Source organism: Neofelis nebulosa, chromosome 3 (genome assembly GCF_028018385.1).
Source record: "Neofelis nebulosa isolate mNeoNeb1 chromosome 3, mNeoNeb1.pri, whole genome shotgun sequence".
Lineage (NCBI taxonomy): Eukaryota > Metazoa > Chordata > Mammalia > Carnivora > Felidae > Neofelis > Neofelis nebulosa.
Window position 1 is genome coordinate 122,910,392 of NC_080784.1, and position 288,358 is coordinate 123,198,749.

At 38.3% G+C, this 288,358-nt stretch overlaps 1 protein-coding gene, 2 long non-coding RNA genes and 2 pseudogenes across 5 annotated transcripts; 2 read left to right on the plus strand and 3 right to left on the minus strand.

The window, feature by feature from the left end:
• The first annotated feature begins 37,172 nt into the window (after positions 1-37,172).
• EMCN (endomucin) lies at positions 37,173-140,494 on the plus strand. 3 transcript variants are annotated; one of them, XM_058721809.1, is made up of 12 exons: positions 37,173-37,285; positions 75,118-75,237; positions 81,327-81,404; positions 92,571-92,681; positions 104,706-104,744; positions 116,850-116,942; positions 117,415-117,468; positions 119,166-119,261; positions 123,691-123,715; positions 125,557-125,618; positions 132,389-132,462; positions 139,941-140,494. In XM_058721809.1, exons 1-11 carry the CDS (start codon positions 37,219-37,221, stop codon positions 132,421-132,423), a joined length of 780 nt encoding a protein of 259 aa, XP_058577792.1. In that variant the 5' UTR covers positions 37,173-37,218; the 3' UTR covers positions 132,424-132,462; positions 139,941-140,494. The 3 variants fall into 3 exon arrangements, with proteins under 3 accessions (XP_058577792.1, XP_058577791.1, XP_058577793.1); XM_058721808.1 differs by having other exon boundaries at positions 139,963-140,494; XM_058721810.1 differs by lacking the exon at positions 104,706-104,744 and having other exon boundaries at positions 139,963-140,494.
• Positions 140,495-145,891: 5,397 nt separating this feature from the next.
• On the minus strand, positions 145,892-148,321 carry LOC131507274 (tubulin alpha-1 chain-like; annotated as a pseudogene).
• A 4,960-nt stretch (positions 148,322-153,281) lies between these two features.
• Positions 153,282-197,572, minus strand: LOC131507275 (uncharacterized). Its single transcript, XR_009259427.1, has 3 exons — positions 193,801-197,572; positions 177,631-177,781; positions 153,282-153,929 (listed from the first exon to the last, which is right to left on the minus strand). It is a non-coding gene; the product is annotated as an uncharacterized LOC131507275 (long non-coding RNA).
• A 6,627-nt stretch (positions 197,573-204,199) lies between these two features.
• Positions 204,200-205,492, plus strand: LOC131508040 (TAR DNA-binding protein 43-like; annotated as a pseudogene).
• Positions 205,493-272,524: 67,032 nt separating this feature from the next.
• LOC131507276 (uncharacterized) lies at positions 272,525-275,853 on the minus strand. The gene is made up of 2 exons (XR_009259428.1): positions 275,480-275,853; positions 272,525-273,200 (listed from the first exon to the last, which is right to left on the minus strand). It is a non-coding gene; the product is annotated as an uncharacterized LOC131507276 (long non-coding RNA).
• Between the last annotated feature and the right edge of the window lie 12,505 nt (positions 275,854-288,358).

Genomic DNA, 288,358 nt, shown 5'->3' on the forward strand with positions numbered 1-288,358 from the left:
ATCCCAAGAGGGCTCCACACTGACAGCAGTGAGCCAGATGCGGGGCTGGAACTCACGGGCCATGAGATCATGACCTGAGCCAAAGTCAGATGTTCAACCAACTGAGCCACCCAGGTACCCTTGCATTTAATTTTTTTCTAAATTTTTTTATTTATTTTGTCTTTATTTATTATGTAGATTTTATAGAATGCCAGTGGATATTCTAAGACTATATCTGCACTTAGCTTTGCACCCTAGGTAGTAACTCTTATGAACTATTACTCTCTGCAAAGAAAGAGTCACATGACACAAAGAAGAAAATGCTAGTTTGTATTAGATTACCATTCTAGCATCTACACTAAGTATGCTTTATGACCTTGGGTGATTTAAAGACCTTCTTTTAGCCTTTAATTTCTTTTGTGTAAAAGTCATGATACCTTTTAAATTCCTAGGAATACATGAGATGTGTGTATACAATTTCACTGGTGACCAAAGCTTCTTGAGCTCAGGTACTTATTTAGTTTATTCATTGCTACACACTCAGAACCCATATGAATATGTACAGTGAAAGTAATTGCGGAATAAATGCATGGCATGTAGTAAATATCAATAAATGTAGATTTAACTTCTCTTTCCTTGCCTACCTTGAGCCTAGTTTTTTCCCGGCAAAGTTTTACCCTGGACACTTTGAAGATCATTGTCTTTCATACGGAAAGTAGAAATAAAAGAAATGTTGACTTGTTTTCCTTTCTCCCTTTTAACATCACAACATCAGAGCCAAGACTAATCTTTCCTTATAGTCTTTTTTTTCATTCAAAGCAGAAAAATAGATATTTTTTTCATTGTCCTCAGTATATTTTACAAACCCTAGCTTATTCTGAGTTTTAACATTTTTGTAATGAATTTTCTGGTTAGAATACTTCTTTATATTCTTCCTTTGAAATGTGCTTCTTCCCTCATTTGCGCATTCGTAGATAACTTCCTGTAGAGCTACGCTGATTTCTTTAGAAGTCACTTTCTTTTTCTTTTTTGAGCGGATTATTTATGAGAGAATTATCAGAATTTATTTTCTTTGAGATTCCTGTCCTTTTTGAATTACCCTCTTCTTTTAAGTTGCTGCACAGAGACTCAGGTTTTTTTGAGAATATTTTGAAGCTGCTTTCCTAAAGGCCAGTGCACACATCAGACCATACCTTGTATATAATCTTCCTTTGATTTTTTGCCAGTGTTTATATACCAAAATCACCTGTTCATTTTTTTTCTTGCAATGATTTTTAAAGTAGCAATCTCTATAGTTGCTTCCATCACCTTCTAGAAAATTAATCTATTGGTGCAAAAAGCCAATAACATATCAGTTATTCCACTTTAAGTGGAATGAGGCTTCCAAAAGATATCTTTCAAAATAAGGGCTTTGATACACTTCCCCGTATCTTTTGTATATTAGCTACATACCTCTATCCCTGTATTTTGATGGCATTATCCAAGTAGGCCAAATGGTCTAATATGTTAACTCCTTCAACAGCAGTTGTTAGTGCTTTTCTCTTTTGTCCTTTGTTTTCACTCAAATTGTTTCCAGATGCATACTACCACAATAATATCATGATTCCCTCTACAGTGGAATGCTATCATAACTTTGAAGAGACCTAGTTGTCAACTCTGAGATTCTTATCCAAAAAAGTCAGCAAGAAGACACTGGGTCAGGCTGAAGTGACACTGACATAACATGATCCACCCGAAGCTTAGGGCTGGCCCTCTTGGGGGGGGGGGGTGGGGGATGAGATAAGCAGAGGTTCCTTTAATAATTTTCCTTGTAGTAAACCAACTTTGAGCCCATCTGGTAGAGAGAAATATGGCAGCATATTCTCTGCCATTCAAACTGTAGGATGAAACTGGAAATCAGATGGACAGACAGAAACTTCAAGTGTAAGCCAAGGTGGAAGAAGCAGGAGCCAGTGTACCTTCCTACACACACAAGGCACCACCTCTTCTAATCAGTTCAGTTCCATAGATAAAAATTTCTTCTCTGTTTTCATAGTGTAGCCAGGGGCTCCATCCACCAGGTCCTATTGATACTTGTGAGACAATATATACCTCCTTCTGTAACTTGACGTTTACCATGTTAAATATCTGTATCCTGATGAACAGACAACTCAAGAAACAAATGTTCCTCATGGTTCTTCTCTGTTACTTTATCCTAAAAATTAGTGGGCACTCTTTCTTATACTGTTCTTCCATACATTTTCATAACATATCTCACTGGATTGTTCTATTAATGTATTACCTTTCTCTAACTCAAATTCAGCTTAAAACAATAATCAGCTTAGCTAGTTGGTAAGCATAAAGTCTACCCCACCTATTGGATGACATGCAGGGTAGACTGCCTGGAATAACAACCTCAAACATCTCAGGGACTAAATACAATAAAGTTTGTTTTCTTTTTTGTAGCCTAAATGTCAGTAGATAGAGACCTCTGTTCCCCTTGATCATTTAAGGACCTAGCATACTTAGATTAATGGGTCTTACCAGTCCTTAGGATCCTCAGCTGGATCCTTAGCATCAGGTTGATAGATGAGTAAATAGAAAGAATGTCCCACTTTTAATCACATTAATCTAGACATGTACTACTTGATTCATATTCTATTAGAAACAATTCATCACATGGTCTCCAATGAAAGAAGTTTATAATGTAATCAATGGTGTGCCAAGAAAATGAAAACCTGGGTATTAATTAAAAAAGTAGGCAGTATCTCCCACAGCAGAATTCCATCTTTCTATTACCATAAAGTACTATTTAGTGGTCAAATAGTTCTTTTCCTTTTTTTTTTTTTTTTGCTACCATCCGCACAATCCATTATTTGTTTTTCCTCCTTTCTCTTTTAACTAGAAGGCATTAAAATAAAAAAAAAAAATCTTTGTTCAGATATGTTTATTTCCCTACCCCAAACTTTGAAATTATTAAATATCTCTCTGTTTTCTTGAAAGCCCTCATTTATATGCAACTTTGTGCATCAAGTAAAGCAAGATGTGATTAATAGGTTTGAATTATTTCAGGTTTCTCTCCAGTTTCCCTTTAATATAGTAAAATAAAAAACCATGTTAGGTGGTTATGAAAGTCATATTAGGTGGCTGCCTCTAAATGTTTGAGTAAAGGAATCACCACTTACCACTATAAATCTTTTCCATATCAAGATTAGTGGGGACAGCTCAGAGCCTGGAACCTGCTTCAGATTCTGTGTCTTCCTCTCTCTTTCTGCCCCTCCCCCACTCGTGCTCGCTCTCTCTCTCTCTCTCTCTCTCAAAAATAAATAAACATTAAAAAAATTAAAAAAAAGAAAAATGCCTTGGACATAAATTCTAATTTATAATGTGCACTTATTTAAACATAATTATAATTGAAACATTAAGACATATTTTGTTTTCATCTACATTTTTACATCTAAAGAGAAAAGGCTGCAAACCTGTGGTCATCATCTCATAGCCAAATTTTAAAGTGCTTTTAAAAGGCCTGACTTTATTGCCAGTTAACTATTCTTTAGCATTTATATCATGTCAAATTTTGAAATGTTGGTTATATTATCAAATATGTGTGCAATGAATCATTTTAGTTATCCAAATACTCATTTTAAATAAGACAACTTTTTAACATTTAAACACTATTACTTTAATATATGGTACTACTTATTTTATACTTATATCCATTTCTACAGTTCTTTGGAATAAGTCTTCTGTGTGTGCTAATTAGATTTTTTTCATAGTATACTTTCTATAGTCCAAAATGGTAGACTTTAAATAATTTACACGTGGAGACACAGGCACTAAATTTTTATAATCTTACTTAACATTTCATTATTTCTACTCTCTATTAATAAAGAAAGAAAACAAGCTGGTGAAATTTACACAATGATCTCTACTAGGAATTAAAGTTGACAGTTAGAAGAGAGAATAAATGTGCAGCAAATGCTGAAATACTCTTGGGATCACACCTTCCCACACTGTCCATTACAGTTGACCCAGGCCCAGGAGAAAGAACTCTTTCTGATCAAAGAAAAAGAAGATGAGATTTGCATCTGGGTAGATAGGGATTGAATTTTTCAGTCTTCTGGAAAATTAAAGCCTGACCCAAACATACACTTCTGTGTTGTTTCCTTTGAGACGGCCAAGACTATGAGATAATAATTCCAAGCATCTCAAATACCAAGAGATGCCAAGACTGATGCATTGTTTCCTATTTCATGAGCTCGGGACAGGATGCTCAGCTCATAAACACATTTAGGGAGCTTTATAAGACACAAAATCACTTATACAGCACTACGACTCTTCATTTTTAATTCCCTTTCAAATTAATTTTATGATTTCTCAGGGAGTCTGTTCAATTCCCTACACAGATCATGAAATTTTGATTAAACATTTAATGAGTTTCTTTGCATAGATCTGTCTTATTTCCCAAGCTCCTTTATTCCACTATGTCTATTCAACTCAGTGGCCCATTTCTAAAATAAACTATTAAAGAAACTCATTATCCTTTTATAGCTTTACATCATACAGTCTTTTCAGTCTTGGCTTCCACACTCACAGGCTGTTTAAAAATTTGTATCCATTGTTGAAAGCCCTACTATGTGTCATCAATGTGCCAAAGGATAAATAATACAGAGATGAACAAAAATGGTGGTGTATTCTATCAAATAATTCACAGTATATTTAGAAACTTCAAAAAAGGTATTTACAATATAAAGGTGAAATGAACACATATCACCACGAAACACCTGGTAAACTAGTACTTTCTGGCACATAAGTTTTTTCAGCATGGTCTGGATATAAATTCACTCAAAAAAAATATTTTAGATTTATTGAGTCAGTGCAAAAAATGAAATTACTCAGTACATGGTCTAACCCTTTTGCGCCTTCTACCAATAAATAAATACACAGGAAAAAAAATTTTAAAAATAAAAAAAATAAATATACAGAATAGCTTATGAATACATATATAAAAAGTAACATTTGTTTTATATTATTATTATGGTGATTATTAATGTGTCTGATATTCAATATTTTAAGCATATACCAAAGATCGTTATGTTAAAATAAGGTAAAATAATGTCAGAAGAAGAAATTAAAGCATCTATGATGTAAAAAGAATAGTGGGGAGGGAGCAACAAACTCTGCATGTTGCTGAGGGGTTAAGCAAGGCTTTACAAGGGAGTCACGTTTGTATGGAGATTCAAAGAATAGATATATAGATAGATACATAGTTGACTAACCAGCTAAGTAATTATATAGATAGATGATTAGGTGACCAATCGATGATGGATGGATAGATAGGTAGATACATAGATAGATGATAGGTCATTCCCAGGAAGAAATCTGAGAAAGAATACCTTAATCAGTAAGAGTAAATGAGGGAATGTGTGATAGATGCCATGATAAATTTTGGGAATGGTGAAAATAATTGGTTTCTGCCAAACTTAGCCATTATCATGCAAACAGGAAGAGTTGAGAGTGTGAACTTTTTTTGTGAAAGCTGCAAAAGACTTACAGATTGGGTTGAACTGGTTATCACTGAGATTTTTTAAGTAGAATGTGGTTAAAGTAGGAGATCAGTTACAACACCTTTGCACAGTAATTTACCAACAAGAAGATGAGATTTAATGTTTTGAAAAAGCAGGAATGGGTTCAAGAACTATTTTAAGTAGAAGGAAAAAAAATGGAAACTAATTAGATAGAAGGAATAAATAAGAAACAAAGAAGACTTTGGTGGGTGGAGGGTGTTGATTTATTTAATCAAAATAAGAAAAGAAGAACATAGACTTTGAGAGAGAAAATAGAATTATTTATTTGTGATGTCTACAACACATTTAAACAGCATCATCCAAAAAGACACTATAAATATAAACTGGAGCTCAAAAGATAGGTTGAGGTTAGGTGTAATGGTTATTTTGCTGTGAGAACAGAGTTACAGTTGAAATCAAAGAAAGAGGTTAATAATAAATCATAAAGTATTTTTCACTAACCTCTGCTATGTATATTGTTTTAGGACAAAGTCACTTTTCATAATTCAAATTGTTTTAGTCATCTCATTCAAATTGCACAGTATTAGAAGTTAGAGTACCATTGTTTGAATAAGTCAGACCTTTAAATTTTCTCCATTTCTGTTTTCCCATTGATAAAATATTTATAGAAGTATTTGTTTTACCAAGCTATTGAAATTTTCAAGAAAATATAAAATGGGGAAAATGTACCTAACTAAAATATGTCTCCAAGAGGTTCATTTTAAATTTAAAACCCAGACATACTGAAAAAAAAGATAATAAGGATACATCGTACAAATAGTAAACAAAAGCTGAAATAGCTATATTAATATTGGACACAATTAATTCAAGAGAAAAAGCATCAGAAGTAAAGATATCACATAATGATAAAATGATCCGTTCTTCATTAGCACATTATAATCTTATGTACATATGAGCTAACATAAGAGAAAAATATAGATTAACCCACAATCATAAATAGAGATTTTAATATACAACACTTATCAATTGATAAGAAAGAAAAAAACTGAAATGATATAGATTTTATAACATTATCAACTATTTTGAACTTACTAACATTTGTAGAAAACTTCACCCAGACACTTCAGAACACACATTGTTTTCATGTGGACATAGAATGTTCACTAAATTAAATCACATGCTGGGGCATAAAACAAATGTCAGTACATTTCAAAATAATTAAATCATTCAGAATATGCTTTCTGAACAGAGCAAAATTAAACTAATATCCAGTAAAAATATTACTAACATTCAATAATAGGAGATATCTAACCTCAGCCCAAGTATTTTGAAATTAGACAACACACTTTTAAGTAACCCAGGGATCAAAGAAGAATCACGAAGTTTCTGCAAATATTGTTAATCAGATGATAAAATACACTATATCAAAATATCTAAATATCAAAATACCTTAGAAAATAAGAAAAGTTTAAAATCAATATTATAAGTGTCCATCTTAAGAAGTGACAAAATGAAGAATAAATCAAACCAAAACAAAGGAAAAAGAAGGAATAAAAACAAAAAAAAATTAATAAAATGTAAAAACGACAAACAATAGAGAAGATTAACAAAGATGATAATCGGTTCTTTGAGAAAATCAATAAAATTGAAAAACACACTAGCATGATTGGCTGAGAAGACTGAAAAAAAAAGAAAACACAAATGACTAACAGCAATAATGAAAGAGAGGTAAACTCTTCAGATATTAAATAGATAATAAAGGAATATTATGAACATCTTAGGACAATAAATTTGACAACCTAGAAAAATGAACAATTTTTCAAAAAACACAAGTTTTCAAGACAGATTTTAAAAAAATAGAAAATGTAAATAGCTTATGTATCATTAAAGAGATTAAGCTTGTTTTCAAGTATATTCCCATAAATAAAATTCAGATTCAGATGGTTTTACTGATGTTTCCTGCCAAATATTTAATAAAGAAATAGTACCAATCTTATAACAACTCTTTAAAAATATATAGGAGGAAGGAACATATCCAAACTTGTTTTATAAGACATACTTAGCTCTGTTGCCAAAACTTGACAAAGACACCAGAAAATCTAGAATCCATTATCCCTCATGAACATAGTGACCAAAAGCTTTTAATAGTAGCAAAAATAATTCAGTAATATATAAAAGGAATAATTCATAATGAGTTAGTAGCATTTATCCCAGGGATGCAATCTTGGTTTAACAGTAAAAAATTAAAAAAAAAAAAAAAAAAAAGGAAAAAGAAAAAAAGTCAGTCAATACAATTCACCATATTAAAGAGAATAATGAAGAAAAATATATCTCCATAAATGCAGCACAAACATTGGACTAAATTTAAAACATATTTATCAAACCTGGAATCAAAGGGAATTTCCACAATATAATATAGAATATCTACAAAAAATACCTCAACACATCATATTTAGTGGTAAAATAATGAATATTTCCCCCCTAAGATCTAGAAAAAAAGGATGCTCTCCTTATCTATTCAATATTGTATTGGCAGTTCTATCCAATGCAATAAGGTAAGATAAAGAAACAATACCCATAAACTTTAAAAGGAAGAGTTAAAACTCTTTATCAGCAGATGCCATAATTATTTACATAGAAACTCTTGAGAAATCTAAAAATACAGGCTCATAGAACTCAGACATAACTTTAACAGGGTTGTAGGATGCAAAGTCAATGTAGAAAAATCAACTATTTTTGTATACTGGAGGCAATAAAGTGGAAACGGAAACTTAAAAACCCTTTTAAAGTAGCGTAAAAATAGGAAATACTTGGAGTTACACTTAACAAAAGATGTTAAACCACTGCACATTGAAAACTATAAAGCATTCATGAGAAAAACTGAAGATCTGAAAAAATGGAGAGATGAACCATGGTCATAGATGGGAAAACTATTGTTAAGATAACAATTCTCTCCATTGTTTTTAAGATGCAATTCAATGTCAATCAACATTCCAATAAGCCCTTTAAAAGCACCTGCTGATCAAACTAATCATTAAGAAAAGGACAAAAGACAAAACAAAGAAAATATTTTTTCATACATATATCTGACAATGCCTTCTATCCTGAATGTAAAGTTTGTTTGCAAACAGATTTGTAAAAAAAAAATAAAAATAAAAATAAGACTAAAATAAAATAAAAAGCAATCCAATGTAAAAAATGAACAAAGAAACATTCTAGTTGTCTATCACTGAACAATAAGCCATACCAAACTTAATAACTTAAAACAAAGTCTATCATTTATTTGCTCACAAATTTTCCATTTGAGCAAGGCTCAGAGGGAATAGCATATACCTGCTTTATGTAGTAATAGCTCAGATGACATGAAGACTGAGGGTAACTCCTTGCCTTGAGGTTGGAGTCATCTAAAGCTTTGCTCATTTAAATGTATGGAATTTGTCCATCTAGAAAGATGGAGATTAGGTACCTAATCAGGGGCTTTGTTCATAACACATTGCACATGTCCTGTTCATGTGTCTGCTTGGCTTCCTCAGACCAGAGTGGTTGGGTTCCAAGAATACATATCCCAAGAGAAAGTGGAAGCTGTAGGTTATTAAGGTCTAGGCTCAGAAATTGGCACTGTTGAGCAAACGGCATCTGTTGTCTATTATCAGGAGTAGAAGTCCGAACACTTCTGCCCACTGCATCTTGGTATCAGAGATGCCAAGAAAAACACAACACAATCAAGCACTCACATAGAGAAGAGACAGAGCTTGCTTCAGTAGTGGGTGTCTGTATCCCAGAGCCAGGGGTCCCTCCTGCAGCCAATGCAGGGCAATAGCCTGCCCACACCCCTTTTATGCTGCATCAGAAGGACCCTGTCTCCTCCCCATAGGGGACAGATATAGCAGTGTAATCAGCCAGGTGCTGTATGATACAATTAAGCAAAACAAAGGAGTACATGCTGAATATGAAACAGGGAAAGATCTTCCCACACAGAGTGACAAGTTCAGCACAGGCTGTCTGGACTCTTGATCTCTTGGTAAAGTCCCGTTTTATAAAGCTGCCATATTTGATTGATCTAACGGTCGCTGAGCCTAGATTCTATAGAAGGAGCTATAGAAACTGTCACTTAATGAAAGAAGTATCAAAGAATTTGGGGACGACCTTTTAAAACTACCACAGCCCACCCTCTACCCACAAATTACAATAAAACCTTAGATTGAGAGTAATGTGTTCTGCAAGGGTTCCTCAAGACAAGCAAACATTTCCAATAAATTTTAACTTGATAAACTCGATGTCTTGCAATACGAGTAGTACGTGATGCCCAATGTGACATGATCACAACTGAGCCAATGGTTCTTCTCTCTCTCACTGCAGAAGTGTGGGTGATTGTCTCCTATGCTTAGATGCTCAGTCTTAGGCAGCGGTGTTTGGCAAAAATAAGTGATTTTTCAGAACATTGAAAGGTGCCCACAACTGGCACTAGTGTATTTTTTTTTTTTTTTGTCACTTCAAAGCACCTGTGGACAGTTCTTTGCTTTTCCATACAGAGTAAACTTAGGAATGCTTTGCCTCATTCCAGGTCAGGCTGTCTGTCAATATAGGCCTTTTCCTCTGCTGCCTTATTGCCAGTTACATTAAACACAGTATATGACAAGAGTTTATTAATACTATACTATAGGCGCGCCTGGGTGGCTCAGTCGGTTGAGCCACCAACTTCAGCTCAGGTGATGATCTCACAGTGTGTGAGTTTGAGCTCCGTGTCCGGCTCTGTGCTGACAGCTCAGAGCCTGGAGCCTGCTTCTGATTCTGTGTCTCCCTCTCTCTCCTCCCTTCCCCCACTCATGTTCTGTCTCTCTCTGTCCCAGAAATAAATAAACATTAAAAAAAATTCTGTACTGTAATCAACATCTATTAGTGGTAGTGAAAGTCCTCCTATACAACACCCTCTTCTCTTGTCTCCTTCACACCAGCCACGAAGGTTTTCAAAGGTAAGTGCAGGTTAATTTATTTTCCTCTATATTTTATATTTTCTTTACTATTTTATGTTAGATTATAGTATTGTAATCATTTTTATACGAATATTTTTGGGTTATGGAACAAATCATCTGAGTTTCCGTTATTTCTTATGGGGAAATTCACTTTGATATACAAGTACTTTGGATTACAAGCATGTTTCCAGAACGAATTATGCTCTCAAACCAAGGTTTTACTTTCATATCTAAAATACATTCACCACCTTCATAAAAACCTTCAAATAGATCATCCATTGCCTCATCAAGCTCAATTGCAAGTCCAGGATCTTGTCATCTAAATGAGATACTGGCAAATTTAATATAAGGCAAATTTGTTTTAACTTCATACATTTTGATTTCTTTCTACAGGAAGATCTCTGAACAAGAGATACAAGTTATCTGCCTCCCTCTTATCCCACATACATTGGTGAAAGAGGCAAAGAGTAATGGGATAAGTGTCACAGACACATTCAACAGGAAGAAAACTGAGACACACAGTAGTCACTGGTCAATAGCAATTTAGAAATCTAGCCGATTATATGTTGCCACTTTCTTGATTAGGGCCGACTACTCCTTCCTGAAAATGGTTCTCTACAGCTCACGGCTTCATAAGTTTTTGGTTTTGGTTTTGATTTTCCTATTTAAAAGATTCTATGAAGCATCACTTTAAATCTTCCTGAGATTTTTAACAATGGCTCTTAAAGCACTGCCCCGTGTTGGAACTCTGAAATTTTTTCTTACTGTGATGATCTTTTGCTCTCTGGAGAGGCTGGGAATGAGGAGCAGTTTTATTTGGAAATTCAGAAATTCTGAGTCCTTTATATTTACTAGTTCATTCTTTAATTTATTCCTCTCTTCTTGCATTTTATCATAGACAACAAGAATACATAAGATGAATCTTTTAATATTCTGCCTGGACATCTCTTCAACTGTGTGAGGGGTCAGTAGACTGGGCCCTATGAGATGAAATCTATTCTGGTAAATAAAATTGTATTTTAACCTAGCCATGTGCATTTATTTGTGTATTTTCCATAGCTCTCTTCACATAACAATGGCATAGTTCAGTAGTTGTGAGAGACCATATAGCCTGAGAGCCTAAAATATTTACTATCTGAATCTTTAAGAAAAAGTTTACTGACCCCTGATAAACTCATCACTTGGTAAATTTGGCAAATTGCCTCTTTTCCATGTCACTTCAGATGCCAGGATTATCTCACATTACGAGGGTGCCCTTTCTATTGGGTTCCAATAACATTTTCTTCACATTACTTTACATCATCGACAGCATTCTATAGTCTCTTAAGCTTCTGCTTGAGGTCCTTATGATTTTACTAATACCCTTTGCTTTTCTTTCACCCTTCAGTCACAAAGCCAATGTCAGATGTTTTAGTTTTTGTTGTGTAACAATTAAAATCTGTCTTAATGCCGTATACCAAGCTATCCCACAGGTTAAGTGGCTCAGGACAACAACAACCATTTATCTCACTCATGAATCTAATAACCTGAGTAAAGCAGACAGTTTGCCCGTCTTCCGCTTGGTACTGGCTAAGGCAGTTCAAATGGGTCTAGAGCATCCACTTCCAAGATGGTGCACACACATGATGCAAGCTGGTGCTGGCTATCAGTTCCTATCCACATGGGTTTATCCACAAAGTGACTTGGATTTTCAAACGGCATGATGGCTGGCCTTCAAGAAAGCATATCCTTGGAGGTATAAAGCATATAGTCTTTCACAACCTAGCCTCCAAAGTCATATAGCAGCACTGCCACCATACTCCAGCAGCCAAGGCAGTCACTAAATTCCACCCGTTTTTAAGATGAAGTGACAGGGGGGCCTGGGTGGCTCAGTCGGTTAAGCGTCCGACTTCAGCTCAGGTCACGATCTCACGGTCCGTAAGTTCGAGCCCCGCGTCGGGCTCTGGGCTGATGGCTCAGAGCCTGGAGCCTGCTTCCGATTCTGTGTCTCCCTCTCTCTCTGTCCCTCCCCCATTCATGCTCTGTCTCTCTCTGTCTGAAAAATAAATAAAACGTTAAAAAAGAAAGATGAAGTGACATACACCCCACTACCTGATGGCAGGATGTCATGAGTGCATTATATGATAAACATATGTTACGGGAGATATTGTTGTGGCTATTTTTGTTATTATTATTTTGGGGGGAAAAACGTCTGCCACAGACTTCAATGGATCCTTGGCAAAAGAGGATAGATGAGGGATAAGTATACACACAAGGAAGGGTTCAGAATCATTTGTCAACAGGGAAGTGCCTATTAAAGCCACAGTGAGAGACCATTTCACAAATGGTGAATTTGTGGCTAACATTTAAAAGACCGATAACACCACTAAATGCTGGCAAGGATGTGAAATGATCAGAATTTCATATATTGCTGGTGAGGGCATAATATGGTATAACAACTTTGGACAAGTGGAAGTCTCTTAGAAAATTAATAGCAATCTCACACCTAGATATTTACTCAAGAGAAATGAAACATTGCCCACAAATGCCTTGTATAAGAATTTTTATAGATGCTTCATTCACAATACCAAAAAACTAGAAAAAATGCCCATCAGTAGGAGACTGGATAAACAAATGTGATATGTTCATACAAAAATATTATTTACTAGTAAAAAGTAACAAACTATATGTGCAAAAATGTAAAGTAACTCTTGCAAGCATTCTTTTAAGGGAAAGGATCCAGACACACACAAAGTACATAAGGTTTGTGTGTGTGTGTTAGTAGTTGCCTATACGGATGAAAATGATTTGGCGGTAAAGAGTATGTGGTATATCCTGACCAGAGGGATAATTGCCTGGGTTATACACTTGGAAAAGTTATCATGGATTTTATTGCATATAAATCTTCTCATTAAAATATCTTTAAAAGTCATTGAGTTTACACGTGGTTTGTGCATTTTTAAATATTTATGTTATGTTACAGTAAAAACACTGTAAAAATTTTGAGATAAAGCTATGAGATTTTTTTAACACAAATATGGGCAAAATATCTGTCCCGCTTATGATCCTGGATCTTTGATCACCTATGCCTTCTCTTTAAGAGCTATAGGGATACCCCTGAGTTATTCTTGGCGGTTTTATATAATTTGAACTTGCTTTTGAATTGTGAGTGTCTGTGTTATACTGAATTATGAACTCTCATTTTTCATCATCAACTACATCCCTTGACACTGAAATCTCACTAACATTTTTCAAATGTTAAGGTGCCCAAGAATTCTGTCAACTGAGGGTTCTGACTCAGGAGGTCTGGAGTGGGATCTGAGTGTCTGTACTTCTAACAAGCTCCCGGGTGACATTGAGGCTGCTAGTCCAGGAACTGCCCTTGGAGTTACAAAGTTCTAGCGCACACTGGTGTGGCTTTCTTCTCTGACTCTCACTGCCCTGTGCTGTCTCAGGCACAAATCTTCCCCAGTTTCTGGCACCTTGAATATAAACTATGACGCCACCCATCAGTCCACTTCCTATGCCAGGCCAGCCCCGGGCCCAACATAGGGGCATTATTTCACCATTATCTGCATGGAAAGTATCTCATTCATCTGGGAAATAAGCTTTTTCCACTTCTGTTAATTTTCCAAATAACTGAGATTTACTCTAATCTATATTTAATATTATTTTTGTGCACCTAACTCTTTGTAAGGCTCGTTACACTTCCCTGAAGTCTTAAACAGAGAATACTAAAAATGATGGAATCTTTCATTATTAACTCAGGGATATTATTAGTCTGTAATGCAATGATACCCTCTGGAACCATTGAGATCTGCTTATCCCTACCTAAGGAGGTCCTAAACTGCAATTCTTTCTGCGCTCTTATGTGCTTTTGGAAATAGTTCTTGTTTTCCTAATTCCCTGACAGACTCTCAGCCGTTAGTTCTTATTATCAGACTTCAGCTTGCCTGGCTCGAGCAGGCATCGTTCCTTCTTCCAATTGCTGTTTTTATTCAATTATAAAAATTTAAAATGAATAACAGGCAATGGTATTATACATTTGTTTAAAATAAAAGTAAGAAGACTCTGAATGTGAACATAAACTTCCTCCTGTAGGAAAATGCAGCTTTAGTGTCTGACTTTCAGCAATTTGATAACTTAGAAGCTAATTGTGGGGCGGGGGGTTATTATAGGCTATGTTCTATAACAATGTTTGTTCGTGTTTGGTTTATACACAGCATACAATAGAATAGTAAGCTGGGGTGCTTATTAAACATTAAGATTCCAGGTCACAGCCTTAGAGGCGCTAACACGTTAGATCTTGAGTTGGATTCACGAGTGTGCATTTAGCAAATGCCTCAGGGGCTTCCTGTGCCCAGCAAATTTGAAATACCAGCTGTTTCTGAGGAAGTGCCACTAATCACATGAAGGTCATGGTAGTTTCTTTTAATTCTCATTACAATATCTGTTTATCTCCTGTCTTCTCCATTCCAGTTAGGTCTCACTCTGCACACTGCACTAGAAGACTGGCTTGTCACCATTAGGAAGCTTCTGATCACTTAATGACTCAATCTTTCCCATTTCTTAGGAGTGGAAAATTAGATGGGAATGTGCTAGCTTACATATCAGAACTCCAAGCCTGGTATGTGACCCTTCAAACTGAAACACTTACAGGATAGATCATCTGAGCTGCAAATTCACAAATCTGCCAACAAATACAAGTTTTTCTTAGATGAAGAAAAACAGATGGACAACCTAAGGTTTGAACTTCAGCACCTTGCAGACATGATTTTTTTTCTTTATTCAACAATTTTATCACGTATCTATTAGTAACTTCCATCTGAATTTTAACAAGCCCCTTAAAAGTGGTTCATCTTTAATTCCCATTAAAGATTTAATGGGATTTAATGGGATTTAAGATTTTGTCTAAGATGGAAAAAAAGAGAGAAAAGACGTCTCTGAGACAAATTCTGGTGGAGGAAAAGCTCCCTCCCTACTAGTCCCTATTCCTATACCTAGCAACTTACTGGTATAGAAGAAAATCACATACCTGTGTTCACCACCCTCACCTCAGTGTCTTGTATTGTGTAGATATCTTAGTACATTTCACTAAGTGCCTGACTCTCCCACTCTCTACAACAATTCATTAAACAAATACTTATTAAGCATCTATGAGCTGAGGAAAATGCCAGCTGTTAGGGAGACAGTAGTGAAAAGGCAGACAAAAAGCTCTACTCTTGAGGACTTTTACATTTTAGTGAGAAAGACAGACAATATACAAGACAAAAACAATATTGAAGTGTATAATGTGATAAGTAATTGTAAGTATTAAGAAGAAAAATAGCAAAGAAAGGATGGGGATATGAAGTGTTAGCAGGACAGTTGAGATCTTAGCATAATCAGGAAGGATTCTATGAGAGGCAAGTTTTGAACACACCCTAAAAGATACTAGCCACGTGGATGTCTGGACAAAGAGAATCCCAAGTAGAAGGAGTAGGTACAAAGGTCATGATCACTGGGATCATGATACATTTTCATGGAAGGCTGGAACTGAGCGAACAAGGGAGGGAGAAGAGGAAGATCTCAGAGAGGAGACACATGGGGATAGAGTTGAATGATGTTGTGCCTTACATGTATTAATAAGAATTATTTGACTCTTTCCCTGAACCAGATGCAAAGTCATAGGTAGGTCTGAGCCGAGTGGTATGATCTTACTTGAGTTTAAATGTTTATTTATTTATTTTGAGAGGACAGGAGGGGCAGAGAGAGAGGGGAGAGAGAATCCCAAGAAGGCTCCATGCTCAGTGTGGGGCTCAACCTCATGAACCATGAGATCATGACCTGAACCGAAATCAAGAGTCAGCTGCTTAATCGACCAAGCCACCCTTAACTTGAGTTTAACAGGATCACTCTGTGGCTGTGTTGAAACTAGACTGGGGAGAAATGAGGGTATGAGTGAGTTGGAGGTTATTGCAATTACCTAGGCTACAGATGAAATTATGTCTAATTTTTCATACTCTTGTGAAATCCCCAGCATACCCTTTTCCACTCACTCTTAGCTGTGGCACAGTCCACTGGGAAATTTGGAGCAATCTAAAGGGAACTCCCTCACCTTTCCACCACAAATATCTTCATATCTGCACTGCATGAAAGCTCTTCCTTTCTTCTAATCACAATGGAGGAAATAATCTTCTTCCAGTGAAAGGTAAGTAGTAAAATGCACTGAGTGAGAATAGTAGCTCTGGAAATAGATGCTTGATATACAATTCTGTCTCCTCCACTTACATTCTGTGTGACTTGGGAAAATTCTTTCTTCCTCTGAACTATGAGGACAATGGTGAGAATTACTTCAACAGATGTGGTAAGGAATAATAATAATAATAATAATAATAATAATAAATAATATATCTCATCATTGAGAAGGTAGCCTGACAAAGGTACAAAGGTACAACAAAACTTAGTTTCACCCTCCATGCATGCTATGGGGCTCATTCTGCCTCCTTACTTGAAGACTACACCCCGGTGATGATTCTCCCTTTCTCCTACACCTTCAATATTTTCTTCCTGACAACATCCTTCTCTCCAGTAATAAATGTGCTCAGGTCTTCCCCATCTAAAACACAAATAACACAAAACGAAACAAAGAAAAAAACCCTAGATCCTTTACCTTTATTAGCTCAGGTTCACTATAAACCAGAGAGACTGATACAAAAATTAAAGTGCTGATGCCATATTTTAGAGGAAAAGAAAAATGAGACAAGTTATCACATAAAGCAACATAAAATGAGATGCAAATAGCTATGCCTTCAGTATAAGCTCTAAAGTGTGTAGCAGGTTGTTCAACAGGTATGACTATGACTGCTTGACATTCGCAGTATCTCTAGACAGGAGACAAGAAGAAAATGTGCTCCTGGTAGTCCTGAGGAGAAAGAAAGGTCAGGGAATTGATTTGCCTAATTCCCTTCTAGGTCTTATTTTCAACTGAGCAATATTGGCCCTCAAGGAGTTAACTTCTCTGCTTTTTTGAGTCTTGTGGTCTGGCACTCTTGGATACCAGAGTTCACACTGGAATCAGTGCGGTTACAATTCATCCAAGTTCGGAAGAGATGAGAGAAGCCAGAAAATCCAGTGGTGCTAGGTCAGCCCAGACTCCTAGGACAAGTGACTGGTCAAACCCAGATGAGGAACCTGTGTTGGTGAAACAGAGTTGGTTGGCCTCCACCGACTCCAAGGATCTGAAAGGCAGGAGGTGCCAAAGGAATATGACTCATATAGTACTTATGACTGATACAGCCTTATAACTTTGCAAATTTATTCCTACCTCTTCAACTCTTTATGAACTTTTGAAACGGTTGTCTATACACTGTCTCTTCTTTGTATCCTGTTTACTATGAAATGTAGTTCACACTAACCCTAACCTTAACATTCAACTGGCTCCCGGTCTAGCCATCAGTGACCTCCGTAGTACTAAATCCAAATAACGTTTATCAATTCTCAACTTACTTGACTTTTCAGAGTCATTTGGTGACTCTATATTTGTGCTCTTTTCAGATTTTTTTCTTGTGGTTGATTTCTAGTTTCATAGCTTTGGGGTCAGAAAAGATGTATGGTATGATTTCAATCTTTATGAATCTGTTAAGACTTGTTTTGTGGCCTAATATACATGGTGTGTTAAAGTTCCCTACTATTATTGTATTACTATCAATTACTTCCTTTATGTTTGTTGTTATTAGCCGGTTTTGTTTTTATTTTTGTTTTTGTTTTGAATTTGAGTGCTCCCATGTTGGTTGCATAATATTTGCAATTGTTCTGTTCTCTTGTTGGATTGCCCCCTTTATTATGTCCCCCTTATTATTATGCGTGGTCCTTCTCTGTATCTTGTTGCTGTCTTTGTTTTAAAGTCTATTTCGTTCCACACAAGCTAGTTCCTTAGCTTTCTTTTCACTTTTATTTGCATCATAAATGCTTTTCTATCCTGTCCCTATCAATCTACATGTATCTTTAGGTTTGAAATGAATCTCATAAGCAGCATATAAATGGGTATTGCTTCTTAATCTATTCTATCACCTTATCTTTTGATTGGAGCATTTAGCCCATTAACATTCAAAGTAATTATTAATAGGCATGTACTTACTACCATTTTGTTACTTGCTTTGTGATTGTTTTTGTAGTTCTTCTCTGTTCCTTTCTTTTGCTCTCTTCTCTCATGATTTGCTGGCTTTCTTTAGTGATATGCTTGGATTCTTTTCTTCTTATTTTTTGCATATCTATTACCAGTTTCTGATTTTGTGGTTATCATTAGGTTTATATATAACGTCTTACACACATAGCAGTCTATATTAAGTTGATGGTCACTTAAGTTTTAACCCATTCTAAAAGTACTACATTTTAGGTATGTAGTGTCATACTTTACATCCCATTAGTTTGTGAATTCCTTGACTTATTTTCATAGATATGCTTAGTTTTATTGCTTTTGTGCTACTTACTTTTCTTACTCCTGCTTATGGTATTTTCTTTCCACTCAGAGTCCCCTTTAACACTTCTTGTGTGTCTGGTCCAGTGGTCATAAATTCCTTTAACTTTTGTTTGTCTGGGAAATTCTTTATTTCTCCTTCTTCTGAATGATAACCTTGTTGGGTAGTTTTCTTGATTGTAGGTTTGTTTGTTTGTTTTCTCTGTCATCCCTTTGAATATATCATGCCACTCCCTTTTGGCCTGCAAAGTTTCTGCTGAAAAATCAGATGATAGACCATGGGATTTCCCTTGTATATCACTGTTTCTTTCTTTCTTTCTTTCTTTCTTTCTTTCTTTCTTTCTTTCTTTCTTTCTTTCTTCTTTCTTTCTTTCTCTTGATGTGTTTAAAATTCTTTCTTTATCACTACTTTTTCCAGTTTAGTTGTAATCTGTCTTGGCATGGACCTCCTTGAGTTAAGTTTGTTGGGGGAATCTCTGTGCCTCCTGGATCTGTATATCTATTTTCTTCCCCAGATTAGGGGAGTTTTCAGATATCATTTCTTCAAATAAATTCATGCCCCCTTTCCTCTCTCTTCTCTGTCTGGGGACCCTATAATGCAAATGTTACTATGTTTGATGGTGTTGCTGAGTTCCCTTAATCTATTTTCTTTTTTTTTTTTTCTTATTCTTTTTCTCTCGCCTGTTCAGCTTGATTGTTTGCCATTACTCTGTCCTTCCTGGTAATTGATCTGTTCTGCTTCCTCTAGTCTACCATTCATTCCCTCTAGATTATTTTTCATTTCAGTTCTTGAGTTCTTCATCCCTGATTGGTTCTTTTTTATGTTTTCTGTCTCTTTATTGAATGTCTCACTGGTATCCTCCACTCTTTTCTCCAGTCCAGTGAGTATCTTTATTACCAATGGTTTAAATTCTCTATCAGGCACATTATTAATCTCCATTTCAGCATGTTCTCTTGCTGTGATTTTGCCCTGTTCATTTCATTTGGGACATATTCCTCTGTCGTTTCACTTTGGCTAACTCTCCGTGTCTGTTTCTATGTGTGGGAAATCACCTACATCTCCTGCTCTTGAAAGCAGTGGCCTTATGAAGAAGATGTCCTATAGTGCCCTGCAGTGCAAAGTCCTCTGTTTACCAGAACGTGGTGCTTCAGGGGTGTCTCCTATGTATATTGTGTGTACCCCAATGTTGCATTCATCTTCAGTCCCGTCATCTGCAATGGTTCTCTTTGCCTGTTGTGGGCAGAGTTTGGTCCCTGTGTTGTTAGTGGGCCAGTCTCGAACTTCCTTGGGATTAAGTTGAATCAGACCAGCATTTGCTAGAGCTGCAGTAGCACCAAACTGCAGGGTACTTTCCCTGTGATATCTTCTGAGAAGCTTACCTTGATAGGCAGGGCCTGTAGTCAGACCAGATATCTGCCCCCAGCCCACTGCCGTGGCTGCAGTTGAACTGGTGTGTGTAGTTATCTTTTCCTCTCCCCAGGGCAGGAGTCACTTTGGAGTGGTGCTGGCAACCTGTGGGGGCCACTTTGCACACCGCCACATTTGTGGTGTCACTTTAGATGGACCCCTGCTGAGGATGTGTTCAAGGGACAGGTCTGCAAATCACAGGGGTGAAGCGTTCATCCCACCACTGTGGGAGGGTACCTGCTGCGACCTGGGAAAACTCCTGCCAAGGCCAGGCTGGAGAAGACTTGTCCACAGAAGAGCATGAGGGCAGTGGCACTGTTAGCAAGCTAGGTGGAGAGTAGTTGTGCTGCACTTGTTCTCACTGCACTGGTTCCTACAGGTGTCCCTGGATCTGAGCTGAGGAACAGGGGAAGGAAATAGCACTCACTAGCTCCTTTGCTCCTAGAGAAGTCTCCTAAAGATTCCTGCCCCTCCAGCACACATTCTGAGATTAATAAATAAATCTCCTTCCCATAGACCCCAGGCATTTTTCAAACTGTTGTTTCCATGCTGTATCTCAGCGGGGCTGTTTGTTGTGCTATCTCTTTAAGGGCACGGACTCCATTTCTTCTCACTCTCCAGCTCTCCCAGATCCATGCCTGCTGATTTTTAAAGTTCCCAGCCCCACTGATTGTAAGAACTTGCAAGATTGGTCCTTCTGGTGTTCAAAGCCTAATGTTCTGGGGATTCATCTTCCCAGTGTGGTCCTTCATGCCGGGGGTGCCTGGTGTGGGATCTGTTCCTCTCCCATTTCTGTACCTGAAGTGTCTCTCCCTCCCATGGACAGCCCTGAGGGTCTGTTTAGCTTCCAACTGTATCTCTATCCTTCCTACCCTCTTGATGAAGCCTCTTCTCTACATTTAGCTATGGAAAGTTTGTTCTGCCAGTTTTCTAGTGATTTTCTGGGTTATTTATACTGATGTGCGTGTCACCTGGGTGTATCATATAATGAGGTGAGTCTAGCAGCCTCCTACTCTCTGTCATTTTCCCTGGAAGTCTAGAATTAAGTTCTTTTATTGTATATCTTCATTACATAATTTACATTTATCTTATACATTTCTCATCACAACTGTACTTAAATTATTATTTTAATAATTAAATATTTATAAATGTTCCTATATTTTTAATTAAATAAGTATTTAATTAAATAAGCATAAAATTCATATGTTGAAGCCCTAAGCTCCAAGTGGCGGTATTTAGAAATGGGGCTTTCAGAAGATAATGGGGTTTAGATGAGGTGATGAAGTAGGGCTCTCATGGTGAAATTAGTGCCCTTAGAAGAAGAGACATCAGAGAAATCACTCTTTCTGTCCCACCATGTGAAGACACAATGAGAAGGAAGCCCCCTGAATGCCAAGAAGAGCATACTTCCTGGGAACCAAATCAACCAACACTTTGATCTCAGACTTCTAGCCTCTAGAACTATGAGAAATAAATATCTGTTATTTTTGCCACCAGTCCGTGGTATTTCGTTATGATAGGTTGAGAAACTAATACAATAAGTAGTCAAATATTAGTAATTAAATACTTTTAAAATGATGAGGATTTGCCTTCACACCATGGATACCGTTAGGGTAAGTACGACCATATCTTCATTATTTTATACCTAGTCCCTACACCACTGGTGGGCTCGTAATAGATACTTAAGAGATATTTGCTGAACAAATGATAACTTAATCTTCATAAGCTGTTGCATTTTTTTTACCCCAGTTTTTCTGAGAATTTCAAAATTGTCCACAAGTCTGACCCTCATCTAGATTTTAAGCCCCTGGTTAATTTTGTGGTGCTGAACCTTAATATATTGCTGTTATAGTCCTGCCATCTCTTGTTGGAACTCTGGACAATGTACAAGCGTGTGACCAGAAAAGCACTGGACCAAGAGCAAGGAGGCTGGTTCAAATCCTGACACTGAGCTACTTAGCTTCCGAGACTTGGTATGAGTATTAGACTAAATAAAGACTTCTCAAGTTTCCTTTAGCATAAACTCACATGACTGAATGATTTTCTTTTATTTCAAAGATTGTGTACAAAAAAATCCAGTTGTTAGTTTTGTAGATTTAGTTATATGATCTATTCATCTGATCAAGGGGTATCTCCTTTGCAGGTTTCCCAGAGAGAATAAAACCTTTTTTCTGCATGGTTTTGAGGTGTATTCCTAGTTGGCATCCAGGGCATAATCAAGGACAGAAATATAAGAGGAGTTTAAAGATTGCTCTCAGAAACACAGGGCAGATAAACATCACTTAAAGACATAAAGGATTGAGAAGTGTGAACTTTCCAAGTACATTTGGAGTCAATAGAAGGGAAGTGTCATTTGGCCTTTTGTGGAAACAGGAAAACAAAGTTATTGTATATTCTCTCACTGAGGCTTAGGGATCTATGCAAATTATAATGTTGAATGTAGAGAATGTCTCTGTTCTGTTGTCTGAAATATGAACAGTCTAGACAATCTGTGTGTGTGTGTGTGTGTGTGTGTGTGTGTGTGTGTGTGTGTTAGGGGATGTGGGGAGAGATAGGAGAGAGAGAAAGAGACAAAATGAGAAAATGAGAGAATGAGAGACTGAAAGACAGAGACTTGGTACAGTTCCATGTTTCCCTGTACAGTTTTAGAGACTTTTTTTTTTTTGAGAACCACATTATTTTAGCTGAATTTTAGGCATTTTCATATCTTCCATTTAGCTTTCCCTGGAAGGACAAGGAAAAGATTTTATGGGGCCTGAAGCTTATAAAATGTGATGGTTATTTTTGAGGAAAAGATATAAGGTCTGATGGTAATTATTCATTTGGAATAAGAGAAAAAAAAAGCACAGTAAATTACATATTTTAAAAGCAAACAAATCTTACGAACATCACAAAACAACCTAATTCTGTAATACTTATTTTCTACATGTTTGGTTTTGTAATATCTGATCACTTTTTCATATGACAAAACTTTGTAAGACCATTTTTTACAGGGAGAAGAGAAAGATAATCAGTCTTTCTCTAGCTGGGTTGAACAAAATTTGTTTCAGATCACTTATAGTTGAGGTACCTAAACATGTGACTGTACATATATGTATACTTGTTTTTTGTAATACTAATCTGATATTTACAAGACAACTTGATAAATTCTCTTTCTCATGATTCCTATCAAAAAAATTACTTTGCAAAAAAAAAAATTACTTTGCATTATATTTGAATGTATGGAATCTATTAAATATTTTCCTTATAGAAGAAAACAAATGGAACCACATGCTGAACATATGACTTGATAAATCTGATGATTAGGAGAATTATCCACAAAATGGCATCCAATTCTATACATTTCAAACATTGTTTTGCTTCCACATCCACAGTTTTAGTACCAAGAGCCATAAACACATTCAAATTATAATCATGCAACAGGTCTTAGCCACTTACGCACAACACAAGCCCAATCCATGCAGTGACCAGTAAAGACATTCCTAAAAGACAGTACAGTGCACTGAAACAGTCATAACTTCATGGTGCAGAGAAATGCCTGTCAATCATAACAATTATATACCACCAAATCTTTAAATTCCCACTCAAACTCTTCTTACTTATATCCCCATGATATCCATTGCAATGCTACCCAGCAGGGGGGGAAGGAAGACAATGGAAAGAGAGACAATAGTCTAAACTGATTTCAGTTAAAATATCTTTCTTTCACAAATTTTACAGCAAACACATAGAACTATGTGAAAGCATTCCTAAGTCCTACCCAGATGACCTTGAAATTAGCATATGCAAGTGAAACACTCTGAAATGTAAACTTCATTAGCTTTGTGGTAAATCTACTCCTGCCTCCAGATCTTTGTCTGATGGAAGTCTCATCCATCAATCTATGCTTTTGTTTTTTTTGTTTTTTGCTTTTTTTTTTTTTTTTTTTTTTTGCAGAATGAAGACTGGGGGTGAGGGGTGGGGGAGAGAAAGTCTGGCCTCCTGCAGGGTAGAGGCTCTGCCTGGCTTTTTAAGGAGCATTAGCCCTGAGTCTCCTATTTTGTCTTCTAAATCTTTTATCTCCTGGAACATCGAGGGGAAAATGAATTGATGTTTGCTGTGGCAAATGCCTCTATTTTTCATTATTTTCATCAGGAAGAAAATCAACAAAAGGGAGAAGCTCTACTATTTCTTTTTGGAGGTTAAATTTGTTTTCTGTGCACAAAGACGATAGCTACCATAAGAAGCGCATGTCTAAAATTAGAAAACACAAAGTTTCAGTAGGTTATGAGTTCTTCTCAAATCTCCAATGATATCTTCCTAATGTTAGTGATTCTGCTCCATGTATGGCTCTTGCCTCCCAAAAGTCTCATATCATTGTAATAATCAAGTAAATAACTTCATTCTCTAAAACAACTACTCATATCAGCCTCAGCTCTACCTATAAATAAACTTCCCAAAACACCTGTTTTACTATACTGCAAATCTGAGCTAAGCAAAATGTCTGAGTCTGTAGTTTATGGGGCTTTGTTTTCTATCTCATAAAATCACTAAATAAATGGAAGCATTCCCTTTTGTTTCACTCCTCAACAACATTCCTACATTTACTAACAAGCTAAAGGCCTAGGTATTGGTGGATTCCCTTATTTGGGAGCTGATTAAGATGTCTGATATGGAAACACTTAGTAAACCCTGGGGAAAACAAATAAACAAAAATGAACACACACACAAAAATACAGACGTGCTTCTAAAACTTTAGCATGCATAAGAATTACCTACGTGATACTCTCAGTAATATAATTTTTAGGATCTTAACTTTAAAGATTTTGACCCTCTGGTCCAGACAAAATCTATGCTTTTTATTTTTTAGTAAGCACTCCTGGTGATTTTTATGCTTATAGTCCACTGCCACACTTAGAGAAGCCTTGTGCTACAGAATTTCCAAGCTCAGGTTGACAAACCAAGACTCTTGATGGCTAGTACTTGGGTCAACATCAAATTGGGTTAAAGCCAATAGCCAATTCTAATATATAAGCATTTAGTATTTTCTCTTTCTTGTCTTTCCACATCTAAAACTTCTTTCTCATTTTTGTTTGTTTCTGTTATACTTTTGGTCTTACAATCCATTTAAACATTTTAAAATTCTGAATTAAGGTATTTTTCAGAAATTAACATTCAGAATTGGGATAAGCAATTGGTGTGGATAAATCTTTCTATTTTCAATGATGGTGAGATATCCTTCTATATCTTTTCTTGACTTCTCAATAAACTATAAATGTCTTCCAAAAATTACACTCAAGAGACAACAAGCCATCTGGACATCTATGAAACAAAGTAGCCACTACGATCAATTGTGCCTAGCCTACTGTGGAATTTGGCATAGTTTTAAAAATTAGATTAGTTTTGGAATTCAGAGATTCTCCATTCAAGACCAGTATCAGTTATGGAATTTCTAGGATTTTTTCATTCTTAAAGTTCAGAAGAAAGCTATAACGAAAAATTTCTGAATGAAACACTTGATTGTGATGCAAGAAATGGTTACCCATTACATAAGGCCATGGGTATTGTGAGAATGCTATGTTTATTATTTATACTTCTCCACATCATTCAATGAGCTTCCACCGAAAGTATTTTAGATGTTAATAAGAGTATACAATAAAAACCATATTTCTTTAGAAATGAATTATTTTAAAAATCAGAGTTTTAATGGAATGGTACTTAAAGAAATAAGATAACTACCATCAGAGTTTATAAAAATAAGAAACCAGTTTTAAAGAAAAATGTGAATTTTTCATTTAATTTCATTAAATTAAATTTCAATTAAGTTCAAGGCTTAGGGAGCCATCCTTGAAGCTTAAAATAGTTATTTAAGGAAAATGGAAAAAAAAAAGCAATACGTTCTATACAATACAATGGATAATGAAACTCAGGAATTCTTGGGGTGCCCTGGGTGGCTCAGTCAGTTGAGCATTGACTTCAGCTAAGGTCATGATCTTGCTGTTTGTGGGTTCGAGCCCTGTGTTGGGCTCACTGCTGTCAGCGTGGAGTCCACTTTGGATCCGTTGGTCCCCTCTGTTTCTACCCTTCCCTGGTTCATGCTTATTCTCTCAAAAATAAATTTTAAAAGAAGAAAGATAAATAAATTTAGAAATTATTTTTTGTGACAGAAGAAGAAATAACCATAAAAATAGAGATATCACCCAGGAACACTCAGGCAGGGTTTTCATAGAAGCATGACTTGGTTGGACCACAGTGGATCAGCATCTGGTTTTTAGTTTCATAGACCCAGAAACTGAGCATTTTCAGATCTGGAGCATTGAATTAAACTAGTCATATCCAACAGACTCTGGTTGTATAGAAACATAAAGGCTAATTAATTAATGTAAATAGAACATAATTATTGCTAAGTATCTGTGAAACTTGCTTTATTGGTCAGCATGTTTTGTTTTTTTCTAAAGGAGAATTATACTTGGCCTGCAAACTTATAATCAGAAGATTGTTAGGACAGCATGAAATAAAAGGTGGTATAATTAAACACATTAGACAGAATGACATTCTAATGGAATTACACCTTGGTCACCATGTCTCAAATTTGAGTGTTCACAAAAACACCTCAGTCAAATAGAAAAAAAAAATCTAAAGCCACTTAGAATATAACCAATCCTTCAAAATTTGGAGATATTATATTCTTGCACTGTATAAATCGGGATGCAAATGTAATGAGATTCAAAAGGGAATTCATGAATGATTATTCAAGGCAGTTTGGAATGTTAGGGATTTTAGGGTGCAAAATCACAAAAATTAATTATGTCTTCCCATAGGCTGGACTCATTGCCACCTGAAAAGATCAAGCCAGGTTTAATTAGCTGTGAGTTTGACAATATAAATGGAATTTATATTTTAATTTAAAGTAGTAAACATTCTGTAAAAGTGAGCTTCTGAAATATTGTCACTGCTTTTTAAGACTTCATTACACTGATGTGGAGAAAGCTTGATAGGAGTCAATTAGAACCACTTATACAATCTTAAAGTGAGACTTTGGAATGAATGCTGAGACTGAGGACCAAGAAATTCAGCTGCTTCCTTTTAAATAGTAGCAAACACACATTAAAAAAAATTTTTTTTAATAATGATCTAAATAAGTAATTATTAACAGGGTAACCATCAGAATCACCAGTATATATATTTTTTCTCATATGCATGCCTGGCCCCTACCCTGGGTTTCCGAAATAAAAATTTTATGTTTAAGTCTTAAACATATATATTTCTGAAAAGCTCCATGAATTATATTTGATATTAAAATTCATGGGTAAACATGGGCAAAACTGCCAGTGGTATAGGGTCAAGCCACTCCAGGGTATCAGAATCTAAAACCTCTTAAGACAGGAAATTTGAATTCTATGGTTGGAAATGTGCTCAAATTCAGCACTCAGCTGCTTGTGAAAGCCATTACTATGTCATTTCCTCTGACCAAAGTCTGGATTTGGAAGGATGGGTTGAATTGGGTCCCAGCTTTGTTGTTAATCCAAGATATTTTTATGTTTAGTTGTACAGGATGAGAAAATATTAAGTCAATGCTAGTTTAATGAAGTTGAAAACATTTTTAAACAATTCTATTTGGTGATGAAATGGAAATGATTTATTTTGAGGAGCTTGGTGCAAAGACCATTTGCATTTTGCTAAAATTGTTTGCATTCTGGCAAGACAAGGCATTTAATAATGGCCATATTCTTAATTATTAACACCCTGTTCCTAAAACTACTTGTATTACTTTACATCTTCTTACTTTTCAGAAAATTGAAAATAAAGTATCTTACTTTTATGTAGAAACTAATGAGTATTAGAATAGCTTTATTCAAATCATCTTTAATTTTTGAAACAAAACTATCAGCTTGATAGTTTCAGAAATAGGAAGTGTCATTGTCATTTTATAGAAAGTATCTTACTTTTATGTAGAAACTAATGAGTATTAGAATAGCTTTATTCAAATCATCTTTAATTTTTGAAACAAAACTATCAGCTTGATAGTTTCAGAAATAGGAAGTGTCATTGTCATTTTATAGATGAGTAAACTAAGATTCAAAGAAAAGTTATTTCTATTCTAGTGCCACATAAAAGAACTGGAATGGAAAGGTCATCGACTATTTCAGATAATTTACATATATGAAATGATTTATTACTTCAACAGCCCCAAGGGAAATTTTTTTTTCTCTCCATTTAGGATTAGAGTGACTTACTAAGTTGCTCTTAGTCACATAGAGAAAATGGCTAAGCTGAGGCTATTTGCACCCAAAGCCAATGTCCTCATGATACACCAACTTCTCTCAGTAAAATGAGGAAAGCTACATAATCTCTAAGAAACTATCTAGATCTCCTTTCTCCCCACCCACCTCCTGGACTACTCAATGAGCCTTCAGCTGAATCAGTAAAACTTTCATTGCATTTTATTGCTTAAGGAAAAATGGAGCAGGCAAATGTGGGGGAAGAAACTAGGATTCAATAGACAATCCTTCTAAAAGGTTAAGATCAGAGCTAATGGATCAACATAGTTGACATAAAACTTTAATTATTTTATGTCAGGCACTCTACTAACTATGGGGATAGATGACCAAGACAAATGCTCTGCCATTGAGAAATTTACTATCTAGTGTGGGAGGCATATAATGTCTGAAAAGTAAGAAAAATCAAGATTTTCAAAAGAATGTAATAAATAGGATCCTCTACTGGTCAGGACAGGCTTTGGTAATGAAATAAACTTGAAGTAATCTCAGTAGCTTAATACAATAAATGTTTATGTGTTGCTGATACAAATTCAGAGCAGATCTATGGTTTAGAGGTGGAGACCTCTACTCCATACAGTCACTCTGGCACCCAGACTGTACTCTCAGGAATAGATGGTCTCAAAGGTTCCCATGGAACGGGAATAGAAAGCATATGCCTTGTCCTGAGAGTGACATGTGTTATTCTGCTTATAGCCTCTAGCCAGAACCAACCACATAAACCTACCTAATGCAGGAAGTTGGGCATTCAGTAAGCAGTAAAAGTCTTGGCTACAGATCTCAGCCAGTTTTGACAACAGTCAGGATTGAGAATGTAGAACATTACCATCTGGGAAATGTCTCCACAGGTTAGCAGAATATTGATCTCAGATACAGCATCCAGGGGAAAAAACAAACTAAAACAAACTCTACATCTAGGTAGTCTCTTCTGAAGAGCATATACTAGGTCAAAAACCAGAATCCTGAAAGGAAATGACCAAAGAAGATTGGGAATTAAATATAAAGAATGAGCCACAGGTTCTTAAATCCCTGACGTATAGTCCAGAAGCCATTAGTAAGGTAACCCTTTAACTGAGAAGTGGTTTATTAAGAGGAATGAACCAGCACAGACACTCCATTTCTAACTTTAAGTTTGTAGGTTTCTATGAATACCCAAAAGCTGTGCCTACAGTTGGCTTTCTTTATTTGGAAAAAGAGGCGGGGGGAACTCACAGTTTTTAGAGAATTAACTAACTTCCATTTGTCTGGAAGTTTGGAAAGAAGAAGTAAATAAATCACTTCATCATGCCTTTAAATTGGTTCAGATCTGCTCCTGTGAAAGATCCCTTTGACTATTACTAAATAGCCACAGACATGAACAATGCAAAAAAGGATTTGGAAAATTAAGAACAAGAATTAGAATGGGTGAGAAAAAAAGGAGTAAAATTTAAATAGGTAAATTAGTAAAGCTAGATGGCTCAGATGTAAAGTGAAAAGTGAAGACACTTAGATGCCATTCACTCACATGTCACATTTTTCATGAACATACCTGTGAAAAATACCTGGCATATACTACGCACTCAATAATTTTTAATAGGTGTCTTTTGACATAACAAAAGAATATTTCTCTCAGATACTATTTCTAGCACACCAAAAATGAGACATCTGAGCAGAAATCTTGGATATGGGCTGTATGGCAACAGCTGAGCTAAATGGAAAGTTAAGTAAACTATTAAAGAACTTTCTACCTGCCTAGTTTTTATTCATCTACATGTTCCAGAACTTTACAGAAGTCATCATACCTATGCTGTGTTAGATATTATCAAATGTATTATATTACATTTTATTCCCAAAAAGCTCTTGGAAAAATCTTATCTCCTTATTAATGTGATTTACATAATTAATGGAAAAAATACTCTTCAATTCAGTTTTGTACACGGAAAAGTCAATTTATGATAATGATTTCCAGAGCTTCTTAAGGCAGATAAAGATGAAGAAATGGTAATTAAAGCTTTTAACAGGACGAGTGGTCCAGTAGGAGAATGGGCTGCCTCACAGAGTAATGAGTTCTGATCATTTCAACTTTTGACATGCAGGCTCATTCATCATTTGTCGAGGGGATTTCTGACAATGATATGTTAGATAAGAATTTGCACTGAAGTAGCTTTTTGTATATCTCATCTCTGAGCTACCATGCTTTTATGATTCCATCATATTTGTGTCCTTATGTATCAAGAGCTTTAAGAGATTGATCCCTATCAAGTTAGGGAGTTGGTTTGAGAGGAGAGGACTGTCTTTATATGTTGAGGAATACAATTGTGACAAATCATTAGGAATGTGAAAGATAAACTGGAAACTTCAAGAATTAGCTTGCCATGTTTTCTATCACTTGAGCAATATGAAATAGCACTGGTTTTGGTCCACTAGAAGTTGATTAAAAGAAATTTAGTAATTAAGGAAGATAGTTCACTGGCATAAGTTTGACCAAATGGTGAGGCCCACCCACGCTTCATGTTCATTGTCCATTTTGGCTCTGTAGGAGGGATACTTTATATCTCCAGTATCATGGACCCTAAATATCTGTTTGTCCTCAGTTCTGATCCCAACACCTTCAGAAGATTCCCTGATCCCCACTTCAGATAGACAAGTAATAAAAATAAGCTTTTAGCTTGTATCTCCCTTGAAGGAAGTACTTGACATTTAAAATACCTTAAAGTGGAGCATGGACTAAATTCCTGAAAATACCAGTTAGAAATGTATTTAATCTATTCTCAACAATATTTTGGGATTTGCATCATCAGAATATTTCTTAGGAAATTGGTTAATCACTCTAGAATGAGAAGGTTTATGTAAAATCCTAAAACTTGAAAATATATCACTGAATGAAGGCAATTTCTTTTAGCCTAAAGATTCTAGAAGTTTAAGGTTAGTTTAATTGTTTGGTTGTTTGTTTTAGAAAACTTTCTGAACTTTCACCTAATTCTCTAAGCAACATTCATAGTTGCCATAGTGATTATCCCCATTTTTTCATGGTAGAACTAAAGCATATAAAGGCCAAGGGACTCAGTCAAGTCACATGTAACTAAGAAAAGGAGTCAGAATTTGAACCCAGAACTCATATTCTTTGCCAGTTCATGAGATCACTTTTTGACATTCCTTCCATTTTTAGGTAACTTTATTCACTGACAAGCTGGCAGAGGAAGAAAGCAAGTATAAAAAGGAAGTTTAATTTAGATGCTTAATAACGGTGCCAGTTGAATAAATTTTCTCAGCACCATATGAGTTAACATAAACTCATCAGTGCTGAAGTCTTCATTATACAATTTCTTCAGTGTCAAAGATGTCAATGACAAGCCTTGATATGTCCTTGTAAAGAATTCTGGGATGGTTCTTGCATAACCTCACAAGAGCTTATCTTTCAGATTAGACAAGAAATACAGAAAACGAATTGCATAAAAATACAAACAAAAACAACTTTTCACCTCTCAAGGTAGGGTGGTTTATTTCCTTTCAAGTATTATGTTTCATTAAAGGGCTCTCAAATCACATACTTCCTAAAAATTCAAACATTAGAATGCAAAACGTTTATATAAATATTCCCTCTAAATTAAATTTAATTAAAAATTTAAATTAAAAATTAAATTAAATTAAATTAAACAAAGTACCAGGTAGAAAAAGGCTTTGTTTGTTTATTTGTTTAAAGATAGAAATAATATATGTTTACTCTGGAAAATCTTTTAGAAACATGAGCAAATATAAGATAAAAACCCTATGTAATTCACTATTAAGAGATAAGCACTGCTAACACTTTCTGTTTCTCTCTCTCTCTCTGTCTCTCTCTCTCTCTCTGTCTCTCTCTCTCTATATATACATATACATGTACGTACATGCAACAAAATATTGTGAAAATGCATCCATCTCTAAAAAAAATTTCTCTAATACTATTTTGTGGAAGAATATGGTATCTTATTCCCCAATAATGAATGTTATTGACAAATATTTGTATAACATGAACCTTAATGAGCATCTTCATTTTTAGAATAAATTCTTAAACATGTAATTTCAAAGAGTATGTTTTTATAAGAGTTTTGATGTATATTGCTGAGTCACACTCCAGAAAGGTTATACCCCTAAAAAAGATAGTAACTTCCTTTGAGCATTCATCAAAACTGGGTATTGCCGGAAAATATACCCAATTTTATTTGAAAGGCAAAAATTGTTATCTCAACTGTTTAATATCCATTTCTTTGATTTCTAGTGACCTGAATATGTTTTTCCATTTCATTGGCCTTCTATTTCTTCTTTTGTGATGGTCTTTTGTCTATTTTTCAGTTGTAGAGTCATTGGTTTATTGTTGGCTAGGAAGAGGTCTTTACATATTAAGGATATCAGATCTTTTTTCTGTATTATTTTTTTACAAGGTTTTATTTGTTTTTTCATTTTAGGGTGTGTTGAGCCAAAAATATTTTATTTTTATTAAAAAATCTGTGTTAAGAAAACAGATCAAGTCTTCCTTTCACGTGCTCTGCTTTTTGTGTTGTGCATAAAATGTTCTCTCCAACCCAGCTACATGCAAATAATTGCCTATGAAATTTCTGATTTTGTTTTTCACATTTAATTGTTTAGCATATAAAAATTTATTTTAGTATTCAAAGTAAAATAGGAACCTAACTTTAATTTCTTAAATGATTAACAACTTGCCACAAACCACTTATTAAATAATATATCCTACTAATCATATGTACTATATGTTAAATTTGCTTATATCTAGTCTCTTTTAGACATACACATATCTGCAAATATATCTAAGTATATAAATGTACCTATTTGTATATAAACTTCCTATTTTATGCGATTGTTCTTCCTGTCTCTTCTGGCAATCACCCCCATTTGAATGAATTATTTTACTTTAAAAATACCTTCTGATATGTTAAGACAAAACTGACCCATTATATTACTGTTTATTTTTCCTTTTGCCTAAGCCATTTAAAAATGCATTTTCCTTTTTTTTTTTTTTTTTTTTTTTTAGTTTTTATTCAAATTCCAGTTAGTTAACATACAGTGTAATATTATTTTCAGGTGTACAATTTAGTGATTCGACACTTACTTAAAACACTTCGTGCTCATCACAAGTATACTCTTCAATCCCCATCACTTTAACCCATCCTCCACCCCTCATCTCCTCTCTGGTAGCCATTAGTTTGCTTCTTGGTTTGCTTCTCTCTTTTATCCCCCTATGATTATTTGTTTTGCTTATTAGATTCCATATATGAGTGAAATCATATGGTATCTGTCTTTGTCTGACTTATCACACTGAACATAATATTCTCTAGCTCTATCCATATCATTGCAAAATGGCAAGATTTCATTCTTTTGATGACTGAATAATATTCCATTGTATATATACTACATTTTCTTTTTTTAATACTTATTTATTTATTTTTAGATTGAGAGAGATAATGAAAGAGAGTATGTGTAGGGAATAAGCTTCGGAAACCCCTGGCTTGCACTGATGGGTTAACAAGGCATAAAGAATGAGAAACCCATAGGATGTTCACACCCAAGTTTGGGTAAACAAGATTAGGTAAATAGGTATATAGAGAGGGTGAGGCAAAGGCCCTGGTATAGAACAAAGGTATATGAGATAAACAAGATTAGGAAATGCCCCCCAATTTAGTACTATCACAGAAAGCTGCTTTCAAGGGAAGGAAGGATCCAAATAGGTAAACAGGTAAATAGGGCTATAGACCGCCTTGGGGCGAAGTTGCCCAGAGAGGAGCTAATTAGCAAAAGAAAGGTGCCTTGTTGACCCTGAGATAGCATGCTCTGTCTGTCTTGTCCCCTAGACCAGTTTAGGTAGAGGTGGTGCCTCAGGTCTTCTGTAAACAACTTTCTGCCCAGCCCCAGGATTTTGTTTTGTATTAACCCAAATCCCTAGCCCTGCATATCTTCAAAACCCCCTTTACCTCATGCCCATGAGTTAATGTTCACAGTTTCATTGTCATTTTGTGAACGTCCATCACAATGTTTGTAAGCCTTCTGATCCTAATAAAAACAGAGCAAGGACCCTTAATGGGGGCTCTTGTCTTCTCCCGGACATTAGCCATCTCTTGCATTTTTAATCCCGTGTCCCACTTTCTTGCTGGACAAGAAAGAACTCCAGATCCAGAGTCTATGACAAGAGTGCAAATGGGGGAGGGACAGAGAGAGAGGAAGAGAGCAAATCCCAAGCAGTCTCCATGCTGTCAGCACAGAGTCCTGAGCAGGGCTTGATCTCACAAACCATGAGATCGTGACCTGAACTGAAATCAAGAGTCAGATGCTTAACTGACTGAGCCACCTAGGAACCCCATAAACCACATCTTCTTTATCCATTCATCAGTTGATGAACATTGGGCTCTTTCTATAATTCAGCTAGGTAGATAATGCTGCTATAAAAATCAGGGTGTGTGTATTTCCTCAAATCAGTAGTTTTGTATCCTTTGGGTAAATACCTAATAGTGCAATTGCTGGATGGTAGTTCTAGTTTTAACTTTTTGAGGAAGCTCCGTACTGTTAAAAATGCATTTTCTTAGTTTATGTTTTAGTTTTAGTTTTTTTTTTTCATCTACAAGGCTTTCCTTCTAAATTGACATAATATTCTTTTATCAAATATTCTTAAAATAGGTATCTAGTCTTTTTCATGAAAATGCCTAGCAATTAGGGCTGAGAAATCAAAAAGCTCTTGAACCCCTGTAGCAATGACTATGGTCAACTGTGTGCTGAAAACTCCACAGTCAGAGCAGAGCAAGGAGCAGGAAGTGAGGCAATGTAAGTGCTCGCCTGTGAATTCATGGCCACACCTCAATTTATTTCTGGTAAGTGCATGTGACAACTATTCACATACATTACTATCTTTATACTGTCCAGGATATGCCAAATAAAGTAACAAGTCCAAAGGCGGTCTGTTTTAGAAAATTAATTAGAAGAGAGGGTAAAACTTGGTCTTGCTTATGCACAAAATATAAACTTGGAGGCTCTTCTGAGACTTGGTATAATTTAGGAAGAAACAAGCTAGAGTTTGGGATATTTTGATCAGTTGACTTGTTCTAACCACTTTTGTAATGAGTCCTCCTCAGCAAGGTGCAGCAGTGAATTGTGCGTCTTTCTTATAACCATGTAAAAGTATAATTTTGCAGTAGTTTTCATTGTGAAACAGATGGCTCTATACTGATTACTGACACTCTTTTTTTCCATGAGGCTTCATACCTAAAGGTTTTTACAAGGATCATTGGATGAGATTAGCTGTGCAGACAGTGGTTAAGGAAAAGTGTAGAATTACTGGGCACACATTGTAGCCAGGGCTGTGGCTATGCTATCACAACGTCTTAATCAAATGCTACTAACATCAGAGAGAGCCCTAATATACAGAGAGTCTTTCCTAGTTGGCATTCTGGTCTGAAGAGTCCGTCTCTCCCGACCTCACTGACTTGTTGGGAGACCATTCTACCCCAGTGCCATTTCGATCATATTTCTTGGAGAAGAGTGCCCAGGGGGGGTGTACAAGGTTTCCCTGGCTATCTGAAAATAAAGCATTCCTATGAAAACTTTCCTAAGTGGAAATGGTGTGAAGAAGCAATTATCATTAATTTATATGGAGAATTTTTGAGCACTCTCAACCCCCCCCCAAAAAAAAAACAAAAACAAAAATAATCTTTCTTAGGCTTTTCTCATAGCTTAAGTCACATCTTGCTAATGGACGCACAGGTTAAATGGAGATAAAGCACAGATGCTCACAGGGTAGAGTTTAACACTGTGGTGGCTTGACGCTGAGATACTGAGTGTCATTCCAGGGAAGGAGCTTGGCGGGGCCACTCTTCTTGCTGAAGGTTGTGTGCTGACTGTAGAATAGCTCACTGCAACACGAACACCGAACCCTACTTGCCAAAAGCAGGGGTTGCCTCTATAACTAATTTTTCCTTATTCTGCATCAAATTCCACCAATAAAAAACAGGAATGAGCAGTGAAGAGTCACATATCATTGTTTAATTCTATTAGAAATGTCCTAAGAAACCTCCCCAGACATCCCTAAGAAGTCTTTTTGCTTACTCAAGAGCAGAGCATGACCTATTTATTAAAGTTTTACACTTATTTCCAGAAGATGGTCTTTGCTAATCTGGCTTTCAAGTTGGAAGGAAAGAAGAAAAGTTGATTCCTTATGGATTTTGCTCTAAACTTTAACCCTCAGGCGGTTAAAGCCTCTTTATCCAAAGTGAATCTCTGTTTAATAAGGCCCCTTTTATAACTGCTCCAAAACACGCTTTCAAAACAAAAGTTAGAATGCTGTATGGTCCATTCTCAAGAAAGATCTGTTTCTGTTCAGCACCCGCCCTGACCTTTTTGTTGAAGAAGAACAAAATAATGTAGTAACAAAAACACAAGTGGCTGCCAAAGGAAGAGAAAAAAAAGTTCCTGTAAGGGACTGAAACAATAAATCTCCTCTCTGCTGAACTCCCAAAGGGACTGTGTGTATTTCCTCCCGTTCTTTATCAGAGCCCCCGAAATAAGTAGGAATGGGCAGTGGTTGTTCACATTCAGCACACCTTTTCCATTTGCTAATAAGGCCCTGCCAGGCTGGGAGGGAGTTGTCTCCGCCTGACTCTGAAGAGAAGAGCCACGGAGCCGATCCGCGGGCACCATGAAATCCCTTCAAGTGACCATCCTTTGTCTTCTGCTCAGTCTTTATAGCAGTAAAGAGGACACAGGTACCATTTTCTCTTATTCCTCTGACGGTGTGGATCAGAAATCACTAGCAGGGGACTCAGTCTCAGTTTACCCTCAGGGACCTTGCCCTGAAACGTGGCTGCAGCAATTCATTTGCTGTGTCCAGTGTGTGGATGTTGACTGGGAATGCATTGAGAAGGCTCCACGGAGAGAATGTTTGTTTTCACTGAAAGGAAATGTTTGCTGGTGCGGTGGCCTTGCAGCGTATTTGATGGGATCGTAAAGGTACAGGGAATACACAATAGCATTTTTTGAGAATAAAAACCTGGGAATAAAATACTGGTTAAAAATGTACTATTTCTCACCACTGTGCTCCTTTCAGGTGTTAAGTCTAGAAATAACGATTGTGAAGTATGGGTGAAAGGCTGTAGTCAGAAACATTGCGTTGCAGATGCTGGCCTATATGCGTGGCCACTATCTTTTGGCTCTGATAAATTGAGAGGTTGGATAAAGCTGCCTAGGAAAATGAATAGCAGTATCTTGAGGTGGTCGGGGAAATAAAGAGGAGAGTCATTTTGATAAAAGTGAGTAACATTTATTTGCTCCAGAAACCAGCACAAATCCACACATATACACACAACATTTGGCTCATCATCTCAAAAATCTTACCCATTGACGGCAGTTTCAGAGACTCAACCAAAGGCTATATGTGAATCAATATAAGTCTTGACTATATTAATGGCCAGTTGCAAGAGATTATTAACATTTATCTTCTAACCCTTTCTGAGGGATTCACTGTACGTAATTAAATGTAATCAATATTTATTAGGATCTTACCATGTAGTCATCAGTGCAAGAAATACATGAATGATTAAGCCATTGTCCTTACCAACAGTGGTAAATGTAGTGTGGGGAAAAATAAATATGTAATTCTAATACACGACAGATTTAATAAGCATGAAAACCAAAGTACAAGCTATCATAAAAGAGCACAGTTGGGAAATATTGATTCTGAGGGGCCGTGGGAAAATATCAGTTCTAATTTTATTTTTTCATGTGCTCTTTTCAAAAGTTTGTTGCCTACAAAAATTCTAATATAGAGTAGTAATGGAGGAAAAATTACATACACTGCTTCAATAATATTTATCATTAATTTCTCAAAATACATACATACATTTAGGACTCATTCCCAAACACTTCAAAATCACCTATGATGGCTTACCATGCATCTTGGCGTTTCCAGAGTCAAGTTGCAGCAGGTATCAAGGCCAGAAAACCTAACTTAGAAGAGTTACCAAGCATCTGAGTTTTTAAAATAAAGAGTATTTGTGAGAGGCCCCAGAAATCAGTATATGAGCTTTTAAGTAACTCTTCAGTATGCATGGGAAAAATTGGTAGGAATCCCAATGCCATGAAAAACACTGCTTACAAACACGGGTCAGGTCAATATAAATTTGAAAGTCTGGGTGAAGCTGTCCCCTGCCCCGGGTCTGTAAGTACACTAATTTCCCGGCATTGTTAAACTCTGAATGGATTACATGTCTTTCTGAAAGCAAAATGGAATGGTATCAGTTCAAGAATTCAGTAGTGTCAAATCAAGAATCAGCCTGCAAAACCTGGCCGTAAGAAAGATGGAAAGGTACAGGATAACCCAGAGATGACCTGGCAGATTTTCTGTTTATGATCATTTGGGGAAAATACCAACTTCTTTTAACTCACCAGTAGTGAGCACAACCTGTTAATGGTGTCTTCTTTCTAATGAACTATTAACCCAAGTAGGGTACTTTCTTATTTAAGCAGATATAATGATTACATAATGACTATCTCCTTCAACTTCTGCAAACAAGCCTATTTGTTAAGGAAAGTGTCTGTAAAATCTACTCCATTTTTCTTAAAAAAAGGAAACTTTAGCTCATGAGCATAAATTGCCCATCCAAGTGATGCCCAGAAGGAACTGGAAGAGGTTTTCCACCAGGTTGTATGATTCTGTTGCACCTGGCTCTGCCTGTTCTGTTTCTGTCCCCAGATATGCCGCAGGAAATGAAGCATTTCCTAAGCTGATTTATTAAGTTCTTTCCCTAACCCCCTGTACCGGAAACACATTGATTTCAAAGCTTTGTACATTCCCCAAACTTAGAATGCTTAACATATTTCATCAGCAGAATTGATTATTAGGGGTGAGGCGGGAGGCATTTCATCTGCCTTAAATTCACAAGTTGTCAAGAAGATCCATGCTTTTTCGCATAGTAATTTATTCCTAAATAATGATCTTTTAGAGAAATTGACTACTTTTCTTTTTCCTTCTGACATTTTTGTCAGTCCCAGATTTAAATAAATACAATATAGTCTTTTGTGCTCATTGTGAAAATCAAGTGAATCTTTCTACACAGCAGTGAGTGACTTTCTATTACTTGGTTGGTGGTATAACATTTTACATTCTCCAATTTGGAAAGCTGTTCTGTTGAAATATGTACGTGAAGTTCCTGAAAAGGAACTGTCATTCTTTCCCAAGGTTTTCTAAATTGTATTTAAAACGGAACAGACCCCTCCTGTGGCTTTTAAACCCCTTTGGCTTTTAAGCCTAGATCTGTGAGCCTTTTCCTGTCAAGACTGAAAGAAATGAAATGAAGAGGGCCTGGAAACAAGTTACTCTTCAAGCGCCATTTGCTTTTTGGAGTTTACATTAATTTAGGAAAGATGAAAATGTTTCAAGCATTTGCAAATGGGAACAAACCATTTTATTGGTATCTGAAGAAGAATTTAATTGCTTGGAGAGATTCATTTGATACTGATCGAATATTCAGTTTCATGGAAAAAATGGATTGAACACATTGTAAGACAGGCTTTATACTAAATGCTATAGATTTATAGAGAATACTTAAGACTCAGCCATGGCCCTTGAAATGGGGAAGAGAAGAGGAGGTAAGGAATAAGAAGTTTGACTATATTGTAAGTCTTAAGTGGTGAATAAAGAATGATAGGGAGCTTAGTTTGGGGTGTAAGGGCATCAGAAAAAACTTCATATAAAAGTGGAAATTATGATGAACTTTGAAATTTGAAAAACAGGAGGTTCCAGACCGATGGAATTTCTTGAGTAGGAACATGAAAACATCAGTATATTCTAGTGTAGAAATGTAAGGATTGGATGTACACATTGGATGTAGGTTAAGTTTTAGAAACTAAGATTGGAAATAGAGTCTCAAGATATGTGGCTACCAGGATGAAAAATATTGGCTAGTTTTCAGTCAATAGTTAATACTGAATAGTTAATTCATTTAGAGCCTCTAAATGTGTTTCAGTGTGGAAATTATATGATTGGGGCTATACGTTGGGAAGATGAATCTGTCGGCAGGATATAAATTAGACTGCTGCAGTCAGGAAAGACGAAAGCTAAAGAAAATAGTGCAAATGTTATTGCCAGTCTAAAAATCTGTCAAGAAAGTAAAAAAAAAAAAAAAAAATATTTGGGGAAGAGCCTAAAGGGAGTAGAAAGTTTGTGATTTGACATATTCTTGACTGGCAATGAGGGAGAAAGTGAATGAGATGTACAGAGAGGATTATCTGAAGACCAGAAGTAGGAAAATGGTTTGGGAGCAGAGGGAGGGAAAGATAGGTGGAGACCATTTAAGGAGAAAAATGAAGTATTTGATTTTGGACATGGTGAGTTTGAAATCCTAATAAGATATTTAAACAGAGACGTTGAGGGTAAATTAAAATCCGCAGGGAATTGTAATGCCCCTGAAGTTGAAGGTGGCGGTGAGTGTTCTTTACTCTTGAATCCCAGGAGTTCTTAGTCCTGCCCACTTTAAGATTCATAACAGAGAAAAGCAATTTATTTCTCACCTGGATGCTCATATTTCTAGCTCTCTCATGGCACTTGTGTTTTAATTCTATCATAATTGTTTGTAGGCATATCTGATCTCCTCTTCCAGATGATAAACACCTTGAAAGTAGGGGCCATATTTAATTACCATATTTATTTTGTTTGTCCAGTAACAGTTCTAAACATATAGTAAGGACATAGTTAGCCGGATGACATGTAAATGAATGATACAGTTGCCTTCTTTTTTTGTTTTGTTTTGTTTTCATTTTTTATTTCTTCCAATGACAAGCACTCACCAGTTTACTGCCTTGTTTGTATGAAAGATTATGGACATGTATGACTTATAGTGTATAACATGGATACAAATGGATTGCTTTGATCCTGGCAATGAAAGTGGGCACCAAATATAAGGAAAAGGGAAAGGGGCTTCTTATCAAAGGGAAGCCAGTTCCCAAAGTCTGGCCAAGAGAGAAGATGACACCTATAGATGGACCGTCTAGCACTGGGTGACAGTAATTTACAACAAATATGGAAAAAGAAACAGCCTTGACTATAATCTTTGGGAGGAAGAGCATCTAAAAAGAATTAGCTCTACTTTTCCTTTTTGGGAATAAAATACTTTATGTAATATCTTCTTATAGATAGAAATATTCAAGAAGAAACCTTATTCTCAAGCAACTTCTTAAAAATACAAAATGGATTTTTTTAAAAAAACAAAGTTCATATAAAGTGAAGTTTAAGAAAGTTAATTCATGTGTTATTTTAGATAGCATAAGAGTTGCTTTAGAGCAGATCATTTTACTGATTACTTCTGTTTAGCTTAATCACTGTCAGCAAATCTTGCCTAAAATGGGTGTTCTATTGTAAGGAGAATGAACCAATAGGCAAACAGATCCATCGGGGAAGTATTCAGTCCCCACACCATTTGTTTAACATTCTTTTTTTTTCCACTACTCATTTTGTTTGAAGTTTCTACCTAAAAGTAGAAGTGATCAGTCTAGAATTTCTGTTTTCAAGAGATTCATAACAGTAGTCACCAGTAAATTCTCTGGCAATTTTATCTTGCTAATTGTAATTATTCAGATAATTGAGGGAAAAAATGATGCCCCTTTGGGATTTTCAGAAAGCTTGTATTTTACTGGATCATTGCCCATCCTTTCCTTTTCATTGATAAAGTTCCATTTCATGCTTCAGGTAAACATTTTAACTTATGAATAATTCTAATTCAAGTAATTTCTATGTTTTTTGGGTTTTTTTTTTTTTTTTAGTCATCACTTTCCAACTTCCTCTTCATTTTTGAGAACAATTTGAGATGCACATTTCTAAACAGTGAATGTCAAAGCAGGAATGTACTCTAAGGGACATTCAATTCCTGTTAGTAAGTGCCTCTTTTCCCGTTACTGAATTCCTGTGGGTCATTATAGGATAAGATAATAATTCCTGTTGGGTGTTAGAAGAAACTCTTTTAGTTAGCAGACAAGATCCCTTTTGTACTGTTGCAGACACAACATCAGCATCGACATGAAAACCATTAGTGATGGCAGTTACATCTAGAAAGGCCACTGCATGGTTCCCAAATTTGGAACAACCATAGGAAAAATTGTTTTAAACAAGGAAAAGAAAAGAAAAAAACAGTTTTCTAAACTTGAATACAAGCTTTATGTCTTGTAGGAATATCAGCAGAGATAATCATAACTAGTGTCTAAATAGAAGCAGCTACTGTACAAGCATTAGACCCCTGTTGTGTCTTTCCCTCTATCTTCTCCGGCTGTGTTTACTCCAGCCATCGCTATGGCAACCTGCCAGGCACATGTGTAGCCTGACAGCGCCTTGCTTCATGTGAATGTATATCTTTTGCTTTCTTGTCTGTGTCACTCTGATACTGAGACAGTGTCCCTGCCAGAACCACATACGGCACTGTTGGGCATCTGAGCTGTAAGAGCAGGAGCAGTAGCCCCTCTATGAGACAACTCCTGCCGAAAGAGGAAATGGAGCCAGTGAATAAATGCTTTCCTCTTCTGTTCCTGCTCTGTTTCACTGCTGTAGTCCTCTCTTCCTTTCCCTGACTTCACTTTCCTTTACAAACTGTCTGCACACAGAGAGTTTGCACACTCTGCTTCATCTTGGGCTCTGTTTTCCAGTGAAATCCAGGATTAATTATTTCTCTTGATGGGCTCATTTTAGTGTGAATGATAAGAATATATCGAGATGTAGACTTGTTACAGTTTCTCTGATACTCCAATCATTATTCACCACCTTTCTTCCTCTTCACTTAAAAAAAAAAAGCAAGAAAAAGCTTTATCGATCTTTTGTTGAATGTGTTAAACAATATTCTAAGCAGGTCCTTTTCTAAGGCAATCATTTGCCTGTTTGTATAGATTCAGGAATGAATTATATTGTAAGGTTGGTAGCCAAAAATGTTGAAGTCATTGATTTTATTCTTGGTGCACTGCTCATCTAAAATATGAACTGCTTTTTAAATCTGTCTGTTCAGTCATATTCTGTCTGAAACACAAATTAGTTGTGTCAAAACCCTGACATAGTTGGATCTGGTCCAATTTAACCCATATGAGTGTCATCACAGCATCTACTGACATCTACCATTTATTAAGCCAGACATTTTACACAGATTACTTCCATCACAACATTTTAAGGCCAACTTTATTATTCCCATTTTACTGATTAGGAAATGAGGCTTGAGGGACTATAAAGTTATACTAGAGCAATGTGGTTTAAATCAAACGAGAGGAAGTTCTTCAAAATCTTCCTTGTAGCTTGTTGCCTTCCAGTGTGGTGAAATTGCAATACGTTGAATTTTTCTAACGGAAAAGAGAAAGCATAGAGACTTTAACACTTGGGTAATTCAGAAGCCACTGCTGCCTCTTCATAGCATCTTCCACACCTTAAAAACCACAAACTAAGTGCCATGAATGAGTTTCCACTTAGTGATAATGATCCTCTTGCTGTGCTGGATTCAATTAATTACTAAGGGGATGCATTGAAAAGAGGTGTAGGCATTTGCCTACCTACCGATTGTTAAGTTAGTTGGGAAAAAACAATGTGGTTGTCTGCAATATAAATGTCAGTGCAGCTAATACGAGACTTGGAGAAGGAAAGAAGCTAAGGAAATAACTAACAGTGAATTAATCACTTAGTGTCACATTTATAACTCTTTTGGAGCCAGACTGTCTGGGTTCAAATTCCAGCTCTGCCACTTACTATCTGTGTGAACTTGGGCAAGTTGTGCAACCTTCAGCTTTCCCAGCTGTGCAATGGGACCAGCGCAGTCCCTACCTCATGGGAATATTAGGGGGATCACGTGAAGGCATGCACACAAAGAAAACACCCGCAATAGTGCCTGGCATGTGAGAACTCTGTAAGGTTTGCCGAGTTTAGGGACTCAGAGTTCTCTAGTTTATTATATCCCATTCCTTAGACAAACTGCCTTATTTCCAAATCGATTCTAATGCAAACTCAGCAAATATTTAAATAATTATGATGTTGATTCTCACAAAGTGAAAAACCAGTGCGTGAAAATTTTTACTGAAGAATTGATGTGAGATGCTAGAAAGATGATTGCCATGTTTTTAATCACCATACATGTAGGCACAATTTGATATGTGCAGATCGTATTCTCTAGAATGTCTTTCAGATTTGTAAGTTATTTAACTCACTGTATAAACTAACCACTCAAACTAATAAGTAAAAATATGTTTGTGTTTTTTTGTTTGTTTTAATTTTTTTGATGTTTATTTCTGAGAGAGACAGACAGAGCATGAGTGGGGGATGGGGAGAGAGAGAGAGAGAGAGGGAGACACAGAATCTGAAGCAGGCTTCGGGCTCTGAGCTGTCAGCACAGAGCCCTACACGGGAGTGGAACCCTCAAACCGTGAGATCACGACCTGAGCCGAAGACGGATGCTTCACCGACTGAGCTACCCAGGTGCCCCAAAATGTGTTTGTTTTTAATGAAGATGCTAACTTTGTAGCCTGAGAATTGTCAGCCTCCTTACATATTCTCACCTTCCTTAAGGTATTGAGCACTGCTTAATCTGAGAGGTGGATATGTGAGGGGAAGACACCTTGATTTTAATGTGAGAACCAAGTTTGAGTCTAGCTTCTTAGTATGCTGAAATTAACCAAGACATTAAATACTTCTTAGCCTCAGTTTCTTCATCTGAATATGAGAAAAATGATATTTGCTGACACAGTATTAGTGTTACATGAAAATCAGAAAACCTATTTGAAGTGCTCTGGAACTCATAGTTTACTATTTAAATATTGGTTATTAATATGCAAACTAACATTTAACTCACAGTATCAAGGAATAGATAGGAAGGCATTTCATACATTTGGGAATTTGTCTTTACTAACTGGCACTCCACGATTGCTCTTTGAGCTACAATACTTTATATGTTGGGGCGCTGGGTGCCTCAGTCGGTTAAGTTTTGAACTCTTGATGTCAGCTCAGGTTATGATCTCACTGTTCGTGGGTTGGAGCCCAGCCATCAGGCTCTGCGCTGACAGCACAGAGCCTGCTTGGGATTCTCTGTCTCCCATTCTCTTTGCCCCTCCCCTGCTCATACACATGTGCATACTTTCCCTCAAAATAAAGAAAGAAAGAAATACCTTTATATATTTTTCTATGGCTGCTACACATTCAAGTAGCCATGTGTTGAACTACTGTTTGAGTTATAAAAACCACACACATGAAACACAGAACCATTTGTATCAGGCATTGAATTTATTTTTAGCTCAAATGGGGAAAGAAATTATTTTTTGTGGTATGAACTGTGAAATCGTCCTCCGAGAGCATTTGGCAAGTGTGAGGACATAAACGGCGAGCTTTGGGACGCTGTCTCTAGGGAAGAGAGGTCACTCCTGCATTCGTCAGCTCGTGGCCATGGTGACAACTCTCTCCAACAATGAAACATCTCTCAAGTGTCTCTCCCTGTGGACCCAGTTTTTGAAAACGAGATCCTCCATTTTAAATACACAAAATTAACAGCAATTGTATTATTGGGATTAAGATAAAATGAAATGATGTGAATCCATAAGCTTTTCTTTTTCTTTTTTTTCTTTTCTTTTTTTTTTTTTTTTTTATGAATCCATAAGCTTTTTGTTATTTTTTTTTTATCTTTTTCTGACAGCCTCATTTGTTGGGAACCAGTTTTATATTAACCAAAGTTGACAACTCCATAGATTTGCAAAGTAGAAGAAAGAAAAATGACAATCCTGCCAGCCATTTAAAATCCTTTTATTAGGGTCCATTGTAACCTAACTGAATGTAAATCTCTTGAGAACAAAGACAATATCGAATTGATCTTTTTTTCCCCCAGGACCTATCTTTGGACACATAGGTGATGATCACTAACTAGCTCTTGCTTCAATTTGGAAAACTGTATTTCTTCAAAAGTCAGCAGAGTTGAAAAAAGTCAGAGTTGAAAATATACAAAACATTCCTGGATTTGTTTTCAGTGACTTGAGGACAATATTTATTTTTATCCTTGGCCTGTGTAGTGGAGAAGTTGTGAGTGTCATTTTGGTCAGCTGAACTGATTTAGTTTGCTTTATGAAATTGACCTGCAGTCCTGTTGCTGTATAAATAACAGAAAATGCCCACCTCTGGTTTATATTAACTGTTCAGATCGCATAGGAGTGGTATGATTATCAGAACACAAGTGTTGAATCATTCCTGTGTCTCGCTCAGAAGAAAAAAAAAAAGGTATCCTACAATTCATTGGGTAATTCTGAAACAGATCTCACTAGTCCTCATTCCTGCTAAAATGTAAAATTGTGGAAGTTCAACTGTAGAGATGCATTGATTACAGACTTTACCTCTCCAACTCTGAGGCCTTCATTCCGTGTGTTGAGTTAATAACTTTATTCTAATCTTGTCCAGAAGCAAATGCATCAAATAATTCAGTTATTCCCAGGTTTTAACATTTTCGTTGATCAGTAAATAATAAAATTCCCCTCGGGCAGTTGACAGGCAATTAACCGGTTTTTACTTTGTCAAATAAAGACACAAACTACCTACAATGTACATACCATTTACCAGTATGTTACATAAAATAAAGTCTGCTTTAGCTGTATGTATATATCCGGCAATAGAACAACTTTTTTTTCACTGAGTTCCGACTAATGTCACAAGCTGGCACTGTGCAAAGGTGAAGTGTACTGGTTGGTCTTGAAGCCAAGAGGCCTTCGGTGTTAGAGGGGCCACAAGCCTGCTGCGTGGCTGGGCCAAGCAAATGTTTTAGCCTCTCGAGTCTTTAATTTCCCAATCAACAATATGAGTACAGTCTTACGAAATCATATTCAAGTTTTCTTCCAGATCTATCATTGTGTGATCTGTAACAAGCAATTTCTGTGTATTTTGCCTCAAGTTATCTTGCTTCACTTTCTTTTTTTTTTTTTTTTCAACGTTTTTTATTTATTTTTGGGACAGAGAGAGACAGAGCATGAACGGGGGAGGGGCAGAGAGAGAGGGAGACACAGAATCGGAAACAGGCTCCAGGCTCCGAGCCATCAGCCCAGAGCCTGACGCGGGGCTCGAACTCACGGACCGGACCGCGAGATCGTGACCTGGCTGAAGTCGGACGCTTAACCGACTGCGCCACCCAGGCGCCCCTCTTGCTTCACTTTCATCCTGTTATTTCTAGATGTGTTCATTTTGGATCAAGATGTTCAATTCTGTTTCCTCATGTTGTTTCATTTGGGAATTTTCAGACAGGGCTGTAGGAAAGTATCTGCTTCACAGGTAAAGGGTCATTTCTCTGCCATGAGAGACATTTCTCAGAGGACACACCCACGAAAGACAGTTTTCCCATTTGCCCTGTGGTATTATTTGTATATAATTTGGACACATGTGATGGTGGGAGGGATAGAAGAACAGAGAGAGAAAGAGAGAGAAAGATAAATTCACTGACATCCAGAAAAAGATTGAGAGTAAAGATGAGGTTAAAAAGAGTCGGAGAAGGTGCTGGAGGCTGGGAGAAAGAGAGAAAGCCTCTCTGAGAGGGTTGGGATGGGGGAAATCTGAAGAATAAGAAGGGGAGGAAGAAAGATATGTAACAAAAGCTCTGATAATTTGGGAGGAGCACTCCCCAATGGCCTTCCAGCCACTCTTCTGGACCTGATATGCAATAGGGTTCTTTCTTCTTATCATTATATCTACTGCTAGTCCTTCATTCTTCCATCCATTTCATTTGCAACATGCTACACATTTTACAAAGCACTTTATTGATCAATTATCTCATTTAATTCTTGCCGTTGCCTGGGTGATTGTGCAGGCTGGCGTTACTGGGTTCACTGTCAGAGGAGAAAAGCCTAAGGACACACACACTGTAATTCAGATCAGTAGGTTTTAACATTTATTACTCATAAGAATCACTTAAGTTACCTGTGAAAAATAGATTTTCCTAGGGCTCATCCCCAGTGCTTCCAGTAAAATCCAAACAACTCTGCTTCAGCAATTACTATGGATAATTTGTATACACTGGCACATGGACTTACGTTCTGAGAAATCCTGGACTAGATTTCAATTTCCTGAGCAATCATCTGAACTCTTTTTATTGCCCCTCAGACCCACAAGATTCCCAGAGGTGTTAACCTTTAAAAAAAAAGGTGCTAGTGTCTGGTGCTTTCAGAGGGAGACTTAGTATGAATTCAGAGCGATTTTTAGTTTTTTTGTTTTTTGGGATTTGTTTTTCATTTTGTGTGTGTGTTTTGTGTTTTTGTGGTTTTTTTTTCTTGTACTAGTTTAGTATAATAGAAATTAGATTTGGCCAAGGCAAACTAGATTTGAACCACTGAAATCTCCATAGGTGCACAGGTTTAAATTCCAAGTTTTTTTATCCATTCATTGTAAGGAGATTCCCTACTCATTATGAGTTCCTATTGATTGCTTTCCATTCTACTATTAATCTCCTTCCTGTTTTCATCAACACTGCAAGACCCTGGGTCTCTGTCCTGTCGCTGCTCAAGAGGAACCCCCTTGAATAATAGTTTGGTTAGAGACACAGCTACGGCCTTCTCGTCAAAGTTTCAGGTGGTGTCCGAATGTGTTCAATAATCCAAACACAAATATTTCTGGTTCCTGGAGAGGTGCTGGAGCCAGAGGAGTCTGAGAAGGTATGGCGAGTTCAAGGGCCAATGTTAACAGATACCTTGTAAGCTTAAAAAGAGATTGAGAAGCTGTGATGTTATGAATCTACAATAGCCATGCAAGGAAACTGGTAGTATTAGAAAATTACAAGGTGAAATTTGTCAGCTGGCTTATTACCTGCCATGACTTAACACACTGGGATATGTGACAGGAGGAATTTAATACAGTCTCTTCCTGGGCTCACAAACTGGCATCCACTGACATAACCTGCACATGTGTATCGTTTGGCCCCAAAGTGTTCTATGACTACAGGAAAATATTTAAAAATAAGAAAACTTCACAAAACAGCAACAAAGAAGGACATTGATGATCTTATTTTCAGGTTTTCTGGCAACTCTGGGCCTCATATTCCTCATGGCAGCATTCATTTAAATCTAAGTAATGGGGCGCCTGGGTGGCTCAGCTGGATAAGTGCCTGACATCAGCTCAGGTTATGATCTCGCAGTTTGTGGATTCGCGCCCTGCATTGGGCTGTTTGCTGTCAGCACAGAACCTGCTTTGGATCTTCTGTCCCTCTCTCTCTCTCTCTGCCCCTCCCCTTTCTGCATGATCTCTCTCTCAAAAATAAATAGCCATTTAAAAGAAAACCCTCAGTAATACATGCCCCTTTGAATCATGGAATGTTCTCTCTCTTACAAACATATGGGTACTTGTACCCTTCCTGGGTCTCTCATTCACTTCTCTGTCCAACCTCTGTGGGTATTGGGGTTAATTCCTTCACCTATTTCATAGAATTTGTAGGATTGCAAATAAGCATTAAGTGGATAATTTGCAAACTTATTCCATGTTTGTGGTGGTTCAGTGGATTTGGAAAGAACAGGGTTCTGGGGCAATTTCCTGTAATTGACTAGGCTTGCTAACTCCATCTCAGAATTTTAAAGACATATTCCAGTCACCATTTTTTTCATTTTTCATAAATAAGAATGTTTTTATTGAAGTATAGTTATACATAATTAACTTAGTGCTGATGAATACTCTTTTTTTCATAGACTTAAGAAAGCATGAAACTTAGAAAATGATTTAAAGAATTTAGAGGCTACAAATCATAAAATGTGATTAAAATTCTACACTATTTTTGTTTCCCACCGTCTCTTAACAACTTATTTGGTGAACATAAACTTCCACCCGTGAAGAAAATATTGAAAGCCCATGGCCTTTTTGCTCACTCTTAAAAAGTGAACAATTTTATGGACAACTAAATTTGCAGAGTGCATCAATTCAAAATTAGAATATACAATCCAAAACAATGATTGAAAATTCTCTCCTATAGAACATGTTCATGTGGGAAGGAATTCTACAAACTGGTCTCTTTATAGTTTCTCTGTTTTTCTGGTTCCCTGTCCTCCCTCCAGCCCCTTTCTGACCACTCCATGTTGGGAACAGAGTGAGCAAGGAGTAAGAAAGGTGAATGAAAGGTATTACTTGATCTAGCACCATAAGTTGTGCCCGGAGCTTCATAGATAGTTAAAGACAACTGCTGAATGGTGCATTTTCAAAGGTGTGCTTTTGGGCCTCTTGCCCCTTGCAGCTCTTTGGTTCATAAGAATGGATCCTTATTCTGGGAGTTCGCTTCTTAGTCCTTCTGAACAAAAAACTGGTAATCCTGTGTTAACCCAGAGCTTCACGATGTTAACGTGCCCAACTCTTTACATATACCTGAGGAACAGGACTCAAAGTAGCTCTAAATTCACTCTCTCACTCTCTCCCTGCGTTTGGTCCACAAGAAACAGTCATATATCTCTTTCTCTAATAAGCTCTGCTGGGGCAGTCATTCTCAATGTAGTAATAACTCTCCTGTTCCTACACTACAGCAGCTAGGCAGCAGTCTTTCATTGTACTGATTTTCCAAGTATGAGTCACTGGCCGCTATGACTTTCAACTATAAGAACCACATATTAGGGCAGGTTTGCATTGCAGACCAGACAAGCCTTGCTCCTTGGAGGTAAAGTAAATGAGAATGGGATTCGAAAGAAGTATTTTGCAAAGACAACCTCCTGTCAAATAACATCTACGTGCCTCTCTCCACACTTTTATTCCTTTTATGCTACAGAGTGGATAAAGGGATTCCAGTGTCAACAGGCTTTAGTTATTTTATTTGAAAATCTGATTATGATTGTCTCACAACTTTGTGATTTCACATGCATTAGTACCTGAATAAAACTTTGATGTTCACACATTGGGCCAGATACCGTGTGCCAATCTTTCCTTTGAAGCAATTAAAGCCTTGAATGTGTATTTTCTCAAAGTTTGATGTAATTATGCTATAAATCAGTATTATAATTAGAACAATAAAATTATCTGTATGTTTAGAAGTTAAGGCATTCCCTTATAAGTGACCTACGGATCATAGAAAAAACGATGATAGAAATTAGAGAAAATGTGTTGAATATGAAGAGGAAATAAAATATTTTATAACAAAATGTGTAAGATGGAGCTAAACCACTGATTAGAGGAAACTCTGTAGTCTTAATTGTACACATAAGAAAGGAAAAAATAAAAGAGCAAAATAAACCCAAATAAAGTAGATGGGAGAAATAAGAAAAGTAAGAGCCAAAATTAATGAAATAGAAAAGAAATACATAATGCAAAGAATTTCTGTATATAATAAGATTGCTAAATTTCTGCCAAAATTAATCAAGAAAAAGGAGAGAAGAAACAAACAAAAATGAAAAAGCAAACATCACTCTAGATGCCACTAAAAATGTAAGTCTATATTATAAAAAGCTTTATAATTCAATAATTTTGGAAATTTATATAAAATGAATACATTTCTAAAAAATATGGCCCCTCAAAACTAACTCAAGAAGAAATACAAAATTGTGGTAGATCTTTACTCATTAAAGAATTGAATCAGCAATTAATAACCTTCCCACAAAGAAAAATCTCACTATTAGTGTCACCAAAATGTTATATTAAACATTCAAATAACAAATAAATTTCGTTTTGCATAAACTCTTCCAGGGACTAAAGATAGAAGTTTTACTCCCCAACTTATTTTATGAGGCTAGCAGATGGCTAAAATCAAAACTTGACGAGAATATTATGAGAGGAATACTGTTGGTCAATCTCATTATGAAAAATAGATTTGAAAATCCAGCAAAACATAAAAAGTTACTTAAATTTGCCCAAGTTGGGGTTATATTAGCGATGTGAAGTTGGTTTAAAACTAGGAAACCAATCAGTATACCTGACTGACTCTGACAGTAGAGCACACAGCTCTTGATCTGGGGACTGTGAGTTCCAGCCCCACGTTGGGCTTAGAAATTGCCCTAAAAAATAAATAAATAAATAAATAAATAATAAAAAAAACTAACTAAGAAATCAACTTAATTCACTAGATTGACAGAATAAGGACTACACCATATGATCGTTAGAACAGATGCCAAAAAAAAACCCCTCTTTTAACAATTCAATATTATTGAATTAATAACAAAACTTGGAAACAAGATATTTTAATCTGATAGAATAACTTCAAAAACTGTGACAATCATTGTGTAGAGTGGGAAAATATTAGCTTTCCCTCTGAGAATGAGAACAAAACAATCTTGTCCAGTAATGTTATTTTTATAAAACATTGTACCAAATATGCTACCTAGTACTATAAGACAAGAAAAATAAATATTACCATAAATGGAAAGGAAAAAGTAAAAATTTATTATTTGGACAGGATACGATATGATTGTATAAGTAGAAAATCTATAAGAATTTATTGATAAATTATTAGAATTGAAGAATTAACTGAGGTTTCTGGGTATAGAATTTATATAAATTAATTGCATTTCTATCTATGCAACAGCCATTTGAACATTTAACAAAATACAGTTTACAAAAACATCAAAGAAAAAAAGAAACAACACCAAGTACCTATAAATAATTCTAATAAAAGAGATGTACGATTCTTAAGAGAATACTAAAACTTATTGAATGAAATTAAAGAAAACCTTAAAAATTAGAAAAATATACCATGTTCATTGATTGGGCAACCCCGTATTTAAATTATGTTAATTTTCTCCAAATAGATCTGTAGACTCAAGATAACTCCAATTAAAACCCTAATGAATTTTATTGTGGAATATAGGAATCTGATTTTAAACTTATTTGGAAGTACATTAAAGTCAAGAAAATCTTAGTAATTCTTAAGAAAAACAAAAAAGGAGAACTTGTTTTACCAGTTATCAAGTGCCATAATAAAGATATAATAATTAAAACTGTCAAATTGGAGCACAGGTGGTGTATCAAGCCGTAGTGGCATTAATGCTATAAAGATCAGTGGATGGAATAAGGAGCCCTTAACCAGACCTACAGATATATGAATCTTAGACAGAAAACAAAGATGGTAAAACAGAGCAGTGGGAAAGGATTGGCTTTTTTCATAAATGCTGCTGGGAAAATCCGGTAGCCACTGGGGAAAAATTAAAATAGATTCCCACGTAACACTATATACAAAAACCAATTCCAGATGAATTATATACTGATGCAAATGTGGAATTTAAAACTTTAAGAAGAAAATTCAGGAGAATGTCTCTGAAACTTTATTTTAGGAAAATACACAAAAAACACTAACCATAAATTAAAAGGCATATATTCTGTTGCATTAGAATTATTCAGTTTCTCAAAAGAAATAACAGCGAAAACGAAAAGACAGCCACAAAATAGAACAAGGTATTTGACATGGATATAACTAACCACAACAACAACAACAACAACAACAACAACAACAACAACAACAAACTCATCTAGAATATATAGAAATAATTACAAATCAGTAAGGAAAATTAAAATAACCCAATCCCAAAACAAAACAAAACAAAATAATTGGCAGTCTTAAATAGGTACTTCACTTTTTCAAAAAAAAAGAAAAGCAAAAGAAATACAAGCATGCTCATAGTTGCACATTTTTTTTGTAATAGACAAAAATTAGTGACAGCTCAAATGTCTATGAATTACCAAATTAATAAGTAAATTATTGTTTATTCATTCAATGAACTGTATGAACCAACAATAATAAACATACTATAGCTATAATCAATAAAAAAAAATCTTAAAATACGAAATTGAACAAAACACAAAACATACCTACAATGTATTGCAATTTACATGAAGATAAGAATGGTCAAATTCAAATTCTATCATATTCAGATGTATACATAGACAGTAAACCCAAAAAGAAAGGCTAGAAATTAAGTCAGATTTGCTACAAGATTTGCTCTACAGCAGTGGGAGAGGGATATAATTCATAGAATATTCCCAAGAAGCTTCTGCACTGCTGGGAATATTCTCTCTCTTAATCTGGGTCATAATTACACTAGGTTCTGGTTAATGTCTATTCACGATGTGTATATTTGTATTTTTGCACTTTTCTGTCTATATTACCCTTTTATAATGATTACAAAAGATACAGAGCCTGAACTTAAGAAACTTAAAATTAAAGATAGGATCTACCTACAAGGGAAATAAGCTGTCTTATGGGGTAGATGAAAAGACTCCTCAAGTCATAAGAGTGATTACTATGTAACAGAGGCTGAATCAATTTAATCAGAAAATATCAAGAAATAACAAGAAATTTGGTATATAAATCTCTATTGTCATTATTCATGCACTATTTGTGGATTCTCCATTTCTCCCTCCACCCCTGCATCCCTAGGACAAATCTCCTAGGAATAGGGAAGACCATATAGCTTTAAGCTTTAATTTAGATGTTACCAATTTTCTCTCAATCTCATTCTGTTTTTCTCTTGGATTTTAGGTTGTCATTCAGTCTTATTTATTTAGAGTCAGAAGCTTTCCGTGTAAGACTTGCTTCTGGTTTGTTCCCTTGTATTGAGCTAGCTTTCTGTAGGATGTCACTACCTGGAATTACTTTAGCAGTCAGAGGCATTCATCCTCTTTAATTTGATATGCACTAGTCGATTCGTGCACTCTTGTTCCACGGGACTAAATGCTCGCGTGAGGACTCATGGCCAGCAATGCACCTCTGGATCTTTGGTCTTCACCAGATCCTCTTTGAGGCTGGAACCTGTCTTGTGAAGTCCAAATCGAAGCTGGGTCGCTATGTTTCGTGGTGTTCAAGACAGGCTGTCATGAGTTGGAACAAGGTTTAATCTTCCTGAGGACTTTAATTTCATTTAGATTTGACTTTCTCCAATTTTCATCTAAGTCATGGAAAGAGAAGTACTATTTAAAAACACTTGTAGCCATTCTAAGAATTGATACAACATTTATTAAAAGTAGTTATGAGCAAAGCCACATGCTTTGTTTACCACTGAATCATTTCAATATGGAAGCACATCTGACTTTATGATTTAATAACAATAATGCCATATTTATGCATTAATTAGGAGTTTGCAAAGTACTTTTATATACATTATCTCTACAAAATCCTCAAAGGCAGGCAAACTGGTATATGTTAACTACTTTCAATTTATGAATAAAATTTTAAATATTTAAGGGAAATTAACCAAATATATAAATGGGATTAAATGTTAAAGGATCTCTAAAGGAATTGTTAAATTTGCCTATTAATAAATAGAATAATAGCATTTGTAAATTGAGTTTAAAAGCTTAAGAGAGAAAAAGATTTTTAATTCTGTGAATTAAAAAGAAAGTTAAATATATACTTCCAAAACTGAATTAACTTCTATAAGACATTTTCTGCACACAAAAGACATACTTGGGGGCATCAAAAAAAAGCTTACATTTAGAAACTTGAAAATATACTTACAGAACTAATATATTAAATATTAGTATCATGAGTGCATAAGTAAATTCTTCGTATTGGTAAGGGAAATAAATCATTAACTGTATGCCATCACTTATTTTTGCCCTGGTACATAGTAGGCATTCAGTTATTGTCCGTTAAATTAATGAAAAGTACTCATTAAGTGTTTAATTGTGTGGTTTAAGAACAGTATATATAGGGGCCCCTGGGTGGCTCGATCGTTTGAGTGTCCAACATTTGATTTCCACTCAGGTCATGATCCCAGGGTCATGGGACACAGCCTCAAAGTGGGCTCTGTGTTGAGGTTGGAGCCTCCTCATGACTCTCTCTCTCTCTCTCTCTCTCTCTCTCTCTCTCTCTCTCTCCCTTTGCCTGTCTACCCTGCTGTGCTTTCTCTCTCTAAATTATTTTTAAAATTATATATACAAATTCTAAGGAGAGGAAAGTTATTGTAGACAGAACTAATAAACAAGGCTTTAGGCAGATGGTACAACTTTAGCTGAACTTTAAAGAAAAAAAATTATCCATGTTCTCTGATATTTTTATTTAATTTTTTAAAAAGGAGAAAAAACATGAGCAAAACTACGACGTTGGAAATAAAAAATGTCAAGTTTAAGAGATAGCAAAGAAACCAGCTTATCTGTTGGGAAGCAATGGGAAAGTTGAGTGAACAGGTTCAGGCTATAAATAAAACTTTGAATTTTTTTTTCCTAAAAGACAGCAATTTATTTTTTTAATCTAATATTCTCTGTGTTTGAAAGTAATCCAACAAATTCTATTGTGGTAGCCAATATCCAAGATGGCCTCCAATAATCCCTGCTTCTTGGTATTCAAGCATGTAGGTAGAACATTCTTACACTTAATTAAGGCTGACTTGTGTGACTCATAGAATACAGTGAAAGAGATATTGTGTGATTTCTAAGGCCTAGGCAGTAAAAGACATTATGGCTTCTACCTCAGTCTTTCGGATTGCTTTCTCTGGGGGGGGAGCCAGCCACCGCGTTGTAAGAACAATCCGGCAACCTTGTGGACAGACCCAGTGGAGTAAAACTGACAGCCAGCACCAACTTACCAGCAATGTGAGTGAATCACCTCATTAATGGATCTTCCAGACCCATCACACACTTGGAGATTGGTGCCCCACCTGCAATCTCTATAGACTGCCATCTTGTAAGAGACCCAAAGCCAGAATTGGTCAAAGCTGCTCTGAAGTTATTTCCCCACAAAAATTGTGGGAGATAGTAAACAATTGCTTTAAGACATGAGTGTAGAGACAATTTGTTGCACAGCAGTGTATGGCTGATATAAGTGCTATTATCCAGACGTGTAATACTTTCAAATTTTTGATACAAATTTTTTAAATGTTTATTTATTATTGAGAGACAGAGAGACACAGAGAATGAGCAGGGGAGGGGTAGAGAGAGGGGGAGACATAGAATCTGAAGTAGGCTCCAGGCTCTGAGCTGTCAGCACAGAGCCCAATGCGGGGCTCAAATTCACAAACTGCAAGATCATGACCTGAGCCGAAGTCGGTCACTTAACCAACTGAGCCACCCAGGCGCCCCAAGTTTTTGATACAATTTTTGATTGATATTCAGATCAGAAAGAACACCTTGCATCAAGGGAATTGTCCTGGGTTTCAAGGTAAATTATTTTCTCTCTAGCGATATCCACAGTAAGTGTTTAATTAATACTGGATGAATTTATTTAATTGATCTCTTATTTACTTGTTCCATAAGCCAAAAACATCTTTAGGATTATATGTCTTGCCTATTAAATTCTTAAAGTTCGGAGCTTTAATTTGACATTGAAGAATTGGTGCAGATAGAACTAAAATAATGCTTCATCACCTTTTTTTGTAATACTGTCATAATAATAATAGCAATAAATTTTATAAGCAGCACAGATTAACATAATTTTTAAATTATACACTGTAATTAATGGAAGTTATAATGTTGTTTTCATTGCAAATATATTTTACTAATAAATTTGGGTTAGTTATCATTTGCATTTCTTGATGTGCTTACATGAGAATTACTGTTAACGAACCATATTTGCCCATTTATATCTCTGAATATTGGTAAAATAATCAGTAATTTTTTTCATCTAGTAAAACATCAGAAATGTTAAGGTGAAATTCTTTTCGCTTCCATTCGTATATTGGGAAATTAAGATATAGACACAAATGATATTACAGTTTCAGACATTGTTTTCTCAGATTAAACAGTAAATCATTCCAACTCCTTTTTCTTCTACTGGAATCCAATTTCCATCTCTATTCACATCAATTTCTCTTCTTTGACAAGTTTTTCTCCTACTTGTCTAAAATGCAAAGATCAAAATTGAATTCATGTCGCAATAAGAATCTAACCATTACTGAACAAAAGAGCAATGGTTACTTCATAGTTATATAACATGATCTCATTACTACAGTTCCATTTGCAAGTATGAATTTAAGATAAAGTATTATATTAATTATTCATTTTCTTTGGTTTTACATCTTTTCCTGTTGTACTTATTTTTATACTATTCTACTAAATTTGTATACTCTTTGCTTTTACTCTTTGGTTGTTCACTTTATTCCAACTGAACTTTATCTTGTAAATAAACAATAATTTATCTAAATATTTTTATCTTGTTAACATCCTTATTCTTACCCAAAGTGTTAAAAAAAAAAAAAAAAGCAGTTCAATTTATTATCCTTTAAAAACTTGACTTGGATGTTTTTTTAAGTGTAAAGGTCAGATTCATTTGAAGTACTGTGCTAAATGTTTTCATAAATTGGTTCTACTGTTGACTGCTTTATAGTTTGTCTACTTCGTTGATGATGATGTCAGATGAGACAAAAATTAAAAGCTTTACTCAGGCCAGACTTGATTGTTACAGGCCTATATGTGGACCAATGGTATTTAAGACATTAAAGATTATTCATCACCCACTCAGCCTTTACTTTGTACCTATATTATCAGTCCCTAAAACAATGCTGAGCTTTAAGCCCATTTGACTTTGGTTCTTAAAAGAGGATGATAACATGGGTGCCTGAGTGGCTCAGTCAGATAAGCATCTGACTTCAGCTCAGGTCATGATCTTGTGATTCGAGAGTTTGAGCCCCGTGTGGTGCTCTGTGTGACAGCTCAGAGCCTGGAGCCTGCTTCAGATTTTGTGCCTCCTCTCTCTGCCCCTCCCCTGCTCATGCTCTCTCTCTCTCTCAAAAATAAACATTAAAAAAAAAAGAAGATGATGATAAAAATGTACGCGAGTATGAGAAGAAAATGGAAGGAAAGAAAACAGTCAGATCTGACTTTCTGCTATATGGAAAAGCTATAATTTGGTGCATTACAAGGTACTTTATGACTAATTGGGTGGCCTTAAGAAGCTAGAGCAATATTCCTAGGGCATGTAATGAGTACAACTGGTGGTACTTGAGATAATTTGGGGGATGAATGTCATGGAATTCAATAACCTTGACTCAAATCTCTATTATGCTTTTGGTTATCTCAGCATATTTTTGGTGTCCTTATGTCTTTGTTATGGCCTAACACTCACTAATTTCACTTTTCAACATGGAGCACACAGGATCAAGCATGGAACGACCATAGTTAATAGTATCTATATGGAACATTACTTTTTTCATGTTTTTATTTTCATGGTTACTTTAATGACCAGAGAGATCTTACTCTTCATTTGTGGTACTAATATAATATTTCTTTTTAAAAACTAGATTAAATTTTTAAAAGTGGGGGTGCCTGAGTAGCTCAGTCGGTTAACCATCCAACCCGATTTCAGCTCAAGTCATGATCTCAAGGTTCCTTGGACTCAAGCCCCACATTGGGCTCTGCTCCAACAGCATGGAGTCTGCTTGGGATTCTCTCTCCCTCTCTCTCTCTGCCCCTCCCTGCTCATGACTTGACTTTTAGGAAAAAAGAGTAAGGACCTAAGAGCAGGCAGAGTAAAGGATATAGAGACTCAACAAAAGTGGTACAGGAGTGGATACAATTTTGGACACACTTTCCTGGAGATTAAACCTCAGGAGGCTGCTCTAGTCAACTTTGGCATTAACTTTGCCGGCTCATTTTTCCTTGCTAGTAGGCTGTTAAAATGAACAAGAGTTCTGAGGACACTTCGATAGTTGGCAAGTAACTCTTCTGAACTTAGCAAATACATTCTACCTCAACCTTTGTCCAGGGAGAATATGAAGAATCATGCTTCTAAATGTTACAGAAGTCTCACTAGAGATAAGAAAGATGCCAAGAACACAGAAAGTGCCCTACAAATTATTCCCAGATTTTAAAGCGACCCTCTATCAGAAAAAGTATCATAAGTCCAAATTGATCCAGTCTTCAATGCTACTGAGGTCACAAAAGAGCAGAGATATGCTTACAAATAGTAATGAAGTGTAAGGAATAAGGATTTACCATTACACAGGGAAAGTTTATTTCAATATGAGGCTTCAACAGTGAGTCATATGTTCAATATAAATTCAACCTGTTTTTACTTTCTGTTTTTAGCCAGTGGCAATTCTATTTAAAATGATAGGAGAACTGCAATATTTTGAAAAGTCTGGCTATTCAGGAAAATTTACTGATGTTTATCTTTTAATTAACATTTAATAAGGGCCTGTTGTCAAGTACTATACTAGTAGTTGAAGATACACAGATAAATGCTAAAGCTACTTACTAGAATTGCTTGAAAATTCATTATTCTGGTACATTTTGCCTAAGGATTTTAAACTAATAGCAATGTTTATACAGAGCATCATACTCCTTCAATATCTATTTCAATAGAAGACACTAATTATATAATGTTAACAATGTGATATTACATCTATTTTGTTTTCTCTTGTTAACATCTCTGTTACTTTGTCAGGAAAGTAGATTTAATTGTTCTGGCATGAATTTGTCACCCAGACCAGAAAAAAAAAAATCAGTTTGCAGATTAATGTCAACTGTGATGTAATGGTGGCCTTCACACTTAGGAAATACTTTATTGCTCAACAATGGTGATATCTCTGATTTAAGTAATTACTGATGCTGCATTGAAATTCTTGTTCTGTAGAGTCTATTTGTTCTGATAATCTCTCCCTCCATATTTGCAAAGCAAACAGTTTATAACCCACTCTGTCTGGAATAATTTTCTACAGAACAAATTTATGGTTTATCCTCTGCTCAGTAAACGCATTGTCATCATGGTGACTTAGCAAATCTGATTCTTAGACTAGTAAGCAGCATTCAATAAAATAAAAAAATCATTATATATACCTCAGATGTCACACGGGTGTCTCCAGCCTTTAATATAAAACCATGTTCAGATTCAACTTACTCTCTGTTCTGGGTAAAAGCCCAATTGCCCCAGGGGTGCCTGGGTGGCTGAGTGGGTTGAGCGTTGGTCATGATCTCACAGTTTATGGGATCTCACAGTTTATTGGGCTCTGTGCTAACAGCTGAGAGCCTGGAGCCTGCTTTGGATTCTGTGTCTCCCTCTCTTTCTGCCCTTCCCCCCCCGCCTCAAATAAATAAACATTAAAAAATATATAAAAAATTTGGGGGCACCAGGGTGGCTCAGTTGGTTAAGCGTCCGACTTTGGCTCAGGTCATGATCTCACCGTTCGTGGGTTCGAGCCCCACATGTGGCTCTGTGCTGACAGCTCAGAGCCTGGAGCCTCCTTCTTATCCTGTGTCTCCCTCTCTCTCTCTTCCCCTCCCCCACTCACACTCTGTCTCTTTCTCTCTCTTAAAAAAATAAACATTAAAAATTTATAAATATTATATATAGATATTTTATATATATAAAATATATATATATATATATATATATATATATATATATATATATATATAAGTTTTTTAAAGCCCAATGCTGGATGTTTCTGCAAATCCTTAGTCGTAGAGGGAGGATTAAGTCCTCATTCTCACCTTTCTTTCCTACTTCCTGTATCCATCAGATCATGTACTTCTTTTGGTTTCTTGTGACATTTTCTTTAACTTCACTTTGGCCACAACCAAAGCACAGCTCCCCTTTCCTTCATGCATTCCCTTGAAAGATCCACTTAACTAAAATCTTGGTGGGTATTTGTACACTTTGTGTGTAGCAGCCGATGTTACTGAAAAGGGAGGTTTTACATAAGAGCGATGCAGCGAGTGCTTTATTATTTATTTATTTGTTTGTTTATTTATTTATTTATTTATCTATTTATTTATTTATTTATTTATTTTGAGACAGAGAGAGCATGAGTGGGGTAGAGGGGCAGAAGGAGAGACACAGAGAGGGAGAGAATCTTAAGCAAGCTCCACATTCAGCTTAGCATGAAGCCTGATGCTGGGCTGGATTTCATGACCATGAGATTATAACCTGAGCCAAAGTCATGAATCCAACACTTAATTGACTGAGCCACCCAGGTACCTAAAGAGTGAGTTTTAGATGTCCTTGGTCTGAAAAGTCCTTTGGATGCTTTATCTTCTTTCTCGGCCTTTTCTCTCTCCTCTTTCCCCACATCTTTCTCTCATTCTTATGGGTAAAACATTGAGTCCATTTTTTTTTTTTTTTTGGACAAAGCAATTCAGCTCTCTCTAGACCTTTCTCTTACATCTCATATAGTTCTGAACATCCTTTTTATTTTCCAAAATTACTTCTCATGAGGCTATAACTGACAATGTGTTTTTAGATAAGAACAAATTTGCCATCCTACTTTTTGTCTTGACATTTGGGAAGGGTTCTTGGAGTGGTTCATTCTTCTGGTTAAAATTGGACAATATCACGCAGTGGGGCACTACTTTTAAATAATGAAGCAAATTTGAGTTGATTGAGAGGTGAAAGTATATAATTTACTTCTTGTTCTCCTTTACTTTATATATGGATTTTTTTTTCTCCTGCTGCGAGCAGAGCAGACACTTCCCAACCAGGCTTTGAGAGCATATTCTGGAAACGTGTCTGTTGCCTACTATTAAATACAAAAATCTGTTGCAATGTTCAGTGTAGGCTCCTTCTTTTTCCAAAGGCTGCATCTGGCCCACAACATGCAGAGTTATTTTTAAATGTGTTAGATTTAATTAACGCACCACAAATGACTCCTTTGATGATGTCCTAATGGAATGTTCGAAATCTTTTTAATTTGGAAAATATACCCTATAAAAGCTAGAGTCTGAAATCGGAAAGTAGACACTATGCCTACTTTCCTGTTCTTGTGTAAACACATAATGGGTCACTACTGGATGTGTGGTTCAGGCAGTTTGTCCATCCAAAAGTGGAGGACCTCTGGGGAAAGAGAATCAGAGGAAGAAAAGACGTGCTATTGTTCTAACACCCAGAACTGGCATATACTAGAAACAAAGGGGCTCTAAATCGGCGCCTCTGTCAGTCTTTGCTTGTTTGTTTCTAATTAAAAAGTATGAGTCACAGGTGTTTGAAGAGTGGCCCTAATTTTGCGTTGCAATGGATCAGACAAGATTTCAAATTCTGGTGGTTTTGTGATGCTATACGATGACTTCAGCCAAATTAACTAAATTATACTGTTATTGATGTACTTAGATCCACAAGTCAGTGGTCCTCAAACTTTTTTGAAGAGAAATACCTCATTTACGTGGAAAGATTGCGAACTCCCCTTCCAGTGGGATAATATTTGCACCCGCTAATTGAGGAAACAGAATGCTACTAAATATTAAGCAATTCTTTAAAAGTGGTATTAATCACAATAGAACACATATCTCTTTTAAAATATTAGCATATATGCGTGGATCATTTTTTTCACAATAGAACCTACATCTATTTTAAAATATTAGCGTATATGCGTGGATCATTTTTTTCAATACACACACACTATATTTAGTGTGAATACAGATTTTTTAAATTTGTATTTTATTTTAATTCCAGTGTAGTTAACGTACAATGTTATGTTAGTTTCAGGTGTACAATATAGTGATTCGATACCTCCGTATGTCACCTGGTGCTCACGTGTGAATACAGACCGTGACCCTCGTAGAAACTCCCCAGGCTCCATTGGTGCAGTGTCTACAGCACACTGGCAACCATGGGCCTAAGGACTACAACCGGAAAAACTTCTTTCTTCTACTATATGCACCCAACTCCCAAGTTTTCTTTTCTCTGTCCTTTTCTATCCTTTTTTTCAATCTTTCTGTTCTGCTACCCTAATCTGTTCCTTGAAATAAATGATATAAGAAAATTAGAAAAAGAGAATAATGAAAAAATAATTTAAGAAATCCGGCAAAGTGGTTGTCAACGTTAGGGCATAACTGGGAGAATTAGGTTACGATCTCAGGAGGAGTTTAAGTTCTTTCAGAAAGACTTTCCTAGCTCGAACCTACTGACTGTATTAGACATGGCCCCATAAGTAGTTACTCCAGTATTTAGAGGCGGTATAAGTCAGAAACGTAAATTGATCTGACCTAATGATAGAACTCTAAAATGTACCTCATTTCACTGACTTTTTAGTCGGGATAAATTCATGTGTAATCTAGCTGTTGACTGCATCTCTTACCTTTTTATATATATCATTGTTTGATCTGTACAGAAGCCGTATAGGGTAGGTTTCCAAAATATTGACAACTGAAGCTAAAGAGGTTAAGCAATTTGCAGAAAGTTGCACAGCGGGTCGATGGTGGGGCGTGGATTGGGTAACATGGCCCCAGACCCCTATTCCTAGCACTACCCTGCCCCTTGCTTTATAAACTTGTTAAGAGATGATTTTCCTTTATTTAGTGCCTTTCTTGCATTTACAGGGGATACTGAATATATACGTTAGAAAAGAATTTGATGCAAATAAAATTAAGGGGACAAAATAGTTTTTTGATGTGACAAAGGTAATGAGTGATTTTGCTATCAAAGTGAGACCAAACAATAAGGTATTTACCTTAACACCGTTGCTTTACCCCAAAATAAGAAAAGAAACAGTCCTTTTTACAACATTGTCCTAAATCTAAGATAAGTAACAAATAAAGGGAAGAAGACACTTAAAAAGTCGTACCTTCAAACACCCTTCATAAATTTTCTGAGTCATTTGATATTACAATAGAAGTTGACTTTCTTACTTTTTTAATTTTTTGGTAAAATTGTTTCACATGAATGTTCTACTCATGGACAAGAGAAGATAAAACTTTGAGCTAAGAGATTTTGTTTTAATTTGATTTATTTAATAATCTCTGATAGATGAGTGATTGGTCAGCCACAAACTGATGAAGTACTACCGATGATCACTGTTTTTTTTTTTTACTTTTAATATTTTACATACCTTAATTAGCTACATTTATTTTTATAACAATTAGCAATAATATAAGAGGAAAATACCGTACATTAAAGTCATTAAACTACTCAAGTATTGGCATAGCAATACTGCAATCACAAAGATGATCTTGTAGTTCTAAAACTCTAGCCAATGTGGAGGGAAAAAACACAAAAGAGGGATTAGAACATTTGGGTTTAAACAAGCTCTAAGACCTTCTAACTCTGCATCCTGACAAGTCACAGTCAGTCACCAGGACCTCCATTTCTTCATCTGTATAATGTAGATAACATTTGTGTCTGTTCAGCTGTTTCACAAAATTGTTGTTAAAATCAATAAATGTAATAGAAAGTAATTATTGTTAGATGAGTTTGTGTCCTCAGAATATCTATCCCTTAAAGTCTTTTTGTCCCTTCAAATAACTCTTTTCAAGGCAAGAAAAGATTATCTTTGACTTTTCAGAAAGTAGAAATAACTCTTTCATTCTTTTATTTGATGCCTTTGCAACTAAAAGTATAGTCTCTCAGCTGATAATAAATTAAAAAACATTTAAAAATAGCTAAAGAGTGTTTCTTTACATTTAGAAAAGACAAAAATAAAAGTAGATGAAATGATAAACAAGATATCTCAAATTTAGCCAAATAGTATTTTCTAGCTCCAAATGCAATACTGTAGACTATTTTTGGAAATGTATTTGTCACTAATTAAATATAGACATGAGCACACACCCCCACACACATTGCTGAGAAGGAATTGACTACTTTATTTGATCTGGGCTCTGTTCCTTCATGTAGTAATTAATTCACCTATAAAAAATATTTCATCTCCTTACACTCGCTCTTCTCCGTTGAAAAGAAAATGCTGAAACCAAGTATTCCCAACATCTGTTTCAAAGTTTGTCTTTCACATTTTTCTTGAGTTCTGAGTAGACCAACACCCTAAAGGGAAATACATTTAGTCCAGGTAACATTATCAAACTGCAAATGAATGCAGTCATTTTTGCCCCTTGAAATACAGAATTCCCTTCTGGGCTCAAATTTCTCCAAGACAGCACTAATAACCCCATAAATCCATTGTATATAACTGCTGAAGTACAAGCCTTCATTTGGTATGTGGAAGTGCAACTTGTACTTTATTATTTGCCATCATGGATGTTTCCATTGCAATTTAATCCTAGCGGTAATAACAATTTTATTGTTGACGAGAAGTTGTTCAATGGACGCTTCTTATAGAGAGAAAACTGAGGCCCGGAGAGGAAGAGTGGCTCATACCACGTTGCACAGTTACCCAGTGGCACAATTGCCAAGTCTGGGTCTTGCTTCCATCTCTCATCATGTCATTTCATGTGTATAAGTCGTGACTCTAAACAAATGTAACCTGCTGGTAGAAAGTGTCCAGTGAGCCTGTCCCGGTTTCTGAAGAAACACTCAAGAGAGCCTATAGTTAAGACCCAAGATCTCAAGTGGCTACATCCTAAGTTCAGAGGAAAGCTGGAGGTGCCATTAGAGAGAGAATAAGACTCCACTGTCTTCTAGTATCACTGCCCCTACGTGAAGCCCCGAGAAGGGACAGAGCAGTGCTGTTCCTCGCAGGACTGAGAGGGCACCCAAGTTGGTCTCCTTCCTGAAGTCATGAGATGGGTCCAAGAGTCTTGCTTTTGAAACTTGCTGGTGCCTATAAGAATGTGTGAAGCCTAAGCCTCTTGTTTCCTTGGAAGATGTTTTTTCTGGGCTGCCAAAACCACAGTTCCTCTCCGGCCTCAGAGTACGGCCTGGGGGGGAGGGACCGTGGGATGATTGTCTAAGAGCCGAAGAGTATGGCCAGATTGTTCCTTTTTCCTCTGACTCCCACCCCTATAAAAATTAAATCCAATCTTTGCCTTTTCATGCCTCAGGAAATCGAAACTCTTAACATCTCGAACAGAATACAAAAAGTCCCCCGATACTAGGGTTCACAATCTCAAATATCTCATTATTATGGAATCTGATTTTGTTGTTAAATCACGGTTATTTTTGTGGAAGCAAATGACTGTGCCGCCCCATCGTTTCCAACCTGACATCTGGGTGAGTGGAGGAAATTTGCCTGTACGCTTCCATCCACTTGGCCAAAACACCTTGAATTCTCAGGTCCATTTTGCCGACATCGCCGTTTTCTGTTGAAGAAACTCACCAAGGCAATGCTGCCTTCCTGTTCTCCCCAGAGGGGCCAGGTGGCTGAGACACCTGTCCACGCTAGGAGCCGGCCAGGCTTGGCGCTCCCTCCCCACCTCACAGATGGCTGGTAACCTGAGGAGATTTCCTCTTTCGGGCACAGCTTTCTGCCACTTATCTGATTTTTTTTTTTTTTTGTCTCCTCTCTGTGAGAGATGAGGTTTCTTTTTTTCTTCTTACTTACCTTCCCAATTCATTCTGCCTAGGAAATTGAAGCATTTTCAAAACTTATGTGCTTGCTACGGTATTTTGTTAGTCTTAATTGAAAATGCAGTGGAAATTTAAAATCCTTTTTTCAAGAGTTGCCACTAGCTCTGATGTTTTCATTGAAAGTGGGATTTTCCTACTTTCTTCTCCCAAGAGATTCTGCTTATAAGTGTCTAATATTATCCCCTCCCAGACCTTCTGTTATATGGCCTCTCTTTTACTTGGCTCCCTTCACTTTCTTCTTCTGGTTGTGTATACTTGCTTTCTTTTCTCCCATGAAATAATTTTTTTCTTTCTTTAATGTCTCAGCTAATTCTTTTTTTTTCTAATTTTTTTTAACATTTATTTATTTTTGAGACAGAGACAGAGCATGAACGGGGGAGGGTCAGAGAGAGAGAGGGAGACACAGAATCTGAAACAGGCTCCAGGCTCTGAGCTGTCAGCACAGAGCCCGACGCGGGGCTTGAACTCATGAACCGCGAGATCATGGCCTCAGCCGAAATCGGACGCTTAACCGACTGAGCCACCCTGGCGCCCCAAGCTAATTCTTTTTGAAATCTCTCCCTCCAAGAAAATGATTCTGATTGTCCCCGACACAAAGAGAAACATCACCTTACTTTGATTTCACTTAACATTGTACAGAAACAGCTATGCGTAGTATTAATTACATAGCACCATTTTATACAGCATCTTAGCATAATCTGATAGTTGGTTCACATATGTATAGCTTGAGTATTCAAATAAACTCTAAGGTCCCCTTGGAAAAACATGTTTTTCTATTTTTGCTTAGCTCTTCATGAAATAGATGCTTAACAAATGTTTATTGCGGTAAACAATTCATTGGCTAGTGAGCTACTCATACATTTAAAATAGGACATTATAGGGGCGCCTGGGTGGCTCAGTCGGTTAAGCGGCCGACTTCGGCTCAGGTCATGATCTCGCGGTCTGTGAGTTCGAGCCCCGCGTCAGGCTCTGTGCTGACAGCTCAGAGCCTGGAGCCTGTTTCAGATTCTGTGTCTCCCTCTCTCTGATCCTCCCCCGTTCATGCTCTGTCTCTCTCTGTCTCAAAAATAAATAAACATTAAAAAAAAAAATAAAATAGGACATTATAAAATTTGGGGTCAGTGCAAACAGAAGAAATCATCAAAGACACATCATCACTGAATAATTGTTATTTTATTTTAATTGATAAAGATTTAACTGTATTTAATTCAGTTGGCAATGAACCAAAATGAATTTTGCTATGTCAAAAGAGAAGGACTACCGTTAGTGTAAGAATGTGTTGATAAGACACTGATAATGGAAAGGAGTTGGTGTCTTGCCTTTCATGAAGGTGCTGAGTTATTTGTGTTTTAGTTTTTTTTTTATGCTTATTTATTTTGAGAGAGAGTGTGTGAGCAGGAGAGGGCACAGAGAGAGGGAGAGAGAGAAAGAATCCCAACCAGGCTCTGCCCTCCTAGCACAGGGGCTGATGCGGGGCTCGAACTCACAAACTGTGAGATCATGACATGATCCAAAATCCAGAGTCAGAAGCTTAACTGACTGAGCAACCCAGGTGCCCCATTTCATGAATTTTGATATTCTATTTTGATAGGAATAGAGAAAGTGGTATTGTATTTTATTTATGCCTTTATTTATTTCATTATATTCATGTGTAAATATATTTTACTTTCATATATCAAATTATAGTGTATTATGTTATATATTTATAGTTTTTCATATACTTCAATATCTATATTTTTTGATGTGTGAGGGAAAATTAAAATTTTCAACTTAAGCTTCAAAAATGATTATTTACTAACAAAGAAGATAATAGGGTATCAGTCGAACAAGGTTGGAATATTAGCAGTTACTGGCAAGTTATTATGAAAAATGCCCTCCCGCTATTTACCACACCCCAATTCATGCACTGCCATCCCATGTAAATTTAAGAAGTGAATCCATATTCATTATAAGGTGTGATGCATAGGAGATGATAACTGAACGCAAGTGAAAACTGAACAAATGACAGTTACTTTATTGCAATATAAAATGTGTGTAAAGTTTTTAAAAGCTTGAGGAAGTAGGGATGTACAGGAGGAGGTATTGTATGAAAACAACATGAATTAGTGGGAATAACAAATTATATGCTATTGAATATAAAACTATCTACTTTACTTTGAATTCCATAGATGAGTTGATCTAGGTTATGAAATTATTACATAACAATTGTACTTTGAGGATTATTAGACCATTAAGTAATTAGTATTTTGTATACACTGTAACTATATATATATTTTTAAATAATCACTCTTTTGTTTCCTTAAAGAGCTTAAAACTTTATTCTGAAATTTTGTTTATGGATAAAACTCGCAAAGTAAATCTTTTCTCCTGTAGTTCAAAGGGAAACTTTGGCATTGTCTCCATCAGAAATGTATTCGATTTAGTAGAATGGGGGGAAAAAAGGTTTTTCTCTGTTACATAATACAGAGTGCTGAACTGGGAATTAAGGGAACTTTTTTAGTAATTATTGTTATGATCTTTTGAAACTATCTTAAACTCATACATTTTCTAAGCTATAAAATGTAGCGTTTCTGTTACAATAGGATATTTTTAGAAGTTCTTTTGAGGACTCAAGTCTTAGAATTCTAAGGTACTGTCATTCAGTGTTTGTGTTCATCTAGAGGAAGTAAGATCTACCTTTTCTAGTAGTGGTTTTCCAGTGGACTTTGCTTATAGACTTGGTAGGGGAAAAGATAACTAGAGAGATACCTGCTCATTATGAGGATGGATGACACTCTAACTTTTATGTTCTTTTTTTTTTTTAAGTTTTTATTTATTTCGAAAGTGAGAGAGAGCAAGCAGGGGAGGGGCAGAGAGAGAGAATCCCAAGCAGGCTCCGTGCTGTCAATGCAGGGCTTGACGTGGGGCTCAATCCCATGAATCATGAGATCATGACCTGAGCCGAAATCAAGAGTCAGTAGCTTAACTGACTGAACCACCCAGGTACCCCTAAAATTCTAACTTTTAGAGACTACTTGTGAATACTTAGAAACGTAATAACAAAGCACATCTAAGAAGACTGGAGTAGATGAGCAGATCATTTGAAAATAGGAAAAACCTGGTTTTCATCTGTAAGCTGAATTTTCCAAGTTCTCATGATTTTTGTAATTAAAATAGTTACTTTTTTTAAAAATCCCAATCCTGCTTCATCCTTTAATAGTATGGGAAACTAGTGTCATTGTATCTATTGTACTCTCTCAGTCTAGGGTGGGATCAGGATAAAATGCCATCTGTTTTCCTTATAGCATCCTAAGAACAGCACTATTTGGTTAGACATAAGCGAAGATGTGAAGCACAGGTCTTCTTGTGAAATTTTTCTTTAATTACTTTGGAGATAAAGAAAAATGAAATGCTACCTCATCATGTCTTGTGAAGAGAAAATATTTCAGAATGAGCCATTATCCTCAATAGTTTATTAGGAGACCGGATCGACCTAAGAGAAATTTATAGAAAATGCTGTAAAAGCATAACTGGTGGTTACTTGCATCGTGGTCAATAAAACCTTCAACAGTGGTACTTAGAATAATTCTTTCCCACCATATAACAGAAGAACGTTTCTATTTGCAGAATTTTCCAACTGAGTAAACCTCTATTTTTATTTTTCAAACATAAATAGCTTCAGTAGATTGGAAATTTCCTTCAGAGCTCTAAGTCTACTTTATGGATGTTCATGGAGGGACACATTTTGTATGTGCATGTATGTAATATACATGACAAAATGATATTTTTTTAAGAAAAAAAACAGTGAGGTATTTCGTCTGCTTCCTCATCTTAGATACATAAGGGCAAAACATCTGTGCATCTAAGTCACTTCTACCCCTGTAATATCACACCCTGTGAAAGGCAGAGCAGAAGTATGTGGCTTTGCATGGAACCACCTTCCCATGGCAAGATCTGTGGTGGGTAAGAGTAAAGATTCAAGGGGTTCTGGGTTAAAATCGCAACTGTGTTACTTCCCACTGTATAATGTGGGCAAGTTGCTCATCTTTTTTGAACCTCACTGTCTTCATCTGTAAAGTGCTGATCATACAAGTATGGGCACCACAGTATCTTTTTTAGGATTAAAGGAAACAATGCTCACATGGCACCTGGCACACAGAGACACTCAATACTTTCACAGTCTGTCAGTCTTTGCCAAAGGAGGGCATTCTCTTTGATGGACAGTCTGAAGAACTAATAACAAAGACATGGATGGGTGCTACTGGATTAAGAATTTACTCAGGGAACTCATTAGCCAAATGGGTTGAAGTATGATAAGGAGGAAAAGCCTCCCAGTACCTCCCAATCTTACCACACAGTGGTTAAGATTTTGCCTGCTTTTAGTTTGCTTCAAGTCATTTTATGGATATGAACTCACTAATCTCACATGATGACTTCAAAAGGTCATGGACATTGGTAAACATAAAAATGGGACTTGCAGATCAGTTCGGTTAGTGCTGTCTCATTCTCTGCCCCACCCACTTCCCCATTGTTTTTCCTACAGTAGAATTTCTATTTGGTCACTTTCCATGGCTCCTTACTTAATAAAGATTCAAGTCCCTGGCTTGGTGTTCAAGGTCCTTGATGATCTAGCTGCCAGTATTGTACCAGACAAGGCCAACTATGCTCTTTCAGAGCATACAGCAATCCAACCAGATACAACTGTTTGCAAGGTGCTCAATCACCTCTGACTTCCCCTCCAGACGTTTGTCCATACCCCTTCTTCTAGCTATGTGGACGTGTTACTCACTCTTCAAGCCCTAGCTCCTATGTCAACTCATTCATAACGGAGTCCTTGCTCATGTCAACATGGTGGTCATCCTTTATCTTATAAACTCTTGCCCAATTTCTTGTCCGGTAGCTTTCAAATTTTTAGCTGGAATCACAGCAGGAAACATATTGTGCACTGACAAATGTTTTATTCAAATACACACACACACACACACACACACGTGCACAAACTTCATAAAACCATACTTACCCTCATTATCTGCAATATCACTCTAATGTTTTTTCCTCTTTCATTTGGCAAAAGCTCTGACTGTAATCTACTAACTAGATTTTAATTACTCTTTAATTATTTCATAACCTGCAGTTTGAAAAACACTGGTCTACACAACCCATGCAGAATATCCTTGATTATTTATTGTGTGTAGGCATTATGTTCCTTAACAGACTGAGAGCTACTCATGGGTGATACCATGTGGTACAACATAGAGTCTTTTATTAGATCTTTTCATGCTTTCCATATTAGTTATGCAGTAACTGTTTATAGAAGCAAAAAATAAAGGGAAGAAGGAAAGGGGGAACGGAGGGAGGGAGGAAAGAAATAGGAAAAAAGTCTCCAGGGATGTTGATTATACTCAGAAATTGAGATTGCTACTATTTAGCAAGTTGACAGGGATCATTTAAGTTATTTACAGGTGAATTTTCCAGTCAAAGTGGAATGTGCTTCTTTGAATAACTTTCTTCAACTTCAGTTTCAACTTAGAAATGAGTGTTACATCGAAGATTCTGGGATGAAAAGAAAGATAGAACAAAATGACTGACAGAGAAAAGATAACCTCACGCATGCTACGTTCCTTCTCCCTACTGGGGGAAGGGGTTGAGACCGAGGGTGTGAAGTGCACCCAGAGGTGAAAAAAGCTTTTGACTTGACTTCTGTAAAGCCTGTGAAAAGGCAGTTCTGTCTTTCCTGAATGTGCTGAACAAATCTGTATGTGATGAATACATCAAGCAATTTCTGTGTACTGCCTATAAACAAAGTCAGTGCCAAGTGCTAACACTTCCAAGCACCTCAAGTCTATAAAATGAAACAGGAAGTGTATTCTATCTCATGACACCTGAAATATTGCTCACAACTGTGCAAGATTATTGGTTTTTCCCAGATTCAAAGAGGAAAATCTTGGATGAAATTTAAATTTGAGAAGTCAATGTATTTACTGCAATGACATGCCCAATTTGACTGGCGTTGAAACTTGTCTTTGTCACTCGAAGTCCATACTCTTCACTAACATGCTATACTATATATACTCTACACAGACGAAGTAACAGCACAGAAACAATGCCTTCCATGGACGTGAATACTTTGTCCAAGACCTTTATACATTTTTGTTTGCTATTTTCTGATCTTTAACACGACAGTGACTGTATAGAGACAAGACCAACAAATGCAAGATTAAAAGGATTCTATAAATGCTAACAAATTCAATAATATTGTGTAAAACAAATATTTCCATAAGTCGCTGAGAATTAAGTTCTATATACTTCACTTCGAATAATTAATATTTCAATGAAAATTTACAACTTACTATTAAATATTGACTTCTATTGCCAAAAAGGAATTATTAAAACTAAATATGTAATACCTAATAATTATTATCTTCATCTTTGTGCCTTTGATTGTTGCAATTTAGAGAACTAAATCATTTAATAAATAAAAATAAATAATAAAATGTATGGTCTTTCTTTAAAAATTTTTTAAAAATTAAAAATGAAATATATTTTATTCCTTTGGAATGTATATAGAAAAAGAGAGTGGAGGGAATGCTTTATATCAAGAAGAGATGTATGAATACCGACATTTTACTACTTAATAATTCCAGTGTTCTATGAAAATATTTAGTAAAACATCCACTGCCCAGAGAAAATCCATTTAATTAGTTCATCTCACAACGTTAGTGAAGTGGGCTTAAAAATATTGTCAGATTTATGGGGCGCCTGGGTGGCGCAGTCGGTTAAGCGTCCGACTTCAGCCAGGTCATGATCTCGCGGTCCGTGAGTTCGAGCCCCGCGTCGGGCTCTGTGCTGACAACTCAGAGCCTGGAGCCTGCTTCAGATTCTGTGTCTCCCTCTCTCTCTGACCCTCCCCCATTCATGCTCTGTCTCTCTCTGTCCCAAAATTAAATAAAAAAACGTTGAAAAAAAATTAAAAAAAAAATATTGTCAGATTTAGTGGTATCCGGGTGGCTCAGTCGGTTAAGCAGCCGACTTTGGCTTAGGTCACGATCTCACAGTTCATGGGTTCAAGCCCCACATCGGGCTCTGTGCTGACAGCTCAGATCCTGGAGCCTGCTTCGGATTCTGTGTCTCCCTTTCTCTCTACCCCTCCCCTGCTCATGCTCTGTCTCTCTCTCTCAAAAATAAATAAACGTTAAAAAAATGTTTTAAATAAAAAAATTGTCAAATTTCAATTTATACATTTATTCCTCCTAAGTGTTTCAGGAATCATTTTGTTTCAGAGCTATAGACTGCTCCTGCCGGCTCTCTTGAAAATTCACGTCGTTGGTGGGAGGCAGGCGGAGTTAGTGAATGAATATTGAACTGAAGGCTGAATTCATTACAATTAGAAAATTAATTTCAAATCCATGCCCTGCTTACTGGGTTAGCAGCCGTATACATACAGTTTACTTTGCTTAAATATACTAGTGTTATTTGGCAAAATAAATTGTAAACTTCAATGCAGCTGCTTTAACATAAGCTGTTTGTTTCAGGTGTTAACAACACAATCACTGGTGTATTACTATCAACTAGTGCAACAGAAATATCTGTATCAACAGCAAGCATAATACCAAATCCTGTTTTGGAATCAACATCGGGAGCATCTCCTAAAGGTAGGATTAGCAATTAGTGAAATTTATTCTAACTGTAACAAATAAAATTAGTAGCATCTACATAATCTGATCACAGAAAAATAATTCGATGTGCTGTATCTATTATTATGAAGGTCTGTGCTTCTTCACTGTTTTGAAACTTACGTGTTATTTTGGGCATACGAAGCCCTGAGATGGCAGTGGGCTTCTTTGATGATATTCCTTTGGATCATTTCCTGTTTGAGAATAATCCTATTGTGAATGTTGCATACACAAAGTTTATTTTTAGAAAATAAAAAAAATTACCATTTCCTTAGTCATAAAAATATGTTTCTAAACATTCCAGTTGTCCACTTAAGCAGCACAGTTAACAAGGTAAAACTGTATTAATAACAGATTGATCTGTTAGTTGCATAGGGCTGATGATAGATTTAATTTGTAAGGTTCAATAGCAATGCTATCACTATTTTTTTTAAGTTTATTTATTTATTTTGGGAGTGAGGCGCAGGGAGAGAGAGAGAATTCCAGGCTCCACACTTGCAGCATGGAGCCTGACCTGGTGCTCAAGCCCACGAACTGTGAGATCATGACCTGAGTTGAAATCAAGAGTCTGCTGCTTAATCAACTGAGCCACCCATGCGACCCATGTCATCATTATTGTTAATGGACTGAATGACACCTGGGAAGCAGGTGTCATTTATCATTTATCATTTATCATTTATGGGCAGAAACTCCAGTTAGAATGCTAAGGTCAGAGGAAGATCTGAATCACACACCCTAATGAGGAGATGAATGAATTTCTTTCTCACCTCTTTTTCTCACCTCTCTACTTACTCTTCATTTTTCATTCCAAGACAAAATTCAAGTACATGTAGAGGACACGAGGGCTAGTTCATTGGACTTAAAAGGGATGGTGATCCTCAAAGAAAAAGAGTATGATGAATATAGTCCACTATTTCTGAAATGTGCAATTCTAAGATGAAACCAAACCAATTCTTCTAGAACGTCTCTACCAAACCAGGCGAAAGCATTGCACAAAGAGGAAAGCACAGTGGATTTTATCCCCAGAATGTGGTACAACCTTTATTGCCAACCAAGGGAAACTCCAAATGACACAGTCAAAAAAACTAGGGTTCATGAAGCCTGCAGCCAACTCCTGCACAATAGATTTTTTATTTTATTTTAAAAAATTGTTTCAGTCCTATGTTCTCGAGGCTTAAGCAGAGGCATTCTAGAACTTTGACAAAGTGTAAGTATTTGCTGCTTCTCTCTGTCTTTTTCTGTCACTCTTTCTGTGAGTTGTCAGCTGAGTTCTTGACATAAAATTGCGCTAATGCGGTAAAAGCGTGTTATTTTTGTAATCAATAACATCCCCCAAAAAGTACCAATAAAGAGAAGGTAGGTGCTGACATTGCATGCGGACTCAAAAGGTTGAAGTTTTACAATTTTTACGTGAACTCCTTGGAACTCACGCCTTCCCAGTGAGAGGATTCCTAGCCCATTCCTCAGTGACCTGTGGTGGTTAACAATGTCCAAATAACACAACGACTATGTTAAAAGGCCATGAAAGGTCAGAGGTGAAGGGTTCAGTGAAGGAATTCAGGCAGAATTGTCATTTGTGACCCCAGAAATGCATCTTTCCTTTCAGGCTGGGAAGGGAAACTCTATACCTACTCCTATACTTAGGAGACTATCCTAATAACTTCGTCACTGGAGGATCCTATAGGGGACCCTGAAGCCCCTTGTCTGAAACAATTCACTTGGTAAAGCACTTGAAATCAGATACACACACACATACACACACGTACATATCTTTCTCTTTATTTCTCTTTTTTTGGACACTTTGATTGCTGTATATTACTCAGTTAACAAAAACTAAACTCTAATCTGTGTTCTTCAAAAGTTCTCCCACATGACCTTTAAATTATTCACATTCAATTGTACAAATTGTAATAGGCCAGTGAAGCTTTTCTTTTTATTACTTTTTATTATAAAAATGTTTAGATGTACCACAAATGAAGAATACTATAATTAATACCCACTTGCCCATCTACCAGAATCAATAATTATCAAGATTTTATCATATTTGCTTCATTTTTTTCTTTCTCCTCCCTCCCTCCCTTGTTCCCTTCTATCTTCCTTTCTTTCCTTCCTTTTCCTTTTTTTCTTTCTCCCTGTTTATTTGTTTTTTGCTATTATCTAGTGTTTTTAAAGAAATTCAGACTTTTTGCCATTTTTTTCACACACTAAATGTCCATCTCAAAAAATATGGATGTTTTATTGTAAAACTACAATATCACTATCAAATCCACCAAATTAATAATGCTAATGCCTCAGTTGAATCTAATGTCTATTTAGAGGGGTTATAAAGGTTAAAATCTAGTAACCATGGATATGGCAGTGGGAGAGAAATTAAGGGAAGGAATGAAGTCCATCGTGGAGTCTCTCAAGAAATCAGCTGAGAAGGTGCTGGCGCAGAAGAGAAAAAGAAAGAAAGGCAGGTTATGATGTCTATAATCTACTCTCTAATTTAGTATAAGAAGCAGAAAGTCCAGCATGGTAGTAGGGACCAGTGGAGACATCGGTCAGAGGATGGTCCATTGTGCTTATAGGAAAATGAGGGAACATGGACAAGGAAGACAGATAAAGGAGCTCCTGTTTGTCTGGCTTATTTGATCACCACTTTTGTATTAAAAACATGGGTTGGTTGGGCTGTGTGCCAATATATATATTTGGATGGATATATATATATATATATATATATATATATATATATATATATCTCCATATATATATATGTATATATATATGGATATATATATACATATATATATATGGATATATATATGCACACACACACACACACACACACACACTGGATATTGCCCATGCTGTTAAAGGTAATGTAATTAATACAAAGATAATGTAAAACTTGTTTCAAATTCTCATATTCTAAGTAGTGTATCAGTATACCTGGCTTCCTGACTTCAGGCTTGGGAGGAGTTTAAATCTGGGGGAGTTTTATACATTGTTTCAACCTCCACAACAACCGTAATAATATTGGAAAAGTGTATCTATGATAAAATGATTCTAGTCTACTTTCCTCATGGGCACCATGGGTATTTTAGACACGATAAAAGTATTTACCAAAAAAAAAAAAAAAAAGCAACATAGAGAAGCTTCTTTTTTTTTTTTTTTCCTTTTAAGGCCTCCCAAGTCAGATTTTCTTGCTTAAAGGTCAAAAGATACCTGATTTAATAGTGCTTATATCTATCTAACGCACGTAAATTTTCTTTCCCTTGACCATGGCAAAAATTTTACCATTAGAGAAGTGGAATATGTGCTAGTGAGATAGGCACTCTTGCAATGACATGGCCACAGTGGCAGAGGTGACTAATAGAGCTTTGCTTGGAGGAGGGCTTGCTTTCAGAGGCTTCCCTAGTTAGAAGGAGGGGACCTGATCTCTTCCTAGATATGTACCAAGTGCACTACCCATTTTGCTTGAAGGCCAAGTGGCCAGAGTTAGAATCAACATTTGGCAGACATTGAATGCCATCATCATAAAATCAACTTCTAAGATACAAAAATAAACCTGAAATTTTATTCTTAAAACATAACTGTTATTCAGCTTGATTTTTAAAGCACTTAGAGTCAAACATTCTTTAATTAGCTGAATTAATTTGTCAGCACTAATGTTTCACATTTCTGATACTCAATAGATGTTCAGTTCCAACTGAGGTCAGTAGAGGGGCCAGGTAATTTTGGCCATCTCTTCCCTATAGCATGCCAGTTATGGTTATGTACATCCTCTCTAGAACCTGAGTACCATAAAACTGGAAAGAACAGACTGCATGAAAGACAGTCTTCTAAGCTTTCTTATAATATTGGGGGCAAAAAAAGGTTTGGGTACCATGTTTTTCTCCATATCTTCCTTCTGTTCTCCATTGTCTTTACATTCCTTATTGAGTTTGAAGTGGAAATGACTTACCTGGGATATCTTTGTACAAATTTTTTTTTGTTGTTTCCTTGTCATGGAATTTTGTGGTGGTCAAACTGACATTTGCTTTTAGTTTATACTCACAAGATATAAAATGCTTATAAATTAGATATTTTCTTTAAACCCTGATGATTTTTACAATAATAAGGATGCATTTATACTTCAGAATTTCAACGTATTTAACACATAAGAAGAATTTTATTATAAGTTATATGTAGATTGCTTATCCATATTTGAAAGTGAATATTCATACATTAACAATAAAGCTAAAATAAATTGTGCTCTGTTTTGCTGTAGATAGAGTTACATTGATTAGTTACAATGGTCATGGGCATGATCACAAGATCACTGTTCACACACAAGCTCAGGAACACCAGAAATGGATAACCATTTACCTCTTGCTTTTCCAAAGACCAAGGCTGAAACTGAAGCCAAACAGATTTGGGCTGAATGTATGGGCCAAAGCTCAAATTTGTTACACATCTTCCCTCTATCAAACATGAAGTCAGGATAGCTATTAAAAAGGGGAGGGGGCAAGGTCCTCAGAAACCCAAGAATTATGCACACTTGATACTTTTTCTGTTTATATTCATGATTATTGTTATATGTGTCCTAATTATTTCCTGTAATCTTCCCCATTCTTGAATTTTCAAGCGATATATGAGACATATACCAGTGAAACACAGGAAACAAGGTGACTGTAAAAATTCAAGTCAGCCTCTTATTGGTACCAAGATTCCAAGACTGGTAGGTGATGAAGTGAAAACCAAGGGGCCACACCTGGCTGGAAGGGACACTTCATTTATATCATTACATCTTTACTTTAAGATGGCATTGTGTGAGTGGGCAATGCAAAATCCCAAACCTAGCTTTTAGGAATAATGTTTCCTTTGTTGGTTTCTTCTTTTAAAATATAACCACATATTGGGTGTAGAAGACTTTGAGAAACTCTTAAGTGCTTCACCAATCTCCATGTTATAATTCACAGAATCCACCTGTTACAGCCACTTTCCATTTCCATAATAACCGATGTCCTCTAATAAGTGGTGAGGACAGAAGGGCAGAAGACAAATCCTTCACCCCCTGCTTGGAGGCGTGTGTCCACAGTGTTCCTCCAAAGGTCTTAACTTCCTTGTCATTCCTTAGTATTTTCTGATATACAGCTCCAGCCAGCTTAACCTTGACAACTCTCTTCTGGATGGGTTTTAAAGTGTTAAACTGTCCAGAGCCAAATTTTTCCTCCCCTCCCCCACCAAAACTGTGCACATTCTGGGATTTTATATATACCACATAGTAAAAATGGAACATTATGTCCTAGTCACAAAAGGGTATCCTAACGTGTTTTAAGAAGGGAGTGTTGACAGTTATAGGTGTCAAACTGTTAAGTCGTATTCACTACTTAAAGAGGATCTTCATCTTTTTGTTGGTCCCCATGTCCTGTATGAGTAGCACCTTATCTGAAACATTTACTACTTGCCTACCATATGCCAGGAATTAACCTTGATACTGCTCAGATTAAAGAGATGACTAAGAGTTAACTACTGCCTTCAAGAATCTAGAAATGGATCTTGCACCCATTTGGCTGGGAACTCAATGAATATTTCATAAACGGACAAATTAATTACAATAGTTTGCAAACTCCTTTATGATTTATGTAATTTGGGAAGTTCCAATGTCATAACTAAATCAACAAAATGAAATGTAATTCTGGGTGGGATGTGGAAGTTCTATTGACTAGGTTATTTTTCTCTTTAGGAAAAACAAAATAATTTTAAAATATTTGTTTTTAATATATATATTTAAAGATACCCAAGTAACTATCTGCAGTGAAAATTTGCTTTAGGGGCCTATCACAGAAAAAATGTGTGTGTGTGTGTGTGTGTGTGTGTGTGTGTGTGTGCTTTCACTGGGTCATCCAAGTGTTCAGTACTTATATTCCTTATTTCAGACAAAAGGAGATAGAAAGTAGAAAATTAAAGATAGGCAAAGGCTGACCCAGTACCTCTGCAGAGGGATTGTAGTTCACCTCCAGATTTGACTGACTTTTATTTGTTCCTTGGCAGGTGAGATGAAATTGTGATTAATAATAATGTCATCTATCTTATCAAACTAGGAACAACAAAAAAGGAATCCTTAAATTCACCTTTGCTGCCCACACTTTCTTCATTAACTACAACAATTAAAGATGAAGGTAAGTAGTCATCATTTTCAATCACTTTTCTTCCATTAGTATAATTCATATACCATAATAGTCACTCTTTTGAAGTGTACAATTCAATGGTTTTTAGGATACTCACGAGATTCTGCAACCATCACCAGTATCGAATTCTGGAACATTTTTTATCACCCCATAAAGAAACCCTATATCTCTTACCAATCACTTCCCACTTCCCCCTACTCCCACCCTCCCCAGCAACCACTAAACTACTGTCTGTCTCTTTCCCTATTTTAGAAATTTCATATAAATGGAGTCGTATTGTATATGATCTTTCGTGTCTGACTTTCACTTAGCATAATGTTTGTAGGTTCATCCATGCTATAGCATTTATCTGTAGTTCATTCTTTTTTGTGAGTGAATAATATTTTATGGTATGGATATACCACATTTTATTTATTAGTTAATGGACATTTCAGTTGCTTCTACTTTTTGGCTATTATAAATAATGCTGCTATGAATATTCTTATACAAGTTTTTATGACCATATCTTTTCATTTTTCTTGGGGGTATGTATCTTAAAGTGAAATTACCAAGTCACATGGTAACCCTACGTTTTAACTTGTTGAGGAACTGATTTCCCAAGGAGCTCTACAATATGACAATACCACCAGAAATGTATGAAGGCACCAATTCTCCACTTTCTAATCAATACTCGTTGTCGGTCTTTCTCATCATAGCTATTCTAGTGCATGTCATTGTGGTTTTGATTTACATTTCACTAATGACTAGTGACCTTTTTATCTACTTGCCAGCCATTTGTATATCTTCTTTGGGAAAATGTCTATTTAGTTAGTTCTTCCTTATTTTTTAAAAATTGGGTTATTTTTTTATTGTTGAGTTGTAAGCATTTTTTAATATATTTTAAAGACTAGAGCCTTATTGGGTAGATAGTTTACAAATATTTTCTCCTACTCTGCAGGTTGTCTTTTCATTTTCTTGATGTAACTTTTGAAGCACTATAATCTTTAATTTTAAAGAAGGAAAATTTACCTATATTTTTTTCCGTCATGTAGGGAAGGTAAATCTGTACCTCTACCCATTTTAGGTTTTCAGCTGGGACTCTTTAACAAGAAGACAGATTAACAAGATAAAAAACAAGATAAAAAATAAATGTGGACAGCACACATCACATGAGAGGCCTAAAACAAAGAGTAACTCAAAGCAGTTGCTTAGAATTTTGGCTTATATAGCATCTTTAACAAAGAACAACAAGTTCACAGCTAAATGATTGGACCAAAGAAAGTAGTTTAGGCTTCCAAGGGTGGAAAACTAAGGGAGGGTAAACATACAGAAGGAAATTGATGGACTTTTTTTTTAAGACTTTTTTTGAGACTTTTTTTTTGAGAGAGAGAGAGAGAGAAAGTGTACACTATGCAAGCAAGCTCAATTTGCAGGGGTGGGGGTGGAGAAGGAAAGGGAAAGAGCAAGCACCATGCCCAGAACAGCCAGCAACACAGGGCTCTATCTCTCCACCCTGAGATCATGAACTGAGCCAAAATCAAGAGTGACACTTAAGCAACTGAGCCACCCAGACACCCCAGTAAGGTTTATTTGCAGATTCCCTTAGTGCCTTTTCTGGGCTGATAAAAGTCTGTCTCCAGTAAAAGGAAAATATGTATCCTGCCCTTAGCAGAAAAGCTTTTTCTGCATTGGCTGCCTCTTAATTGGCTGCAGTTTAAAATAATTTTTATGCCAAAGAGGCATATTTCAAGGTGACATATTCTGGTTTCCTTCCACCAGTGAGGTCAAATCTAAGAAACCATTGCTCAACTCAAGGTCACAAAGATTTATACCAATCGTCTCTTCTAAGAATTTTATGATGTTAGCTTTTCCATTTAAGTCTTTAATTTCGTATACGGTGTGAGGTAGGTGTCCAGCTTCATTCTTTTGCACACAATTAACCAGTTGTCCTAACACCTTTTGTTGAAAAGACTATTCTTTCCCTATTTGAATTGTCTTGGCACTCTCAATGAAAATCAGTTGGCCATAAATGTATGAGGTTTCTTTCTGGACTCAAATCTGTATCTGTTTCTATGCCAGAATCATACACTTTTGATTCCCATTTGCATTAAGTTTTGAAATCAGAAAATGTGAGTCCTCCAACTTTTTCCTTCTTTTTCAGCGTTATTTTCACTATTCTGATTCACTCGAGTTTTCATAGGAAAATTTAGGATTAACTAGTCAATTTCTGCAAAATGTCAGCTGGGATTGTGATGGGGTGGCATCAAATCTTCAGATCAAGTTGCGAAGTATTGCCATTTTAACAATCTTAAATCTTATAATCTACAAATATAGGACAACTTTCTGTTTATTTTAGGCTGTCTTTAATTTTTTTATGATGTTTGTAGCTTTCAACATAGAAGCCTTGCATTTCTTTTGTCAAACTTATTCTTAATATTTTATTCATTTTCATGCTATTGTAAATGGAATCATTTGCTTAATTTTGTTTTTGGATTGTTCATTACTACTGTATAGAAATACAATGTATATTCATATACTGATATTGTATCTTGCCATCTTGCTTAATCCATTTTTTGGTCCTAAATTGTACATGTGTATATTCCTTTGGATTTTCTATACACAAGATTTTACAAATATAGTTTTACTTCTCCTTTTTCAATCTAGATGCTTTTTATTTTTTTAATTTTTAGATGCTTTTTATTTTATTTTCTTATCAATTTGCCCTGGCTAGAACCTCCAATACAACACTGAATAGAAGTAGTGAGAGGAAACGTTCTCGTTTTGCTCCTAATTATAGGGAATGCTTTCACCATTAAGTATGATGTTATAGTGCATTTTTCATATATGCCCCTTATCAGGATGAGGAAGCCCACTTCTAGTGCAAGTTTGTTGAATGTTTTTATCGTGCAAAGGTGTTTGATTTTGCCATATGCTTTTTCTTGGCATATTGAGATTATCGTGTGACTTTTATCTCTTATTTTCTTAAGATGCCATATGACATTGATTTCTACATGTTGAACCAACCTTGCATTTCTTAGATAAATTCCAGTTCATCATGGCATAAAATCCTTTCTATTTATTGCTGGATTTTATTTTTATCATTTTGTTAAGAATTTCTGTGTCTAGGGGTGTCTGGGTAGCTCTGTGGGTTAAGCATCTGACTCTTGATTTCAGCTCAGATCATGATCTCGGCTCAGATCTTGATCTCACTGTTTATGGGTTTGAGCACTGTCAGTGTGGAGCGTGCTTGGGATCCTCTCTCTCTCTCTCTCTCTCTAGCTCACACTTTTACTCTCTCTCAAAAATAAATAATAAACTAAAAAAAAAAAGAATTTTTGTGTCTATATTCATAAGAAAGAAAAGTTTGTGATGTCTCTGCATAATTTTGGCATCAAGTTAACACTAGCCTCATAAGATGAATTAAGAAGTGCTCCTTCCTCTACTAACTTTTGGAAGAGTTTATGAAGAATTGATGGTAATTATTGTTTAAACATGTGGTAGAATTGACCAGTGAAGCCATCTAGTCCTGGGTTTTTCTTTGTGAAAGTTTTTTGATTACTAACTCAGTCTCTTTTTTCATTACAGGTTTATTCAGATTTTCTATTCTTAACTCAGTTTTGGTCATAGTTGGTTATTTCCTGGGAAATCAGATTTTTCCCATTTCACTTAGTTTATATAATTTGTTAGCATACAATTGCTTATTGCATTGCCTTATAACTCTTCTTATTTCTGTAAGGATAATAGCAATATGTTCACTTTCATTCATAATTTAGTAATTTGAGTCCTCTCTCTTTTCTCTTTGTCAGTCTAAGGCTTTGTCAATTCTGTCAATCTTCCCAAAGAACCAACTTCTTATTTTATTAATGTTTCTATTTCTTTCCTATTATCTATTTTATTTCTCTTCTCTTTAATCCTTATTATTTCTTCCTTCTATTGGCTTTGGGGTTAGTTCAATCCTCTTTTACCAAATTTTTAAGTTGGTAGAATGGAATAGTAATATGAGATCTTTCTTCCTTTATAAAATAGATGTTTACATCCATAAGATTCCCTCAGTGCTACTTTTACTACATCCCATAAATTTTGGTAGGTTGCATCTCCATGTTTGTTCATCTCAAAGTATTTTCTAATATCCTTTGTTATTTATTCCTTGGCCCATTGGTTATTTAGTTTATTCTTAAGTTTCTACATGTTTATAAATTTCTTCCTATTACATTTAAAAGAAATTTTTCCTTTTCAGTGTTTTGTTTTGTTTTGTTTTGTTTTGTTTTGTTTTGTTTTGTTTTTGGAAAGAGAGAGAGAAAGAGGGAGAGAGAGCATGCATGAGTGGTGGAGGGACAGAGGATAAAAAAGAAAGAATCTTAAGCAGGCTCTACACCCAGTAAGGAGCCTGGCCCAGTGCTCAATTTCATGACCTTGAGATCATGACCTGAGTCAAAATCAAGAGTAAGACGCTTAACCAACTGAGCCACTTGGGCTCCCCAAATTCTTTTTTTTTCTTAAAAAAAATAATTTTTTTAGTAATCTCTACACCCAACATGGGGCTCGAATTCATGACCCTGAAACCAAGAGTTGCATACTCTACCGACTGAGCCAGGCAGGTGTCCCCCTCTTCAGTGTGTATACTACCTACCAGAAATTACTTCCCTTAAGCATTCAATTTTAAAATTTAATTTAATGTAATTTTAAAAATAAAGCATATGGAAACTATCCTAAAGTGTATTATAGATATCCTTGTCTTTATTAGCCAGAGTATAACAAGCATAACTTGAAAATGCTTTGCTATTTGTTTTCAAAGTACCATTTTTATAGTAGGTAGTGCATTTGGCTCTTGTTTTTAAGAAATGTATTATCATTTTTTAGTTTATTTTTAAATTATTATTTAATTTTTATTATTTGAAGATGGAAAACCTGGGTTTCCGAGATGTTAAATGACTTAACAAAAGAAGCACAAAATTATAGTAACAATTTGCAATTTGAAACCTGATACTTTAGTTTCAAGTTTTTCTTTCCACTTAATTCAAAATTCATAATCAATTATTTCGTAATGAATTGGTATTATTATTTTAATCTCAGTTATGATACTTGGCTTTTAAACAGTAAGTGCTCAGGTATTAGTAAGGTTTATGTGGTTTTTTGTTTTGTTTTGTTTTGTTTTTTTCTCTCTGCACAAAGTCACCAAATTCTATAACTTTAACTTTTCTCTTAAGGTTTTGGTAAATGTTCTTGTTCTTTCCCTGCTTTCAGACTATCCTTTTGATGATATTGCCAGCCTGCTATGGATGTTTATTTCCTTTAAGTGGCAAACACACATATACACATGCACACACACCTATATAAACACACACAGCAAAATTGTTAGAATTGTGTTAAAAAAAAAGGGGGGGGGGAAATACATCCAGGTGAAAGGCCATGTTCTTGCATAGAGTGTAGGTTCATGAACACCTGAATTTCACAATAACGGTGGATCTGGTTATTCCTGCCTACTCTGAAATTCCTCATCTTGCTTTTAGTGTGGATAGGCAAGGTTACCATTTCATGACCCTCATTATTAAGACAATTGTTAATTAAGGCTTTTTTTTCATTGGCAGAGATATTTCCATGTAAAATTTTATGAGGAAGCCCAAAATGCCAATATACTGAATAGTAGTTGAACTGCTTGTTTGAAGCAATGTGGTGGTGGTATATGTAGGCAGGAGGGATTTCTACCCATTTTTCTCTCTTACTGCTAATGGGAGTCTGTGAGGCTTCCGCACTGAGCCCTTAGGGCTTCAGCAGTACGGTCAAAAAAATTACTGAAACAAGGCATTATTATGTTATTTAAATGCCATTCACAGTAAAATAAAAAAAAATAATAATATGCATTCTAAAACCAGAAAACAAACAAAGCAACTCTTTTTCTCCCACCATTTGACACGGAGTCATCCCATTGGTAATTGTTGTGGGCTATAGTTTTCAAAAGGGCAGCTCAAATATCCCAAAAGCTTTTAAGAGTCCCATAAACACTGTTGCCAATTATTCACTTATGTGTAAAATCAATAGATCTGAGAAATGAAGGAGACGCCTCTACCAATATTTGGTCTGGCTCCAGGAAACACTATTAAAATAGACTTTTTTTAAGTGGAAAGTCAATATCTACTTATTAATGAAGTCTCTAAGGAAGAGCAGGGGCTCAAAAAGAATCCCAAATGACTAGATCCCTCCGAGGTCACGAAACCACTGAAAACCATGTGATTTCTGGGGTATGTAAGCAAAGAGCCACTGTCAATACAAATAAAACTTTGTACCTGGCCTGGGATCAGCCCCAAATTCCCATATGAACTTCACTTGATAACTGAGTTAGAAAATGAATAGATCTGAAGACATCTAAACATTCTCTTAGCCAAGGCCTGAGTGTCAGAGAGCTCTCGGTAGTACGCTCTGGTCCACTTTCCCTGGGGTTGTACCCAGGTCCCAGTTGGTCTAGCAAGAGGGAAAGTATTGGGGGGCGCCTGGGGGGCGCAGTTGGTTAAGCGTCCGACTTCAGCCACGTCACCATCTCGCGGTCCGTGAGTTCGAGCCCCGCGTCAGGCTCTGGGCTGATGGCTCGGAGCCTGGAGCCTGTTTCCGATTCTGTGTCTCCCTCTCTCTCTGCCCCTCCCCCGTTCATGCTCTGTCTCTCTCTGTCCCAAAAATAAATAAAAAACGTTGAAAAAAAAATTTTTAAAAAAGAGGGAAAGTATTGGTAAAGGCGCTTTCAAGGGGCCCTTCACACATACCCTTACCCACAGAACAGGAAATACAAAATTCACGTAAAAATAAATTTCTCTCCTCCTCTTATCTCCCATTGAAAGCTCTAGTCCTACTTTGCCTACACATTCCTCTACCATCACCATTTTGTTCTCTTCAGAATCTTTGGAATTCCCTTGTAGCCTGGTTCCATCCTGAAGCACTGAAGGAGATATAGTCCTGAGTTCTCTTTGAATTGCTCAGGTGTTTGGCCTACACCTCTTCACGTTTTTTTTTCTCATGACATCTAAATTTATTTACATTCTGAGGTATTCCTTTTCATTCCAAAGAAAGTATCAGAAGATCTGAGCAAACTCTTAAGAAACCTTTTCTTCAGTCTTTGACACTGCTTTGATGCATCTCCATAGGACCATTGGTATAAATATATAGGCCTCTCACAGTCTTTACATGAGTGGCTCTTTCATATTACCCCTAGAAGTCACGTAAATGAATCAAGACATTACTTTTATTAAGTTTATCCAAGACTACCCATGTTGCCATGGTTACAGAATTTCTATGGAGTGCTAGTCCATAGCACATCCCTGGAAATGGAGATCCTTGGGCAATTGCTTTAGAAAAGACTACCCTCCTAGGGTTTTGCAATGCACAGTAACATTTATTTAATCTTAGTAATCCTATCAAAAAGACATCCATTTGGCTTTTTTACAATCTAGGCAGCTCCAGTTAATTTGACTACAAATGTTTTTTCTTAAACATAAAACCAAATTAACATACCACGGTACTAATATATTTAGCATATATTTTAATAAATGCTAACTTTGTCAAAAAGCCCCTTATCTCATATTCTATTTCTGAAGACAAAGCGACCACACAAGAAGCTTTTGCTATGTGCATTAGAAAAAACAATACTGTAATTCAAATTATGTAATTCCAAAGGAATAATGCTGCTTAATCCCATGTCTTGCACAATTTAACTCCATAAACTCTCTCTTTCAAGTCGGTCTGTTGTAAACACACCTTAAATTCCTAATATAATTAATACTCGTATTTGTTGGCTTCTTCCCAAAAGTTAACCTCACAAAATATACAAAACAAATTTCACATTAATATTTCAAGGTAATTATAAAATAGCCCCAATCCTTCACATTCATTCTGCTCATTTCTAGCCAATGGTTTTCACTTAATGTTATGGTTGCAGTGAAGGTGTCTTCCCTACTCTTACACTATGGTATTGATGCAACTTTCTCAAGCTTCTAGCATCGATGCAACTTTCTCAAGCTTCTAGTGTGTCAGACTTTTCTTATTCCAAGTCAAACACAGTTGTAAAATTCTTATAGTTTGTCTTTCATTCATCCTACCTATACCAAAGTTTTAAGACTTAAAAGGGCATGAATTTCAAAACAAGTCCTAAGAGTAAAGTCAATACTATTTTGATACCACGATTTAAATTAGTATTACTCAATGGGAATGCAAACTGGTGCAGCCACTCTGGAAAACAGTATGGAGGTTTCTCAGAAAACTAAAAGTAGAACTACCCTATAGCCCAGCAATTGCACTACTAGGCATTTATCCATGGGACACAGGTGTGCTGTTTCAAAGGGACACATGCACCCCCAAGTTTATAGCAGCACTATCAACAACAACCAAAGTATGGAAAGAGCCCAAACGTCCATCGATGGATGAATGGATAAAGCAAAAGTGGTATATATATACAATGGAGTATTACTCGGCAATCAAAAAGAATGAAATCTTGCCATTGCAACTACGTGGCTGGAACTGGAGGGTATTATGCTAAGTGAAATTAGTCAGTCAGAGAAAGACAAAAATCATATGACTTCACTCATATGAGAACTTTAAGAGACAAAACAGATGAACATAAGGGAAGGGAAACAAAAATAATATAAAAATAGGGAGGAGGACAAAACAGAAGAGACTCATAAATATGGAGAACAAACTGAGGGTTACTGGAGGGGTTGTGGGAGGGGGGAGGGGGTAAATGGGTAAGGGGCACTAAGGAATCTACTCCTGAAATCATTGTTGCACTATATGCTAACTAATTTGGATGTAATTTAAAAAATAAAAAATAAAATAAAAAAATTAATATTACTCAAGCTAAATAAGGTTTGTCAAACCGAATACATATAATATCACCTAGGTTTACAGTACAATTTGCACCTGTAGATCAAAGAAGATACATAGTGTTATCTGGGGGAAATGACCAGACAGAAAAACTAGAGGACAGCAAGCCATATGGGTTAAAAGAACAGCCTTAAGATTAGTTTCATTTTTCTGAGATGGCAATCACTTTCTGGCAGGAGTCCAGAATCTACTATGTGAGAACTCCAAGTGCAATTGGGAAAATTTTCCAAAAAGATGTTAATACACGACTGTGATTCTCATATCTTTTTTTAATTTTTTATTTATTTATTTTTTTTAAAGATTTATTTTTTTTAATTTATTTTTTTCAGTATATGAAGTTTATTGTCAAATTGGTTTCCATACAACACCCAATGCTCATCCCAAAAGGTGCCCTCCTCAATACCCATCACCCACCCTCCCCTCCTTCCCACCCCCCATCAACCCTCAGTTTGTTCTCAGTTTTTAAGAGTCTCATATCTTAATAAATGTAGGTCACCCATTTTCTTCTCTCTTAAGACTAGAATTTGAAACATCTCAGTATACTAGGAAATTTTCAAAATTTATGGCTGTGGCAGCATTTGTCTCTGCATCTTTCCTTCTATTGGTTTTAGGTTCACCATGTATGTTTAAAAACATTTTGGTTACCTTTAAAGCATTCAAGATTCCTTCCATGGCCTACATGACACTGTGTAATTGACAACCTGTCCTGTGTTAAGTATGGGCTCTCATTCTATCCTCATTTGTGATGTATATTCCACATCAATAATAGGCAATTCTCAAAGCAATCTCTTTGGCATTGTATCCCCAGATATTCCATTATTCTCCTCTTTTCTTTGTATTTTGCTAACCGGCCAGCCTCCCATATCTTTCTTAAATATAAATTCTCTTTACCATGTCCAAGACTTTTGAGTCTGTCTTATGCTAGGGAATTCTTTAGGCCATCAGGATAGCTGTTTCATGGTTTTCTATTTTTAACTCAGAAGAAGAATTCTTCACCAAATATTTCTAAAGAGGAAATCCTGTTCCAATGCTTTTTAAGAATATGTTCTTGGAGTTCCAGTGAGGAGCAAAATCTTTACCCCACGTATTCCTTCTTCATTCTCGAGTGTGGAGTTCCTGTATTCAGGGTGATCTTTTGTACTTCCATGCTATCACAAACATCAATTTCTGCTACAAGCTATCTCTTTACTTTCTCAAATATTTATCTGTCAGTTTAATACTTTAAGATTCCTCTGAAGTTTTGCCCATTTCAAATCTTTCTTTACCATATGCAGTGTTAATGCTATGGCTTATATTTGAATTTATATTTATATTTTGCTGGCATACCAATTCCTGAAGCCTTTTTGTGTGAAAACATATTTGCCCAATGTCTATGAGGGCTTCTTGCAAACTATCAATTTCTCCAGCATGAATCTCTCAACTGCATTAAAAATTTGCATTACACTATAGATGCTTGCTGCCATAGAATGGAAGCTGACTGGCAATTGAAAACAGCAATCCAGCCTACCTTGTGAAAGAAATCTATTAAACTGATTTCCTCCCACCTCCAGCTACCATCATAGCTAGTTAACTTTAAGCACACACTAATCATCATGTCTGTCGTGTCTTCACTAACCCAATGTTCTCCACATTAGACTTGGAAAAGACTGAGGGACATTCATCATTTTGTTTTTACAATATTTGTGTAAATATAAATTTTTTCAAGTAGTCATATTCCAGTGTTATTTTTGTAAGTTCAGGTTACCTTTCCTTTGTTGTTAATTCTCCTTCCCCTTCTGCCAAAAAAAATGTAAAGTTTATTCTATGTACTTCCTGTTATCCCTTTCCCACTGTCTATTTCACCCACCTAAAAATTCTTTCCCAGACAGCATGGGAACTGCCATCTTCAACTACTACCCCTTTCTTACCACCCCCCTTTCTAGGGTAAGCTGAGTGGTTAACTTTTGCATCAGAAAGGCTTGGATTCAGATCCTGCCTCTCTTCTGTTACAAGTTACATGAAAACGGGGAAGTCAACTTTTCTGAATCTCGTATGTTAAAGGATGGTGATAATTATTGCTTAATTAATAGGATTACTGTTCTGTTCAAATGAGATAACCTATAGCCGACATAGAGAAGAGTCTAATATTCCTCCATTTTCTTGATGTAATTAACTGATCACCAAAAGGTACTCACCAAAATGTTGAATTTCTAAATCTCGATCAGAAGACTTTCAGTAACTAAAGCTCAAGTTGTAACTGATTTTAATATTAATGCTAATGAGATTATTTATTGGTTATACCCCTGATGGCTGCTTATCCTTTTACATCATTAGGAAATCCAACCAAGGGTGTCATGAAGAATGAGTTCACCACTGCAAATGTAACAGTGACAAATCCTCCACTTTCCAACGCTGCTTCAACATCACAGAGTTCCCAACGCAAGAGTGAGTGTAAAAATTCATGCTGAAATGTTAAATTTGTATGTTGGATAGCATTAAATTCAGAACATTTTCCAGCCCACAGCTACCGAAGAACCATGCCCCCACCTGTCTTATCTGGTCTCTACCAAATTGGACAACCATTTGGCAACTTGGCTTTGTACCGTGATACTTTATCCCTCCATAGCCACAAATGGGTGGGTGCCAGGAAAGATCACTTTAAGGCCAAACAGTAATCTATGATATCCCCTGACACAAAACACAAAAAGTGACCTTGGCAACAAATTAGAAAACTTTGATGAAATGGGAAAATTCTTAGAAAGAAACAAATTGCTAAAATTGACTCAATAAGATAGGTAGTCTGAAAAGATATAGAAACAATTAAAGATATTGCATTAGAAATTTTAAATGGTCCCACGAAGAAAACTTCAAGCAGGATGGCTTCAACTCTGAATTCTATATGCAAAAGAAATGATACCATTCTTCTCAAATCCTTTCAGGAAGAGGAGGAAGGAACACTACAGAAGTACTTGTTTGAGGCCAGCTTTATCCTCATACCAAAGCTAGAAAAGAATGAAAAGAAAACAAAATCAAGTAAAGAAAACCAATATCCTTCATGAACATTGATGCAACTATCCTTAATAAAATATTAACAAACCAACTTTGGCAACATACAGAAAGGGATAGAAAACATAAATAAGTGATTTCCTTCCAGGAATGTATGACTGGCTTAATACATGAAAATCAAGTAGAGCAACGCACTATATTGGTGGGATCAGGAGATGCAGAAAAAGCAGTTGACAAAATTTAGTACCCACTTTTAATTAGAAATTTCAGTAAACTAGAAATAAAGTGTAATTTCCCCCAACTGGAAAGGGTATCTATGAAAACATCATTCTTAATAGTGAAATATTTCATGGTTTCCTCTTAAGATCTTGAACGCAGTGAAGATGTCCATTCTTTTCAAAATTATAACCAAGGGTCCTAGATAGGACAATAAGGTGATGACAGGTAGGTAGGTAGAATAGATAGACAGACAGATAGATATATCCGTTTATACAGATTTGAAAGGAAGAAATAAAACAGATTTCCTTAGCATACTATATCATAATTTATGCAGAAAACCAAAAAACTCAGAAACTACTAAAGCTAATAGAGTATTTCCTATCACAAGATATAAGAGATATAAAAATAAACCATATTTCTGCATGTTAACAATGACAATTCAAAAATAAAATTAAGGGAATAGTGACATTAACAAAAGCACCAGAAAGAATAAAATATTTAGGAATATATTTAATAGGAGAAGTGTAAGATTTGCACAATGAACTATTGTTCTGCGAGATATTAAATATCTAAGTAAATGGAAAGATACTACATATTCATGGATGGAAAGACTGAATATTTTAAGTTGGCATTCCCCCCCATTGATAAATATTTGACTAATTTATTCAATTCAATTCCTATCAGAATCACAGAATCACAGCAAATCATTAGAAATTGATAAGATGATCCTAAATAATATTTGGAAATGAAAAATACCTAGAATAGCTAAAACTATTTGGTCAAGGAAGAGCAAAGTTGGAGGACTTACATAAGCTAGCTTCAAAACTTACTCTAAAGCTATAGTAATCAAGACAGGTGTTTTTGAGACATTATTAATAGTAACAATATTCATAATAGTCACACTGGAAACAATCCAAATGCCCACTAACTGGTGTGATGGAATATTCCATTGGTTTTTCCACTTGAAATGGGTTTGGAATATTCTAAAACAGGATATCCATACAATGGACTACTATTCAGCAATTTAAAGGAACAAATTACTGATGCATGTGGTAATACCATGAACCTCAAAACCATTATGCTCAGTGAAAAAAGCCTTTTAAAAAACACCACATATTTTATAATTCTATTTATATGAAACATCCAGAATAGACATTCTTATAGGGTCAGAAACCACATAAGTAGTTGCCTAAAGCTGGAGGTGGAACTGGGGATTGACTGCAGAAAGTCCCAAGGGAGTTTTTTATGTTGAAAATATTCTAAATCTGGATTACAGTTTTGGTTGTACAACTCTATAAATTTACTGAAAATTATTGACTTGTATACTTAAAATGAGTGAATTTGGTTGTGAATTTCTTTATAAAACTTTACCTAAAAATAAAAGGAGGGGCACCTGAGTAGCTCAGTTGGTTAAGTGCCTGACTCTTGATATCTGCTCAGGTCATGATCTCATGGTTCATGAGTTCAAGCTTTATGTCCGGCTCTGCTTAGACAGTGAGAAGTCTGCTTGGGATTCTCTCTCTCTCCCTCTCTGCCCCTCTCCTGCTTTCTCTCTCTCTCTCTCTCTCTCTCTCTCTCTCAAAATAAACATTAAAAAATAAAATAATAAAATAAAATAAAAACAAAAGGAAAGAAAATGTTGAGCTAGTCTAATCAAATTTACTTTCTGTGTAACCTTAACTAGAAAACTCAAACAAATGAAAAAGTTATTAGCTGTGAAAACTGAAGCAGAAAGGTTTCGACAGAGTGAGTCTGAGACAACCATGACGACTCCTGTGCATACCTATGGCATAAGCAAACAGATGGTATGAATAATAAAAATTGATAGGAAAGAATGGAGAGAACGGATGTGGGAGATGAACAGACCCCATGAGCAAGATTAAGTTGTTCATGATAGAGAGAGCGGCAAGACCTAGAGCTCCCTTGAGCTTAGACAACTTTCTAGCTCCAACCACATATATCGTCACTATAAGCACTTCCCAAATCCTGGCCTCCATGGTGTGAAGTAATTTGTATCCTTATTCAAAATATCCTGACTGGAAAAGCTAGTAATCTGGCATAACAGCCTTATCACACACCATCCATTGTAAACAATAAAGGCATTCTTGGCATATCCATAGTCCTTAATAAGAAATAGCTATAGGATTCTTGGGAGATCTCTATGGTAGAAGGAGATGGCAAGTGGGATGTGCAAGGCCCAGTACATCAGGAACAGGGGCGCCTGGGTGGCTCAGTTGGTTAAGCACCCGACTTCGGCTCAGGTCATGATCTCACCGTTCGTGGGTTCAAGCCCCGCGTTGGGCTCTGTGCTGGGCTCCAGAGCCTGGAGCCTACTTCGAATTTTGTGTCTCCCTCTCTCTCTCTCTGCCCCTCCCCTGCTCACACTCTGTCTCTCTCAAAAATAAACATTAAAAAAAAATCGAAACACATCGGGAACATCCATTTTCCCATTATATTGAATTCTCTTTAGCATAACATAAAGGAGGTTATATAGAAGGAGCCTAATTTCATACCATAACTGTGAACTAATGGTTTTATTTAATGAGACAATTTCCACATAGAGGAATTTGAAGAGAGGGGCCACTGCTCCTTCATATGTAGAACATTTCCTTGTGGTAGTGTTTTGGCTTCTGTTAAGTAGAATCTATTTTGCAGGCAATATATGTCTGTAAGGTACCTTTAGCAGACCAAAACCCCATCCATTTCATAATATGATTGTCCTGAATATAAACAAGAATAAAAGTAAATATGCATCTGCAAAATGTATAGCAGTTGAAGACTAAGCTCAAATAATCTGTATTCTGCACTAATACTCATTCAGTCACTGATTAGGAAAATGTCATTCAGGGACCATGGTTTATTAAAATTAGCACTTATACAGAAGTGTGTGGTCAGCCCCATGAGTCCATTAAGACTCCTAATTTTACTTTGATTTATGCAGTAAAATGTCCTATGCATCTCTGTTCTGGGGACTATTGTATTTATTTAGCTTCTAAACACAGTTTGAAGTGGCTTTCTTCCAAGTAGTTTAAAAAAAAATACACCCACAAAGCTATTTCTTGAAAAATAAGGCACCCTGGAAAGCAAGATAATTAAATAAAGGTATTTACTGCTATTCTTTGCATTTGCCATTTGATTAACCAGTTCCATACTAAATCCTTTAGAGATTTTTTTACAAAACTCATTTTTGGGGTAGTCATTTCTCCTCAGACCTCTCTTGTTTCTCAAGGTGCTTCCTGCTTAGTATGGAATCCATTTGCTATAATGAGTTTGCACGCATTTCCATTTGTGCCTGATGAAACCAGGAGCTAGCCCAGATTCCCAGTTAGCAGAGCAATGTTCCCTTTCCATCTCTACCCATCACGCACATAAATATTCAAAATTAGCAAACCCAAGAGCCAGAGACAGGAGGAGAACCAAACAATCTACTGGTAAGAGAAGGTTGAACAGCTGAAGCTTTATCTTCCTCTTAAACATAAGGTAATGGATCCTTGGATAGTAACTATCAGGTAAAAGCACTGTGGGTACATCATCTGAAGTGTAGATTTGATTTCAAGTAAAGAAGAGTTAGTGAAATTTATTGCTTTACTCCCTAGAAAGGATGTAGATCAAAAAGAAGCAAGTCCTCAAACCATTTATCTCTAATCATTTCCCATTCTCTTAAAGTTCTGTGTATTTCTCCTATGTTACTCTTTTATTCAACCTGGAGAAGACATGTTCCTGGAATTCCAGAATTTTTAAGATAGAAAGTATCACTAAGTTAGTGTTCTGAATTTACAGTTAAATAAATGAGAGCCTGTTGAATTAATTAATGTTAGTTTATTCACTACAAGTCTATTAAAAGGCTTCTGTGCCTGGCATGCCTCTTAGCTTCTAGGGATGGCCGGCAGAAGGCCTTTGCATTCCTTGGCTTGTAGATGCACCCCTTTAATCTCTGCCTCTGTCTTCACATGGTCTTTTTCTCTGTGTATTCACATGCCTTCTCCTCCCTCTGTGTCTCCTCTTTCTGTCTGTGCATTTTCTTCTTTTTTTATTTTCTGAGTGTTTAATGTTTTTATTATTTATTTTTGGGAGAGAGAGCAAGACAGAGTGTAAGCAGGAAAAGGAACAGAGAGAGAAGGAGACACAGAATCTGAAGCAGGGTCCAGGCTCTGAGCTCTCAGCACAGAGCCTGACGTGGACTCGAACTCATGAACCGTGAGATTGTGACCTGAGCCGAAGTCGGACACTTAGTCGTCTGAGCCACCCAGGCACCCCTGTGCATTCTCTTATACAGATGCCTGAAGTTATGAAGTTCCTTAACTTAATTACACCTGCAAAGACCTGTTCCAATAAGGTCCTATTCCCAGGTACTGGGTGCACATTCAGTTGGTTTCTGAGGAGAGAAGAGTAAAGGAAGAGGAAGATGGAGAGGAGAAATAGGTGCTTTTCTTGCTGGTAATTTAATCACGTAGGTATCTGTAACCAGATTTAAAAGCAAGCACGGTACACACTGCAAGAAATTGGCAAGGAAGGGAAAACTATTACTCTTTCTCTTGCTGGTGAATTCTCAGTTGGCTGAGGAAAGAATGTGGATAAGATTATACGTAGAAGGCAGATCGAGATGGACAATATGCCAATACTTAACTCAACGAAGGCAAGGACTTGGTCCAAATACCTACAAGGGTTTTGCCAAGCCAGATTTTCTGCTACCACAGCATAAACAATATTACAGACTTAAAATCTGGCTTCTGTCAAGTAGAAATGAATAACATTTATAAGTCATCAGTAGGTTATTAAGTAAGAGTAATAACATTTACAAATAGTGACTAGTTTATCAAATATGTATCTTTCTTCTATAATTTATTCCAGCTTAATATGGAGTTTATGTCTGCACAAAAACCAGAGATAATTGTACAATAACCAAATAGACATTTTAGATATACTGGTAGCTAAACATGAGAACGACCTACGCTTAAGCCCTGCTTTTCCAGGCACCACACCTGTCTTAAAATAAAAATTAAGCTCTTTATTTATTTTTTTCAACGTTTTTTATTTATTTTTGGGACAGAGAGAGACAGAGCATGAACGGGGGAGGGGCAGAGAGAGAGGGAGACACAGAATCGGAAACAGGCTCCAGGCTCCGAGCCATCAGCCCAGAGCCTGACGCGGGGCTCGAACTCACGGACCGCGAGATCGTGACCTGGCTGAAGTCGGACGCTTAACCGACTGCACCACCCAGGCGCCCCAAATTAAGCTCTTTAATCATGCCAAGAGGAAGTTAGCTTATTGGTTATGAAGCATGATTCTGAAGTGAGATTGCTCAGGCTCAAATAATAGCACAATCATTTATTTGTACTATGGCCTTTGATAAGCCACTTAACTTCTCTGTGCCTCAGTTTCCTCATCTGTAAAAGAGCTAGAAGATCATAACCTTGTAGGATTCTTGTGAAGATTAAAAGAGATAAAATACACAAAGCTTAAAACAATTCCTGGCAAGTAAACATAATAAATGTTAGCTATGATTTTATTAATAATAATCCTTATAAAGGCCAGGCAAAGTTGGTATTTAGCACACCAGTTTCAAATAAGGAAATAGGTTCAGAAAGACTAAATGACTTGGCCATGGTTAAATCAAAAGAATTAAATTCAAACACTGTTTTTCTTGCCTCAAAACTCATAAACTCTTCACTATACCCTATTTGTTCTCATCATGACTATTTTATATGAAGTATATAAAGGTAGTAGGAAACAAGTAAGTTTATTTATTTATTTTGAGAGAGAGACCACATGCTAGTGGGGGAGGGGCATGGAGAGAGGGAGAGAGAGAATCCCAAGCACGCCCTGTGCTGTCGGTGCAGAGCCTGACACGGGGCTCAATCTCATGAACTGTGAGATCGTGACCTGAGCTGAAATCAAGAGTTGGACGCTTAACCGACTGAGCCATCCAGGCACCCCACAATTTGCTTTTAATTGTGTGAATCATACGCTTGACAAGTAAGTGTTCACCAATTACAGCACAAATTGGCTGATTGGCTGGCCCAGAATATAAGCCTGTGATTCTAAGAAAGGTGGTTCTCTGGCTGTCACCCATCAGGCCAGATTTATTCTTGACTGGCTTTTTCATCCTGAGCTCCTCATTTGCGTGTTCCTATTTCTTCTTCCCCTCTTCTTTCCTCCAATTGCTTATCCCGATTCTCCACATCCATCAAGGGCCTCTACAAGATTTTAGCTCAGTATTTCCCACAATTTAATGAGTGTCATGAGATATGTAAACCATTTGCACTATTATTTATTAGCTTCCTTTAAACTGATGCACTTTTGGTTCTTAAATTTGCTTGAGAAGAAAACCATTGTAAATGAAAAATGTGTTTCATGAGGCATCAACAGTAGCTATAAAATCACTATAAAAACAATGTAAAGGGGCACCTGGGTGGTTCACTGGGTTAAGCATCTGACTTTGGCTCAGGTAATGATCTCACGGTTCATGAGTTCATGTCCCACGTCAGGCTCTGTGCTGACAGCTCAGAGCCTGGAGCCTGCTTCGGATTCTGTGTCCCTCTCTTGCTCTGCCCCTCCCCTCTGGCACTCTGTCTCTCTCTCTCTCTCTCTCTCAAAAATAAATAAATATTAAAACAAATTTAAAAAAAACAAAATATAATTAAGTTGTAGCTAGGTTTTGTTGCTTGCCAAAGGCTCTTTGTTTAAGGCTTGGTCATTCTTGTTTAAAAAAATAAATCAAGATAAGCTCATGTTAGGTATTAATCACACATTTGCATTAAATTGTAATTTTGAAAGTTCCTCATTGAAATAACCAAATAAACTGAAAGAAAGATGAAAAGCTAATAACATTCTCATTGAATGTTTCAATCTTATTTAATGTCACTTTCCAGTACTGCCTTATGGAATCTCATACAACGCTATGCATCTCATCCTTTGGAAACTATTAATTTATCAGATCGCCCAGGCTCATTATTTCCTTAGGGAACTGCACCATTTACCTATGCCACTTATCTGGGAACTTAATCATTACATCTCTTACATGATATTTAATTAGTTTGTATTATTTCAAGAGGAATTCTTAGGACAACAAAGTCTGAGTCATACACAAGTCATGGTTTAGCCAAACCAGAAATACAAGTTAACACTTGACCAACATGGGGGTTGGGAGGGCTGACCTTCTGGGCAGTAGAAAACCCACGTATAACTTTGACTCCCCAAAAACTTAATTACTAATAGTCTACCATTGACCTTACAAATAACATAAGTAGTCAATTAACACATGTATGTAATATGTATCATATACTGTATTCTTATAATAAAGTAACCTAGAGAAGATGTTATTAAGAAAGTCATAAGGAAGGGCTCCTGGATGGCTCAATCCATTAAGCGTCTTTGACTCAGGTCATGATTTCGCAGTTTGTGAGTTCAAACCCCGAGTTGGGCTGTGCTGACAGCTCAGAGCCTGGAGTCTGCTTTGGAGTCTGTGTCTCCCTCTTGATCCCTGCCCCTCCCCCGTTCTAGTTCTGTCTCTCTCTCTCTCTCTTTCTATCAAAAATAAATAAATTTTAAAAAATCATTAGGAAAAGAAAATACATTTATAGTCCTACAATGTACCAAAAAAAAAAAAATCCATGTATAAGTAGACCCACACATTTCAAACCTGTGTTGATCTGGGGTCAACTCTAATGTCACATATAATGACTCAGCCAACGCTGTGCATAAGAAAATGATAAGGAAAACATGAATTGGGCATAGTAAATTATTTTTAAGTATATCAGTAAAGAATTATATATGGAATATATATGGGAATGTATCTTTTCTCCTTTCCTGTTAGTGACATTTTCTATGCATAACTATATACAGTTATATATGCATATATAGTTAGGAGCACAATATTCTTTATAAGACGATATTTAGCAAAGTTGTTTGTTGTTTTGCTGTTTAAGCTTTCTGTTTTAAAAGCTAACTGAGTATAGTTTTCGATTAATGTGGATTTAAGTTTGAAAATTTAGAAGTTCTCTTGCATTTCATAATACTTCCATCTCATAGAATAAAACTCAACAGATTTTAAGTTGCCAAACACTTTGACTAAGATTTTAGTCTTTACTAAATAGTTAAATTTGAGAGTAGCTTAATAGCATGCACTACACTCATTTGCTATCTGACTTTACTCACTTCACTATAGATCAGAGTTTAGATTTTTCTAAAAACATGTATTATGAAACTTACAAGTAAAACTCAGGAACAATTGTAAATGTCTTCACATTTCATGAATTCACACTTTATCCGTGTTCTATAACATTCATTGTTATTAAACTTTTATGCCCACAGAACTGAATCCAAATTTGAAGTGCCATATGAAAACACTTCATTACTTTCAAAATAATCTCTCTTTGATTTCATACAAAAAAGGTATCTATTTTAGTTTTGATTAAATATTTAAGATCTGCAGAATTTGTTCCTCAAAAAAACAGCATATGCATTCATATATAAAAGTCTGAAAAAAAAAAAAAAAAGAAAGTCTGGACCTCTTCGTACGCTCAATATAAGGGTTTTGCACTGACATACGTTATTGTTTTGATTCAGCTAAGCTTTAAGACATGTCTATAAATGACACGTCCTTCTAAAATTATTATGCATTTCTGAAGGCTAATAAAAAAACTAAATACAGAACAATCAGGTTTTGTCTGATACAAGTTTAAATTTTTTTCATTCTTAATGAAGTCTATCAGCAAGAAAGGTTATGACCTGATATTCATAGCAATAGGAACAAAGGGTTTTAATTGTCTTTGCATCCTAATCCTCTAGCAGCTGATAAATATTTTAACTGCATCTTCCAAATACAGCATTATGCCATGTTCAAAAGTATTTTAACTAGTTATCAAAAGCAAAAATTAATTACATAAATTTTCCATTCAGGGTAGGTTAGTGGATAGAAAAACTGTCTACTTTAGTAGAAGAGAATAGACATTAGAATGAACACACCTAATTTATAATCGTTGTCCCCACCTTGAGAAAGGAGTTTCACTTTTCTCAGCTAATATTTGTAGATCTGCAGAATGGTAATTGTCTGTCCCTTGCAGACATCAGCAAATAATATGTGGAACTAATCATAAGAGTATGCTTAATGGTAGCTATAGTTATCCAACTAGCAATTTTATTTTATTTTATTTTTTAATATATGAAGTTTATTGTCAAATTGGTTTCCATACAACACCCAGTGCTCATCCCAAAAGGTGCCCTCCTCAATACCCATTACCCCCTCCCTCCCACCCCCCATCAGCCCTCAGTTTGTTCTCAGTTTTTAAGAGTCTCATGCTTTGGCTCTCTCCCACTCTAACCTCTTTTTTTTTTTTCCTCCTTCCCCTCCCCCATGGGTTTCTGTTAAGTTTCTCAGGATCCACCTAAGAGTGAAACCATATGGTATCTGTCTTTCTCTGTATGGCTTATTTCACTTAGCATCACACTCTCCAGTTCCATCCACGTTGCTACAAAGGGCCGTATTTCATTCTTTCTCATTGCCACATAGTACTCCATTGTGTATATAAACCACAATTTCTTTATCCATTCATCAGTTGATGGACATTTAGGCTCTTTCCATAATTTGGCTATTGTTGAGAGTGCCGTCCAACTGGCAATTTTAAATAATACATTCTTTTCCCTGAAAAATTGAATTCAGGTAAGTAGAATTTGTCTTATTTATTACTATTGTTATTTCCTATTCTCACTCACTCATTCCACATTTTTACTAGAGACCTGGTGGTAGGTACTGAAATTGCGGCTCTGAATAAAACATGCTATCTCTGTCCTCCTGGAGTCATATTCAACTGACAGCAAGTACATTTTAAAAATGTCACTGTGGTAGTAAAAGAACTGTTGAGCAAACGAAGCCAAGTGGTGGAGTTTGAAGAGAAATAAGGAGTCTGCTTTAGGTGAGGTGGTTGGAGAAGACTTCTCTAAGTGGTGACATCTGAGCAGAGTCACGACAGATAGAAGGAAGCCAGAGCGTAGCCTGAGAGAACACCAAGGCACAAGGAAGAGTGAGCAGAGAAGCCCAAGGTAGGAAGAGCTCCATGATGTTATCTACCAATCAGGGTGAAACAGGGGGTCATGTCCTGTAAAGACTTACCATCCATAGTGAAGGGAATAGGGAGCCATTAGAGTAGTGAAGCTTAAATTTAAATAGATTTTTCTAGGTGGCTATTGCAGGAAGTAGGGAGAGAGATCAGTGCTAGATGAACAGTAGCCAATTAAGTAATGAATATATTTGGAATATGTTTTGAAGCCAAAGCCCATAGGGGTGAGAAAAAGAGGAGAATCACGGAAGGCTACTACTTTTTGGCTTGTGCAGCTGGGGGACAATGTTACCATGCACTGAACCAAGAAGGTGGGGGAAGAGGAAGATATAAGGATACCCGTCAAGAGTTCTATTTTAAGCATGTTAAATTCAAGATGCTGATAGGCAGTCAAGTGAACACACAAAGGGGTCAAATGGATATTTTAAACTATCGCTATTGGGCTTCTGGTTATTTTAAAATCATTTTCTCTGTTTTTCTCTATTTTTCACATGACAGATTTTGTTCATGGTACATACACTCAAAGTTGTTGAAGTGATCTTTGATTGTAATTTTTTCAAGTAATTTTATTGTAGAAAGCTCATCTGAACTATGTTTATGTTAAAGGAATTCCCTGAGTTTGAGAGGTATCTGTCCGAACCTTCCTGTGTCTCTCTCAGGTCAGGAAATGCATCATCTCTTAGTGGGAATATGACACTTGGCCATGTCACTCATTAAGCCCCGCCCAAAGGATTTGTAGTTGTCTACATTTTCTTGGCTTATTGAGGATATGGAGTTGTACCAGATGCTCTAAAACAGGATTCAGCAAACTGTGGCCCACAGACAGGGTCTAGCACCCCACCTGTTTTTGTAAGTAAAGTTTCATTGGAACACAGCCATATGTGTTCCACACAGTCTCTTTAGGTGTTATGCATGACTGCATTCACACTACAACGGCAAGTTGAATAGTTGCTACAGAGACTTATGACCCACAAAGCCTAAAATATTTACTATTTGGCCTTTTAAGAAAAAAAAATGGCTGACCTTCGCTCTAAAGTCTTTCTAACCAGGAACACCTTGTGATTTTATGATTCAAAGAAAAGTGCATCAGAAATGAAGTAGGATCTATATCCATTTACGACCTGTAACAATTGGGACAGTCAACATTTCCTTGTAGTGATTTTCTTTTCTTTTCTTTTCTCTAAAGCTGAGAATCAGAGTTCAATCAAAACAACAAAAACACCAGGTAAGTCCATTTTCTCCTCTCTGAGAACATTCATGAGAAAGATCCCCAAAATGAGATTAAAGGAGATCAGTCAGTGTGAGGGCAGAGGAAATAGTACAAGAGAAAACATGACATGACAACTAACATGTTTAGGAGAACTTGTATTAAAAAATAAATAATAAATAAAATGCAGATCAGAGTATAAGATGTGCCTGAGTGCCCTGTGGCCAGAGTGAGTGGAATCAGTCCTGGTAAATGCATGAAGCCTGTGGAAGAGTCCTCTGCCCAGAATCCGCTCTTCCCCGTCTGTTTCTGTGGTTGGCATGCCCTCTCCCAGAAGGATAGTATGTCTCTGTCTTCTCTGTGCTTCCCAACACAGCCTGATCCTGGCAGTCAGAGAGTTGATGTTACAAACCACAGTGAAGCCTAAAATATTATCACTCCAAGAAGTGCTCCTGTTTTGTTATCCTAAGTTTTGAAATGAGTAAATCTAGGACGATGGCGCAACAGAAACTGAAAAAGATTGTTGGGAAGAGGCAAATGGTACCATTGAACTCTTCTGTTGTGTTGAAATCGTAATTATTTGGGAGACTTTATCTTCCTACATCCCACCTCGTACTTTTATAAATGATAAAGCTCTTAGGTTCTCAATCTTGCTCACCTGTGGTATGTATAAAAATGAGGAATATGTGAAATACACTTAGAAGATCATGTCACTTTTTTACGAAGCCAGAAAACTAAAGCTGTGAAAATTATGAGCGACTCCATTTTCAGAGCAAATGTACTAAGTAATCATCATAGTCTACCTCCTGCATCATGTGTTCGAGGAACTCAAACCTGAAAGGATTATGCTGTTAACATTTGATTATTTATCTTCTACACAATATATCTCATGAATTCAGAAGTTATTTTTATATTAATTCTCTTTATTTTCCTGTGTCACTGTATTTTTTTAAATACTTACTTCCATTTGCATGGAAGTCTAAAATGCACTAGAAAATGCACCGGGAAAAACAAAGCAAAACAAAACATAAAAACAGTGCATCCATTGGCTGATGGTTTGCACTGTTCTGGAGAAGTCCTTCCCTTCTGCTTCATGGACTAGTTAACCAGGAGAAGTCACAGATGGAAGAGAATTGAGAAGCTGCCCAAATCATCAGTTCCCTTTAAGGAGGCACTGAAGAATCCTCTGAGAGATTAATTTACAAAATGCTAGCTTTAACTATAGTTGATTTTTAACTGTAATAGAAAGCCCATTTACACCATTTATAGTTTGAGCTACAGAAACTAGTTCTAAAACAGACAATAAACACATCATTGATTTGATCAGTGTACTAAAAAGAAATGAGACTGACTTTATAAACTATTAAGAAAAGTCAGTCTTTAGCTTCAAAGATATATGTTACAGGTAAAGACTAAGTCCAGACTCACTGAAAAAAAAGTCTAATGACAAGGTATTAATTATATATCTGTTGACAACTATAATCATTTGTTCAATCATTTTTTATCAAAGGTGTTCAAATATCAAATTGTGAAACAGTTTGATCAAAAATGTGGTCAAGAATAGGCATCTTACTTGAAATACTTAGTATTTCTTTTTTAGGTAAAAGTTGAGGTAGAATTCTAGCCCACAGAATTATTAGTACTGCCTCCTTTTTATAAATATGAGCTAATATGCATCATATATGGTTCTCACATTTGGCATTTCCTTTCATATTATGCATCCATCTTTCATTTTCTTAGAAAAACTATGTTTTTACCACTGATTTCAAAAAATATTATTAAGGGTATATAAATTGATGATTGTTTCATATAAAGACTTTTTGAGAATCCAAAGTAAGTAAGGGCAAATACACATAGAGCATCAATTCTAAGAAATTGTATGTAGATATAATGGCTAACATAATAAAAAAGATAGTTATAGGGAAATTACTGATCAAGTTTTGAAGACATGAACATTCATTCAATTTAATAGAGAAAAGGCAATACGAGGTTGATTGTTGTGCTTAATGATGATAAGCATGAAGAATTCATGCTCCATGTCTGAAGAATTCATGCTCCATGTCTAAAGTGGGAAGGTCAAACGTCAACTACCCACTGTAATATATATGGTAAGACCACAAATTTCGCATAAGACTCTACTAAATACACAGAACCGTATATTCAACCAACCACCACTAAGCTGGGCATTTAATAAATAGTCATTCTGTTCTATTACATGTAACACTAGCTAATAGTTGTGAGTGATACATGGAGCCTGCCATTAAGGGTTACCAGCAAAGACTAATCAGCATGGTAAATAACTGTAAAATAATTTTAGTAGCCATATAGGTCTACAATGATGTGTCATAGACAAACTTCAAACTTCTTAACCGTATGTTAAGATTGGGGAGGGAGAAATTTTTTCCCCCTTTAGCTGTGGTTGTGTTATATATCAGATTTAGGAAAGCAGTTTAAGAAAGATGAGGAAAATGTTTGTGTAAGAAATGACCGCCTAGCTTCCAGATTATTCTGCCTACTCATTTTTCTAGCTCTGAGTTCAGAGCTAGTGAGGAGATGCAAAGAAAAAGTGATGCAGGGCTATCTATTCCATAGATATGTAGGAATTATGTAGCCATCACAACAATTTTAATCAATGATGGAATTCACTTTTCTTTAGCCTTATCACTTTTCCACAGACAAGCATAACTAATAACGTGTCCTTGAAAATGAAACTCTTGATTTCTTTGATAAGAGACCTTAGATTTGAAGAAGAATGGACCAATATGCCTCAGTGTATGGGGAAATAAATAAGCCAGTTGCCTTCAACTTTCTGGAAAATACAACTATATTACTCAGGGTTCTCCAGAGAAACTATATATATCTATGTGTAAAGATTTATTATATGGAATTGGCTCATGCATTTTGAAAGCTGAGAAGTCCCAAGATCTGCAGTCAACAAGCTGGAAACCTAGAGACCCAAGAGAGAGCAATGTGTACATTCAGTCCAAGGCCTGAGAACCAAGAGAGCCAATGGTTAAATTCCAGACTATAAGCCAGCGGTCTCAAGACCCAAAAAGAGCCAATATTTTAGTTTGAGTCCAAATGCAGGGAAAGACCAAGGTTCCAGCTCAAGGCAGTGATGCAGGAAGAATTTGTTCTTTACTCCTTCCTTTTTTTTTAATGCTTTTATTTATTTTTTGTGAGAGAGAGAGAGCATGCAAGCAGGGGAGGGGAAGAGAGAGGGGGGACAGAGGACTCAAAGCAGGCTCCAAGTTGACAGGCTGACCGCAGCAAGCCCAGTGTAGGGCTCAAACTCATGAACCACGAGATGATGACCTGAGCTAAAGTAGGACGCTCAACCGACTGAGCCACCCAGGCGCCCCACTCCTTATTTCTTACTGAGACTCAGCCAATTTATTCTATTCAGGCCTTCAACTGATTGGATGGAGAGCCATCGACATTGGAGAGCAGTCTGCTTTATTCAGTCTGCTAATCCACATGTTAATATACTCAAAAATAATCACAAACACTTCCAGACTAGTGCTTGTCCAAATATCTGGGGACTCAGTGGCCAAGTCAACTTGACAAATAAAATTAATTGTTGCAACAACATTCCCATAGTAGACAGTACAACTTGTGAAAGATCTCATTGTACCCATCTTCTTTACTTTCTTTTACTGTGTTTCACAACTTCAACTGTGTTGTAGATGTTAATTTTGATGGAAAATTAGAAGCCAGAACAAACATGACAAATCCCACCCAACGTGACCACTGGCCTTTGAAAAGGAGGATACTCCCTCCTGGCATATTCATTGCGCTCAACACCCTATGTAATGTTTGAGAATTGGTTGCTGATCTCTAGGAATTCATATAATGTAAGCATCGATCATTCTATACAGAAAATTAGTTATCTGAGTATTCCAACTCTGAATGACAGAATCTTGGCACTATTGTTCAGTTAGAATCCACTTGAGCTAGAAAAATACATATAGCAAACTTAAAGGTTTATTGTTGTTGTTTTTTTTTTAACCTGGAAATTGTGTAAGGTTTAAAAGATTGGTTGAGAATAAAAGAACTCACTAATGGGGTATGTCAATATTTATGTGGTAGGGTCTGCCATAAACTTTCACTTAAGAAATTGTATATATCTGGGTATAGCTAGGTGGTTTCTCCTCTGGTTTGGAAATCTGCTGAGTCTCCAAGAAGGGCTTGTGACTCTCTGGTCTACACAGAAGGTCAATAAGAACTCAGTCTCGACTGATTAGCTACCCAGCGTTTGCTTTAAAAACCAATACATTTCAATGTTACTACTAATGGTGTGTGCCTTATAAAATCTACAATGTGCTTTATTTAATATATTAGGAATAATTCTCTCTCCTTGTACGTATCTGCATAGTCTGGTTTGGCCCTTTGAAGGAAGGAGGTGTTTAGTTTGTTTTGATGAGAAGAAGGTTGTCTTCATTGGAGTCTAAATTTAAATAAACTATATTTTATGTAACAAAAATAGGAGACATGGACTTGTAACTCATTCCTGCTGAAATACTGTAGCAGGCAGCATAATCGTATTTAACAGCACAGACTCTAGAGCCTGCATTCAAATCCTGACTATGCCACCTACTTGCTCTGTCATCTTGGGCAAATTACTTCATGTCTCTGGGCTTCAGTTTCCACTTCGTAAAATGAAAATATTTACAACACAATGATTGAATGAGTTAACATCTATAAAACACTTAGAATAATTCCCACAACACATAGTATCCCAAAAGGATTGGAAAATAAAAATCCTATTTAATATTTTAATGCCTATATTTTGAAAAGCTTACCCTCACATTCTCAGAAAGCATAGCACTGACATAGTTACATATTGTAAAGCTTCTCAGTGTTTTCAAGTCGTATTATCCACATTGTAAATTTAAGGTAAGATGATGTATCTGTGCTGGGGGAAGGTAAGAACATTCTAAACCTTTCAGAATGCGGAGAAAAGATGTCACTGGCCTCATCGATAATGGTTCCATTAACAAGTAAGATGAACTAAACTCACTTAAAATCTGTTAGTTACATGGTATAATGAGAAGGGAGAAGGAAGTTGTGAGTCCTACTTGGTTTATTGTGTCTTAGTTCTATTTGCTGTCAGATGTGTTACCTTGTGTCTTAGAGCCACAGAATCTCTCATGTAGAAAGCACGAGATTAAAAAGGTTTCAGAATAAGGTTAATTGGCACAGTGCCTCATTCATTCTTTGTATATTAGATAACTTTCTGGAAATTAATAACCATTCATATTCAAATCACAAAAAAATTCAGCCTCTTTCTTCAACATGTAATTCCAAAAACTTACCTGAGGTAAATAAATCTCCTTTCACAGTTATTACTGGGTGAAAAGATTCTGTTACCTCAGGTTGGTCACACCAATGGCCCACAGCAAAGTGAAAGAGATTTGAGATAAAACTTTTTCTGCATTGCTTTAAGAGTACACCAAGGTCGGGGCGTTTGGGTGGCTTAGTCTGTTGAGCATGATCGGACTTCGGCTCAGGTCATGATCTCATGGTTCGTGAGTTCCAACCCTGCATAGGGCTTGCTGCTGTCAGTGCAGAACCCATTTTGGGTCCTCTGTCCCCTTCTGTCTCTATCCCACCCCTGCTCATGCTCTCTCTCTCAAAAAAAAAAAAAAAAGAAAAGAAAAAAGAAACAAACATTAAAAAAAAAAAGAAAGAAAGAGTGTGCCAAGGTTAGAAAGGCAAAGTCTGATGAGAGCAGAAAACTTCCCCTTTGATATTTTGCCCATTCAGTAAACAGAGGGTGCCATTATAGGCAATAATATGTTCTAGCTATGACAAAATCTGGATTGAAAGGAACTTTGACAAGAAACCAAAATCTTAAAGCTAGAAGAGATTTCAGGGATCATATCAGCATATTCCCCTCCCCAAACACAGAATGGTACCAGCCATACTCGCAGCATTTATTGCCTGCACCACTTATATGCCACTTACTTATAGAACAAACCTCTTTTTTTTTTTTCCTCTGATAATGAAAGCCTAGAGTAGACTGTGCTTCCTTTTCCTGAGTTGCAGGATGCTCAGGGTCAATTCTTCTAGGAGCACCAGAAATTGTGTTATGTTTGTTATTAACTCTTAAAAGGAGCTTGTTTGTTTCATCCATTTGCATTGGTTCTGATTTCTTATTTCTATCATATTCACCTCATGGTATATATCATTGCTTAAGCTCCTCAGATCGTTTTTGTTAAGAGTTAGCTCATAAGTAAAACTCAATAAGAAATAACAGAGTCTCTCTTATTTTGATCCCTGACATATTGTTCTGTCTTATTCTTTATTTCTTGTTTCACATCTATCAACTTTGGGCTGTGCTTCTCACCTCTTCTATTAGAATGTAAGCTCCTTAAAGGCAATAAATGCCTCTTGTACTCCATAGTATTTCCTTCAATATCTCCTGTTAGACCCAGAGTAGCTGTCTACTTTTTTTCTTATTGTAGAACAGATGAACATACTAATGACACAATTATTTTAAGTATGTACAGTCCAAATATTAAGAAGATTCAAAAGGTATGCTCATTAATTCATTTTATCTTTAACAGTAGTCATTTCTACAAAAAAAAAATTGTTTATCCATAGAGCAAGGGCTTATGGACTGTACTTCCAGACACTGTTCTAACATTTGGGAGACACCAGTGAGCAAAATATTATCCTTGACCTCAAGGATCTTACTTAGAAGATGGTAAGTGTTGTAAGAAAGAGAAAATGCACAGCACTGTAGGAAGGAGGGATCGCGAGTGCTGGAGAGGTGAAGAAAGGTGGGGACCATTTCACAGTACTGAAAAATGTGGTCAAGGTGAGCTTTCCTGAAAAGACTTAAGTAAATACAAGGAAGTAAGAAAACCAATATGTAGAGGAAGAGGGTCCTGGCAGATCTAGAACTTGAGGAGAGGCCCAGTGTGTTTACGAACCTCTAGAGTTAGTGAGGTATGGGGGCAGGGGATTTGCCAGGCAGATTGCCTAGGATTTGGAGGATTATTGCAAGGTCTTTGGCTTTTTCCATAAGAGAAATGGGGAAACATTGGGGGTTCTGAGCAAAGTAGTGACATGGTCTGACTCATATTTTATAAATATAAATCTGAGAGCTAAGAAAAGACTGTCAGATGAAGCAAAAATACTTTGGTAGTTTTCCAGGAGAGAGATGGTGTTGGCTTGGACCAGCATAGTCACAGGGTAGGTGGCATGAAATCTCCAAATTCTGCATATATTTTGGAGGTGAAACCAATAGATATATTCCTGGTGATCCTGCATGTGGGATAGGTTATGAAAGATGAGGCAAAAATAGCTGTGAGATCTTTGGCCTGAACCACTGGAAGGAATGATTGCCAGATGGGAAGGCTAAAGATAAAATAGAAGTTCAAGTTTGGACACGTGGAATTTAAGATGTTTATTATTTGCTGAATAAGCAGGTGGCTTTATGAATCTGGAGTTTAAGAATGAGGTCTGGAAATATAAATCAGGGGATCATTCGCATTGATATTGTATGTAAGCCTTGAAATTGAATGAGATCATCAAAGAAATTAGCATAGTTAGAGAGGAGAACCACGGACTAAGCCCTGGGACCCTCCAAGATCAAGTCAGATAAAGGAGGAAGCAGCCAAAGAGACCAAGAAGATTAGCCCATAAGCTGTGCTCTACCGGAAGTCACATGAGGCAAAGGTGTTCAGGAGGAATGACTCATTGTGTCAAATGCTCAAAAGTTATTGTTTAAAATGAGACATGAATCCACCAAATTGCAATTTAAACATGTGTCCCAGTTATTTATAAATAATGGGAAACAATCATTCAATTCAATTAAGTTTAACCCCTTAGGTACTTCTTTAAGCGTAAAAAAGAAAGTGTTTAGAAAGAAGTGAAAAGAACTGTTTAGAAAATGTTTAGAAAGTTTAGAAAGTGTTTAGAAACATGCGCCTGGGTGGCTCAGTCGGTTAAGCGTGTGACTCTTGGTTTCGGCTTAGGTCATGATCTTACAGCTTAATGGTTTCAAGACATGCATCAGGCTCTGTGCTGGTGGTGTGGAGCCTGCTTGGGATTCTCTCTCTCTGCCCCTCCCCCACTTGCACTGTCTCTGTCTCTCCCAAAATAAATAAATAAACTTAAAAAGAAATCTTAAATAAAGCATCTGGAAAGTTTAGAAAGTGTTTAGAAAGTGTTCAGAAAGAAGCAAAAAGAAGTGTTTAGAAAGAAGTGTAGGCAACATACAAGAAATAAAAAAAGAATATATAGCTGTATTTTCTTTCTCATATAGAATGTTTTATCCTCAGCTGCCACTCACACTTTTCTCCCATTAATACCGATGTATCACATATACCCTCCTCTAAAAAGGCCATCAGGGACTCCTGCAGCCCCAGTCTCTCCTCAGAGGAGTTTGCGGCTCCCAGGAACAGGCCTGTTAGGCTCAGCCTAGGAGAGGCATGGCATCAGCAAGAACACAGCAATGAATTTCAGAAAGCAGGTGGGGAACCTTGGTCAATTACACTTCCTGTAGTTAGAGTTTTCTAAGGCTCATTCTCACTGCCACCACAGGTACGCTGAGATATCAGTAAGGCCTTCTGTCTTTAAAACACCCAACGATTCATCAGGTAATTGCTTTACAGCAAGGGCCAAATATATGCCACAGTCTGATGCCAGTGGGGTAAATTTGGATGCACCTTGTTACAACAGACTTGGTTCTGAGGGTCTCTACCTCAAACAGCCTGTTCCAAGCATTGGCCTGAAGCTTGCAAACTGTATTTAAATTACGACAGAACATATCTGAAATTAAATAATCGTTACAATCACCAGAAGTCAGGGTCAAACAGTAAATCTATGTCATCTAAGAGCACTATATACTTCAGTTATTCCAGTTCCTGGCTAGAGAAAAGAAGCATCTAGAAACATGGAGGTACCCATAAAGTCTATTGCATATATTTTTACACTAAGAATTTTTGAGAAAGTTAGACAAATTGACTTTGGGTGAAAGGTACAACTCTTTAGAGGCCTAATCACAATATAATAAAAATATATTATTATAAAATAATATAATATAATAATATAGCATAATAATATAGAATATATCATATTATATTATGATATTATAATAATATTATATATAATATAAATATATTAGTATCAAGTACTCTTCTAAGCAATTTAAATATAATTTTACTCATTAAACTTTTATAACACTATGATATAGAACTATTATAATCACCATTTGTACATGTGGAAACTCAAGCACAAAGAAGTTAAATGACCTGGGGTGCCTGTGTGGTCAGTAGAGCATCTAATTCTTGATTTCAGCTCAGATCATGATCCTGGGGTCATGGAATCAAGCCCCCACTTCGGGCTCTGTGCTGAAAGCATGGAGCCTGCTTGAGATTCTCTCTCTCTCTCTCTCTCTCTCTCTCTCTCTCTGCCCCTCCCCAGCTTGCACTCTCACCCTCACTCTCAAAATAAAGAAACTTAAAAAGGGCGAGGGGGCACCTGGGTATCTCAGTTGGTTAAGCGTCAACTTCAGCCAAGGTCATGATCTCATGGTTCATGGGTTCGAGCCCCACATCTGGCTCTGCCTGACAGTGTGGAGTCTGCTTCAAATCCTGTCTCCCTCTCTCTCTGACTCTCCCCTGACCATGCTCTCTCTCTCTTTCAAAAATAAATAAACATTAAAAAAAAAAAAAGAGGTTAAGTGACTTACCCAACATTCTCCAGGAAACCAGTTCTATAGTCAGATTTGAACCCATGTACTGTGGCTTCAGAATCATGCTCTTAAATACTCCACTATACTTCTCTTGTACATCTTCTGCCAATGCTGATTCAATAGTAATATAGGATAATAGAGTCTCAACAAAACCCACAGAGATTATCAGCTCTGAACATACCATGGATCCTTCTATCTTAGTCACAGAAAGAATTCCATTAGGCCCACAATTTATGAATTAAGCCAAGAATAACAATTTCATCAATATGAGCGTTCTAATAGGCTATCTCAAACCTGTAAGTTAATTTCCATAAGTGGATCATGACCAATATTGTAAATATTAAATAAAAGACAAGAGAAAACAAAACACCAGAAGGCACTGCACATTACTAGAGGTAAAGTGTGTGTGTGTATGTGTGTGTGTATGTCATTGTGTGTGTGTAGATGTACTGGTTTCAGAAATGATTTATTAACTGAACATTTCAGTTAAAAGAAAAACAAAAAATTTAAACTCTTTGTCCAAGGAGCCAATAAATTCTTCTTTCAAGAAGGGTTAACCTATGGATCATTAGCACTAAGAATTGGCACTGGACTATCAACATGTTTTAAATAGGAAAGTTCAGAGTTTTATATAAACCACATGGGTTATATTTAGAATTGTAGCCATTTAGCTTATCTGTGAGAAGGTAGTAAGATAGGGGCACCTGGGTGTCTTTATTGGTTAAGCATCCGACTCTTGATTTTGGCTCAGGTCATGATCTCCGGGTTCATGAGACTGAGCCCCACGTTGGGCTCTGTGCTGACAGTGCAAAGCCTGCTTGGGATTCTCTCTCTCTCTCCCTCTCCCTCTGCTCTCACTCTCTCAAAATAAACATTTTTTTTTTAAAAGAGAGAAAGTAGTAAGATAAGATTTGGAGTCTTGAAAATTAAGCCTTGGGAAATCCCAGGTGAATCAATGCCATTGGTAATTTAATCAGCTATCTTGTTCTCTACCAACACAATCAAAAGAGCAACATTCTCACTAAAACACTTGACGCTGGAAAAAACAACTAAAAGTACCAAGGTTTCAGCTAGTTCCCAGTCTTTCATTTGGTACTGCTTTTTCTGCCTGTTTAGTGCACCAGTCTGACATTTTTCTTTGTTCTTATGGGCATATATCTAGCTTCCTCCCACAGATCCCTTGCATGGCAAGAACGGTACAGACTCGAAACATCATTCTTCCCCCACAGATGTCAAAAATGCATGAGCATGCAATGCGCGATGGACTGTGGGTGGCAAAGAAAGAAGGATCCAAGGCAGCCATAGGCGATATCAATTTCTTTGGTGCAGTTATACATGGCACCAATACTCCTAAGGGGGCCATAATTATAAGAGATGCCTCTTGGTGCAGCCAAGCAGTCAGCCACATATCACTGCACACCCACTGTAGTTAGAGCTCCAGGTGGAGGATGGTGGGGGTTATGGCCTTCACACTGCCAGAACTTAAAACTTAGCAGCGAGACAAGCCAAGCAGGTGTGATAAAAAGAAATCCTTTTAAACCACATTCTTTGAAAAATAATTCTTTTCCAAAATCATTCAAAACGCAAACTGTGCTTTATCCAAAATTCACGAGGATAAATGCTTTAAGTTTACAAAGCACTTAGGTATTTATATTTCCTTGCAACTTATTGAGATCGGTGGGTTTTGAATAATGCAACTTTATTTATAATTTTTGTTTCAGTCCTTCTGATTGAAGGTTGCAGATGTTGACTTAAGTAAACACATTAATGAGAATAATAATAAGTTAAACTTAATATTTCCTTTGGAAGAAAAGAGCATGGACAGTGGCAGAAATGCAACCAAGCAGCAGTTATTCTAAAGAAGGCACATAAATGTAAACAACTACTGAGCTTCAAGGGTGCAAATGAAGGAATTTTCCTTGATATTTTCCCCAGACAATCCTTCTAATCAAAGCCTCAACTGCAATTTCTTCAACCACCAAGAAACACGATAAAATCTGAAGTCCTATGCATTTATGTCTATTTTAAGTACAGTGGGAAAAAAAAAAAAAAAAAAAAAAACATCCGCCAAAGTTGTAATATCTGAAATGTGAGTACTGTTTTTGAATAGATTCACATCCCACAAGAATTTCATGAAGCAGGTGATAAAGGCGTCAGCTTAGGAAAAGAGACTTGCTCAAGCTTTCTTGGCCAGTTCTCGAAGACATGATGCTGACGCCCAGGTTTTGTGATTCCAAATTTAATCGTCTTTACAGGAAGAATAGATGAACTTATGATTAAGTGTATGGTTGTATCTTATTATTCAACAATAAACCATTTTCACGGGTCTTCAGAAATGCAAACTGTTTACATCCACAAAGAAATTCAGTAAGAAGAACGAATACCCTCATCTGACTGCATTTGTGATTTCCCTACAGTTAACAGTCTACATCCAGAGACATTACCTTCTAATGCCAGTACATTACCCTCAATATCAATAACAACTCCAGAAAACATCTCCCAGTTTCAAGGTACGACTTCTGTGTAATACGAGTGGAAGCTTGGTTGCTTGATCTCTTCTTACCAAGAAAACCCTACAGTCTTTTTAAAAAAGCTTTATTGAGGTATAATCGAAATGCAAAACAAAACTGCAGGGACACAACGAAACTTTGCAAGTGATAGATTTATCTATTACCTTGATTGTGATGATAGTTTCACAGGTATATACCTTTGTCCAAACTCATCAAGTTGTATACATTAACTCCCTACCAAACTTGATGTACAAAACAGAACCCTTTCAGAATGAGATAGTTTTTGTTTTTTTTTTTTTGTTTTTTTTTTTTGTTTTTTTGGTTTGTTGTTGTCGTTTTCCGCTTGAAGCATCATACTTATAGATCACAGAGGCTTGCTTAAATGGGAGGAAAGGGTTGGTGGGGAAGGACTGGGAAGATTGGCATACATTAACCAAAGGTGATTTATTTTTTTTCTTTCTTAAAATAATAGGTACTGAGGATGCAAAAAATGCAAGCTCTTCTTCAGCCAGCCCCTCTTATTCCAGTGAGTAACGGACATATCTTCATTCGCGGCTATAAATACGCAGAATGTTTGAATGTGACTGATAAAGGAGAGGATTCAATTATAGACAGCCTTTATCAACTTTACTGAACCTGCAATCCCATTATAATTCTATCTAACTGCTGCTCGCTTAAGAATTTCCTACTATTGAGTCTGTTTGTTTTTTTTTTTAATTTTTTAATGTGTTTATTTTTGAAAGAGTAAGACAGCATGAGTTGGGGAAGGGCAGAGAGAGAGGGAGACACAGAGTCTGAAGCAGGCTCCAGGCTCCGAGCTGTCAGCACAGAGCCTGAAGCAGGGCTCCAACCCACAAACCGTGAGATCATGACCTGAGCTGAAGTCGGATGCTCAACTGACTGAGCCACCAAGGTGCCCCTTGAGTCTGGTTTTAATGAGCACACCCTTGGGATTTTTTCCTTACTTTAGTGCTCAGCGATTACCACCTAGGGTCAAGGTGAATTGATGAGACTAGTCTCAGATAAGCAAAAGTGCACAGGCAGAGGGGTCTATAAAAATGAATTGTTTATCTTCAGAGAACTCTACCTTAATGTTAAAAATGGCCTTTAAAGAAATGCCCCATTTTAGCAAAAACATATATATGTCATATAGCACATGTGTATTCTAGGACTGAATAGAAAAAATCCATTAATTTCTCTAGAAATTAAGGATAAAGTGAATGTATATGAAACTGGATTAGAAAAGATTATCTAATTTTAGGTAAAGCCATTCTATTGAATAAGTCAGCATTACATTTACTGACGTGCTAATTCATGGCATCTTCATTTTGGGAGGCACCAGTGATCTCACTCAAGGTCTAATATGAAGCAAGCATTTAACCATAAAATTGGAAGTGTAAGCCATCCCACAAAAGAATTGGATAAATATAAGGAGTACATATGCAAGCAGCTAAGAATAACTAATTAAATAAGAGCTATAACCTCTGCATCTCTGGTTGTATCCTCATGACAGCTGTCTTGGGAAATGACTGTCAGAACATAAGGCAGGTGCTAAAAACAAGGCAAAACAGCAAGACTCTCCTCTTAAAAACTTACCCTAACTTACTGTCACAACACCTCTCCTTTAAATGCATGACCACATCCATATACATCCCTCTTGGACCATGTGTTCACTTTTAGAAATCGATTCTGCTTTCCACTTATATCCACTTATGCTATTTTATGCTGTTTCTAGTTTTAAGATATCATTATGGAAAGATATTTGTGATATTTTAGGATGGCAACATTATGACTAGAGCAGTTCCAGTATGGGAGATATAGATGATGATGATAGACAGATAGATAGATAATAGATGATAGATTAGTAACCTTATTATACAGTAGTAAAGAATATAATGTGTGAATGTGGGTCACACTATAGTCTAGAGGACATCTCCAGTCTTCCATTTGCTTCACTTCTCCGGTGTCTAAGGTGAGGAACCAGCTCCCTTAGGTTTACAATTTTATTTCAAAAGGCTGCAAGACTGACATCAAGTGGATATGTCAGAAATGACAACTAGAGCAAAACCTTTGAATCAGATACATCTTCTTTGCCTAAAATATAAGATGTCTAATAGAGTGATGTTCGAAGAAGGAAGAATGCATGCATGCTTTTGCTCAGTAAACTACTTACTGTTAAATTCAACAGCCACGCTAATTGACAATGTCTTCAATACGTTTTAGGTATTATTCTGCCAGTGGTTATTGCTTTGATTGTGGTGACCCTTTCAGCATTTATTCTTGTGGGTTTGTATCGAATGTGCTGGAAGACCGACCCAGGTAGGTGACAGGGTTTTGTCTCATTTTGTTTCCTGAAAGATGAATATATATTCAGTCTAAACTTGAATTTAAACTCTTGAGGGGAGAGGAGGATTGCTGAAAGAAAATGCCATGTTACTTGATCACAGAAATAGAAGAGAAGGGGCAGAGAAACCCATTGAACACTGATGAATGTAAGGAGTGAGGATTTATTAGTGACAGATATAATCGAATATGAACAGATTATTTTTAATGAAATAACCCCAGGTTTGTGAGTGGTCAGGGGATTATGGTAGTAAAGAAGGCATAAAATGACATCCCTTATCTGTAGTGAAGATTTTTGTCCACTTCCATGTGACAAAAAATAAAGGTAAGTATTGCTAAGGATTTAGTTGAGGGGCCCACAATCTCTAGAGGAGCATTCTGTGACTTATTCATGCCTGGGGGAGACATCTTCCTTTCGATGAAGGTGTGTTCCATGACTGTGTGTTCTGCTAATTGACTCATCTCAAGACCGAACACGATGGCAATTTTTCGTGAGATTTAAGTGTGACGATTCTTTATTATCCTCCTTCATCTCTCCAATAACATTTAAGGTCCTCCCACTTTTCTTTAAAATGGCACTGCTATTCTTAACTGTAGAGAACAAACTGAGGATTGCCGGAAGGGAGGTGAGTGGGTGAGTAGGAGGAGGAATGGCATAGATGGGTGACAGGCATTAAGGAGGGCACTTGTTGTGATGAGCACTGGATGTTGTATGCAAGTGATGAATCACTAAACTCTACTCCTGAAGTGAAAATAAATAAATAAATAGCACTGCTCTCTTTTACGTCGTCACTCTTTGTTTTTCTTTTTTTTTTTTTCTTTTTGCTACTTCATCTTCTTTTCCCTCCTCTTAAATACTTCTGGTTTCCATAATTGCATTATATTTTTATTTTTTTAATTTTTTTTTTATTTTAAAAGAGACAGATTTACAGAAAAGTCACAAAGATAGTTAGAGTTCCCCTACACCGCACACCCCATTTCCCTTATTATTAATATCTGACAGTAGTATTCTATATTTGCCACAATTAATGAACCAATCAATGCATTGTTATTAACTAAATCCTTACTTCATTCAGATTTCCTAGTCTTTTTTCAGTCTGTCTCTTGTCCCAGAAACTTGAGCTCTCTCGAACCCCTTTCAGTTCCCATGGCTCAGCAACCCCCTTTCTGTTGCCTTAAGCATAAACCTATCTTTCCATCCCAGACCTGAGCCCTGGTTGTCTAGTGGAGGGCCCTCATCCATGCTATTCCCTCTCCTAGAACACCTTGCTCACCACTTACCTTTTATGACATACCTGATCTGCAATTTATCCATCAAGACCTAGCTCAAACAGCCATTGAATGTATCTTTCTATAACATGCCATCTCTTTAAGAGGAGTAGAGTGTTTGTTACTTCTCCTTGCACAGAATTTTGCAATATTATTCATCACATCATCGTACAGTTACTTCTCTATGTGCCTGCGTCCACTGCAGGGTGGGTCTTTGTTGGGGCTGCCATAACAAAAATACCACAGGTAGGGTGGTTTAAACAACAAACATTTCTCACAGTTCTAGAAGCTGAGAAGTCCGATCCAGGCATCCTCAGATTTGATGTCTGATGAGGGCACTCTCCCCGCTTTGTAGACAGCCACCCTTTTACCGTGTCTTCACATGGCAGAGGGGACAGGAGAGCTCTCTGGGATCTCTTTTATAAGGGCACAAATCCCCTTCATGAGGACTCCACCTTCCTGACCTAATGACCTTCCAAAGGCTCCACCTCCCAATACTATCCCATTGGGCATTAAGATTTAACAGATGAGTTTTAGGAGGACACAGACATTCAGTCTGTGACATCGGGCAAGCCCTCCAAGTCACAAACCACATATCGTTCACATTGCACTGTGTATAATACATAGCAGAGCCTTGCTTGTTGCTTGTTGACTTAAATTTTTAATTTTCAGTAAAATGGAACCTTCCCTTACCTCACTTCAATTCTAAATATTTTACTAACACAACGCTACCTAAGTCTCATATACTTTTAAAAAAGTAAACATCAATTATTTTTATAAGATATGCAAGCCACACTATTCTGGGTTTACCCCCTTGAACAATGTGCTCCCAGGACACTAGTGGACGCTGCTCCTGAGCCCAATCCCTGGCCATGTACCTCACGGAGAGTTCGGGGCCCAAGTGTGACAGTACGAGGCAAAGTTACGAAAACAGTAGTGTTCATTATAGCTCTTATTGGAAAATAAGAAAAAAACAAAGAAATGCCTTTACCTTTGGGAGTTAGTGAATAAACTTCTTAATAATGTCTGAAATATGTTTCTTTAGTTTCCAGAGGGGAAATAGCAATTTTATAAATCAGTTTAATTTCTCTAAGTTTCTAAAACACCAATACTATTTTATATGGGAAATCGACTATCCAAGTTGAAGCCTGTGGGTGTTGAGTAGGATAGGTAAAAAATTAATGTGCTAAATCCATTTGTAAAAATACCCGGTACTGAAAGACTGCTTTGCATAAGAAGATTTGCAACTAAGTTATTTGAAAAGTCGACATTTTCTATTAAAGAAATGAATTGGATGAATTGGATCATTCAGGAAAAAAAATGTATAAAATACCTATAGCTATGGAGAGTTATTCTTTTTTTTTTAACATTTATTTATTTTACAGAGAGAGAGAGAGAGAGAGAGAGAGAGAGAGCAGGAGCGGGGGAGGGGCAGAGAGAGAGAAGGAGACACAGAATCTGAAGCAGGCTGCAGGCTCTGAGCAAGCTGTCAGCACAGAGCCTGATGCGGGGCTTGAAACCACAAACTGTGAGATCATGACCTGAGCCAAAGTCGGATGCTCAACCGACTGAGCCACCCAGGGGCCCCTGGAGAGTTATTTTGAAAGCATATAATACTTTATAACCAAGTTCGGTAATTGTACAATCAGCAAAATCTATTTGGTTATTGTTAACTTTGCTTTCCGAACAGACTTTTACAGCATTGTTATTAAATTAGCACCATTAAACACCCACAGTTCAACTCTCTTCAAGTATGTGGGTTAGACTTCAAGTTCAGAAAAATTTGTAAACATTCTCTGCTTTCTGGAAGACAACATGAATCAGAGATGTCGGTATAAAATTAAGCTTATCTGGATAATGTTGACAGGAGTCCGAGCTTTAACCTAAGTAAGAATAGCACCTATGCAGAAGGTAGTCTGTTCATTCTGCTAATGAACCTGTATTACAGTATTCTAAGGGGGAAAAAAGGCATAGAAAAAAATATCAACTCACTTTGAAGCAGGGCTATAAGCATCATGAGTGATATCATACATAACACTTAAAATAGGAATTTAAAAATGCTGTTAAAATCCTACTGATGTTGGGAACACAAAGTTAGACTGGTGAACAGCATATGGCGCCATGAATTATATCCTGGGGATTAAGAGTCATGATGGTGTATCTTAGCCAAGATGACAGAAATAGAAGTAGCCAAAATATTAGTGGAAATCAAACTCTTTATAAAACAATGATGGTCATTGCCAGGAGACTTAGAGTTAAAAGGCCCATCCCAATGACAAGGGCTACATTACACGTGAAAGGAATTCCAAGAGACGAAAGCTGAGTAGCAATGAAATAAAACCACGGCACAGTCAGGAACAAAACAAGGGGGCCCTAGGCAATTACATTAAATAGTTTGCCTAATTTGCCACAAGGTTTGACCACCCAACATATCCTCCCTAAAGGCCAAGGCTTTGTGCAGAATGAATCATTCTGAATTCTCACTCTACACCCAAAATGTCTTCTACCAGACTGTGGTGCAGCAGCCAGGCAAAGCAAACAAAAGATTAGCTATAGTTAGTAGCCTCAGTGACATTTTGCAGGGCACTTTTGAGAGGCTGAATCAGTGGGCTCCAGATGCAATTAGAGGCAATGTCTACATCGTCGTTCGCCACAAATACAGTGGCTTGTGTCTCCAGAAAGAGCAATGTATAAAGGAGAGCCAAAAATCCAATTCTCTGGTATAAAAAGGTAATTGGATATTTTGAGGAAAAGTTTTTTCAGAGATACTAAAATAAACTGAAACATTTTCTGCTGTCTGTGGGATGTGTGACGATGGATAGTAGTTTCACATAGCAGTATGAAACTATAAGATTAAAATTAGTCCAGAACTAAATTCAGGGGAGTTGTCCCACTTAGGGCTATTCCATGAATGTGTCAGCCATACCTGAGGAATAGTTGTAACCATATATGAGAAAAAGTCCAGTGGGGCAGCAGGGGAGATTTTTTAAAAGTTACAAAATGGCTTTATAAAAATCTCTGCACAGAAAGTAGCTGGGGTCTGGGGTCTGGGAGTGGGTGCTTTTATTTTGGGGGGGGGGGGTGGTGGTTATAGCCAGCTTCCCACAACTGTAATAACAATTCTCTCCTCTTTTAGGCACACCGGAAAATGGAAATGACCAGTAAGTAGCCACATTATTTTTTTTCCAGAAGCTCTGACTCTACCATATCTCTATCTATATATCTACATGTAACATTAATCTTCTACTCACACTTTTTTTTGGTTTAGTTTTAAAACAAATTGTGCAAAAATCACTAGAAATAGAATTTGGCTATTTGTCAGAACTCTCTATCCAACAGAGAGATTCCAGCAACTAAAAGGGAAGATTTGTTCTTAAACTTGGATAAAGTAGTAAAATGGGAAATCCAAACATGGAATGCAAAGAGAAAAGAATGCATAAAAATAGCCAGAAAGAAAAATCTCATAGAGATTTTTAAGATAGAGTTTTAAGATAGCTTTCCCAGTGAAAATTTCAGTATGTTCATCACAGTTAGGGAATAATCATGCTTATGCTTTGAGACAGCTCTGAGTGGCTTTATCCTAGCAGTCGATGGTTCTTGTACTTTGACTTTATTAAAACAAAAAAGCAGTGCTTACCAATCCAGGCAACTGTTACAGTCAAGGTTCTCCAAAGAGACAAATTGTTTTAATGTCAAAAACAAATTTTGTAGTTAAGATTTTTGTTGTTGACCTGAATTTGTAGGTTGCCTTTATGGAGCTGTTGACCTGAATTTGTAGGTTGCCTTTATGGAGTTGTGTACTTTAAAAATAACATCCCTGGGGCGCCTGGGTGGCTCAGTGGATTAAGCGTCGGACTTTGGCTCACGTCACGATCTCGCGGTCCGTGAGTTCGAGCCCCGCGTCGGGCTTTGTGCTGACTGCTCAGAGCCTGGGGCCTGTTTCAGATTCTGTGTCTCCCTCTCTCTCTGACCCTCCCCCGTTCATGCTCTGTCACTCTCTGTCTCAAAAATAAATAAACGTTAAAAAAAAAATTAAAAAAAAAATAACATCCCTAGATCACCTACCTTTCTTTATTAGAAACAGAGTCTCTTGAGATGTTCAAGTAAAGGAATCTGGGTTTAAAACTGTTTCAAATCTGAGAAAGGATTGAGTGGACACTCTTGGTTAGAATAGACAGTTCAGCTGCTACAGTGCGGTAGACAGGGCCTCATGAAAAGGGATATCCCCAGAACTCAACATTAGCCCAAAAGGTTTGGAAACATTCCTATGCCTTCCTTCAGGCACCAGAGACCTTTGTGATATGGACCTTGTGTCAAGTGTTTCATGTGATCTGTTTCTGTTTTATCTGATTATGATTGCTTAATGGTGTGACAGAGATTGATTGGCTTTATTTTAGAGGCAAAAAGTGCTATAAAAGTATACGTCTGTCTGTATGTAAAAAGACACAGGTTTTCCCACAGAAACACGTATATATATATATATATATATATATATACACATACATATACATATATATATCTGTATGTATATATATATATGTGCTTTTGTGTCTTCTTCATTCTGTTTATATCATGTATACTTTCTTTCACAGAGACATACAATGCTAATTACTGCAGTATATATATACATATATATATACATATATGCAGTATATATATACATATATGCAGTATATATATACATATATGCAGTATATATATACATATACATGTATATGTATATATATGTACATATATGTATATATACACATATGTACATATATGTATATATATGCATATATATATGTGTGTGTATATATATATACATTGTATATATATATATATTGTATTCTCCTAATTGTATTGTATTCTCCTAATACATATATGTATATATATATGTATATATATATATATATGTGCTTTTGTGTCTTCTTCATTCTGTTTATATCATGTATACTTTCTTTCACAGAGACATACAATGCTAATTACTGCAGTGTTCACTTATGTTTTCTGTTCCAAATAGACCTCAATCCGATAAAGAGAGTGTGAAGCTTCTCACTGTTAAGACAATTTCTCATGAGTCTGGTAAGTATCCAGATTGTCGATTAACTGAAAATGGTTATTTCAAATTTTTTTAACATGTATTCATTTTTGAGAGACAGAGAGAGACAGAGCGTGAGTGGGGGACGGGCAGAGAGAGGGAGGTACAAAATCCGAAGCAGGCTCCAGGCTCTGAGCTGTCAGCACAGAGCCCAATGCAGGGCTTGAACCCATGAACCGTGAGATCATGACCTGAGCCGAAGTCAGACGCTTAACTGACTGAGCCACTCAGGTGCCCCTGAAAATGGTTATTTCAAAATTGAACTTGGATTTTGTTCATGTGAAGCACAATCAAAAAGCATAATTTATTTGGAAATAATTAGTAACTCCCCCAAAATACAAAATTCTCCTATTGGGGAAAGATTAGTCCTAGAAATATTATTTTTGGTAAGATTATTGGACTATCGTACTTTTAGAGGTTGCTTTTTATGATATGTATATGTGTTCTAAAGAAGGGGTGGGGACTTGAGGCATTTTCTATTCTGTAGCAGTAGCAGGAAGAACATTAAATGTACTACCCGGTCTTTTATTATTGCTGTTGTTTTGTTTTTGCTAAGGGCTATCTATAGTCAGCTAGAACCAGGACTCATCAGTTAAAAATATAAATCCTATTTTGTATCATTTCATATAATTTTAATTGGGTTTCTCAATGAGGAGAAAACATAATCTCCTGTTGGTAACATTTAAATGTCTTTTTTCCAATTTCCTAGGTTTTTTAATTAGATTTGAAATGTGTAAGTTCTTCAAAATATAGATTGTGATTTATATTAATTATATTTGCATCAAGAGTAATGAAAAATGAAATGTCAATAGCTTTTAAGAAATGAAGAATTACAGATTTTTTTCTTGTTTTGGGTAGACCAAATATTTAAAACATCAGTATTACAAAACAGCCATATGAATAATAGGGGCACCTGGGTGGCTCAGTTGGTTGAGCATCCGACTCTTGATTTGGGCTCAGGTCATGATCCCAGGACCATGGGATCGAACCCTGCATCAGTCTCCATGCAGAGCTTGGGATTCTTTCTTTCTTCCTCTGCCCCTCATTCTCTCTCTCTCTCTCTCTCTCTCTCTCTCTCTCTCTCTCTCTCTTTCCCTCTAAAATACAAAATAAAAAAAATAAAAGATAATTATTAACTCAACAAAACAATCCATGTGGATCTAATTTAAATATCAAGTTAAATGAATACACTTACAATATGCAGTCCCCCCATTTCACCTGTACAAAATAGTCACAGAATACAGATGGTACGCAACATGAGAGCTTTAGAATGACCGGCTCCATTTTACATATGCAGCAAAAAACAATTTTGGCAAACAAAAAGCAGCCAATATTGTCCCAATTCAAGAGCAAGATATCAAAGGCTGAATGTGGTCCCAACTTCAGGTAGGAAGTTCTAACTAGAACAAACTACACCAGGCAGACAGAAGACTTGAAAACTGAGGAAGGGTACCCAGAATCTGCAGACATGCCCAGACCCCTCATGTGAGTCATTTGCACTTATGAGAGACCTTCTTCATTCTTGCATCTAGTCTACTCTTCGATGTACACATTTCCTTTATCCCCACTGTGTTCTCTTGGAGGTAACCATCTGAATGGGCAAAGGAATAAAATTCATTCATAGAATAATTGGAAACCACTTACAATTTTCCACTGGTTGTTCCCCAGCCTCAACTAAATTGCTATGCCTATTCTACCAGGTCAGGGAAGACCAGCCTACATGTGAACTAGTCTTAAATAAGGATCTTAAATGGTGATCACACCATTTGCCAAGAAAAGTTCTCAGAACCTGCCTGTGTCTAGACAAGCATCACAATAATTTCATGCACTCTCCTTAATCCCTTGGGGATTTAACAAAACACTCTGCAGCCTTGGGGCTCTCCGAGCTGTGGGTTAGCAGGCTAATGAGCATTTGGAAGAAGCCTCCATGTAGAGCCCCTGTGGCTATCCTTGTGAGGAGAGGGCTGGGATCAGGACCACCTGCTCTACTGCCCCCCACTTCTATCAGGGAAATGACAACTGACACCAGAATTGAGGCTTGAGGATTGGAAAACTCCAGAGAAGCTTGCGTTTCTTGGTTGCAAATTTAATACGTGATTCTTCTTTAAGGTCCAAGGAAAATTCGACATAAACTAATATCTCCCACTCACATTGTCACAAGGGTAATTAATCAGTGAAATAGACTATGGTGAGGTAGTTAGGAAGACCCTTAATTCTCCAAGATTCCTTTTCATCATAAGCAAATTTTTAGGTCACAGGTTTAAGGAGGAAGTATTACCATGGAAATAATAAAATCTATTCTCTGGTTCCTTTGTTTCTGCCAACCTTAATTTAAGAATCATACCTCTTTTAATGAAGAAACCTCTCAATGGTCAGCCCATCCTGATTTTCATGGGAAATATTTGGTGATAGGGAAAAACTAAAATTGCGCATTCAGAGTCTGTTTCAATAGCCTAGAATTAATAATCTAAAACACAATGATCTCCAAATGCTGTTTGTACTACCACAATTTTTATCAGTCTGGCCCCGGAAACACTCATCAACAAATCTCTGTTCACTCTCTTTTAAATTCAAATATGTTTTTTTAACAAAACTATGCTCACAATACTCAACAGAAGTTACATTGTTATAATTATTTTTACCCAAATATCTTTTGCCCAACAGTAACACTTTTCCTCAAAGGTAACTAGAATAAAACCTAAAATGGTTAGGTTTGGTACAAATGCACACCTTTAGCCAAATTTTCCACTATCTCCTATATAAAAGTTTTAATAAATCTGAAAAATACAGAAAATAATTTGATAGAACGAATATCTGACTACCCACCACTCAGAATTGCTGACTGTTACATTTCATGTTATTTGCTCTGTGGCCTAAGAAATATAGTGTTAATGTGCCTAAGTGGTAACAAAATGAAATTTGAGCTTCAATGGCCATAAGAACTCATTGGATTAGTCAGTACTTTAATTTATAAACTCTGGTATTATATCTCAAAATAAACTGTGCCATTTTAGAGGTCAATAAATCATGTTTCCAAGGAAACAAAGCTCTGTAGCAACCCATCTTCAGGGGAAATGCCAGTGAATACTAAAGTGCCTGGGTTTCCAGAAGCCTCCATGAGCCATAGTTATTGTTCTGGTCATTTTCTCCTAATAAGACAGTTCCTTGCTCCAAAGCCTCCTCTGATTAGGCCATGTTGTTTATCCATCCACACCTCTTGCTTTCTTTAAATATGTACTCTCTCAAGTAGGTTCTTCTGCTGAAAAGGTAACCCATAAATGTTTGTAATTTGATTATTTAAATTAGGAGTTTTCTTCAATGTAAAAGAAAAAGTCTGCTAGAGTACAACAAGAATCTGCTTTCAGAAAGAAATGAGCACCAAATATAGCAGATCAGGCAACCCTTTATGAGAACATACAAGATCCCACTCAGCTTTAGTAAGAAATCTGGCCAAGTTAAACATTACCATGATTGACTGCAAAATATACATATGTGCCATAATGCATTTTAAATACGATTGCTACTTATATTACATCTCAGAAAGTTAATATACATTGCCTTTTTTTAATATTAAAGACTGTAAGAATTATGAAGAAAATTCCTTAAAGAATATATGACTTCCCAGAAGAAAGAAAGCATAGTGTCTTTGAATTTCATTTTAAAGTACTACTTGAGGGATGCTTGGGTGGATCAGTTGGTTAAACGTCTGACTCTTGATTTCAGCTCAGGTCACAATCTCACAGTTCATGAGATCGAGCCCCACCTCAGGCTCTGCACTGACAGCACAGACTGCTTGTTCTGTTCTCTCTCTCTCTCTCTCTCTCTCAAAATAAATAAATGTAAAAAAATAAAGCACTACTTGATATTGAACCATTTGGAAGAAGAAAAAGCAGATCTTAACTCATAATTTTCCTCTGCTTAGAAAACTGCTAGGTTTGTATTATCTAAGATGAAGTTCACTTTGGCATGTTCACAAGGCATTTCGTGATGCACCAGACTTCCTCTTGCTTAGTTTGCGAACCACGTACTAACTCATATTCTCCAGGCACTATTCATCTCCCATCCCTGTCTTCCTTGCTGAACTCAAGCTCTTTTGAAGGAGGAGATGGTGTCTTGCTCCCTTTTGTCAACCCTTCTCTCCCCCACCCCCTGCCACTTCCCCATTACGGTAATGACACATTATGAGTATATTGTTAGTATACTAACACTAATTAGTATATTATGGTAATTACTCCTTAAGTGTGCAGTCATTTTTTTTTGCTTATTTATTTTTACAAATGAAAGAAAGAAAGAAAGAAAGAAAGAAAGAAAGAAAGAAAGAAAGAAAGTGTGAAGATGAGGAAAAAGATGAACGGATTTAGAAAGGCATACATCGATTCAGCTTCTGTCTTAGCCCTTCAATATCTGCCCATACCCTGCATTTCCATCAAGCCTCCCTTGACTGTCCTAGGTGTGCATGGTCTTTGCCTCTTCCAAACTTGTTTTTTTTCATTTGGCAAATCAATATGCATCACTGCCTTGAAATACCTCTTCATGGCTTAAACTTCCATTTTATTTATTTTTTATTAATTTTTGTTAATGTTTATTCATACTTGAGGGAGAGAAAGAGAGAGAGAGAGAGGGTGAGCATGAGTGGGGGAGCAGCAGAGAGATATGGAAACAGAATCTGAAGCAGGCTCCAGGCTCTGAGCTGTCAGCACAGACCCCAACACGGGGCTCGAACTCACAAGCTGTGAGCTCATGACCTGAGCCGAAGTCAGACACTTAACTGACTGAGCCACCCAAGAGCCCCTTAAACTTCCATTTTAATATTTGACCACATTGTGCATAATGGAGAATAGAGAAAACTAGAGAATAGAAAAGAATTAAAAAGTTCTCATGAAACGCAACACAATACAATCATTAGTGGCTTGGTGTATCTCTTTCCAGCTGTTTCTTTCGTAGGTGCGTGTTTCATTTGCTTTTACCAAAGACATTATTATAACCTATTGGATTCATATTGTAACTGAATCTTTCTCGTATTTTCTATTCCCAGTTAGACAGAACTTGGAGGGAGATATTAAGAATTGGAATGATTTTCGGGGCACCCAGGTGGCTCAGTCAGGTGAGGGTCCGACTTTGCCTCAGGTCATGATCTCACGATTCGTGGGTATGAGCCCCGCGTCGGGCTCTGTGCTGACAGCTCAGAGCCTGGATCCTGCTTCGGATTCTGTGACTCCTTCTCTCTCTGCCCCTCCCCCACTCACACTTTCTCTCTCTCTCTCTCTCTCTCTCTCTCTCTCTGTCTCTCTCTCTGTTGCTCAAAAATGAATGTAAAAAACAAATTAAAAAAAGAATTGGAATGATTTTCATAAGCTTCGCCTGACATGACTCTGACAAACAGTAGGGGTTCAATAATTTTTTTTATTTTGTTCACTTCTCATTCCTGTACTTCATAGTCACGGATTCCAGGAGGTGCTGTGCTTTTTGCAAAATAACAATAGTGAGCACAGAGTTGTGCTGGAAAGCGGCTAGGAGGGCTATCGCTCTGTGCCCGGGATTTCTCAGAGCATGGCACCTAAGGGGTTCTTGAAAGGGAGTCCCGGGTTGTTCTCCTCGTTGGTCTCTGGCACCATTTAGTACCACCATGATAGTGCTGGTGACAGGTGACATTAACGGAGTTCCCAGAAGACAGGTTTCTAAAAGACAGATAAAAGTTGGAGCAAAACAATGACATTTATTCTCAAAGCTGGAGACTTTGACCCATACCGCTTCTATATAGTGTGACTGATGTTGATACTTGAATCTGCCTGAAAGATGCAGGTAGCGTGCAGTGTGTTGATCATGAATGAATTCAGGGGCATGTAAAAGCACTTGGGATCCTCTGCTTCCCATTATCCTAGGTCAATATATATATTTATATTTATATTTGTATTTGTATTTGTATTTATATTTATATTTGTATTTATATTTGCATTTATATTTATATTTATATGTATTTATATTTATTTATATTTATATTTATATTGGGTGACGGAATAACTGTTATTTTGACTAAAGCCCCCTCTACTGCTCTGTATATCACCAAAGGGTTTATGTTGGCTTCCAAATTCCTTTTCACAAAACTCTTACCCAACTCTTTAAACAGAGGACCCTAGAATGTCTTCCTGATAAAATGGCAGTTTAAAAATATAATACAGGGGCGCCTGGGTGGCTCAGTCGGTTGAGCGCCCGACTTCAGCTCAGGTCACGATCTCGCGATCTTGCGGTCTGTGAGTTCGAGCCCCGCGTCGGGCTCTGGGCTGATGGCTCAGAGCCTGGAGCATGCTTCCAATTCTGTGTCTCCCTCTCTCTCTGCTCCTCCCCCGTTCATGCTCTGTCTCTGTCTCTGTCTCAAAAAAAAAATAAATAAATAAACGTTAAAAAAAAATTAAATATATAGTACAGTTTTGCTCAGGCTCAAGGAACAAGCAAAAAACTATAACTCATTCCCGAGAATGCCTCTCTTATTATCACTTCCTGACTCACAACCCCTGCTCCCAGAGAATTAGTTGAGCATTGCTCCTTTAGGGTGGAAACAGATGATGGTGGAACAAAGCTCGTAAATCTTGGTGAACAATTTCCAGGCGATACCAAGAGGCAGATTGTGGCTCTAATGACATTCTTGCCGGGAAATTGGACTTTCCTTGAAAAATAAAAAACAAGCCAAGAAACCTTATTTTCATCCCTATTCACTCTCTGAGCTTAGGGATCAAAACATTTCTTTTGTTTGTAGGTGAGCACTCTGCACAAGGAAAAACCAAGAACTGACAGCTTGACGAATCCTCTCCACACCTGGGCAATAAATATGTAAGTTTTTTTTTTTAATTTCATTCAGTGAGATGCTCATTAATATCTGCTTTGTTAGAGTGCTGTAGCTTAGATTATCTCGAAAGATTTTTACAAGCTGAAAAGTTAATGGTTTGTGTCAGGGAGACCATCATTATCTATTTGTCTAAAAACAAACTCTAAGAAGATTTGCCAGAGAACTGCATATATTAGGGGCTATAGAAGATTCTTCCAGTTGCCTTGCCTGCTACAATTCACTCTGCCTATTGGCAATGTTTTCACGTAAATGCACTTTGCCTTTACCTCGGTCAGAATATGCACACTAACAGTGGCAGTTAGACAGGGTTCTATTGTTAACAGAGACTCAAAGGACCCAGAATGGCAATGCTTACAAATTTTCAGTTTATTGCAAGAAAAAGATGTGATACAGCAGCTGTGCTAACGTAAGGAGATGCATCCCAGCCAAAGACTGGCGGATGGCAAGGGGTTCAGAGGAGGGAGGTAGGAGGTCCATTTGTCCTCCCTCTGTAAAGACTGCACCGGGACATCCTTTCCCTGTGGGTGCAGGAACCATGGGTGTGTATGCAAATCACCTCAAGCAAGGTGATCCAAAAAGGTAGTCTCAGCTGGGGTTTCTGGTATGCAGCGGGTCACGAAGGCATAGTGTTGCTAAATAACTAGCTGAGACACAGAGCCCGCCAGTGTCTCTATGAGAACAGATGCCAATGAGCAATCTCATTGCAGCAGTTGTGAATCAAGAAATAATTGAAACCTCTCAAAACTATGGTTACGAGCGACATTGTTACTCTGTATGTTCTGTGCTTTGACCGGGAGTCTGTGCAATGCACATACATTTCCTCTTTCAGTAAAACAGCTCAGGCCAGTTTCTTGCCTGCTAGAATCAAACCTCTTGGTTTAGCATGGGATTGTCTTTTGCTTTTCTAGAATTGAGTAAGAAGATTTTCTTCCTATTTTAGTTTAGTTTTCACAAGATGCATTGATTAAGTGCCCTCACAATTAGCGTTTGATGCTTTTTAGAACCTGCAGAAGAATTTACCCTTCGGCAACTAACAGTAAAAAAGCAAAAGAACAAACAAATACGCATATGCCCAGAATTGACCTGACCACGATGGTAGGCACTCCGGGTGGTGTCCAGAGGAAGGGATATTATTTTCGTGTCCACTACCTATGTCTACTACCCAGCTAGTAATACAGCGCTGTCACGGACACTCAGAGAGCACTTGTAGAATAAATGATGCTTGCCACGTTTCTCCAGCCAGTAGCAGGAAATGGAGACAGAGGACTGCCATCCAGATGTGAACACCAGTGTCAGATTCTATCCCTTTCTAGCCAGCAAGGGTGGATTAGAAAGAGAAGAATCTGAGATTCTGCCTATCCTTTCGCGATGGACATTTTTAGATGCAAAGTTGGAGAAGCTGAGAAATTTAAGAAGTTTGTGGAAGCAGGTGGTCCAAACCTATCTAGTACATGGAAAACTTCCTCTCATGCCTGCTAGGGTTCCTTTGCAACCTTGTGGCTAGTCAAAAGATGCTTTCTAAATTATCAAAATGCTCAACTCTTAGTGACAAACTGTCCAATTTGGCAGAAGACAAGGTCTTCTTTTCAGTTGGAAAGAAAAGGTATACAGAAGTGAGGGATAGTGGTGACCCAAACAAGCTCAACAAAATAAACTTTTGTCCAGTTCTGATTCCTTTCCATTTTTTATACTTTAAAAAATATTCCTAGCCTTTAATTTCGTGTCTTTAAATTCTCAGAAATAAGTAGCTTTTGTCTCTCGTCTCTGTAATTTTGGAATTACATAACCATGTTCTGAAGAGTAAAGATCAGAACAGGAAGAAACAAGTTTGACACATCAATTCGACTATTTGTCTAACTTTTTTTCAGTCTATTTCTCTTGGCAATCATTGTACTTTGAATGCAGTAACCAGTGAGCAATGACTTTCTAGATTATCAATTAGAAATCAGATATCAACTCAAGAGATTCAGAATAAATAGGAATGTAGTCATCAGAACCAGAAGCTTTGGGAAAAGAAGTGGGGAATTTTGGAACTGTGGAGGAGTAGCAAAGTTCACAATGTTAAAATCTTTCATCTCAAAATCAAATTCTGGATAAACTTAATGTTTGCTGCTTCATATATCAATCCTCTGTTTTGTGCAGAGCATTATATTTAATGTGATTTGGCAGGGCAGAGAAGAATTCCAAAATACTTATAACTTGTGATTCTTGCCCTCTCCAAAGTTTGCCTAGTGGTAACATTAAATCACATACAAGAAATAAGATAATAATTAGAGAAAAAAAATTAAAAGCTGTGTGAGCGTGATTGACACTGATTCATCAATTCAAACAAATTTTAAAATCTCGGAGATTTTATACCAACAAGAGGAAAATTGGTAAGGGCTCCAGTAAAATATTATCCTTTCACTGCAGATGGATTGCTCCATGTAGGGATCATAACTTTTTAAGAATAAGAAAAGGATCACATCAGCTTAAACTTTCCCTATATAAATCACTTTGGTCCCATCTATTACCTGGTACCACCTTCAAAATAGCTATTAATGTGGAAATAATTTCTGTTAAGTTTTGAAGGCCACCAGAATCAAAGATTAGAAACATATTAATGGTATGCAATTCTAGATATATGTGGGCTCATTTATAATGTAAATGTGCTCTGTTATCTTCTTCTGAGATTAATTCTCTTACAACAGGGAGTGGTAAGGATGACATAGCTAGAGGAATGGGTTTGCTGTCACAAAGAACTGCTAAGCCCAAAATTTCTATGCAAAAACGTGGAACAGGCAAAGTACATTCTTTTGTTATTGATGCCAACAAATGGTCTGAGCAAATTGGTCAATAATGAGCATGGAGGTGGGGACATTAGCTACTAATGTCTTTATGGGGAAATATGTATAAAAAGAACTATGCAAAAAGAGAGAGTAAAAGAATTTATGTATGTTTTATTAAGTAACTGATTAAAATTTTTTAAAACACAACACAGTATAAGGAAATTCAATGGAAACGATAGGAATTCTACCACATCATGACTTAAAACTTCCAAGCACAAAAAAAATTATCATAAAGAAAATTATGAAACAAAAAACAAATTGGGAAAATGTTTGTCAAAAACATGAGACCAAATAATTAACTTCTTAAATATACCGAAGGCATTATACAGATTAGGAAATAGAAAAATGAGCAAAGGCTAGGAACAGGCAATTCATAGAGGAAGGAATAGAAATGATAATATAAAATTACAGAAGAGTTACTATAAAATCTTAAAAAATGTGAATTAAGACCAAAAAAATTATAACCTTCAATTTAATTAAAACTTTTTTTTCTAATTTTTAAAAATCATACTGGTGAAGCAAATAATATCATATGCTGCATTTGAAAATCTAAATTCGATTAATCTTTCTGAAGAAGAGTTTGGTAATATTTTTATTAAAGGACTTAAAAGATTCACATTGGTCACCCAGTAACTTCACTTTTAGGAAATTTTCATAAGGATATGATTTGAAATGTGACTAAAGATTAATATATAAAGAATAGTAGCAAACATTTAGAAACAGTTTAAACGTCTAATGGTATGGAAATTTCAAGTAAATTATGCTTCATGGAATCAGTGACATTATATAACTTAGCAAAAGTAATTCTCAAGATGATTTTTTTTTAATTTTTTTTTCAACGTTTTTTATTTATTTTTGGGACAGAGAGAGACAGAGCATGAACGGGGGAGGGGCAGAGAGAGAGGGAGACACAGAATCGGAAACAGGCTCCAGGCTCCGAGCCATCAGCCCAGAGCCCGATGCGGGGCTCGAACTCACGGACCGCGAGATCGTGACCTGGCTGAAGTCGGACGCTTAACCGACTGCGCCACCCAGGCGCCCCAAGATGATTTTTTAATTACATGCAAACACATCCAAGATATAGGTTAAGTGGGGGAGGGGACAAATTTAAAACTGAACAGAAAGCATTTGATTGTTCCACCACCAATTCTGTGCTAGAGGAAGGCAGGCAGCTCCTGCTACCTGCATGCTCCCTCACCAGCAGGCTCCCCCTCCATTCTGTTCCAAGCCTCCTGACAGTTTAAGAAGTGGTGGGAGTTTCAGATCAAGAACCAAAAGTCTGGCAAGACCAGTGACTTTATGAGAGTCTCATCCCACAGACCGTCAGCATTATGGAATGTTACTTATTTTCATTTTTCTCCCAGATACAATTCATTCTTTCTGTCATTTCTCAATGGTACCGTGAACATCTAAAAGCACCTCTGTGAACTTCCAGAAGAGCTTAGCATGTTTTTCAATTATTTTTGTTGCATTTTAAGATGAAATAGCTGGGACTAAAAAGAAAAATCATGAAAGAGATTTATTTTCTGATCCTAGGTATGGCCCTGAACAAACTCCTTAATAATGCTTTGCACTGGGCTCCACATCTATAAAACCAGGATAGAAAGATCTTTTCTTTTAAGCCTATTTTGCTTCTTTGTTTATAAAGTATTGTCAGCGTTGGTAAAGAATCTATCATGATACTTTATTACAAAAGTGATCATTCTATTCTTTATCAGAATCATAAATTTATAAAATTTTAGCGTTGTGCTATATTAAGGACCTTAAAGTCTTGCATTATCATTATTGAAGACAACACACTATATTTAGAGAGATTATAATGTTGGAAAGGAAGCAAATACTGATATTGGTATAGACATTCAAATTGAAACTGCCAACTAATGGAAAAAATCATTAACGAAGCAAAACCCATTTCTCGAGAAAGATTTTCAATGTGGAATATACTCTGACCAAAACTCCAGTTTGTTTTCATATTGCTTGCTGATTCTTGAAAAAAAATATGGTATTAATCGTGAGCATTATCTTACTCACGTGAATCCAGGTGTTTACCTAGATGGTCTGTGCTGCAAACTTTTGACTTTACCTGGGGACTCACCTACAGAGGAGTATGGGTCAGTTAAACAAAAAATGACAGAGACCCTGCTCTTTGCCAAGTTCAAGGACAAGTGTAAAAAGGCTCATGACATGTCGCTGTCCTCAAGGGGCTTATAGAAGTGAAGAGCAATACACGTAAGGAAGATAATTGGACTTTAATATGGTAAATAATAAGACAGTGGTGTGTAAAGTTAAACATGGGACCTTGAAATTTAATGGCCAATTGCTTAGAAAAGATGGTATCTGAGCTGAAACTTACAGGATAAGAAACTGCATGAATATAAAAGAAATTATAAATAATTGGTTAGCGTTGTGCTGTGCTGTGCTGTGCACATCTGTTGCTAGGTCAGTGAACCGCTGACACTGTTCCGTGGTGAGATTAAGTGTAGAAACTGAGAATGAGCCCTTAAAAGTCGTCATAGCAATCTGATATTGCTGCAACATTCTGTTCCTGTTGTTGTATTTTTTTGAAATATCAGTTTGCAGCCAGTTAGAAATTTTTGGAAACCAATCTGGTCCTTCACCCTAGATAACTTGAGAAGCACTGGTCCAGAATCATAGTTCAATGCCACAAAGGCTGGGAAATGAGGCTGAAGCAGTAGAGGGCCCCAGATCATGAGAGGTCTTGCTTCCCATGGTAAGTCATCAAGGACTTCAGAAAGTGAAAATGAAATACTTTTTCTAAGGAGAATAAAATCAGATTCTTTCCTCCTTGATTACTGCCATCAAGACATTTTCTCATTTGGGGAGACCTCCCCCTCCTGCAAACTTGGATGGAAAATACCCAGGAAATGAGTTCCAAATTTGAGAGGGGAGTCTGTTCTGCAGTCATGCCTAGAATTATTGTGCTCTTTCCAGAGCTATGCTACGCTCTACCATATACTGGACCATCTATAGGTTGCAGATGCTCTAGAGGACATCAGAAATACTCTGCTCTACAATCCTTCCCATAGCCTAAGGCATGGATCCAGTGGCCACTCCCTGCTCTGCAAAGCACTCCCCGCTATGGCCACCAGTGTCTAACTTGCCCCCACGCGAGGCAGCAGTGTAACTAACTAACCCTACCAAAGCCCCTGCTTCCACCAACCATGCCATGAACGAGCAGGGTGCAGGTCTCTAACTGCTGGCACCACTGCGCACCCCACCCAGACTCTCGGGAACCACCAGTACTGCCATGAGCAGCACAACAACGTCTAAGCCCTGCCAGCTCAGACCACACCCCCTTTTCCCACTTAGGCACAGAAGCCTCCATCTCCTGCTCCTTTGGGGGCCAACACGGAAAGTTGTTTCTGCATTGCAAAGAAGAAATCCCAAAGTGATCAAATAAAGCCCTGGCTCTCCTGCTCTCCTTCTTATGAAGGAGAATTGGAGAGTTGTCTGTTCACATTTCACCCTGATAAGCACACAGCAAGCAGCAAAGCATGAAAGTGGCCAATAAACGTCTACTCACGTTGTCACCCCAAGGAACAGACCGCCAACTGCCTCCCATTAATGATTGGGTAGAGTTAAGGACTTTCATCAGAAGAGGAATATGATGATATTTGTGCTTGAGACACATCACGGAGCGTTTAATAAAGATTAATTCAAGAGAGGTAAGAGTAAGGAGTAAGACTGGAAACAGAGGAGTTAGAAAATTATTGCAATATTCCCTAGGAAAGGCACAAGGGCTTCGCCAGTTCTCCAGGTACAGTAGGGATGGAGCTGAAGAAGCAGAACGGGGTAGAGAAAAGTCTGGAAGGTGAACTTTTCCAGAGGTGGAGATTGATTGAATGTGGGCAGTGGGGAATGAGGAAGATTACAAGTCTAGATGTGCCCACCTTTCCAGCATGAGTACCTGGGTAGGTCATGGAGGTTAGAGCAGAGATTTGAATTGTGCAGTGAGAGGGAACAGGTTTGGCTGGCAGTACAGTAGCCCCCCTTTACCCATGGGGGACATGTTCCAAGACCCCGGTGGATGCCTGAAACCACGGATAGGACTAAACCCTGTACATGCTGTGTTCCTTTCCTGTGCATACATACCTATGATAAAGTTTAATTTATAAATAAGTCACAGTAAGGGATTAACTACATTAACGAATAACAAAATGAAACAATTATAAAAATAAACTGTGATAAAAGTTAGGTAAATGTGGTCTCTCTCTCTCTCTCTCTCTCTCTCAAAATATCTTGTTGTACTATACGCTCCCTTCCTATGATGATGTGAGATGATAAAATGCCTACTTGATGAGATGAAGTGAGGTGAACGACATAGGTGTGGTGATGTAGCCTCGGGCTGCTATTGACCTTCTGATCAATAGGTCAGAAGGAAGACCCTCTCTTTCTGGACCGAGGCCAACTGCAAGTAGCCGAAACCAGGAGATGGGAAACCACGGCTGGGGTGGGGGTCAGGCTACTGTAGAGTGTTGTCCCTTCAGACACCTTGACTTTGAAGTGCTTGTGAGACAGTCAAGTGATTCCATCGGGTGGAAAAAAGCAAGTCACTCACATTTCTTAACAAGAAATGGTCCCTCCGGCATCTTTACTTCCTCACTTTCTTGCAGTCTGAACTTTTTCCCCCCACAGGCTTCATCTTCAGCTTCTGTGCTCCAGGGGTAGCAAGGGAGAAAGCTTCGTGGACTCTTTCCTGATGTCCAGTCCTGCTCTCCAGTCTGCCAGTCACCTGTCCCAATAAAGTGATGTCCAGATGGCATGCAATAATTTCATAGAATCCGAAGAAGCCCGGGCCTCCCCCGTCATTTGTGACATGAAAAGCACATTACTACATTTTATAAGAACATGCTTGGGAGTTTTAGGAAGGACCTTTGTGAGCAGCTAACCTGACAGCCAGGTAGGTGGGTTCCCTGATGACATGACTTTCCCTTGAGTTGAAAGTTTCCAGAGCCGACAGTTCCTATCCGTGGAGACTTTCCTATTTTCTTGGTGTTCTCATATTACCTAATGTTTGTATTTATTGTTTTGTACTATGTTAATGCAGGGACAATTTGCAAGTGTATTATTAAATGTTAGGTAGAAATCATGCCATGCCACTTTGTACATAAAGGTATTTTATTCATATTTTCATGTGTTACTTTTAATAAATAATTACTATATTCAACACACTAAAATATCATAATGTGACTGTGAAAATGGCAATGGTATTGTCTTCCCATAATTTTGAATATTTGGGTGCTGATTATTTGAACATGAGAACTCACTGATGAAAGACATCTGCAACAAGTGAGAAAGGAACAAAGGATTCACATATCAGACTCCGTTAAAGGGAAGTCAATTTAACATCTCTTTGGTTTTTCTATTTGTTTTTTTGTTTTTTTTTTTTTCAACGTTTTTTTTTTTTTACTTATTTTTGGGACAGAGAGAGACAGAGCATGAACGGGGGAGGGGCAGAGAGAGAGGGAGACACAGAATCGGAAACAGGCTCCAGGCTCCGAGCCATCAGCCCAGAGCCTGACGCGGGGCTCGAACTCACGGACCGCAAGATGGTGACCTGGCTGAAGTCGGACGCTTAACCGACTGCGCCACCCAGGCGCCCCGGTTTTTCTATTTGTAATTCACACTATGTGACAAGGATGTAAGGGCATTTATGACACTCTGTACTGCATTCATTAAGATGATAACAGGAGTGAGACTTTTCATAATCCATTTGGTTGATGGAGTCTGTGCATTTTTAAATATTTTTTTTAGAAATGTAATGATTTGTTCTAGCAATCATTGTCAAACGTCCAGTGTGCAGAAACCAATACTTCATAAATACATAACTATGATATGACTTCTCAGTATATCACTTTCCTAAAAAAAAAAAAAAAAAAAAAAAAACCCTACGATTATAGCTGCCCTCCATCAGGACCCAGTTCTTCTGTTGAAAGCTGACTGATCAACCTTGACCACTTCTTGGACACAAGGGATCGAAATGTCATATTGGTTGAAGTTCTATGGAAAGCCTTGGAGCTAACGTGCTGCCAGTGGCAGGAAGCTCTTTAACTTTTATGATTACCTAAGCTGCTTTCCATGATAAATTACCTTAGTGTTGTGAGGGCAGTGTAATAGAGACAGAATTTTGTATTTAAAACTGCTTTTTAAAAGTTCATTTTTTTACAGTGTATTTCAACACTTCCAGCTTTAAGAATTATATAAATAATCATCTTGGTTTTAGCTTCCTGATGTCTGGATTATGTCTAATCAAGGACACCAAGCAAACATATTATTGAATGATGCCTCTTTGTGTTTCTTTGAGAAGAGACATGGAGAATAAGGGGGAGGAGGGCAGGGAAAAAGCAAGCACGAAGGTAGAGAAAAAGCCAAGGATCTCTAACATGCATCTCCCTTGAGGGATGCCTTGCCCATGGTCAACTCTAACCTACGAGCCTTTAAATGGGAACAGCAATGAGTAGAGCAGTGTCTCCCGAAAGAAAATATCCCAACACCCATAGAACGCTCTACTGAGTCCCTCAACAGAAACCTTGTTACACAAAACGTACCGCAAAGAAACAAACTTTTCTGCGATTTAAATGACTACAAGTGATATATTATTCTGGTTTCTAGAAAAACCATTTTCTTGACTTTTCATAAGTATTGTTGAAAGAGAGTTTACAAGGTGCAGAAAAGGGAAAGCTTTTTAATGGTCATAAACGAACGAAATTCGTTCTAGTTCAAGAATTTCATATAAAGAATATGCTTTATACTAACAAATATAGCATTAAATCTTTAAAACAGCCTAAGGAAAAGAGGATTGAAGACTTTGCAGAGATAATAGTGGCATTGTACAGCATCAATCTCTTTCGTAGGTAATGTCTACATTTTTATAAATCAACTTAAGGTTCTGTTAAAGTAGGGTGTTTTGTTTTCAAGCCACAATTGCCATTAATCAGATGTTTCTTAATTATCTGATTTAGATGATCTACTTTTTATGCCTGACTTATTGTAAGCTTTTTATTCTGATATGTAGTTCAAATGTCACTGCAGCAAAGGAAAGGCTGTATTATATCAAAGCTAAACCTTTCTATGTCTTTGTTCTGCATGGCAATATGAATATAATTTAAGTCTATCAATAGTCAAAACCTAAACAAGCGCTAATTAACTGGCACTGTTGTCATCTGAGAATAAGCAGATGTTGTTGGACGACATAGGGCCGGTGATCAGCCAGCAGGGAGAGACTTCTAAATTCCCCTTTGCTGAGCTGAAATATTCCATTACACATCTGACAAATCTATGCCTTATTACTTGTCTACCTGCCATCGTGAGGATCAACTTAGGACATGGACAAACCTTCAACAATGAACATGCTCCTTTCCCTGATTTTCTCTGTTGAGCCCTACTTGTGATTATGCAAGATTTTATGGGGTTCCAAAAAGAAAAGTAGATAATGTCCTTTAAAAGTTATGTGTTGGGTGATCCTAGTCTCAAAGCTACGAAACTGCTAATAATGACCCATATTAAAGATATCCATCACTTGTGGTTAATTAAATAATAGTTACCTTGAACTAAGAATTTATGATGGATGATCCATGGATCTTTCCTTAAAAATTTCTCCACAAATACAAACCAGATTTCTCATGTTTCATTAAATGAGTATACTTTGTCCTTGCTTCAAAGGGATTTGTCTTACAGGTGGCCCTGGATATATTTTCTTGTTCTGGATACTTTTTAAAAGCAAAACAGTTTTGACAAAGAAAATGGAAAAACATCTATCATGTCCATTGATGTTACATTCCTGAACTTGAAGTCAGAATTCTACTGCAGTGATCATGGACTAACATCATTAGTTAGCTAACACCATATCCAAGACTCCCTGTGTGTCCGGCATTATACGAAACACTGCACATTCATCATCTCAGTTAATCCTCACAATAATAGTAAGAAATAACTTCTAACCTTTTATTATGTTTTGCTTATTATTGTTATTGTCATAAGCACAAACAAAAACATATCCATTTTAAAGATATGGAAGCCAAGACAGAAAGTTAAATAACTTACCTAAGGTTGTACAACTGGATAAGAGCAAAAATTTGGATTCCAACCTAAATCCCAAATCCCTGTTCCTCATCACTATACTACTTAATCTTTCTAATCTCAGTTTATTTATCTATAAAAAGGGGTGAAAACATTATACCCCTTGCCATAGTGAAAACCAGGGACCAGATTTATCATCCCCTTATAAACAATTGAAAAAACTAAACATCTGTTTCAGACGATGGACAAAAGGCAGAACTGGACCATGATCCCTAAGAATAGAGAGACAAAACTGTGAGTCCTATGAAGTCCTGACTTTGACACATTTCAGACCAGTGGCATAGAGGGGACCCCTAAGTAGAACCTGAGAGTCATACTGAGTTGAGGACACGTAGATTGAAGCAAGGGGACTAAGGTAGCCAAAATTTGTGGAGGAGAGTACCAGACAGGAAGGAGCTACATAAAGGCCTCCAAAAATCTGCATTTGGTGACACTGTATCTGTTGATAATGGGATATTAAACTGTGCATACACTTAGGGTGAAATTCCATGAAACCAGGCAAAAAAAAAAAAAAAAAAAAAAAAGAGCTGTGTGCTGAAAATTCCTAGACATCATAAAGGGTCGAAAGACATTCAAGGTCTGACCAATGATATTGGGAAATCCTCATTGATCACCTTGATTAATAAGCCCATAAGAGTCACACTTTAGTATAGTTGTGCTAAAACACCTATAGAGTAAAGGTGGCTTTAGATAAACCCTAGCCCAGCCTAAAAACAATCCCAAAAGAATGAAAAAAGCACAACACATTTAAAGGTCTCCCAGGACAAAGTCTGACAATCTTTTATAAAGAGAACAAAATAGGACAAAATAACAAATCAACGTAAAGTTCCAAATATTCATCATCCGATATAAAATGATACAGATGCCCCAAAGAAGTATGCTGTGAACCTTAATCATGAGAAAAATTAGTTAACAAAAGTGATTTTTAACAAGGATGCTATATTAATTCAATGGAAAAAGGACAGACTTCTCAACGAATGGCTCTGGAACAATAGTTTTCTCGTGTGCATAAAAAAACTAAAGTCAACACTTACCTCATACCACACACAAAACAACTTGAAATGTGTCACAACTTAAACATTACATCCAGAGGGGTGCCTGGGTGGCTCAGTCAGTTGAGCGTCCAACTTCGGCTCAGGTCATGATCTCACAGTCCGTGAGTTCGAGCCCCGCGTCGGGCTCTGTGCTGACAGCTCAGAGCCTGGAGCCTGTTTCAGATTCTGTGTCTCCCTCTCTCTCTGCCCCTCCCCTGTTCATGCTCTGTCTCTCTCTGTCTCAAAAATAAATAAACGTTAAAAAAAAATTTAAACATTACATCCAGATATATAACATTTGCTTTCTATAGTCAGTAAAGTTTCCCTAAATAGGACATAAAAGGCCAAAACTAAAAACAACATGATAAGTTGAATTTTATCGAAACTAAAAATTCTGCATTTTGAATGAGCATTAATAAACTGAAAATGCAAACTAAAGAATAGAAGAAAACATGGGAGTTACATATGTCTGACAAATGGCTTATATCTAGAACTCAGTCATTAATAAAATGCAATTTTAAATCTACAATGAGATACCACTACATATCCACAAGAAAGGCTAAAATCATAAAGGCCAATAATACCAAGTGTTGGAGGGGATATGGAGGAACTAAAACTCTCATACACTGCTAGTGGGAATGTAAAATAATACAACCATTTGGAAAAGAATTTAGCAGATTCTTCTTGAAAAAAGGAAGTTTTAAAAGTTAAATGCCTACTTCTCATATGACAAAGCATTCCACTTTTATATATTTACCCAAGAGAAATGAAGACACATGTCCTGGCTGTACAAAGACCTATAACTAAAGGCTCTTTTCATAATAGCCAAAAGCTATAAACAATAAACAAATGGTGGTAGAATCATACAATGGATTACCACGCAGCAATCAAATGGAACAAGCTACTCATACCGTCCCCCAAAATGGATGAATCTCAAAAACACTATGCATTATGCTGTAAAAAGAAGCCAGGGACAGTGGTGTGCATACTTTATGACTCCATTTATATGAAACACTAGAAAAGAAATCAAACCAATGGCAGTCTTGAGCCAGGGATGAAGGGGAAATGCCAGGAAACAAGCACAAGGCAATTTTTTTTGAGATGATAGAAATTTCTGTAGTTTGATTGTGGTGTGGGTTAGATGGTGTACAGATTTGCCCAAACTCAAGCTACACATTTAAAATGGGTATAATTTTGGGGCGCCTGGGTGGCTCAGTCGGTTAAGTGTCCGACTTCGGCTCAGGTCATGATCTCACGGTCCGTGAGTTCGAGCCCCACGTCGGGCTCTGTGCTGACAGCTCAGAGCCCGGAGCCTGTTTCAGATTCTGTGTCTCCCTCTCTCTGACCCTCCCCCATCCATGCTCTGTCTCTCTCTGTCTCAAAAAAATAAATAAATAAACGTTAAAAAAAAAATTTTAAATGGGTATAATTTTAAGTATAAAATATGCCTTAATAAAATTGACTTTTAAAAATATTTTGTAAACTTTTTAATATTTTTTTCCTTCTTACACTTTTACTTTGAGACATGATAGGAAAATTCGACAAGTACACATGGAAAAATAAGACGTGATCACAGTGAAAATTGGAGACAATCAAACCAGAAACCTTTAACGCTTGTCAGCTAATGTGGAAGCTAAAGTTCTGAGAGGGACATGCTGCAAGGCTGACAGGAATGGTAAACGGTGTTCCTCTCTTTCTTCCTCACCCTCTCCTTCAACAGAATCCACACCAATCTCCTCATAATTCTTCTCCAGGGCACCTATGTCCTCAGAGGCCTCAAAAAACTCTCCTTCCTCCATGCTTTCACCCACTTACCAGTGAATAAATCATACGTACATCAGGTGAAACCTGTGGTCCAGGCGAGCCCAGGACTCAGCAATGGCTGTGGTATTGCTCAGCATGCACACAGCTCATTGTACTTTGGCCAGGTCTCCACCAGGTACCACAGTGAGAGACCTGCAATCAATACCAACTTTGAAGCCAGTGGGGTACCAGTCCACAAAGGGGATGCTTGGTCTTGTTGGTGGCAATGGCAGCACTGACGTCTTTGGGAACCACATCGCCATGGTACAACAGGCAGCAAGCCAAGTATTGACCATGGCGAGGGTCACATTTCACCATCTGGCTTTCTGGCTCAACTCACGTACTAGTGGTCTCTGCTCAGAGGACTGTTCATGGTAGGTTTTCTCAGTAGAGATGACAAGGGCATATATGGCCAGAGGGAAATGGATGTGGGGATAGGATACCAGGTGGGTCTGGAATTCTGTCAGATTGAGGGCTCCATCAAATCTGAGGAAAGCAGTGACGGAAGACACAATCCGGCTAATGAAGCAATTAAGATTAGTGTAGTTTGGGCACTCAATATCGATATTTCTATGACAGATGTCATAGATGGTCTCTTGTCTATCATGAAGGCACAGAGTGCTCTAGGGTGACATGGGTAGTGAATAGGAGTTACAGGGCTCAACTACAGCTGTGGAAACCTGGTGGATTGGGTAAATGGAGAACTCCAGCTTGGACTTCTTGCCATAATCAATAGTTATTCCATCAGCAGGGAGTGAACGCAGAACCAGTTCCCCCTCCAAAGCCATGGAAAACCAAGATGTCTTGAACACCTGTGTGCTTGTCGGCCACTTTCTGAATTAGGTCCAAGATAAGGTCAATGATCTCCTTGCCAGTGGTATAATGCCCTTGGGCATAGTTATTGGCAGCATTTTCCTTGCCTGTGATGAGCTGTCCAGGGTGGAATAGCTGGCAGTAGGTGCCAGTGTAAACGTCACCAATGACTGTGGGTTCCAGGTCTATAAACACTACCTCGGGCACACACTTGCCAGCACCCACCTCACTGAAGAAGATGTTGAAGGAGTCATCTTCTGTCACTTGGCATCTGGCCATTGGGTTGGATGCCATATTGCAGGCAATAGAACTCCAGTAGACATTGCTGATCTGGATACCAGCCTGGCCAACATAGATAGTGATGCAGTTGTGCGTGGTGGCTACAGACTAGGAGGCACAGGCAACAACAGGAGCAGACACCGGGTCCCAGTTAACGTCCCTAACAAGCTGAGTTGAGGTAAGTCATGCACTGACTCTATAAAGTTTCTCTAAAAGGAGGAGTTATATTATTACCTTTCTGTTATGGACTGAATTGTGGCGCCCTCAAATTTGTATATTGAAGTTCTAACCCCCAGTACCCCCAGAATGTGATTGTGTTTGGGGATAGGGCCTTTAAAGCGATCATTAAAGTGACGAGGACATTAAGATGGACCCTCCTCCAATGTGACCGGTGTCCTTATAAGAAGAGGAAATTAGGAGACACACACACACAAACATGTACACACACACATACCGGGAAGACCATGGGAAGACACAGGGAGAAGACAAATGTTTACAAGCCAAGAAAAGAAGTCTCAGAATGAAACCGTCTCTGTTGACACCTTAATTTTGGATTTTTTGCCTCCAGAATCGTGTGGAAATAAATTTCTCTCATTTGAGCCGCTCAGTCTGTGGTACTTGTTATGGTATCCCTAGTAAACTAATACAGGCCTACAGGGTCATGGAGATAATTAAATTAGATTATGATTCATGGGAACACAAGATATAATAACTTTTTTCCCTTCTTGATTTTCCTAGTAACAACCAGGGTTAGAACTACTCATATTTATATTCAACATTAATTGGCAAGACTGAGATCCCTTTCCAACACCTGGAAGAATTCCTAAACCCTTCTGTTCTACAACTAGATTAGAACCTTCTCTTTCTAAGCATCATGATTCTAGTATTACCTTTTAATATAAATGAGCTTGTAGTGAGGTTAACATTTATCTGATAAGCTATTAAAATATTTCAATGCTTCAGTATCTTTCATAAATAGCTGCTATCCTAAGTCTACTGCCCCCCCCCCTTCAATTCCCTCCCAGAGCAGCTCTTCGGGTCCCTCCCCTGGGACCTAAATCTTTCTAGGATCCAGCACCTGAAGGGATAATGTCTGACAAAAGTGAGGCCATCTGTTCTTATAAGTCAATGCCCCATGCCACACTTACGATTAGTTATTTTGACTAGCACTGGTTTTAGGGATGTGTTTTTTTTTTCAATATATGAAATGTATTGTCAAATTGGTTTCCATACAACACCCAGTGCTCATCCCAAAAGGTGCCCAGGGATGTGTTTTGAGAATGGGGCAAAAAGCAATAAGGATGATTAACTTGAGAAAACTTTTTTTTTAATACAGATTTGTTCAATTTGGGGTACGTGTTTATTTTGTCGGCCAAATGTAAGCCTGGGCCATTTCAATTTAAGCACACTTAAACAAGATAACGTTTGCAACATTTTAAGGTACAAAACCTTACTAGTACACTCAAATTTAGGGCCCGGTCTTCATTAACCTCCTCTAGTATCAGGTGTTTGTGATGTCTGTCCACTTCCGTGCTCACAAATATAAGCCAAGCCTGTGTGTGTGTGTGTGTGTGTGTGTGTGTGTGTGTGTGTGAAAGAGAGAGATGGAGACAGAGAGATAGAGACGGAGACAGAGAGATAAAGACAGAGACAGAGCAGGCATGTGCTCTCATACAGGTCGAGCTTTTTTGGTGTGCTGGCAATATATCAGCAGAGCGAGGGCTGTCTTCTGCTGGTGTTGCAGTACAGTATAATAATGCTGCATTGAAATTACAAGTGTACACACTGTGCAGGATTTAGGGCATCTTGCTTGGAACTAAAACTAAAGCAAATGAAAGCATTTAAAATAAAAACTGTCTGCTATGACATCGCTGTTCCCATTGCAATGCCATTGAGTTATTTCAAAGAGCTCAGGCGATTTGATAGAGGAGATGCAGATGAGGTTTTCTCTGGTTTTGCAGCAAAGCTCACTTTACTCGCTGAGTGCGGTACCACTGTTGGTCATGGGAGGGCTGCAAGAGGCAGTTTGCCATAAATGCCTCTGTTACCTAAGAATTACTAATCAGTAAAGTATTGGAGGAAACTGTGGCATCCTAGAAAAATATGCTCCCTCTCCCCTCCATCCTATTATTGGGATACGACCCACTCCCCAGAAACGGCATGAATTTTTATTTCGAAAGAAGAGTTCGATAGCTGTGCCTCCCACTCTTGTGAAGTTTCAGAGTGTGAAATGTGGAAGTGAAGTCGAACTGTCTGGATTGAGAAGTGTGGGAAGATTTCAAAGGTTGAAGCTTTAAGACATGTGTGTGGGAACGGAGCAGAAATTGCAATTGGCTATTAATACCAAAGGCTAATAGTTATCACCATTGTTACCATCGATAAAGTTTTATTTCCACCTACTAGCCCGAAGTATTATTTTAGGCACAGGAGTGATGAAAAGACATCATAAGTGATCATTTTGTCCATAAATTTATTGTCTGGCATTACAGAAGACAGATAGCTTAAAGGGGAGGGCTGTTTTTTTTCCTACCGCTTAATACAGGCAGGCGGGATGAAGTGATGAAATAAATGGGCACCAAGTGTTTTGTGACACTACTGGTGCTCCAAGTGGCATTCAGTGGGGACTGTGCACAGGGGTGGAATAAACGATGAGCTCTGAGTTAGACAGGAGCGTAAGTCTAGCTTCCATGAGTTAGCCTCTCAATTCTAAAATGGCCATATTAAGATTAGCAAAGTAATGCATGCAAATCATTTAACACAATGCCTAGCTTATAACCCAGGCATGAAAAACAAGAATTTCAAAACATCAACAACAAAAAAATTAAATGTAGCAGAGAGCTAATACAGACAAGTAATTAGGTACACAAGGTAGCAGCATAAATAGAAGCCATATCCTGGAAGAGTTTTGCCTCTTTTTTTCTATAGGTTTTGAGGAAACTCTAAATGTATTTCAGGCAAGTAGTATGTTATGGGGCCAAAAACAGTTAAGGGAAGATGCAACTGAATATGTTTTTTTTTTTTATTTTGCTTTTTGACTTTTTTTAATGCAAGGAGGAAGGGAAAATGCACAGTTATTTCCAAAGGAATGTAGGTGAGTTTGATATTTAGAACAGCAGCCTTCAAGTGAAACAATTTAATGACACAGAATTGTATTTTGACTAATGTCTTGGTCTATTTGAGAGGGTACTTTGGGTCAAAAATCAAAAAAGATTCCCTTCCTTGCTGAGCCCAATTAATTAATAAGGAATTTTACTAAAGCAATAAAAGGTTCATTCCCTTAACAAATAAACATCACTCTAAGGATTTCCAGAAAAATCCACTCATCTTTCTACTCAACTTAATATTAATTAATGGTCAACTATCACCCTACACTGGATTCTCAAACTCCACTCACCTGGGTCTCTTTCCTTAATTGTTTCAAAGACCTGAGATTTTTGGCAACTCATCCCACTCTGCCCCAATCTTAAAAGGGTTGGATTTTAGAAAACTAATTAATCCAGGGTCAAGGTCTGCAGATCACTGGATCTGTCTTTTGAGGTAACCTTCCTGCTTCTTTTATCCCAAGGCGATGGACAACAATAATAACCAATTACAGTCTGTACTTTCCTATCATGGACATTAGGAGGCAGGTTTCCACTACTCTCTAGAAGACATTGCAAAGTTTCAGGTAGGCAAAAATTCCCATGAATGTACAAGCTCCGATGACTTAAGTGCATCTTTGCTGTAAAGATCACCTGTTACATGCACTGCCTGTTGGAATAGAATAGCATACGGCTTTTTCTCTCCAAGCATGGCATTTAGCTCCACAAGGAGGAAGCCTCAGCAGAATTGTCCAAAGACCCTTCCAGGGAAAACAAACAGGATCACTCCTGGATCCTGCTGTGAATATACATTATCTAATCATAATAATGTAAGATGTGTTGCATTCATAGGTTCTCAATTTTGGAGCTGCTCAGACAACATTTAAGGTTGAACCAAAACTTTGAAGATACAAAATAACTAACTAATAACTAACTAATTAGAAGAAGTTACAAGACGAGGGAAAGAGGAGAGGTGAGAGATGCCATAGGGACACTAATGTGTGTATTTTACATAGGGAGAGACCCAGAGACGCTGTCGAAATTAATGAAAAGAAGAACAATAGGTTTCATTATATCATTTAAGGTTAAAAAGAGAAGCAAGGAAAGCATCAAATAATGATACAGGTTATTTAACTTGGGAGATAGTGTTAGTGAGCTAAATTCTTATTCATAGCCCAGGCTTAATTAGCCACTGTCTACAGAAAAAAGATGCAAGTTTATTATTTACAATTGTAGTGATGAGCCCCAGAACTGAAGACAGAAATAGTTGAGGTCATTATCTCTGGCTGGAATCCGGGGCAGAGAATAAGCATTAATATCAGTTTAGGCTCTGCAAGAGCTCTACCAAATAAATACTACTTATATTTTTTTCTCCTTCAAAAAACATATTAAAATAAATATACATATATTGGGGTGCCTGGGTGGCTCAGTCAGTTAAGCTTCCGACTTCAGCTCAGGTCTTGATCTCCCAGTTCACGAGTTCAAGCCCCACGTCGGGCTCTGCACTGACAGGTCAGAGCCTGGAGCCTGCTTCAGATTCTGTGTCTCCTTCTCTCTCTGCCCCTCCCCCACTCATTCTCTCTCTCTCTCTCTCTCTCTCTCTCTCTCTCTCTCTCTCTCTCTCCTCAAAAATAAATAAAACATTTAAAAAATTTTTAAATAAGTATACATATGATTTTACTGTCCATATATCACAAGATAATAAAATCACACTTTATATATGTAATAACACCTTACAAAAGATTTTAGTGAACACTCTAACCATTATGATTCTATTTGCCACAATAACCTTGTGGATAGGTAGGACTGCTTTATTAATTTTTCCCTTCTTATAGATACGGAAACACACTGTTGGCTCCCAGCAAGGTAATTTATTACTGGAGATCATGCAGTTTGTAAGTGGCTAAGTAAGACTTGGCTTTAATCCAGGTCTTCTGACTTTAGTTCACAGCCATTTCCATCAGAGAAGCTAACATTTTTTGCTTTCCCAAGACATGAAAATTTAGATGGCCCTACCAACCCTGCCTGGAATTACCAAAAATTATTGTTATGTTAACGAGAGGTCGGTCAGTCACCGAAAACTTAAGAACAAGTTATTTTTTCAACATCTTAACTTCATAAGAAAAAAAAAAATTAAAGAATTTAATAGGTACATATTTGGAGACACATTATCAGAATGTCTTCAGCTAATAGAATTATTAAAGCTCACATATTTACTGATATCTGAGAAAATTACATCACTAGGTCTACAATTATGACAACAATATGTGGGCCACATATGTAACTTAGATTTTCTTGGCAGTCATATCACAAATGAGAAGGAAACAGACAAAAATTCATTATTTCAGCATACACATAAAAAAATAAAAATAGTTTTTAAAAACTACAAAAGAATACATTCCTTTTTTTCAAATGAACTTTTTAAATTTATTTACTTATTTTGAGAAACAGAGAGTGAGAGAGTATGAGCAAGAGTAAAAGAAGGGGAAACAGAGAGAGAGAGAGAGAGAGAATCCCAAACAGGCTCTGTGCTGTCAGTACAGAGCCCAAAGCAGGGGCTCAAACTCACGAACCATGAGATCATGACCCGAGCCAAGATTAAGAGTCAAACACTTGGGGCGCCTGGGTGGCACAGTCGGTTAAGCGTCCGACTTCAGCCAGGTCACGATCTCGCGGTCCGTGAGTTCGAGCCCCGCGTCAGGCTCTGGGCTGATGGCTCGGAGCCTGGAGCCTGTTTCTGATTCTGTGTCTCCCTCTCTCTCTGCCCCTCCCCCGTTCATGCTCTGTCTCTCTCTGTCCCCAAAAAAAAAACTAAATAAAAAACGTTGAAAAAAAAATTAAAAAAAAAAAAAAAAAGAGTCAAACACTTAACCTACTGAGCCACCCAGGAGCTCCATCAAATGAAGCCTTTGCAAAGAGGTGTGCATTTTACACTTATAGCCTATCTCAGGGCAGATTCACCACATTTCAGATGCTCGACAGTCACTGTTAAATGGATACAGACTAGGTCCAAACAGTGTAGGGATCCCAATCCTGAGATTCAGTAACCCAAATACCCAAAACTGAAAGATAGGAAGATAGCGCAACACTATAAAATATCAATAGTTCAGAACCAGTGCTGAGTGATGAAATCAAATGTTCGTCAAACTATCCAACTAATCCTTCAGAATAAAGGGTTTTCTGTGTCATCTTTATGAAGAAAAACTATCTTCAATTATAAACCAGTTGCCCTGCTAGATACTTTCATTCTAGTTTCCTTCTTGCAAAAAGATTTCAACTAGGTTTTTAAATTTAATATCCTACACATAAACTCAGCAGATATTTCTGCTTTGTATCAGTAGTGAGATAATTATTAAGAATATAGTTAAGGAAGAGGTAGGACTGTTCTCAACTATCCCAACCATTAGTCATGTTGCAAATCTGGAAAGAGGAACCACCTGTGAATCTGATGAGCTCATGACGCTTGATCTCGTGCTATTCATGCTTCCTTGAGGCTATTTTCAAATCAAATGAGCTGATGAAAAGAAAAAAAAAATCAATTGGTAATGATGTGAAAATCAAGCTTAGGTTTTAAAGTCCCCAATCTACAACATACATTGAAATAGTTACCAGGTGACTGGAGCATCTGCTAGAGCAATCATTCTTTGCTAAAGTTTTACTCTTACAACGAGGAGGTGAATTAAAGATAGCTACACATATTCGCTGAGCATTATCCATAACAGAACATATACATACTCACAAAGCTTAAAATTGAAATAATTATATTTGTAAATACAATTTAATTCGAAAATATTGAGGAATCTCTTCCAACAGACCAATTTATTCAATGCTTTGACAAACGTTCACACATAAATTTATTTTAATAGGCCCACCAGGATATAGTTCGGTTAAGGCACCTTTACTATTATGAAATTATTATCACATGATCTTGCAAATTTTCAAATCAAAATTGCCTCTTCTAAATCCAATGCCACAAAATTCTCTGGTTATGGGGAGCCCTGAGTGGTTCAGTCGGTTAAGCATCTGGCTTCAGCTCAGGTCATGATCTCGTGATTTATGAGTTTGAGCCCTGCATGGGGCTCTCTGCTGTCAGCACAGAGCCCACTTCAGACCTTCTCTGTGCCTCTCTCTCTCTCTCTCTCTCAAAAATAATTAAACACTTGAAACATTTTCTCCGGTTACAACCCATTATCAGGGACAACCTGCAGGAATTCTTATGCAGATATGAACACCCTCCATCCAAATGACAATGCTGGTCACGCTCTTACCCATTCATTCATTCACTCACTCATTTATGTATTATGTATTTAATTATTTGTATCTGCATTGAATCTGTGACTCTTGTGTCAGGGTATATGCACAATTAGACAACCAAAAAAGCATTTCAAATTATATTTTTCATATCTCTTTTCTTCTACTTGTATTTCTCAACACTTGTGGAAGATTTTCTGACCACAATAACATATTCTGAAAACTCTCTTTTCTGTCGTGTCCATTTTATTCATAAAATACACTTACCTTTCTCAAATCTCCTCTAAATTTTCTCTGTGTAATTCTTCCACAAGCCCTGTCTGAAGACTTCTCTTCCCTCTCTCCTTCCTCCTATCTTAATTCCCTATTACAAAATCCCAAAGAACTCTCCTAGTAAAGGCGGAAACCTCCAAAGAAGCTGAGCAAAGAGAAATAAATGAAACGACAAAGCCTCTAACCCATTTTTTTTTTAATGGGAAAGCTAGGGACATTCATAATTCAATTACTTTTTTTTTCCCCATTACCCATCTATTCAATAAATATTTAGAAACTAGAAATAAGTGCAAAGAAGCCAAAATGAGATAAAAATCCATCCTATGAAGTGTTCCACTCTAGTGTTGTGTGTATGTGTATGGGGGGAGAAGGGGGGTTGCTCTTAAAATAAAATTTTATTAAATTTATTGAATTTGTTAAAAATGTATTTAAATTTTATTAGTATCTGGACACAAGCAATTACTGTGAAGTAAGAAGAGTGGGGAAATTGACAACATTCTGTAACAGAAGATAGGAAAGGTGAGTAAAGGAGATACACCTTCAACGATTCTCAGATGGGTGGCTCCCTTGTACGACAGGTTAAATAGTAGTGTCCATTGAAGAAACATAGGCATGAGAGTGAATCTGGTAAGTTTAATCTTGAAGAAGCAGAGCCGACAATATCTATTTATAATATGTATATCCCTCCACATGAAGATGTGGTAAGAATTAGAAGCTTGGATCTCAGGGACGCCTGGGTGGCTCAGTCGGCTAAGCGTCCAACTTCAGCTCAGGTCATGATCTCGTGGTTCGTGGGTTCGAGCCCCACATCCAGCTCCGTGCCAGCTCAGAGCCTGGAGCCTGCTTCAGATTCTGTGTCTCCCTGCCCCTCCCCTGCTTGTGCGCGCGCTCTCTCTCTCTCTCTCTCAAAAATAAATAAACATTTAAAAATGTAAAAAAAAAAAAAAAAAAAAAAAAAAAGTAGCTTGAATCTCAGGGGAGATATCTCAACTGGAAATTCGGATTGAGACATCATCAGCGCATGCGGGGTGGTTGAAGAGAGTGAATACACTGTTGCAGGAAGAGTTCACACAGTGAGAATAAAACAGTGAAAAACACCAACATTTAAAGGATAGGTAAAGGACAGGCAGAAAGAAGATCAATATTGAATGGCAACAGGTGACATGTCAAGAGAGGGAAATGTCACAGAGGCACTTGGAGGTGAGCATCACTAGAATGCTCAACTCCAAAGTCAAGCAGAGTCAAGCATGAGAGTTCCATTTCAAGCAATAAATGATATTTATTTGATAGTTGTTCTACTTTAGGCTCTCAACAGATAAAAACCAAAAGCCAGTTCTGAGCATTTGTGGATGGCTCATTTAAGCACATGTTGGATAAATAACATAATGGGCATTTTATCCAGGCATTTCCCTAGAAATTCCCTTAATGCCTGCATTAAGAAAGTTAATACTGCATTGCTACCATTAGGAAGTAATATTCCCGAATCCAGTTCATTTCCTGCAGAAATGCCTTCCTGGATGGATTCTTTATTTTTGTTTCCTCAGTCATTATAGATAATAGATACACAAAGCTCCATTTTGAGCAATATAAACGTGTTCTCTGCAAAATTCTAATTGAAAACATTGGGAGATGTGTACCCCGTAGCCCTTACATAAAGACCCACACAGTGGATGCCGTTTTGATTTTGTGCCGTTGAAGTTTGTTACTGCTGATGAGCTGTTCTGTGTAACAGAACAACATGAAGTCAGCATATTTTTCATTTTGCCAGACTTACCAAGAAACTCAGAATTAAATCAGTACATTAATTCATTAATTTAATGCTTGGTAACAAAAAGATTTACCTTGTTATTTTTGTTTCTTTTTAAATTACATTTAAATGTTTAAAGCAAACTTAAATACGGTACTTCTTAAATAAAAAAGCAGCTCACCCTTCACCCCCCTATTTTCTCCCACGCCTCTCCCCCAACGGAATTAGGGCACCTTTCCACAGTGGCCCCTAGTGGTTGTTATAATGCATTGCATGCCTTTCTCGAAAAAAGTTCAGACGTGAAATCACATTAAGGAAAAATTCTGAGGATTATCATACCCTCGGTCCCCTTCACTATGTTCAGCAGCAAATAACTACTAACTGGGATAATGATGAATCCTTAGCATCCTCGAGAGAACTATCTCAGCACTATAAAAAGTCCCTTTGAGCTGGAAGGTAATTTGCATAACTAAGAGATATGGCAAAATAGTGCAATTTTCTATATCTGCACCGACAAGACAGTTGAACACCTATATAAATAAAATCTCGACAATGTTCTTGAGTATACTATATTTCTTGATTTAAATAGGAAAGTTATTTTAAAATTATCTGTGTGCATGTAGGGGGTGGTGGGGAGAATCACCATTTAAATTGTAGTAGAGGTCATGGCAGTGGATGCCACTTCTGAATGAGAGTGTGAAGAAATAAAGGTTTAGAAAACCTAGAATATGCCAAAGGGCACATGTAGGGGATGGAATAAATGAAGTCCACATTGGTAGGAGTGGAATTTGATTTTGAATAAAGTGGTAAAGTTTTGGTACAGTCTACGGATGATAAGGCCTGCATTTGGAATAAGAGTGAATGCCATTCTTCATGATTTTAACACCATAATCCTCAATCTTTGTTGCCTGTACCTACTCTTCTTCTATACCCCTTACTTAATAGTTTTCCGATGTTACGTATTTACTATTTAAGGTTATAAATTCCCTCAATACATCACACCTCTGACATCAACTCAGAGCCCTTGAAAATCTGTGGTGATGTTTCCCCAGCGATTTCCTTGGTAGTTCATTTTGTTCTATTCTCTCAGCATTCTTAGTTTATACTTTATCACTTTTCCCCTTTTGGATTTGAGGCAGTGTTTTAAGCCATGACTCCAAGAGATACCAAAGAAAGGCTGGTTGAGTGAAGCAGCAACATGGCTCAAACTCTAGGTCAAATGTGCAAATGATCACATACACACACATACATCTCCTTCTATAAGTACATAATAATTCTCTCAGCACTTTCTCTTCGAACCATTAATACAATGCTATATTAAACCCATTTTCTCAAAAGAAGCTTTATCCATTTATGTAATTCTTATCCACACGTACTTCTCATAGCCTCACAGTCACATATCTTACCCAGTCACTACCACCCGGACTTATGGTCCACTGCCCTTCTGAATCTAGTACCATCCATGCATTCTAGGAAAAATTATTCTCAGCGATTCATAGGTAGCTGCATCTTCAAAAACCTTCCAGTTATCCTTCACCCTCTTTTTTCAATCACGTTTAACCATATGTAACTCCTTGACTGTTCGAAACTCTGGATATTACTGCCTTCTCCAGAAGGTAGTAATCCTTCTGGATCCTCCTCTTAGATCTTCATCCTTCATAACTCTTAGCCTTCGTGATGTTCTCTAAAGACCCCATAACATAACTCAAGTGTCACTCCTATACCTCATGGCACATTTTACATTACTCTATTATACCTCACAATACATTGTGATCTACTCTTAATCTAAAAACTGATTTGTATATTTAACCTGTGTTATTCCTATTTATTTAACCACCCCCCAAATCCCTATCTGAAAAGAATTCTATCATGACATAGTGCTCACCTAAATAGGCACTCAATAAATACATGTTTGTGGGGGGAAAATATTTATGTTAATATAATTTCTTACATATCAAAATTTCCAAATCAAATTATTAGCTTCTCTTATACAGCCATCTCAAAAGGTAGGAAGAAAATAAAAATGGCACTAGAATTCAATGAAACCAACCTTAATAGTGAAGCTTAGTTTAAAATTTTCTTCTAGCTAATTGTCCTAATAACCCAGTAATATAACAATGGTGACATTCATCCATTTAAGATGAATTATTTGTTCAGCACCTAGGGTATTCCAGACACTGTGAATATGTCAGAAACAAAATGACAAACCCAACTGCCACCTAGAAGTCAGATAAGGATGAAAAGTCATACAATTACCCAAAACTAGAATTAAAATGATGTAATGGAACTGGGAAATACAACTATTATCCCACCATAATCTGTTGTTCTGAAAAAGTTAGATAGTGGAAAGAAAAAAATCTTTTTTCAATATAATTTATTGTCAAATTAGCTAACATACAGTGTATACAGTGTGCTCTTGGCTTTGGGAGTAGATTCCCATGATTCATTACTTACATACAACACCCAGTGCTCTCCCAACAAGTGCCTTCCTCAATGCCCATCAACCATTTTCCTTGCCCCCCCCACCCTCATCAACCCTCAGTTTTTTCTCTATATTTAAGAGTCTCTTATTATTTGCCACCCTCTCTGTTTATAACTATTTTTTTTCTTCCCCTTCACCCATGGTCTTCTGTTAAGTTTCTCAACTTCCACATATGAGTGAAAACATATGATATGTGTCTCAAGACAAAAAGCTTCTGCACAGGAAAGGAAACAATCAACAAAACTAAAAGGCAACCAATGGAATGGAAGAAGATGTTTGCAAATGACATATCAGATAGAGGGGCTAGTATCCAAAATCCATAAAGAACTTACCAAACTCAACACCCCAAAACCAAATAATCCAGTGAAGAAATGGGAAGAAGACATGAACAGACACTTTTCCAAAGAAGACATCCAAATGGCTAACAGACACATGAAAAGATGCTCAACATCGTTCATTATCAAGGAAATACAAATCAAAACCACATTGAGATAGCACCTTACACTGGTCAGAGTAGTTAAAATTAACAACTCAGGAAACAACAGGTGTTGGTGAGGATGTGGAGAAGGGGAACCCTTTTGCATTGTTGGTGGGAATACAAACTTGTGCAGCCACTCTGGAAAACAGTGTGGAGGTTCCTCAAAAAATTAAAAATAGAATTACCCTACAACCCAGCAATAGCACTCCTAGAAGTTTATCCAAAGGATACAGGAGTGCTGATTCATAGGGGCACATGTACCCCAATGTTAATAGCAGCACTATCAGCAATAGCCAAATTATGGGAGGAGCCCAAATGTCCATCAACTGATGAATGGATAAAAAAGATGTGGTATATATATACAATGGAATACTACTTGGCAACGAAAAAGAATGAAATCTTGCCATTTGCAACAATGTGGATAGAACTGGAGGGTGTTATGCTAAGGAAAATATCTTTTTGTTTTCTATTTATCTGACTCATAAGGAAGATATGAACCAACAAAAAAACACTGAGCATGAATCCTGCTGCTGTGTGGATTCTATTCTTTTGAGGCAAGCAAGATGATATTTTCTTGCTTCTCCTTCCCCCAGGACATCATATATCCATACATAGAATGCAACACTCAGAAAATAACTGGTCAGAGAGTAGGAACGGGTCTTAAGCACATGCACGAAAAGAGCCAGATGAAGTAGAATATTCTGAGTACTACTCTTTTTCATCTAGTGCACTGATTCAATTTATTACAGAAAGAGGTTGGAGTGGGGGAGTTCAAGAAGGGCTGTCACATGTTGAACTTCAGAAGGGTTGCACTAGGTAAAAGGCTGTCCAACTCCAGGAACGGAAATGGAGACTACATGCAACAATCTGCTCCCCTCTTGTCATGTACATAAGATGGAACAAACAGGAAAACACTCAAGTGGCGATCTCACTCAAGTGGTGAGTGAGATCAAAGGCAATCCGTAGACTATTTGTTTATAAACACCAGGTATAGATCTATTTCGTTCAAGGAAGAGGCAACAACAAGCAAGTTAAATACATTTTTGTGGGACAGGAGAACAGAGCATGATAATAAAGACTCAGAAGAAGAGCCTAAGTCTGAAAGTGATCTGCCACAAGAATCAGGGACAAGCTGGAAAAGAACATAATGTCTATATCACAGAGAAACCCACATGACAGCACAGGTTAAGAGGCCATGGCAGCATGTGGCAGCAAGTGTTTTGAAGATTCCAAGGGAACCAAATACAACAGAAGGATTTAAAATATCTTTTGAGTCAGTCAAGCGCGGGAAAGAAAAAAGAGAGAGAACACAAACAAAACAAGAAATGAAGAGTCTATAACAACTACAAAAGATATATTATTTCAATTAGAAAAGAAAACTCTGTACAATTAGGGACTACTCAATTTAAAAATCTTGACAAAATGGGTGACTTTATAGGAAAACACAAGTTGCTCAGATTTAAGAAGAAATAAAAACCTGAAACCGCCAAGACTATCATTTTTTTCCTTTGTGTGTACACTCCTCTTGGCTGAGACAGGTGTGAAGTCACTGCCAGGAAAGAAGCCCTCACCCTGCTCCCCAGCCTAGCAGACCAGAATTCTCTAATGGCATTCTACACCAAGCCGTGCTTAACCACCAAGTGTTATAGACTTGCTTTTGGCCCATTTCTTCCTCTAGAGCCTTGGGAAGAAGAGTGTGGTGGTTTGAGGGAGAATTAAGTTTCTCTTGGGATCCTAAAAACCCAATCTTGCTGTAAGTTATTAAGGACATTCCAGAGCACTCCTCCTCCCTCATCTGTAACTATCTTTCGGAATCCCCTCCTCTCTTCCCTCATTAAGATGTTGTATTAGTCTGCTAGGGCTGCCATACAGGATATCTCAAATAGGGATTGTTTTCTCATAGTTCTGGAAGCTGGAAATCCAAGATCAAGGTGCTGGCACGGTTGACTTCCTCTGAGCCCTCGCTCTCTGGCTTGCAGATGGCCACCTTCTTGCCTCACCCTTGTGTCTTTTTCTGTATATCCCAATCTTTTCTTATAAAGTTATCAGTCAGATTGGACGAGGGTCCACCTAAAGCCTCATTTAATCATAATTACTTCTTTAAAGACCCCATCTCCAAATATAGTTACATTCTGAGGTACTAAGGATTAGAGCTTCAACATATGAGTTTTGAGGGGACATAAAGAGCCTAATGTGTTATAGATGAACATAGCATGAGTTTAGGCTTCCCATGAATTTGGCCTATGATCTTTCACTAGAGTGTCTACTCAATTTACTCTGCTTTATATTTGTCTCCATGTGACTACGAAAAAGCTGCTTCTTACCTCTATGGATATCAAATTTCCTCTTTTACAAAATAAAGGGATTTGACCAGAGGAAATTTATGGTGTCCTAAAGCCTTAACAGAATCAAGACCCTAAGTCATTGTGTATAAATTCAGTCGGATGTTATAGTGGGAGGGTAAGACGCTGAGGAAAAAACTGTGAAAGCTCACGAGAAAGAGATGGCCAAGTTTCCTCTACAAAAATGAAAGCCCCATCCTTCTTCTCACCCCACCCTAGGGAGGCAGGAAGCAGAAGAAGGAAAAAAAAGAGTGTGCATCATGCAACTCTACTACCTTGACCTGTAAAGCCCTCAAGGAGGCCTGTCTGTAAGCAATCAGATGTGGACTTCTCAGTTTTCACACACATACGGAGCACAAACTGTTATTGTTATTTACCTATCTACCTACATATATACATGTTTAGACCATCTTACATGCATTTCTGTAGTTTGCAGTATTTATTTGGCAAGTGTCATGTTTGTTGTTTTACTTTTCTTCACTTTGAACATCTCTGGAAATGGGACACATCCTAAAATCACTCTGGCCAAGCTGCAGCCATGGTGGGCATGTGTACATCAATACTTGAAGGATGTTGTGAAATTTGTAAGAAAATCGCAGAGACAATAGTGAGTCACCTTTTTAAGATATGCTGTCACCAATGTTCTTGATGGCAAAGAGGATAATATTTTGTGGGAGGAAGAAAAAAGAATACTTAAACTAAGTGTTAAAAAATAAATCTTACAGCGCTATGAGTGTACTTAAGGCCACTGAACTGTCCACTTAATAATAGTTAAAACACTAAATTTTATGTCATGTATTCTGTTCTCCTTTTTTAATATTTATTTATTTTGAGAGAGAGAGATCACGCGCATGAGCAGGGAAGGGGTTCACATTTATTTGTTTGTTTATTTATTTATTGAGAGAGAGAGAGGGATAGAGGGACAGAGGGAGAAAGAGAATCCCAAGCAGGCTCTGCACTATCAGCACAAAGCCCAAAGCGGAGCTCGATCTCATGAACCGTGAGATCATGACCTGAGATGATATCAAGAGTCAGATGCTTAACTGACCCAGCCACACAGGCTACTCTATACTTTTCCACAATAAAAAATACGATAAAATAGATCAGGGGCACCTGGGTGGCTCAATCGGTTGAGCATCCAACTCTTGATTTCTGCTCAGGTCATGATACTGGGGCCATGGGATCGAGCCCTGAGTTGCACTCCTTGCTGAGAGTAAAGCCTGCTTGGGGTTCTTTCTCCCTCTCTCTCTCTCTCTCTCTGCCCCTGTCCCTCACTTGTGCTCTCTCGTGCTCTCTCAAATAAAATAAAAAATAAAATAATTTTTAACTGTTTAAATAAATAAATCAGAAGACTCAGATTCTGAATATGAAGGAATTTATGAAATGCACTAACCAATCTATTTCACTTTTTTCTTTTCATATGTGTATAAATGTAATATGTGATAAAAAACCTATATCTAAATTAGACTAAATAATATCCTCTAGTAAATATAGAATAAGAGGGCTCAATGATAAAAAAAAATGTATCATGTCATAGTTAAGTGGACTTTTTGTTCTCTCTAGGGGTATATGAAATAGTGATGTGTCTTACAATCAATGCATCTTAAATTCAATTAGATGTTATTTAATGTTTTTTCTATGTGTCAGGAGCTATGGTAAGAATTGAGAAGATAGAGTAAAAATGGGTCCTGCCCGTTTGAGTTTACATGATCTTAGTACCTATAGTTACTAAAAACATAGTAAGAAAAATAATTAAATGAGAGATGGTGCTATCAGAGGGGAATGTATATGCTCTTGGGGCATGTCTCAGAAGGGTCTAATGTCATCTGGGAAGTCATGGAAACCCTCTTTGAAGAAATTATACTTCAGCTAAGACAGAAGGATGAGATGGAGCACCTGGCTGGCTCAGTTGGTTAAGCATCCGACTTCGGCTCAAGTCATGATCTCACGGTCCGTGAGTTCAAGCCCCATGTCGGGCTCTGTGCTGACAGCTCAGAGCCTGGAGCCTGCTTCAGATTCTGTGTCTCCCTCTCCCTCTGTCCTTCCCCCACTCACACCCTGTCTCTGTCTCTCTCTCTCTCTCTCAAAAATAAACATTAAAAAAAATTAAACATTTTAAAAAGACAGAAGGATGAGAGGCAATTAACCAGGAGTGAGGAAAGAATGACCCCCCACTGAAAGGAGTGGTTTGTGCACAGGCCTGAAAGTAAGGGTGAGCAGGGCTAACTGGTAGACCTAATAAAGATCCAGCATAAGTGAAGGAGACAAAAGGGGAGGAGACAGAGAGAAAGCTGGAGAGATGGGCGGGGGGATCGTGTCACAAGTTCCTTGTCTTCCCAGGTTGCTAAAGTTGCAGGTTGATACCCACATGGTGGCGTAAGGGGAGCTGAGTGCAACACTAGCAGCTTTGCTCGCCTTTGCTCGGAGGTTGTGGGAATTTCCACTGGGTCTCTTTTAGCAAACCACCTGTGTCATTTCTCAAGTTCCCCTCACACGCAAAGGTGTTTTGTGTTGCAGTAACTCTGTCTTAATTTAGCAACTTACAAAGCCTGCTGTCCAGTTGATGCATTAAAATTCCAACACTGAAGGAAGGTCTTGATATGTTTGCACATTGGTCTATTTTGAGGCTACTGTCTTTTCAAAAGACAGTAGTTGTCTAATGTCTGAACAAGGTACATCTCTATGAAAAGCATTGCCCTTAAAACATAGTTGAAATTGCCTTTTATTAATCTTTCAATACTATGTGTGTTCTCCTAAGAAATTTTAAATATTACACACACTATCTTCAATATTAACCATTTACACTGACTATAACTCAATGTTGGTCTGACTGATGTCCTTACATAGATTTTGCCTCCACATAATAAGATAATACAACAGTGGTAAAAACAACCATAATAACATGGATGCTTAATTTTACATAACAACTTGACTGAGCCATCGAGTACCTACATATTTGGTTAAATATTGCCATTTGCATTTGGACTGCTATAACAAAAATACCATAAACTGAGGGGCTCATTAACAACAGAAATTTATTTCTTACATGCCCCAAGATCAAGGCACCAGCAGATTCAATGTCTGTTAAAGATCTGCTTCATAAGTTGTGGTTTATATATACAATGGAATACTACGTGGCAATGAGAAAGAATGAAATCTGGCCTTTTGTAGCAATGTGGATGGAACTGGAGAGTGTTATGCTAAGGGAAATAAGTCATACAGAGAAAGACAGATACCATATGTTTTCACTCTTATGTGGATCCTGAGAAATTTAACAGAAGACCAAGGGGAGGGGAATGGGGGGGGGGGGAAAGTTACAGAGAGGGAAGGAGGCAAACCACAAGAGACTCTTAAAAACTGGGAATAAACTGAAGGTTGATGGGGGGTGGGAGGGAGGGGAAAGTGGGTGATGGGCATTGAGGAGGGCACCTGTTGGAATGAGCATTGGGTGTTGTATGGAAACCAATTGGACAATAAATTTCAAATTTAAAAAATAATAATAATAATAATAATAAAATTTTAAAAAAGATCTGCTTCCTATATATGGCCATCTTGTTGCTGTAAACTCACATGGTGGAAAGGGCAAGGGACCTCTCTCTGGGGTCTCTTTTCTAAGGGGACTAATTCCATCATTAAGGACTCCACTCTCATGATCTAATCACCTCCCAAAGGCCCCCACTTCCCAAACCATCATGTTCGGTGTTACAAATTTAACTAATGAATTTTGGAGGGACATGAACATCAACCCATTACAAATATTACTTCTGTGCGTGTCTGTTGAGTGTATTTCTGGATGAAATTCACATTTGAATGGACAGACCGAGTAAAGCAGATCACCCTCCCCAAAATGGGTGGTGCTCATTAAAGCCTGAATAGAATAAAAGGCTGAATAAGAAGGAATGTTTTCTTTTTTTTAAGTTTATTTATTCTTTTTTTTTTTTGAGAGAGAGAGAGAGAGAGAGATACAGACAGAAAGAGTGTGTAAGTAAGGGAGGAGCAGAATGAGAGAGAGAGAATCCCAACCAGGCACTGAGCTGTCAGCACAGAGCCGCACATGGAGCTCGATCCCACAAACTGTAAGATCATGACCTGAGCCAAAATCAAGACTCAGATGCTTAACCAACTAAGCCACTCAGGTGCCCCAGTGGTATTTTCTGTTTAAATGTCTTTGAGTGGGGATGTAAACCTTCTGCCTTTGGACTCAGATTATAATTCACACTCTCAGCTCTCTTGGTTTGCCAGCTGACTGCATATGTTGGACTCACTTCTCAGTCTCTATAGTTGCATAAGGCAACTCCTTATAGTAAATATATATATGTGTAATATACATATATGCATATACACACACGTATATCTTATTTGATCTGTTTGCTAGGGAACCCAGACTACTTCAAAAACTACCAGGTGGTGCCATTTGCAAGTATGTGGATAGAACTGGAGGGTATTATGCTAAGCAAAATTAGTCAGAGAAAGACAAATATCATATGACTTCACTCATATGAGGACTTTAAGACACAGAATGGATGAACATAAGGGAAGGGAAGCAAAAATAATAAAAAAACAGGGAGGGGGACAAAACATAAGAGACTGTTAAATATGGAGAACAAACAGAGGGTTACTGGAGGGGATGGTGGGAGGGGGGATGGGCTAAATGGGTAAGGGGCATTAAGGAATCTACTCCTGAAATCATTGTTGCACTATATGCTAACTAATTTGTATGTAAATTTAAAAATAAATAAATAAGTAAATAAACAAACAAACAAAACTACCAGGGGGTGCCTGGGTAGCTCAGTTGGTTAAGCGTCAGACTTGGGATCTCGCAGTTTAGTTCAAGCCCCACGTTGGGCTTTGTGCTGACAGCCCAGAGCCTGGAGCCTGCTTCGGATTCTGTGTCTCCCTCTCTCTCTGCCCCTGCCCCGCTCATGCTCTGTCTCTCTCTCTTTCCCAAAAATAAATAAACATTAAAAAAAAGTTAAAAAAAAAAAAGAGCTACCAGAATAGAGCCTTTAATAAGTCCCAGGTATTATAGTAAGGTCTTTAAATTAAGTCCAATTAGCTTTGTAAGCAGCTATGACATAACTATTATTATTATTCCCATTTTGCAGTTACACAGAAAATGAAGCTCAGAAAGACCGGGCGCTCTTCCTAAAGTCAACTAATGTATTCAACCTCCTGAAAGCAATAGGGTATATTTATCTATTTTACAAACACTGATGTAGTATATGCCAGACATGGTTCTAAAGATTATCCCAACAGTGCTCATTTAATCCTCCCGGCAACCACGTGGGGCAGACACGCAGAAGCTGAGTAATTTATCAGGCAAGGCACGGAATTGAGATTCAAACCCAGATCATCTGGCTCCAGAATTCTGAGCCTAACCACTTGTCTTAGTCATTGGAAGCCGGACTGGCCAACAATGTCCATGCCATGAATTATCAGCCTTATGCCCTTAGTTAAATCATTTCATCAGAATTAAACTCTGAGAATAAATTTTCTAATCTGTAAAACGGCAACTAGAGTGGATGCTGTGAGAATGGAATGAGATGATACACATTCATTATTACTGTAGTAGTCATTGAGGTCATACTCAGTCCATCACTTTATAACTATTATTGTAATTGCTAATGATTTATATTTATTATATACTATGTTACCACTAACTTGATGACTAACCCTCGCAACTCCCGACGCTTATTTAATTTTTTTTTTTAACGTTTATTTATTTTTGAGACAGAGAGAGACAGAGCATGAGCGGGGGAGGGTCAAAGAGAGAGGGAGACACAGAATCAGAAGCAGGCTCCAGGCTCTGAGCTGTCAGCACAGAGCCCGACGCGGGGCTTGAACTCACGGACCGTGAGATCATGACCTGAGCCATAGTCGGATGCTTAACCGACCAAGCCACCCAGGCGCCCCTTTTTTTTTTTAATTTTTTTTTAACGTTTATTTATTTTTAATTTTTTTTTTAACGTTTATTTAACCGGACGCTTATTTAAAAGTATCATCCACTGTTGGGGCGCCTGGCTGGCTCAGTTGGTGGAGCATGCCACTCTTGATCTCGGGGTCGTGAGTTCAAGCCCCACATTGGGTGTAGAGATTACTTAAAATAAATAAATGAAACTTCTTTTACAAAGTATTGCACACTGTCATCATTTTAAGAGGCTCTGTGTAAAGGAAGGTTTATCACCCATGGCTTATTTTGCAGGCTTGACTCTGCCTTAGTCCTCGACAAGAACAAAGAAGGAGGGAAGGGCAAAAGATCGGGGTGAGATGCCAAGAAACAGAGGGATGGCTTGGAAATGCATTCTGAGTCACAGATCTCTCTCAGAAGATAGAGCCAAGGTTTATGTTGCCACCACCCCACATCCAAGAACGGAGGTCATTTTCTTACATGCCGTCTTGGAGTTTGGAACAAGTGCCAAAGGCAATCCACATAGGCCCGGTGCCCTTTTCTAAATCCTTCCTTTGAGGATGGTCCAATCTAAGTAGACCATCCAAGCAGGGATAGAAATGAAACAACAGTAAGTATGTAAACGTTATTCACAACATATCCATGTTCACCACCAATTAAGCATACTCAGTGAGGTGAAATCTTCCCGTCTCACCCATAGCTGCAGAGTACTTGGCTGGTTTTGGTTTTTTTTTTTTTTTTTTTTTTTTAAGTTTATTTATTTTGAGAGAGACAAGATGGTGCAAGTCAGGGAGGGGCGGATAGAAGGAGAGAGAGAGAATCCCAGTCCCAAGAGACAGAATCTGTTAAGTGCAGAGCCCAATGCAGGGCTTGAACTCACGAACTGCGAGGCCATGACCTAAACTGAAATCAAGAGTTGGCGGCTTAACCTACTGAGCCACCCCGGCGCCCACTACTTGGCTGTTTGATTGACTGACTTCCTACCTAAGTTTGTTCTCATCCCCTCTAAGTTTTATCAGTTCTGCTTCCTTTTCCCCAACTCCTACATCGCTGGGAAAGCTTTGGGGTATTTTTCTAGCTAAAGTCAGGACCTCAGTTGGCTTAATGCAGCTTTTTTTTTTCCTCATCAGCTCTCATTCCAAAATGCCTTAATCCATAAAAATGTGAGTTGCCATGGTGACTCCTATTGTAGTTGCTAGAAGCTTTTATACGATGTAGTCATCCTCTTGTTATATTTCAGTTTTTAAAATTTCCAGCAACAACAACAACAAAAATAAAGCTTCATTTGCTAGAAGGGGAAGTGGAGTGCTTTGCAATTTGTAAGCAAAATGAAAAAGAGCTGGGGAGTGGGCACCACGGGGCCGTCACGAGATTCCCGAGGAGGGGAGCCTTGAATGCTGACTGCAGAGTGAGGCATTTCTTTTTTTTTTTTTTTTTTAATTTTTTTTTCAACGCTTTTTATTTATTTTTGGGACAGAGAGAGACAGAGCATGAACGGGGGAGGGGCAGAGAGAGAGGGAGACACAGAATGGGAAACAGGCTCCAGGCTCCGAGCCATCAGCCCAGAGCCTGACGCGGGGCTCGAACTCACGGACCGCGAGATCGTGACCTGGCTGAAGTCGGACGCTTAACCGGCTGCGCCACCCAGGCGCCCCTGAGGCATTTCTAAAGAAGCAGATGCCAGTGCAGAACACAGAGCCTCCTGTTCTTTTTAGATTAAAAGATCTTCTCAGTGTCCAGAGGTCTTAATAAATGACTGAATTGGTCAGCCAAAGGAAATCTCTGACGAGTACTTGAAAGACCAGGGGTCGGCAAACTATGGCCCACAGGCCAAATATGCCCTGCCACCTATTTTTTTAAATAAACACAGGAACATAGGCATGTCCATGCCTTTATGTATTGCCTCTGGTGGCTTTGACACTACAGTAGCAGAGTTGAGTAGTTGTGCAGAGACCCTCTCATCTGTAAGCATAAAGCATTTACTATAATGCCCTTTACAACAAAGTTGGCTGATCCCTGCTCCAGGGCTGGGAAGTGGTAAAAGAATTAAAGGAGAGAGGGGGTAGCCAAGCCCATTTTGGAATTCCATTTGGATATCTGCCTTGGTTTTCCCTAATGCCTTATTTACATTCAGATTTAGAGCTCTAAACCGTGGGAGAAAGTCTACTCCTTATGCTTGCTCAGGCCCTCCGAGGAGCAGATGCCAAGACAGTATGAGACTAGCAAGAGATTAACCCTGTGAGGGGCAGATGGGGCCAAGCTGAAGGAGGCAGGGGAAGGCTTCCGAGTGGCCTGCAGGCGTGACTCCTGCAGAAGGAAAGAGAAAGGAAGGAGGGTTGGTAGGAAGAGTCTCATGCTGCAACACAGCTCTCACGGTTTCAGCCAGGCCTACAGAGTCTGCAGGCCAAAGTCATCGACGAGAGGAGTCCTGCCCTTGAAGAAATGGGCTTGCATTAGCACCAGAAGCAGGGGTTCAGGAGGGGGCAGCGAGACCTCCATCACTTACGCTTCCCACGGCAGGTGCATGATGCGTTTGCGTGGCCCCCACCCCGCTCCAGACCCCACTACTTCAAATTTAACATACTTCCAACCTGCTCATGACTGTTGAGAGGCTGATGTGCATGCAGAGTGCTACGCTAAGTACTCTGTTGGGGAGGAAGAAGGCAAAGGATAAAAAAGTCGCTAAGAAGTTCAAAGTGGGGTGAAGATAACTTTGAAATTGCTGACCTAGGGACAACGATCTCTGACTTTTTTTCCCTGTGACTGTTTGTTAGGCACTCAGAGCACATGGAAACCTGGAACGCTCTCTTCCTGACTTTGTTCTGAGCCCTTTGACTAGATGGCCCACAGAAGAAAGGCTCTACGCTATGTTGGTTCTTGAGTTCCTGCATCATGGGCTTCCTCTCTCCTGGCGATCTAGATAGATTGCACACTGATTGAGAACAGATATTCTTTTTTTTTTTTTTTAATTTTTTTTGTCTAAACATTTATTTACTCACTCTTGAGAGACAGAGAGAGACAGAGTGCAAGTGGGGGACGGACAGAGAGAGAGGGAGACACAGAATCCGAAGCAGGCTCCAGGCTCTGAGCTGTCAGCACAGAGCCCCACGCAGGCCGAACCCATGAACTGTGAGATCATGACCCGAGCCAAAGTCAGATGCTTAACCGACTGAGCCACCCAGGCACCCCGAGAACAGATATTGTACAAGTGAAGTGGCAGATGTTAAACCGCTTTCGAATTTCCAACTACTGTTTCTGCTTTACAATGGGAACAGGCAGGGATGAAAAGGGGGTTTCAAAAAGATGAATTCACATATTATTTCACAAAGTGCAAAGGTATGCATCTTTTATTTCTTTTCCTTCTCTGTCGAACCTCCTTTTCTTAAAATCTGACTGAGGAGTCGCTCTGACCACTAACTGAATAAATAATCTAGCCCAGTATGACTCCAAGAGCGCTGAAATATTGTTAAATAAATATGCGAATGAGGTGGGGTTGATATCGATCATGTATGTTTTCTCTCCATTCAAGTAACCTGAAAGGATGATGTGGAATCTCAAGAACCTGTTGGCAATTCCCTTACAAAGCAGATTTCTTGTAGAATGCACTTTCATTTCAGAATTAAAAGACATCTTTCTCCCATGGAGGAAAATCAGCAACTCTGCCTTCTCCCATTTTTTTCTTTTTCCCATTTTTTTCTCCCATTTTTTTTCTTTATTGTTTTCTTACTGATACCTTAAAGATCAAACCAACAGACCCAGATATTTGTTCACCTGGAACCCGTCACCCTTCTCATGGCCTCATGCCTCACCGCCATTTAACAAAGTGCTGCCACCTTGTCCGTCCCCCCCTTCAATCTAATTGGCATTAGAAGGAAAATAGAAAAAGGACTAATAGCTTTCTGCTGCTCTCCAAAAGTTAAAATCTGGTAGCTTTCAGAGTCTCCTCCCATGATTTTCTTTCTTTAGTAACGACTTTCTTAATGATAGCTTGCTGGTAGAAATTCTTGCTAGTTCTACAGAAAGAAAGACACCCAAATGACCAAACTTTCATTTACCACCCATTATACAAAAAAACAGTAAGAACTATATTCATAAGCATCATAGTTGCAGATATATTTTTAAGGTCAATCATTCACACCTTATGTAAGACCCAGAACTTACTGATGATAGTAACTTTGTAAAAATGCATTCTGAAGTTGAGCCTCCCACGATCTCACCACCCACAGCACCCATTCTAGGAAGAGCAAGGGTGTGGAACTCAAATTTACTGGAGATTAATCAAATGTGAATGATTTCAAAAGATCATAATTAAAATTAAAAAATGACTATAGCTGTCAATATATTAAGAGTTCTATCCTTAATTAGTAGATCTGTTCTTCTTTCTTCAGTCCTTCCGATTATAGAACAAAGTACAAATCTGTGTATATGTACGGGGGGAGTGGGGGGAGAGATGTATTTATAGATGTTACTATTAATAAGAAAGCTATTGATTAAAGAGAAATCAACAGATATTTCCCCTGTGCTGAATCTTACTTCATTTGAGGTCAGTGGTTTCCAAACATTTTAGTGCCACGTGCCCTTTAATTACTTTTCTTCTATATGTCCCATGTTTTGAAATAGTCTGTGAAATGACTAGACGTAATTAAATAGCAGGTCACTTTTTTCCATTCTTATTCATCAAGGAACATGTAAATGTTCATCAGAGCTTCCACATAGCTTGCAATAGTTACCTCATCTCCATGACTTGATATAATTTTAGCTTGAAGACAAGAGACCAGGTTTCAGCCAGCAGCTAGAGCAGCTTCATTGTCAGTGGATAGAAAGGTTCCATAAGGTTGCTTTAAAAAATAATGAACATCGCCTGCAGGTCTCCATTACTAACTTCACAGATCCTCGAAGGGCTAAGGACACTGTTGAGAAATGTTGCTCTAAGACAGCAGAGCTATTTCTCAACATTTTTCCCACTCCAGCATCCGGGAGATACAACCCACTCTTATAAGTAACTATTGATCCCAGTGGCAGTTTCTAACCATGCTGCCTCACGGGCAAGAATGTGCTAGAATTTCTCTTGGGGAGACAATGGGGCCTGTTGAGAGGAGAGGAGGTGAGAGTTGAGAAAGTGTTACAGATGACTTTGATTCAACCTTCATTTCATCTCCTTAGTTAAAAACGACGGCTGGAAGTTACATAATTCCTGAATAGAAAGGGAGTTTATTCAGTTATGAAAATTAAACCCTTTTCTATGAACCTGATATGTAGCTGGATTACTAGGGAAATTCTTATGATCTGAAATATTTTCATCAGTGTCTCTGAATTTTGGAATAGGCAAGTAATACCTTTATTCACTTCTGAAGTCCAATCACTCCAAGAAGAATTCCCCAAGACTGAGTCTGGGGGGGTAGAACATCTATCGCGTTACAGACACTCAAATATTACCCTACGCTCTGAAAAAATGCAGGAAGGGGGCTTTCAGGGACTGTGGCCAAATTTCACCGCAAATTCCTCCTCGTGCTCGTTTCATTCCAGCTCCTGGGTGGCCTTTTGCTTTGGAGGAAGCTACTTTGAATTTCAGATGCTAAGATAAAACAGTAAGCGGATACACACTGAATATGGGAGGCGAGGCTTATTGTCCTCTTCCCTATGATGATGAAAAATGCCTCCCACACTCCCAAACTTAACATTCCAGATGAAACAATAAACCTAAAATCCACTGATCTGTTTTGGAAATGGTAGCCTTAGATGTGCATGCAGTTGATTTTTGTTGAACTTTGATAACCTGCCAGCAACTTCATCATATTTTCCAGGGAGCTTATTATTAGCCATACTCAAGGCACATGGACACCTTGAATACATTAGAGTGATCCCCAGAGCTTTATCTTTCAAAAGATTTTGAGCTAGAGCTTTGGCTAATTTTATTTTCCAGTGGAAGTCCAACATTGCCAAGGATTCAAAATTGGAAGCAGTCCCAAAACCAAGCCTATTTATTTGCAATACATTATCTTCCTCCTTCGAGTACTGCCAAACAGAAGAATTGTGCAATTTTTAAGCTCATAGCTTATGGAGTTAGTTTCAGGTAGTCGATAATTTGTATTTACGGAGATAAGAAAGATGCAGCACAGAAGAAGCTAAAGACATAAACGAAGGTAGTGTGAACAACTGCTTTCCAAATTGAACAAGTAGGTAGGTTGTATCTAAATAACAAAAAGGCTATAGCCTATATCCAATGGACTTTTTTTTTTACGTTGGAATTCCCTACATAGACAACATAATTATACAGAAATATACTAGAGTAATAGACTCACTAAACAAAATGTGTAGAAAATTGTAGCTTCATGACTGTGAGACTCTCACACATGAGGAAACTAAGGCACTGAATGGTGAAACGCATATTTCAGGTCACCCAATGGCAGACCCAGGCCTTTGGGGTTTAATTTCTTTCCATTACAATAACTAATTCCATCTGAAGATCCAAAAATGTGTCTGATTCTTTATCAAAAAGCACAGGGGTGGAATTAGGGGTAGTAATTCTGGGCTGTGGAGGGCACTGAAGAACATAGCAAGTAATGATACAAGAAAGACGAAGCATTGATTGTATATGCTGTGGTTGTGCTGTTATGTGGCACGTCAAACTCCTCTGTGCTATGGAAAACTTCTTGACCTAGAGCTCAGTAAGGCCAAATATCAATTATTAGTTGTCAGAAGACTGACTGCATGTGGTATATTATGGAATAAAAATCACATTGGCTCGTCCCAGTCTGCGGCTCCTCCACTTTGGAAAGACAGAACTGAGAAGAGTTTTCTTCAAAATCAGACATTTTCTGGGCGCCTGGGTGGCTCAGTCAGTAAGCGGCCAACTTCGGCTCAGGTCATGATCTCGTGGTCCGTGAGTTTGAGCCCCGCGTCGGGCTCTGTGCTGACAGCTCAGAGCCTGGAGCCTGTTTCAGATTCTGTGTCTCCCTCTCTTTGTGACCCTCCCCCATTCATGCTCTGTCTCTCTCTGTCTCAAAAATAAATAAACGTTAAAAAAATTTTTTCAAAATCAGACATTTTCAATGCAATATAAAATTCTCTACATGGTTACATGTTAGAACCATACTAAATTTTTTTTTAATTTTTGTTTATTTTGTTTAAATCCAAGTTAGTTTACACATAGAGTAATAATGGTTTCAGGAGGAGAATTTAGTGATTCATCACTTACATATAACACCCAGTTCTCAGCCCAACAAGTGCCCTCCTTACTGCCCATCGCCCATCTAGCCCATCCCTGCACCCAAAGCCCCTCCAGCAACCTTCAGTTTGTTCTCTGTATTTAAGAGTCTCTTATGGTTTGCCTCCCTCTCTGTTTTTATCTTATTTTTCCTTCCCTTCCCCTATGGTCTGTTGTGTTTCTTAAATTCCTCATACGAGTGAAATCATATGATATTTGTCTTTCTCTAACTGACTTATTTTGCTTAGCATAATACAGTTTCGTCCCATCCACGTCGTTGCAAATGGCAAGGTGTCATTCTTTTTGATCATCAAGTAATATTCCACTGTGTGTGTGTGTGTGTGTGTGTGTGTGTATGTATGTAGGAGATATACTGAAATCTTATCAAGTTTGTTTCATTTGACACATGACACCAAAAAACTTTATTCAAATGTCAGTACAATTGTATCTGAGCTTCTGACAATCCTCTAATGAATTATTCCTTATTTCAGCTATAGGAAGAATAAACATCTAGCACTCTTAAAAGAAACTAGCACTTACTACATTTTACTGAAGTTGAGTTTTATTAGAATATATTCTCTAAGAGTTCCCTGAAGACCCTAATAATATCTTATTCACAGAATCTAACATTGAACCTCAACAACATCAGATCCCCATAATATTTAATACAACAATTTTTATTCAATTGAACTCAACATAATCATTTTTTTCCTAAATGCAGAGGATTATATATAGATTAGGTGTTTGCATATCAATGCAGGAATTATCAGAAAAACCAATCAAAAGAGATCTGTTGCAATTTTCTGAGGACAGTGATGGCTCATGTGGAAGAGACTTAACTGACCCCAAAGTTACCAGAGTATACAGAGGTGACATTGCAAAGTGGGTTCCCAGTCACAGATTACACCTCCCAGCCTCCACTACAGGTATGTGGGAACATATGACCAGTCCTCACTGGATTACTACATGGGCAAGAAATGACTTCCCTGTGTCGAGCTACACCGCAAAATATCACTGTGCCTACCAATTGTTTTGATGAAACTCCATACACAAACATTGTTTTCTCCTGGATACACTGAACTGGTAAGGTTAACAACCTGTCATTCAGGAGTTGGAATACTGCTCTTGAAGTCCTGTATTTATGCAACAGGTTTTGCTACTTTCAGCTGAATCCATTATCAAAGGGACTCTATTGACCTTTCTTGCTGGTGGCAGATCTTTGAAGTGTTTATTCAAATCTTTATAAAAACATCATAATTTTTCTCTCCAGTCAAATAAAGGTAGATATTCTTTTACTTTCCTCACCCCCTCCCCTTCCATTCTCCCTCTGCCACCTACTTCTATGTGGATTCTCTGAATACTTAAAGAGGTTTTTTCCTAACCAAAAAGCTTAATTTTTTTACTGCGTTTTTATAATAATAAAAAATCAGTGCTTTTTCCATAGCTGATAAATTACTGACAATTGAAGAAATAGGTATTAGCTTGAATTTTCTATAGGATCATGTTGCATTCTCCAGTGCATTTATTTTTTTTTAATTTTTTTTAACGTTTATTTATTTTTGAGACAGAGAGAGACAGAGCATGAACGGGGGAGGGTCACAGAGAGAGGGAGACACAGAATCTGAAACAGGCTCCAGGCTCTGAGCTGTCAGCACAGAGCCCAACGCGGGGCTCGAACTCACAGACTGTGAGATCATGACCTGAGCCGAAGTCGGACACTTAACCGACCAAGCCACCCAGGCGCCCCTCTCCAGTGCATTTAAAACCTAGGGAACTCCAAGCTGTCAGTGACACCACCTATTGGAAAACACTACTGTGGTGCTGATCCTTTAATGAGACAGTAAATAGGCTGCCTTTGGAACTGGAGTAACTCTTTGATGTTATAAAGATGAACAAATCAAATTTCCTTTGTACATATTCAGCACAAGTTCAGATTTATGCCTTTAATAAAGGACAGCAGTGGGCTGGTTGCATATCTGAGAACTGACAATGTGCAGAATTTTCCCTGTGGGTGCCATTTGCCTGCAAGCCATAAGAATAGAAGGCTACATGTTCCCAATAGAGTAAAAACATTTTCCAAAATCCTGCTGGGTAAGTCAACAGTGAAATGGACTTCTAATGAGGAAGTGGATAGTTAAACACTCTGGAATCACTTAGTGATCATTTCTATCTGCAAACATTTGTTGTTGGCTAAGTGCTATCATACTTCAAGAAATGGTAATATCTTTACTATTTGAACGAAACTTGGCTCCACGTATATTCTTGAATTCTATCTGGCAAAGAGTTCCCACCTAGCCCTTCCAATCAATGAACCGTGCCCAGGATCTACAACTGTAGGACTTCTAATGGGATGGAAGGCTCAAAACTTCTCAAGGTAGACTTTAAACTCCTCCGTGGTTTAGGTAAGCATGCTTTTCTAGCTCTTTCTCTCATACCGCCATGCTTCCCCACCACCACTCCACTTTAGCACACCTACACATGCACACGCCTCTCCTCCCCACCTAGTGAGCTGGCTGTTGGTACTTACCGCACCTATCTTCTAGACAGCTACTTTAGTTCTCAGCTTGAATATCATTTCTCCCAGAAAGTCTTCTCTCAAAGGTCTAATTCCCTGAGAGAAAGAATGATACAGAGATTACCCCTCCAGGGGATTTTTAGAAAACTCTTGGGATCAATACCTGTGGGAATAAAGAGAAGAAAACAATATTGGCCTGAAGAAGTATACCTGGGAAATTTCAACGGAGACCTGAGCAGACTCTAGGGGGAGTTCTGAAGCTGACCTGTAAGTGTTGTCCCAAACTGGGGAGTGTCAGGAATGTATTTATTTATTTTTATTATTCTTTCAACATATTCTTAAGTTAGTTAACATACAGTGTAGTCTTGGCTTCAGGAGTGGAATCCAGTGGTTCATCTCTTACATATAACACCCAGTGCTCATCTGCAAAAGTGCCCTCCTTAATGCCCATCACCCACTTTCCCCACCCTCCCACGCTCTCTTCCCTGTCAACCTTCAGTTTGCTGTCTGTATATTTAAGAGTCTCTTATGGTTTGTCTCCCTCTCTGTTTTTATCTTATTTTTCCTTCCCTTCCCCTATAATCATCTGTTAAGTTTCTCAAATTCCACATATGAGTGAAATCATGTGATATCCGTCTTTCTCTGACTGGCTTATTTCGCTTAGCATAGCACCCTCCAACTGCATCCACACTGTTGAAAATCGCAAGATTTCATTCTTTTTTATCGCCAAGTAGCATTGTATATGTATGTGTGTATATATATATATATACCCCCTCTTAATCCATTCATCAGTTGATGGACATTTGGGCTCTTCCCATAACTTGGCTACTGTTGATAGAGCGGCTACAAACATGAAGGGTCAGGAATTTCTAGCCTACCTCAGTCAGGTACTAGGTGCAGAGTGCCCAAAGAAGGAAGCATAACCCTGAGTGAGGCACGCTCACCAGGAAAGGCAGTACAGGAAAGGGGCCTTAAGCTTTAGGCCTTCTGCCAGAGGACTCTCAGCAAATGAGGGGATCAACGATTTCTTCTTGAAGGGTGATCAGGAAATAAGTCATAGCATCTACAGTCCACCTCTTGCTTCATGATCAATTTCTTTGTAAAATCTGAAAATACTTCCTGACAGAATTCACAGGTTGCAGAGAAATCACTATGTAGAGTGAAGTGCACAGCCTTAAATAAAGGAGCTAGGAGTCCCTCACAAAAAGTTAGAGGAAAATCAGTTCAAAGAAAGAGATGATATTCATACGAAATAGAAAACAAATACATAATACAGAGGGTCACAAAGTCAAAAGTAACTGATAAAACTATTAACATTAACAGGCTGATGGAGAAAGAGAGGGAGGCACAGTTCAGTCCTGAAAATGCATAACATCATTACAGATTCTACGGACAAAATTTTTCAATTTGTATGAAATAAATTCTTAAAACATTTTAATGTTGAATTAATCAGGTCGGTAATATAAAACTTTCTACCACAAAACTCGAGGTCCAAATTGTTTCACTGCTGAGTTCTACTGAACATTTAAGGAAGGACAATGCTAATTGTACATGAGCTCCTCCAAAGAACTGAAAAAAATGTTTGACTTCTCAGCTGATTCAACTGATGTTAAGAATCAGTATTGCCTCGGTGGCAAATTCCGACAATGTCAGTAAAAGGGAAGAGTAGTAGAGGCCAATCTTACTCATCAATACAGATAGAAAACTTTCTGGAGTATTAGCAACTCAGAAACAGCAATGTATGAAAAGAATACTATATCATGACAAAATTGGGTTTGTAGGCAAATTAAAATTTCGGTTTGACATTTAATTTTTTTTTTAATGTTTATTTATATTTGAGAGACAGAGAGAGACAGAGCATGGGGTCGGGGGGGAGGCAGACAGTGAGGGAGACACAGAATCCGAAGGAGGCTCCAGGCTCTAAGCTGTCAGCACAGCTGACACAAACCCAAACCGGGAGATCATGACCTGAGCCGAAGTTGGACGCTTAACTGACTGAGCCACCCAGGCGCTCCTTCACATTTAAAAATCGATCAATTTAAGTTAGTTAAGTCAAATTCCCAGCAGACATATACTTCATAACTTCTAAACTAACTAAAGCAAATGAGAGAATTTAAAAAATCTTGATAAATCCAAAAAGACAGAAACTGATGGAGGGAGGGGAAAGCATGGAGAAAGAGAACACAAAATAAGATTGTGCAATTCATTTCAAATATACAAGCAGTCATCACATATACGAATGCACTAACTTGCTAGGTAAAACAGTTCGTCAGATTAGAAAAAAATCAAGACCTAGAAGTACCAGCACATTATTTAAGTATATGGAAGTAATAACAGTAAGAAGTGAAAAAAAAAATTGTCACCTGTGAGGAGCTGTATTAGGGACAAAGTAGTCGTGGACCTAGGAACTTTCTTCCACTTTAAAATATTTAACTAAGTGGTGTCTGGGTGGCTCAGTCGGTTAAGCCTTCGACTTCAGCTCAGGTCATGATCTCACAGTTTGTGGGTTCTACCTCGACGTTGGGCTCTGTGCTAACAGCTCAGAGATCCTGCTTCAGATCCTGTGTCTCCTCTCCCTCTCTCTGCTCCTCCCTTGCTCACACTCTGTCTCTCTCTCTCTCAAAAATAAATAAACATTTAAAAAAATTAAAAATTTAGGGGCGCCTGGGTGGCTCAGTCGGTTGAGCGCCGACTTCGGCTCAGGTCATGATCTCGCGGTCTGTGAGTTCGAGCCCCACATCGGGCCCCTGTGCTGACAGCTCAGAGCCCGGAGCCTGTTTCAGATTCTGTGTCTCCCTCTCTCTGACCCTCCCCCATTCATGCTCTGTCTCTCTCTGTCTCAAAAATAAATAAACATTAAAAAATAAATAAATAAATAAATAAATAAATAAATAAATAAATATAAACAAATTAAAATTTTTTAACTAAATATTTAGGAATATCTACATGTCACTACTAATATTTATCAATATCTAGGTCTCATCTACTTCCAAATATTCCAACTATTTTCTCATTTTAAAAGTTTACTTAAAAGTTTTTTGCTTATCTGATTTTTAATGAGTCTGAGTTTTGGTTCTTCTGTATTGCCTCATAACTACAGAAACAAATTCTGTGCCAAGGAGTCTTAGAAAAAGTCAAGTCAGATTCTAGCTCCCAACAATTTCTGAAATAAAATTGCTTATAACAGACCGTTGTTTAAAAAACTAAGTTTTCCTTATTTGCTGACAAGGATCATAGCATCTTTGGGTGCTATGAACTCTGGTGATTTCAGAGACTCAAGCAAAAAGAAGTCAAAGGTCTTATTTCAACTTCAGTGGTAATCACTGATCCTCATATTTATGTGAGTACCTGTAAATCGATTGGTGTATCTAAGTGTACTGTAAGAAACTTTCCAAGAAATAAGATAGAAAATGAGAGTCTGAGCGGAGAGGGATTCTGTATAAAATACATAAACTTACCAGTAATTTTTCCTGCATTGTGGGGGATTGGTGTTTATGTGTCAGAGGGGCCAAGTGATTTGAGGAAGAAACTTTTATATTCTCTTTATTTAAAAAAAAAGTGCAATATTTCTTTTTTTTTATGTTTTTTTTTTTAACATTTATTTATTTTTGAGACAGAGAGAGACAGAGCATGAACGGGGGAGGGTCAGAGAGAGAGGGAGACACAGAATCCGAAACAGGCTCCGGGCTCTGAGCAGTCAGCACAGAGCCTGACGCGGGGCTCGAACTCACATACCGCGAGATCGTGACCTGAGCCGAAGTCGGATGCTTAACCGACTGAGCCACCCAGGCGCCCCAAAAGTGCAATATTTCTATCAATAGAAAAGACATTATAGATGAAATAAGATAAATTATTTTAAACAATAATAAAGAGCGGACACTTACATAATATTTGCCACATGGCATATCCTCTGATCTAAGTGATTTTTATACAAATTCATTAAATCTTCACAACCTATGTGGGAGTTGCTAGAATTATCCTCATTTCTGAAATGAGGAAACTGAGAGGAGAGGTTAATAATTTTACGAATTCACCCAGGTGGTAAGAAGCAGAGCCAGGTTTGAACACAGGCATATGGCGGCAACATTTGTGCTCCGAACCGCTGTGATGTAAAGGTAACCCAGAAACATTATGGAAAGTTGAGAAAGTAGAGGGAAAAGTCACCCATAACCTCTTGATTCTTATGTAACGATTGCATAATGTTACCACCTTTTCACTATTCATGATTTTGTATCATGATTACTACGGTACATAGTCTGTCCTTCGGTTTTATCAGTTAACATATTATAACTATTTTTTTCCATGTTTTTGTATAATTATATTTCAGTTTATGTCTTCATATTATTCAAACCCGTGGATGGAGTAATTCATTTAACTACTCCATTAGTGGACATTGGCTGCTCCAATATTTTTCTGTTGTATATTTATATAACCCTACCCTCAGCATTTTCGTGAACACAGCTTTTACCACATTTCTAATTATTTCCTTGGCAAATATGTCCAGAAGTGGAATTATTGAGTAATCAAAAGTTAGTTTTAGGGGCACCTGAGTGGCTCAGTCGGTTGAGCATCTGACTTCAGCTCAGGTCATGATCTGACACTCTGTGAGTTCGAGCCCCTCGTCGGGCTCTGTGCTGGAGCCCGCTTCAGATTCTGTGTCTCCCCCTCTCTCTGCCCCTCCCCTGCTCATGCTCTGTCTCTCTCTGTCTCAAAAATAAATAAAAACATTAAAAATTTTAAAAAAAGTTAGTTTTATAATCTACCTTTTTTTCTTTAAAACACCTATAATACTTTTAATTTTCCCAAGCTTTCTGTGTTACTAGGTTGTTAGCCCTTAAAATTAGTCATATGCTAAATCCCTCCCATGCAAGAGCTTTGCTGTCAATGACCTACCAGCTCCACATCGGGCTGATTAGAAGCTCCAATTTGTAACCTTATTAAAAATCACTAATCTTTCTTTTTTAATCCGGCAATAATGTTATCAAGTTTCTTTATTTGGCACGCAGGATTTTATACAGAAGAATACAATTTCTGCCAGCATAACGGAGTCCTTTTGTTTTGCCAAAGGAAGATTGAAACTGGTGATTTTCATCATTGAGGTGATTCTCTGGAGAGGTTTCCTAGCCCCAGCAGGATGAAGCAAAGCCACCATGAAACTATACCCATTTTAATTGTACTCGTTCTGCCCTAAAAGCTGACAAGTAAAGCTCCGGAGAGCTAAGCATTTGAACCACCTTTGATTTTAATGTACGGAATTACCGAATCAACACAAACTCACACAGTAGCCTTTTTGCTCTAGGCCTGGTAGTTTGTAAAATTACAGAGAAGACAATTTTGGAACTGAAGAAGAACTTAAAAATATTCACCTGTCCAACTCCTTATTTTATAGATGAAGAGCATGAGGCCCAGAAAGTTGAACATGTCTTTTTTAGACATACACAGAGAATTTAATGGCAATGTCAGACTGGAACTGAGCGTCCTCATGCCTATTTCCTCTGTCTCTACTTTTGAGATTTGAGAATTGGTACCAAAGAACTCCAGGAAGACCTAATTCTGGAAAGAGGAAGGACCTTCATTCGTAGGAATCAGGATCGAGACTATATGATATTACCATTTTCAGTAAAGGAGAAAAGGTAGCTCAATAAACTTGTCGACGTGTCGGTCATCACATGGCCAAGATAATACGACCATATTAATTCATTTAGGTCACAGCATTTATGATCGGGATATGGCAGTACACAGTGAGTGGTAATTGGTCTTTCTCAAATATGTAAGACAGAGCTAAGGATGAAACCAGTTTTAAGGAGTTATTATATTCCCAAAGGAATGATTCATTAATATAGGCATAGGCTGAATCGAAATTTTTAACCAGTAAAAGGCAAAACAGGCGAAGAGCTGGCAGGAAGTTTGGAGAAGCTCCACCATCACCGTAATGCGGTGCTACTGAGAGTAAGTGGTCTGTAAACCACTAACATCAGCTTCACCTGGGAGCTGGTTAGAAACACGAAATCAGCGCCACCACCACCAGCACCCCTGACCTATGTGCAAATAGAGCCCAAGAATCTGTGTTTTAACAAGCTCTCCAGGTGATTCTGATGCACGTTCAAGTTTAAGAAGCCCTGTTCCCATAGCAACATTCTCAACCTTTTTGCACATTGAGATGGCACGGGGAACTTTTAAAAATACTCAAGCCTGAGTCCCATCCCAGATTCATATTTAATTGGTCTGGGGTGTAGCCTGGGTAATATCATGGTTGAAAGACAATACTCCCAATAATTCATTTGAGGCATTTGTGTTGGTTCCCTTTTATAAAATTATTGAAAATAAACCTCAGCCTAGCCAGCTCCCCTAAGGTTTAGAACAGGAAAATCGAGGGGCACCTGGGTAGCTCTGTTGGTTAAGCATCCAACTCTTGGTTTCAGTACAGGTCATGATCTCACGGTTTGTGGGTTTGAGCCCTCTGTCCAGCTTTGCACTGACAGCACAGAGCCTGCTTGGGATTCTCTCTCTCTCTCTCTCTCTCTCTCTCTCTCTGCCCCTCCCCCACTTGCTCTGCATCTCTCTTTCAAAATAAATAAAAATAAACTTAAAAAAAAAAAGAACGGGTGAATCCAAAGTGAGTAAATACAATACAACCATTAGAATATAGACATAAATATAGACATGTAGCAGAACTTCCATTTTTATTCATTCTAAATGTCAATGGTTTAATATTTATTTTTGCCTGTGTATATGTGCGCTATAGCATTAATACACAACACGTGTGTAAAATTTAGAACTCTTACAATAAATACAGAGGATGCATTTCTCTCATTATCAGAGCTCATAATATTGAATGATGGCTTTTAAAATGGCATGTGCATGAAAATCACCTGGGAAGCTTGTTTAACTACAGATTCCTGGGGCTTCCTGCCAGAGATAAATTCAGTTAGCCTGAGTTTGTGCCCTAGAATCTACACTACAAGACACAGCCCAGATGATTCTTATGTAAATACTCCATAGACCACTGTTTAAGAAACACTCATTTAGAACCGGGTCCTGTTTTAGTTACGGCAAAGATAGAGCTGTCTGGGAAGGCAGAACACCCATTCAGGACCTCCAAGGGTGGTAGGCCCTCCAGGGGATAATCACAGTCAAAGGTACAAACCTCAGCTCTGAAGAACAGCGGCACACTCCCAAGGGATTCGCTTCCCGAGGCTAACCCTGGTTACAAAGACACTGTGTCATCAGGAATATCAATCGATAGCTCTATGATGAGAAATGTAACTTTTAGTCAGACTGTCGTGGATCGTATTGTTGCCAGTACACCTTCAGAAAGCCAGTGGAATGCAAACTTATAATAATAAATTTGCTTCTTTAGCCTAGAATCAGAGCAAGGAGAAATAATTTTAACAGAAAGTTGTAATTGTTGCTGCCCTCAAAATATGATAGAAGATATACTGCCAAGAGGAGAAGAAGAATCAGACCAAATATAAATATAAATGAAATAAACACACCAAGTTAATGCTTACTTATTTATTTTGAGATAGAGAAGTCGCGCACGCACATAGGAGGAGGTGGAGGGGCAGAGAGAGAGGGAGGGAGAATCCCAAGATATGGCAAGAAAGAAAACTATTAACTAATATCTCTTATTAATAAAAATTTTAGCAAATCAAATTCAGTGCAGAGCTTGACCCGGGGCTCTATCTCCCAAACCATGAGACCATGACCTGAGCTGAAATCAAGAGTTGGATGCTTAACCTACTGAGCCACCTAAGCACCCAAAAACACCAATTTAAAGATAAGGATTGTCAAACTGTACTAAACAAAACCAACTATAGGTTTCCTACAAGAAATCCACTTACAAACAGTTTAAAAGTAAAAAGATGTAATAAGATGTACATGTCAACCCTAATCAAAAGAAAGGGGGAATGGCTATATTAATACCTGATTATATATTTTGGACATTAACCCCTTATCCAATACATGATTTGCAAATATTTTCTCATGTTTTATAAGTTGTCTTTTCTTTAGTCATTCCTTTCCCCATGCAACTTTTGTAGTTTGATGTAGTCCCATATGTTGTTGTTGTTGTTGTTGTTGTTGTTGTTTTAACATTAATAACATTGGCAAATCCCTAGCCACACTTAAGAGAGACAGACAGAGACAGAGACAGAGAGTATGGCAAAAACTTAAATATCTAGAATTGAAAAGGAGATACCACAACAGAAGTTAGAGAAATTAAAAAGATAATCTGGGAATGTTATAAACAACTATGCACCAATAAATTTGACAACTTAAGTGAAATAAACAAATACCTTGAAAATTACCAACTGCCAAGTCCTACCCAAAAAGAAATAGAAAATAATTTTCTACTTGCAAATCTTCCCACAAAGAAATCTCAGGACTTAGGTGGCTTCACTGGTGAATACTACCAACATTTAAGAAAGAAAGAAAAAATCCCAGTTCTACACAAATTGCTCCAGAAAATCGAGAAGAAAACACTTCACAAAACATTTCATGAGGCCATCATTGTCCTATAGCCAAAATAGACAAAGATGTGGCAAGAAGGAAAACAATCTCTCATGAATATAGATACATAAACCCTTAAAATTTTAGCAAATCAAATTCCTGCATAATACATCCTGACAAAGAATGATTTCAGGAATACAAGATTGTTTAAATATACCTTAAGTAATCAAATAGTCATCATATAATGAGACTAAAAAAAGAAAAACTCATATGAACATCTCAACAGATGCAAAACAGGCACATTTCAAAATTCAATACCTGTTTATAGTAAAAACTCCAAACAAACTGGGAATAGAGGAAATCCTCCTCAACTCGATAAAAGGCATTGATGTAAAACCAAAGCTAATTCCATACTTAACGGTAAAAAAAAAAACCTAAATGCTTCCCTCTCTAAGAATGAGAACAAGGCAAGGATATCTACAATATCACTTCTATTAAACATTGTGTTAGATGTCCTAACAAGAGCATTACATCAAGAAAAAGAAATAGGGGCACCTGGGTGGCTCAGTCAGTGGAGCGTCCGACTTTGGCTCAGGTCATGATCTCATGATTCATGGGTTCAAGCCCCACATCGGGCTCTGTGCTGACTGCTCAGAGCCTGGAGCCTGCTTTGGATTCTGTGTCCCCGCGCCCCCTCCCCACCTCTCCCCTCCTTGTACTCTCTGTCGTTCAAAAATGAATAAACATTAAAAAAAATTTTTTAAGAAAAAATAAAAGTTATACAGATTGGAAAAGGAGATAATATAACTGTCCATGAGCAAAATTCTAAGTAATTTATGAAAACATTTCCAAGTTTAATATCTGAGTTAGCAAGATCACAAGATACACAGTTAATATACAAAAATCTGGGGCGCCTGGGTGGCTCGGTCGGTTGAGCATCCGACTTCAGCTCAGGTCATGATCTCACAGTTTGTGGGTTCGAGCCCCGCGTCAGGCTCTGTGCTGACAGCTCAGAGCCTGGAGCCTGCTTCGGATTCTGTGTCTCCTTCTCTCTCTGCCCCTCCCTTGCCTGTGCTCTGTCTCTCAAAAATAAATAAATGTAAAAATAAAAAATAAAATAAAAATTCAAAAATTTATTATAGTTCTATTTCTTAGCAATGAACAACTAGAAATTAAAATTTTTAATGTATCATTTATAATAATATCAAAAATTTGAAATATTAAGGATACAGCCAGCGACATATATATAAGACCGATAACTCTGAGAAATGCTGAGAGAAATTTGAGCATGCTAAAATAAATGGGAGAAATAAACCATGCTCACGAATCAGAAGTTTGTATTTTTAAGATGTCAATTCTCCAAATCTATCTGTAGCTTCCCTGCAGTCTTTGGCCAAATCCCAACAGACTTTAGCTGATATTATCAAACTGATTCTGGAATTTATATGTAAATTCAAAGGACCAAAAATAGCTAAAACAATAAGATAAAGAAGAATAAGGGTGGAGGACTTACACCACCTGATTACAAAACTTAATATAAACCTATAATTAATCGTGAGAGTTTGGTATTGACATAGAAAAAATGAACAATTTTAACATAATAAGGAATCAAGATATAAATATACACATGTATGTAGTTAACTGATTTTCAAGGTAGAGGTTAGGGTAATTTGGTAGAGAATAATTCTATTTCAACAAATGATGTTGGGACACTGGATTATTGTATGCAATAAAATGAACCTGTATCTTTATCTCACACCATATGCATATAACTCAAAATAGATTATAGATGTAAAGATAGATAAAATTTTAAAACTTCTAAAATAAGATATAGGAAAAAATCTGTGTGACCCTGAAGAAGGAACGGATTTGTTTGGTAAAGTATAAAAAAAATATGAAATATTTTTAAATGATAGCTAATATTAAATGAAATATATTTACTCTTCAAGAAACACCTTCAAGAATATAAAAAGACAAACCACAGAGTAGGAGAAAACATTTGCAAAACCTATATCTGATAAAGAGCTTGTACTCTGAATATATGTAGAATACTTAAAAGGTGATACTAGAAAGATAGACAACCCAATTTTTAAAAAATCAAAAATGTAAACAGAAAACTCCATCCAATAAGTACATTATAGGATGCTTAGCCCCATTAGTCATTAGGGAAATGCAAATGAAAACCACAGTTACATATCACTACACACCCAAAATAACACCTAAAATTCCAAAAACTGACAATATCAAGTATTGGCAAGAATGAGCAGTCACCGAGTCTCATATATCACTAGTCAGAAGGAAAAATGGTGTAACTACTTTGGAAAACAGTCCGACAGTTTTATATTAAATTAAATACATATTTACTACATGACCCAGAAATCTCACTCCTGGGTATATACCCAACTCTACCCCTGCCCCCGCCCCCCCACCGACACACACACTAAAAAAAAGAAACCCATACATCTATATCAAGACTTGTGATGAATCTTCATACTAGTTTTATTCATAACAGCCAAACACTGGAAACAACCCAAATTCATCAGATGGTGGTGGAAAAGCAAACTGTGCTGTGTGTCTATACAATCGATTACTACTCAGAACTAGAAAGAATTACTTATATAGGCAGCAGCATGGATTAATCTGAAAAGCACTTAGCATGCTAAATAAAAGACAGGAGACATAAAAGACCCTTTGATTCAATTCATATAAACTTCTATTAAATGATAAAACTGTAGTGACAAGAAGTATATGATTGGTTGCCAGGGGCTGGGACCAGGGAAGAGCGGGACTAAGAGGCACAGAGGAATTTGTTGAGGTGATGGAAATGTTTTATACCTTGATCTGGTGGTGGTTCCACATTAGCATACATTCATCAAAACTCATCAAATGATACACATAAACGGGGTGAACTTTATCACAGGTAGATTATAGTTCGGTGTGGCTTAAGAGAAAAAAATCTTTAAAAAAAAAAAATAGTAGGCATGAGACCCTGGCCATTTCATGTGTTCCTTCCTTCTGGCCACAGGGATTGTTTTGTGAACCGGGCTAGCTCTCTTTCTCATAGTTATTTAACCAGTCAGATGTAAGTCCGGAGCTGCTTCTGGCCATCTTGCCATCATGATGGGGAGCTAGCCCGAGAAGGAAACCATATTCTGTGCTTTCACATTTAATCCTCATAATCACCTACTTGTAATCAGACATAGGCATCATGACTCCACTTTGTAAATAAGAAAACTGAGGGTTGGAGTGGTTCATTTTCCCAAAGTCCCATGACTAGCAAATGGTAAAGCAGTGGCCTGGATCTATAGGATGCCAAATCCCATGCTCGTAACTATTATTCAAGAGAAAAAAGAACCCAACAAAGACCTATAGCTTTAGGTTTTTCCATGTACCACTGGACAACACGACATTGTGGCAGCCAAAGACAATTGCTATATCCTCAGGATATCTAATTTAAGAGAACATTTTGAAAGCACATGACACTCTAAAATCATAGTATCTGTTTACACAAATTGCTAATGTTACTGTTCATATGTACATATTTACTAGGCTTTTAAAAATTATTTAAATTGCATCGATAAGAATAGAAGTTGAGAAAATAATTTCAATAGGAGTCAAGACAAATCAGGAAAACAGATTCTTTTGTTTTAAACAAGACTCTCATATACACAAACAAGCTCACACACACATAATCATGTGAGATGTCCTATTGGATTCCGACACGAAAAAATTGGAGAAACAAGAGTATCATTAGGTATGTTCAGGGAGAAAAGGACCACAGTATGTTATATTAAACTGGGACACCTGACTGGGTTAGTTTACTGCTATATTTTGAGCAGCATAATAATTTGAATGTCATCGTTATGCAAAGGAAAATGCTATAAGTTTAGCTGTACTGTGGCCATTATGCAAATGTGATCCTTCTGTGTCTAGCCTGGTCTGGTTTGCAAAATTAGATATGCCCCACCATGTTTCAGAAGCTCACTAAATCATTCTACAATAAACACAAACGCAGAGTAACTGAGAGAGGATAGTTAGAAAAAATCTAATGACTGAGCCTGAGAAAGCAAAGTATCCAATGTGGAACTATATTTTCTTTTAGTGGTGAAATTGAAAATTACAAGCAAAAAATACTGCTAACTTAACAGATTATAATATATGGATTTATATATGGCTGCATCTGGTCTAAAGAAGCCAACCTATTACGTTCCCAAGGCAAAGAAAGTTTGTTCTTTCACATTTAGCACATTAGGACTTTCTATTAGAAATTCCTCATTTCAGGGGTACCTGGGTGGCTCAGTCAGTTAAGTGCCTGACTTTGGTTCAGGTCATGATCTCACAGATTGTGGTTTGAGCCCCACACCAGGCTCTGTGCTGACAGCTCAGAGCCTGGAGCCTGCTTCCGATTGTGTCTCCCTCTCTCTCTTTCCCCTCCCCTGCTAGCACTCTGTCTCTGTCTCTCTTTCAAAAATGAATACACCCTAAAAAAATTTTTTTAAGGAATTCCTCATCTCAGATGTAAAAGAAGACGCACCTACCAAAGTCACTCGGATATATTCAATTCATTTAGGGGAAAAAAAAAATCACATTTTATGCATAGTCAGGTTGTAAGAGCAGCTGCCATTTGTTGAGCGCTTGATATGTTGCAGACATTATTCTAAATGCTGTATTAACTCATGTAATCCTCACAACAACCTTTATGGGGTAAATAGTGTGCAAGGGCTCCAATTTCTCCACGTCTTCGCCAACACTTGCTATTTTCTTGGTTTCTTTTTTAATATCAATTATCTGAATGGTTGTGGAATAAGGTGTGTGTTTTAAGTTCCTGGAAGGTAATAGATTCTGTATTTTGGGTTCGTGACATATACTGTAGAGAACTGTATCTTGCTTTGAAAGTTTGCATGACCATGTCCTCCACTAAGAAAAGAGGGAATAGGCATAAGACACCATAATTTATACCAGATGGCCCCTCAGGCATGTAATCTCATGCTTTATGACCCTGTTCTTCTGGCCAACAGCTAATTAGGCCAAAGGACAGTACCTGAGCCACAGGCTGACCAGGTGTTTTGATGCAGAAATTTTCATAAAGGGCATCAAACCATATCTCCTCTCTCAGTTTCTCTCCCATAGTCCATCTCTGTGGTTGCCTCCCTTTAGAGGATAAAATTCACAAACAGGGTCAGGTGGTCCTTAATGGAAGGAGAAGTAGAAGGAGTTGAAACAGAGATGAAGTGTCTGAATTACGGCAGTGATGGAGCATTTGCTGTTGAAATGCCGTTTCAGCATCTGTTGAAACTTGTTGAACAATCAGAGCTACCTGTCTTCGCCAATGATGTTCTAGCGATTGTATGTGCTTTCTACAGATGCTCCCCATAAACACTGATCTTTGGTGCCTTAAGCATGCCTCTGTTTTTGGCAACCTGAAAATGTCTAATATGGAGGTTTTACATAAAGAAATAGACTTACTGTGGCACCTGGGTGGCTCAGTGGTTAAGCGTCCAACTTCGGCTCAGGTCATGATGTCATGGCTCATGAGTTTGAGCTCCACGTCAGGCTCTGTGCTGATGACTCAGAGCCTGGAGTCTACTTTGGATTCTGTGTCTCCTTCTTTCTCTGCCCCTCCCCCACTCGTGCTCTGTGTCTCTGTCTCTCAAAATTGAATAAACGTTAAAAAAAAATTTAAACAAATGCACTTACTAATTAAAACTAATATTTTTAGTTGTATGCCATTATAAAATAAGTAATTGATTTTTAAAAGTAACTTTTAAAAAGATAAATTTAATGAGGTACTTCTGCTTTGCACAACTGTGTTCCTGTTTGCTGTTGTTGTTGTTTTTCAAGTTTTTTTTTTTAAGTTTATTTATTTATTGGGGGGGGAGGGGCAGAGAGAGGGAGAGAGAGAATCCCAAGCAAGTTCTGTGTTGTCAGCACAGACCCTGATGCGGGGGGGATCAGTCCCATGAACCATGACATCATGACCTGAGCTGAAACCAAGAATCGGACGCTTAACTGACTGAGCCACCCAGGCCCCCCTGTTCACCGTTGTGTTGATGTACAGCTCAAGATACCTCTTTTACATACATAGGAAAATCGGAAAGAAGTTATAAATACAAGATAACTGAGAAGAAAATGAGAACAGGATACTTAGCTCTGAATTAGAATTAGCAGAAAGCAAACAGAAAATTTCCAAAATGAATATATCCACAGACAACAGTTACCATATGTTGTCTCTGATTTTAAAATGTCAAGAAAAGTATTTACTTATATTGAATTCTAATCCCAACTTCTGAAATATTGTTTCCACAAGTCAAATTTTAAACTGAGGGAGAATCCAAAGGCATCCATAGTAATGAGAAAGATATAATTTGCTTTATTCATTTCTTAAATAATGTGCATACACGTTAAAAAAGAGACACTTGCCCTTGATTCACACATGCCCCCTGCTCGCACACTTGTTGTAGCGCTTCCCGCCACCCCACCCCCAAGTTAATTCATTCCATTAAAACAAAAGAACAAATATGTCATTTAAGTGTACCTCTCTCATCTGCTAATGTAGAAACAATAACAAGGTCTGCACCCGTAGCTTTAAGTGGTGGCAAAATGAGGGGAGAGCCAGAGGTCAAGCTACGTTGACATTTAAATACACAATGAAAATATTGAGCTATTGAAATGTATAGGAACAAGCCCATGGTGTAGATCAGAAATTTCAAACCACGTCTCGATTTCTAAACCTCAGCAGAGGTAAGCTATATCTTCTCCAGGGCAGTCTGTGAGCCAGGCTGACACGCAAAGCACATACCACCTTTTGATCCCCGTGGGGGATGAAACCAGACCACAGAAAAACCCCTTGGACAAACCCCTTTCCCAAGTAGGCTAAAAAGTGAAAGATGGTGAACCTTAACATGCTCGATTAGTTTAAACAATTTAAAATGGGAAGGTGGGTAGGCGTAAATATTGATATACATGTCAACTAACCAGAGCTATGATGCCATCCTGCTTTGAATGGATCTCTTCTAATTAAGGATTTGGTAGTAATATCAGCAACCATTTGCTCGTATAACAACCATTGTGCCAGCCACTTTGTCCACATTACCTGATTTAATATCTACAGCAATCCTAGCAGGTGGGAACTGTGTGCTGCGTTTTATGCATGAAGTTCAGAAATTTGGCCAAAAGCACAAAGCTAGTTAAGTGACAGAAAAGGTATCTAAAACCCACCTTGCCAGACACAAAACCCATATTTTTCCATTATATCACACTAATTTTCAGAGTAGGTACTAAGTACATAATAATAAAGAATTTTAACCAATATCTATTGAATAAAACATGCCAAAATCTCCAGTCACAAAATGTTATCTGCTCTGTGAAAGATGCAATTTGTATTTTTATACTACTTTGGTTCCTGGCTCGATGTGTGCAAACAAGAATTTAAAAGGCAAATGAATTCTATCTACCACTTCTTAGCATATGTTATTCTGTTTTCAGCACAGAGCGGTTTCTTTATCTCTTTGTCTTACTTTCTCTCCAGTAAACTGTGAATTCCCTTGTCTAGACCCCAGGCACTTCTTTCATAAACAGCTATAACACCAATCTACTAACACCATAGCCAAAGCTGTCTTTCACGCCTGCCACTCTCACATTGTGCTTGGATAAGAAATCCCAAAGGTTTTCCATGGCTCTACCAACTATGCCAATGGGGGCCGTTCCCTTCAGGAGCTCACTCCACCTTACCTATCTGTTCCCTCTGTTGCTATAATCCAGCCGTATTATGCATTTCATATCACAGAAGGTGCAATACATCCTCTATCCCAGACAAGTTTGTTTCCTTACATCCATTGTCACCCCAAAGATTCATACAAACTGCTCCAAGTTATATTTGCAGCAAGGTTACCAAAAAGAGAGACACGCAAGGTTGGCAAAGGGCTTTTGTGCCTTTTATGAAGTCTTTTGAACAGTTCCATTTCACTGTTCACCCAAGAGAATCCCTCTTCACAATATTATTGAGTTTGGTGATCTGATTGAGGCTGAGAGGCCATTCCAAATGGATTTACCAAAACAGTTTTTCTTCTGAGGCAGACAAGTGACACTATTCTAGCAAGAGGAGTGTTCCAGTTAAAAGAGAAGCTGGCCTTTGGCTTGCCCTATACCCTCTATTATCAACATTCTTCCTTGATTTCAAGTATATACTTCAAAGAGAATCAGCTCCAGTGGAGAGCTGGGAGATGGCCCTCCTCTGATCCAGGCAATGTTCTTTTCCATTCACAGCCACTCCTCTGCCAGACTGCAGAGTTTGTTCATTTATTCTACGTGAGTGCCAACATGACAGCCAGGAAAGCCACCTCAACTACACCCAACAGTTCACCATTGGAATCACATCACAATGTGTGTTAGGATGTTTGCAGTATCTCTCACGCTCTTTTTCCTAGGATTGTAATCTGTAAAGCCACCATAAGCCAGAACAGCCAGTGTCCATATTTGTCACTTTGTGGAAAGGACTTGCCTAAAAAAGGAAAGCAACACAAACTAAAGCCAAGAGGAGAGAACCCTGCCAACATCATGTGAGCTCTTGGAATCAACCATGCCTGGTGACAGAATTATCCCTTGGACTTTCTAGTGATGCAATAAATCCCTATGCTTTTTCAGCTTAAGCAAGGTTAGTTGGAATATTTTTGTCACTTGAAAATGCATGAGCCCTAAATAATGAACGGAGTGGAGTTAAGAGGGAAGAAGACTGCCCGAGGTGTATTTCCCTATAGGAAACAGATGGCACTCTCAAATTGGACATTTTTAGAGGATTTTTTTTAATTAAGGTCCTACTTACAAAGGTGTAGGTAGGGTGGTTCTGAACAAGAAGGGTTGTGCAGTAACTCAGAACTGGTTAGAACAGTGCTATCATTACCCACAGGCCTAAAAGGACAAGGGAAAGGACCAGTTATCAGGACATAAAAGGAAAGAGTCATATAGAAAAAAGTTAAATTACCTTGAAATAAACAGTGATGTTGAGTCAAATTTAAACTAATTTGCAATGATTTCACAAGAAAAGAGCCATGGGAATAAATGCTCGCCCTCGTTCTGATCGCCTGCCTGGGATCTCTACTGGCCATCCTCAGCTGAAAGCCAGAGAAGCCTGGGATGTAGCCCACACAAACCATTCTTCCAGGGCAGAGATCAAAATTTAGAAGGGTGAAAGTTGATCTGTAATTTCACATGGAGTATGTTCAACAAAACCTACATGTTTCGCCCCTCACCATTCATTTTTTTTTCCTTCATCCAGTTGAAAACTACATGTTCTCATCTTGGGAGACCTATGAAATCCCATCAGCTGTTAACATTATCATGGAGTAATAATGACTCCATCATACATGTCTTTCAAGGTCACCACTGAGTGTGATTGTTGTGTAATGTTTGTCCTTCTTCATCTGGTGCCAGCAAAGCATGGAGATCTATCCATAAATCAGGCCCATGCTTTGCCTCCACAATTAAGTAGTCATTTTGAACTCTCCATGCAGTCATAAGTGTGGATGAGGAAAAGATGACAAAACAAGAGAAGCAAATACAATATGAATCTGCTCCTGAAGATTGATGAATATGCTCAGGACTGGATGTGCAGATACTATTTCAATTTTATTGTTTATGTCCAACTTTAAATTCTGTTGGTCAAATAATACTTTATATATAATGTGAAGTTCAGATTGCATAGTCATTTTATATCCCATGGTCAAATGGTTAGTGTCTATCAGAACCAGCTAGCAAGCCAGGAGTTATTTTTCAAATGGAAAATATTTGTCAGTAAAGAAGGACATGGCCTCATTCCAGAACCCTGTGCTGTGATTTTCATACTGAATTTGCCAGAGGCTCAAAGAGCATCTCTCTCTGCCACAAATACTTCCTTTATTTATAGTGTCCCATATTATTAGGTCCAGATAGCAAAGTAACCTGCATTGCAACTTAGACCTGCCACAGACCCCTTTCTTCCTAGAGGTCCCACTCAAAAATTGTAACCTTATGATTTGCCAATAAATGAGGGAGAGGACCATCCCCAAATATATGCAGTGGCTGCAGAATCCTAACTGGTTTTAGATGCATACCATTTTCTAAGTGGTGAGTGCCGTGTAAGGTGTAGTAGCTAGTTCAGAAAAGAGATCACATTATGCTTACCAGACAACTTATATTTTAGACCCTGAAACGTAACAGATTTTAACCACTAGAATGCATACATCTTATTAAGATATCTTGAGTGCTTTATACTTCCTACTTACCAGACCCAGCTAACAGTGTCACCATTATGTAGTATAGTAGATAAGTGAGATGTTCAGTAAAATAACAAGATGATGAAGGCCCATCTAGATTATAACATAGAGTAAGAGAGTGGCACAGCCCTTGGGCAAAATACTGAAGGTATACTGTAGTCTCTGCTATGTAAATGCAAACTGCTTCTGATCTCCCTCACTTATTAAAATAGAATCCCAGCACAGCTGCAAATATAATCACTACATGATTAAGTTTGCTATAGGCTACTATTATTCTCCATAATACATCTGGCTTTTGTATCAGTCAAATAGGCTAATGTTAAGTAATACATGGCAAGCGTAACCATTTTATTTCTCAAAATTTGTATACTGATACTAATCTCTACAATATCTCCAGGAATTGAATATCACTTTTGATCTTATGGGAAGAGGGAGGGAAGGGTTGGAGGCAGTTTCAGGGATTTCTATTCAATCTTTTCTACCATAATATCTCCCCACTTCATAGGTCAAAATGTCAATATGGGTATTTTGCCTCTTCCTGAAAATTAATTCCCCTAAACTTTCTGAATGAGGAAATAATAGTAGTATTTATCCCCAGTCCTTCTGCTTCTGAAAACAAAAAGCTATTTGGGGTCTTGAGAGATTAGCTTCAGTTCATGGACGATACCTAATAACTTCCAGAAAATCTGGGCATTTACCTTTGGCTCAATGCACAGTCACCATAATAAATGGCTTCAGATCTCCCAGGGGAGTCTTGGGAAAAGATTTACAGGATTGATAGTTCCATATTATAATGTCTTTCTACAAAGAGACCTGGACTTCTCCTTAGTTAAGAGACTTGAGGTATTTGAACCAATTTAGATTTGAACAAATTTAGAAATTGTATAGAAGGCATGAAATCCACTTCAAAAATTTGAATTAGGTTTCTTTACTGTGGGCCAAAACTTTTTCCTCTTCTATATGTCAAACAGTCTATTAGTAGGCTGCCATATATTTTATTACTAGGGACTCCCTCATCAATTAAACATTGTCACAGATTCCTCAAATCCAAATTCCACGATTACCATTCAAGTCCTATGGCTTATTATAGCAATAGCATCCACCACTTCTTCTACAATTAATTGCTAGTAATGTCCTCTATAATTCTGCGATTCCTACTAGTCACATTAAGATCAGTGTACCCAATTACATTGCATCATCCCCTTCATTACCTCTGATCCAAGAGGAGCCCTCATAGATCTTTCCATACTGTTATCTCTCACACCAATGCATTTCTTTTTTTATTATTATTTTTTTAATGTTTTTTTCTTAATTTTTTTTCAACGTTTTTTATTTATTTTTGGGACAGAGAGAGACAGAGCATGAACGGGGGAGGGGCAGAGAGAAAGGGAGACACAGAATCAGAAACAGGCTCCAGGCTCCGAGCCATCAACCCAGAGCCTGACGCGGGGCTCGAACTCACGGACCGCGAGATCGTGACCTGGCTGAAGTCGGACGCTTAACCGACTGCGCCACCCAGGCGCCCCTTTAATGTTTATTTTTGAAAGATAGAGAGACAGAGCATGAGCAGGGGAGGGGCAGAGAGAGAGAGGGAGACACAGAATCTGAAGCAGGCTCCAGGCTCTGAGCCGTCAGCATAGAGCCCAACGCGGGGCTCGAACTCACAAACTATAAGATCATGACCTGAGATGAAGTCAGATGCTCGACCGACTGAGCCACCCAGGCACCCTTGATGCATTTCTTAATGCTTTCGTGAATGATGGGTCCTCTGGGTCCTCCCAAAGGGTAAGACAAGGCAGTGGCTAAGCACTTTTATTTATAATATATTTATTCCAATATTTCCATCTTCCTAAGCCTTTAGACTCTGTCCTCTGCAATATGCCAAGTGAGTTCTATGTATGAGTATAGAATTCAATTAAGAAACCTAGTAGACTATTAGTGCATTTCCAGGTCCTGGAGATAACATTTACATCTAACTTCCAGGTAAGTAGACTCACATAAATGACTTCGACCTGGTCCACCATATAGTTTTTTCCCTTGCTACAGAACCTTTGGAATTCCACACAATTGCATCTGCTGATACAGATTAGTCAATTCTTCTGTCCTTTTCTGTATGCGCTTTCCTCCTGGAGGCAGGTCTTGAGCTTCTCAAACTGTTCTATGTTGTAAAAAACAAAAAAAACAAAAAAAAAAAAACAAAAAAAACCTCTCATTTTAGGTCTAGAAGGAATGACAAGGCCTGAGGTTGGGTTGTGAGAAAAATTAACATTAGGTTATGAGGCAAGCACCTTAGGTTCAATAACTACAGAGTTTTTATGCAGAGGAGCATTACTTAGAGGAAAGGTATGAGACAGAAACTACCTCCCTAGGCAAGAAAATTTCAGGAGAATTTTGAGGGTCAAAATCCTCAGCCCAGTATGTGTTCAAATGTCCCAATCCCCTGCTTCAGGGTACAGGTCCTTTTCTACCAGTTGCCTTAGAAGAGAAACCTGGCAGGCTTCAGTATTTAACTCTGCAATCCTTCACCCCTTACAACCAGATCCTGGGCTTGTGCCTTAGCCAAATATATCCTGCAACAGTAGGAAATAAGGAATTCCTTCAAATCTTTCATAGAGGCCATCTGGTTCTCCACATGTGTTATATAAGTTTATATCTCTTATTTCCCCCCTAATAAGTAAGCTATTAAGGGAGAGAAGAAACCAGCTCACTTGCAATCTTTATAGTCCCTCTTGTTGCCACAGTGATCTCCCACTGCCATGTCCCCCATCTGCATATCATTTATATCACCATCAGTGATAATCTGGGTGATAGAAATGCCTTTTCATTACATGGAGCACCTATGTCCCACCTTCTCCTGGCAAGATGATTCTCCATGTGCTCTATTAATTTAAGAGAAACTCATTGTCAGAATCCCATTTTGCAGGCCTATTACCTTACAGTACCAATAAATGCTAAATATAATGGTAATTATTGTGTCACTCAGGGTCATAGCAGGATGGCATATTCAAATTAGGACAATTCAAGCCTACTTACAAAAGGACAGTTTGCTAAGATGAGACATAGAGGGAATCACAACTAACAGTGCATTATTCCAAGTTTTGTTACCATCCATAGTCCAATGATGTCAATGAAGGGAGTAATCAGAATCTAAATGTTGACAGACAAGTGTAAAAGGTCACCTCCAGAGGATCTGGTGAAAGAGCATTACAGGAAAAAGAAACAAAAAGCAGAGGACCAAGACTATAGCATGCCTGGCATTATGGAGGAAGAGCAAGCAGGCTACTATCTAGAACAGAATACAAGAGAGACTGTTAGGAAGTGAGGACAGAGGTGAGGGAGGCTGTAGGCACTCCAAAATTTGTAGGTCATTTTAAGGGCTTTGTTTTACTGTCCATATTTTCAGAAAATCCCAGAAGGTTTGAACAGAGGGGTGCCACAACCTGATTTACATTTTAGAAGGACCATGGAGGAAACTCTATGGTGTAAACAAACAGGGGGACCAGTTAGAATATTATTATAATAATTAAGATGAAAGGTGACGGTGGCCGGGACCAGTGGCACAAAGTGGTCACACAGAAGGGTCCGATTTCAGATACATTTTGAAAAGTAAATCTTATAGGAATTGCTGAGAGAGGTGAGTATGGGCTGTGAGATAGGAAGGAAGAAAGAATAGCGCCAAGTTTTTGGACTGAGTACCTCAAGAATGAAGTTGCCATTCAGAGTTGGAGAAGCCTTTGGAAGTATCAGGTTTAGTGGGGGTTAACAAGAATTCTATTTTGGACATGTTAGGCTCAAGAAGATTTTAGACACCAAGTGGAGGTGTGAATCAGGCAACTGGGTATATAACCTGGAGTTCAGAGGAAAGGTCTAAGCCAGAGATATAAATATGGGAGTGTCAACACATCGATGGTATTTGAAGCCATGATACAGACGAGATCACCCAGGGAGTGAAAATCAATAGGGAAGAGCACCATAAATTTGAAATATGAATCAATCCCTGAGCAAATTTTATCCCAATATGATTATTCTGAGGATCTTTAAAATTGTGGAAGGTTGGAGACTACTCTGTTTCTCAACTAATTATATAAAACCCTTATTTAAGGGTGTTAGGCATCATGACAAAGTTGATAAAGAAATACACGGATAGGAGAGAAATACGATCTCTTTGGACTTACGTTTCTTTATTCCTTCAGGTTTCACATATTTAAAATATGCCAGAAATACCTCATCGAGTAAAGGTATCAAGTCACAGCCAGTGCTTACCTGTAGGCCTTTTGTAGGAAAATCTTTTGTCTGAGTTAAACCCAAAGTAGTTTCTCAATATTTTCTTCAGCAATCCCTTGGAGGCCACAGGAGAATTCATCTGTATCCATCACAGACAGTGGCTATGCTCATAATATGTCCCCTACTAAAATCCCCAAGACCCAAAAGCAGACAGTGCATAAGAATTTATGTACAACACCCCGAACCAATGCCTTCAATGGTATTGTCCCGAGGGGATCTGAACTGTGAGCCTGTTAATCTAACATTCTGATATGTATATGGAAAAGTCGCTCCTGCACAGATTGTTCCAATACATGTTTTGATAGCTGGTAATCACAATGTTCCATGCCATTCCTGTCCTGGTGCTTGCCCTAGTTTGCATTTAGGAGATAACAAGGCATGGATATTAAACGACTTGTCAAGAGTCAGACAGCAAGCCAGAAATTGGCTGTCCTGATTCTACCCCTGGATTTACCGCCTTGCCTTTTCACTGCAACAGGGGATAACTTCGAAACCACACACAAGCACCACCAAATATCAGTTTTACACACACTAATAAAACTGGGAGCAGTTTTGAAGCCAGTTTTATTTTGAACCCTTGTTCCCAGTGGCCCTTTAGCCTTAAAATTTTGAGTATTACTTTCCCAATGTTGAAAGATAATGGAGAAAGAGCACAGAAATAAACCCCAGCTGAAACTAAAAATTTTTAAAGTATATCAAGCAATATACAGCTACACAGAGTCATTTACTGGAGGGTTGTCAGGGCATACCATATGTTATTTTGTGGCCATTTAGAAATGATATAGAAATAATCATTTTTCTTTGGCCGGTCTAAGGGGTTGTAGCTCATAAGAGTACAAAGAGCACTCCACTAGGCAGCTGAGGACTTCTGGGGCCCTTTGGGTATCTGCATCACCTGAGCCAAACTCCGCTTCCCCAGTAGTATAACAAGGCTCAAATGCCTGCTCTGTCAGCCCTACGAGCATCTGTAAAGATCAGGCCAGATATTGCATGTTGAAATGTAAGCACAAAAGCAATAACAATACAAATAAAAGTATAGTAGATGATATCGGATGCTTTGTGCGAGTTACTGCTGTAAGGGCATGTCCTTCATTCCTCCCGGCAGCCTCATGTTGCATGCAAGTATTATTTTACTTGCATTGATCTATTTCCTACCTAACATGCGAGGGTGCTGGGAATGAATGACTCTTGATGCTGCTCTTACTTGGCCGTCAAAACTGCATCGTGACCACATTTCTCAGTCATCTAGTCACTGTTCAGTGATGAGCCAGTTCTAAAGGGGCCAGGGAGTGCATCAGCAGCCTCTAACCTACAAGTTGGTTGTGACTGAGGCAGACTCAGAACTGCACACAGGAGTTAAAGCTTATTGGTCACAGTGTGGTTAAGCTAGAAGCAGCTGGTATAGTGAGTTAGTCAGAAAATCAGTTTCAAAGCTGTGTTTGTATAGCAATCATGCCACATTTGTGCCCAATGAGGAATACGTGTACAATATATGCAACGTACACTTAATGAAAATAATGTACACACAGTGGAGAAGGTATATAGAATGCAAATTAAATGCAGCCAAATTTTCTTAAAAGCTTTTATTCACGCTCTACAAAAAAACAGAGAAAAACGGCAGTTGTCCACATCCAAGTCGCTATTTGGGAGGTAAAGGTTGATAGTGATTTTACAGAGATAGAATGCAACTTGACCCACCCTCTTAGCATGACTGTTGGGTTGGACTGTATTCAGGCAGGTGGTGTGCAGGGATAAGCCTCCCCATTTCCTTCTCTTCTCTTAGCTTCTCCTTTTCTAATCTTGTTTCTCTTCTTCCCTCTTTCCTCTCTTTTACTTTTATTTGCCTTTTCTTCTCTTTCTCTTCTCCCCTCTTCAACTAGTTCTCCCTTCTCTTCTCTCACACTGCTAGCCTCTCTACATACTCCTCATTTCCCCTTCCTTATCTCCCTTCCTCCTCTTCTCTCCCTTGCTCCCCCTCCTCCCACCATTTCCTCACCTCCATCATGTTGTTTGGGCTTCTGTCTCAACTTACTAGACCAACCCCGTTTCCTACTGATCTGGGAGTCTTTCTTCCCACTCTACCTAGATTTTGCCAGAGTCTTCCCTGCTCCTACAGCCTGACTGGCTTCCTAACAGGAGAGCATTGTTTAACTGAGGCCACAATAAAATCCCGCTGCCCAGGGTCCCTCACATTGCCCCACTCCACACAGCAGATTGAACTCCTAGATCCCAACATTGGCACGAACCATCCCTGACCTCCCCATATCTCTGGGACTTAGAGCACTGGCCAACCCCAAGGCCCCTGAGAGCCCAACCTCTGTAGACAGGTCAACTTCCCCCCCGCCCCCACTATCTCTGACCTGATTCTGCCATTCCCAACCCCTGCCCTCTTGTGGTCTGTCACTGAGGTTCCCACATGTTCTAAATTTAGGCATTCCCAAGTTAAAACACTCACCTTGGAGAAGGTGATAATCCTATTGAGAAGACAGCACAGGTATGTAGAAACTAACAACACAAAGGAAAGATGAGAACAAGTTTGGGATTCTAGAAACCAAAAGGAGTACAAAGGAGAGGGGATTAATATAAGCTTAAAGATACTTCACAAAGGAGATAGAGCCTGAAATAAAATTTGGATTTGTAGGGTTTGGTTAAACAGAGAAGTTGGTGAAGAGCATGCCAGAAAGATATAATATAAAAGGGGGCATAAAGATCAGAACATGTATGGCATCTGGAGGGAATAGTTTATCTTATAATTTACATGCCTCTGACATCAGGATCTGCTGGGTACCCAAAAATGGGCCTCATACAGAAATGAGTGGATACAGACCACAGAGACAAGCCAAAGGAAACTCTCTCCTAGTAACCCCAACCCCCCTCTTCAAAGGTCCTGGCATACCATAACATTCATGAGGAAATGGTGAAGCTGGATCTTCTCTAATGTGGCCCCATTCTGCATTGTCTGATTTGAGGGGAGAGTCCATGGTAAAGACTCATAGCCAATGAGAAAGAGTCATGATTCCAGAAAACATTTTCCAGGCTGATAAAGACCCCAGCTAGTGACTAGGAATCCAAGGAGCATTCAGTCATCCAGGGGACATTTACTGAAACTCTAACAATATCTTAGAGTATTAGTCATACAAAGATGAATGCTTTGGCCCTTATCTTGAGGTATTTCACAGGCTAGTAGGGTGGGAATGGGATGGGACTGAAACAGAATCTTATTAGAAGTATATAGGGGCACCTGGGTGGCTCAGTCAGTTAAGCATCCAACCTCAGCTCAGGTCGATCTCACAGTTCATGAGTTCGAGCCCCACGTTGGGCTCTGTGCTGACAGCTCGGAGCCTGAAGCCTGCTTCCGATTCTGTGGCTCCTCTCTCTCTTCTTCTTTCCTACTTGTTCTCTCTTTCTCTCTCTCTCTCAAAAATAAATACACATTAAAACAATTATTTAAAAAGAAATCTATATACAAACAGGAAATTACGGTAGGAGTGAAGGGGTACCTGGACTGCTCTTGGATCCCTTGTTGCTTTGGATTCCTTGCCAGAATTCCTAGCAGCGGCCTAGTGGAAAAATACGATGTTGTACCCAAATAATATATTCGGTTAACCGAAGATGAGAATGATGAGCCTGTTGAAATACCATCAGAAGACGATGAGACATTGCTGCTTTCCATGGTTACAGCCCAGTTTCCAGGGGCATGTGGATCCAGCGTCTCAGTGGATGAGAGGTGTGCAGCTGGTAGAAGAAATTCTGCATGGCCCAGTACTGGCTGGGGGAATCTGGTATATGTTGTCAACTATCCCAAAGATAACAAGAGAAAAATGGATGAGACAGATGCTTTATCAGCAGGGCAAGTGAAAAGAGCTGTCCAGAAAAGGTCTAACTTAATAATGTTGGACCTCCCATGAAAAACAACTGAACAAAAAAAAAAAATAAATAAAATAAAAAAAATAAAAGAAAAAAAAGAAAAAAAAAAAAAGAAAAAAAAAAAAGAAAAAAAAAAAAAGAAAAACAACTGAACAGGATCTAAAAGAATATTTTAGTGCCTTTGGAGAAGTTCTTATGGTTCAGGTCAAGAAAGACATTAAAACTAGCCATTCAAAGGGGTTTGGCTTTGTTCATTTTCCGGAATATAAAACCTAGGTGAAAATAATGCCAGAGACACATGATGGTTGGATGAAGGTGTCACCATAAACTTCCTAATTCTAAGTAAAGCCCACGGAAGACTTTGAGAAGCAGGAAGGTGTCTGATGGACGTCGTGAGGGGACATGACTGCTGAGGAGCTGCGGCAGTTCTTCAGCCAGTACGGGGAGGTGGTCGGTGTCTTTACTCCCAAACCATTCAGGGCTTTTGCCTTTGCCACATTGGCAGATGATCAGGTGGCCCAGTCTCTTTGTGGAGGGGACTTGATCATTAAAGGACCCGGTGTCCACATAGCCGATGCTGAACTTAAGCACAACAGCAACGGACAGTTAAAAGTGGAAGATCTGGTGGCAATCCAGGGGGCTTTGGGAATCAGGGTGGATTTGGTAACAGGAGACGGGGTGGAGCTGGCTTGGGAAACGATGAAGGTAGGAATATGGGTGCAAGGATGAACTCTGGCGCTTCTAGCATTAATCCAGCAGTGACGCTGCAGCCCCAGCAGCACCGCAGAGCTGCTAGGGTATGATGGGCATGTTCGTCCCCAGTTCAGGCCCATCGGGTGAGAACCGAATCCAGGGTAACATGCAGAGGGAGCCAAGTCAGGCCTTTGGTTCTGAAAATAACTCCTCTAAGCAATTCTCATTCAGGTGCAGCAATTGGCTGGGGCTCTGCATTACATGCAAAGTCAGGCAGCGGTTCCAGTGGACGCTTTGGCTCAAGTGTGGATTCTAAATCTTCTGGCTGAGAAATGTAGACAGTGGGGTTGGTATAGGCTGGCGGGAATTCAAATTTTTCCAAACATGTGTTAAGCATAATGTAAAATACAGATGTACTAAGACTTCTCAAAATTGGTTTGTTCAGTGTGGAGTATATTCAGGAGTATTTTTTTTTTTTTTACCTTTTTCTGTAGAAAAAGAGGAAAAGCTAAAGGACTTTTAGAAGTGTTGTTACAAAAGGTAGAAATATTGAATGTTTACAAGTGAATTGCTATTTGCCCAATTGGTAAGAACCAACACACTGTAATTGATATCAAAAGGTTTCTCCTCTAGGGGCCCCTGGGTGGCTCAGTCAGTTAAGTGTCTGACTCTGGCTCATGATCTCCTGGTTTGTGAGTTCGAGCCCTGTGTCTGACTCTGTGCTGACAGCTCAGAGCCTGGAACCTGCTTAGGATTCTGTGTCTCCCTCTCCCTCTGCCTGCCTCTCTCTCTCTCTCTCTCTCTCAAAAAAAAAAAAAAATTAAGAAAAAACTTTTTAAAATTTTTTTAAAAAAAGGTTTCTCCTATAATATTTTATCCCTGTGCTTGTTAAGTGAATTCTTCGCATGTTCAAAATGGAAACCACTGATTAGAACTACATTATTTTCTCTTTGTTTTACTTTGAACCCCACCATATAGACTTTTTCCTTAAGAAAATCTTTTTTGGCGATCACGCTGTCACCGTGTTTAGTTCTTTTGTTTTTTTCACACTTGTCTCCCTTCATATGCAAAAGTACGATATGAAGCCTTCATTTAATCTTTGCAGTTCATCGCATTTCAAATGTTTGTGGAGGAAGCACTTCATTGCAAATAGTGCTGTAAATATTCTGCCAAGGGAAATCTCTGTCTACTTGCTTTCTGAATCAAGAATCTGTCACTGCCCTGCACAGGCTGTGTCTTTGACAGCGGGCGTCCCATTTTTATCCGCTACTCCTTATTTTACGGAGTTGTATCAATGCTATGAACACAGGGCTGTGCTATGGAACCAGAAGGCTGTATGAACTTCTGAAACTTTGTGTGGGATTGATGGCGGTGCCAAGGCTTCAAAGGCCAGTATGAGCAAGAACACGAGAGAGCCATGCAGCCCATGCATAACGGATATTTTTCAGCTTGGTGAGATGTTATCTCTCAATCCTATGGCTTTGGTGACAGAGTGTGCAGATGGCAATGATAGCAAATAACGTACGAATGTTTTTTGCATTCAAAGGACGTCCGCATCTGTTGGAGACCTTCAGTGAGTTTTGTTCTTAGATACCCTGTGTTGGTTGAATGTCTTAAGTGAAATGATACTGGTATCTCCCCCACCCCTTTGTCAACTGCTGTGAAGGCTGAGCGGTAGGGGGTCTTTTCTGTTACAGATCTGTAAGTGCGGTCACGGAAACTGAAGCTGGCGGGCTGAGAACTTGAACTGAGCTTGTGGTGTGCTTTGCAGGAGTACTTGTTAGTCGAGTTCACCAGGGAGCTTAGGGGTGTTACAAAGAAGGGTTGAAGTCCTAACGTCTGCTAGCGACCCATAAGAATGCTGTTGGATGCAGTTCTGTGTTCTGTGCTCAGATGTTTTTTATAAGAACTGTTAATGTTGGGGATGCCTGGGTGGCTCAATCGGTTAAGCGTCTGACTCTCGATTTTGGCTCAGGTCAGGGTCTTGTGGTTCGCGAGTTGGAGCTCCACATCAGGCTCTGCGCTGACAGTGTGGAGTCTGCTTAGGATTCTCTCTCTCTCCTCTCTCTGCCCCTACCCTGCTCTTATGCTCTCTCACTCTCTCTCTAAATTAATTAATTAATTAATTAGTTACAAAAGAGTTGTTCATGTTGGAAATTCTTACATAAAGCTGATCTAAATAACTAAAAAAACAAGAAATTATCATTCAGTTTACCTTGGAAGAATAAAAGAAGAAAATTTACCTAGGCTATGGACTGAGGAAGTGATTCTAGAAGAATTGACATCTGACTTGGGTCTTCAAAGATGCGGAAGTTTGATTGACTAAGACATTGTAGGCAAAAGCGCAATATCAGCAAAGTCCTAAAGACAAGAAAGATGTATAAACAAGAAGCTGTATGTTGCTAGGATGCATTTAGAGACAGAAAATTGAGAAAGATTATCAGGGCAAATCAGAAACAGAAGAAGAAAGAACCAAAGACCAGGGAGAAGAGATTGGCTGGAAAGGGATGGGTTCTAAGTTGGCTCGAGTGCAACAGGAAAATACAGGGCAGATTCTCAAGGGGCATGAAAAGACAGATGTTTGTGAACACCTGGGCACTCAAGGGCTCACACCAGGCAGTTAATGCTTAGAGAAATGGAATAATTCCTATTCCAGAAGAACGATGTTCCATATATACATGCCAAACTTCATACTTATAGATGGAGAGCCAGAGGAGTGCAGGGATCACAGCTTTTCAATACTACCTGCCAATCTGCTGAATTGGGGCCTACAAAACTAACAATGCATATATTTTATATATTTATTTATATAAAAATAGTCAGTACCCGAAAAATACGATTGGAGGTATAGGTGATGCCCTGATTTTGAAAAATCTTGGCCAGGGGCGCCTGGGTGGCGCAGTCGGTTAAGCGTCCGACTTCAGCCAGGTCACGATCTCGCGGTCCGGTCCGTGAGTTCGAGCCCCGCGTCAGGCTCTGGGCTGATGGCTCAGAGCCTGGAGCCTGTTTCCGCTTCTGCGTCTCCCTCTCTCTCTGCCCCTCCCCCGTTCATGCTCTGTCTCTCTCTGTCCCAAAAATAAATAAAAAACGTTGAAAAAAAATTTTTTTTAAAAAAAGAAAAATCTTGGCCAGAATAAGAAGCTTTTATTTTTTTTTTTCTACAAATGGAAGTCCATTTGCCACTGACATCTCAACAAAATCCTGGACAAGGAGCCTCAGACTGAAGCTTCTACTAACACCTCTAGTCCAAGAAATGTAGTTTAGACGCGTCTTATTTCCTTAGGCCAAATGTACATAAAGCTGAATTTCTAAGTAAAAATTAAATAGGGGGATAGTATGTTTTATTAGCATTTTCACTATATAATCTCTTTACCTTGCAACCTCTATCACCACTTTCCCCTGCTTGATTTGCAAGCATCCAGCTTAGGTATCATTTTTCAGCAACAGAGCCATAGCATGAAGTAAGGTACCCTGTGCTCAGGTACCTTCTCCACTTAGTAGACAAGAAAACTACCTCTTCCATCTTAAAGTTCAGAGTTATTTTAAATTAAAAGGAATAAAAATCCAGAATGCCTTGAATTCTTCAGTAAAAATATGCTACATGGGTGTGAAGTCCACAAATTATATGTGTCTCCTCTTCTGTAGCCTAACAGCTGGCACAGAAATGGAAAAGGATTGACTTAGATCCAAATTAGGGTTGCTATGGACAGTAGGCTGGTCATCTGAGCAGAGATTTACAAAATTCTTGTTTGAAGGGTAAGAATACATAACTGTCACCGTTAATGCAGATATAACCATAATATTAAAAAGCAGCCACCATGCACGTTTTGTTGGACTCCTACACGAATGATGACTGAAAATCAGGTGATGCTACAAAGCCTCCTAAGACTTGGAACGTGGGCAGGAACCAGTTACTAGCTCACAGGATTGTTACAACACATGCAAATATAACATAAGTACTTTTATTATTTTCCTACTTATGTAAATAATTCTGTGTTTAGAAGCTTCATCTTGGCAAGATGAAGCAAGAATGCAATCTACAAGAGAGCAAGAATGCAATCTACAGGAGAGCAAGAATGCAATCTACAAGAGAGCAAGAATCAAATGCAGGATGTTCACCATAACATCCTACTTTCCAGTTTCAGTGATGTCTGGGTATCCTGTAATATCATCACATCCTCATTCAAGAATGAATAAAAAAGGGGTGTCTGGGTGGCTCAGTAGGTTAAGTGGCTGACTCTCGATTTCAGCTCAGGTCGTGATCTCACGGTTGGTGGGACCGAGCCCTGCATGGTTGGTGGGAGTGAGCCCTGTGTTGGACTCTGCACAGACAGTGTGGAGCCTGCTTAGGATTCTCTCTCTCCCTTTCTCTCTGCCCCTCCCCCACTTGAGGGTGCAGGCATGTTCCCATGCTCTCTTTCTCTCAAATTAAATGAACATTTTCTTAAAAAGAATGAATAAACAAAATCATTGATTTGAAATATATGCAATAAATCCTATTGTTAGACCCTATCCTGCCTGGGCCTTGATAATGCCTGGAACGTAACAGGCATGAGAGCAGCTCTCATGGTTTGTCTTAAACTCCATGAGACCAGGGATCATCTTTTGCTTGCGACACTTAGCACGGTTCCCTGAATATGAAATACTCACTACCTCCCCTACCAACTCAGGCAAACTTAGTGGACCTCTGAAAGATTAATGCAGTGTAGTTTGATTGAAATAACAACAAAATAAGATACTGATTTAAATTTTAGCCCTGGATCCATGAATCCAGGCATGCATTTAGACTTTCTAGACCTCATTTTTTCTCATCAGCTCAGGACATAACCTCTAAACTCCCCCTCTTTCCATGGCCTCTTGAAATGCCCCTATTAATCAGAATTTGTTTAGGTCTCTAGGCAGAGAAAGAGAGAGGCAGAAATATGATATATGTGTATATACGTATATTCTATGTACATACATGTGTGTATATATCATACTGTAGTCCTTATGTTTCAAAAAAATGATTAGCATCAGTAGAAATGTATGCCCTTCAACCAAAATCAATTTTCCTCTCCTGACATCTATATACCAGTCCTGGCAAAAGATTTTCATTGGCCTTCCTTCAGTCATGACTCCACTCTTCAGAGGCATCAAGTAGCCTGGGATATAAGAGTAGGTCACATTTTCATCACTGTGGCAGGAAGGGAGCTGGGGGTGCTGGCACCTGGATGCCAAGTGAGTTGATTGAAAATATGTCCAGAACCACATGGGGAGTAGGGCGATTTCCTGAAAGAACAGATGCAGAGCAAACAAAAATAACATATGGCTACTGCCATTGCTTTATAATCCCCATTTTATGTTAATGAAGTTTTACTATTTAAAGTTTGTTCACATTCATTTTTTCATGATTATTTGATTCAACTTCATCTTTCAGTTTAATGGGAGCTCTGGCTAAACGTACAAGGTCTCAGGTAGCTAGAAAAGAAGTATTGCCAATCATCTCAGTTACGGGATCTGAAGCAATAGTCGTGCTCTCTAAAACAAGCGTTATGATATAAATGGTAATGTGGAACAGTGGGAAGAACATGGGCATTGAAATTAGGCTTTGCCTCTTATTAGCTGATGACCTTGAGCAACTTACATAATGTCTCTGACCTTGTTTCCACATCTGTAAATTATAGTAATACCCATTTCGTAGGATTTTATCAGCTTGTAAAGGCATAGGATGTAAGGTACCAGAATTTTCCAAGTCTGGGTCATATTTCCATCATGGTGTCAAGAAGGGAACTGGTAATATATACATCACACACACACACACACACACACACACACACATGAGAGAGAGAGAGAGAAAATTCACTCACACATTTATGGAGGCTGAGAAATCCTATGATCTGCTTCTACAAGCTGAAGGTCCAGGAAAGTCAGTGATATAGTTTCAGTTCAAGTCCAAAGGCCTGAGAAGAGGAGAACCAATGATGGAAGTTCCAGTCTGAAGATAGAAAATGAATATGCATGCTCAAGCAGTCAGGCAGAGAGTAAATTCTCCCTTCCTCTATCTTTTTGTTCTATTCAGGCCTTCAGTGGCTTGGATGATGCCCACCCATATTATGAAGACCAATCTGCTTTCTCGGTCTACAGATTCAAATGCTAATCCCAAATGAACAACACAGGAAACAACAGATGTTGGTAAGGATGTGGAGAAAAAGGAACTCTCTTACACTGTTGGTGGAAATACAAACTGGTATAGCAATAGTATGAAGGTTCCTCAAAAAGCTAAAAATAGAACTACCCTATGACCCAGAAATTATACTGCTAGGTATTTGCACAAAAGATACAAAAATACTGATTTAAATGGGCAGATGCACCCCAATGTTTATAGTGGCATTACAAACAATAGCCAAATTATGGAAAGAGCCCAAATGTCCACTGACTGATGAATGAATAATGAAGAACTGGTATATATATACAATGAATATTACTCAGCCCTCAAAAAGAATGAAATTTTGCCATTTGCAGCAATGTGAATGGAGCTAGAGTGTATTATGCTAAGTGAAACAAGTCGGTCAAAGAAAGACAAATGATATCACTCATCTGTGTAATTTAAGAAACAAAACAGGTGAACATAGGGGAAGGAAAGAAAAAAAAAGAGAAAGGGTGGCAAACCATTAGAGACTTTCTTAACTATAGTAAACAAATCAAGGGTTGCTGGAAGGGAGGTGGATGGGGGGGAAGGGCTAAATGGATAATGGGTATTAAGGAGGGCACTTGTGATGAGCACGTGGTGTTGTAAGTGATGAATCACTAAATTCTACCCTTGAAACTGATGTTACACTATATGTTAACTAACTAGAATTTAAATAAAACCTTGGAAAAGAAAACAAAAACAAACACTAATCTCATCCAGAAACACTCTCACAGACATACACAAAAAATAATGGTTAACTAAATATCTGGGGATTCCCTGCCCAGTATTAACACATAAAATTAACCATCACATCCACCCACTTAATGGCTTCTCGGTCCATGTTGACAAGTTCAACTGGAAGGGTTTATAGGAAAAAGTGTGTAGAGCCACCCTTGGCATATGTGACCTCCCAAGCAGTTTTGCAAAGCAATCAAATGGAATTTGTGATGAGGTTAAGACAAAGCCAGGTGGCCATATATGTCTAGAAAATGTAGCCTCAAAATTGAGACATGGCTCGAGAACCCGGAGCATTTCAGAAGCTTCTGGGTAAAGGTAACAGAATAATAGAACCAATGTCATATAAAAAATGTTCATCCTAAATGTTGGCCTTCTCAGAACATCTCATTTAAAACAGACCTCCTCCTAGTTTGTTTTTTCACTTTTTCCCCAGGACCTGAACAATGTTGGGCCCATAACAGACCCTCAGTAAATACATGTTGAATGAAAGGAAGAAAGAAAAGCACAGAGGAAGGAGGGAGAGAGAAGGAGAGAAATGTTCATGATTCAAATCAGAAAACCAGTAGAGAAGCAAAATGAGTTATATAATGGAGAATTCAACTGAAGCATTGTTCAGCTAAAAACAAACAAACAAACAAACAAACAAACAAATCTAATAAATCACTAACTCTGCTGACAGTTAATTTTTAAGGCTAGGGATATGATGAAAGGCTGGTTTTAGGTATGAAGGAAACCATTAATTAGCAGGTATTGTTTAAAGACAAATTTATTAAAGTGGTAGTTAAATTGCATAATTGTACCTAGTGAATTCTTACTTCAAGTCCAAAAGAAAAGCAAATATATGGTACCCTGAGGCTAAAGAACTGAAATCTCCCTCATCTCTTAATAGAAAATCATCCCCAAACCATTTGCTTGGTGCCTCCCGTGGGCTAGATGGTGTTTGGCTCTAATCTTGGGAAGTAATTATTACTGCCCTCACCCTATAGGAGAAAAGTTAAGGTAAAATGACTTATCCAATGGCGCTGAGCTAAGGGGTAGCATGAGGTTAAAGTCCAAAGTTACCTAATTTAAGGCCTAGACATCTTCCTTTATGAAATACAGCAGATATGCTGCCTCGGTGGGATAGAAGAGTGTTCTCTCAAACCTATAACTACCTCTCTAAACATTAAAAGCCTAAAAACTCTATCAGGGCTTTATACACAGTATTGTTGAAAAGTTGCTTTCAAAATAAAGTGCTTTTGTTTTAATCCTTTTATTATAACACTGAGCACACATTTCCATAGAAAAGCGAAGCCTAGGGCATAATAAAAACATTCTTACTCAAACAGAACTCTTTAAAAAATCATGTTGCAGATAAAGTTAATGTATAATGATAAAATATTCATGTAAACCGAGTCACCCAACTCAAACAAAGCACAGAAATTGCATTTATGTCTGACAGTGGTTCCGTGGGCTAAAAAAGAAAACAAAGGCCAGAAGCTCACTGCCTTCAAAGTTATTCTTCTATGAAATTCTCTTTCTGATAATGCCACGTACAGCTCTCAGTGGCTGATACAGCTTTGTTTTAAAGCACCTATAGAAGCTGCTGGTTTCTAGAAATAAATGTGGGGAACTGGCTGCAGGGGGGAATAAGACAGAAAAAAATTCAGAGGCTAAATTTCAAAATAAGTTGAAAGAGGACTAATGAGGAAATCGATTTCTAGAAACACACAGCCAAGAGCATCTGAAATGTGAGTCCTAGCAGTCCTCAGGCAGCATGCCAGGCTTGCTCTTTATTTTATAAATTCAAAGAATTGTTGCATTTTAATGCCCAGAGGCAAGTGGAATCTTCCACTCCTTATTTCTGATGCAGAATAGAGGCCTGGAAAGGCCTAGTAATTTGTGCAGTGTAACACAGCTAGTTTGGAGAGTCTTTTGAGCCATTCTATTCGGGTAAGTATCTCTTGATAAGATTTACTTTTTCAAACTAAAACCTGTATCTCAACTAGCCTTAACACAGTAGGCAACATTAATACATTAGCCTAAATTCTTGATGGTTGCCTTTTTTTTTTAATTTTTTTAATGTTTTATTTTATTTTTGAAAGAGAGAGAGATAGAGAGACAGAGCACAAGTGGGGGAGGGGCAGAGAGAGAAGGAGACACAGAATCTGAAGCAGGCTCCAGGCTCCTAGCTGTCCCCACAGAGTCAGATGCGGGGCTCGAACCCACCAACTGTGAGATCACGACCTAAGCCGAAGTCGGGTGCTTAACCAACTGAGCCACTCCGATGCCCCTTAATGGTGACCTTTTTGTCAAACTGTTAAAACAAAATGTTATCTGATAAAAACAATTTTTTTTTCGAAAAAATTTGAACTCTTTGGAACAAAGATGTTTGGTAAATCTATAGATAACGTAAAGAATGTAAAGTTAGGCAGTTAAGCTTGTATCAGCAAGATTCAACAGCAGGATTTAGAGTAACCAACAGTATATCACGATAGGATGGACGAGACAGTGTAGGAGAAGTCAGAACAGCTAGGATAATATTAGCAAAACCCTTCTTTAACAGAAGCATGCCAATTGGCCCAGGATATACAGGGACCAATGTGGAGTGGAAAACAAGAAAAGATCAAAGTGCCATGGAAAATAGGAGCGAATGAGGAGTGAGAGATGAATCCATGCAACATAACACATTTCCCTGCTTTGGCAGCTTCGCAGGACCTACAGAAGATGGTCTTTCAATGGTCATGGACGGCGAGGGTTTCAGAAATAAAACACTTAGCAGCTCTGCTATATTTTTTTTTTTTTTTAATTTAAAAACCACTCTGACGATCCTCTTGGGGATGTGAGTCTCCAAGAGTTAAGAGAGCACAGAGCTGAGGTTTCTGCTTCATATCTCCTTCCCTTTGCTGTGTTTCCTACACTGACCAGACACGCAGAGCCGAGAGATCAAGTAAACCAATATGCTCTGCACTATGTTCCTTAAATTTCGAAAGGTTTTCAGCATACCATTGGCAGCACTTTTTATTATTATTTTAATTGTTTGCAATTTCATGTTGGACTTTAACATAGGCCATTTTCCATCCGTGTTGCCAGCAATAGAACTTGGTCAGCTGCCACTGTGAACTAGTTCCACACTATCTCTCCCCACTATCTGTAATGTGACCCAGTTTTGGTGAGAGAAAAGAGCTCCTGATCCTTAAGCATAGCAGCTTGAGGGAAGTTCTTTGCCAGACAAGGGAAGTGTCTGACCCTCCTGGAACCTCATGATGTGTAGGTCAAGTGCCACGTCCTTAGAGTGAGTAGTAGATTGTTGGACATAGGGAAAGGTCTCCTGGAAGGTCAAATTAAAAGACGGAGAGCACTGCGTGTGCTGATTAGTGCACCAGACTGGGATTCCACACACTGATGTGGCTTCCTGTGTCACTGGGGGGTAATTAGCGACATGAAGGGATGTGGGACCAACACAATGGGACTGTGCTCAGGACCAGGCAACACCACTTAACTTACCTTGGGAATGTAAGGGAGTGAATCTCAATGAGCTTGTACTGTAGCATCTAAACATGGGAATGAACGTTAACCTTTTCAAGGCTTCTATTTCATAGGAAGGGGTCGTGAAAATGTCCTTTGTAAACTATAATATGACTTATGGAGATTAGTTATTAATGCTACCAGGCAAAATCCTTTCCTTTATGAGGATAGACACACATACACATGCACACACACACTCAAGATGCAGACAGAACAATTTCAGTTAATAATTATTTCAATATGTTTTTATATCCTTGGCTCAAAGAGCTTAAAAGTATTCTCATATGAGTGTGATATATTCTATCAGTCTGATACTGTGTGAAATGAATTTGTCTTTGACAAAATTAATTGAAGCATCACCTCACTGGGGCTAATGGGGAAGCCCTCATGAATCTCCCACCTTATTCAGCTGACGGAAACCGAAGGAAAGTGAAGGAGCAATTTTAAGGGTCCAAGTCATCTGCTGGATGCTGCAATATCCTTTCAAAAAGGGAAAACTTACATAAAAGAGCAAACATTGTATGATTCCACTTATATGAAGTATGTACGATAGGGACAGAAAGTGAAATAGTGGTGACCAGGGGCGAGGCAGGAAAGATGGGGATTTATGGCTTAACTAGGTTCACAGTTTCAGTTCGGGATGATGAAAAGCTCTCGAGATGGACGGTGGTCATGGTTGCACACAATGCGAATGTTCTAATGCCACTGAAGTGTACACTTAAAAATGGTTAAGATAGGGGCGCCTGGGTGACTCGGTCGGTTGCGGATCCAACTTAGGCTCAAGCCATAATCTCGCGGTTCGTGTGTTCGAGACCTGCATGGGGCTCTGTGCTGACAGCTCAGAGCCTGGAGCCTGCTTTGAATTCTGTGTCTCCCTCTCTCTCTCTGCCCCTCCCCCACTCATGCGCGGCGCGCCCTCTCTCTCTTTCTCTCTCTCTTTCTCTCTCTCCCTCTCTTTCTCTCTCTCTCAAAAAATGAATAAACATTTAAAAAAATTAAAAATGGTTAAGATAGTAAATTCTATGTTGCATACATTTTACCACAATAAATGAAACAGAAAATTTTATTTTAAATGTTTGGGCCACTTCATATGGAATAATTGATTTGATTGAGGTCTTTGAGGAATTGTCAAATGCACAGAACTAAAAGATATAGATCATGTTTTATCACATGTCATTAAGAAAAGAAAAACAGTTACTGGTGAAGACTTTTTTTATTCCATGGTCACTTCTAGATTGGCATGAAGCCAAAGCAAAGTTTAAAAAGAGAGAAAGAGATTCACGCTAATCGAATAGTCCATATTTTACTAGAACATGGCATTGCTACATCTAAGTATACCCTGTTCCCTGAAAGAGAGTGGAGACAATTTTATCAGCTAGAAGTGAACTCCATAATACTGGAAAATTTACAGAAAAAAAAATCATGAGTAGGACTAATAAAACAATATGGTACCCAGAACATAAAGGACAGTTATGTTACACTGCTTGCAGCCAAGATAAATGTATGCACAAGAAACAGCAGGGCTGAACCCATTGTGGAAAATTTTGATATTTGCACTACAGAAGAAAGCAAGGGGAATTTTTAGTTAGATATAAGGACAGTAAATGTAAAACAAACTTCAAAACCATATGAAGAAAATTATTAACTTTGTATCATCATCACTAGAAATCACTAGATGATAGAGGGGTGTCTGGGTTCCTCGGTTGGTTAAGTGTTCTGCTCTTAATCTCAGCTCAGGTCTTGAGCTCAGGGTCATGAGTTCAAGCCTCACACTGGACTCCAAGCTAGACATGAAGCCTACTTAAAAAAAAAAAAAAAATAGATGATAGGGGCACCTGGGTGGCTCAGTCAGTTAAGCGTCCAGCTTCAGCTCAGGTCATGATTTCGCGGGTCTGTGATTTCGAGCCCCACATCAGGCTCTCTGCTGTCAGCTCAGAGCCCACTTCAGATCCTCTATCTCCCTCTCTCTGACCTCTCTGCTTATGTAGGTGCACTTGCTTGTAGGTGCACACACACACACACACACACTTGCTTATGTAGGTGCGCACACACACACACACACACGTACGCACTCTCTCTCTCAAAAATAAATAACCATCAAAACTTTTAAAAAGTAAATGATAGAGAAAACAAGACATTCTTTCTATTATTCAAAGAGCTGTGGCATCTGAGCTGAGTTAGTACAGTCTATTTCAAAACAGGATATTGGTGAAACCATAGGTATGATGTTCTAACTGGAAGGGGAAAAAAGGACAAAATTAATTCAGATCAAGTCAATTCCTTGAAAAGGAGTCACTCATTATGTTCATAAAAACAAGCCTATTCCCAATCTAAGAGTCATCCCAGTAGATTTTGTGCAATAGTGGAAACTCCAATGCCCTCACTAAATAAATGGAAGGGTCAGACTGTTTCCTTCCGTAAAACAGAGGCATAATTTTGATATAAGCGGTTTATTTATTTCAGTCACTGCCTTGAAGGCTTTTCTTTTTAATAAACAATACCTGCTCCAAATATCTCCATGTTTTTTATCTGAAAAAAGTTGTAAGTTGTTTTACCCTAGTGCCTAAGAACCCTTGCTAAACTCTGAATGTGGCAACAGAGAAGAAAGAAATTGTATCTTTGAGCCCTTGGGGGCCTGAAAGCGCCTCGCCTGGCCTCGGGGCACCAAGAATAACTAAGATACACCATGCCCACAGGACCTGGGTGCTTCAGGGCCAATCTCCCAGGGAGCAGGTAGATTTCTTCCAATTCTTCACAACATATAAGTCTCTGCCATCCGAATTTTGTTTCCTTTGTTCTCTTTTTCCTTTGCTCGACCAACATGGTAGTTTGGTCCCAGAGGAGCAAGATTTCATTTCTTTCCTAATCTTTTTTCCCCCGCTGTTTACACCTTTTTTCTGCTTTGCTATTGAGGTAGCTATGCCAATTCTAGTTCTTTGGTGGTTTTCTTGTTTGTTATCTTACTCTGGGAATTGGATTTATTGATCCAGTGACTATCCAAAAGCCAGACCAAAAAAAAAAAAAAACCAAAAACAAAAAAACAAAAAAGAACATAGTTCTATTGGTTTTCTTTTTTCTTCTAATACAAATAGAGATTACAGTTTCTTCCTTCAAGAATTTAAAATTCAAAAATCAATCTGTCTTATCTACTGTCTTACCAGAATGGCAGTAAGTCCAAAATACTTGCTATGTACTAAATACTTTTTGTTTTCACAATTGTTGACTTTTTTCACTTGGTCAAAACTAGATGCGCGTTGTTAGGTGCTGAGATGCCTACCCTCATGTTCATAGGCAGACACACATGTCCGTGTGCAAACACTATGTACCCATCTTGGCTTGAGTCCTTAACATGCTCTCAGGAAATTCTAACAAGACTTTCTCATAAATATAACTCCAGTAACTAATGCCTAAGAAAAGACAATGTGTGGATGTAAATACACATCTACAAAGTGTTATGAACTCACTTATGGGGCATTCTCAATCATAAACAACCATATTCTTTGTCGCGTTTGTTGCTGAAATGCACAATAGTAGCAGACACAACACACAAAGCCGAAAGGAATGAGAACATTTGGCTCATGTAAAGGGTAAACAGATTTTTCAAATATATTATTTCTCAAGGAAATAACCTGGAATGTGAGAAATGAATGGAAAGAAGCACGGTTATTAATGCATTTTCTTTTTCAAAATCCTGAAAGCCAGCCATATGTTCCACATTATGAATATGCAGATGGTCTCAATGCAGTTATTTTTCTCTAATTAAAACCATCAGGGTAAAATAATGCAGTAGTTTAGGAAGCTGAGTCAGCTGGGTCTCTTTCTTCCCTGCTCCAGAAGTGCACCAAAGCCTCTACATGTCTATATAATTTGGGGATCCTTGCTGGTAAATGAAAAAGAGAGGCAAGCAAAGCGGCAGGAAGAATAGCTGCTTTACTCTTGCACACTTTGCGGTAAATCGTGCACTTGGCGAAGAAAATGCATCTCACAAATAGAGGTCTCTTAGATATTTTTGTGTAGAGCCCACCTTTGGCATTTCATAAGCAATAACTTCTCTGAATCCAGCACTCTTTCCAGGTCCGCCCTTGATCCAACACAATGTTGTCGAAATCAAGTGTATCAAGTTAACCCGTCAGCTTTGCCTACATGTCCCCTCAGTGGCAGCTCAAGCTGAGCTGGGCCTGGCTGAATTGCTCAAGGCCAACGTTTGACATTCTATTGTAAGGTACCTTGCACTCCTCTTTGATCGGGATGGACGATGGATGACATGTGTATGAACTATCACTGTGCTTGTTTTTCATCTGCAAACAACTCTAACAAAAGGATTCTGTCCCAGCTTTTTCTCTCTCCCCTATACCGTTTTCATAACTGGTCCTGCAGCTACTACCATAGTCCTATCTGATTTTTAAAGCCATTGTTAGGAAGGCAGACCTAGGAGTGGAGAAATGAGCCTTATGAAGGTAAGCTTAAGTTTAAATTCATATAGGTACCTTGCCTGACATCATCATTCTGATGAAACCCTTTTCTTTTAACACATACATATGTTGGGAAACGTGGGGCTCAATCTTCATCAAAGGACTAGTTCCAAAAAAAAAAAAAAAGAAAAAATGTGCTGATATATACACAATATCCAGAATATATAAACAGAAGGTAGATGAGCGGTTACTAAGGCCTGGGATGAGGGGTGGTGAAAAGTTTGGGGTGGGGGGTGATATCAGAAGGGAAGGGGCTTTTTGAGGTGATAAAAATGTACTCAAATTGTGGGGGTGGTTGTACAACTCTGTGAATATACTATCAACCGATGAATTGTATACATTAAAAAAAAAAAAACAGGTGTAAGAAAAAGAATGTATGGGAGGAGGCCACTCTTATAAAGCACCATCACCGAACCAGAATTTTCATGAGCTCTCCAAACCTATCTAGCTGAGCTGCTCATTACAACCTGGGCTGCCAGAGAAGGACGGGAGCCTCAGAACAGCACAATGAGATGGAACCATGCACACCCACTCACTTGGAGGGTGGCCTTCTCTGTAGGAACTCTGAATCCTGAAATGCAAATGATTTCATTTAAAATGAAATAATAATCCTTACCTTAACGGAGTCACGTGAAAAAACAATCACCACCACCGCAAGACCATAATAGATGTAAACTTCATGCTCATCAAATTTCACACAGGCACTGGAACAAACACAGCTCTGAACTTGAGAAAAGGCAAAGGGAGGAGCCTGAAGTCTGACGCTTATTTAAAATGTTTCTTCCAGGAAGCACTCAGAGGGAAGGTCAATATTCTGCACAGTGGAGTATTACCTACCTTTTTCTAACACATGTGCATCTATCTGAAGACTTCACCAGTCTGAACCAGAATTATGTGTTGCATAATTTATCAGAAAGTTTTCGGGGCAAAGTGGAACTACAAATACTTAAGGTCTGTTTGCAAAAGTCATGTTGGCTGCATCTTCCAAAGGTTCACTGAGACGTCAGAAGATCTGCCTAAATAGGTCCAAGCGGACTACTGCAAAAGCAGGTTGGGAGGACAGAGATTTGGGACATTTTGTACATCTCTCCCAGTGTCTTACTGCTCCTGAAAGTTACTAAGCTCTCCCTTCACACTCACCTTTCTGTACTTTGTTTGTGACTCTGGGGCTAAGACTCTGCAGCCCAAGGTGATGCTTTGCCAGTTAAACTCTGCCATTAGGGGGCAAGGGGAAGATGGGAAGGTTGGAACAGAGAGAGGGCATTGGCTCCTCTTGTCTGCTTCCCTAATCTCTTTTGTTCTCTGCCCTTGTTGGGCTTTGACTTTATTAGCATCCTTGAGCAATACTTCTTCAGCCCAGCAGTGCCCATCCCTTCCAGTAGTAGAAATCTAAGGCTCTAAAACTCAGGGAAGTAGCCTCATAGTTCCACTTCAGGAATTCTAGAGCCAGTCTTGGCATGCCCTTTCCAAGACTCCAGCCCCAGCTGACCAATACCCATTCTTAGTGCCCCAGCCACAGAGGGTCCCTTCTCTGAACTCAAAGATAACAGTATGGAGGTACCATCACACCTCTGAGGCCACCTTCTCTAAGACTTTCTGTTCAATAATCTCAACCTCTTCCTTTGTTTTTCTACCCCTAAAAGTGGTAGCTGCTTCCTCCAGGTTGGTCCATCTGCATAATTTGCAGAGTCCAGTGAAAATTGAAAATGTGGACTACTTGTTCAAAAATTACTAAGAATTTTAAGACGGCAACAACACAGCATGAAATCACTCATGGGTCCTTCTAAATTTGAGGGTGCAAACACAGGAGTCACACACACATAACAAGAGCCCTACCGATAGCAGACTACCTCTAGACCCCCATAATGTTCATTTTTGGCATTTTCAGTTCATTAAGTCCAAATTAACGATTGTTCACATTAAATTCTCTGTTAAAATAATTAGTGTAGTTTCAGCCCTGAGACTGGAGCCTCGCCAAGACCCTATATTTCTGTGTTTCCTGGTGAAGGAGTGATGAAAAGCTATCTCCAGAGTGACAGTGGGACTTTTTTTCTGCACCATCTCCTAACAGAAAAGAGAACTCAGACTTCAAGTTCCACCCCTCATCTTGGGGTTTTTAGGATCAAAGTCCAGGAATCCATGGTTTAAACCATCCTGACACATTTCGTTCATGTCTATATCCTAGCAATATGGCCACCAACATTCTAAACATTCATGGTCCCTGCAACATAGTAGTACAGGATCCTGAGTTAATACAGACACAAGTAAACTAACTATATGTGTGTTTACTCCCTCAATAATTACTTAAATTTAAAAAGCTAATAAGTGGAAACTACTTAGAAAGAAGTTTAGATTCCTCAAAGTCTTTGGCAAGTTGAAAATCAAATCATGCAGTAGTAAGCGTTACCTTCAATAATCATTTCTCAAACTGATAAAACATTGCATCCGTCTCTTTTACCTCATTTAGGGGCAGAGAGAAATTCCTTTGGACAGCAGAGACTAACAGAAAGGCTATCAACTATTAACTTGAGTTCTGTCAAGGAGGGAAGCTCTTTAGTCAAGCATTCTCAACTGAAGGCTCTGCAGAATGGAGCACCCTCAAGTCCCAGTTATTAAAAATAAAACTTACTTTACTCAGTAGTAATAGGAGTGAAAAGCACCAAATACTCATGCCACAGTCACTGTGTGATTGAATGCAGTTATACTACATTATTCCAAAACTCTGTCAATAAATCCAAGCATCTGATACCACCGTAGAGCTACCAATTATTAAACACTTATTATTATGTGTCATCCTGGGTCAGCGTTTCAGCACAGATTTTATTTATCATCATAACAACTCCAAAACTGGTATAATTATGCTCCCATTACTTGGGAACCAAGGATCAGATTGGTTAAGAAACACTCAGGTGGCCATGACTAGTAGTAACTCCAGGTAATACATCACAAAATTTTTCTCAATTTCTTTAATTTATTTATTTTTTTAGTTTACCTGTTTATTTTGAGAGAGTGTGTGTGTGCATGGGAGAGGGGCTAAGGGAAAAGGAAAAAAAGACAATCCCAGGCAGGCTCCTCGCTGTCAGCATGGAGTCCCTTGTGAGGCTTGAACCCACGAACCATGAGATCATGACCCGAGCCGAAACCAAGCGTTGGATGCTCAACCGACTGAGCCACCTAGGAGCCCCCTTCTCAATTTCTTTTAGAAACAAAACCAAATTTCCCAGATATTTTTATATCATTTCAAATTATTCAAATTATTATCAAGTTATTCTCTGAGAGCGGTGGTTTACCTTTCATGATGAATTAACTTAGTAGATCACTACGATCCAGTCTTCAAGGTGGTATCTTTCCAAGATAAGTCGATAAGCAGAGACCACCTAGTGCATTATGCTCTCAGGTAAGCTTCTAATTCTCCAATAGCCTTCAGGTCACATACACAGAAGACAGCCCTAGAGACCTCCAAGAATGAATTATAAATCTTTAGAGTCAGGTCTACCTCTAAATGACATCAATGTCAGATAAAATCTAGAAAACTCAGTGCATTATGCAGATGTATATATATTATACATATATACATGTATACATATACTTATATATGTGTATATATGTCTGATCTCCTGTTACCCTTGTCTTGCCTACTCTCTCATTTCTATGAATGAAGAATTCACAACATTGTTTCTGTAATCAATAATATTAAAAATAATGGCAAACATACGGTTTGGAATTTGCATCTATGAATAAACATGGAAAACATTACTGGAAAGTTTGGTGGGTGCTGAATTATCTGGCTAAAGGAGGCGGTAGGTAGTCCACGCAGAAAGGCATAGAGCAGCTTTACCTCTGCAGATTCCTAAATCTGCAAGTCTCTTTAAAACCCAAGTGGAAAAACTATGTGTCCAATCAAGCACGGTGAGCACAATTTGGAGCCTTTCTTTACTAAACATGTACGTTTTAGAAATGTAAAGAGGGTAAGGGAAAAACCTGCAGAGTCTCAAAACTCAGGGAAAGTGCCCATGAAGGTTAGTCTTATTATGCAGAGTGATGGCAAGCAATGGGATCATTAAAACCATCTCGATGCATACAGGAGGACTTTTCCCCAAAGATCTGTAAATAATATCAATCAAATGGATGGGGATATTGGGCTGAGTCAGCAACCACTTCTCCCCCATGCCTCACCCATTAATTGCATATATTTGCACTTCTTTAACATCAGCAAACTTCTCAGTCTAGAATGGCTTTTTGAGATACAGAGCTCTGCTCATACTTGAATAATACACTCAAGCTGCCTATGGTAAGGCCCGAACTATATTATCTGAAAATGCATTTAATGCAGTGACTGCATTTCTAATCACTCCTCCATGTATCCTACTTTCCGTTATGAGCAAGGCCATTAACACTCTCATAAAACCTTTGGTGTAAGAACTTTTTCATGCCATTAACCACCCCTACTCTACAGAAGTGTGTATACAGTGTTCTCTAAGCTGTATATGCCTGTATTTACTCATGCTCATCTCAACCATATAACTAATCCTCAAAAACATATCAAAGAACACATAGGGGGTAGGGATAGGAATAGGCAGAAAAAAATGAAAAGAGAGTTCTAGAATAGGAACAACTAGTATTTACAAAACTGGTACTTATGTTACTTCACTTAGTCTCTACAGCACCTCTAAGGTGTAAGTACTATCGTTATCCCCATTTTACAGTCAAGGAAATAGAGAGTTACAACTTGCCCTCACTCACAAGACTGAGAAGTTTGAATTGTGCCTCAAACCCAGGTAGCCTAACGCCAAAGTTCATGCTCTTAATTATAATGTCACAAGGCCTTTTGTTACAAGTAAAAGTGTTTTGAAAGATTATTCTAACAGGCCCCAAAACATAACTGACTATTTTTCTACTAAAGTCTATAATCAAGCAGGAACCAAAATGACCGGTTTTTTCAAACCTGTTCCTGACTATCTTATAGAGACAGACAGACAGACAGATAGATAAATAGATGGAATATATAATGTATATATTTATGTATATAAAATAAATTAGCTCTCGATACCTTCATGGTTTCTAGAAAAAAGTAAGTCAGAAAAATAGTGTGAGAATTTTTTTAAATAAAATAATGCTTTTTTTCCAGTCATGCCATTATATATCAACTGAGATGCACTATTGGGAATAAAGAATAAGAGTTAAAAAAGAATAAAAGAGGGGTGCCTGGGTGGCGCAGTCGGTTAAGCGTCCGACTTCAGCCAGGTCACGATCTCGCGGTCCGTGAGTTCGAGCCCCGCGTCAGGCTCTGGGCTGATGGCTCGGAGCCTGGAGCCTGCTTCCGATTCTGTGTCTCCCTCTCTCTCTGCCCCTCCCCCGTTCGTGCTCTGTCTCTCTCTGTCCCAAAAATAAATTTAAAAAAATGTTGAAAAAAAAAATTAAAAAAAAAAAGAAAGAATAAAAGAATAAAAAGAACAAAAAAAAACTGGAAAGAATTTAACAGAACTGCAGAAACAGGCTGAACAACTCAAGTTCTACATACTCAGAATCAAGGTAACACTTTCTGTGGTGTTCCAATCCTTGAACATTGGAATAGCCGTATATTTACCTGTAAATATAAAATTCCAAAGCTTTATTTTCTGTTTTTTTTTTTTTAATTTTATTTATTTATTTTGAGAGAAAGAGAGAGAGTGGGAAGGACAAAGAGAGGGAGAGAAGGAGTCCCAGGCAGGCTCTGAGCTGTCAGCACAGAGCACATGCAGAGCTCGGTGCGCGGCTCAAACTCACGAACCACGCACAAGATCATGACCTGAGCCAAGATCAAGAGTTGGATGCTTAACCAACTGAGCCACCCAGGCGCCCCACAAAGCCTTATTTTTTAACAGCATTCTCATAGCGGGGGTTATCTCTACTGACCATCTTGGACTTTCACTATCACAAGTAATCAAAACTGGGAAGTAAGACTATTTCAATATATTTTATGCAATCCTAATGGAGTAACAGTTTGGGGGCCTTGGGTATGGGCAGGGATTTAACCGAAGCTAAAAATATGAATATGTCTCCAGATCTCTCTTAGCAATTCACAAATGAGAGGGAAAGAGATAGACACACACTAAATAACATGAATAACAGGCAATCTCAGACATGCGCTGGTCTGGAGAAATAGCAGAAGGAAGACAGGAGCAGAAGGGTTTCTGAAATGGGGAAAGTTGAGATGCTTGGGTATCAATGGCAAGAGACATGGGAAAAGGGCATCTGGAGAACAGTCCATACCAGCCAAGATGTGGGGGTCCAGAGAGAGGAAAGAGGTCAGCATAGGACCCTGAGAAGCTGTTGTGTCAGGTGGGCGGATTGCGGAGTTGTCAATAACCTGAAAAGAACTCACCAGCAGACTGGAGGAAGTCATGTCCTTAGCTAAGAAAGCTGAACTTTTCCCAACAATCAGATAGAAAAGGCCAAGTTATAAAAGCATGTGGTTAACTTCTAACTATCCAACTCTGTTTTAAAAACGAGGAAGATCTAAATAAAAACAGTAGCAATAACTAACTAGACAGTCCTTTACTCACTGATTCCACATAATTTTTGAGTGTGAAAATTGATTCCTAATGTGTGATACAATGGATCCAGAGTCAGTAGAAACAAGTTCTAGCTGTAATTACTTAAATTATTTATGAAGTGACCTTGGACAATCACCCTGGGGCTCCTCTGGGCCACAGTTACCTTAGCAATAAAGTCAGCTAGCTAGATTTGCAGAATGATCCTGTCTAATCTCTCCAGTTCTGGGAAAGTGACTCAGGGGAGGTTAAGGAAGTCAAAACCCTCACCTCACCTTTTTATACATGAAACTTTATACATTGGGCTTCCACATTAACTTTCAGTTGAAGAAAGTGTTCTAAGTTTTAAAAACCATTTGAGACGCACATGACTGTATCATTCTTTGATATCTCTTTATTCGATTTAGGTGTGCATTTCTTGTTAATATCTAAACATGACCCTTATATATGTCCACATGCTTTCACGAATGCGTTCGATAAGGTCTGACATGAGTTCCAGTTTTGTTTCTTTGTCAAATGGGCTTTATGATACCTTTTCTCATATTTGTTCATGGACATATAGGTCGACAAAGAAACACTATAAATACAGAGCATGATTAATGGTATAAAAAACCAGAAACCAAGTAGAACTCTATGGAAGATGAGTTTCTGGCGTAGTCATTGTCCCAGCAGTTCTCAATTCCCTGGAAAATAACCACGGGGTGCCAAATTTGCCAAATCCCCTGTCTTGCTCCATTAATCCTCAGTCTCCCAGGGAGCATGGTTCACAGTGAGTTGCCTAGTCAGTAAAATGGCCAGCATACAGGGAATGAATGAGTCGTAAACATTAACTGACAAGGATGAATAACTCTGCTTGACTTCCTGAGCAATTTAGTGACTTGGGCAAGGTCTAAAGGGGGAATGGCTGGGTCTGTAATTACAGAGAATATATTGATTCAAGTCCAGGGGTAGAGGTGGAGATATCCTCTCCCAGCAGCTAACACAGCCCACCTGGGTCATTTTTCTTTAGAAGTGCTGATTGCGCCATAGCTTTGCACATCCCTGCTAACCAGTGCAAAATCATCCTAGGCTAGGTCCCACTTGCTTAGGACTCTTTGCTAACTTTCAGACAGGAAATATGGCCAGTTTGTGCTCATGTTTTAAGGTGTTACTTGAAACTTGTACCATATCCAGGAAGGAATTAGCCTGGCTAAGACAGCATCATGTTGGAGGTTCTGCTAACTGGTTCTGCCCATCCTGCAGATACCAGAAACTTAACTGTGATAGCCAGCAGGGCACAAATCAAATCTGGGGGTTCTCTTTATCTCAGACTTAATAACAAATCACAATGGATCCGTTTACAAAGATAAAGCCAATACTAGGATTAGATATTTATTTTATTCTGCAGTTAACTTAGGTAGTCGACAAATTATAAAGGAAATTCTGATATACAGTGGAAATTCTGATATAAATTTCTAGTTCCTCACCATGACAAGATGGTAAAAATCCTTTGTTAGATAGGGCTGAGATAGATGGTTTCTGTTCTAACCTGGTGTGAATCTGGCTTCACCTCGTATTGTCACATCCTGCTACCCTCTGCAACATCACCTATTCCTGTGCTCCACCACTCTGCTATGAAATAAGGCTCATTTTTTATATTTGTATTACTAGGCACAGTCTCTGTATTTGCTCCAAGTTCCAATTTTAACGGCAATATCTTTAGCAGGCTCATTGTTGAGAAGCTTTGTTGACTTCCGATAGACAATCCTTGTTACTACTTTGCCAGGAACAGTGTTAAGTTTGCCTACAGCGCATGCACACACATCGGCAATTTGTATCTCTCAAATGAACACAGCCTGTTCCTCTGTGTTTTTCTTAATTACCATTAGGGCCACTCTGATGGTGCAAATTATAGCCTACTTGTTTGGATAAGAATTGAAACTTTCAATGTCAAGGCATACTTTTGAAAAAGTGGATTCTCCTCTGGAGCAGAAATGTTGAAACCACAAAAGTTCTATTGTGATGTTGTCAAATCTGGTTGTCTAGAGGCTTCTGTTTAACATGGACAACCCTTGAGCACCTGAGTCTATATACAGTTGCTTCTTGAATACTCCAGATGGATATCTAAAGGAAAGTCCAAATCAGATTTTGAACAAAAATTCTTGAATTCTAGCTCACTTCTCAAAACTAGTTCCTCGCTCGGTCCTTCCCCAACTCAGTAAAATGACACAAGGATTCAAACAGCAACCAAAGTAAAAACAAATGTAGGAGTCATCCTACTTTCCTTCCTTTCCTGTTTTTCTCAGCCCAAACCACCAACAGGAGTTCCGGGCTTGACCTCCAACGTATTTTCCACGCTCTCCCCCTTCTCTGCACCTGTGCGGCCACCATTCTCCATTCAACAGCCATCACCTCTAGCCAGCGCTGTGCTGTGGCCTCCCGACTGCTCTCCATACTCCCAAATCCACACCAACTGCAGATTGCCCTTATCAAACATGGCCAAGGCTGGAACCCATATCTACTGTAAAGTAATTTCTAATGAGGTTGGCTAGTCATATGTCATTATCTTTTCAATTCACAGGGCTGTGTGTCAGAGGTTCGAGAAAAGAAAGGTAGGATAGTAGTAGTCGTAGTAAACATAAACTGCTCTTTTACCATGTGCCAGGCACCATTCTAAGCTTTATGCGTGCATTCCCTCACTTAATCTTCACAATAAACCTATAAAGTAGGTATTTTATTATGCTCCTATTATATGTTGAGCATCTGTTACGCAGTTGGCTTGGGTTCTGTATCATGCGGGATACAAATAAAAGATACTGTACATTTCCTGGCCTCAAAGGGAAGTTTTTCTTTTGTGGAAAGGCATTTAGAAATAAAACAAATAAGAGCATTTAAAAAGCCCACAGCGACATGTATAAACCATAGATCAGATCACTTGGCTCCCCCACGGAAAACTCTTCCCACTGCACTCCGAATAAATTCAAGCTCGTACCATGGTCTTGCCCCCCTCTTTCCCCTGCACAGCTCTTAGCCAAGCTCCAGTCACAAGGAGAAAGCTCTTCCCATTCTCTTCCCATAGAACTTTTTTTTTAATATTTAATTTTATTTTTTTAATGTTTATTTATTTTGACAGAGAGAGAGAGAGTTGGGGAGGAGCAGAGAGAGAGAGAGAAAGAGGGAGAATCCCAAGCAGGTTCTGTGCTTTCAGCACAGAGACCAACAGAGGGCTCTATCTCACAAAACGTGAGATCATGACCTGAGCCGAAATCAAAAGTCGGATGCTTAACCAAATGAGCCACCCAGGGGCCCCACCATGGAACTTGGGATATGCAGCACCTTCTCACTCTTCAAGTCTCGCTTCAACTGTCACCTCCTTCCCTGCCATAGTGTGTATAGTAACCACACTCCTCTAACCTGGTCACACTTTATCACATTGCCCTAGCTATTTGCTACATTGTTTTTGTCATTGTCTGATTTATCATATTTATTTATTGGTAATAGTCTGTCATCCACTCCTCGAATAAGAGCTCTGAGGAGACGGGGGCGCCTGGGTGGCTCAGTCGGTTGAGCGCCGACTTCGGCTCAGGTCACGATCTCGCGGTCCGTGAGTTCGAGCCCCGCATCGGGCCCCTGTGCTGACAGCTCAGAGCCCGGAGCCTGTTTCAGATTCTGTGTCTCCCTCTCTCTGACCCTCCCCCATTCATGCTCTGTCTCTCTCTGTCTCGAAAATGAATAAAAACGTTAAAAAAAAAAAATTTAAACTCAAAAAAAAAAAAGAGCTCTGAGGAGACAGAAATGCGTCTGCTTCATGCATCACTCGCTCTCCCAGCACAAGGCGGTAGGAGTTATAGCGCAGATCCATAAATATTTGATGACAGTGGGTGACTACTGGGAAACTGACTCTGCCACTTACTGTGTCATCTTTGTAAAGTTATTTAGTCTATGTTTGCCTCAGTTTCCTCATCTATAAAATGATGACAACAACAGTATCTATCTCCTTTGGTTGTTGTGAGGGCTAATTAAAATAAAATGTATAAAGCACTTCGGAAAGCACTAATCAAGTGTTTATTATTATTATTATTATTATTGGAAAAATGACCCGCATCATGTAAACTCTATTATCAAGGAATCATTACCAGAAAACATATGAAATGTAAAAGGAATCTTGTGAAGATCGTGCTTTAGCCAACAATAAAATTCTAAAAGGGGCATTTCTGAATTTACAGAAAGCGGTGGGGAACACGGATGTAATTGGGGTTTTGTGAGTCTCATCAAACTTTTTGTCAGAAGTTACTCCTCTTTCTCAACATAGATCTGAAACTAAACGCTCCAAGGCAAAGCACAGTACTTGCTACCAAAACAAACAAACAAAAAAGATTGGATTCAAGTCTGGAGGATGCACTTACGAACCATGCAAGCTGATCATTTACTCACTCAGCCTCCATTCTTCCATCTGCCAAATAGTAATAGACAAATATCTAAAAAGGTACAGCATAGGGAAGATAGTCAATGAGAGTGTAATGGTGTCACGTGGTGACAGATGGTAGCTATAGTTGTGCTGAGTATAGTATGACATGTAGAGAAGTTGAATCACCAAGTTTGTACACCTGAAACTAATGTAACACAGTGTGTCAACACTTAAATAACTTTCCTAAGGAATATCTGATTCGTAAAGCTAGATGAGATTCATAACAACCTATATAAAAACACATTGCTTCTGTAAAGACTAGCAGGGAGTTGAGGTTGGCAGTGATGTCTCTTCATTTCCACTAAATTAATTGAGCCCCTCCTAGGCTAAGTGCTAGGGAAGTATTAGATGCTGAAGACACCTGGGACCACTGAGAATAAACCAGAGCCTTGCCGTCAAGGAGTTCAGAGCAGGGAGGCAAGACGGCCCTAAAAACAAAGTGAGCAATGTGATGACTGCAGCGAGGGAGGCAAGCAGAGCTTGCTGGGGCTGGGAAATTAACTCCATCTGGAGTGGGTGGGCGGCATGCTGGGGAGGACTTCCTGATCTCCTCATCTGCTCTGATCCAAAGACTGATCTTGTGGTCAGGATCATTTCCAGGAGATCAGGAGAGTTCGGAAACTAATCTAGAGTTCTGGCTCTGTTTGAGGAACACCTAAGCTGGCCTTGACACACTCAAACCTCAAAGAAACTCAAACCCCACGTGTTATATTCCAACTTGTAAGCTGACACGAGGGCCGCCTGGGCTTCTCGGAAGTTCTCTAAATTGGAGATCTAGAGCCAGAATAAACCACTTGGCTTTCTTGGAATATCCATTATCCCTTCAATCACCTATTTGTCTGCAGAAATTCTATGCTTTACACAACGCCCAACCCAAATCTCCTCATCCCCAAGAATCCTTCTAGTGCTCTGTGTTGGTCTCCCTCAACCAATCACTCTTTGCCCCAATACATTTTTTAAGCCCCCAAATCCATCAGATCTTTCTTGTACTAGTTATCTGTGTTGTCACATGTTTCTTACATTTGACAGTAGAAGTTACTATAATAGAAATGTGCTCCTTTTGTGTTGTTTGTATTCTTCTCTGTTCTAATGTTTTGCAGAGTAGATGCTCTGACCCCAATCCCAAATTCATATGCTGAAGACAAGGCCCTAAAAATGGACTGAATGCAGTATTTGAAATGAAATGGGTCTAGTATTTAGGAGAAAGGAAGGCAACAGGCAGAACACAGGTACATGTGTATGTAAATAACTTGGGGGAGGATTTCCGACCAACTATGTCACCATGATCTGCCTAAGATTCTTTCTGCAAAGCACTCACCTGACTAGAGACCCACTCCACTCAGAAAAAAAAAAAAAAAAAAAAAAAGCAAACAGCACTTGGTAAGGTATCAATTATTAGTAGAAGTTTTGAAGTTCTTTTCAAAGACAAGCCAGATGCTAAGGATAACACATGCTACATGGGGAATCAGCAAAGCATTTGCCTGTTTTTAGTTATTAACTGAATAATATTGGAAATAACCTTCCTCAGTCTTGGACCCTCAGAAACCTTACTACATCATAGGGGTAATGATCTTTTTCAGAGGCCTGAGGTGAGAGTACAGATAAGGTTTACATGCAAGTGCCTGGAATGCTAGGAACACAAATTTGGGCCTCCGTTGCCCTCTCCTCAACATCTAGCTGGTTTGCCATTCATTCATTCATTGGCTAATAAATATTTAACACCTACTTGCTAGATGCCAAGTGCTGTGGACACAGCAGTGAATAAGAAAGAATGGTTCCTATCTTCGTGGGGGGCAATATAAATATTTAGCAAATAATAGTATGATTAAATAATCGCTGCTATGAAAGAGGAACTGTAGGGCACAAGAAGAGTGAATGGTAGGCGGAGCCCACTCTTGCCCTTGGGGACCGGTTAGCAAGGACTTCAAGAATGGGAAAACATGCGTGTGGAAAGAAATTTTAGAGCATGAATTGGTTGTCCAGCCAAAGAATTACTTAAGATCAATAAAGCGTAAGGGTGGGGCAAGTATGTTTAGAGGAATGAACAGCAGAACAGACAAGGAAAGTCTCCAAGTTACAAGTGGAAGATAAGATATGGTTGCCAGGCACTTTTCCCAGGGCAGTCTCCTATGAACTCTGAGCTATCAACAGGAAGCTAGAAAGGTCCAATCATATTTTTGAAATGTTAGTCAACACTATTTTTTCCTAAAAATGTCCTCATTGTCCCTTCTCTGCTTCTTACCTCCCTCACCCTCAATCCCAATTCCTACAAACCCTGCACTTCTTGCCCTAGGGGAAGGGTATATCATAACAAAAGAGCAAAGAAGAAGAAATATCTTCCTAGGTATTTTTTCCAAAGACAAAGTCTTTAGATGCAGAAAGAACTGGTGATGTAGAGAAATGTGTGAGAGCAAGACAAGTGAGAAATGTTGGGTCGCCCACCCCAGGGATGGTAGAGTTCCTCACAATGCTTCACCTCTACATCAAATGTAGGAAATGTCCCCTTGGCTGGGGGCAGAGAAAGAGAATTGGTGGCAAAACAACAAGAATATAAACATTGGAGAGTCTAGAAGGGGCACTTTGCTCTGTCCCTGGAATGTGGCCAAACCCAAAGAGGTATGAAAACTCCAGAAGCAGAAGAACCAATGCTCACCTTGTACAGCCTCAAGGAAGTGGAAAGACCCTGAGGAGGTACTGGCTGAATAGCTGGTCCAGATCCATGGTGAGCCTCTCATGCCCTGTGTCGAGTGTCCTAATGATTCTCGTGTCCCAGACTTCATGATGGAAGTAATAAACAGAGCTGCTGGAGCCAATGGGGTGGAGACAGAAGCGTCAAGATGACAAGTCATTTAGGCACATGGCCAAGTCCTGACAGGACAATGGATAGCCCAAAACTTCCATTTCAGAGATGTGAGCAGATGACCTTGAGCAACCACTAGGACTTTAAGACACTGAATAGACTGAGATCATGTTACTCTGTCTTCATGGAATGGGGTGTCGAGATAAAAATTGGTTGCTATGGAAATGTACAGGGGCATCTAGGTGGCTCAGTCAATGAAGCACCTGACTCAGGATTTCAGCTCAGGTTACGATCTCACCGTTGGTGAGATTGAGCCCCACGTCAAGCTTGCACGGACAGCACAGAGCCTACTGGGAATTCTCTTTCTCCCTCTCTCTCTGCCCCTCCTATGCTCATGCTCACTCGCTGTCTCTCTCTCTCTCAAAATAAATAAATAAATTTAAAAAACAATAAATGTACAAAATTATATGTATGTACACCTCAGTTTGTAAACTGACATCCACACCTATTATACCTGGCCCACTACCAGTTCTTAGATGCCAGAATTACTCTCCCATCATCTGAGCTACCCTGTACTCCTTTATTCCAAGTTAAATACCTACACTTGTGTTAAGCCCCAGATTCACTGAAAAGATTTCTTTAAGGGAAATCAAATCATTATAAACTTTGCTCTTATTATTGTGAACCTATGTGTCCTGCTGTGAAGCGGCCTCCATTTGACAGGCTGCAAAGAAGATTAAAAAGACGGCAATTATGATCCTCCTCAGAGGCAGGGACTGAGTTCAGGCCCCAGTGACTAGAAATCTGTACGTCCTGCTGCCGGCAGAGCTTTTAGCAGTTGGGCCTGGAGTCCCTCTTTGAAGTGAGTCCAAACGGGACTTTGAATCTCAAACACTCAGCACTCCATACTCTTCAACTCCAGGACTGAGAAACACACTTTTGTTTGATGGTGTTTCATCCAAGGTGGTTGTTAGCTTTTAAATAAAAGAGATTACTCAAACTTCAAAGCTAGCTGTTCCTTGGCAGAGGGTAATACAAATTCTTGGGGAAAGAAAGGATGAAAATTCGGTCTTTCTGGTTCCTTTCTGGAGTTCCCTTTTTAGGTCACTTTCACCAATTAGCTCCTAAAGATTCTTACTGAAAGCAATTTATAGATAAAAATCCAAACCAAATGAGCCCCAGCTGTGGGACAAAGGCTTCTGTGGCAAAGCAAGGAACAGATTATAAGCTGGCTCAACAAAGTACACTGAGTGTGGGAATTTAGCTAAGGAGCCTCAAGGAGATTTGGGCTCCAGGGAATAAGCTCTGAGTCACTCCAGCTTTTTTGAATCTCTATCCTTTTATTTATTTATGCATTTATTTATATATTTATGTATGTACGTATTTATTTGTTTATCTATCTATTTATTTAAAATACTGCATGGACCCTATCTTCATCTCTCTATTTGCTACATCAAGTCACCTTGGCCTTGAAGATTGAACACGGGTTTAAGAATTAAGGGTTCTAAGGTCCATTTCTACCAACCTCCCACCATCTGGAAGAGAACACTTTTATTTTGTCCTCATAAAAAGGAGATAGAGAATGTCACAGGCAAAACTTGGAAGGAAAAATCAAGCAAATAAAACATGAAACTTCATATTAAATGAAAAGTGCTCTCAGAGTATGTCCTAGGCAAGGTTATTCATTGTTTTGGAAGAAGAGTTTTTTAATAGACCAAATGTTGTACTCTACATGTGTTTAAAAATGACTGGCCCCATGATGACCAGTGCTTTGGTTAGCAAAGTCATGTTTTTTATGTGAGTTTGCCAGTACTTAGTATTCATAAAAATGATACTGTGCTAGGGTACCTGAGAGTGGACCAGAAGAATTTTTCTAAATAGCAAAGGGACCACAAGGTACTTAGAGTACCTACAGAACACAAGGAGAAGAGAACATTGAAAAACAAAACAAACCCAAAGCTCATATACCATCTATTTGAATTTGTTAGGGTTGCCATAACACAACACCACAGACTGACTGCCTTACACAACAGATGTGTATTTCTTACAACTGTGGAGACTGAAGTCCACAATCAAGGTGTCGACGACCTTGGTTTCTCTTGAGGCCTCTCTCTTTGACTTGCAGAAGTTCCTCTTGTCCCTGTGTCCTCACTCAGTCTTTCCTCTTTGAGCACATCTCTGGTGTCTCTTTTTGCATCCTAAAATCCTCTTCCTACTAGGACACCAACCAGGTTGGATTAGGACCCACTCTAATGACCCAATTTTAACTTAATCACCTCTTTAAGGTCCCTATCTCCAAATATAGTCACATTCTGAGGTACTAGAAGGTTTTGGAGAGGAGACACAATTCAGCCCATAATACTCAAACTAATATTTAATATTGCTGAATATCATAGGGGGACTCTGCATGTCTTGAAAGAAAGTGGGCCACACAGGTAATAATATTCAAATAATGAATACTTATAATTTTTATTAATTTATTAAATCAAGATATTTTCCTCTATAATGTGGGATATACTTTTGTTCACCTCCCCAAGCCCCTCTCCATGCAAAAAAAAATTTTTTTAAACAAATAAATTGTGATAAAAATCTGTAGCTCTCAGTCAACAGGCTCTATCTTCCTCTGGGCAACTACCCTTACTATTAGTATTCTTAAAAGGGTGTTAATCCTATCAGATCAGTACCCAACCCTTATGACCTCATTTGCCTTTATTTCTTTATTTCATTAGGCCTCTCTCCAAATTCAGCCATACTGATGGGTAGAGCTTCAACATATTAATTTGGGGAGAACGAACACATTCAGTCCATTAAAGAAGTCTTCTAAGCAGAAGAAACTTTTTCCCCCACTCAGAGGCCAAAGAAAAAACAGAGTGGTGGATTAAACACATTAAACACAGCACCTTGACAAGGTTGGGAGTTCCTGCACAACCTAGCACAGGGCCTAGTGTATGGGAGAAGCCCTCAGCAAAACATACTGAACAAAAGGACAAATGAATTATTCTATTACTTTTAGGTTGGGGTCCCAAGTATAAAACAGGTGCTTCAAAGACAGTTTTATAGGTAATATCATCTGTCAGGGAAGTTATGTACAAACTGCTTCTCTTTGAAATAGACTACCTGAAAGTTCATAAAAGTCATCTATGATTATATAAGTGTGCTAAATACATGGCAAAACGCAATGCGTATACTAGATATTAATATAGAATCGACAATGTGAATGGAGAAGGAGGAATAAGGAGAGAAGAGGGGCGCCAAGGTGGCTCACTCAGTTAAGTGTCAAAATCTTGATCTCGGCTCAGGTCATGATTTCATCATTAGCGCAATGGAGCCCCGAGTCGCTGACAGCACAGGGTCTGCTTGGGATTCTCTCTCTCCCTCTCTCTTTGCCTCTCCCCCTACTTGCTCTCTTTCTCTCTCTCTCTCTCAAAATAAATAAAATTAATTTTTAAAAAAAAAAAAGGAGAGGAGGAGCCAAGATGGCAGAACAGCATGGAGGTTTTTTGTGTGTCTCACATCCATGAAAAACAGCCAAACCAACACTAAACCATCCTACACACCTACTACAGTGTATTCACTTTTTCAAATTCTGAAATGATTTCTTTTTTTTTCCTTTTTCTCTTTCTCCTTTCTTTTCTTTTTCTTGAACATAGAAAAAGAAAAAATTCATTTTTATTTCTAATTTTTTATTAAAAATATTTTTCGTTAATTTTTTTCGACTATATTCTCTACTTTTGGGTCAATTTTTTCAAATTCTATTTTACTCCCCTCATCTCATTTTAGTCTACTTTAGTGTATTCATTTTTTTTCAAATTCTCAAACAATTTCCTTCCCCGCCCCCCTTTTTTCCTCTAATCTGTCAAACCACTTTCAACACCCAGACCAAAACACGTCTAGGATCTAGCATCATTTATTCAATTTGTGTTTGTGTGTCTGTGTTTAATTTTTTAATTTTAATATTATTTAATTTTAATTTTTTTAATTTTAATTTTTCTACCTCATTAATTCCTCTTCTCCCTTCAAAATGACAAAATAAAGAAATTAACCACAAAAGAAAGAGCACGAAGAAATGACAGCCAGGGATTTAACCAACACAGATACAAGCAAGATGTCTGAACCAGAATTTAGAATCACGATAATAAGAATACTAGCTGGAGTAAAAAATAGATTAGAATCCCTTTCTGCAGAGATAAAAGAAGTAAAAAATAGCCAGAATGAAATAAAAAATGTTGTAACTGAGCTGCAATCACGGATGGATGCAGTGGCGGCAAGGATGGATGAGGCAGAACAGAGAATCAGCGATATAGAGGACAAACTTATAGAGAATAATGAAGCAGGAAAAAAGAGGGAGATGAAGGCAAAAGAGCACGATTTAAGAATCAAAGAAATCAGTGACTCATTAAAAAGGAACAACATCAGAATCATAGGGGTCCCAGAAGAGGAAGAGAGAGAAATAGGGGTAGAAGGGTTATGTGAGCAAATCATAGCGGAAAACTTTCCTAACCTGGGGAAAGACACAGGCATCAAAATCCAGGAAGTACAGAGGACCCCAATTAGATTCAACAAAATCCTACCATCAACAAGGCATATCATAGTCAAATTCACAAAATACTCAGGCAAGGAGAGAATCATGAAAGCAGCAAGGGGAAAAAGTCCCTAACCTACAAGGGAAGACAGATCAGGTTTGCAGCAGACCTATCCACGGAAATTTGGCAGGCCAGAATAGAGTGGCAGGATATATTCAATGTGCTGAATCAGAAAAATATGCAGCCAAGAATTCTTAATCCAGCAAAGCTGTCATTCAAAATAGAAGGAGAGATAAAAAGTTTCCCAGACAAACAAAAATTAAAGGAGTTTGTGACCACTAAACGAGCCCTGCAAGAAATGTTAAGGGAGACTCTCTTAGGGGGAAAAAGATGAAAAAAAATAAAGTAAATTTAAAAAAATATACATATATATACATATATATGTGTGTGTATATACATACATATATATGTATATATATGTGTGTATATATATATATATAGAGAGAGAGAGAGAGAGAGAGAGAGAGAAATAAATAAATAAATACCAAAAGCAACAAAGCTTAGAAAGGACCAGAGAACACCACCAGAAACTCCAACTCTACAAGCATCATAATGGCAATGAATTCATGTCTTTCAGTACTCACTCTAAACATCAATGGACTCAATGCTCCAATCAAAAGACACAGGGTAACAGAATGGATAAGAAAACAAGATCCATCTATATGCTGTTTATAAGACACCCAGTTTAGACCTAAAGACACCTTCAGATTGAAAATAAGGAGATGGAGAACCATCTATCATGATAATGGTCAACAAAAGAAAGCTGGAGTAGCCATACTTATATCAGACAATCTAGACTTTAAAATAAAGACTGTATCAAAAGATGCAGAAGGGCATTATATCCTAATCAAGGGGTCTATCCACCAAGAAGACCTAACATTTGTAAACATTTATGTGCCAAATGTGGCAGCACCCAAATACATAAATCAGTTAATCACAAACATAAAGAAACTCATCGATAGTAACACCGTAATAGTAGGAGACTTCAACACCCCACTCACAGTAATGGACAGATCATCTAATCAAAAAATCAACAAGGAAACAACGGCTTTGAATGACACACTGGACCAGATGGACTTAACAGATATATTCAGAACATTTCATCCTAAAGCAGCAGAATATACATTCTTCTCCAGTGTACATGGAACATTCTCCAGAATAGACCATATACTGGGACACAAATCAGCCCTAGGTAGGTACAAAAAGATCAAGATCATACCGTGCATATTTTCACACCACAACGCTATGAAACTGAAAATCAACTACAAGAAAAAATTTGGAAAGGTAACAAATACTTGGAGATTGAAGAACATCCTACTAAAGAATGAATGGGTTAACCAAGCAGTTAAAGAGGAAATTAAAAAGTATATGGAAGTCAATGAAAATGATAACACCACAACCCAAAACCTCTGGAATGCAGCAAAGGCGGTTATAAGAAGAAAGTATATAGCAATCCAGGCCTTCCTAAAGAAGGAAGAAAGATCTCAGATACACAACCTAACCTTACACCTTAAGGAGGAGCTGGAAAAAGAATGGCAAATAAAACCCAAAACCAGAAGAAGACAGGAAATAATAAAGATTAAAGCAGAAATTAATGCTACCGAAACCAAGAAAACAGTAGAACAGATCAATGAAAACAGAAGTTGGATCTTTGAAAGAATCAATAAAATTGATAAACCACTAGCCAGTTTGATCAAAAAGAAAAAAGAAAGGACCCAAATAAATAAAATCGAGAATGAAAGAGGAGAGATCACAAACAACACAGCAGAAATAAAAACAATAATAAGAGACTATTATGAGCAATTATATGCCAATAAAATGGGCAATCTGGAAGAAATGGGCAAATTCCTAGAAACATATACACTACCAAAACTGAAACAGGAAGAAATGGAAAATTTGAACCGACCCATAACCAGTAAGGAAATCGTATTAGTAATCAAAAATCTCCCAAAAAACAAGAGTCCAGGGCCAGGTGGCTTTCCAGGGGAATTCTACCAAACATTTAAGGAAGAGTTAACACCTATTCTCTTGAAACTGTTCCAAAAAATAGAAATGGAAGGAAAACTTCCAAACTCTTTCTATGAAGCCAGCATTACCTTGATTCTAAAAGCAGACAGAGACCCCACTAAAAAGGAGAACTATAGACCAATTTCCCTGATGAACATGGATGCAAAAATCCTCAACAAGATATTAGTCAACCGGATCCAACAATACATTAAAAAAATTATTCACCCCACGACCAAGTGGGATTTATACCTGGGATGCAGGGCTGATTCAATACCCGCAAAACACTTAACGTGACTCATCACATCAATAAAAGAAAGGACAAGAACCATATGATCCTCTCAATAGATGCAGAGAAAGCATTTGACAAAATACAGCATCCTTTCTTGATAAAAACCCTCGAAAAAGTAGGGATAGAAGGAGCATACCTCGAGATCATAAAAGCTGTATATGAACGACCCAATGCTAATATCATCCTCAATGGGGAAAAACTGACAGCTTTCCCCCTAAGGTCAGGAATGAGACAGGGATGTCCACTCTCGCCACTGTTATTCAACATAGTATTGGAAGTCTTAGCCTCTGCAATCAGACAACACAAAGAAATGAAAGGCATTCAAATGTCAAACTTTCACTCTTTGCAGATGACATAATACTGTATATGGAAAACCCAAAAGATTCCACCAAAAAACTGCTAGAACTGATTCATGAATTCAGCAAAGTTGCAGGATATAAAATCAACGCACAGAAATTGGTTGCATTCCTATACACCAACAATGAAGCAACAGAAAGAGAAATCAAGGAATCGATACCATTTACAATTGCACAAAAAAAACATAAAATACCTAGGAATAAATCTAACCAAAGAGGTGAAAAATCTATACACTGAAAACTATAGAAAGCTTATGAAAGAAATTGAAGAAGACCAAAAAAAAAAAAAAAAAATGGAAAAAGATTCCATGCTCCTGGAATGAGGAGCATTGTGTGGAAGAATAAATATTGTTAAAATGTCGATACTACCCAAAGCAGTCTACATATTCAATGTAATCCTTATCAAAATAACACCAGCATTCTTCACAGAGCTAGAACAAATAATCCTAAAATTTGTATGGAACCAGAAAAGACCCCGAATAGCCAAAACAATCTTGAAAAAGAAAACGAAAGCAGGAGGCATCACAATCCCAGACTTCAAGCTGTACCACAAAGCTGTAATCATCAAGACAGTATGGTATTGGCACAAGAACAGACACTCAGATCAATGGAACAGTATAGAGAACCCAGAAATAGACCCACAAATGTATGGCTAACTAATCTTTGACAAAGCAGGGAAGAATATCCAATGGAATAAAGACAGTCTCTTCAGCAAGTGGTGCCAGGAAAACTGGAAAGTGACATGCAGAAGAATGAACTTGGACCACTTTCTTACACCATACACAAAAATAAGCTCAGAATTTATGAAAGACCTAAATGTAAGATGGAAGCCATCAAAATCCTTGAGGAGAAGACAGGCAAAAACCTCTTTGACTTTGGCCGCAGCAACTTCTTGGTCAACACGTCTCCAGAGGCAAGGGAAACAAAAGCAAAAATGAACTATAGGGACCTCATCAAAATAAAAAGCTTCTACACAGCAAAGTAAATAATCAGCAAAACTAAAAAGCAACCAACAGAATGGGAGAAGATATTTGCAAATGACGTATCAGATAAAGAGTTAGTATCCAAAATCTATCAAGATCTTATCAAAATCAACACCCAAAAAGACAAATAATACAGTTAAGAAATGGGCAAAAGACATGAATAGATACTTCTCCAAAGAAGACATCCAGATGGCCAACCGACACATGAAAAAATGCTCAACATCACTCACCATCAGGGAAATACAAATCATGAGATACCACCTTACACCTGTCAGAATGGCTAACATTAACAATTCAGGCAACAACAGATGTTGGCGAGGATATGGGGAAAGAGGATCTCTTTTGCATTGTTGGTGGAAATGCAAGCTGGTGCAACCACTCTGGAAAACAGTATGGAGGTTCGTCAAAATACTAAAATAGAACTACCCTATGACCCAGCAATTGCACTACTAGGCCACTTATCCATGGGATACAGGTGTGCTGTTTAAAAGGGACACGTGCACCCCCATGTTTATAGCAGGACTATCAACAATAGCCAAAGTATGGAAAGAGCCCAAATGTCCATCGATGGATGAATGGATAAAGAAGATGTGGTGTGTGTATATATATATATATATATATATATACACACACACACACACATATGTGTATATATATATATATGTGTATATACATGTGTATATATATATACGTATATATGTATACACGTATATATATATACATATATATATATATATAATGGAGTATTACTCGTCAATCAAAAAGAATGAAATCTTGCCATTTGCAACTACGTGGATGGAACTGGAGGGTATTATGCTAAGTGAAATTAGTCAGTGAGAGAAAGACAAAAATCATATGACTTCACTCATATGAGGACTTTACGAGACAAAACAGATGAACACAAGGGAAACAAAAATAATATAAAAACAGGGAGGAGGACAAAACAGAAGAGACTCATAAATATGGAGAACAAACTGAGACTCACGGGAGGGGTTGTGGGGGGGGGGATGGGCCAAATGAGTAAGGGGCACTAAGGAATCTACCCCTGATAATATTGTTGCACTATATGCTAACTAATTTGGATGTAAATTTTAAAAAATAAAAAATAAAACAAGTTATAATTTAAAAAAAAGGAGAGAAGAGAGCCAAGAAAAATAGGAAAAGAAAGCTGTCACTCAAATTTGTATGATAATATTTCATATATACATTTATATAAAATAATATATTCCAATTTTTCATATTTTTGAATGACCACCCATCTAGAAGGAATATATTAATGGTTCCTTACAAATATAAGTCACAAATAAATACAGACAAGGCGTCACTGTGATGGAGAAGATTAAACCTTCAATCACAAATACTAAGCCTGACTTCAAAACACAATTCATAAAAGATGGGTTTGTGAGTTCATATAATGGGCTCATGAAGAGCCAACACAGGCTTATCTAATAAAATTATGCCAAAATGGCCTCACTTTCTCCTTTGGTCAAAATGCTAGACTGGAAAATCAGCAGGCATAGGACATTTGGATTTCAGCAAGCATCTGAAAAATTATTCAGCAATAATTTTGTGGGCAAGACTAAGAAATATCCAGCTTAAACCTATATATCCTGAGTATTAAGCAGATACTGTTTTATGGAAATAAAGGTTCATAATGGTTTGCACAGATTTTGCCATGGACCCTGTCAAGAACATTTTATCAATACCTTGACAATCTTTTTTTTTCAATTGTCATATTTCTAGAAAATGAGAGGTTGTGAGGATATACAAAAGTTCTTACTTGAGATCTTGGCAGGTCAGAATAATGGATCTAAACTGAAAAGATAAATTTCATAGAAAAAAAATATAAAAGTCATACACATACGTTAAAAGGATAGAAGCGAGCAAATTGCGTGTGTGTAGTTTATGTGAAAAATAAATAAATAAACGCAACTTGGGGTTTGGCTGACAGCAGGCTCGATCTGAGTCCTATGTCATCACTTAATCCCGGGAAGTGAATGATCTCTTTGGCTATGTTGCTGAACATGTAGGTTCAGACAAAGGGAGACAATAGTCCACTACATTAATGGGATGCTGGTTTGAGTGTATCTGCAATATCGTGTTCAGTTTTGAGCACCATATTTTTTAAAGGGATTCCAACAAACTAAAACGTATGCAAAGGAGAAAATCAAGGCAGTAGAGAGTCTGGAAGCCACATCATCTGCAGAATTGTGAACAAACTAGGTTTTCAGTGCTTCGTGGTAACTGACACCTGTTAAACCTACCTCCACAACATAAAACAAAACTCTGCCATCTTGCGTTGGTCTGTGGTCCCTCATCCTGGATCCATTGCTCCACTTTGGCCCCTCCACTTTCTGATTTTTCTAGCTTCCAACCTCATGATAACCTTCTCCCTGGCAAAGGAAATTATTTATATTCATTCATTTAGCACACTCATCACTACCATATATCAGGCAATTTTTCTAAACATTTTAAGCATCAGTGAACAAAACACAAAAATCTATGCCTCTGTGGGGCTAACGTTCTAGAAAGAGACAGACAATAAACATTAGATATTATAAGTGAGTAAATTATATGGTATGCTGAAAGGTGATGGGGGTGCCTGGATGGCTCAGTTGGTTGAGCGTCCAGCTTCGGCTCAGATCATGGACTTGTGGTTCGTGAGTCCGAGCCCCATGTTAGGCTCTGTGCTGACAGCTAGGAGCCTGGAGCCTGCTTCAGATTCTGTGTCTCCCTCTCTCTCTGTTCCTCCCATGCTCGCACTCTCTCTCTCGCTCTCTCAAAATTAAATGAAGATTAAAAAAAATAAAGTTGATAAATACTATGGGGGATAAAAAGGAATGAATAGAAAAGCGTGAAGGGATTCTAGTGCTGGGGAAAAGAAGGAGTGTGTTGCAATTTTAAGTGGTACTATCAGAGCAGGCCTCACTGAGAAGGTAACATTTGAATACTTTGTGAAGGAGTGAAGAAGTTAGCCACATGGCTGTACAGAAGAAAGGTATTTCTGTGCAAAAGTCCTAAGGACTGTGTGTCTAGAAGGGAATAAGAGAGGAAAGGATTGGGTGAGCCTGGGTGGCTCAGTAGGTTAAGCGTCCAACTTCAGCTCAGGTCATGATCTCACAGTTCATTAGTTCGAGTCCCCCGTCAGGCTCTGTGCTGACAGCTCAGAGCCTGGAGCCGGCTTCCGATTCTGTGTCTCCCTTTCTCTCTGTCCGTCCTCTGCTCGTGCTCTCTGTCTCTCTCTCAAAAACAAATAAACATTAAAAAAGATTTTCTTTTTTTTAAGAGAAGAAAGAATAGCAGGAAATGAGCTCTGAGAGGTAACGGTGCCAGGTATGGATTTCAGCCTTTACATAAGGTGGGAATCCGCTGGAGGATTTTAAGCAGAGGAGCGACATGATCTGGATTACCGACACAAATGCCAAAGTCTTTCAAATGTGCGTGGCAGTGTGAGTCGTGAGACTGAATTGCAGCATCAAGGGAGTCAGTGCAGACAGTACAGAAGAGGATCCAGGTCGAATGCTCATAGAGAGGCAGCCAGACATAGGGAGTCACCCAGGGCTCCTGTGTCCAGCCCCTGCTCTTGGTATTTGCTGGATGCCTTCACCATAACCCTTTTCCGACTCCATGACTTCCGCTATTCCCCAACCCAAGACCAGTTCTTGAATGATTTCCGGAGGGGCACATCCCTCTACTGACTGAGAGATAGCCCCCTCATTTTTCTCTTCCTCATCTCCCCACCCTCATTCACCCTGATTCCGTTGGAGCATAATAGCAGCACATCACCCACCACCACTCACAGGGTGGCACACCATATCATCCCTATCATGCTGCCAGTGTGGACAAGCGGTGGCGATCACTAAGAAAATCGCAAGATGAGAGAGACTCCACCCTCTTCAGCAGGGCCTCCCCCGATGCTTCTCCTTGTCTGTCTTAATTGAGTCTTGTGGATTATTCAGTTTCTTCAGGTTTCTGCCCTATGAACTATAACAAAAGAGTTTGAATCTAGAAAACTGCTTCAAGCTAAATCATCTGATTACCCCTAATCATTAATTGAAATGCAACAATACTAAAAACGGTCCATGGCTTTATCTCTGCTGAACCCACATCAAAATGGCATTCAGTTATTATTCTGCACACATACAGAGTGGAGACACAAAGTTGCTGATCAGTAAAGTGGTATAATTAGAAGGAGGTCTAAAGACTTCTCAAAAATCTCTCCTTCACCTTCCTGAACACTATTCTGTTAATGACAGTTGTTTGGCTTAATGCTTCGTGTCTCTGGAAGGCCTGCCTTAACAGGAAAATGTACAACCCAGGGAAAAAGCCATGAAGACGGCCACTCCCTGTAATATATTCCAGTGAGTAGCTGATCAGATTAGTAATCTGTCACTAATGCCAGTGAGCTGGCAATGCACATGACAATTGTGTACCACACTTCCAAAGAGATGGAAAGGAAAGGTCATGAAGCAAAACGCAAGTTGCTGCAGAGAGCACGTGAGGATGCTGGGACCCTGATAAAGGAAGTGAGGTAGAAGCTTGTGAATTCAGGACCTAGAGACATGAGGTTCCATAACTGAATTCCCCAGCTCCAATTTACTGTGCCATCAGAGGAGATGTTTTACCAATGGTGATAACATTGTTTAGGCACAGAAACTAAAAGATTACACAGTCTTCTCCGGTGTAAATCGCAAGATCTCCAAAGGACTGGCTTTATGTAGTAATATGCTAACTACCCTGAAAGAGGACAGTGTCCTAAACTCTCCAAATCTGGGAAAGGCCCTCATCTCTTTAGTCGCAATAAATACAAACTGGCAGATGGGTTCGGCTGAGAAATGAAAGGAAATTCTTATTCCGGACGAAATCACTCACGTTAGTGTTGCTTTTGAAAGAGTGGTAGGTTCCATTTTCACAGAGGTGAATGGTATTTAATACCCGGGTGTTTAATGTTGTCTCTCCCTAAGACAATCTCATGCACCCCTGTGACTTCTCTCCGGCGCTGTCCGTAACTCCTGCAGCCACCAGCAGGTTGACGGTGGGTCATTAGCATTTCTCTGCCATGATGTCCCCGGATCCTAACATACTGAAGCCAGAGGAAAAGAAACAGGTGGTGTTCTGACTTATGCTTAGGGAATACGGCGTATCGCCGGCCTATTTTATCCATCAAGCTGCCTTGCCAAAACTTCAAAACCAATGCGTGTCTTGCCTGTGAACCTGGGAGGAGGTAGAAACAGCACGGACCAGAAGTTCAGACCTTCTTAAGTGAACATCTGCTAGTTAGGTTTCCCTGAGGTGCAGAAACTGAGAAGCAACATAATTGATCATGACCTAATCAAGAACAGCTTTCCTTAAAAATATAACCAATAAATAAAGAATATAGGAAAATCGCTTCTGACAGGCATAGCACAGGGTTAATAAAGTTTAGCACTATAAATTATAAGTATAAATTAAGAATTTTTTTCAAGTAAGTGCTACTGTGATTATGGTTTTCGTTTTGACAGTAGGGAAAACTTCAAACTTAAACTCTCATTTAGAGTGTTTACAAATTTCTGACCTTGTAAACATGTACTACCTTTTTTTCTTTTTTAACCAAAGCTTAACTGCTTCAGGATAACAGCAAAGACATTTAAGCACCTATTTGCAGTTAACCAAGAAGTAGGCATTAATTTGCCTCCTTACACTCTTAATTACCTCTGAAAGATCCAAACAAAGCTCTTTCCCAGCCAATATGGCAGCATTATCCACTTAAATGGCAAACATTCCTCCCATCAGGTTCGTTCTTTGCCCAAACTCCAACCTCCTTTTCCTTGAGTGTCTCTTTCGGTTCCAGCCACTATCCCTAGATAATTTGGCCCAAATTGCACTCTTACGCAGATGATGCCCAAATCTGTAAATCACACCAGGATTCCCACTGTCCAGACCTTCATAGCCAATTGCCTCTGAATATTTCCCACTGGACAGCCCGTCTTTAGCCCAAGCTCAATAAACTCCCAAAGGAAATCATCATATCTATTCCAAAATATGTTCTTGTGTGACATCATTTTCCAAGATAATCACTCTCAAAATCTTGATATCACCTTTGCATCATCTTCTTCTTGTCTTTACCAAGTGAATTTTCAGGGCCAATGGTTGTTTTACCTTTTCAAGTCACTCTTGCATAAGCGTCCAATTTTTCACTTAAATAGTCTCTGCCATGATCACGCTCTTGTTTCTCTCATTGGTACTACTGTTCTCATAGCCTAACTGATTTCTGGCCTTCTGTGTCTGTTTCTTTCTGAATAATTGTTCCCTCTGTTCTCTCGGAATTAATTTTCTTTCTCACCCTTACTAAAATTCCCACACATAAAGTTAAAATCCACTCTTTGCCATCTGGAGTGCACTGGCTCCAGTCTTTCCTTCCAGGTTTTCCTCTTACTACAGTCCCATCTCAGCCTCATCTGTTGAAGTTATAACCACATCTGTATTAGCCAGCATGGACTAAGTTCTGCTGCAGAAAAAAAAAAAAAAATTCAAAATCTCACTGGCTTTCAAAAGAAGTTTATTTGTTGCTCATGGCACCAATTCTTCAGAGTGGCCTTTATATTTACTCTATATTGTCTTCATCCGAGTACCCAGGTGAAGGAGTCCCTGCCTGAAACTTGAGTCTTGTGACAGAGGGGAAAGAAATCTACAGAATGGCTCTGTAAGCTTCTATGCTTATTTCATTGGTCAACAAGGCAAATGGCCACGCCTGCTACTTAACAGGGTAGAACGTATAATTCTCCCACATGGATGATCCCAATAGGAAACATCAGCAAGTATTTTGAACACATAATATAATCTACCACACCGTCCTCAAAACTACAGCATAAATCCCACCATGTTTCAGTGGCTCACTTCTTCGAGACCACAGTATCTGGACCTCACCACTACTGACACATTAGGGCAGGTAATTCCTTGTTGCAGGGTTTGTCTGTGTATTGTAGGATGTCGAACAACATCCCTGGCCTAAAGTCACTGGACACCGCACACACTCACCCACCCTGCCAATTCAAAATGGCCCCAGACCTTGAGAAATGTCCCCTGGAGGGGTGAAATCACTCCAGGTCAACAAGCACTGCTCTAGTCTATGAGTCCTTAAAGAATGACTAAGACGATGTATTAGTCACGACTGGTGGCACCGACGACTACAAATCGGATGCATTTACTAATTGTTATAAAATAGAATGGAAACAACAGGACAAAAAATTTTCTTTATTAAAAAATCAAGAGCAACATTTGTCTCCCAGATTTCTTTGGGGGGAAAAAGCCCAAAACTGTTGACATAGAAAGACTGAAGTTTTTAAATCCTGGATTTACCACTCCATAAGACTCTAGGAAAGTTGCTTAACCTCAGTATCTTCATCTTCAGAATGGGTACAATAGCGTTTCCCTTGCGGTTACGTGGTGGTGAATCAGTTGCGAATTGCTTGGTATACGGAACGTGTTTGAATAAACGGCGCCACCGCCGGAAGCGGCGGTGACGGCGGCGTTACCTCCCCCGTCACACCCATAAAATTGGAGACGCTTAAAAACTATTTGCCCTTTTGCATAGAAATGCCAAATGTTACTCCCAGAAAGAACAGCCTGGTCCCACAAACTACTGCCTACGTCTGTTTCTCCATAAATAAGACTTGTCGTCAAGAAACTTGAGCTCAGCGCTGGTGGATTTGCCATGAAACACACAAGCTTGGATGTGAGCAACAGGTTTTTGCAGCACTTTCCTGGATGTCAGCAGAATCTCACAAATTAGGCAAGAAAAGTCTAAAACATATGCCCTCAGCCACTTGCCAAAAACCAATAAAAGGAACGGATAGTAGAGCCAAAATCAAGGAGGCGGGCAGGAGTGGCATAGGGCTGCAAACCCCAATAAATTCACATGGAAATGCATTTCACTTTAGTAAGAGCCTGACTAAACAAAACCATTTCAAATGATGAAAAGGGCCTTCACAAAGCTACACAGCATACAGTCAGAAACATCAAAATGACAAACTTCGTCTAGGTTTGTTGTTGTTGTTGTTGTTGTTGTTGTTGTTTTTCCTAATCCAGCCATTTGGAACTAGATTTGTTGACAACTCAGTGGTTTTGCAGATTGGAAGTGTAACTCGACATGGCAGAACTGGCCTTTTGTAAGACAGCAGCATACTGCCTCATTATCGAGACTTGCAGCATTTTATATCCAGGTGCAAAATACCTCTTCTGTTTTCAGGGGAAGAAATTCAGGCCATGGCAATCACAGGTTTAAAATACAGGGGGGAAAGAACAAAAGTCTCAGTTTATAAAACAGGCTGTGCGGTCTGTTTTCCAATTAGCATGATTCCCTGTCCAGCAAAACTAAATGCGAAGGGCCTGTGGCTCTGTGTGTTTGATTTTTTTTTTTTTTTTCTTTTAACAACTCCGTGAGACTTTCAAGCTGGTAGAAAGATTTAGACCCGAAGGCCCTGGAGACAGAAACGCTGGAATCCCCAACATTCGCAGCCAACAGGACAGCAACAGCAACAGTGAAGGGTTCCTGTTGCGCTGGGGCTAAGATTTCAATCCAAAGACCGTTGTGATTCAAACTGCTTCTTCAGTGAAGCCGGGGTCAGCCCGCTCAAAAGATTAAGCTTGTTTGAGCCGGCACATCCACGCTCAGAAGCCCGCCGCCTTCCCTGCCCGCCGCCGCAGGGCGCTGCGCCCCAGACCCGTAAGCCGATCGCTGCACCGCGCTACTGCTCACCGCCTGGTGCTCCCAGGATCCCCGCCTGCCATCTGGCCCCGAGGCTGATCCCTCTTCCCAAGCAGTGTTGTAGTAACCAAGTGACTTTTCGGCAACAACAGGCTTGACTCAAAAATGGATTTCTTCACTTGCAACACTCCTAACCCTGCTGGCTTAATGAGCCCCAAAGGGCAGCCTCTACATAGCTTACTGAATTCTAATTATCTAATTAAACCGGATAGAAAAAAAAAAAAAAAAAAAAAAAAAAACTTTATTTCTATAGCTATTATATTATGTAAAACTCAAATTCCACAGGCAAAGCATTCCCACTTTTCAAAATAAAGTTTCAAAATAAATAGTCCAAACTCAGAAATTCCTCCTTGCTTTGGTCAAGGTTCTGGGAGTGTCATGTGATATTTTTTTAAAGACTGGGAGAGAATGAATACAGAGATCCTCATTCATGCATGCAGTTGGCCAGTAAATATTGATTCAGCACCCACTTTGGGCCAGCCCCTGTTCTGGACACCCAGTAATAAAAAGGTTCTAAGGTCTACTTGAAGTTGTGATTTAAGTATTTGAGACAAACAAATGATAATGACAACAAATATATATGTCTATAGTTTAGACTAAAAATAGAAACCCATTAGCCTTTATTTTTCGTATCTATGCCCCCTAACCTCACCATTCCATCATGGGTAACCAGCCAGACACATCCGCTTCCTTGTGTATTCTTTATCTGATGCACTGTATGACTCGTTCGACTGTGAATAGATTTGCAACGTAGAACAAAAATTATTTTTCAAGAAGTGGCTTTGACATACAAAGCAAAAGCAGAGACCTATGGATATGGCTGTTTCTTCAGTGGTAATGCACTTGAATAAAGGAAAACTATTTTAACTGAAGGTAAAAATCATAGGAACCCATTTCATTGCTATTCTGGGAGATTTTTAGGGACAATGGGATGATTTTCAAAAAAGACAAAAAGACTTAAAACACTTTCAAGGGAGGAAAGCTGGTTTATTTGTTATTCTCCTTTCTTCCATGCACCCTAAAAAAATACATAACTTTCTTACTTACTCAGTTTTTCCATTACTTCTGTATAGAGATTTAAAAGATGGCTCAAATTACCCTATGTGTTTTTAATTTGCCCTTATTTTCTTTCTTAGTTGCCAAATCTGTGTCATTCATTGTCTTTGGAAAGAAGACTAACAATATTTTAGACGAGAAACTAAGTCAGGATCAGATACTACCTTTTCTTCTTCTCTTCCTTCTTCATTCCTAACTGATTTCTTCAGGGCATCAGTGGATCTTAATGACATTCCCAAAGCAAAATTTTGGCAAGTCAGCGCTAACCAAAAGTATCACAGAACAATCTGACACTTCTATACACATTGGCAAACAGCAGATGAAAAAGTGAAATCTGGAAATTTCCCAGATAATCATTTCCCCTGAATAAATTCTATGAATTATTAGAAATGAAGTGTTTGCTTTTCACCTGCATGTGTCTGTGTATAACAGCTGTAAGGCTAGAAGTAAAATTTTGGTGATCCAACAACTCCTTCAGTTTAGCTTTCTCTAAAAGGGAAGCATTTTTAATCAAGGTTGACTGGGATAATAACATTGTAACATTGACTATTTTGATATCTTTCATTGCAACTGGCTGAAAAAAGAACTGAGATTCTAGGGTGAACATAATAAAGGCCCCTCCTTCGGTCATTCTGCCTTGTATCCTTTTCCCTACATATCATTAGCAATTTTAGAGGAACACATAACCATGCACACTTCTAGAGATAAGCTTCAGTCAAATGTCAAGAACAGAACATTATCTTATTATGGTTACTGAATTTACCAAAGTCTCTTTTGAACTGTATGTCAGTCTAAATGGAGCAAATTTTGCTTTAGAATATAAGCAGTCACTATACTTATGGTTTAACTTTATTGACATCAGAACTTACTCTAATGATGATGAGAATGCAAATTTGGCAGCTCTCCGTGAATGACCCTGTATCCAACTTTTGGGGTCAGAGGGGCAGTGAGAACTCAACACAGGCCTGAGGCCGGCCGGGGCTGAAATCCGAGCCCTGAGTCACAGATCTGTAGCTGATTGGAGTCCGTGTAAGTGACATAGGAAGCCAGGTGCAGTCCCAGGGAAAGGGGGCTGATAGAAACAAGAAAAGGAAAGCAGATTGCTAATTAGGGCTAGAATTTAGGGCCAGAAGGGAAATGTGATGAAAATGAGAAACCCAGGCAAAGGCAAGCCAGAGGAGGATTGTTAGCATTGAAAAAAAAGAGCTGCAACGTGAGGCAAATGTCACACGGGACAGGAGCTGCATTTAAACGAGACACCGGAAATGTAGGTTTCAAACTGTTTCCAGGCCCCACCACTGGTGGGAACACAACCACCGAGGTCCTGCCGGCCCAGCCCCTCAATGGTTTGAACCTCAATGGTCCAAAGAGCAGGCGGGGCTCTGTCGGTGGCCACAGACCTTCAGTGCAGCTCTACAACCTTTCATCCAAAACCTTTGAGCTAGATGCATTTTGGAGTTCAGAATTTTCAGACATTAAAAGGCACGCAACAACCTGTATGAATTTCCAAAGGCATCGTCCTGAGTGAATAACGCCAATCACAGAAGGTTACGTCATGGTTCCATTTATCTAGCCTTGTTGGACTGACAAAGTTACAAAGAGAGAGAGAGAGAGCAGGTTAGTGGTGGCCACAGTGGTTAGGCGGATAGGCAGTGCAGGAGGGGGCTGTGGCTGCAACAGGGTAGCACCCGGAGATCCTTGGGATGGACTCTTTCGCATCTGACTGTGGTGGTGGTCACACAAATTTACATGTAACAAGATTGCAAGGAACTAAATACACACACACAGGCAAAAACGTGAGTGCGTGTAAAACGGGCAAAAACCAAATAAGATCAATTGCTTGCATCAATGTCAGTTTCCTAGTTGTAATACAACACTACAGACATGGCAAATGTTACCATGGGGGGTATACGACGTCGTCTACTATTTCTTACAACTGCATCTGAATTGACAAGTCTCAATAAAATTTTTTAAGGGAAACATTTTAAAAGGCAGTAAGTGCATATTCATTATATTATGTAACCTGACAAGCAGTGTCAAACATATGAATCCTTTTTAGCGAAGTGTGTGATCCTTCACACCGAGTAAAATGCAGATTATAAAATAAACTTTCATCAGCTTGGGTCAGGTGTATAATCAGGTATTACTGCCAAATCAGCCGTGAGAACACTTCGGTCTTTCAGAGCTTTTTGGATGTGGGGTTACAGTTAAAAAACTATAAACCCAAGTCCCACTCTGGCCACATAGAGGAAGGCGCGGATGGATACCGCTGACTGATCTGTTTGATGGCTCCGTTTCTCTTCCTCATTTCATATTCTGCAGAGAAAAATTGGGAGATTGCAATTGTTTAACATGATACTTCCATCACAGAAGGGTTGAGAAAAAGCCATTTGTGTGCATCCTTTTGAGAAGTTGGCCAGCAATGCCCAGCATGGAATATAATGGAGGGAGGCTAGGGACAGAAAGGCAAGATCAGCATGGGACAATAGGACACTTGTTCAGCCTCTCCCATTGGTTCTCCATAACACCATTTGTTGTTTGGGAATACATCTTCGGGATATTAGAAATTCCTAAATTCAAAAATAGAATTAGCTAGTTGAAGTTATCTCCCATTTTGTATTATACACTCCTCTGTTTCTTCTCACTGGAGCAGAAAATAGAAGTTTGAGCCTATTTGAAATACTCAACCATAGTGCAGATTCTCCATGGGCATACAGCTTTTCAGAATTAAATGAGGATAGGCATTCAAAATTTGCAAGAGATCTCATTTCAATTAAATTTGAATTCAAACAATACGGTAGGACCCTAATGCATTCACCTTCACCCGAGTCTTCAGGTCTTGCTATTCTCCACATTGCAGTCAGTTATTCTACTGAAATATAAAAGTAACTATGGCACTATTTTTTGGTCCCCTTGGTACATATAGGATAGTATGTGAGCTCTCTCGAGGGAAGGAAGCCCTCAGTGACCTGGCCAAGCAGGCTCCAGGCTCTGAGTTACCAGCACAGAGCCCAATGCGGGGCTTGAACTCACAAACCATGAGATCATGACCTGAGCTAAAGTCGGATGCTTAAATGACTGAGCCACTCAGGCACCCCCTCCCCACTAGTTCTTTTTAATATAATATAACTTGCATTTGAAAAAGGATGTGTTATTATTAATTCACTCAGACATCAACTATTTATATACCCAACTACTACCTGTCAGGTAACAGGCTAGACACAGGAAACACTAGCGAGTAGAAGAGTCGTGTTCCTTGCCTTCACGGAACTTACAGTCTTAGAGGAACATGGATGGAAGAGTCCTTCCTGGATGAAGAGACAGTATCACATGAACAAGCATATTATTATAACAAAAGAATCCAGGGGAAACCAGAGCTGAATAACTAACCTATTGCTAGGAATTGCATTCAGCTTCAAATAATAGAAACCAGACTAGGGTAGCTTAACCATATTAGGGTTTATATAAAATGATGTCCAAAAGTAGGCAGTCCAGAGCTTGAAGGGTAGCTCTACTAGGGTCAGTAGGGATCCAGACTCCATCTATCTTTCTGCTCTACCTTCGTGTCTTCTAACCTCAAAGTCACAAAATGATTCCTGAAATTCCAGCCATCACACCCACTTTCCTGCAAGAAGGAGAAAAGTGCCAAATGTGCAAAACTCCTTGCCCAATGACCTATAAGTGGCCATTAAGAAAGAATGAGAAGTGGATAAATAGCTAACAGTCTCCACCACAGCTCAAGAATTAAGGGCCAGACTATTCACTGAGGCTCAAGACAGGTCATAGACCCTTCAGTACTAATTAGATGGGAGCAAAGTATGTTTCTCAAAAGAGAAAGCAGAAGCAAGCAAGGGAGTGAGAGGGAGGGAAGGAGTGTGGGAGGAAGGAAGGGAGGGAAGATGGAAAGAAGGAAGGAAGGAAGGAAGGAAGGAAGGAAGGAAGGAAGGCAGGCAAACAGGGAGGGGGGAGGGTAGAAGGAAAGAAGGAAGGAAAGAATGATGGATATGGGAAGGGTTAAGTCAGGAAAACTGGGGGCTTTTAGTGAGGAAAGAGCTTTTGATTACAGTCCGATGACAAAACAAAATTCTCTGTTAGACTTGCTTCTGACATCAAGAAGTCCAGATGGTGGCCAAAAGTCATGTAAGCGAGGGATAAGCTTTGAGTAGGGGGAGGAATAAAATAAGCAAGATGCTTATAAAATTGTATCAGCCCTTTGTGCATGGAGAAGGACGAGCCAGGTTGCTGACTCTCTCTACTCCCACGCCCCTGGCCAGCCTGCTAATTATATAACACACGCTCAATAAGTATGTGTTGAATGAATTAGTCACAGTGCACTTTCCCACCAAGACTGGCCATGCCCTCAGATTCCCTCTCACACATGTCTCCAGGCAGCCACTACCAATGGATTAGAGATGTGGTGAGAGGGGAAACAAATCTTCACATGGAGTGAGCCTATGCTCAGTAACTTGTCTTTTCCTAGAGAGCTTCAATATTCACCTCAGTCCTTCCATATTACCGAGAAAATACTTTTCAGGGGAAAAATATCAACAGGGCTAAGAATAAATAAAGGAAGGAAATGTTTTCCTCTTGGCACAGAATATAAAGAGGGATGGTGGCAGTTAGTGCCTCAGAACCGAGTATGGTAGAGGAAACACATTCCTCCTGTGAGAAAATCCCAAATGAAATTAAAACTTCAATGAAAACATCTGCCTTCCCCACATGTACTTTCCTATTTGCAGTGTGTGTGTGTGTGTGTGTGTGTGTGTGTGTGTGTGTGTGTTTTGCATGTTTTAAGCAAGATCAAGATTTCTTTACAATCAGAAAATCCCATTTGCCATTTATTCTAGACAAATGGTCTATTGAAGATAAATCTCAGAGGGAAAAAAAAAAGAAGGAGGTCCCCTACAACAATGAGCATCCATTTAATTAACATTTATTAAGTGCCTACTATATGCACAGTACTTATGCAGGGTTGCCATGATAAACAAAGTTGACATTGTTTTTGCCAAACAGGGAAATAAGAAAGATAGCCACTAATCAAACTACCCCATATTTCTGATTATCTAATTACAAACTGAATGAAGTAGTCTGAAGGAAAGGGACACAGTTCTGTGATATCCTAGAAAAAATTGCAATAATAAAATTTCATTTTATTTTCATTTAAAGATGTATGTATATCAGGGTAGGGAGGTGTGGCAATGAGGGTGTAACACATACAAGGGACCTGAGGCAGGAAGCTATATAGCAGGTCACATAAACTGTAAGGTCTATGTCAAGGACAAGATGGCAAGTGGTTCCAAATGAGGCTGAGAAACAAGCAGGGGGCACCAGCAGGTGCTTGAAGGCCATAAAGGATTTAAATTTTCGTCTTAACTGCCGTACGAATCCTTTAGAGGGTCTTAGGAAGTGATACAATCATCCTTGTACTGTAGGGTACCTATATGGCTTGGTTCTAAGAGAGCACTCCAGCATCGGTGTGTTAAATTGGGGTTACTAAACTATATAAATAAATGAAGCAAATAAAGGAGTGAAGAGTTTTCTCAGGTAAATTATTCTGGCCACAACATGAATGATAGGTTTGTTAAGGGCAAAACCAGGCACTATGGGAATGAAAGTGAACAATACACACAGCAACATAGAGAATGGGATGAATGTAAGGTGCATTTAGGGAGTGAAATATAATGGATGGTGAAGGGAAGGATCTAGGCTGACTCCAGGTTTCCAGTCTGTATAAACAAGTAAAGGGTGCTGCTGTTTGCTATGATCAGGAACCCAGGAGGAAGACTAGGCGGTAATTGTTCATCTTAAAGTGTTCGAGAAACATACCAACGTATATATCCAGAAAGCAATTGGCATGAATCTGTTGCTTTGGAAGAAATAACAGTTAAAATGGTAAACATGAATGGATCGCATAGGGAGGGTGTTTATCATGAACGACGAGAGAACACTTGACCACCACCTACAGGAGAAGCTTGAGGTAAAAGAAGACCAAAGAAAAATTATGTCAAGGAAACCACGTGATTAGAGCATTCTCAAAAAAGCATGAAGGGTCATAGGAGCATATAAGGAAAGGGCAGAAGTATCCATTGGGTTTAGCCATTGGGCACCTTGGCCAAAGCAGTTTAAGCATGGTGGTGAGCACCAGAGTGCCGTGGGAAAGGAAGGTACCGATAAAGTGACTGCAGTCTGTCCTTCAAACAAGCCTAACTAGTAAAAAAGTCATGAGAAAGGGTGAAAGCAAAAGAAGGATGTAATGTCAAGAGTGCAAGAGTCTTCACAACGAGATATGGCCTCACCCCTGTGAGGACGGCTGTTGACAGAAAGAGACAAAATAACAAGTGCTGGCAAGGACGTGGAGAAGAGAAAACCTTTGTGCACGGCTTGTAGAGATGGAAATCGGTACAGCCACTATGGAAAACAGTGTGCAGATTCCCGAAAAAAAATGTAAGATAAATCTACAGGATGATCCAGCAATTCCACTTCTGGGCATTTACATCCAGAAAACAAAAACACTAATGTGAAAAGATACACGCACCCCATGTTCATTGCTGTATTATTTACAATAGCCAAGATATGGAAACAATCTAAATGTCCATTGATGGATGAACGGATAAAGAAGATGTGATACACACACACACATGCATGCACGCACGCGCGCGCGCGCGCGGACTGCAGTATCATTCAGCCATAAAAAAGAATAAAATGTTGCCACTTGTGATAACATGGATAAACTCTGAGGGCATTATGCTCAGTGAAATAAGTCAGGTAGGAAAAGGCAAATACCAGATGTTCTCACTTATATGTGCGATCCAAAAAACAACAAACAAACATGCCTAGCTGAGCTAATGGTTACTGAGAACAGATTGGTGGTTGCCTGAGGTAAGGGGTGGAGGTTGCATGAAATGGATAAAGGGGGTTAAAAGGTACACATTTTCACCTATAAAAGGAATAAGTCATAGCGATGTAGTGTATAGCATGCTGATTACAGTGAATTTTACTTTACTGAAGATTTGAAAGTAGCTAGGAGATTACATAATTAAAGTTCTCATCACAAGAAAAAAAACTATAGCTATACGATGACTGATGTTAATTGGATTTATTGTAGTGGACATTTTGCGATATATACAAATTTCAAATCATGTTGTACACCTAATACTCATATCATGTTATATGTGATTACGCCCCAACAAAAAAAAGAATGCAGGAGCCTCAAGCATGTTTATAGGCTGCAAGAAAAAGTAGAGACAGTATCATCAGATAGCTAGATTGCCAGTGAATCGCATGGTATCTGTATCCAGATATCATTTCCAACTCCACCTGAATAGCCGTGCCTTCTTGAACAAATCAGTGATCCTCAATAAGCCTCACTCCCCTCATATATAAAATAGAAATCATAATGGAAGCTACCTTGTATAGCTGTTATGAGGTTTAGATAAGATAAAGAGTGTAATGCCTGCCATGGAGTAAGCACGACACTCAACCAACGATCTCTGTGATCACCATTATGCATAAAAGTAAAGGACAGAGTAAAAAAGCATGCGAGTTTTGGCAGCAGTAACGACAAAAGACGTAAAGATAAGTCTTTTATCTTTAAAACAGAAAAAAATTAGATATACCTTAGAAGATATATATGTATTTGTCAGTATACCTTGTCCCAAATCACACAATGAGAAACAAGTGAAATTGGATAAATAACAATTTGATGACGATTACCAAAGTTAGCAGACAACCTGTGAAATCAGTTATTAGTATCATCAATGCCATAGGAATTCGATAACTGTATCACGAGGAACGATGCCAGGCCCAGAGCAAGCACTGTTAACTGCTAATGGCTCCGTTGTTGTTAGTATTAATTCGAATAAAATAACTAGCGTTTCAAAGTAAACTTTGCTGCTGTGTTTAAGGCAATGTGGTCACATCCGTGCCCGTACCTTCGAATATCGCCTTCATGCTAGATAAAGTCCAAATCCACGTGAGAACCCCAACTTCTCTCTTAATGTATATGCTCACATCGTAACTCCCTGATACCTCACTAACATCTCAAGCCCTAGTAAGTTAAAATCAAAATCACATTTCTAAAATTCAATTCTTTTCCTCATAAACACAGGTATCTATCTGGTTAGGGATCATGGAGATATTCATAGTAGTTGGAGAAGGATGGGGAGGAGTGAAAAGTAGGGAAAGAGAAAAAAGATTGAGAGAAGAAAAGGAGGAAAAGGAAGACAAATGTGAAGCAGGGAAAAGAGAAATGATAAATTCCTTGACAATGTCTAAAATCTTCAAATCAAACCAGTGTCCTAACCCAGTAAAATATAACGTCTTTTGCTACTTTTCACTGGGAATAGTCAAACTTTCTCAACTGACTGACCGATCCACTTATTCATCCATTCAGCAAATATTTTTGACAAACGCTTATGAGGATAGTCATGGAGGTATCACCAGAAAGCAAGTCACTACTAGCTTCCCTAAGAAGAAGAGAGAAGTTGTCCCCCCAAATCACCAAAGTTCAAACTACAGAGTGACATTCCCGGATTTCTTGGTGGTTCACAAGGTAAGTGGAGATGCTATTGAGCAACTTACACTTTGAGTTTCTTCTTGAAGAACTCTGAACAGACGGGCACCCAACGAATGTTTATTGAAAACAGCAATGACTGCAGTGCGGTGGCTCAGTCCTTCCACAAACTCTCCTTCTTCCACTTCTTTGTATTCACGATGTAGACTGCATGTACATCCTGTCCTTCTGAGAGCACTTTTGAGCTCCACTCAGTAAATTACATCCCTTAGGAAAACAAACTCAGAGTAACACCTTCATTTTCCCTTCCCTCTCCTCACTCTAACATCAATGGAACCTGTTCCAAGTTTGAGATTATCACAACAGCTTACAGCTTACATTGTTTGATTACTTAATTAGAGGCATGTCACACTTTTCCTCAGTTGGGAAAAAATGTAATCCAAAACGTAAGGCAATAACCTTCCTTTAAAATAAACCCTAGAAACCAAACAAAAACAGAGTAAAATCAAGTTATGTTTCATACGCATAGTTTATGCATTGGATTTTGAAAGAATCTGACCACTAACAGTGCAAGGAACTGAACTATCTTACTATGTTAGGTGCAGGGTAGCATAATGTATTGGATTATGTAAGAGTGAAGATTTGGGAATCAAGATTGTCTACTTTCAAATCCCAGCTCTACCTCTCTTGCCATGTGACCTTGAAAATACGTAACCTTCTTTGCTTTGGCTTTATCATCTTTAAAGTGAGAACAAAATTGGGGCGCCTGGGTGGCTCAGTTGGTTGAGCTTCCAACTTCAGCTCAGGTCATGATCTCACGGTTTGTGAGTTCGAGCCCCGCGTTGGGCTCTGTGCTGACAGCTCAGAGCCTGGAGCCTGCTTCCGATTCTGTCTCCTTCTCTCTCTCTGCCCCTCCCTACTTGTGCTCTGTCTCTCAAAAATTACTAAATGTTAAAAAAATTTTTTAATGGGAACAAAATAGTTATCTTGTAGGAGTATTTAAAGTGGTCTGCACATCACAAGTTCTCATTAAATATTAGTTATATGGACAGAATTCCTCTTCCCACAAAGCTCACAGCCAGTGAGCTTTCAATCCAGTAGGATTGAAAAGTGTGCCATGTATGGTCCTAAGCAGCACTGTCGGTGAATGCGTGCTGTACCCTGGGAGCCAACAAGAGCGAATGAGTAATTCTACACAGAGCACTCGAAAACAGTTTCAGAGAAGAGGTGATATTTGATTCTTCTACTCAGGCTGTGTCCATTATTCAGATGGAATGACCCAGACACATGATTTCATATGAATAATACTTATTTAATGTTCACACAATGTCTTATAATATTTAGTTACTGTATGATTATAAACATATGATCAATTCCATCAAAATGGCTACAACTTCTGGTTTTAAGGACAGAAATCTGATGTGCCTTGGATAGTTTCTCGTCCCTCTAGTGGGTCTTACTCCTCCCTGCCCCTTCTTTCCCTCTTCTCTCTGTTCTTGTGTCCCCTTTTTCCCTCCTACCCTTTTCCTCCTCCACAGGAAACTTACCAGCCTAGAACCTTCAGCATGGCTCTAGGGTTGTATTCAAGATGTTTCTCACAAGACAAGTATGATAAGCTATTGCAGTAGATAGTTGTCATTGCTTGTCTGGCTTCTGTGTTTCTTCCTGGGAAGACAGGAGATAGAATGGGAAGTGAAATATTTTCAATGGGCCAAGTTTTATGAAAGTCTTTCCTACCACTGTGCCAGTCAAATCTGGCCTTTCTCATCACTTGAGAATTCTAGGGGTGAAATTCTAGGGGAGAATTCTAGGCTGAAAATATGCCCCCCAAAAGATATCCATGCCTAATCCTCAAATCTCTGACCCCAAAACATATTACCTTATGTGATACGTAATGTAGTTTTAAGGGGGCGGTGTCCTTGCCGATGACTAAATCAAGGATTTTGAAATGGGGAGATTATCCTGGATTATCTGGGTAGGCCCTAAATGTAATCACATGTATCTTTGTAAAAGGGAGCTAAAGGGAGACTTTACACACACAGAGGAGTGTGACCCCAGCAGAGATTAGTGATAGAGCCACAAGCCAAAGAGAGACAGCAGCCACCAGAAGCCACCCTGAGCCTCCACAAGAAGTATGGCCCGACTGAAACCTTCATTTCAGCCCAGTGAAACTGATTTCAATTTGTGGCATTCAGAGTTGTGAGAGAATAAAGTTCTGTTTCAAGCCACCCACCAGGTTTATGCTACTTTGTTAGAGCAGCAACAGGAAACTAATACACTGGGTTTGTAAGTGGCTCTTGCCCTGTCCCATAACATGTTTTTAAACCTCCAGGCTTTCACCTTTGGAGGTTGCCAGTGCTCATAAAAAAATGGGCATTTAGCAAAAATGTTTTTGCTGACTTTTAATCCTGAATTGCTTGCCCTTACCAACTTTATGTGGTGCAGATATTCCTACTTCTAACATTACCATTCCTTCTCCTATTTGCAGCACCCCATCTGTACATCTGTATAATCCCTGTTGGGTGTCATTTGGATTTCCCCTTGCCTATTTTGACTTTGGCCTTAGTATGTAGTTAGCCCAGCCCCTCATGCCCAACATGCGGGGTGCATGCAACCCTAGGAGCAGGACCAGGCTTCTTTCGGATACTTTTGAATGATCTCCTGTCACCTGCTTTTTCTGATCTGTCTTAAAATCGAAACATGTTTAGATGTCAGTGTCTCTAGATCTTAACTTCCGAATCGTTTTCAATTCTTCTGAAAATTTCTTTGGGCTTCAGTATCTCCAAATAGAATCATGGCTTGTGAATTTCCAAATTAAATAAGGCCTATGGCCAGTGGAAAGTTTATATGGCATCATATTTTCCTAACCTTCTAACTTGAAACAAAGTGAATGAAAAACCGAAGCCTTTGTGCAATCTGTAAAGCACCTATGGTAAGCTATCCAGAATAACAATCAGCGAACCCAGCTGCAAGAATTGTATGGAATTGGGGTGCCTGGGTGGCTCAGTCCTTTAAGCGACCGACTTTGGCTCAGGTCACGATCTCACAGTTCATGGGTTCGAGCCCTGTGTCAGGCTCTGTGCTGACAGCTCAGAGTCTGGAGCCCGCTTCGGATTCTGTGTCTCCCCCTCTCTCTCTCTGCCACTCCCCCACTCACGCTCTCTCTCTCGCTCTCTCTCAAAAATAAATAAACGTTAATTTTTTTTAATTGGATGGAATTACCTGGTTCTTTAAGGACTAGGTGGGCTCAGAGTAGCCACTTCGTAACTTGTTGAATGAAGGGATCAAGCAATGAATAGCTAAATTTTAACCAAATGATTTACATCACTGGAGTAAGTTTTTATCATCCAGATTGGGTTTTTATTAAAATTTACTGTCAAAAATGACCCTTGTGATTTCTGCAAGGGACCACTTGAGTTCTTCAAAGATCAATATCAAGAATGAAAGGAGACCTTTTAGCTCTCACTAAAATTCTAAAGGCAGGTGTTAAAAGCAGAGAGGAAAAACGCTTTATGCAAGAAAAGGTGAGACTGCTCTGAAAGGTTCAAACCATCTAATCCCATCCCCCTCTCCCCTTTACCCCACCACACATAAGTACAGTGTAGCTAAGAGGTGCTGTTGGCCTTTAATAGTCTGGGTCCTAGTAACAAATGGACCACACTGAAGAAATAACCACCTGGTTCTGTCTATATTCAGTGAATTGAAGGTAACTATTCTGCTGGTTTGGAATTTGCAGAACAACCAGCTGTTTCATTATACTTTTCATTAGCAGACAGTGAATCTAGAGTCGTAGAAACACATCCTGAGGCCACATCCAATGAGGTAATTACCTAAGGCAAGATGGCCATCCAGAGGTGAAAACAGTAATAAATCAGGCTTAGGATTTGGATCGAATTTCCGAATTAATTTTTTTATTGAAATTTAATAACTCCAGGGGCGCCTGGGTGGCGCAGTCGGTTAAGCGTCCGACTTCAGCCAGGTCACGATCTCGCAGTCTGTGAGTTCGAGCCCCGCGTCAGGCTCTGGGCTGACGGCTCGGAGCCTGGAGCCTGTTTCCGATTCTGTGTCTCCCTCTCTCTCTGCCCCTCCCCCGTTCATGCTCTGTCTCTCTCTGTCCCAAAAATAAATAAAAAACGTTGAAAAAAAAAAAATTAAAAAAAAAAAAAAAAGAAATTTAATAACTCCATACAGATGGGAAAACACCAGAGGAAAAAAAATGTTCTAACTATTAAAATTATTTTGGAAAACAAAGGTGAGGAATTAAATAGGCAGGAGGAAAATTCCTTACTTAGTGGACAGTTACTCCACATTTCACTGTAAATCAAGATGGAAAAGCATGGTATGTTACCCACAGCAATAAATGCTAGCTAATTGCCATTTCCCCCAACAGTAAGGTCCTCTCAGTAAATACCAACTGTCCAAAGTTAAGTTCTTTTCTTTTTTTTTTTTTAACGTTTATTTGTGAGACAGACAGAGAGAGAGAGAGAGAGAGAGAGAGAGAGAGAGAGAGACGGGGAGAGGCAGAGTGAGAGGCAGACAGAAGACCGAAGCAGGTCTGTGCCAATAGCTGAGAGCTCACTGCAGGGCTCAAACTCACGAACCATGAGATCATGACCTGAGCCAAAGTCGGACCCTTAACCAACTGAGCCACCCAGACACCCCAAAAGTTAAGTTCTTTTAAATGAGCATTTGTTTTGCTACCAACGGCACACTAATTATAAAGAACCCAAAGTGTAGTGGCTCAGTACAGCCCTCCGTATAGACATGTCCTTATACGTGTTCGACACCAGAATTATGAAGCTCTAGGCCAGGGTGACAGGCTCGCAGCCTCCGAACGTAAATTCTGTGGTCTTCACGATCCCAGCTTCTAAGAAGAAATAGTCACCTACTTCTTATCTCCCTTGCATTCAAAGTGCAAATTCTGGCCTTCCTTAAAGTGAATTTCCGAAGCTGATAGTGGTGTTGGAAGGAGGCAAAGCCCGGCAATGGACATGTTGTCAACCGGCTTCTAACACAGCAAGACTTCAGAGCAAAGAAAAAACCCTCTGTCTGGTGTTTTCCTTCACCTTCCAAAACCTGCAGATCTGAGGGTCATATGTGCAAATATTGCCTTTGACTACTTTCCATCAAAGTCCCTAATTTTTCTCTCCAGTCACAGCGGTTCTGTGTCGTTCCCTTAACAGAATTAATATTAACAACATCCAAAATGCCTGAGGACGTCTTCAGTGATCATTTTAATTGGGCTCCCTCCTCTTAGAGATGAATTACTAGTCTCAGGTCATCTAGTGAGTTTGTTGGTGGCACAGTCATAACCAGAGCTGGGATGCCCTTGAGTGATTCTGACCATCCCTCCCAGGTCTTTCAAAAAGCATAATTTGTCCTTACCCATGTGCCAGAAGCATAAGAGCCACTGAGGGAATGAACACTCCATCTCCGGAATCCGTCCAGCCCAGGTCAGCTGGCAGTCTCCCTCAGCCTCTTTAACATGGCATTTCTCCTTCCCTCGCCTCCCCTGTTTCCTAAAAATGCTCTCTCGTCAGATCTTTTGCATCTCTTCCAGAATGTGATTTCTCAATTTTTCCCTTTCTGGTCCATCACATACAGTGCCTCAGTGTTCCGCAGCCACCCCCCCACCAGCGCCTCAACAGGCTCTGAACCCAAAGAAAGAGCTTCTCCAACACAGGAGCCTTCCCCTGCGACCTCCATCTTGTCTTACTTTCTCTTGGTTTTTTGTGAAAATATTTGCAACTGAATACAGCCAAGTATGAGGCCTTAGTTTTACCACACAGTTTCAACAAAAATATTGGGCACACTTGAGATGTTGAGATCAGAAATTTCAAACTACTAGCCACTGTGTTCAATACCCTAGACTTTGCAGATACTTCACCCGTAAAAGAGGAATGTTGTTCGCTTCTTGCTTCTTGCGTTGGAATTAAATGCCAATGAGGTCACGATATAAGTCAGAGAGGGCTTTTAGAAACGAACACCACTGCATCAATGATACCATTGCTGAAGGGAGCGGGGGAAATTACACAAAATCCAATAAAAAATAACACAGAAGGACTGTCATGTCTCTAAAGAAGAATTCCTCAGGGGAAGAATAACCACACAAACAACCCAGGTTTAATTAAAGTTCCTTCTTTGTCAGCATTGTGTCTGCAAAGTTTTCACTTCAAATACAGCAGAATGACCCAAAATGTCTTTTCTCATTTTCATGTAATTTTCTCTCAGCTATTCTGTCGATAAGCAAACTGGGTCTTCAATCTGTTTACCCTCCCACAGCCTGACCAAGTGAAGGCTAAAAAAAAAACCCACAGCATGTTTTTATCACTTCCACCCCTACCATTTTACTGCTTTGTGCAATGAACCTCATACTGGTTCTTGTCTTGATAAATGTCCCTCTCCATCCCACACATCAACCTTTAAAACAATTTAGTCATTCTGTTCTGTAGGTGTCCTGAATTATCCGCACTCTGTTCATTTCTAAGTGATTCCCAAGCACATCTCTGCTCTTCGCCAAACTAACAACTCAAGCTATTTCTTTTAAAATATACACAAATGGTTTTGCCATATGTGACAGGCCACTCTGCCTGGCCCTGGAAGGAACAACCATGTTGATCTAGAGATCTAGAATAGAAAATTATAACGTGTGAGTTAGATAGCCTTTATTTAGTGACTATAGTAAATATTATTAATAACAGAATAATTTAAATGGCTCTAGGAATTTTTTTATCTATAAAGGTTATTATAAATTACAATATGCTTTTAGTTGTACTCAGTTAAAACACCATCTATTATAGAGGATTCCTCAAACAAAATATTAAAACCACATTAAAACCACAGAACAGTGTGGCAAATGAACAGTTGCCATTTATTTCGCCTCTGCTACGTATAAAAACCAACCAATGTAAATGTCGACTTTTTCCTGGACATTCGTCCTGTAAAGCAAGTGTTATTGGCTGCATTTTATAAGATTTAGGTAGATTAAGAGGTGGCCAAAGGCCACAAAGCTGGTAAATGACAGGGTGGAGATGTGAATTATATACTCTCAGATGCTAAAACTCAGACTCCTTTAACTAAGCTCCTTACTTCCTAAAGGTACCTAGCATCTTTGAATGAAAGAGAAGGAAGTTTGGGCAAAGAAATGACATTAGAATGTCTACTTCTTCCTAATAAACAGCATGTAACCCTATGTCAAAACCCTGCAAACTTAAATCTCACACATTTTACAAATTCAAACATGATGTACTCTATGTGTTCGATCCTGCTTTCTTAATTCAAAGATGCGTAAATATTTAGTGGATATTTCTGCCAAACTCAAATGTACGTTGTTGCATGGCTTAAAAAAGTCATTCTCCTTCGACTACAGTAACTATAAACGATTGATACGGATCTCAAGCCATTTAGTCTAGTGGAGGAAATTAGTGTATCTCAACTAAAGCCAAGATGTTTCAATTCTACAGAGCCCGTTTTCTTGACTATATGTAGGTATTTTGGGCTGAGAAAGATGTACATATTTATCAAGTTTATAGAACAAATGCTTGTTCTATAAAACACGCATGGGCATTTTGGGGGATGCGCTGGATGAATGGATGGAAGGAAAATCAGGTAATGAAAATGTGAAGCTAACCCGTGAGGAGAGTTGACACTTTATGTATAATACCAATTTCTATGAGGTAGACCGAAGAAAGTCTTGTCTAATAGGCAGTTTCTAACCTAATAGACCATGAAGAAGAGCTGAATTGTTTCTCTTGGGAGCTCAGTGCTTTTCGTTGACTTATCTGGCACTCTGAGCAGTTAGACCACTGAATTTAAAAGACTAATTTTGTCTTCAGTCTCAGAGTGATAACTATGGTGGCATTTTTTTTTCTCCTCAAATTCTCACTCTGCATTTAGAAGCATAAATGTTACCATAAATGTTCTTACAATAATGCCTCATCTGGAGAAAACAAAAACATGTTTATGCAGCCACTTTCTCTGGATCTTAAAAAACAAAAGGTGGTTTGACACTAAAGGGACACTGAACATCTTTAGTAAGAATTGGAATTTCTCTCATGAAATTACTTACCATTTTCTTAATTGGCTGCATTTACCCTAATATGTCAAGCCCTGTATTTGAATGTTTCCTGTGACTCTTCGGAGGGACACTCTAGTAACGAGACCTATGTGTGTTGCTTTATATTTGGTGAGAGAATTATTCTTGCTCTAATTATATTGTAAAGGCAACGGCTTCATTAACCAAAGTGGCAGAAATAACAAAAGCATCTAATACTTATTCCACCTGGACATTCCACAAAGCTGAATGACTGTTTTCTATTCAAAAACGCCTCTCTGGTGCATTTATTAAAATGAGCTTTCAACAGAACCATTGACTGAAGAGAGAAGGTAGCTTCAGTGGTGCTAAAGCCTGATTTCCTCTGAGCGCCGAATAGCCTCGTATTTCAGTACAGAGAGAGCAGGGGAAGAGCATTTTGAAATCAGGAAGTATAGCAGTGTCTATGGATTTAGTAATAGCCACAAATGACTCACATCAGTTCAGACTCAGAGAGCACTTACTGTGTGCTAGGCTATTGTCAATGCTAGTGATACAAACAAGGGGAAGGGAAAAAAACTTGGAAGAGTCCATGAGGCTCCTGGATGCAATAAACATGACTTTAAGGATACAGTGGTAATAAATAAATAAACTAGGAAAGGTTATAGCTTCACCATGGTTATATGGCTTTAATCCCTATTTGACTGACAAAGAAACTATAATCCAAATTCATACCTTTAATGGGAAGAACAGGTAAAATCTTCTGTTCATTGTAAGGCAAAGTCAAGCAAGTAGAGATGGACAATCTCTGGTTGCTAGCCTGTTCTTGAGGAACCACCCATTAGTCCCCACAGAGGCATAAATAGGAGAGGAGAGTTAAATAGCTAGCCATGAAGTTGAGTTCTTAGCATCAGAATCCATTTTGCACCCTTTTTCAGCTCTATCATTGGAAAAACTACCCATAAGGCATGGTTCTTTCTTTTCTTTGTTTCTCTTTCTCTCTCTCTTTCTCTTTTTTTTACCTTTCTTTCTTTCCTTCCTTTCTTTCTTCCTTTCTTCCTTCCTTCCTTCTTTCTGATAGAAATATTTGTTAACATTTATTGATTTCTAGATGCTTGCATGCATATAGTTCTGAGCACTTCATGGATATTTAATATTTAAACCTCATAGAAATTCTACAAATACTTTTTCTTTTTTTCAACTTTATTGATGTCTAATTGACAAATAAAGGTGTATGCAACATGATGCATTGTGAAAGGATTCTCTCCATTGAGTTAATCCACATCCATCACCTCCCATATTTACTTTTTTTCTTTTTTCTTTTGTGTGTGTATGTGTGTGTGTGTGTGTGTGTGTGTGAGAGAGAGAGAGAGAGAGAGAGAGAGAGAGAGAGAATACTTAGTTCCTACTCTCAACAAATTTCAAGTATACAATACAATATTATCAACTAGAGTCACCAAGTTATAATGGGATCCTCAGATCTTATGCATCTTACAACTGAAAGTTTGTACCTCTTTACCAACCTCTCTCCATTTTTCCCACCCACCCCAATCTCTGGCACTCATCCTTCTATTCTGTTTCTATGTGTTCAACTTTTCAAACTTTTTTGGATTCCACATATAAATGATACCATGTGGTGTTGGTCCTTCTCTGTCTGGCTTATTTCACTCAGCATAATACTCTCCAGTTTCTTCCATGTTGTTGCAAATGACAAGATTTCCTTCTTTTTAAGGGCTGAGTTATAGTCCATTGTATACATATGCCCTATTTTCTTTATCCATTCATCCATCAACTGATACTTGATGTTCCCATCGCTTCTCGGCCTTTTGGCTAAGATCAAGTGCAGGTTGTTTCCATAACTTCATTATTGTAAATAATGCTTCAATAAACATGGGACTACATATATCTATCAAAATGCTGATTTTATTTCTTTTGGATTCATACTCAGAAGTAAGATTCCTGTATCATATATAGTTCTATTTTTAACTGCTTGAGGAAACCCCATATTGTTTTCTGTAATGGTGTACCAGTTTACATTCCCACTAACAGTATACAGGGTTCCCTTTTCTCCACATCCTCACCAGCTTTTGTTATGCCTTGGCTTTTTGATAATAGATATCCTAACAGATGGGAGGTGGCATCTCATTGTGTTTTTGTTTTTTGTTTTTTGTTGTTTTGGTTTTTTTTTTTTTATGTTTACTTATCTATTTGGAGAGAGAGCGCATGTGAGCAGGGGAGGGGTACAGAGAGAGACAGAGAGAGAGGGAAGGAGAAACTCTCAAGCAGGCTCCACACTATCAGCACAGAGCCCAACTCAGGGCTAGAACCCACCAACCATGAGATCATGACCTGAGCTGAAATCAAGACTGACTGAGCCACCTAAACACCCCTCATCGTGGTTTTGATTTGCATTTACCTGATAATTAGCAATGTCAAACACCTTTCCCTGTACCTCTTGGCTATTTGTATGTCTTCTATGGGAAAATGTTTATTCAGGTCCTTTGCCCTTTTTTAAATTGGGTTATTTGTGAGGGAATTTGCTATTGAGCTGTATGAGATTTCATGTATTTTGGATGCTAATACCATATCAGATATGTGATTTGCAAATATTTTCTCCCATTTCACAGGTTGAATTTTCGTTTTGTTAATGGTTTTCTTTGCTGTGCAGAAGCTTTTTAATTTGATTTAGTCCCACTTGTTTTCCAAAAAAATCATTGCCAATACCAATGTCAAGCAGCTTACCTTCTATGTTTTCTTCTAGGACATTTACCTTTTCAGATCTTATGTTCATGTATTTAATACATTTTAATTAGATTTTTTGTGTATGGTGTAAGGCAGGGGACAGTTTCATTCTTTTTCATGTGAATAACCAATTTTTGCAACACTGTTAATTGACGACTATCCTTTCCCTATTGCATAGTCTTGACTCCTTTGTCATAAATAAATTAACCATATCCACGGGGGTTTATTTCTGGGCTCTCTATTCTGTTCCACTGATCCGTGTGTCTGTTTTTATGACAACACTACACTATTTTGATTGCTATAGTTTTGTAATACAGTTTGAAATCAAGAAGTATGATGCCTTCAGCTTTGTTCTTTCTTATTATTTTGGCAATTTGGGGTCTTTTGTGGTTGTGTATGAATTTCAGATTGTTTTTTTTCTATTTTGGTGAAAAAGCCATTTTGAGTTTTAATAGGGGTTGCATTGAATCTTTAAATGTATGAACATTTTAACAATGTTAATTCTTCCAGTCCATGAACACAGAATACCTTTCCATTTATTTTTGGCTTCTTCGATTTATTTCAACGATGTTTTATAGTTTTCCATGTAGAGATGTTTCACCCTCGTGATTACATTTTTCCCTTTGTATTTTATTCTTTTTGATGGCATAGAAAATGGGATTATTTTCTTAATTTCTCTTTCTAGTAATTTGTTATTAGTGTATAGAAATGCAACTGATTTTTAGGGCTTTCCTTGTTTGCTGTAGTCCCGTGGGACTTGTGAACACAAACTCCACTGGCTTTCAGAGTTAGGGGACCTAATATGAGGGCTTGTCCCTTAGGCAGCAGCCTTAAAAGTTGGGGCACTAAATGTATAGTCCAAGCCTTTTATACCTCAAGGAGAAGATAGGAGTTGGGGGTTCCCTCCCAACTGTATGGTGTTGTGCTGGGGGTGAGGTTTATGGCATGTCTCAGCCTTTCCTATTTCAATGTGGGTCTTTCCCCAGTTGTCTGATGTGTAGGAGTGACTCAGCTGGTTTTTGGATTTCTCTCAAAAGAAGTTGCTTCATGTGTAGCTGTATATTTGGTGCGTCAGTGGGAGGAGGAAAATTCAGAAACCTCCTATGTTGTCATCCTAACACTATGAATATCTAAGGTAGATACTATTATTATCCCCATTTTATAGAGGAGAAAACTAAGGCTCAGAAAAATTATATAAATTGCTTATGGCCACTCATACAGTAAGTAAGCCAGAATTTGAATCCAAGCATTCTAATCCAGAATCCTTCATGATAACCCCTACCCTAGTGGTTCTCAACTTGGGGTGATTTTATCCCCAAAGGATATTTGGCGATGTTGGAAGATAATTCTCACTGTCACGACTAGAGGGAGAGAACACTACAGTAGAAGTCAGTAGAAGCCAGGGATATTGCTAAACGTCGTGTCATGCATAAAACATTCCTTCACAAGAAAGAATTATTCAGCCCAAAATGTCAACAGAGTGGAAGTTGAAAAACCAGAGAGATAGAGCACAAACAGGGGAAGGGGCAGAGAGAGAAGGAGATGGAATCCGAAGCAGGCTCCAGGCTCTGAGCTGTCAGCACAGAGCCTGACTCAAGGCTGGAATCCAAAAACCATGAGATCATGACCTGAGCTGAAGTCAGAGGCTTAACCAACTGAGCCACCCAGGCGCCCCAAATCTGCATTTTAATAAGAGTCTCAGGTGACTCCTCTGCACGTTGACGTTTGAGAGGCAGTGAACTATACTTTTAGCTCTACCACGCTAAGTCTTAAGTAAAACAAATCCCGTACACTTGTCTGTTCTCCATGCACAGACACAAAGAAGCAATGTGAGAAAGGTAGTGGTGGGCAGTGGGGAAGAACATGGACAGTTCCAGCAGTGATGTAATATTAGGGACTGGAATTCTCTTCAGCAGATGGTTCTTAATAGATGACTTCCCCATGATGATGAGAGCTTGCAAACAATTGTGCCAGCATACCAAAAAGATGAGTGGTCCAGAAAAAAGAAACGCATAGCTTCTGGACTGTGCTTTTCCTTGGTGTGTGCCAGCGTTACAGAACGGATCTACGTAAAAACAAAAACATCCCATTAAAGTCATTAACAGCTAACTTGTCTAAAATTGTTGAAAATAATAGAAGGAAAAGAGACTGAATTTTTTTTTTTTAATTTTTAATTGCTAATTTTGGTGTCACGTAAACTTAGTTTCAAAACCAATCGAACCCTCACTGCCACTTCTGGGCATACAAAATGCATTGACGTGTCCTACAACCATCAAAGATCCCATTGGCATTTGATGTTACACAGAGATCTTGTCTGATTAAAGCACTGTAAGCACAGATCCAGGTGCTCTCAGATTCAAATTCCCGTTCTGTGATGCATGTTAAACCGTTCACTAGAAACCACAGTCCTTTTATTTATAATAGGGATTTGCTTAATATTGACTTTGTATTTCTATATTGTTTTTTATTATCCACACTTTTGTGTGTTTTTTTAATTTTTTTAATGTTTATTTATTTTTGAGAGAGAGAGGGAGAGGGAGAGGGAGAGAGAGAGAGAGAGAGAGAGGACAAGTGGGGGAAGGCAGAGAGAGAAGGAGACACAGAATCCAAAGCAGGCTCCAGGCTCCAAGCTGTCAGCACAGAGCCCGATACGGGACTGGAACCCACGAACTGCGAGATCATGACCTGAGCCTAAGCCAGACGCTTAACCAACTGAGCCACCCAGATGCCCCTCCACACTTTTGTGCCCCCCAGCTGCCCCCCCAAAAGTGTGATCAGCTGAAGCAGAAATGCACTCATGCTTTAAGGCTCACAAATAACCCGTATCTGGAGACAAAAGATAGAAAACCATCTATGTTTTCTATACACACTATGTAAAATTAACACTTCTGATTTTAAACATCTCTTATAAAAATATCCTTAGCAAAAGAAATATATACACTTTATTTTTCTTATGCTTACACACCCTGTCTACGATAGGCATCAAAAACAAGAAAAATATATAAACACACACACATGCACACACACACACGCCTACATTTATGGTCGATTATATTGCAGAATATATGCATCAACACCTAAAGTTAAAGAACCTCCTCTTTACCCTGAAAATATGTATCTAAACTTTGGTTTTCATTGAAACTATTTGTTCCATGATTGTGTGTCCTCCAGGATCCACCTGAGTTTATCCCGCAATCTTCAATCTTAGTCTATCCAACACGTTTGGCCAAAAAATGCCTGTTCCACCTTTCCTCATGCAAGTGATAAGTATCTGCTTCCGTCGTGCACTGCTTGAAGCTTTGCTTCTGGAAGAAGAGCCTTGCAGCTCTCCTTTTATCTAACTCATCCTGGGGATAACCCCCTAGGAAGGGCCTGGATGGCTTGAGTGAGCTATGGAAAACTAAAATCCTATGCTCTGTTAACTGAGTGTAGCTTCAACCTTATTGTTGGAAGTGAGCCTTACCCGACATTTGATATTAATCATCGACACTAGAGAAATAGCTCAGGGAGAAGAATTGTCATCTGTGGCCAACCAAGTCTCACGGGACACAACCCACTGCTCAGTGTTACTTTAACTTGTTGTGCTGAGATGTCACAGCTGTCAGCCAGCTCACACATCTTTCCAAAGACTTGCTAGGTCTAGTGTTCTCCCTGTCCATAAATGCAACATATGTTAGCAACATTCATTGACAGATTTCAGCAGTCTTTTTCCCCTCGTCGAGCTGTTAGTTTAGTTGTCAAACACAAGAATCTCTCTTTAGTCCTTAAAGAATTCAGAGCCACAATCAGAGCTAGGGGGAAATAGCAAAGGAGACTGACAGCATGCCCATCAAGATTTTCCAGCAGCTGCTGAGCTGTTTACATACACTGCCTGCCCTCCCTCCGTCTTTCCAGCCAGTGGAATACTAAGAAATGTACCTGGACTTTATAGATACAGACAACTGAAAGACACAGATACAGATGGAGTAGAGGTCAAATGAAAGTTAATTTTAAGTTGTCTAGTTAATTGGGGTTAGTCATTTTTTATCGTCCATACATAGCCTCTTCAGGGACCCCCACATTATGTCTAGGCTCTGCCCAAGAGGCCAGAAAGGTTGGGTGGTGAGCAGAGGCTCCATAAAGCACAAGGACCATGGAGCTGGAGGCATTCCCAAAAGGCCTTCGTCAAATTACTAAAGACATGTAGGAAAATGCAAGCAATAGTAAATAAAACTATGCTGATGGGAAGGCATAAAAGAGGAAAGTTGGAGAGGTTAGTATTCTAGAAAATGGTGAGAATGGAGTGAGGAATTTGGGGCAGGGCAAAACGAGGTTGTCAAGCATTTAAAGCTAAGCGTGCTGGACCTGAAGCTGAGTATTCTTCTTAAGTGGTTCCTGAGACATCTCTTTGAAACAATATCTTCAAACAACTTAGATATATATGGTGTTCAAAACGAATTCCAGCTTTTCAGGACTCCAGCAGGAATATATCCAAGAGGGACAATTTTTATTTTACATAGAAGATTGTAAGCTCCTTGCCAAAGAGGCATTTCTCTATTTATGAGAAAATGAGGTCATGCTTGGGGTCTGGTGAAGCCAAGGTCTGTCATGCACCCAGAGCAGTCCTGAGCTCTGTCAAACTTGACCCTCAGGCTTTGCTCCAGGCTTCCCACTGCAGTTGCATCAATTCTTACTCTTTTCTAAAAACGTCACTGATCTTGAACATGGCCATATGAGATCCCACCTGTGGGATCAAGAACAGGAGAAGATTTAAAACTTTTCTCTCCAACTCAAGCAAGCCAGAAATGCTGACTTCATTAGGAATATCAGCTCATGTCCTGGCATATGGCAGATTTATTCACAAAGTAAAAAACTGGGAGTTTTTAAATATTCTTTTCATTAAAATTTAAGTTAAAAGAAGATGAGTTTAATGAAAAGCAATTGTGTATATAAGCTACCATTTTATTTTATTTACTTGGCAGGTAAAACCAAGGGATGAAAATCTTGACTCACCATCATTTTTAAAGAAAACCGTCCTTGGGGCACCTGGGTGGCTCAGTGGGTTAAGCGGCCAACTTCGGCTCAGGTCGTGATCTCGCGGTCCGTGAGTTCGAGCCCCGCATCGGGCTCTGTGCTGACAGCTCGGAGCCTGGAGCCTGTTTCAGATTCTGTGTCTCCCTCTCTCTGACCCTCTCCTGTTCATGCTCTGTCTCTCCCTGTCTCAAAAATAAATAAAACGTTAAAAAAAAATTTAAAGAAAACCATCCTTGATCCCTGTAGCTGACAAAAAATTGGACGTGAATTACATTATGCTAGGTCCTTCGAGGAGTATAGTAACTTAATAAATCTTTGTGGGAGCCCTTGCCTCATGTTCTTTGTATAGAATTTTGTACCCTCATCTACTATTAACACCTACCTGAAATAGAAGGAGTAAAGTTGATCTCTGGGTGAATGATTGCGTTGGTCCAAATTCCCTAGGATCCTGTATCTGGCCACTCCCCAAGGCCACATGCCCTGAGCCTGTTCATATCTGGCAGGCTAATCGAGTATGTTTCCTTCACGCAGGGCATTGCTGCAAACCCTCAAGGACGGCATGCCCATTGCGATTTCACCCTTACCTCTAAAATGTATCTCTCATGGGAGTACGAAAGGTAGCATGACTGATGGTGATTAAGAGGCCACATGGCTTGATGGAAAAAGAACAGGACTTGGAATCAGAAGGCAAGTGTTCTTGTTCCAGTTCTAACCCTTATTAGCGACATGACTTCAGGCAAATCTCTTCAAATCCTTGTCCTCAGTTTCTCATCTGTAAATGTGGGGAAGGATAACGTTCCATGCCAGATTGTTTTTAAATAAAATAATATGTGAAAGCACTTTGTAAATAATGAAACAATATACACAGGTAAGAAATTAAGTGTAATTAGTGTTCAAAACTTAATATTTTGTGATCACAGAATGTCAACTAATGAGCTTACTCCCATAGAGTTACATGAACTTATTTTCCAAAAGAGGTCAATTAAACAAAGACCCTGGTTTCCTTGGTCAAAGTGCTTGAGCAGAATGTTTATTCTTGCAGCATGGTTGTAATTGTCTTGAAACTCCAGCATACACTTGAGCCAAGTAATACTGTCAAGACTTTGCATCTACATTGATTTATCCATATTCACATGTTTCTCATGGCCTAGCTAGAAGAATGAATAATGAGAAAAATAAATGTTGCTCCCTTGACAATTTCTGGTTTCAGAAGCCTCTTTCAGCCACATTTCATCGTGAGCAATGAATCTCAGGAAAAGAAACTTCACCTCAACCTTCCCTCGGAAAACAGATGGGGAAAATTGATAGTAAGTCTCAAATATTACCTTGGCTGAAGCTTATGTGGGAAGACTCCCAGGTAAGGAGTCAGAAAACCAATGCTCTGGACCCAGCTATGGTGGAAACGCATGTTACATCAACTTGACATCTAACCTTTATGGAATCTGCTTCTCCATCTACTAAATGGAGGAAAGAGGGGATTAGAATTCAATTGTTCTCAACTTTTTTGCGTGTCATAGTTCTCTTTAAATATGAAAAATCACAGCCACCATACGAGGAACTATTAACATTGTCTCCACCTTATTATTAGGTCACTGAAGCTTAGCCTATGTAAGTAACACAAAATAAAATTTGCACGCCCGTTCAGGGAGTTCAAGGACCCACACAGATGATCTATAGAAGATTTCAGGTGAAGAGTCCCAGAATTAGAGCATATAATATTTCTGTCTATGCTTCACTGTTCTAAAAGTGTGAGTACATATTCTATTTTGGTCACACACAAAAGCATGGTCTGGTAAGGCCCATTTCCTTCTAATAGCATATGGAAAGTGACCTGCCAGTGGGTATGCAACACTACTACCCAGTGAGATAACAACACACCATCATCTTTTCAAGTAAAGCCAATATCTCTAAGTAATAAAAATGAATTCACTTTGTCCTGGTACGACCCAGAGAAGCTATTGTCAGTAGGCCCTGAATTTGCCCTTAGGCCACTCTCTTCCTAAATGCAAACTAGATTGGATAGTATTGTCAGGGGCCAGAGATTCTTACCATTTGAGTTCTCTGCTGTAGATAGAGAATACAACTTTTTCAAATACAAATCAAGATCAATCAAACATTAGACTGGAATAAACACATTTTCAGACATCCAACTCTCCAAAGAGGTTGCTTCCCTGAACCTCTTTTTTTTTTTTTTTAAGGAGATTGTTAGAGTTTGTGTTCCATCAAAACAAAGAATTAAATCCAAAAGATCAAGACATGAAATGCAATCTAGCTGTAACACTAGAGTACATCTCTTTGAATGACAGCAGAGTCCCAGGACTGTAGTTAGGAGGAAGGAAAGGTGTGTAGAAATGGACTGAAAGTTATTTTACAGAGCTGTTAGAGGATTTAGGAAACCTTAACCAGAAACTTGAAGAAAGATGAGCAAAAGACAAAAAAAAAAAAAAAAAAAAAAAGAGCCAATAAATTCACAACAAATATTAAAGTTTGCACCAGAAATACCCTTAGCAGTGAATATTTATTTACAAGGACAAAATAATGAAAACCCCGATAATGGACTTTACCATAATGCTATTTTATAAGTTTTCAGAAAGAACAGATATGTCTGTGTATGAAGGCTATAAGAAAGCAAAATCTTTATCTTCTACAGTCAACAAGTAGCATCTAAAACATAAAATCGGATAAAGTAGTAAAGTAGCAGCAGAAACACGCTGTTAGAAATTACAGGTAATTGCTGGAAGGAAGAGCTGAAAGAGTTGAAAATGATCACATCTTGGGAGTGGGAAATGAGATGGTGAGAAGATAAAGCAAACCTTGTAATATCATTTGACTTTTAAAGTTGCGTACAATAAATACTTTGATGAAAATAAAAAGTAAACATTGACAGAATAATAAAGGAGACTATGAAATAGACAAGTCATATCCACCCCACTCTGGGAGGAGTTACGCTGCCTCTGCTCCTCCCTTCAGATTCTGAGGACATTCCACCTGTACCAGAGATCATCATTGCATAACCCTTTTCACGACCCCATGGAACATTCCAGACAGTTTTGGAACTAAAAGTGCTTCAGGGTCTCTGATTATTTGTCTTGAGCTATGATTAAGAAGTAGCATGGGAGGAAAAAAAAAAAAAAAAAGGAAAAAGAAGTAACATGGTGAAAGGGCGGGCCTACGCTGGCCGACTCCATGTTGTTCTGTGTTCTCCACCTTGAGTGACTATGTCCCCGACATGACCCCTTTACCGGGAAAATCACAGAAACCTCATACCGCGCCTCCTCCCCTTGAGTAACCCCCCCCCCCACCCGTTCAAACTTCCTGATCAAAACACGCCCAGCGACCTGCGTAACAGGACTCCGACCCTTCCCCAGCCAATCGGCCGAGGCCACAACCCTTCCCCAGCCAATCGGCTGAGGCCACAGCCATTACCTCACCAACTGCCCCTAGACCCCTATAAAACCTTTGTGCTTTTGAAACTCGCTCTCTCCCTGGTATCTCACCGCTGCGTTGGTGCAGGTAGGGGATTGAGCTCCAGCTAGCTCGAATAAAAGTTCTTTTGCATCGGACTCGGCTCCCTAGTGGTCTTTGGGGATCACGAATTCTGGGCATAACAATGGAAGTTTTGGGGGAAACGATACCATCGTTGTGTTTCAAGTAATTGTTTTGAGTAAATACTTTTGAGTAAAGATCAGTTGTGGGAAGCCCAGCTTTTGTCTTCTCAGGTTCAACATGGTCAGTGCTTTCAAAAGCCATCATTCATTACACTGCTATGTTGCCTGGTAAGCAGTTTGAACAACTTCTGAATTTATGCGCTCTAAACTAAAAGCAAAATGGCATACAAATTAGGAAATACTCAAGGCTTGAATGTATTCTTTTCACCTTTGCCAATGTGATGGGTTATTTCCACCTCAGAAAGGATAATGAAGAGCAAGCATTCAGAGTGGGTCTCTTAGAGGAAACACAGTTTTTGTCCACTCTGTCCATCTAGCAGCTACAAAATTACGAGACTTGGGCGTGTAATCAATGAAACCAGAGTAACAGACTTTCTTTTAGAAGGAATTGTTCAGCTTTCTCCAACCACAGACAACAACCACGGTGGCAAAAATCCCCTAAGTTCACTAAGAACACTCAGGAAACTGAAAAAGACAGTGCATATAGTTTACTCTCATTATTACCAGGAAAACAACTCTAAGTACAAGTCCTATTAAAATGCATGAGTTTTCAGATCAATGTTCTCTAGCCCACAAAGTGTGTTTAGACACATATTTCACTGTTGAAAGGCATTTTTAAAGATACCCCACCACACATCTAATGTACATTTCCGACTCTCTCTCTGCCAATTAGGCAACACATCTAGAGACAGGAATCTCATTTTTCCAAAAGGAACCCTATTCTGTACACATCTGAGAGTTAGCAAAATCTTTCTTTGATCTATGTCTCAGTGACAAGAATCCTTTTATTTCCTGTGGAGTCATTAAAAAAAAAAAAAAATCTAACCTCTCTTCCACATTACAGCCCTTTAAATGCTTGATGACAGCTTCTATTCCCTCCACAAGTTTCCTTTTCTCTCCACTCTTCCCTGACATGCCCCTTAACAGTTTTTCAGCGTTTTCTCCTATGTCCTGATTCCTCTCGTTGGGCAGGATGCAGTGAGGGGTAATGCCCCTTTGAGCAAAAGTATCAAAGTCAGAAAAACCAGGGTTTTACTCTTATCTCCAACCTTGATGTATGACTTTCATCAAGCAAAGTCTCTGAGCTTGTCTCCTAATCTATAAAAAATGGCAATAACAATACTTATCTCTTAATGATATAATATGGGTAAAGACTGATGGTGAAGAAAATGCTAGAGGCGCCTGGGTGGCTCAGTCAGTTAAGCGTCCAACTTCAGCTCAGGTCATGGTCTCATGGTTCATGAGTTCGAGCCTGACATCGGGCTCCGTGTCGACAGCTTGGAGCCTGGAGTCTGCTTCGGATTCTGTGTGTGTGTCTCTCTCCGTCTCTCTCTCTCTCTCAAATAAATAACATTAAAAGAAAAAAAAACATTTTTTTTAAAGAAAATGCTACATTGATACTGTGGTAGTCCAGCATGAATGTGTGGTGCTTTGTCTATTCCCTGTAAAAGATGTGCTCCAGTCTCAAGATACTATTCTGAGCACGATGAGACCACCGCTGAGCAGTATCATAATCTTAGACCACTGGGCAGAGCTTTCATGATTGGCATGTTTCTGTCACTTATTTACTGACCCCTCCATCTTACAGAAGATATTAATTTCTACTAAGACAATGGAACCACATTATCCTCTGCAACTATCCTGCTCTGACACTGGGCAAAAATACAAATAAAGGAAACACTGAAATTTACTTTTAATTCCAAAGGGTCTCTCTTTATAGCCCAAAAGAGAAGAGGACAGTCTCCCTGTCATAAAAGTAGAAGGAAAAAGGAATAATGAAAACTGTCAGACTCTCTTTTCTGGTCCATTTCCAGCAATTTAGAACACATTAAATGCCAAAACAACCCTGAAAATAAGAATTTGGATTTCCAAGATGGAGGACTTACCGATTACACAGCAATGTGGACAAAAACTGGACTCTACATTCATTTGATGTCAGTATTCAGATCTCAGAAGAAATCCGTTAAAGGAAGAACTCCTGCCAATCTTTGGAAAAATAACCAATTCGAATTGAATTCAGTTTAATTTTTTTAAAACGTGTCCATAATAGCAGGTGACCAACAACCAAATGAATGAACGTGTCCACAGGTTCTTTTTTGCATTCTTTGGGTGTAACCTCTCAGGGGAGAGAAATTCACAAGGTATCTGAGTTGGTGGAATAAGAAACCACAGTAAAAGACAGCAAGGCTGAAAGCATGACTATTTGATTAAGACAGACATTAGCATTGCATAAATTATGTGAAATGAATGCACTGTGTTTTTTTAATGTAGAATGGAGACTACTGAATTTTAAATGTAATAGTTTTTGTTTGTTTTGAGGGGGTGGGGGAGAAAAATTAGAAAACAGAGAGGCAGAAAGAACATGAAAATCTCCCATAATTCTACCACCAGAGATAATCACTATTTAAAAATTCTGAGTACATAAGGCATTTTTTACAACATTTTCAAAAGGGGTATTTTGAAAAATTGTGTTTCATAAGGCTAGCCTATTTCCAACCATCACTGACAAAGTTCAGAAATAGTAGAATGTTATCTCTGGAATCTGGGAGCCAGAACACTAAACATGCATTCTTATATCTTTCTATTTAATTTCTCCTAATAACTGCATCATGCCAATCATCCAGAAAAAAAGGAGGAGGGGGGCGGGGGAGAAGAGGAGAAAAAGACATTTTTTTCTAGGTGTTTCCAGACACAACTATAGTAAGTATGCTTTATAGAAATCAGGCAAACCATTTTAGCCCGTTCTTTGCGTTTACACAGAAGCATCATAATGTCAACCCGAGAGTAAAATTCTAATTACTGAGTAGTGTGTGGGTTCTGGAGAAAGAAAAAAGGGATGTGTCCAATGAAACCAGTTTGTTGCAAAGGAAGCTTCCTGGTAAACAAATTTTTTATATGATGAAAGCAAAGATGTACACTCAATGAAAAATACAATTAAAATGTAATAGAACTAAAGCAATGCCAGAAAAGCTAAACTTTCAGAGTCAAAAGAGGTAAATGTAATAAAAGATACCTTTTAAGTTAGATTTAAACCAAGTAGAATTGGAAAGGTAAAATATCCCTGATTGTAGAAGGTGGTGTTAACAGATGTTTAAATAAAGATAGAAGTCTTTCTTTGGCACTCATCTTCCCCAAGAAAAGAGAGTGCGGTCTTTATATTAGAAAGCATAAATGATCATTCACATTCTCTCCAACTCAAACAGGAGGGATTCTAAGGATGTTTCACTTTTCAGCAGATTGCTGGCGTTTGGGGTAAATACCACCAGACGTGTGATTTCAAATCCAAAAAAAACTTCCTGGAAGTTTTGTAACTAAGAGGCAACTTTTCACAGAATGGTGTATTTGACATCAAAAGATGGAAAACATTATATTAGTGTTAACTTTAAACAGTGCAAAGAGCAATTTTACTTAAGTAGAAAAACAATGTTATTCAGGAAGAGCAGAGGGATTGCAATTTGGGACAAGCAAGCTATGGCAAACCATAGACACGTCTGAAGAGACAAAGGGCAGGGCAGCTTTTATTAGGTTTCAGGGGGAAATTGGGGAGGGCTGTTCTGAGCAAAAGTTGATTGGAGAACAAGTTTGAGATTGTGGCAGTTCCCCATTGGCTGCCAGCTGTGGTTAGTGCTTTGTTGCTGGGGCAGGCAGGGATCTTCCTTTTCTTAAAAGCAGGAGATAAAACTCGGTATGTGATAAATGTTCTCCCTTACCAAAATAATTCCCACCTTCCTTCTTTCTGCTGGTTACGCAGGCTGCAGCGAGTGGTATGTGCCTGAGAGCGCCCCCTTCAGGGCTTCCAACTCCATTTTAAATAGTTTTCCTTTATTTCCAAATTAGAAGTATGGATATGTGTACCCATAATATGACAAATGTAGGCAAAGAATTATATTGCAACCTACAACTGAAAATAATACCTTATATCAGAAGGCCAATATTAAGGAGTATAACCTTGAGCATTTCAACAGCAGTCATTTTTGTTTTTTAAGTATCTACAATCACAGATTGCTTAAACAGGTATCATTGACTTCATTTCACAACATTTGCTTCAGAGTAAAGAAAATTCAGATCATGTTCCGCGTTACATTCCAAAGGATGAGCCAAACTTCTTCTTCACTCAAAAAAAACACGATTTTCCATATTGGTCCATGTGCCATGATCACTGCCCTACAGTTTCCTTAGCATTCAATGATGAGCAAGCATTAATTTCTGAACAATACCAGGATAAGTATCAAGATCATTTAATTAATATCAAGGGGAAACGACTCAATGTTTTAACAGGGTAATAACTTACTCTCTAACTCTTACTCTATAATTTACTCTGTTATATTTGTGCATCACAAAATTGCTTTTAAATCGATTATTTCTTACTCAATTCTCAGACCTGTAATTGTAATATGGCATCCACATTCTTTTCTCATCAATCAAGTAAAAATCACCAAAAAAACCACAACTTTTAAATAAGTAAATTAAAAATAAGTAATTAAAAATAAGTAATTAATTAAATAAGTAATTAAACATATGGTATATATCTGTCCCTGTATATGTCTATACACACTGCAGAGTTTTTTGCCATTTTGTTTGTTTTGGTTTGTTTGCTTGTTTATTTATTTGTTTATTTATTTAGCGGAGGATGTTAGGTCACAGGATTTTTTCAAAGAAATGTGCTTTTACCTTGAAAGGCTAGAAGGCTGTGCAAGAGCCCAACCCAAGTGAAACTTACACTGGCCACAAACATCAGCTGCCTATGACAGCAAGGAAGGAGCATCAGGTCAACAAGATACATCTAGACCCTGAATCTCCCCCACCCCCACAAGGCCACATAAATCACACCCCTGCTCCAAGCACCTTAAGAAACAAAGCAAGGAGAGAGAGAGGCTACTGGACAACTGGACAACCTTATCCCAGGAAGACGAACTATTTTCCAAATGGACTGCTTAAATTACTATATCTGATTAAGCCTTAAACCACAGGGGCCCTTTAGATTTTTATTTGCTAACTAGTAAATAGAGATTTTGGAGGAAGTTCAATCAGTTAGGGATGCAATAAAGAAATGGCGTTTTTGTTGTATGTTCTAATTGTAAGATGTGTAACACTTACAAATCTGCTACTCCTGGTTCTGCCCACTCCCAAAAATTCTGATTCAAACTGTCAGCAGGTGCCAACCCGACAGTGGATCTTCATACTGAGATTTTCTGGATACATCCTAAGAACTGCTGAAAAAGAATGAATCCATACCCTGCAAAAGGAACCACAGAGCTCACATAGGTATGAACCTATATAAACGTCCGCAAAGATGCAACTTTAGACTGCCACACTTCATTCTCTCCTCCAAAGAAGCAGGGAAAACACTGAGTTTGGGCTCTTGGCCTCGTCACCATTCTGGTCGAGTCTTGCTTCGTCCTCCTGTTGCCTGGGCGTCTCCTCTGCATGTACCAAGTTTTCTTGCTTCATGTCCTAAGTGTTGCTTTCTTTTATCAGGGCCCTTTGTCGCTGTCTCTGCTAACATACCTTCCACTGAAATGTATCTTAAACATTCCCTACACATTTTCCCCTGGATTTATGCTTACAATTACATTTTTGACAGTAGTAGTTTTTGCATTTATTACCTGCTGCTTTGGGTGAGTTGCTCAGTTATTTACTATTTCTCATTACTCTTCCTCTCCTAAACTTTTATAGTTACATGAGTGCATTGCCTTTGGTTAGTTAAATTAGAGCTTAGAACTTTACAAAGTTATACTTCATGAGAAAATGGGAAAATTTTGCTTGGAGACATTTCACAGTCTAATAATTAAGACTTGTATTCCTCTGTGAAATCAAGTGATAATATCTCTCAAATGCAGTCAAAATTTCATTTAAACAAAAGGAGCACTGTCTTTTCTGTTCTTATATAAGCATATTTCTGCAATACCAAGAATTAAATGAAGAAAATAAATATTTCATTTCCACGAGATGGACACTGAAACCAATAAACAATTCATTATAGAGATCAAACTCATCTGTGTTTTCTTGTCTCATGACCTGGATGGGACTTCCTTTAATCAGGGCCCATAATGGCAAGCCTCTGCTGGCTGGACCTAGACGCAGGAGAGAAAGAGCCCAGACCTTCCACTCCCCTGCAGCGTCTGCTCCTGCAGGATCCGAGGTGAAAGAAAGAGACACAGACAGAAAGGATGCAATTTGCCCCCATGAGTGCGTGTTCCCAAAGATACTATTTCCATGTGCTAAAAAAAAAAAAAATTGACCTCTTATTTTGTACAAGGTACTGGCCTGTGTACTCTAGAGTTTTCACCTTCCAAGGGTTCCCAGGCTAGTAGGGGAGATAGGATGTGCAGAAATTTCCTAGTAATAAGGAAGAGGAACAGTACCAACAATAATGCCAGAGAAGTTCGGAGGAACAAAGAGGCTCCCAGCGAGGTGTTTGAGAAAGGATTCGCATGGAAGATGGCTTTGAAGTTTAGCCCTGAAGGACGGGTATAATTTCCCAAAGTAGACATGAGGATTGTGACTTTTACAGGTGGAGAGTGAAATAAAAATATATACAGAGAAGACACTAAATCTGTTCACAGCACAGAAGTTACCAAAACATCAGAAGTAGGAACAGGAGAGCAGTGGGAAGTGTGGCGACACAGCGAAGGAAGAGAGAGTGCTAGAGAAGAGGAGGAGATTGTTGGTCACAGAAGACTCAGCCCTGCTCGGGACTCCCAAGGTGCTGTCACCTTTTGAAAATGTCAGAACCATTTTCAAAAACAGCACAACTATGGAGGATAGGTTTGCTCAACAAACAACATAGTAGGCTATTTAAGAACATAATCCCCCAGAACAGGAAAAACTGACTGTGTCAGGGGGCACTGCTTTTCTGCTTTTTTAGGTTAAGCTGGCTGATTAAAGAATCTGTTCCTTGGGGCGCCTGGGTGGCTCAGCTGGTTAAGCAGCAGACTTCAGTTCAGGTCATGATTTCACAGTTCCTGGGTTCAGGCCCCCCGTCGGGCTCTGTGCTGACAGCTCAGAGCCTGGAGCCTGCTTCAGATTCTGTGTGTGTGTGTGTGTGTGTGTGTGTGTGTGTGTCTGCCCCTCCCCTGCTCACTCGGTCTCTCAAAAAAAAGAATAAATGTTAAATAAAAATTTAAAAAAAAAAAGAATCTGTGCCTCATTAGAAGTAAAAATGTAATCAAGATCAGACAAAACTTACATGAAATGTTTGATTCCGCTGAATTTTCCCCAAAATTCAAACTGGCTGGATAAAAACTAAAACAATGCAAGACTGTTAGCAAAGTCAAATTTTTCTAAGATCTCTGTATATTTCAGCTGTGATTTTGCAGGAAGACTGTAAGCTAGAATAAGAAGCTATTTGCTTATACCCCATCGAAACTAGAGAACAAAGATATTCTGTGACCAATTATACTTCGGAAAAAATTATTCCAAAAAATTTTGAAATAGGGTGTGGTTAATTACATTTAGAAATAAGACTGTGGTTAATGTGAAAGCAAAAGAAAACCTTCAGGGGGAAAAAAAAAAAAAAGTATAGATAGTTTTTGTCTATCAAGACTGCCCGCAATACCACGATCTTAGTTTATGCCTCTGAAAGGACAACTCCCATGAGACAGTTGTCGGGCACCTATAGCCCTGCCCCAATAAGACCTCAGTGTCCAAAGACAAAGTGCAGAATCAAAGAGACCAAAAGGGAGAAAGGGGCAGCATAACATGACTAAACTCTGCAAATTTTCCTGATTGTTCTGTGCTATGTGGCTATATGGTGAGACTGAACCACCCACTTTCCTCAATAAATGCAGTGGATTTGTTTTCATCTTGTTAATGTTTATATATTTTTGAGAGAGAGAGAGCGAGAGAGTGCACATGTGCAAGCTGGGGACGGGCAGAAAGAGAGGGGGACAGAGGATCCAAAATGGGCTCTGCGCTAACAGAGAGAAAGCCCAACTCAGGGCCCAAACTCACAAACCGTGAGATCATGACCTGAGCCAAAGTCGGATGCTTAACCGACTGAGCCACCCAGGCGCCACAATAAATGTAGTTTAGACGGTTGTTTAGAAAGAAAAAATCACGAGGTCAATGCACATTAAAACGATGACCTACATTTTTCTCTTAATGATTTAGTAAGTGCTTGACTAGAAACAGGGAGGAAAAAGACTTTAAGGAGAAAAGACGAGGTAGAAGCTTCTCCAACTTCAGTAAACTGGCACCAAGAGAAAATGTCCATCTTATCTTGGTCAAATGCAAACTTACTGCACAGTCACTGTAAGTACAGATAAGGAAAATGAATGTTTTTAAGTCATGGTACAAACAGCAATAACAACATCAACAAAAAAGAAGAAAAGAAACCTTTACATCTCTACCTGCCTTTAGGACAACAGGAAAACAAACTTATTTCATAGGTGCGGTCATCATTAGGGACACATGCTGGCCTAAGCATAGCATAGATCTAGAAGAGGAGTAAATCTTTTTCTGTGACTTTAAGTAAGGATAGTGCCATAAAATGCAGAGTCCTTTAATAATTATACTGCCCCCCCCCAAAAAAAAATCACAA

Coding starts and splice junctions, on each gene's coding strand:
- EMCN (XM_058721809.1), top strand. CDS start 37,219: ATGAAATCCCTTCAAGTGACCATCCTTTGTCTTCTGCTCAGTCTTTAT. Junction 116,943..117,414: donor AAACATCTCCCAGTTTCAAG/GTACGACTTCTG, acceptor TTAAAATAATAG/GTACTGAGGATGCAAAAAAT. Junction 123,716..125,556: donor CCGGAAAATGGAAATGACCA/GTAAGTAGCCAC, acceptor TGTTCCAAATAG/ACCTCAATCCGATAAAGAGA.